Source organism: Aythya marila (genome assembly GCF_965140915.1).
Source record: "Aythya marila genome assembly, chromosome: Z".
Taxonomy (NCBI): domain Eukaryota; kingdom Metazoa; phylum Chordata; class Aves; order Anseriformes; family Anatidae; genus Aythya; species Aythya marila.
Window position 1 is genome coordinate 72,861,035 of NC_139080.1, and position 281,211 is coordinate 73,142,245.

Sequence of the window (281,211 nt, forward strand, 5' to 3'; positions counted from 1 at the left end):
ATATATGTTTCCTATTTGTAAATTTATTAAATTCTTAAGGTCTTGTTCCAAAAACTAAGTTTTTAATGACTATTACTGCAGGTAGGTTTTTAAGAGGTACCAGAGGAGAAAACCAGTCCAACAACATGCAGTGTTACTGTAGCCTTGCTAACAGCAGTATAGAATATAATGATGGATTCGCCAATGGCAAAATTTCATCAGAAGCATTATTGCTACTACTTTCCACTACTTCCTTCTCTAAGGAAGAGAAGAAAGAAAGACTTCCTTAGAGAAGGAAGTAATGGAAAGTAGTAGTAATAATGCTATTTTAGTATAGTTATAATAATAATATAATAATAATTAAGTATAATAAAAAATAATATATTTAAAACATTTTAAAATATATTTTAAAATATTTAATATAGTTATGAAATATAATATTTAATACAACAGTAATATATTTAATAATAATGTTCAATGTAATTTTCTGTAAAGTTAACTTTCCCCTGTCAGTGAACCTTTTTATACTAGAAGGGCACCAAAATGTTTATGCTACAAATTGCTCCAAAATCTCTGGACACCATAGATATGGATATAGCCATAATACCATATATATTTGTCACTGTATCTATCTGGCAGAAAACTGCAATGTATCAACCCCCAAACTGGTTTCTGACCTTTAAGATTTTTTTATTAAAGTTCATGGGTAAGTCCAACACTGAATCCTTACTAGACAAAATATTTTTCTCTCAGTTTGGATTCCCAGTCATTTACTACAACACATCATAATCAGAATTGAAGGCAACAAAAGTCAACAGCTACCTTTGTGTAACTAGCAGTATCAGTCCCTGAAGACACTCATCTAAATAGAGCACATGAATATATTATGAATCATACCACCAAAAGGCAAGATGTTTATACATTGGCGTCACAGCCTTGAAAAACTGCAAGCTATCTTAGGGGACTGTACACAACACCAGAAACAGTACGTGAAGATTCTAAAATATAGAGTGAAGAAATATAGCTTCCTCCTGTTTTCTCTCTGCAGCCCATGGTTCTTAAAGTTAAATAAATGTAATCACTCTTTCTTTCTGATATTTTCTTTATTATTTTTTATCTAGTAATAATATTTACCATATTCTGGATCTCATAATGCACAACTATAGTCTATGGACAGCACAGACACATTCTTACACATGTGCATACGTAAGCATGGCCACATATAGAACACATCAAAACTGAAATGTAAATGTGGTACTGGAGTTTCAGGTAGAAGCTACCATAAGTTCTGGTTGCCTCGACATACTTAAAAATAAGGTAGTTTAATGACCTACACAGGAGGGTCTTGTTGGCTTTGGAAGGTGAGAACTGTTCACAGTCACAAAATCACAGAATGGTTGAGGTTGGAAGGGACCTCCAGAGGTCATCTAATCCAACCCCCCTGCTCTAGCAGGGTCACCTAGAGCATGTTACACAGGATCACATCCAGATGGGTTTTGAATATCTCCAAAGACGGAGACTCCACGGTCTCTCTGGGCAGTCTATTCCAGTGCTCTGTCACCTGAACTGTAAAGTTCTTTCTCATATGGCAGTGATACCTCCTGTGGTTCAATTTATATCCATTATCCTATCACTGGCCACCACTAAGAAGAGTTTGGCGCCATCCACTTTACATGCTCCCCTCAGACATTTACAGAGGTTGATAAAATCCCCTCTGAATCTTCTCTTCTCTAGGGTAAACAGGCCCAGCTCACTTAGTCTTTCCTCATAGGACAGATGCTCCTATCTCTTAATAACCTTTGTGACTCTATGCTGGACCCTCTCTTGAAGATCTACATCCCTCTTGTAGCCCAGGACTGAGCCCAGAACTGCTCTCAACATTCCAGGTATGGCCTCACCAGTGCCAGTAGAGGGGGGAGGATCACATCTCTCAACCTGCTGTCCACATTCCTCTTGATGCAGGCTAGGATCCCATCTGCCTTCTTGGCCACAAGGGCACACTGTTGGCTTTTGGATAACTTGTTGTCCACCACGACCCTCAGGACCCTCTCTGCAGAGCTGCTCTCCAGAAGGTCAGCTCCCAACTTGTACTGGTGCCTGAGGGTTGATAACTGTTTATAGATTCTGTAGGTTTCCTAGGTCCTACAAAGATCATTGATTTTCTTATACTGGTATTAGTGTATTGGCACCTTCATAGCTGTGGAGGAATCTTGTTCAATTATATTATCCCTATGATTTCTCTAATTCACAGAATCGCAGCATGGGTAAGGTTGGAAAGGATCTGTAGAGGCCCTCTGATCCAATCCACCTGCTCAAGTAGGGACATCCAGAACAGAGTTCCCAGAACCATGTTCAGGCACATCTTTTAAATTGTCCAAGGAGGGCAGACTTCGTAACTTCACTGCTCAAACTGGGCCAGTGCTCCATCACCCACACAGTAATGGGTGGATCTGCAGGATCATTCCACAGCAGAAATTCTCTTAAACTTCCCACACCAAATGCAGGTGACTTAAAAATATAAAGATGTTTTTCAAATATGATTTCATCTAATATAAATAGTATAATGCTAGGGAAGAAATGAAGAAATATACACAAATGATACCAGCGAACAAATCTCACCAATTTGTTAGCTAGTAGCTTGCACCCAATACAGACATGCTGGATCATGAAAATCAACCCTCAAAGTAAACAACTCTCCTTCCCTGGAAATGTCTTTGAGAAGGAGTAAAACACTTCCTTTTCTCTAAAACTTTCACTACAAAAGTTATTGCAAAAGAGAACAAAAGAACAAAACCATTATCCTACTGGGCAAGCTGGGTCAAATGCAGTAGGTGGTTATATACTTTAAGGAACTAATAATATATTTTACATTCCTGCAAAATAGTTCTAGGTCGAACCAAGCTAATGTAGTGTACCGTCATGCAAAATTAGACAAAAACATCAGCAGAGAAACAATACTGGTTGTGGTTATAATTATCTTTGACTCTAAAAGTTTTGAGAAGTCAGAGCTGACAGAACTTACACGTTAATTTTTCTGTTACCAACTGAAAAAACAACTAGAGGAGGAAAATATAAAACCAAGAAAATAAAACAGGCAAGAAAACTGTAATCACTCTATTGCAATTCAAAGCAGAAAAGAATTGGAGATAAATAACTGAAATAAATATTTTGAAATGAAATTGAAATTAATATTTATTTCTGTTATATCAACAGATATTATTATGTCAATTATTTCTATTTCAATAGAAAATATGATATCAATCTAAATTAAGAAAGAATTATAATTGGGAGAAAAGTCCCCCCCAAAAAAAAAAAATTACAGAGAGAGACTGCACAGCTCAAGAGAGGGCTTGAGTCTAAGGTTTAAGATTCAGTTTTAACAGAGGAAGTGAATCTTCTCCAGCTGTTCCTTCTAAGGTGGGCAAAACCATTACAGATGATCTAAAGAATACACAACTTAAGAAATACCTGAATGACCTCTAAATTCCTGCCTGAACAAAGCATCTTGATAAGTGTACTACATTCCTCCTTTTATGTGCATTTTCAGTCCTTCCCAAAATGGTAACTAACTCAGGTTTATCTGGTGGTATATTTGCAGCAAACAAAAGGCAACATATCTGCAGCTGGCATGCAATTAACCCATGAATTCTCTCACTGCTATGTATGTGGAAGACTAAATCTTATATTGGTTGAAAATAACTGAGAAAATTCATAGACAGAAATCCCCAGCACGCACTTAGGCATAAAACTACATTTCTAGCTCAGTAAGACCCCAAGCTGGATATTCTTAGTACATGAAAAAAAATCTTGAGGATAGTATCTTTATGCTCTTACCATGCTCATATAGTTTTAAAAGTCTGCTACAATGAGTAACAACATATTCCTAATTTAATGCAAATAAGCTGTTCTCAAACACTGAATTAGAAATGTGCATAATGGCCAGATTTCTCTTAGGGGTGGGTTCAAAGTCTGTCTGCAGTTGTGTTGAAATGACTTAGTTTTGCTTTTAGTTTCAAATATCTAGTTGTCTACTATACTTACCCAAAATATTAAAATGACCTCCATATCACCCCCCTTTCTTAGAAGGGGAAAAAAAGCAACAGAAAATTACATGGAATTGGCCATTACAAAAATTACTTGCAAGGCATTTTCATTTGATAGATGTATTTTCCATCATGTTATCATTCTTTTTTGTTGACACTTTTCCTAGATTTTAATCTTGGGTTGCAATGTTACTCTATCAGAAAAGGCTTATATTGTCCCAGCAGGTTCAGTGGCAGAATGCAGAATCACATATGAGGGCAATTGTTGTGTTGAAAAATGTACCTTTGCTAGAAAAGGCATTTGGTTTGGTAGTCTGCCTGTCCATAAATCACCTTGTATGTGCTCAGGTCACTCAGAAAACAGATTGAAATCTCCTTTGCTTCTTTTATTTGAATAGTACATTTCCATTGCTGTTGTTGACTTGTACCGGTACTTCTAGCATAAGCCCTTACTTTCAGTTAAGGGACTTATAACTCTGGTATTAATATTCAAACTGGACTGAAGTCCACCATAAAAATATGATAATTACTTTCAACACCTCTGCATGTGAGAGTATATTGTTATACTAGCTATTCACAAAGAGCAGTAGCCTAGTCCATTCAAGCACACCTTGCTTTATCCATATGGTAGATATAGTTCCAGCCATGACTGCCATGACTGGCTTCTCAGAAGCATATTTCAAACCTTAAAGCCAATGAATACTACAGTAGAGATGGCCTATTCTGGTGACCTATTCTGATGGCCTAATTGTGCTGACTGGCACTGTTTTCGGTGTAAGCCACAGAGTCATTGAGGACTGGTAGACACTTTCTTTTATAATCATTATTGCATAAACATTTTGTTTCAACAGGACCAGAACAATCACAGGGCTTAAACCACTCATGAAGTTGGAAAGCACAAAAAGATATAGACATCCTACGTAGTTCTCATGAGTGAGTTATAGAAACTTGTAACAACTTCATAATCAACATCATTTTTTAACAAACTGTTTTCGTTTTGATTCAGCCCTAATTCAGATTTGCTCTTTAAGGGGCTTTATTTCTTTTTTATAAGCACAACAAAGAGAATAGCTTTGACAGACACAATTAACTTTTTATTAAAAAGGAGTAATGTAAAAAGAACATGTGTGTGAGACTCTGTATATGTGCACAAATATAGTCGCAAGCAGATATTAAACACATCTATATAAACAGTGAAGAGTCCCTTCTTTCTTGGGTGCAACCAATGGGCCCCCATCTGAAATATATCCCAAAGCTGATGACAGTTACAATTTAAAAAGCACTCTTTGGTTACGATCAAACATGATATTGAAAATTAAATATTAGAAGCCTGTTTTGATCCACTGTGTACTTTCCTATCTTAAGTCTAGAAAGATAAACTTCATTTGCATTATCAGACTCAAACATTAAAGCCCCAAGCTAATAACATCATTTCCTCACAAAAAAACACCATTTCCATTAACTAAACAAAACTATAACCTGATTTTACAATTTATTTTTATTATTTTTATTTACAAACATCTCAAACTATCACAGGCTTCAGCCAGACCTTTGAAAATTTTCTCTAGCGCCTCCACTGTTTTTTTTCTCTAAAACAAAATGTGCCTTGATCCCATGTAATCTCTATCCCTCATATTAGATATTAACATATTTGAGGTCTATATTCACTGAAATCAGTGACAAAATCCTGGATTTGACCCAAGATTATATAGCTTTCAAGGGAAAATATGAGTAGTCAATGAATGCATCTTTGTATTTTAAAATCTCTATAGATTTCAAAAAGATCCAAGTAACACAATATATAATGTCTCAGCAAAAGTGCAGGCTATGGTGTAATTTTAGAACAGAAATGAAAATTCACATCTTAACATGTATTTTCATTTATCTGAGTATATTTTGAATATGTTACAAAATTTTACATCTCAGAAAAAAAGTATAATGATTTTTTTTTCAGCCCAGACTAAAAAATAAATTTAAAAAATAATAAAATAATAATTATATTGTTTCTGGGTGATGAGGAGGGATGTGGAAACAGCTTTTGGCTGAGATTTATGAACTCATTTGGGAGAAACTCCTTTTTGTGGTGTAACTGGACTTTGGCAATGACACAAGTACTTGTGGACTTGCCTATAGAAAACCAACAAAATGAAGAACAATATCTTCCGGAATTTGCAATGCAACACTCAAAGAGACAACAAAAACTTTCTGCTGCTCTTCAGACTGAGGAATCCAGCACCAAACAATTAAAAGAAAATAAAAATAAAAATAAAAATGAAAATAAAAATAAAAATAAAAATAAAAATAAAAATAAAAATAAAAATAAAAATAAAAATAAAAAAAGAAAGAGAGAGAGACAGGGAGAGGTCACTGCATTGTTATGCAGACGTATGCACAGTAAATAATATCTGAAAAATAAGCTAGAATAATCTTGTAGCTACTTCCAACCCACCTGCCAGGGGCAACAGTACTTTGTACTAGACCAGGTTGCCAAGGGTCCCTTCCAAACTGGTCTTGAACACCTGCATCCACAGCTTCTCTACACAACTTGTTCCAGTGCCTCTCCACCCTTTGAACAAAGAATTTACACCTAACATCTAATCTAAATCTTCCCTCTTTTACTTTAGAACCATTTCCCCTTTCTCTATCACGATCTGCACAACCAAAAATTTGTTCTCCATCATTAGTCTTCTTTTAAGTACTGAAAGGCTGCAATGAGGTCTTCAGATTGTAGCAGGTGACAAATTATATCACACCATCACACATCTTTGCCTGAAGACCTTCACAACCAAGGTCTGCACTGCTGACCAGTATGCTCTTCAAGTTCTTCTCCAAATAAAGGACTTGAAGAAGAGAGAGAAGGGGAAAAAGAAAGCAAAATATTGCTTAGGAGGCTTTGTAAGAGGAAACTAAAGAGAGTTCAAAGACAAAATATTGACAGTTTATTTTATAATGTTTTGGTGGAGCAAATTTTACTGTTTTCTTCAATGAGCAAAACTTTGAGTGAAATCAAAGCATGACTCTGGAGGCTGCCAGACCTTCCACCTTCCAGCAGACATTTAATACACCTTGTGCAAGACCCAGAGGTACAGATCATTAAAAGCTACTTAAGCAGGTAACTCACCCTGAAAACTATATTGGGGCCAGCTCTTCAGTGAGATTAAGCGTTTGCATGACTTTGATGCTGTTCCTCACTACACCTCAGCACACCTCAATGTACCTGGTATAAACTGCTGTTAATGACTTTTATTTAATTTGTAAGGGGTGAGTGCGAGGTTTTGAAAAAGTTAAAATAATTTTAAAAAATTGGAAAAGGATCTGTATATGATTATTTAATCCTATAAATTGATACTTTGTTTAAAAGGGTACATGCTTTGAAATATTTTAAAGGATGTCACCTGTTTGAAATGAATTGAATTAAATCAGATGAATAAAGTTAGGCTGATGCTTACATAATTTCTGAATTAGAGTCTTGCAAGAATGACTCTTCTCTTGGAAAAATAAAAGGTTACTTAATTCCTGAAATTTAAAACCCTGCCAAATTATACTAGCAGGTAATTTGGAGGGAAAAACAATTTGTCACCTGTTCTTTCTGTTTATCTTTCTCAACATATTAAAGACAGATGTGTTTTTACATAATTTCAAAACAATGCAGGTACTAACAAGAAAAACTGAGGTTATTATCAGAATATCACAGCCACACAACAGCAGATCACAACAAGTATGAAATAAGATACAATCAACTGCAAAGTCTGCAGATCAGTGGGGAAAATGATAAGTGACAGGGCTTGGGCTAGTTTCCAGAGCCAACAGTACAGATCAGCTGTCTCTGACCAGCCAAGTTTGATAAGCCTAGACAATCCCAGAGCTTTGCCAGACCTACCACTTGCTAGCTTTTGAAGACTGCTCTTTCTGTGCTTCTTTTGAGTGAGGGAACACTGGGGAAATATGCAAAAATAAACTAAAATTCATTAAGCAGACATCTGGTTTGATAATTATAGCAACACTGTAGTCTACAGAGCTGTATTTTTAAAGGCATTTCAGCTCTGAGCTCTGCTGGAAGTCAGCTCTTTAAAAAGCCTTAAAAATCCTTGGGTACAATGTGCCCACTACCTCTGTGGAAGCTGTTCCTCTTTATTGACAAGTATTTCCAGACTACTTCTCATATTTCTTTCCAACTTATTTACACTCCTCTCTTATGATTGATTAAGGCCCTGTTTAAAATATTCTTGAGTCTTTGTGAATGAACTGTAAACACAGATTCTTAAATTATCAGTAATATGGCCTTTTCAATAAATATGCATTAATTATCTCAAAAACAATGGAGTCACATAGCAAATAGCTGCATATGCTTTCCTTAATGGTCTCCAGCATTAGGTTAGACTCAGGGAATACTTAGTGTTGTGTTGACATCTTAAGCCAGAGGGCAGCTGGTTATATGACGATGAGATGACAGCTATCAGAATAATCAGCTCTGGACAAAAAAAAAAAAAAAAAAAAAAAAAAAAAAAATCAAGAGATTAATAAATGATCTTTAAATCACAAAAGTGTTAAATAATAAAAAGCACAGAATAAAAGGAGCTTATCATAGCTACTGTGGTATTCTTGCTTGTCCGTGTTAACATTTTATTTAGTTTTTGTATAACACTTGTCTACCTATCTTCCCTGGTGCAGCTCATTACATTTTTAAAAGATGCTTTCTCCGGGAGCTAATTGAGCTTTATCTATGTGAGTGAGCTGGTATCTGTCACTGACAGCCCACAGAAGGCCATTTCTTCAATTGCTTGAAAAGACTAAAGAGTCAGACATGACAAACTGCAGCCTGGAATACCTGGCAGCAAGCCTATTAGTGCTGCAATACCAAAGATGCACAAATAAATTACTTACATAACATACACTCACTTCATTTCTGTCATGAGACTTGGTGTCCTGAAACAAAAGTAGAATCTTTATTTTTTTTCCCCCATCACAGCTTGCCAGAACCTTTGAAAGTTAAATATATTATTTATTCTATCTGAGACATAATTGCTAGCATTCTTACTTTGTTTTCTGAAGAGAGATTACTTTTCATTCCCTGTGTAATTTCCTCAGAACAAGACGTTAGTCTCTCAGAAGCCATACTTCATCTTGGCAGCTGTTTCATGTGGTATGCAGGACTGCAAAGAGGAGGAAGAATCAGCCCAAATTGGTTTATTTCCTTTTGTAAGCACCTGGTTCCATTTCTGCCCCCTCACATACAGCCCTTAAGTTGCAGGATGAGAGTGGACTATCATCAAAAAATGACACAAAAAAAGGCTTAGGCAAGTGGTAGTGAAATATAAAGTCTTCTGTGATGAGGCAACAAACAAATCCAGCCAGGCTGATACTGCTACTGGCCGAGAACTGATATGTTGAGATGTTCGTGGGGAAAAAAAAAAAAAAAAAAAAAAGTTATCCTCAGCAGCAACTGACAATTTACTGCTATATTCAAACTACACATATTCCACAGAACAGATAAACACAGTCTGCATTTTGTTACTGGTATGGTGATTTCACTAAAGAAAAAGTAAGGCTTTTCCAAGATGCTCCATCAGTCATGCTAGAAAGTGAGTCTCTACACACACCTGAAGCATCAGTCTGAAAACAAAAGTCCACAAGCATTAAGGATCAATTTTGGCCTTCTGAGGATAAGGAGACCTTAAAAGTAGTCAGTACTGACTGCTCTGAACTAGAAGACATCACTGTTTCATACAGCATTTAAATATATGATCGGTTTCTGCTGAATTAATTCATGTGTCTTATGACTTTGTTCAGGTAGGGCCAAAATGGCTTTTAGAGCCTTCAAAGTATTTTGTAAAACATTGGTTAAACTCATAACATAACAAGAAGGTTTGCTATTTATGAAGCATTTTTAGATTTATTTTGCATGCTTTAAGATTTTCATCTCTCAACTTGTCAATCCAGCATTTCACACAGCTATTCCCAGACCATTCAAAAAGCTAGAGCAAAACAGCCCACAGAGCAGTGACTTAATCCACCTGAAGTGTGCATACCTGGAGCTGGATTGGAAGGAGATCATTAGCTTGAAGCATGCATGCAACTTTATTCACCCATTTCTTTTTCTAATGAGGGAAAAAATTAGTAAAATTCAAAATGTATCCCTCTTCCACGCAGAATTTTGGAGGAGAAATACCCCAAAACCTTACAGACACATTCAAATGAGCTGTGCAATGTCACATTAGAGTATACATTTCTTGTGGATCCATTTTCAAATTTGCAGCTGACCCTAATCTTCATGATCTTAAATCAGTCACCTCTTGGCTTCTCAACTCAAATTTGATCATTAGCTTTACAGTAACCAAACGCTGCTCTATAATCAGATTAGCATGCCCTGAACTTTTTAATGTCAGATGTAGCAGCAATATTATTTTATTGATGTGTGTTGAAAGGTAGCAGAGAGAAGTGGGAAACTTGCTGTTAACACTTGTACAAAATCAAACCCCATGCCAGCTCTGGAACATAAATTAGAGCATATACTGCATCAAAATCCATCCAGAGTGAAATCCCTTTGGCATCAGTAAAGTTATGCCCATGTAAAATAGCAACAAGACCAGGCATAACTCTTCTTGACTTTCCAATTTAACTATTAAAAAAAGAAAACAAAATGCGATAGGTCTAGAGTGACAACCTGTGCATCAGACCATATAGGTCCAGTACAAAGAAGCGTTCAAGCTCATCTGTCACTAACAAACATGCAGGAACTCACACAGCATAATTAGCTGTCAGGTTACTCGCCCACCGTAGTGCCTGCAAGGAAGTTGGTCTGACGAGAAAAAGCAGCTGTCTCACTGACAGCCGATGCCGCTGATCTCCAGCAGCTATATTTCACACTCAAATTAGAGAGATGGAAGCCTCATCTCCCTGTCCACAGAACACAAGCAGCCCTGCTCTGCCCCTGCTGTTAACAGGCACATTAGCTCTTGCACTTTGACTTGTGCACAAGGCTTCCGGGACTAATGGTGCAATGGGAGCTAAGACATAAGAGTTTATCATTCAGGAGTTATGGACCACCTGAATGAGGAGAACCCTTTCTTCTGGTTCTTTTCTCCTATACTTAGGGCCTAACTCAAGTCAAATCTCCTGTGAGATTCTAAAAAATCAAAACAGCAGCACCTGAAAGAGGTCCAGGTCAGTTCTGCTATGTGAGGTAAGTTCTATATAATACTTAGGTGTTTATATCAAACACAGTTGGATCACATCTGGAGGTGTTCTAAATGCTTCAGTGCAAAGCACTAGAAAAAGGGAACTGCAGTTGCTGTTGAATTGCATTCTCTGCCACCTACCTAATCTGGGCACAGCAGTTGCTGTGTTAGCCTCAGTTTTTCCATCTATTAAAAAGGAAAACATGTCATTTGCTTATTTTAAATTGGCATGCTGGTCATGATTAAAATCCATGTATTTTGAGCTTATTTGGCTTAATTTAAGGCCAACTCAATGTCCTGAGTCAAAGCTGCTTGCTTGGAATAAGCAAGCTGCGTAGTATTTGGTAATGCATACTACTCACCCTTTGCTAGCACTGCAGTTGTGGGGTGAAATGGATTATGTGCAATGTCTTGTCTCTAAAAACACAAGAATACAAGCAGGGCAGCACCATGTGAAAGGCCCCGATTTTTTGTGCCTTGCATGACATTATGGTTCAAGAAAATGTAAGATTAAACTCTGCTTTCCTACCTCTAGAAATCACACACAACAAGGAAGTACAAAAATCTGACCATTACTGAAATTTAATTCATAGGTTTATCAAAAAAGGGCAGGTTTATAAGCTCAGTTGTGATTCGACACACATTATTTCTAGATAAACAGAAATGTTTATTCTCGTTATTACAGCAGATCATAGAATCATAGAATCAGAATCATAGAATGGCTCAGGCTGGAAGGGACATCAAAGATCATTTAGTTCCAACTCCCCTGCCATAGGCAGGGATGCCATCCGCTAAATTAGGTTGCTCAGGACCCCATCCAACCTGGCCTTGAACACCCCCAGGGATGGGGCATCCACAACTTCTCTGGGCAACCTATGCCAGTGCCTCACTACCCTCTGAGTGAAAAATTTCCTCCTAACCTCTAATCTAAATCCCCTCCTTTTAGTTTGAAACCATTCCCCCTTGCCCTGACATTACCTGATTGAGTAAAGTGTTGATCACCATCTTTTTTATAAGCCCCCTTCAAGTACTGAAAAGCTGCAACAAGGTGACCCCAGAGCCTTCTCTTCTGTAAACTGAACAGCCCCAGCTCTCTCAGCCTATCTTCACAGGAGAGGTGAAAATAAATAGAAAACAAGGACATTGACCTTTGGGAACCTCATGGTATGTTCTTACTTCCCTTCTTTGCTCAAGCTTCAAACAATGCACAGGCTTAACATCACCTGTATTTATGCTTCTAATATGTACAATCTGATTTCCTTCTTGTCATTGTTTGCTTCTCAAAAAAAAAAAAAAAAATCATATTTATTAGCTATACAGTCAGTTTTACATAGGGTCACATCTCTTCAGTTTAAACAGTATCATGCCCTTGGGGTGTGGTGAGCTATGAAGAAGTGTGACTAAACACTTAATAATAATAATTAAAAAAAAAAAAAAGGCATTACAAAAGGCACTACAATAAAGAATATTAAAAGCAGACAGTGCTGTGTGTGTCACTAGGCTTTTAGTCGTGATGATGTGACTTAACAAGGTCACAAACACTTTCAGCTGTGTCCCCCCAACCCTCAAACAAGCATCACATCTCTTTTATGCATGCTCTGTGTGCACTTAAATGAGAGAATACTGGAAAACAGAGGCACCTCTCAGGTGACCAAGAGGTGAATTATGGTTGAAATGAGTAAGGAAATTGAAGGTGCTTGATTTTGTGGCAAGTTATCTAGGCCAGTATAAATTCATGAAACTGCGTGAAAACAAGACGGTCTCAGAGAATAAAAGTACTTAAGGGGCGTGTGTCATGAACTGCCTTTTCCATAGGTACAACTATGACAAGTAAATCTGTATATTCTCTCAGAACAGATTTTTTCCACATGGTTCAAAGAACTCTTTATCCATTTGAAACATATATTCCTATTTAAAGCAACCCTTGATTAATATACTCAGCTCATAGAATAGTTATAATAAAACTTATCGTCCTCTTGGAAAAGATTACAGTTCATTTAAAAATTGAGAGTCAAGTGAGTCACATAAATGAATATTAGCTGAAGCAAAGGAGGAAACTGTTAATTTGTAACATAAAACTAGCCCTGATATTCTAGATAGGTACTTTATAATTTTCTAATTTACTTTTTAATTGAATTTTTAACTTGTTTGTAAGATATAGCACTCTCTTACAAAACATTACTACTTTAGGTCTATGCAACTGATTTCTACTTCTATTTATTATTTGCATGCTGAGTATGCATCAGTTGGTTTGTGGTCAACACAAAATATGGATTGCCATACATCAAGCCATTTATACAATGAAACAGTTTCATTGTATGTTTAGTCAGATACAGTCAACAATGATTGCTGCTAAAGGGCAGACAACTGCTTGCAGTTACCTAGATAGCAACATCTGAAATATTGCACTTTCTTCAAAATCTATTCATGGGGGAAAAAATGGTTGAGCATAAGAGTTCCAGGTAGGAATGTAGGTAACTCTTTCTGAAGCTCATTTCTGTTAGGGGCTATTTCATCCATTTGTTATCGCTGCCCCGTCTTTTTGCTACCAAACACATAATTTATGTAACCAGGGCAGTCTTGTTCAAAGTCACTTACCAAGCAGAATACAGAGGTTACTGATTCACAAAAATCATTTAATATTACGCATATACTTTATTGCTTTCCCAGACTAACTTGCAAATAGAAACTGGGACACGTTTTTCTCAAAAAAAAAAAAAAAAGAAAAAGAAAAAGAAAAAGAAAAAGAAAAAGAAAAGCATCATTTGCCTAGATGCATATGTCATTCTGCCCTTTGTAACTCTAAAGCAAGCATCCATCTGTCCCTAAAATCCTTATTGTTTTGACTTCAAACTTGCTTCAATTTTCTAAATGCATCTGTCTTTCTCACGTTGAAGTTAACTATAATGACAGCTGAAGTCACACCTTTCTGTTGTCTTCTGTCCAGAAAAAGCTTAATAATGTAAACATGATGATAAGAAGAGTTTCAAAGTAGAGTACAAATCCCATTAAATATCAAATGCTAACATATTTTGTCATGATTGCATGTAAAGATGTGATTTTCCCACCAATACCCATTCCCTCACTCTCCCCTCTCAAAATAGTACAAATAACTTCAAAAGAAAACCAAGCTGAGTAGAAGTTAATGTTACTGCGTTTTCATTAGTTGCATGAAAATTGGAGTAAATCTCTTCTCATTGCAAGAGACGTAAATGTGGATAGATCAGTTATGATCCCTTTAAAAAGAAATCTTACCATCCATCAGGAAACTGATTTTCTTCATGGTCTGATATACAGTGCAATAATAAAACAAAGAAAACATTATAGTAGATGAGGCCAATAATCTACCTGTGGTAACACAACATCTCAGACAATTTATTCCCAAAATCTCATAGCCATTTAATTTAATACATATATATATATATATACAAATATACGTATATATATACACACTTATGCCATCACTCAGACTAAATGAAAACATTCAGTTGTATTCTCTACACTTCTCCCTCTTCTATAATTGGACTTTAAATACCAAATGCACAAAGAAACCTTTTTATCAGTCAGGCAACATAATGGATTGGGCAAACTTGTCAGAAATTTACTAAATCTCTGAATATCTTGTCACGATAAAACATGTCAGTGAAATACAGCCAAATTCAGCAATAACATCAAAGACATGGTTCCACAAGGTATTTAACATGTGTGCCAATTATCAGAATTGTTTTCTGAAATTTAATGGTTCCATTACCACAAGCTCCTTTCCAGATATTTTTATAGTAACTAATTACACTTTTAAAAACAATAAATCATTTTATTTTTGTTGCAAAAGACCTAGTGCTTCTTTCCTAGTCAATGCTAAGGAAAAGCCAAAATGTGAATTCTAGGATGGAATATGTTTTCAAATAACATCCTAAATTCAAAACTGCATTGCAATTTGTTTGCAGTTTTTGGATGACAGTGTAAGTTCACAATCTGAATTAATAAAATAAATAAACTGCATTCACTATGTTTTTCTCCAAGATGTCTAGTCACAGTTTGCAAGGCAGGAAATGAACTGATACTACTGAAACTGTAATTAAAATGTGACTTGTGTTCACTATAACCTATTCTTCGTGAAAAATAGAAAGGAAGGGAAGGAGGGAGAGAAGGAGGGAGGGAGAAAGGAAGGAGGGAGAGAAGGAGGGAGGGAGAAAGGAAGGAGGGAAGGAGAGAAGGAGGGAAAAGGAGGGAAAGAGGAAGGGAGGGAGGGAGGGAAAGAGGAAGGGAGGAAGGGAGGAAGGGAGGAAGGGAGGGAGGAAGGAAGGAAGGAAGGAAGGAAGGAAGGAAGGAAGAAAGGAAGGAAGGAAGGAAGGAAGGAAGGAAGGAAGGAAGGAAGGAAGGAAGGAAGGAAGGAAGGAAGGAAGGAAGGAAGGAAGGAAGGAAGGAAGGAAGGAAGGAAGGAAGGAAGGAAGGAAGGAAGGAAGGAAGGAAGGAAGGAAGGAAGGAAGGAAAAACTATAACTGATTAATTTTTAGTATCTAGTGAGCAGGTCTTTACAGTATACGGTCACTCTAAAAGGTACAAAGTAGCACATGTGAGGATTCTAATTGTATTGGAGATGAGCCACACAGATGCTTTTGGAAATCTATGCCTAAATACTTTTAAAATCTGATTCTGCTTGACTATTATGAGAGGAACAATGTGCAAACACAAGCAGAAAGACATCTGTAACCTTGACAACTCAGCAGGAATTTTCCTTTGTAGGAAACTTTCCAATAATTATCACTATGGCATCACCAGGAGCATCTACTCTTCTGTGTTCTAATACCCTGAGGAAATTTCCATCAGTCCCCCAGTTATCTCCTGCTTCATTGCAATTTCACAAGTTGCTGCCCCTCCACAAACCTGGAAGGCACTAGCCCCCTCGAGAGGCGGCTTCCGGGAAGGTCAAAAGGACAAAGCAGCTACAGAGGGAACAAATTTTGGAAAAGCAAAAACCATTGATTTTGTGCCATTTCCCTGGAAAAGGGTAAAACTTTGGACTCAGCCTGCTGATCACCCATCACCATGCAGTTAGCACAGGGTACAATTGCTGAGAGACAACACTGACACCAGGATAAAGCCTTCAGTGGAGGGGGGGTGACCATAAGCATCTCCAGCGGCTCTGTTTAGGAGCTGTCAATAGGTAGACAAAGGGAGAGCAATTTGGAAGAATGAGAAACCTTTGAGAAAAGCTCTGGGGTAAAAAATAACAAAATAAAATTCCACTGACACTAAGGACCTTAGGCCAGAAGCAGCATACAGGGTTGAGACACAGCACAAGGATATTGGAGGCACTGGGTAAGAGACCAGAAGGTTCAGATCCAGCTTGTCTGCAACATGAGGAGCAGCAAATAATGGGAGAAGCAGGTCAAGGCCAGTGCCTTGTAACACTCCACTGGAAAAGAGCAAGAGAGAAAACAACATTAATTTTATTAATCATGGAAAACAAGTGGTGAGAGAAAGAAGGCAAAACCAGGAGAGCAGCAGTGGCGAGCACAGCTCCTTGCTGCAGGCACTCAGAAAGCATAGGGTGATTGATCATGTCAGAATGAGCACTGAGATCAAATGAAATGGATTGGAAGCTTCAACCAGGCAAACAGAGCACTAGAGATACCTGCCTTTTGCTCAGGGGTTACAAGAGGAACAGAGTGATGAATAGGGTCAATTCCAGCACTGACTCCTTGCAAGAACCACAGCAGAGGAGTGAGGTGATTGGCAGTGCTTAACACGGTCTCACTTACATTGTTTCCATTGTTACTTTTAATAATTTAAATTCCAACTAACAGGTCAGATCAAATATTAGTCTCAGAATTGAGCAAGTGTGTCCTCTCTGCATCTGTAAAGACAAAGACATTGCATAGTTAACAACACTGAAAATTGCTCTGCACAGTCAACAGAACAGGTGATACTGCAGGGCTCAGCAAATAATTTTTACAATCACTGTTTCCCTCAGATCCAGCATCATGAGGAAAGAGGAAGCAAAAAATTAACAATGGCAAAAAACAGTCATTGTAAATATAAATAGTAGTAAACAACAGATAATTGCTAAGGCCTTTTGTTCTGAATTGATGGGAAAACGTTTCCTGTGGGTTACTTTACTCCTCCTGCAAGTGGACCTTACCTTCCATAGCATAGTATAGACTAGTCTGCAGTATACATTATATGAATTATACATGTATTTTATAAATTAGATGACTATGGAACAAGGAAAAGTGCAAATACTACAGGAAGAATTGAAGTGGCTCAAGACAGGGACTACCCAACTGCCATGATTATAAACATAAATAAAACTTTTTTAAATAAATAAATAAACAAACAAATAAATACATAAATCAATCCACACTTTAAAAGGCAAAATATCCCTCACCTTAAGAGGGAAAAAAGGAAGGAAACAAAACAGCATGGGATACACTTCATCACAGGGGTACACAATTTTCTCTCCTTTTCATGATTATTCATTTCTGTTGTGTTCACAATAACAAATGGTAGCACAGGAAAATTTGATAATTCCACTCTTCAACTGTTAACTGGGAAGAGTTTACAAGAAAGATCATGATGCACCCCACTTGGAAAAAAAAACAAAAAAAAAAAAAAGAGAGAGAGAATCACACCATGGTAAATTATAACGAGCAAAAATAAAAAATAAAAAATAAATGAATTTGATATGTTAGAACCAGCTGTGATAATGATACTACCAAAACAGTTGTTTTACTCCATGCTACCCATATTATTTTATTTGTTCTTGCAATCCCACTGTATGTTGCCTTATTCTGGCTCATCAAAGTAAGCCAGCAAGATTCCAAAGGGTAAGAAGGATTCAATAGGAATGAGAATTAAATTCCTCATTTCATAACTACTTTTTAAGTAGATCTGATTGCTGATTTCACTTTGGACATTCAGTTTGGGATTTGTCATAACCTGGTAACAAAATAAGGACCTTTTTATTTAAATGTTTATTGTTCCCAATCTGCTCCTGATCATGAGATGAGATCAAAACTTACCATGAGATTCTGTCATGGAACAGAACCCTGTGGGCTAGGCTGTGCCTGGAGTACTGGCAATGGCAACACACAGCTGCACACACAGTGAGATGCTAAAGAATCCTGTATGAAACAAAACATAATAAATAATGTTAATAATAGTTTTATTTAAATGTTATTTTTTAATCTGCATCCATTCCCTTTTTAAACAGAGATAGTGGGCACACTTATAAACACAAAGTGTTTCTAACATAAACTATAAAAAGTCCAAGAAAAGAGCAGCTATTTTATCAAAACTGACTTCATATCTTTTAATTGAGACTAAAAAATCACCTAAAACCTACTGTTTTTTAGTTCAAATCTCACTGTATTTTTATTGCTTTTTGCAACATAGGTGGCGTTGATCGGGATAAATTACTGTTCCTGTTGAAATTGACTGAGATAACAGGCTTCTGGGTCACATATAAGAAACTTGAGCTCTTTTAATCATTTCACAGCCCCTTTATCTTTTCTCAATACTGGTATCCTGCCTAATTTCAGCCAGGTAACAAGGAGCTATTTTTCCCAATGTAATCCAGATCGTACCGCTAATAACTGATTTCCCATCGCAGCCTGTCATGCAGCACTGGTCTGAGATGCACAGCAGGATTCACACTCCACCTCACCCACTCGTGTCTGATTTTTTTTTATATTGACAGGCACATTCTATGCACACAAAACAGTGTCAGCCCCCCTTTTCCCTGCTTTGGGCCACCATACATGTGACCTGATGTCCTAGCCACCATGCAGGAAGGACCAGCTGCTCTGTTGCTGTGACAAAGGTGTCTCTCATACACATGACCTCCCTGATTTTAGAGATTTCTAGTGTGTATGATGGGCCTTAGTCCCATGAAAGACTAGGCATACAACTATATCACCTAAATCACCAGGTTCCAGTCCATCAGCATTCCTGTACATAAATCATCCTATGAGTAACTAGTCAGCAAAGACTGAGATTAAAAATGTGAACTTCACTGTCATAAGGGGAAAAAAAAAAAAAAAAAAAAAAAGAATAGTAATTGTCATAAATATATAAACAGTAATATACAATTATATTTGCATGTTATTTTAGTGTTGCTAATGTTACTGTGTGCCTAAGAACCATATAGTAAGCATTTAAGCTTAAAAAAATACATGTAAAATCTTACATAAATCTTTTGCCCACTAGAATTTCTTGTTCCATGAAGTTGTACTAGAAATTTCATGAAACACAAGTGAAGCACTGCTGCTTCTTGTATTAGGTGGCTCTTGGAAGGGCAGAAATTTGCAAATGAAGCTAACCAAATACTTTCATATTTTCCAATTTCTGTGCAGAAAAATATCACCACGTATAGCCAGACTGTCTACTGTGCATTTGAAATTCACCCCAGCAAGTACCTGAGTGTTGCAAAGTTCAAGGTGTTTGGCTGCCACTCAGCTCTGCCTATGTGTGTACTCAGACAGTCAGAAAGGATGTGGCTCACTTAACCTTTATAAAACCTGTGCTGACAGTGAGGAGAAAGACAAGCAAAATTTTGCTCTTTTAGGTTACTGTTTTCTCAGGAGCCAGCAAATACAAACAATACTCAAATGGACTTTTTTTCTTTTTTTTTTTTTTTTGGGGGGGGGGGGGGGGGGGAGAAGGGAGAACAAAGCAAACAAGCAACAACAAAAAACAGTGATGTGTGACTGTACAGGCCCAAGGATCACACATATTCAGTACTAACTACTATTTTCTTTGCTGGAGGGAGCATTTTTAATTGTTGGCAGACAATTTAAAAGCCTGTGGTAGTACACAGACACTGTTTACTCCAAAGAGAAGAAGGAATTGATGTGTTCATGTTCCCATGACATAAAAGAAAATGTTTATCCAGGCCCCCTTTTACCACACTTGTGGTACCAGAGAGTATTGTCCCTATTACTACCAGGAAAACCTGATCTAAACTCTGTATGCAGAGATTCAGCATGAACTTATCACACTTTTGTTGTTGTTGTTGTTATTTGGTCTTCCAGAGAGAAAGAATCTGTTTCCTTTGTTTTCAAATTACAATATTTGGAAGTGGACTACTGCTCTTGGTTCTATCAATCTTGGAATGGCATTTCCACCACAATGCTACATGCTGCCTCTCTTAGTGCATGGGAAAATGAGGAGTGACCTAATGATCTTGCAAAATTTTTGGTGTTGGATGGAACAGTTTCACTTTTGTAGGCCTCTAGATAGTTCTACAATGCCAATAACAATGTGATAAAATATACATACGCATAATTTGTGCATGTCACCCCTTAATGCACACAAAACAATGTAAAATTGGCCTGAGGCTTGGATTCCTGATTGGGAACCAAAGTTATTTCTCATTTATTTCCAAGGGCATTTCAGCTCATGTTTTATATTTTTTTTGTGCCATTTCTTTCTGTCTCTGACAAATGTTTCCTTCATTGTTGAAAATAATTCAAGTTACAAAGAAGCCAATGTACGGAGCTTTTGCAAATGCATGTATCTATGTAAAGTTGGGTTTAATCACTTATTGATTCATCCAGGTTCCTCTACACTGCCTTCCAAAGCAGTTTTAATACTGAAAAGGAAAGAAAAATACCAAAGCTATGTCCCTAATGGCAAAGTCATTTGCAGTGATCAACTACCATTCATACGCTTTTGATGAAAAATGACTTATAAATGGTGATTTCATCAAGAAGATAAAGTACTTGTAGTTACATTTTGACATGCAGAAAAAATTGCAATGTGATTGTGGTTTTCATAATGCTTGCCCAAGTTTCTGAAAAAGACTTTCCAATTCCTTTTCTGCACAGCTTTATCCACATTCTGGATACATTTTGCACATTTAGAAATGCACTATCAATATTTTCTTTGCTATCAAACAAAATATTTCTGTCAAGCCAAACACTGAAACTACCCTTAATGTTGCTCATTCTTGTTTACTAGCTATATATATATATATATGTATGTATATGTATGTATATATCTATATATATATATCACCAAGGTCATGGACAGCCACATGCATTTAAAAATTGAGGAAAGAGGTAAACTGGGCTGACTTGTGCATCAGAGGCAGTTCTTAGCAATTTAGCTGTCAAAATTACACTAATTTACCTGAGAAGTGACTCTGCTCTGTGATTTCCTGAAACACTAAGGATTTAGAGGAATAAAACTATCTGATGCTGTATATTCTGCAACCAGAGAGAGATGTATGACTGCAGCACACTGCAGGATCAAACCTTCAGCTCTGCAGCCAGCCCTTGAATTAAAATATCTCTCTAAAGCAAAAAGTGAGAATTTTGAACTAAATATCTTTCCAGCATGCAAATGACTGCCATTTCCAGGAGGATATCTGAAATCCAAAATAATACATGACTTTCTCACCATTCAGTAAAATCCCTGGAAATGAACTGGTTACTTGCCAGTTCTCATTTAATTCTATAGTAAGTATATGTGATCCTGTCAGCCATGGTGAAGGGAAATGAGGCAGCTTTGAGGAAAGCACAAGAGATGGAGGAAAGTGAGAGAGGCATCCAGGAGATGAATGATATGACAGCTCTGTCCAGCACACTAGAGCACAGTGGGATTTTTGAAAACCTTTATTACTGTAGGCAAAGTCAATTCAGACACTTTGAACATTTTGCACATAAGGAAAGGTCAGTCTGCACCCAAACAATCAAAAATGATGAAGAAATGACCTTCACTTAGCAACAACTCCAAAGAATGTAGGCATGGCATTAAAAACTTGAATCTTTGTCAATTTTCACTATGGTTTTAAGAGACTGACAAGGAAGAACAGCAGGATAAAACTGCAGTTCAGTGCTAGTACTCACTATATTTCTAACCATGGTGGTTGAGGTGAGGAGTGTGACTTCTCTCCAAGAATAGACCACAGGAATGAGGGAATTTAATATCAAGGCCCAGTTTTGTGACAGGCATTCAGAGTGAACTTTAAGTCATTAAAACTCTTTATAGTTTATTCTTTAATTAGCAAGATGGCTAGTATTCCCATTGCATATACTATTTAAATACTGTGATTGGTGCAGGGCTATCACTTTTGAGGCTTATTCTCACCTAAGATTTGTATGGTGCAACTACAGTACAAAAAAGCCCTGTCTGCAAGATGGCCTGCACATGGGGCAAGAAATTCCAAGAACAGGGTTTCAGACAAACACAAAAACACAGGCATTGTCTGCTCTTACACAGACACCTAACCATCTCTCTTTGACTTCAATGCACACAGAAAGTACTTTTTGGAAATTTTGATGACTGGCATTAAACGTATTTTAGTCTCTTAGCTAGGCTCTAAACAGTATGTTATTTTGGGGGAAGAGAGAGGGGGAAGGTGAGTGACATCAAGATATGCATCAGATTTGCATTAAAAAGAAATATAAAGAGGGAAAGCAAGTATACAGAGAGAAATAAGAAAATAAGAATTAAATATTTGCTGACTGTGTCCTTAAATTTAAATTTCAGGTGGTGAGCATTCATTCAATAAAAATAAATAAGTGAACCAAAGAAATCTTTGCCAATGTAATAGCTGGACCTCAGAACATCACAAAGCTTCTGTTGTCTTCCTTCAAAAGTAACAGATAATTCATAAATGTGCAAGCACTGACAGTAATTTAGCAGACCACATCTGGCATGGGTGTCACAGCCCAACCCTGCAGAAACTGGATTGTAAATCTTAAAGCTGTGACATGCCTTAGGGAGCCACTACGGTTGTGTCATGAAAGAAATAAAACAAAAACTGTGGCCAGAAAAAAATGCTTCAGATGACGTTTGGGATGTTTCCTCCTCTCCAACTTTGGAGAAGGGAAGGCTCTCTCTTTCTTTGATGATTTTATGAACAACATTGTAGTAAAGGCATGGAACCAGAATGGCATAAGTGCTCAGTAGCTAAGGAGATAATTCACTGCTGTCTTATTGGCCAGCATTTACCTTTCATGAAAACTATGTAACTTCCATTGCTTTAAAGTTAAGAAAAACTGCATTAACATGAAAGGTGAGAATAACTTTTTTTTTTTTACCCTGACATTAAACTCATTAGAGATAATTCCAGATAAAAAGAATGTTATACCTAAAAATACAAATCTGAATATTCTAAGTACTCTGAAATAAATACAAAATTTAAGAAAACTTGGTATCTAAGGATGAATTGCTCCCATAGCACTTAATTCATTCTCGAATGTCTGAGAGGGAGAACAATCCACTTTATCCAACATTTTGTCATAACACCAAAGTAACCTGCTTCAAGATTACGGCTTGAACAGCTGCATAAAAAAATCATGAAAACACAGCAGACAATATGTATTTTCATGAGTAAAGAGATGCTTAAAACAGAAGTGGAACCTGTGCTAGAAGAAAAGATCTTTTGCATAAGTCACAGTTTTCCAGCTTCCTAAAGACTTCCTTGACAAGTCATTATCCTGCTTTAAGCATCTTTTCTACATCAATGAAATGCATAAACCTTCCTTTCTGCCACTATTTGTCTTGTGTCTATAAACTTTTCCAGGCATAGCCTAGCTTTTTTTTGTGTAGTTCTGCCACAAGAAGTCTCCAGTCATTGCATCCTATTGCATAGCTGTTGGGAAAAAAAAAAAAAAAAAAAAAAAAAAAAAAAAAAAAAAAAAAAGTGTTGCTCTTTTCACAAGTAAACCATCATGTTTTTCTGCAGGTCTTCATGACAGCACAGAAAGGTACCTGATGGACACTTCAAGAACATTGCAAAGCAGTTCCTGAACAGTGATTGCTCTAGAAAAGGATACATGGTGAGATGGAAGAATGCCAATGTGATAGAAGAGGGGGTTGGAGATTACTGCAAGGTTGTGAAATCCCCAGCAGTATACTAGAGCCTAACGTCCATTATTGACTAAAAATCCAATCCAATTTATATGGATCAACAGCAGAATTTAAAGGAAAACAAATAGCTCACCTTCACCACAACAGGTGCCAGCAGCAATGTTCTGCTGAAAGCATCGTATCTCCATGCCTTACTGGTATTTGTGCTCATTAGGCTACCCACTTTTCTGTGTCTTGTTACCTAGATACTGTAGGAAAATAAGTGTTTCATAATCAGACATTTTCAGTGCTCGTACAGAAAGTGTGCTTGTGCAGAGTCACTGAACTACATTGTATAAATAAATAAAGTAACAATCTGTTGTCTACTTATGGATAAATAACCATTGTTTACAGCACAGTCTGACTTTAATTCAGGAAGACATTCAAACAGCATACTTAGGCAGTTCATATTTATTTCTTCTACTTTCCCCCAGCTCTGCATCACAAAATTGACATAATTTCTGTGACAGCCAAAAATCCTCCAAAGCTACCATTTCCATTCTAGGAGGTGGAGGCTGAAGAGCTATCTTGTTTTATCACAGTAAGAGTAGAGAAGATAGAAGGAATATATGAGATGAAGAAGGTCTGTGCTGACAAGTTTAACACTCACCATAATCCACAACAAATGTTACTAACCAGTCTCAACTTGTGAGCAACACACTACAGTACTTTCATGGTGCCTTAAGCACCCTAGATTTTTTCTCCTTTTTTTTTTTTTTTTTTTTTTTTTTTTTCCTGACTTCATGCTAACAGTCCAGCTCTGGAAATCTCTGGGTTTTTTTAATGGTCTTACTGTTGCAAGAATTACCAGGCTTCTCCTGGAGCTGTCATTTCAAGCTAATGAATTCTCCAGAGCTGCTGAGATTTTTCTCTCTCTACCAGCCATTCAACCCAACAGGGTTCTCTAAACTGCAGGGGGCTCCTGCCACTTACTTTGCTCTGTGTCAGCTGGTGTCATACTCAGATATGACTCATCCAAACCAGAGGACCACCCTGAGTCACAAGCAGAACCATACTTGCAGAACAGGGAAATTCATCCATCTGATGTCTTATGACCCTGTCCTTGGATGGTCCATAGTCAGTAATGAAAAAAGATTGCCAACGCTGCAGTTAGTAAAGATTACTACTGCCAATGCAACTATTGTGCAGAGATTCACAAGAAAATGATCTATATTAGAAATGAAAAATAGATTAGACCATAGTTAGGAAGCAACAATAAATCCTTCCTGATACACACCACCTGTTTGACACATGAGCATTTGTAGAAGCTTCCTAACCTGTTCACAACTATATTGATCATGGCAAATTTTACAGCTGCTTCTTGGGATTCAAGCAAGTCTTCACTTCTGTCTGCTTTGACAGGAGGGTAATGCCTGTACAGTGATGTGAATGAAAGCTGAAGAATGAAGTAGAAATCAGGGAAACCTCCTTCAGCACAAAGTTAGGGGATGTGGAGATAGTTCCTCAAAAGTATTCCTCATTGCAAAGACCTGGAAAATCTACCATGGAACTGGGGGGAGGGGGGAGTTGGGGAATATATTTCAGAAATGCAGCAAGTACAGAAATCATACAATGTGGGTAGGAGGTGAAAAAGAGAATAGCAAGTAAGTATAAACACATTTCAGCTATACAATGGGGCACATCTATTCATCACTTGATTCAACATCACACATAGGAAAGGAGTGCTGCTTTTAGGATACGGGACCTTGCTTGCTCCACCATTAAAGCTCTTTTTGCTCATTATTTCTACAACAGGTTGCTTTATTTCAAGTTTTGATATGCAGAAAAGATTGTCATTACACAAGGAAGGGGTCATGCACAATCATGGCCTTTACTACTTTAGTGCTAAATGTTAGGAGGAAAAGCATCCCTTCCACAGCACAGACAAGTTTCATCGTAAAGGAATCACAGGACCTAATGGCACAAGCCACAAGCAGTTTGCTAACAAAGCTACAGGTTGGGAGGAAACTAAGTGAGTAGCAAAGAACTAACAATGTGTGGTGGTTTTACTCTGCTGGGCAGCTGTGCTCCACCACAACTGCTCTCTCACCCCCACCCCTCACCCCTCTTCAAAGGGAAAGGGGGAAAAAAAAACAATGAAAAGGACTCAAGGGTTGAGATAAGGACACATAGATCACTCAACAAATATCATCATGGGAAAAAAATGATTAAGCATAGGGAGATTAATTTAATTTATTAACTAACAAGTTAGAGCAGTGAAAAATTAAGATCAACCTAAAAACACCTTCCCCCCATCCACCATCTTCTACATCCTCCCCACAGCAACACAGGGGAACAGGGAATGGGGGCTGTGGTCAGTCAGCCCCTTCACAGTCACTCTCTGCCCCAGCTCTATGCAGGGTCCCTCCCACGGGATGCCGGGATGCCGTCCTTCCCGAACTGATCTTGCAGTGACTCCCCACAGGCAGCAGCTCTTCAGGAACTGCTCCCACACGGCTCCATCCCACGGGGTCCATCCCCCAGGAGCAAACTGCTCAGCACGGGTCCCCCACGGGTGGGGGCAGCTCCCCCCAGACCCCCTGCTCCTGCGTGGGCTCCTCTCCACGGGCTGCAGCTCCGGCCCGGGGCCTGCTCCTGCGGGGGCTCTCCATGGGCCGCAGCCTCCTCCAGGCCACATCCACCTGCTCCACCGGGGGCTCCTCCACCCATGGGGGGGCTGCAGCGTGGAGATCTGCTCCATGTGGGACCCATGGGCTGCAGGGGGACAGCCTGCTCCACCAGGGGCCTCTCCCTGCACAGGCCACAGGGGAACTGCTGCTGCCTGCCTGCAGCACCTCCTGCCCTCCTGCTGCAACTCCTGCCCGTGGGGGCTACAGGGCTGGCTCTCACTCCTCGTTCTCTCAGCTGCTGTTTCCCAGCAGGCTTTTTTCCCTTTCTTAAATCTGCTCTCCCAAAGGCACAAACAAAATCACTTGTTGGTTTGGCTCTGGCCAGCAGCGGGTCCCTTTTGGAGCAGCTGGAGCTGGCTCTTAGCAAACATGGGGCAGCTTCTGGATTTTTCTCACAGAGGCCATCCCTGCAGTCCCTTGCTACCAAAACCTTGCCACATAAACCCAATACACAATGTTAACAAAAATAGCTGCAAATGGCGAAACTCTACAAAGGCAATGGCACCACCAGTAACTGGACTTTTTCATACTCCAAATCTATTATTGCAGTAGCAGGTGTCATACTACGAAATTCCATTAGTTAGGGAAAGGCTGCAAAAGAGTAATTAATGAAGCATTTGCACCATGGAAGGGTGAGGCAGCATTATCAGGAATAGAAAACCAATTCAATTTAAAATGCAAGCAGGCTTATGAACAGGATGACACTGCAAGTTAATCAATTGTTTATGCATGACCTTACAAACAAATTAACATTGGCCTTTCAAAAAATGAAGATCCTTAGAATAGAGTTGTTTCAGGAGCCTGTGGAGGTAATATATCAGGTGCAAATATACATTGTTTAATCTTTATTAAAAGATTCCTTTTATTGTTTAAATAATACTTTTACACTTAAAGACACAAGGCTCTACCATAACAATTTTATTATTTCACTCAACAGGAAAACAATATCCTTAGCTAAACACAAGACACAATTCAGGTGAGTTCCAGTTGGAAATTTTACTTCTTGTTCCCAAGATAAGACCATGAAATTAAGGATCATTTCATGCTCCCCATGAAAAATGCTATAAAGACACCACTGCGGTCTGTGAAGTACTAATGAGACTAATCTCTTTAAGTTGATAAAAACATGAAAATAAAATTAGAAAAAGCCACTTTCTCTCCGTTTACCAAGCCTCTCAACTGAGGCTATGAATCATAAAGAATTAATTCAAACAAGCCCAGCAAAAGTGATCAACCCTCTTACCACCAGCTCCTTACCAACTGTTAGGAGCAAGGCTTGAGAGGAGCCCTTGCATGGTTTTAGATGACCCAGGGAAAGCCTTTTTGGGAAAGGAAAAGACAGAGGCAGCTCTTTTGGATGTTTTAGAAAACAAACCATTTTGTAGATTGAACTTTGACAACGGAGTCACCGTTCTTTCTGTCTACCATATCTACAAGAATATGCATAGAATGACTCAGGGAACAAAGACACAAGATATATGGAGATATATGATCAAGATGCAGATATGAAGACTATGCTTGAAATGTAAGAAAACGAACAAATTATGCTAGGATAGACTCAGTTTTTAACCATTTTTCTAAGCCTGTCTGTGCTGGCAGAAATCCCTGTAAGATTTTAAATTACAAAATCTGTGATGGCCTGTCTGGGCTATCAGATGCTTTTAAGGTCTGAATGTGCAATTGAATATACAACTAATCAATAATTAACTTTGGAAAATTTGGTTTTAGTTTTAGTTAAGATCACACAACACAGTAGGGGCATGAACATCAGACAGGGAGCCCCACAAATTTACATCACATAATCACAGAATGGCTGTGGTTGGAAGGGACCTCTGAAGAACATCTAGTCCAACCCCCTTGCCAAGCAGGATCACCCAGAGCACAATGCACAGGATGGCATCCAGGCAGATTTTTAATATCTCCAGAGAAGGAGACTCCACAGCCTCTCTGGGCAAATCTCTTTGTCAGCCTTAGTAAATCATTTAATTTGCCTGCCTCTTTCTCTTCAGCTTTTCTTGTGATTACAGTTAGTTACCTCTCCTTCAATGTCATTCTTATTAATAACTTTAAATATTAAATTGTATGAATATATTGCATACTTTTATCATATGAGAAGACTAATAAACTCACATATTATTAAAAAAAAAATCTTCAGATAAGCATATAGAGTTGAAACCTCACATAACATGTAGCAATGTGTATGTGCTATAAAAACTGCCATGACTCCAGAAATATTTCTTTTGACATAAAAAGGTCAAAATAAGCAGATCCTTCCTTGCAGGGCCCAAGATAGATTCACATTTCAGAGCCTGTATGTTCTTAGCATTTAGTAGTAAATGATGTTGTAGCTACAACAGTGTTTTTAGTCATTTGTAGCAAATTAGATCAGCCCACAAGATGGGTGAAGAATATACCAGCCTCCCATCTAAAATTGGCGGCAACAGACACAAAAGACAATGCAGAAATAAAGTTATATTAGACTGATGAATCTGATAAATACTCTGGAACAAAAAAAAAAAAAAAAAAAAACCCTACTGACAATTACAAGTACAAGGTGTACCTGGAGTTTTAGAAAAATTGAGGGCTTACTAATATTTCTAAGAAATATTATGTAAACCTGAGATGGAGGATGTGCCACAATGAACAAGTATTGAAGGAAAGAATGAAGGTTGTATAATGAGCCCTCTTCATTTCTGTGTTTCTAAATGCAAAAACTAGGCAACTTAGCATTTCCTTAATAAATTTTTTCATCACAGATGCACAATATATGTACCTAAATAGGGTCATAACATAGGTTTCTGACACCAAACATTAACATACAGTATGCTTTCCAGTCATTTTTCTCCCTTAATAGAGAGTACTATCTTGCCATGATTGGTATCATTTCCACTGAACTCTTTTTTTTTTTTTTTTTTCAGTATGATTGCTTCACTGGGAAATTGCCATGTTATTTTGATGAAGAAAAGAAGTGCTTTATTACATAAGAAAGATGGGTCATTTGAAAAGATAATACAGACATTTTTTTCTTCAGACTGAAGACAAAGGTCCCTGTTTTATCCAAAATGCCCCTATGCTTTTTCCACAAAGCACGTACAGTATAGATTAGACATCACGACCTGCTTATGTGTTGCAAAACTGAAGCTGTGCTTTTTTTTCTTTGCTTGTTCTTTATGATTCGAAAGAGATACTGGATAGAATGGTTTTCCTTTTGTTTTGTTTTGTTTCTTTCCTTTTTGTTTTGTCCTGACTGTCCAAAAAAAAATTCAAGACTTGACAACATGAAACTTTCCTTCCAAAACCACATTTTTCTTGCTGAAATAAAAGGACAACGTCTATCAGACATTCCTGGCAAATATTAACAGAAAATTAGGCTAGGATTAATGATTTGGTTTTCCTTTAATTTTTATATTTTTTTTTTTTTTTTGGGGGGGGGGTTTGTATGGAGGGGGAGTGCAAACTAATATGTGAAGAAATCAGTTCTGATACCACATAGGTATCAAATTTGTTTTTGGTTTTGCTCAACTACAATGTGCTCCTCCACCTCCCACCCCTACAAGAGAAGAAATTATAGCATAAGGGAAAGTAATTCATTTCCACTTCAATCAGCAACTAAAGCATTTCAGAAGAGGAAGCTGAGATCTTGTTCCCTTGAATCCACAGTTGTTTTACAAGGATCATATTTTCACAAATCACAAGAAAAAATATAAACCAGATTATCTCGTTTCCAAATATCCCCTGAAATCACAATCATCCTCCTCTGCAGAACTGAACTATCAGCATTGGTGAGTATATATTGTGATTTTATAATGCTAGTATGCCTATGCTTACACACACTGAGAGAAAGACACAGTGGAAAGTATGCACAATGCACGCCATGGGTACGCTATAGATTTTACCGTAAATATGCCTCTACAGAGGATTTGATCTCATATGGGAATAATAACAGAAAAATCTGAAGAGGCAACAGGTACTGGTCATGATTCAGAAAACCAGAAAAGTCAGTTACTGACTTTCAGTCTCTAGAGGTAATTCTCAGCTCCCTGATAATTTTACAGCCTGAAACTTCCATTTATATGTGTTCTTCCAAAGAAATTAATACTGTTACTGAAATAGTGATTTAAAGATGCACTTGTAGAGCATTTAGCCACCTAAGGTTCCTTGAGTAGGTCATTATCAAAATTTCCACCAACCCATTTTGCATTAGGTTTTCCTGATGCTCTGCATTTCCAAGACCTTCACTCAAAAAAAAAATTACAGAGAACACTGGAAGAAGAAAGAACCCATACGAAATACAATTAAATTAGCATGTCCTGATTTTGGCTTGGATAATGTTATTTTTCTTCTTAGAGTCTTGTATGATGCTGTGTTTGGGGTTTTTGTTAATAATAGTGGTGCTAATGGCTTCAAGTTACACCAGGGGAGGTTTAGATTGGACATCAGGAAGAATTTCTTCGTGGAAAGTGTGGTTAGGTGCTGGAATTGGCTGACCAGGGAAGTGGTGGAGTCCTCATCCCTGGTGGTATTCAAGAGATGTGTGGATGTGGTACTTAGGGACATGGTTTGTTGGTGGACTTCACATTGTTACATTGATGATTGGACATGATGATCTTAAGGGGCTTTTCCAATCCAAGTGATTCTATGGCTCTATGAAACAGTTACATGGGATGGGCCCTGATCTCCTGGGAGTGGCTGACACCTGCCTGCTAGTGGGAAGCAGTGAATGGATTTCTTGGTTTGTTTTGCATGCGCGCACAGCTTCTGCTTTACCTGTTGAACTGTCTTTATCCCAACCCACAAGTTCTCACAATTTTACCTTTCTGATTCTTTCCTCCATCCCAGTATGGGGAGTGAGCAAGAGGCTGTGTGGTGCTGAGCTGCCTGCTGGGGCTAAACCGTGACAACTGGAAAATCAGACAATGAGGAAGGAATATGATTTATAGACAATAGAGAAAAGTGATTAACAAGTGATTAATAGAAAAAGTGATTAATAGAGTTTCATACCATTTTGTGGTTTTACTGTATAGAGGAAAGTATTAAACATCATGATAATAAAAAATGTTCTGGAATCTTTCAGGAGCACAGTATTCAGATAAGAACAGATAACACTACTCAGCTTCAAGCACATCTTGGTACAGGCTGAAAAGGAAAATACAGAATCTGCAAAGGTGCCACACACCCTTCATCAAAACAGGCTGATACCTCTACATAGTATCTGAGACTACCAGGGGACAGCAGACAGTCACAAAACTGCAGGAACCCCCTGAAACCACAGTGGTGCATTCTTGCAGGACTGTGCCATCAGCACTGCTAAAAAGCATTTACAGTTAACATCCCTATTCTTACCCTTACTTGAGCATCCTTCCCTGCCTCCCTGAGTGTTGTGCATCAACACTTTCACCAATCTTTACAAATCTTTAACCAATACTGTCATGCTTGCCACCCTTATTCTTATTTGGTGATGCTTGTACCAAACTGTTTATACAGACATAATACCTTAGAAATTCCTGTGCTACATCCCATCAGGATTGCTATGAATAGGCACAATTCTTAAAGCTAAAAAAAGGGGGGAAAAAAGTCATTGGATACTACAGTAGAACAGGTGAGATTCATCCTGCAGATGGCTTTAAAACTGTTTAAGCCTCAGGTGTCATCCATTGCTGGAGACTGGGCAGCAAGCTTGCAGATAAATGAAGAGATTCAGTTTGTCAGGAACAACGTTCCCTTTCAGTCCACCCTTGGGTATTGGTGACATTATCAAATTACGCGAGCTGTGTGCCTGTACCTCATGTCACTAAGACATCCCAACTGAATTACAGCGTTACAAGGTACAGGTGGATGAACACAATTTTGAATGCAGTACATGCAAACTTGTTGCTTAATTGTTAAGCCTTTCAGCAACTGTTGCTTAAACAACAACCAACTGCCTAACTTAATAAAAATTCATTTTTTATTTGAAGAGTTTTAAACCTTTTCCTTGATTCCTCCCTCTTTCTCCTTCAATTATTATGTTTTAACATGTTCTCATTTTGATTTTTATTCCACACTGTACCTGCACCCTCTTAAGTGACATACTGAGACTGTAACTATGGCAAATTTTGTTTCTTCAAACAATCCATGATTCAAACAATTCAGAGTTCCAGTTTCACACCTTGCCACAAGCTCCATGTACCACCACCAAAGCCAAACAGGAAACAAGGTGCAACCTTGACTGCATACCTGTGTGTTTGGAGACTCCTACCTTGTCTTTACTTATCTCAGCTATGGGCAGCAGACAACAGCAGCAACCCAGGCTGAGATGAGTGAGTTTTTCCTACCCCACAGCTAGGCTACTAATTTCTGTCTGAATTTGACATCATGGTATCTTACACTATGCCCATTTTGCGTGCAATTTAAAGATTGCAATCAACAGAGCTGCTTCTGGCACCATGTGGCTTGGGGCTCCTTGTAGAAGAACTGTCCATTTCAGTTGCATAGCTCTGCTCACAGCCTTTTGCTGCTGGTGTCTTTGCTGGGAAAAGCAAAGGAAAAAAACAAGGAAAAGCCCCTTAAAAGGTGTCAATCCTCTCTGCACAGTGAACTCTGCAACATTCATAGCCTATATCCTGACATAACATAAGTAACTTTGGTGCTCAGTTCCTTTGCAAGGACAGCATACAGATGATCTCAAGGGGACTGTAAGCTTTCCCTTTTGCCTTTTTTCAAGAAAGGAAAATTGTAATATATCCATACACAGGACTCAGAAGTAGCTCTAAAGGCCAAAAGGCTTTATTGCTTAAAAAAGCCTGGTCATATTCTGATGGAAACCATGAAAACCAACATGCACAACCAACAGGCTTCTACCTCCTGCCTGGAAATCCACCTGCCCAGCCTCTGGTGGCAACAGATCTCCTGAGCGTGCTTTGCAGGAACAGTTTACCTCCCTCAGAAAGAGCCTACCTGAGCCAAGACACATAGCAAGATGCAGAGGATAACCAAATAAAAGAGAAAGTTCATTGAAGAGGTGCCCGTATGATCCAACAGCAGCTCATCCCTGCAGCTCCCAGCAGAGCAAGCAGGGGGACATTAATTGTGCTCTGAATTAGGCTCTGAGTCAGCCTCTGGATGGGCCAATATTTTTAATGACTGTCAGAAATCTGAAGAAGCTTGTAGCTTCAGGTGTATGGCTGTAAAATGGAGGCAAATTTTCATTGCAATATAGAGCAGGAGTGCTATTTTTCTGTTCAGAGATACACAAGTTGCACAAAATCCATCAAAATTATCATTAAAATACAGAACAATTCAAATATACTAGGAGGTTAAACAAGTTTATGAATAGTTTCAGTAAATTAAAAGCACTTTAGCAGTAGCAGATAAATTCACTGATAAACTCACAGATAAATTTAAAATAAGTTAATAAATACATGATTTTGAAGAGCAAGCAAAGATAATTTTATGTTATCACTGATCCTGAAGATTTTTGCAGATAAAAGCTGGAAATCAGGAAAAATCTGCAGCTTAATCCACATGTCTTTTTGAGGAAAAACAAGAACAGTACCGCCTTTCATAGGCTATATCCAGCTATCCAGCTACCTGCTAGGCTGGCCAGAGTTTGTTTCAGCAGTGATGTTATTGATGCTTTTAAATAAAGCTTACTGGAGTTAAAGACAATATTTCCACTCATCTGGAAAGGTTTTGAGTATGAATTTTTGATATTCATAGCAAGATATAATGGACCTACAGAGGAATCTGGCTACAGATTTACATAGAGGAATTTCACAGTCTAGAGCAATGGGATGGTCACATACAGAGCTATCTAGAGTGAAAGGGGCAAAGGCAACAAAAAAAAACCTACAGTTGGAAGGAGCTTTTTTGTCTCTGTGTGGATTTTATTAATATTTTCAAATGTTATGCTCTGCCCTTTCAACTTTTCTGTCCTTTCTGTCCTGCATCCATTGAATGGTTCCCATTTAATTTTATAGCATTGATTTACAGTTCATAATTATTTTAGTTTAATGGTTGTGAGGTATTTCTTGTTTTAGTGTTTGTCATCAACAGGGTCCATCTGTACAATATACCTTTGGCTGAAAAGGAGTTTATTACCCCATAAAAATGTCCTCAGCTAAATAATAAATAAATTCAAATCCCCATTCTTTTTTGATTACGATTTTATATATTTGGGGTGAATACGTTGCAGAAAGAAGAGAGGCTGCTGCCATAAAACCCATAGGTCTCCCTGTAGATACAATACATGTATAAAATGCATTTGGCCACAGTGACCCACAAGTGACCTCGTACAACTGATAATTAAAGTTAAGATTGCCAAGTGCATTTTAGGGGAAAGTAAGGTCCCATTTGTGCATTCTTGTCAAACTTATCTTGAATAAGGAGGGGACGGGGAGATGTCAAAAAAAAAAAACTGAAGCTCATCCCCAAAGGAAAGAAGGATGTATAGATTGTATGCATATGTATGCATGTTTCCATCTATATGTATGTTTGTACACATGGAATGAAAATTGTTTGTACATTAAATAAAAAAAAAAAAATCCTTTTTTTTTTTCTCTTTCAAAATCACTATGAAAGCCAATCCAAATTTATGTCGTAAACTTACAGCTTGGCACCAGATGAATCTAAATACAAGAAATAATCTGAGCCGGATTAATTTGTTTACTCTAGAGTCAATCCTGCTTTCAATTCATGACTTTGTATGAACTTGGCTGAGCTGCAGGTGTGATAAAATTGGCTACCTCAGGGCTGACACAACTTCTGCAGGGATCTGCAGAACAAACAGTTCTCACAGTTTCTTGCAACAAAAGCAAGAATTGGGGTCTCCACAATTTCCATGTTTTTTTTTCTTTTTTAACCACAAAATGGTATCACACCAGTGCAACACATACAAACAGCCTGTAAGTTCTTACCAGTTGTAGTCACCCAAATTGCCAATAAGTACAACAATTGTAAATTAGCATATCACTACACTCAGTAGTATTGCTTATGTGCATTAATACATTAACGCATCTGCTGTATTATTTAAATCACCTAGTAGATCAGCTTTTTCCTCTCCTTATACAAGGCCCTGTTGTCCATACAAGTTCTAGACATCTGGGGAAATTTCTGTGTCAGCACTGACACACATCCACATCAAATCAAACCTTGTTCTAACTCCTCCACTGAAACGTCACTCACTTTTTTATTCCAGTATGTATAACAATTATGACTAATTCCTCAAGTTCAGCGTGAATGATACCATAATATTATAATGCCATTCTTCTAAAGTTCAGATTTTCCTTCCATTCACAGAAATATGCATAAGAGCAAAGATGAACTCCCACATTAATAGAAACATTGCCCAACCTTACACTTACAGAGCCACGACAAAAAAGATTTTTCTTATCCAAGGGGAAAATAAATAAATAAAAATGACAGCAATAAAAACAGTCATATTTTAAACAAAATTTCAAAACATTTTTCTGTTGCACCTTATCAACTTTCATAGCAGGAAAAATCTACTGTCTGGATTATTTGTTGAAATATTGTTAAAAAATAAAATCACTGAGGGAAAGTTAAAAATCCTTTGTAAACAGTTAAATTTCGTGAATAGTTGATTTTAACAGTGGTATTGGTCCCCTCTCAAAACAAAAAGGAAGCATCTGATCAGCTCCCTAAATCAGGGGTGCCCTGAGTGAATTGAATGTATTCAAGTTGAGAGCAAAGTCTTATGTAAGAGTAAGTAGGAAAACTAACTTGTAAGGCAGGCTTTGAGGTATACATGTACACCAGCAGTATGGATACAAAAATCAGCACAAATATGGAATATCAAGTATTTCCTCTGGTCTTATCAGGAAACAGCTGTAAAAGACAATGTATTCACAGGAATTATTTCAGCAACCATAAGTAAATAAAATAAAATCATGGCTACCTGTGAACAATACACATACAGAAGAATATGGTAGAATCAGTGAAAACTATTTTTCAGGGTTTGTTTGCTTACAGTTCACTGTAGGTAATATAGGGCACTGTACTGATTAAAAAAAAAAAAAAAAAAAAAAAGTTTCAATAGTCCCAGACAGTGAGACACATGAGAGATTTAAATTCATAAAGCTCTGACAAAATAACATACAGCTTTCATTGCTTGCTTACTGGTGAGTTTACAGAATTCCCTGGTAGGTTGTAACTGATACTACACAAACTTCCCCATTTTGTTTGCTGGACCAAAGTATTTGTCTGTACTGCCGCTTTCATTTTAAATTTATTCTATGTTCATATAATTTAAAAGCAAGAGAATTTTTATGAGTAAGGAGATCAAAAGCTATTAAAACTATTAGTTTCCAACTTAGGAAATACAAAATGCTTGAGTTCTGAGCCTTTATTTTTATTAAAGAAAAGTAAAAGCTTGGCTGTTTCCAAAATGTTACAACTGTCAACATTACATATAATCTGACAAATGCAGCAAAAACATTTCAGCAAGATATGTGCCCTGCTGGGCTTGTGCCTGGTTTTGGAAGAATTTCTATCAACACTTTGGTCATAGTTTCAGTAAAATAAATTGCTCCTATAAAACTACGTTTTCTTCAAAAGTGTATCTTTTAATATGAGATGAGAAAAGTGTTGAGACAATAAAGAAGCCCTTGTTATTGAAATTTTCCTGGCAGCCCAGACTTGCAAAATTAAGGATAGATATTAGGACTATTGATAGGCCGAGCAAATATAATTTAATACTGGTTCCTAATAAAAGGTGGAAATGTGTGCTTATTAATTTAACTGTTTCAAAAAGTCATTACGGAAGTAAATGAAACCATATAGAATTGTATATAACTCATATTTCAGTTGCCTATGCAGAGATGAGGGGACAGAGCATTTTGAGACATGCAGGACACCTTACACTGCAAAGAAAGCCTCTCAAATATCACTTTGCCCCATGGGACATGATGGAGGAACACAAAGGGGCACATCACTGAAAGCTAGGACATCATACATTTTTCAATTCAATAGTATGTCAAAGTAAACAAGAATTTCCTTACCATGAAGGAAATTCTTACCCAACACATTAGAAAAGACTATAGGATGTTCAGGTTTTAGGAAAGGGAACCATACTACACATGCAACCCATATCTGAAGAGTGTTCTTCTATAATGAGACCAGAGGCAACAGAGATTTTGCTGGGATATCTATTACAGCAATACAGTGATCACATACAACTCACTAATAGCTTTGATCTACTTGCACAGGCATTGATGTGAATGATGTGATCCCATATGCCCAGAAGCCAGTGGAATTGCCACTTTTCACATTTTCTCATGTTTCCCAGCAGTCCTGCCAGTCTTGAACTTTATACAAATGCACAGACAGGTAGGAAGTGATTCTAAAACTCAGTGGCTGTTATTCTGTAAAGTTGTTGAAATCTCTGCATATAAAAATGCACTTCATCAAAGCTGTTCAGGCTGTCATTATGGAACTCCAGGTGTTCTTTGGGACAGCTCTGATGAGATGCAATATCTATTTATACTGATATAGCTCGTATCTGGTGTTCTTGCTCATAAAATGCTCAGACATTTCCCATCTCAGACATGCCCATCTTCACATTGGCCACCCACTTGTTCCCAGACTCAATTACAAACTATGTTTAAATTCCATTTTTTATTAAAACACCTAATTTAAGCAATCTGCTCGCTTTCATTGTCATGCCCTTCCATTAGCAGTTTTGAGAAGTTTCCTTTTAATAACCAAACAGCAATTGTATTAGCTGAACACACTGTGAAAGGCTTTTCTTTTATAGGATATGCAAATCAGATATAGTAGCTAAATCTTCTTATGAGAATGTACTGACATTTCAGATTATATTACAGGATTGTAGAGACCTTGTAAGCCTTGTAAGAAGCTTTGCAATGCATACAAGATTTAGAATGAAGTAATTTTGTTTTATTTCACCTATATTAATACTCTGTACTCGTATGTACACTTTATGCACATGTGCACTCACACCACTTTCCAACATTACCTGTACTATGCTCCTTTTTCAGTAACTCATAGTTCCCATTACTAAATTATTCTCTCTCTGCATTCAGTTCATATGAGAATAAATATGGCTAAAGCATTGCACTGGAGCTCAAAATGTGGTTTCAATGCTAGATGTTTCAGCAGTTTCCTTGCTCCTTTGGATTAGTTACAGTCTTCGAATACCACTGATCTACATGTACAGAAAAGGCAGAATTCTATCTCTTTTCTTCTTTTTCTTTCTTTTGTGATTTTATGCTCCTTCATCTAGTTAAAACTCTTGTCATTATACAATTTTTAGAATCTCCCAAAACAATTATAATGTTAGAAAAAATCTGCAATAAAAAGAGTTTTTAAAGCTATAATCTCACAAACTGCATCTTTTTTGTTACCTTGCAAGCTAATTTATAAATGAGACTTCAGCCCAGCCTCTAGATGTTCATGTTCAGTTGTCTTCATCAGCCTCAAATTAGCATCTACAGACAGAAACTGCTCATTGGCAGAGAAAAGTGGTACTTAACTGCACAAGTAGGAATTTTGTGTGCTTAGCTATTGATGCCCTAAATTCCCAAAGGATGTCCAAGCACTTGATTAAGTGCCTGCTTAAGTAGTATGTTGGTCTGGGGACCAACGTACAGTTTGGTACGTGCAGTTTTTGTAAGATGTGTTTGTTTCCCACCAAAGTCTCTGGCCCATGGGTGGATGTGTCTGTCCTGTGATGAATCTTTGGAAAGATAAAGACAGAGAGCAGGGGAAAGAAACAGTCATTGACATCCATATGCTCACCAGACACAAGGGAGGAGGATGACAGCAGCAAAGTTTAGGGCCAGGAGTTAGGAGAGCAGGAGTAGGTTCTTGAGGAAACTCTCACTGTGGGAATGAAGCAAGATTTAACTTGTGCCTGAGCTCTCCAACATGTAAAATGGAGTTAGCAGTTATTTTGTCTCATGTATGAATGTTGTGAAGTTAAGTGATTGTGAAGCTCAAATTACTCTGGTAGAACACAGTCTGACTGCCATACATATGTGTACTCACCAGCTTTGATTCGAAGACTAACACATATATTTTAATGATGCTCAAATTACATCAGAAACAGTTGGGGAAAACAAACAAACAAACAAACAAACAAACAAACAAAATAAAACACCACTAAGAAAGCATGGTCCAGATGATATTTTGATTTTAAGAAAACTATTGAAAAAAAAATACATAAAATTCAGCCTTTTTTTATTTTATTTTATTTTGCAGCCCAACCTTTCAAGGTTCCTCCACCTTCACCTATCAACTTCTTTCAAAATTAAATGGCATTTAAACTTCCTGACCTGAGCTTGGTTGCTGCTTCCACCAAGCTGCATAGTATTTATGCTCATCTGAAACAGCTATGGTTAGCTGTTTCATATGAAATCTAGAGAAAAAAAGAAGAAAACCTTGAGAAAAATTGCTGAAGCAATGACAGAAAAACACTAATGGAGTTCAGGGCCAATGCAGAGCTGTCTAAATCTATTGTTTATACGGGGGTTAATTTTGTCTGAACTGCTTGCTCAGCTTAACATAAATAAAAAAAAATAAAAATAAATAAAAATAAAAAAGGCTACCTTCACCCAAAAGAAATTCATAGGCACAGCAAAACACAAAGTTGTGATCTCATCCATCTCTGTGAAGAAAATTAGTGTAACTTTCTCTTTGATTCACTGTGTCTAAAGAGAAAAAGAACCTACATGTTTTTCTGCTAAAATTCTTAATTCAAACACCCAGAGAATAGAATTAGCCACTCTTGAAGAAAATTCCCAGCCATATTTTTAAGCCCCCAAAGAGAAATTTGATTACTAGTCAAAGAAATATCCAAAATTGTAAAATGTTGAATGTCACAGTTGAATGACAGAAAACAGTAGAAAAAGTGTTTGTTTGTTTTTTTTTTCAATGTTGTTTCCTCAACACTCTTTTGCCCAGGGCATTATTCTGTGCAGCTCATTATCTGTGTGCCCTTCAGTACCTTTAAACCACGTTATTTAAACAGTAGCAGTTTGCAATGGTCATTTAAAAGAAAGAAAGGAAGAAAGAAAAGAAGGAAATGGGAAGGGGAAGGGAAAGAGGGAAAGGGAAAGGGGAAGGGGAAGGGAAAGGGAAAGGGAAAGGGAAAGGGAAAGGGAAAGGGAAAGGGAAAGGGAAAGGGAAAGGGAAAGGGAAAGGGAAAGGGAAAGGGAAAGGGAAAGGGAAAGGGAAAGGGAAAGGGAAAGGGAAAGGGAAAGGGAAAGGGAAAGGGAAAGGGAAAAGGAGGAAGTAACCACAGAATCATAGAATTGTAGGGGTTGGAAGGAACCTCAAAATATCATTGGGTCTAACCCCCCTGCCAAAGCAGGTTCCTTAGAGTACACTTCACAGGTAGGCGTCCAGATGGGCCTTGAATATCTCCAGAGAAGGAGACTCCACAGCTTCCCTGGGCAGCCTGTTCCAGTGCTCTGTCACCCTCACCGTGAAGAAGTTCTTTCGCATGTTGGTGCGGAACTTCCTGTGTTCTATCTTGTGGCCATTGGCACTTGTTCAGTCTCCAAAAACCACGGAAAAGAGGTTGGCCATATCACGTTGTCTCCCACACCTCATGTATTTATACACATTGATGAGATCCCCTCTCAATCTTCTTTTCTCCAGGCTGAACAGACCCAGGTCTCTCACCCTTTCCTCACAGGGAAGATGTTCCAGGCCCTGTATCATCTTTGTGGCCCTCCACTGGACTCTTTCCAGGAGATCCGTCTTCTTTGTACTGGGGAGCCCAGAACTGGACACAGTACTCCAGGTGAGGCCTGTCCAGTTGTTCCTTCCCAGATGCTCCCGAACCACTCCCTTGTCAACAAGGGGGGAGCCCTCCACTTCCCACTCTTTCTCCTCCCTCCAGGGTTGAGAAGTCCCGGGGGGGAGTCCTTGTAGCAAAGACTGAAGCAAAGAAAGCATTCAGTATCTCCACCTTCTCAGTGTCTCCCATTACCAGGACACCCCTTTCATTCAGCAAGGGACCAACATTATCCCTAGCCTTCCTTTTACTGTTTACATACTTAAAAAACCCTTCTTATTATCCTTTATGTCCTTTGCAAGCCTCATCTCTAGGTGGGCTTTATCCTTCCTTGTCTCATCCATGCAGGCCCTGACAACACTTCTATACTCCTACCAAGAGGACAGGCCCTTTTTCTACATTTCATAGACCTTCCTCTTTCTTTTGATCTTAGGGATGCACCAGTCCTGAGCTTGGAAGAAGTGGTGTTTAAATGTTGCCCAGCTCTCACAAGCACCCTTCCCTTCTAGCAACCTATCCCATGAGATACCCCCAAGCAGGTCCTGGAAGAGGTCAAAGTTGGCTCTCCGAAAGTCCAAGGTAGTAATCCTGCTTTTAGTCTTATTTCTACCACCAAGTTCCATCTTGAACTCCACCATCTCACGGTCGCTGCATCCCAAGCTGCAGGAGGAGAGGGAAGGGAGGGAGGGAGGGAGGCAGGGAGGGATGAAAGAAAAAAATCGTAATATACATCACAGTGAGTCCAGGGAGATCATGTTCGAAAGATACAGTTATTGGTTTGGTTTGGGAAGGAGGTATTTTGTGCCACTGCTGGACACAATCAAAGACAAAAAAAACAAATAGGTCTGCCAGTTTATTTTCGTTCATGAAAAAAAAAAAAAAAAAAAAAAAAAAAAAAAAAAAAAGGAGGTTTTGGCTAAAAAAGAAAAAAAAAATAACTAAAAAAAAGTTTTCACTTTGCTGACACATTCCTGCCAGATCACTGTGGTCTTAACAAGAGTAAGGCCATGAAGGAGATGAGAGCTGGAAAGAAGAAATATAAATTCTAACTCAAGGTCTGCTCTGCTGAGACTTCTAGTTAGGGTGCTGGACTGTCTCACAGGAGATTCTGACTTCACTTCAGGCTCTGTTACCAGTGCTAACTAACCCATTTGTTTTCACATTTACATTGGGAGAGAAAGTAATGTATTTATATAAAATCATTATAGAGATTATTTGAAGGTATTTTATACAATGACCACCTCGTGCGTCCTTTGGATACTATAGACAGGAATCAAAAATCATTCTTATTGTGTATTTATTGCAAAGAAATCTGTCATTCATATATTTATGGCAGAGAAATATGCCCTTCAAATATTTACTTGGCAATATTATCACTTTTACATTATCGGAAGTACAATCACAGATCCTGTCTCCACAAATTGAATTCCACTGTGAGCTCTGATGGCTTACACTACAAGGGTGCTGCTGAGCAAACATTTTGTCTTCATTTCTTAGGCTGTGCACTGTACTCATTGTGTATTCTAGGGCGACTTCAATGCCCTGAAGAGGTGTGTTTTTCAGCAAGACATCAGCATGTCAGTGAATACACCACAGAGCACCTGTGGGAACACTGACAGACTAAAATATAGCAGATGCTGCCATCATGCTATCTCATTCATTATGTTGTCTATCTATCTTACACTGCACTTCTCACGATGGTATCTGAGCACCTAATGTGATCAACAAAATATAAAAAACATACTAGTGATATTTTCCTAAAGGGCCCAGGAAGACTTTTAAAGAACATGAACAGTTCTGAAAGAGCCAGGAGAAAAACTCTTATAAACTTTTTGTCTGTACTATCCGCATCTGCATAAAAATCTTTTCCCCAGACTGAAGGAAACTGTGTGCTTCAGATAGTGAAGTACATTTCTGAAGAGACAAGGGAAGACCTATAACAGGATTCGGTTCAGTTGGAAAGTGTATGTATATTAAAAGTGAGACTGTACTAAAGTAATGGCTTCGTATCAAAAATTATAAATTTTATTGACTGGCATCATAGAGTCTAAATCCATATCTGTTGAGTGCTCATGTGATAACAAGAGATTAATGTTTTCTGCATAGATCATCCAGAATTTAGTGGGTTTTTTTTGTTTGTTTTGTTTTTTAATGTGATATCAAACTGTTTATCCCTTTTTCTTTTGAGTTTATCAGAGTCAAAAGACATAATCCATTCCCGAAGAAGTGAGATATAGTCATCATTCACAGAATATGCTTCCCATACTTCTTTTATTACAATTCATATTTTCAACAACATACTACAAATCAACGAGCTGAGTTGCAGATTATCTAAAATGGAACTTGCAAAGAACATTGGGGGGGCGGGGAAGGAGGGATGTTTATTTTTCAATAGTCTGGACAACTGAACATAAACTTATGCCCAAATTTCTGATTATTTGTTGATGGAATCTCTCAATTACAAACAATAAGTTGTACTTTCTCATAGTTTTCTTCCCACTTTCTCTTATCTGCTATGCTGTTGAAAGGATGGGCAATGCAAGACTAATAAAGCAAAGTAGATGACCTGTACTGATTATTTTGTTGTTGTTCAATAAACCAGACCTCTTTTTCCTTAGTGGAAATCTCTATGAATGGCTAATGATTCTTTTTCTATCTGCATTTGTCATCACAAGTGATGCAAAAAAGTCATCCAATGAATTCTTGCATTATGACCCATTGAAACTAAGGAATCAGTGACTGCACTGTGTTGAGCATTTCACATCTGACAAGGTGATGGAGAGATACATGTATGTCCCACCTCCCTCCATGGAATGCCTCTAGAGAGGAATTCCCCAGTACAACCTCTGTGATTGTGTTGTAGCCTTGTTGTAGGGACTTTTACATGAAATCCACTTTTCTAAGTCATTTCATTTCTACCAGGTCACTCTTTTCTACATATTCTTCTGTTGATCATTCTGCTTATTCAGCTCATTTTATAAAAAAGCAGCATTTGTCCATTTTACACAGCATTGCAGACAATGTTGCAATAGGATTTTAGAAATTAGTAACTACAAGTTTATCTACAGAAATTTGAGTAACAGGGAAAAATGTCTTAATGCAGGAGTTCAGCAATCTCTGGGGTAAAAAGAAAAAAAATGTCCTGGATGTTCTGGTTGTGTCAGATTAAGTATCAAAAGATTAAAAGAACTTTTAATTTACTTCTTACTTAGGAAAGCTGAAAGCAATTTATCCTGCCCTTCATCCATCTTGCTAAACTACAGAGTAGAATAACCCAGTTGTTGCCTAAAGAAGCCAATATAGTAAGAATTAAAAATGTTACCATGTTCAGAGGATAACTGCACTGATTGTCTTTTGCTTTAAGCAATTTTTCTTGCATAGCAGCCAATCAGTAGGATACAGATAAGTTTTCAGATGGCTTTCCAGAGCTTTAAAAGAAGGCCTTCTCCTTCAACACTACTGAATGGGGGATCAAAAATTAAGTCTAGCTATCTCATCTCTTTCTTCTGAAAAAAAAAAAGCTGACAAGTAAGACCCATGAGAAGCAACAGACTCAAAAGAGGAGCAATTTGAACAGGAGACAGTGACTTTATCTTTTGTTGTCAACTTTTTTAGTTTATACATTTTAAAACCTATTTCATCCTTTAGTATTTGGTTTTTACAGCTACTATCAGAAGAAGATTTCACTTTTAAACAAACACAAAACAAGGTTTCTATTAACATATCTTAGTAAAGGAAACACTAATGTAAATATGTTTTGTCAGATGGCTATTTCCTATCAAAATATTTGATAGGAAATTTGATTTGATCTGGACGAGGGCATCGAGTGCACCCTCAGTAAGTTCGCAGATGACACCAAGTTAGGTGCGTGTGTCGATCTGCTTGAGGGTAGGAAAGCTCTGCAGGAGGATCTGGATAGGCTGCACCGATGAGCTGAGGTCAACTGCATGAAGTTCAACAAGGCCAAGTGCCGGGTCCTGCACCTGGGGCGCAATAACCCCAAGCAGAGCTACAGGCTGGGAGAGGAATGGTTGGAGAGCTGCCAGGCAGAGAAGGACCTGGGAGTGATGGTGGATAGTCAGCTGAATATGAGCCAGCAGTGTGCTCAGGTGGCCAAGAAGGCCAACAGCATCCTGGCTTGTATCAGGAACAGTGTGACCAGCAGGGCTAGGGAGGTGATCGTCCCCCTGTACTCGGCTCTGGTGAGGCCGCACCTCGAGTACTGTGTTCAGTTTTGGGCCCCTCGCTACAAGAAGGACATGGAGGTGCTTGAGCGGGTGCAGAGAAGGGCGACGAAGCTCGTGAGGGGCCTGGAGAACAAGTCCTACGAGGAGCAGCTGAGGGAGCTGGGCTTGTTCAGCCTGGAGAAGAGGAGGCTCAGGGGCGACCTTATCGCTCTCTATAGGTACCTCAAGGGAGGCTGTAGCGAGGTGGGGGTTGGTCTGTTCTCCCACGTGCCTGGTGACAGGACGAGGGGGAATGGGCTTAAGTTGCGCCAGGGGAGTTTTAGGTTAGATGTTAGGAAGAACTTCTTCACTGAAAGGGTTGTGAGGCACTGGAACAGGCTGCCCAGGGAAGTGGTGGAGTCACCATCCCTGGAGGTCTTTAAAAGACGTTTAGATGTAGAGCTTAGGGAAATGGTTTAGTGGGGACTGTTAGCGTTAGGTCAGAGGTTGGACTCGATGACCTTGAGGTCTCTTCCAACCTAGAAAATTCTGTGATTCTGTGAAATAAGGCAAGACTGAGAGGGAAATGGGCTTCTTTCTACCCTATTTTTAATGGTTCTGTTGAAATTCTGCTTCTGGTAGAATTAATACATTAACATTTTCTCCCCAACTTCTATTGTTCTTTTCCTGGTTTTACCCACCTCTTTTCTTCTGTTCTACTCAGACTATGTGTTCTCTCCATATTGTTACCTATTCATCTCCCTATTTATTTCTTCATTTCCTCTGGTTATTCTCCAATGCTTGATAAAAAAACTTGTCTGGAACAATAAAATTTGCACTTAGGGACTGGGCAATGTATTTGTGATAACTTATCAACTGGTATAAATTTCCAAAACACGTGGAATAATCTGTGAAGGAGGAGAGTAGAAGAGGATCTAAGATGTTTTCCATGCCTTTTTAACCTGAAAGTCTTGCATACTCAAATCAGTGGGACCTGATGAGGTTCCCATGGGTCCTGAGGGAACTGGTGAGTGATTTAGTGATTTTGCCAATACGCTATGCATAATATTTGAAAAGTTGTGGCAGTTCAGGGAAGTTCCCACTGACTGGAAAAGAGGAAAAATATTCCCAATTTTAAAAAGGGAGAAAAAGAAGACCTGGGGGGGGAGGGGAGTGGACACATCTATAGGCCAGTCAGTCTCACCTCTGTGCCCAGCAAAATCATGGAGCAGATCTTCCTGGAAACTATGCTAAGGCACATGAAAAATTAGGAGATGATTGGTGACAGCCAGCATGGCTTCTCTGTGGGCAACTCATGCCTGACAGATCTGATGGCCTTGTACAACAGGGTCTTAGTGTTTGTGGCTAAAGGAAGAGCAACTCACATCATCTACCTGGACTTGTGTAAAGTGTTTGATACTGTCCCACATGGCATCCTTGTCCCTAAACTGGAGATACATGGATTTGACAGATGGACCACTTGGTAAGTGGTAAATTGGTTGGGTAAGGATTTGGTTGGATGGTCACACTCAAAGAGCAGTCAGTGGCTCAATGTCCAAGTTGAGACCAGTAACAAAGATGATCAAGACACTGGAGCACCTCTCCTATGAAGACAGACTGAGGGAGCTGGGGTTGTTCAGCCTGGAGAAGGCTCCAGGGAGACCTCATGAAGCCTTTCAGTACCTAAAGGGTGCCTACATAGTAGCTGGAGAGAGACTTTTTACAAGAATATGCATAGGGGCAATGGCTATAAAACAGGGTAGGTTTACATTAGATATAAGTAACAAATGCTTCCTGATAACGGTTGTTAAAACGCTGCAGTTTGTTGCCCAGAGAAGCTGTGGATGCCACATCCCTGGAAACGTTCAAGGCCAGGCTGGATGGGGCTTTGTGCAGCCTGGTCTGGTGGGAGGTGTTCCTGCCCATCGCAGGAGGGTTGGAACTAGATGATCCTTAATGGTCCCATCCAACCCAAACCATTCTAAGATTCTATGATTCCATGAATTTTCCTGTCAAATTTAATTAAAGAATCTGAAAGAAAGCAAAGAACCTTATTTACTTACAGAGAGATGACAGAAAAAAAAAAAAAATTTCTTACGCAGGAAAAAGGAAGCATAGAGGGATGACGTTCAAGGAAGTTACTAAACAGTGATTATCAGATTATCAGCAGAAGATCTTACTGAAGATTCAGGGAGACCAGAAGGGAAAGGAATCTTTAATTTTAATGTCTCCAAAGCTTGACTTTGCCTGTAACATTTATAAAATATTGAAAGAGAAAAAAAAAAAAAAAAAAAGTGATATGGATATGAATTCTGTGGCTGGTTTTAGTTGCCCTTGAAAGCAGCTGCCATAAATCTTGGATGAGGCCTAATAAGTTTGATGATTTTGATCTTCAGTGCATTCTTTCCTATCCTTCAAAAGGTAAATGATCCTGATGGAATTAAAGCTAATCAGAATATCTTTTTTCTGTAATCTGAATATCCCATGATCTACACATCTACATTAGCAAGCTCAGGCCATTTTTCCACTCTCAGTGCATGTGTCTGTGTGCACACACGCATATGCATGTTTCTGTCCTCATGTGTGAACAGCTACTCCAACATTTTAGGGAAAGCTGAAAACGAGGGTCTAATAGAAAAGGGAAAGCAAAAGGAAAAGGTTTCGGTATATTTTCTTCCTTATTCTCTTTGTCATTCACACTGAAAACTAATCAATTAAGTGAACCAGAGAGGGAAAGTTAAATGACATCAAAAGTATAGCTTTTAAGCAAAAATAAATAAATAAAGCTGGGAAAAAAAAAAAATCACACATTCATAATATTCTTCACTGATCTCACATGTAGTTTTCAAATTCCAGTTAGAACAAGTACCTGGGATGGGAAATAAAAATTACTGCTTCTGCTCTGTGAAGAAAAAAAAAAAAAAAAAAAAAAAAAAAGTCCTATTCAGTAAGGTTTCAGTGTAAGCATACAGTTTTTACCAGAAATACATTGCCTCTTTTCAGATGCTCAGCATTGTTATCACAAGACTCATACAAAGGATACCATACCCTGACATTCAGGGATCTAATTAAACATAATATTGAGAATGGGTAACTTTACCTCCAGTACACAAGGTAAATCCTGTTGCATGACAATATACGTTTCCATCTATCACGTATTCATTAAAACATCAGGTCTAATAGTTTTAAGTCCTTTTTATAATGTGGTGCCTGATAGCAAAGCCTGTGAAGAATGATAGCAAATGTTAAATCCCAAAGAAAAGCTGAGAAGTTCAGTCTGGACAACTTTATTTTCTGCCATTACACCCTTGCAAAGGTTTTTAATCCATTAAACAGTCAACTGGGAAAACTCTTTTTGGGTTGTTCTTGGTTACTTCAAGATGTTGGATGGATGCTGTCACAGAGCAGTGTATCTATCCCACAAATAATCAAACCACATACAAATGTCTGACAAATGACCTGAGAAAAGACTGACATGTGAACAACAGGTAACAGTTGATGAGCAACTGTGAATAACTAGACAAAACACTGTATCTGTTAGCTGGTTACCTATGTGGTCAGGAAAAAAATAAATAAAAGGTTAAATTCACAGGAGAATTTTCAAAATATGTTTTGCCAACAGAAAGAAGTATACTATGTAGCTGTTACTTTGTCATTGAAATATGTTGATGTCATCTAGATCAAAAGAAAATGTTAAATTAATTCAAAACATAGCATACTGCAGTTTTCTTCTCATGAAATTTGCATTTCCTGCTTTATTCCAGAGTTCTGATTTAATCTCTTATTAAACCGTATCACCAATGTTTCATATTAAAGTGACTTAACAAAGCAAAAAATGTATAAAACAAGATATGTCATTAAAAATGCCTATTCCACTCTTTTTGAAATTTCTTTCCTGTTCCCTAATTTGCATTTGCCTTTTAGACCAAATGGATAATGATAATAATTTCTGTAATGCTGGAATTTACCACCATGGTGAAGTTTGATTTCCACACCAGTTCTAATGAATCGTATCATTCACTACCTCTAGGATTTTTATTTATTTATTTATTTTTAATTAATGTTGTCCAGAAGGGCCTCTAGCTTCTCAGAATTCAAAAGTCAAGAATAGTAAGTTTTCATTGGCCAGAAATAATATGTAATGGACATTTTGCTCCCTGATTTTGAAGGATATATATATATTATAATTATGCCTACAGATTCAAAATTATAACCTCATAAATGCTTCCTAAAATTTCTTCATTATTTTTGTTTTAAATCCTGTCATTTATGTCTTAAATGAATATCCACAACAAAATTAATATCCATCTAATAAAAAGCATGAAGAATATTTTGAAAATATCACATTTTTTCTCACTCTTTCTTCATATCTGTTGTAAGTGCAGTGCTCATTACAATTGTATCTTATTGAAAATGATTAGTATAAAAGTTCCCTCTATATTCTCCAGTTCAGCTCCAAAACTAGTTGTAAATTGTCTTTGGTGGGGATACTCTTCACATGGCCAGTACACCCACTGGGAGCAGAAGCCACCTGTTCCAGCTCTCCTGGCCCACTGTTCAGCTGCAGTGATTTATCCCAATCCATTGCTGTGGTGGCTTTCTACTTCCAGTAGAACATCCATCAAAAGAGAAAAGAGGAGACATAATTTGCAAGCCCGTGTTTTACAGGATTTCCCTTTTTTTTTTTTTTTTCTTAAAGTTATCAGTTTCACAGGCCAAGCCTTTTCATCTATTCTGTGTCCTACAATAAAGGAAGAAAACTCACCCAGAGCAAAACACCACAGAACAAAGCAGAGTATGCTTCATCTCTCAATCTTTCCATAACTGGCAAGACAGGATTACTAGGTAGTTTCACTAAAGTAGACTACAAAGTCCCAAGTTTTAAAATTCATACAATTTACTTTACCTCAGAAGAGCCAGCTTGTTCTGCAGCAGCTCCTGGAAAGGAGAGAGCTTTGTCCTCCAAGTACACAGGTTCTAGTCATCACAGACTGCTCTATACATGTATTTCTGCCCATCATTTTAATGGTAACAAAGGACAGAACATCATTGTCCAAAAAATGTATATAACATACACACTTTGTTTTCTCATTGTATCCCTCCTCTGCTATATCAGAAGATATGTCTGCAACCATGAAAGTAAATACAGAAACGTATAGGCCTATGTCTAGACATAGCACTATGTCCAATAAATATAAGAACTTTCTGTCTTGTATCTCCTCCTCAAATTTGTTTTCCAGTGTGTTCAAGTCTTTGTAAGCTTCAGTGACAAGTGATTGATTTGATTCAGGGTGCTTAATTTGAGGCCAGAATGAGTCATCTGTCTCTCCCCATCCTACTCCTTTTGTTTTTTTATTTTTTAAGTCTTGCTGGGGAGAAAAAGAAAATGCTTTAATTCTTCTCTGATCTTTAAGTAAAATGTTCAGAGATCTCTGGCAAACAATAAGTCATAAAGCAGGCACAGTAATTCAAACAGTAATCTATGGGCATATATATCATCCTGCAATGGTACATTAATCATTACCCTTAAAGACAGCACAAGAGTGATGAAGTTTTTTCAATTGTGTCTATTGCAACTCAGCTATACTCGTGATTTTAATCTGTGCCATTACATCAAAAGGTAATAACTGTATTTTAATCTGGAAATCTTTCTTATCCCCTTCCCAAGTATGATTGGAAAGAATCATAAGCAAGGAGAGGTGACTTCTGAATTCAGCAAGTATGTGAAGGCACAAACACTGGCATGCACAGAGAAAAGTTATCTACGGAATGTAATATTAACATTGCCTCTAAAAGAGAAATTCATTCAGGTCACTGAAGATAAAACTTTCTATAAAGAGAGAGAGAGAGAACAGACAGTCAAGAGGTGTTTTAGGCCAGTTACAATCCTGAAATCAATTGCATCTTCTGTCACTGGACTGTACCTGGCTCAATATACTGCAGTAAGAAAAGGTTCAACTGTTAGGGAAGGATGTTAAAAAAGGAAAGAAAGAAAAAAAACAGTAGCTGGGCTGATGAAACACCCTTCACATTCAGAGACATCCAAAAAAAGGATTCAAAAATAATAATATTGTATTAATGCAAACAAATATAAAACATGCCAGCCTTTCCATATTTATGGCAACATATATTGCTTTGAAAGCAGGATTCATCTGAAGAAAAAGTGTCAGCCCTGACAAAAAAGTCTTCCCCAAATTTCTTTAAGAAGTTTATTTCAGAAAGTAGAACCTGTATTAAGGTTTTATTAGAAAGACACCATATCTAATTAGAGTTACTTCTGGATATTTGATGCATTTTTTGTAGCATCTTCTTAGTTGCGGTCATGCCTCAACCCAAGTCTGCAAGACACACAGATAGATACTTTTCTAGACCAAAGACAAAAATGTAATCCCTAAAGAATGTATGGAAGGAACAAGAGATTCTTTAGTGTTTGTTTGTTTGTTTTTCAAGTGTAAGCCTGGCTGAGCTTGAAGGAAAGAGAGAAAAATGGTACTTACTATGATCAATGAGATGCTTACTAATGCAAATAAGCCAGGAGAACCTGGTCCACATTAAGCAAAAGTATGGACAGACATCACACTATCCATCCCTAATACCCTCTGTGTAAACCAGGATCTACACAATGGCTCTAGATGCAGATAATCCATCTTGCCACATGTAAAATTCCCCATACAGATAAGTCCAACAAAGGCTCCTGTATATATTCCTCAAGAGATTTCCACCATGAAAGACTTGAGATGTTTGACAGTGCCACGTCCACAAGAGCAGCAACCAAAGTGCAAGACCAGGCTGAAAGGCTAGCACATCTTTAGCCCAGCCCAGCCATCTAAGGGGAAGATGAAAGTGCCCACCCAGCCACTCATTCTCTCTGGGGGACAAAACAGGATGAGAAATGTCATTAGTCAAAATTAGAGACAGTAGGATTGCTTACCAATTACCACCAAAGCAGGCATGACTTTTGGAAAAATAATTTAACTTACTGTCAGTTAAATTAGGTTTGTGTAGTAATAACCAAATATTGAAACACCTTTCCACCTTCCTCTCCCAGGTTCAATTTCTCTCCTTCAATTCTGACTCCTCTGCCCACCCTGAGCATGGGGTGGAGGCAGAGAGCTGTGGTCAGTACCTAGCAGCCTCTCTCTGCATCTCTTTTCCTCTTACATTTTTGATCTGCTTCAGCACTAGCTTTCCACAGGCTGCAGTGAATACCTGCTCTGGCACCTGGAGCATATCCTCATGTCTTCTTCTTCCTCGTCCTCCTCCATTTTCACCTCCTCCTTCACCCTCTCCTACTTTCTCTTCCCCTTCTCTTTCCCCTTCATCTTCTTCCCCTTCCCCCTACCTTCTCTGACCTAGGGGTTCCCTGTGCTGTTTCTCACTATTTTAGTTCCCTCCTGCTCTGCCTCTGTGGCATTTTTTGCCATTTCTTAAACTCGTTTTCATAGAGGCACCACCAGCCTTGCTGACAGGCTCACTTCTGGCCTGAGCTGGAAATGAAGATGGCATCAGACAGCCATGGGTCTCCGCCCACAGGGCAGCCCTGTAGTCACCCTATTGCCAAAACCCTGCCAGTAACATCCAATACAAACTTTCCCCTCAGACCTCATAAGACCTAATTTTTACCCTGAAGATTCCCTTTTAAAATAGGGTAAATATCTCTGAAGGGTTTGGAGGGTTTTGTTTGTTTGCCTGCTTGTTTTAAAAGGGAGGAAGGAAATAGACAAGGTAAATGCAGAGGAAATCTCTCTTTTGTGGGTTACACTAGGGGCAGATATGGCTTGCCAAGGAGTTCACCAATTACTGATGACAATCATCATCTTGTTATCACAACCTTCACAGTGGTTGGTGTCACCTCTTAGACTTCTTTGTTCCTCACAAGTACAGTTTTAGTTTTGCTCTCTCATCTCAACTGTATGGAGGTAAAGATTTACAGGCCTTAGTTGCAATAGGTGTGGACAAACTTAACTCCTTTGTTGCAAACCAGTATTTGGTACAATCAACCACAACAAAATGTTGTCCCTGAGGAATGCTGAGCTGGTTTTAACACCTTCCCAAGGCTTTTGTGGCAGGATAGAAATGAGGACCAAGTTGCAAGAACAGTCAGTATAGCAAATCACTTAGAGGTGTGCCATGCGTCTAACTTATCGTGAAAACCCTTATACCTTGGCAGGTTTCAGCTAAGCCCCCTGCTATAGGTGACAAGCCAAGCCATTGCTCCTCAGCCCTCTGTTTCTGAAAAAAACATCCACAATTGAAAGCATAACAGGGAAACAGGCCAAAAGCTGTGGTAAGGGTGTAACCAACACTTTTTTTTTTAGAGAGGGGGGTGCAAGACTAACTGGTCCTCACTCTGCAGGGCCTACAATCAAGCTAATCTTTTGGATTAGCACTACAAAGTTGGAACTCTTGATCCTTGTTTATTTTTCTAAAATAAAATTGGAACTAGGGTTTATCTTGTCCTTAACAGTACTTGCAGGTCTTTTCCAGTTCTAATGCTCATGAATTTAGAAGGGTAGTTAATCTTTAATTAAAAGAAATAATACTTGTTAAACTGTCAATTTGTGCTCTGCACTAGTGCAAGCTCAGCAGTCTCACAATAAATTAAAGTATACTAAAGCTCACAGCTGTTAACTGACATCCACACCCCGCAAAAAAAAAAAAAATGAAATAAAAAAAAATCATCAGTTTCAAGTTCTCTATCAGTAAAATATTACAAGTATATAACTAGTCACTTCCTCTCCAGAATAGTAGCTATGGGAACATAGCTACTTTTTCTATCACTCTTTTAGCTAGGATCTCTGGCATTTCAGGGGGGTGATACTTTGCTGATGAGAGCAATGCAGAGTACATCGAGGCCATCAGTTGTCAATGGCCTGCACAGTGCAGCATCAATTCCTGCAAAGTGCATTGTCAGGAATCTACTTCATTACATGATCTCTTTGCAGGAAGGATTATGCTTCCCTAAATGAGTCAAGGCAGACTCTGTGATAAAAGGCTGATAGCTAATTAATCATAGAAGTATTCCAGCTGGAGTCTGGAGTTTACTGGCATGCAGGACAATTTCATGGGGAGTTTATGTTGTGTATTTCTAACCAAAGTTTTTGTTTCTTGGTGGGGAGTTTCCCCTCTGGAAGGAAATGCTTTTCTCCACGGCAGCCAGAAGTGTGACTGCCATGTAGAAATAGATGTGGCAGCAAAAGGCAAGGTGAGGTACACAATACCAACGGCACAGACCTTGACACAAGGCAGTCTCTTGAGTACTCGTCCACATTCCCATCAGTTTTGTGATCATCCTGTGCTTCAAAGCTGTTCTGCAAGACTGATAAGTACAGGAAACAGATGAGCTGACAAGAAATTGCATCCCTCAGGCCATGTGATCGTGCATGCTCCTGTTTCCTCAACCCCATGAAAAGGCAGGGCCCACAGACATGGTAAGCATGGCCAAACACCATAGGAAAAAGGCACTCTCTGAAGTAGGGAGGACCCAGGCTCTTTGTAAAGCACAGCTTTATGGTGTCCATGGAAGAAATCCTGTTCGTTAATTAGCTAGCCAACAAATTCTGCACAAGCTGAAGCTTTTGAACAGATGCAGCTCCATAGAGTGTTCAGTGCTGTTGGCAGATCTCAAGGTGACACTGCCAGATCCTGACAGTGAAATACCTCCTGCAGTATCTGCATCAAATTTTCAGCTTCTTAATTATGCCACTTACTATGTTGAACCCTTCTTTAGTCAACTTTTTCCAGTCCCCAGAAATATTCACACGCTTGCTGAGGCTGCTGGAGAATGTTGCAATTTCAAGTCAGGCGAAAAAAAAAAAAAAAGTATATATTTTTATAAACTCTCTTCAGAGAAAAGTCTTTTACAACCTAGGTTGTGCACCTCGGAGCTTTCTTCACAGTCTCTTCAACCTAAAGCCATCTTCCCTCTGACAAGACATCCTAAGCTTCATATGGCACACTAGATTAGTTGTTCTGGTGGTACAGGGACAGAATACTAAAAAGCCTGAAATGTGTGCAATCCAGAGGCATTAAAAGGTATCTGCCACAAAAACAGCAATGATACAAAACTCATGGGGTTTTGGGTTTTGTCACAGGCACTGAGTTCCTACAGAAGCTTTGATCCTTCAAAAAGCTTGCTAAGGTGAAAATATCTTCTGGGCTACCTCTCACTTTATCTCAATAGAAAAATTCCCAGCTGTCTTTTGAAACTGGCAGAAATTCATTTACACAGGGGAAATAGTACGTTTCTCACTGCTTTGATGTTTGAAGTAAAAAAGCTGCCATTTTAGGGATAATTCAGGTAGCTTAAACTACAGAGAACACTAACACTGTCTACAATGCTTAACCTAGCATCATTCCAGTGGAAAGTTCCCAGAGTCATACAGCCACTGGAGCAGTACAAAATGCATTTGAGTCTTTTACTGGCACGGAAATCGATTCTATTGTGAACCAGAAGTCTGTTCTAGAAAAGTTCAATTTAAGAAAAGCCTTTTAGGGTTTACTTCCTTTTAAACTGCAATAACAAGAAAGTTCAAAATGTTCAAAAATGTTTCATGTTCAAAAAGAACTAGCACTCACTGGGTCATCAATAGCAGGTGATGGGAAAGTCAAATTAAAAAAAAAAAAAAAAGGAAAAAAATATCAAGAAAAAATTGGAAGAAAGAAGAAAAAAATATAAAAATATTTGATGAGCTCAGTTTCATAACATTTCTCAGAAATTAGAAAGCCTTAATGAGGCTTTATCAATTTCAGCTGGTAATTTCAGGGACAATGTCTACGTTCTAGTCATGTAAGCTTTATTCACTAATAAAATTATTGAGAGTGATCTATCTTCTCACTTGAATAATCACTCAGATAATCACTTCTGCTAGCGCAAAACAAATGTAAAAATGCACCCAAACCAAGATAGCAGCAGAGAAATGTGAAGTTGCACTAGTGAATATTGCTATAATTCGCAGTCTAAGAAAGGGAAAAATCAAGTTCTGCCTAGAGTCCTTACTGACACAAGTGGACCCTCAAAGCATCTTTATTTTCTCACATATAGAAGAGGTGTAATACATAGCTGGTTACAAATATATTATAACTCTCAGGAAATTCTTCTACTTTTGTTATTTATGCAAATGGCATTCAAATTTCTCTGTAAGCTCTTTTTTCTTTATTTCTTACAGTGGAATTTCAAAAAGTCTTTTCCCAGTCACCTATACATATCTGAACTAGACTACAGACATTTGCTAAAATTTTGTAAATCAGATCTGCTTCATGGAGCTAACCCATATTCCAGCAACATCCATCATACACAGAACTGCAACAAACTTCTTTGTTGTCACATACAAATTATTTTTATGTGTTCTCCCTGAATAGGAAAATAGTACAAAAGTGCAAAATAGCACAATATCACAAAGAAGAAAAGTGGAACACCACCACCCAAATTGGGTCAAGTCATTTATCCTCCCATTTTACTTCAGCAAATGTTTTCACATAAAGGAAAGAGGGTCAGATAAAATGTTATTCTGATTTCCCACCATCAGTACTGTCCACAAACTCCCCTTGCCCCTATTTATAGCCTTGCAGTAAAACCCCAGTTGGAATGATTTTATTGTAATCAATCATCTTCCACAATTACATCCTTAAACACTCTCCTTTAGTTGTTATTTTTGGTCTCCTCTGAATTATTGGCTAACAAGTCTGCAAGAATTATGCTTTGTGAAGTTTAGATAAGGAAATCATTTACACATGAATATAACAAATATGTTATCAATTCTGTTGTCCCTTGAATTCTCAGTCACGTAGCCAAATGGAAACTTCACAAAAGTCTATCTGCTACCCTTTTACTATAGGGAAGAGGTCCTCAGGATATTAGCATTTATTGGTTAGAACTTCCTTTCAAGCACCTTCTTTCATAGAGCAGTCTGCTGCTTCTTGCCATCCACCCAAACACAGGAAAATTTTAGGTATACAGGTATATATATATATATATATATATATATATATATATATATATATATATATATATATATATATATATATATAAGATTCCAGTTGTAGGGCTAGATTAAATTTCACCCTCACACCTCACAAGGCTAGCAGACAAGTGGACAGACTTGCTTTGGAGTACAGTGTCTTTCCACCTATTCCCTCCAAAGAGAATCCATTCTCTCATCTCAAGTACATGAAGGTAGAGACTCCTTCTGCCTAGCCCAGCATTTATCCAAATCTTGGCCAGCTGATGCCTTCACAGCCTGCTGAGCACAATGTGGTTTGCTGATGGAGAAGTACCCAATGCAAGTAACATCTCAAATTCTCCAGTTGCATGGGTGGGCATGGCTCATGGGCATGGGCTATGAAGTTTTGAGCTCAATGGACTCAAGAGCAGCTTGAAAGTGTTTTATTCCAGCAGATAGTATAGTTCAGTGCCTAGCAGGTACTTAACCTTGAACATGTGCATGGGAATTCAGAGGCCCCTGGTGCCAGCTTGCTAGGAAGTGCCCAGGCAGAGAAAAGGGCCCTGCAGATCCTGCATGTACTTTGTCCACCCAGAACCAAAAGAAGATGGATACTGGTTTTCCTCTTGTTCCTTTTGTGTGTAGTCATTCACTGAACAAATTTAATGTTGTCTTTCTCTCTCTCTCTGGTACTTCATTTAAATCTGTCTTTTAGCCTATCCAGCAGGAAAGAAGAGCAAAGATGGATTAGAGTTAGAACCACATTCACAGTACTAATAATGAAAACACAAATATCTTTTTTTCCCCAGAGTAAAATTCATATAATTCAGAAAGCGTCCCCACTCACCACACCATGTTCACCATGTTGCAAAGCCTGTTTTTAAAAATTTAACAAAAATAAGGAAGTAATTAAGCAAGCTAGCCAAAATTGTACTGATGTAAATTTATTACCTGATAATAAATCTAAGAATGTGCTTCTAGAAAACACCAAAACATGCGTCTAATTAAACCTGAACTAATTTATTTGAAACTTACTGCTGAACAAAGAATCTTGAAATATGACAATTTTACCCCTTTACCCCTTCAAACAAGAAAGGAATGCTGCATTCCCACAACAACGTGGCTCGTCCAGAAGATGGCCACATACATGCAAAAATAATCCAGTGAGTAATTCTGAAACTAAATCCTGCCCAGTTGAATCTGATGTCAGAACTAGTATTTGTTTCAGCTTTTGTTTCGTTTTGTTTTGTTGAATATAATAACTTCTGCTAATAAGGTCAGTTATCATTCAAGCAAGATAAAAAATTTCTGGCAAATTATTTCTCTAGTGGGAAAAAAAATCAACTACTAATCAATGTGGAAAATAGGTTTCTTGGAAAAAGTCTGGAATAAGGTTTTTGCTTATGTATGAGCTGTAAAATCTCAGTTCATTTTCTGAAGCTACTTTTTGTATTTATTTCAGAATACAAGATCTGATATAAAATTGAAGAATGTTTTTGTTCCATAGAAAAGGAAACTTTTGACTGACTGAAATAAATAACAACAATAACACCAAACAAATGTTCAACATCTTCAATGGTGTGAAATTTTGATGTGTGATTACTCTGTTCTGAACCAGCATACTGTTCTTAAAAGTTTGGGGTTTGCACAGAGGAAATACAGCATAACTTTATCCTATACCACATAATTTTAGATCAGTAATTTCCCCATGAGTTTGGCCAGCAGCTGAAGACAAAGTATGGAAGTTATATCAGGGCATACACAATACTGGTGCCTCACTGGTGTACTCTCCCAGCAGCATTTATATGTGACCAAAGAGAACTCTGTAGGATAAACATTTCATGAATACATTCATTTTCAACAACTTGATATAGGAAGAGATATTTTCATAACAAGGTTTAGATATACAGATACGCCTCACATGCTTTGATTCACAGAGATGCATTTCACATCCAGAGCAATGCAAAACAGTCGAAAGCTATTAGTCCTGCTTATTTGAGTTATGGTCCCTGATGGTTGTGTAATATTTTTCACAGATAACCTGCTGCAAAACCATCAAAATGTTTTGGGAAAACAACCATTTTCACCTATAGAAACAAACACTTTCTACTTTTTTTAAAACACTACCAAGTAGCAACCCAGAATTGAGATGGTAACCTGTCATATCTGTGCCAGTCCAACAGAGATTTTAGAGAAGCAACCTAAAGATCTAAAAATAATGTGAAGTTTCATTTACCACAGCAAATGAACAGAGCCTCTAAATGCAGCATAGGAAATGGAGATGGACTTCAGTCCTAACAGATTGTAGCGGTATGGAAACTATAGATCTGGGAGGCACCTTTTTTCCAGTGACCAAATTCCTGGCTCACACTGGAGTGATGCCTGATGCTTGTGATGGATTGATGGCTTAATTTAGCTGCACCTAGTTAGGAGCATGCCCCTTCTCACAAAGTAGGCTTTTCTTTTTTTTCTGCACCAAATTATGCCTGGGGGGTTTCCCTCATTGTTTGCAAATTTGAGGGATACACTGCTGGGCATAGTGACCACTCATATCACTAAATCACTCATATCCACTTCAGGATTTCTGGTCCAGGTTATCCAGACTCCATCTGATCCTTAGTTATAGTAAACCCTGGATTTTCACATAGTCTAATGTAATTGGACCAAATTTAAAACACAGTAATTACAGTAGAGGTCTGGCACAGACCTTGAGAAGATTGTTTAAAGATAGCTTTACATCTCCCTTGTCTCTTTTTAATCAAAGCTCCACTGGAGCAGAAAATCTGTATTCCTAGCTGTAAGACAGGCTGTGAAGGACCACACTCTTATCTTGCAAATGTCATTACTTGGGTGGCAAAGAAAGATGCCTGTTAAATCTCACAGGCTTCAAGGGAACCAGAGAAGAAGTGTTTGGAATGACAAGCACATCCACCATTTCCTAGAGGCACAGCACTGTCATCAGAGACTGATTAGCTCCTATTCATAATATATTCCATCAGGACTTGAGGGAAAGTGTGCTTTCCAAGAGAGTATAGCACAGGAATACCACTATTTTATTCTGCCACTATAGACAGCTCAACATGCACTGAGATACTCCACCACTTCAGAAAACAAGCTGAACAAAAGGCTGAAGAAGGAAACACACCAGTAATTCTCTCTGGATGAATACATTGCCATTTTGCCTAGAAGAGGTACATGTATTCACAACACAGACTCTTCCTCTGCTGGGGTCACCCAGACCAAAGGGCCCGCAGGCCATACCAAGTGCTCTGTAGCTGGAGCTACAGGTCATCTGGCACGGTCACAGGAGGTGAGAACAGGCCGAGACACCGTGCAGTTCTCTTTCCCCAAAGCATGATGCATATGATTTGTTAATCCAGAGGCTGGGTAGCAGTTTGTGACTTACAGGTTTACTATTCTTTAATATGAAGAAGGAAAGACCAAAGATTAAAAAACTTCTTGGTCTCCACACTTACATTCCTATGCTGAAGCTGCCAAACACGGTGATGACTTCTGCAATTTAGGAATTGGGTTTGCTGGGGGAGCAGAGTGGGATTATTTGCTTCAGTCCATGAATCATAGCAAACACAGCACTGTCCTCAGGAACTGCGACCAAGCAGGGACAGAAACGTACCTGTGAGCCAGAAGATTCAATCCCAGTCTCACTGAAGTCAGCAGAGTGTTGGCAGCGACTTCAGCATTGCCAGGATTTCACCCAGGAGGAGCAGGAGTTTGTATCACAACTGCCTCCTGCCAAACCAGCCACACTCCCTGTGCACGCCAACAGCCACCAGTTTCTTGTACTGATCCAAGACAAAGCTGTTGTTCTCCTGAGCACAATCAGCACCATGTGGTAAAACGGCCCTGTGCCACAAAGCCAATGCTGAACAGATACACGTCCCACTTGGTGGGGAGTGACACGACCTCATATTTCAATCGTAAGAGCAGAGCCTTGTCAGCACAACAACAGCAACGCACAAGGTACGGAGGAGAGGAGAATAAGGAAGAAAGCTCAGAGATTAATAGAATGGAGATGAGAACAGCCTCACAGTTAAACAGTTTACTTTTCAAAGGCAACACAAGGACAAAACGCTTTGTGCGAGGAGAAAATTAGTTTCCAAGGTGTGTGCTCTCCACAAAGAGTCAAGTTAATTATTCAAAGCAGAAGCCCATGAATTCTCACAATTTAGTCATTCTGTTCTGACACATTCAGGCCCAGTGAGCCGCTTCTTATCACTAAGACTTTGATAATTAGCTTAGACATATCAAATAAACTTTCTGGAGAATTCAGTAGTAAGCAGGTATGACATCCTAATAGGGGTTTTATTAGGCATTTCTCTGCATGGTAATGTATTAGCAATCACTGTGACATTTTCTGCTCTGAGGGGTTTTGGCCTTGCTCATTTTTTACACTTGCTGGGAAATAAATTTATTCACGGCAGAGATCTAATCCACTACACGACTCTGTTTACCCTGGTTTCTAAAGTAGCAGGTCTCTCAGAATTAATGAGAAGTGACATATACATCATAGAAGAAAACAGAGTGTCTTCAGCCTGGCATGACTGAATAGCAATGATCTCTGCTAGGTCTACAGACAGAGGAAAAGCATTCCTTACTGTCTTGGTCCTCACATCACAGCTGACATCAGCAAATGAGAACAGAAGAGATTTCTGCTTCCTCTTTCCCAAGACAAAACTCCAAAAAGACAGAAGAACTATCTACTAACCTTTACAGATATTGCTCCCTAAATTCAGAATAACACTCAATACACCTCCCACCAAAAATAAATAAATAAATAGATAGATAGATAAATAAATAAAAATTACCTATATGATGTGACTTTCAGGGCTTTACTTACTCTTCTGTCTGTGAATTACAACAAAGTTAATTTTGTACTGGTTACAGAGCAAATTATGATGAAGAACCCAGAGTCTTTTTTCAAATGACCCACAACCTGGAAGTGCACTGATGCAGAGTTTTGGCTTAGCATTTTGCAAAGTGTCTCTAACAACTGGACATAGTAGAGGGTGAATGTGCCCCACAGTTTTTGCAAAGACAGCTTTCTCTTTGGAATGGGAATTTCTCTTTGGAATTTGGAATGTCCAAAACAATACCTCTTTATTTTCTCATTTCATGAAGGAGAGATTTTCAGCAAAAGATATAGTTGACATGGCAGAATAACAATGCCCAAATATTATTGTCTACCACTTGTACATTGCCAGTGGACAATCAGGAAGGTCTCGAGCATTTTTGTCCCTTGTTATTCCTTCAGTGTAGTTATTATGAAATGAAGCATACTCATAGATCTAATACCATTTTGCCATGCAAATAATACTGCTCTCACGGAAGATTATCAGATGTACTTTTCTGAAGTTTTGACTGAAATTTCATTCATAAATTTTTATCTTGCAGAAAGGTAATCCTATGAAAGTCATTATAATGTTTTTGTCATTACAATGACAAATAGTAATCAAAGTCATTATAATGGTTTTGGTATTCATTGCAATGACACCTTTTCCTAAATTTACAACACTAATGGTATCTCTCAAGGCACTTCCATGTTAACTTTACAGAAGCTGTCCAAACTGGATGCCATATGTGTTTAACTGTGTTTTCATTAATGATTGAGTTAGTCATATTGTACTCACCTCACTCTTCGTGATAACCTTAATTGCTTTTGTGAACAGACCTATTACAGGAAACTTTACATCACATTATTGTCAGCCCCTACCATCTCATGTGTGCATTAATTTATTTCATATTCTGCTTTTTTTTTGTTTTTTTTTGTTTTTTTTTGTCTTTCCCAGCTTCTCTCCTGTTTGCTCCATTTGTTTAGAAACTGTCCCTTCCAGATGAAGGGCAAGAAATGCATGCTGTCCAGAGATTATAACAAAAAGTGAGACAGAATTAACAACTGCGAAGTATTTGGAAATCTCACTGTGGATAGAGACTGTCACAGAAAATATTCTTTCTCCTGTACCTTGCAAAATGGAGGATACAGGTACAGCTTCTAGTTTTGGAGTCTTTGCATTGGATAATGCCCTCAAAAATTTTGACTTTTTTCCTCCAGTATTCTGGTCCCATACCATATATAAAAAATATTTAGAATGCAATTAATTTTATTCATTAGCTACTTTTGTTAAGGTGTTGTTGCACCTCCACTCAAAAAAGAAAAAAAAAAAAAAAAGGCAGCTGTTAGTTCACATAAATACTTTGGAAGTTAAGCCATGGTTGTTCTTAGAACAACCCAGAACTCCTCAAAATTGCAAGACCCTTACTCATTTCTTTCTTATACAAGCCAGATCCATAAACAAATTACTAGCAATGAATCTGCAGAAAAATATACTCTGGAAGTTGTAGTATAACAGGAAATCATGTTGATGTCTTAAGTAAGAGAAGATAAGTAATAAAATGAGTAAGGTAAGTACAGACTTGGAAATCAAAAAAAAAAAAAAAAAAAGCTAAATTGCAATATATGAGAGAGAACACTGCATTTGCTTTACTAGTACTATACAAAGGCCATATTTTCCAACTTTTATGACAGGGAACAGTAGATTTCTCATGTTTTCTTCAAGGACTGGGGATGAAACCTCATTTTAATAACGGTCTTGATAGAACAATAGCTGACAACAATTAGCCTACAAAGGCCCTGAAAGTGGCAAATCTCTGCTATGCTAACTGATACAGCATTGTTTCCTTGGAAACTAGCAGTCAGGGAATACATCTGTCTTGGTCCTGCCTTTCTGTCTTGTCTGAAAGTTCCTGAGGAAAAGGGCCATCCTTTTAGTGTTAGTATATTTAGCAACTCAGGAATAATGGGCACATGATTACAATTGTGATAGCAAAATAAATAACAGCAGCGCTGTTAATCAGGTGCACAGTGCACTATTTGCATTTGTTAATGTCCGAAAATATTTAGTTCTAGAGGCATTCTTGCATCACCAAATACAAGGCGTCTCATCTTTTCTTTTTATGATTGCCTTTGTAAGATCACCTGCTCAGGACTCCTAGGTTACAAAGTGTCAATTATTCTAAAATTCCAGTACAAATAAATATGGATCACTTTGGGTCAGACTGTGTTAATCTGTTAACCAGAATCATGCTGTGATCAATCTGTTCTTCCTTTAAAACAGGACTACCTATGATTGACTACCTGAGGTCACCTTGATGCATAGAGTTATCTTAAGTGAGCAGTCCCATATTGTACAGGTTCAACAGGGCAAAGTTAAAGCAATAGTCCTGTATTTGAAAAGTGAGTGACAGAAAGTATAAAATGCTAATTAACTTGTCTATCCCTGCTGCTGACATGCCTTTGTTTAGCACTGAGTCTTAAGAAAAATATCAGACATCAGTGGGTACCCGTCCAGGTGCCCTGCACTTAAAGAAAAAAGATAATATTTTTGTAAATAATGATACTTTCAAGACAAAAAAAACAGCTTTCAAGTAGGCTGTACAGCATGGGAACAGTCATATTTATACATAAAACTAATTTTTCTAGTGGTTAGCACCAAATAATATTTATTAGATAACCTCATGCCCTATGTTAAAACTGGCAGTGGCAGTGCATTTTGGCACAGTGTGAGGCTAATGTCTGTAATTAGGGCTTAACAAGGCTACATAAAGTACTTAGTTTGTCAATTGTCATGAAAGTAGATGTACTGGCTTGATTATTTGTTCCTGTTTGTTTATGTACTTACTTATTGCCATATATTAAAGGTAATGGCGTGCCTTTCCCTCCCTTCTCCTTGTATGGTGATTAAGAATAGGATGCAAAGCCATTTTTAACACAAAGCACTGCTTCACTTTGTGGAAGGTTTGGCAGGTGTTTGCTATGAAGGTTCTGACATTGATACAATTTAGTACATTTATTTTTACATAAATACCATTAAAAGTTTATAAAGAGGCAAAAGGAGCAAGCTCTGTCTCATTAGGAGTGCAGCAAAGTACATTGGCGACATTGAACTATGGTATGTCCAGAAACTAAGTCCCCAGTCTTTCTCTGTCCTCCCTAAAATACAAAGTCTGGCTCCTCATTTCAGGTGCTTTGAGTCTCACCTCATTAAATACGTTATAGACTATGCTTTTGTATGGCATGCAGTACAGGACACCTTCTAGCAGTCTGATCCTGCAATGCACCTAGAAGTGCCCTTGGAAAGAAGGAAGTCCATAGCTAGGCCATTTACCCCAGTAGGGCAATAAAAATAACTGTCATTTCAACCTGCCTGGCCTCATACCTTTGCTAAACGAGATATTCAGTTCCTTTGCTCCTTGCTGCTATGTCCAACAAAAACATGTGTTAAGGCATGATGCCAGGGAATATCTGCCAGTCTAAAGAAAAAAGGGTTATCTGGGATAATGAACAATACTTGTAGACACACAACATATGGAGGTTGAGAAGAAAAGTGAAGGATCAGATCCATGGAGGTAATGAAATAATAAATATCTTCAGAAATCTCACTGTACGTGATTTTCCCAAGGTAACAAAGGAAGTTCGTAGCACAGCGAGAACTGAATTTTGATTTCCCAAGTCCTGAATTATCACCCAGCCACTGAATTTTAATGATTTTTAAATGATCCTTACATAGACTAGATCCGAACCACTGACCCAAAAGTGAAAATTTCTTCATCACATTATTCCAGGGTTACCTCATGAGTGGTCTCCTGAGTCATCCTGTATCTACAAAGCTATTTAGGAAAAGCAAATTACCTGTGGATATTGCTGTACAATAAAAGCCTTCTCATCTGCACCTACAAAATTACATAGTAAAATCTATGTACTGTAACCTGGCAGGGAGAGGTTTCACTTGACCAATATATTTTCTGCTGCAGATGATACAAGGAAGCTTTCTCAACAGAATAATTCTAACTCTGGCACTGCAGTACTTATCTATGGAAATGAGAGAATCTGTAAAAACACTCTGATCTTGGAGAGTCCAAAGAAAAGCAGATGCTTCTCTGAAACAAAAAACAAAATTAAAAAAAAAAAAAATAAAATAAAATAAATAAAAAAGGGGGGGGGGAGAGAGAGAGCAGAGAGAGCAGAAGAGTATGAAAGAACAAATAAAAAAAAATAAAAAATGTTTAAAAAAAGTTCTTATTTGAGCATTACTGTTCAAAGTAAATTACCCTGACTTATTCATAGCACAGCAAGACTGTAATATTATAAAACACTTGACTGTAATCAAAGGGCAACAGGATTAGCAGTTGTTTGTAATAATTTTATTTTACACTATAATAGTCATGACAAGTCTAGGATGTTTTTTATTCTGAGCATAAAATGAAATCTTATTACATTCTGCTACATGCTGCAAACACAGAAGAATATATTATGGATCTTGAAAAGTGCTAATAAAAATGTTCTTTATACTACAGAACTGATAAAAACAATATAGGGAATCTAATCCTGTGTAATGAGTACACACAAAATCTCTGTTAACATTGATTGGGGTTTTGCCTGAGTAAAGACAGAAGGTTAGAGTCACAATTTGCACTTTTCAAGCAGCTGAGAGATCTGTGGTTATAGAAAATATTCACTTTTCACCTAGAAAAGACTAAGACGTAGTTTCTTCTGATGTGGTGACCAAACATCTGCTTAAAGCTCTATGTGCATCCTTTCTGTCTGTCAGCAGGTGAACTGATGAAATAAGACCTGGAATTTTCAGATATCTTGATGAGTGCTTACTTGTCATTATGTTTTTAGGAAATAATTAATCTCTTCCTGGGTTCAGGTACTGCTTCAAACAGTTCAAGGAAGTTCAAAAGCACTATCACCTTGGGAAAATAGTAGAAAACAGATATTCTGCACTATCCTTGCACAGGTTCAGCAGAAGACCTCTGCCTCCATCCTGGGGACTCCTATCTTCAGCTAGGTCACTTCCTTCAACCTGCTGGCCACCCCTCTGTTGATGCAGCCCAGGACACAGTTGGCCTTCTGGGCTGCAGGCACCCATTGCTGGCTCATGTTAAGCCTTTTGTCCACCAGAACCCACAAGTCTTTCTCTGCAGGGCTGCTCTCAATGAGTTCTTCTTCCACTCTGTGCTCATGTCTAGGATTGCCCTGACCCAGGTGCAGCACCTTGCACTTGGACCTGTTGAACCTCATGCAGTTCACATGGGCCCATTTCTCCAGCCTGTCCAGGTCCTTTTGGATGGCGTCTTTGCCTTCTTTGGTATCAACTGCACCACTCAGCTTGGTGTTGTCTGCATACTTGCTGAGGGTGCACTCAATCCCATCGTCTATGTCACTGATGTATTGTAAAGCACCAGTCCCAAGACAGACCCCTGAGGGACACCGCTCGTCACCAGTCTCCTCCTGGACATTGACCACAACTCTCTGGGCGCAGCCATCAAGCTGGTTCCTTATCTACCAGAAGGTCCACCCTTCAAATCTAAATCTTTCCAATTTAGAGATTAGGATGTCATGTGGAACTGTGTCAAAGGCTTTACAGAAGTCAAAGTAGATGACATCAGTCAGTCTTCACTTCTCAACTAATGTAGTCACACCATCACAGGCCACCAGATTGGTCAAGCATGCTTTGCCCTTGGGGGAGCCACGCTGGCCGTCTCGGATCACCTGCTTGTCTTGCCTTAACATTAACTCCTGGAGGATCTGTTCCACGATCTTGCCAGGCTCAGAGGTGAGGCTCACCGGTCTGTAGTTCCCTGGGTCCTCCTTTCTACCCCTTTTAAAAATGGGAGTGATGTTTCCCTTTTTCTAGTCACTAGGGACTTCACCTGACTGCCATGATTTTTCAAAAATGATGGAGAGTGGCTTGGCGACTACATCAGCCAACTCCCTTAGGACCCTTTGATGCATGTCATCAGGGCCCTTGTAGTTGTTAGGTTGCATCAGGAGGTTCCAAATTTGCTCTTTGCTTACAGCAGGAGGGACTCTGCTCCCCATGCCCCCACCTAGGAGTTTGGGAACTTGAGAGATGTGAGAAGCCTGACCATTAGTGAAGACCAAGGCAACGAAGTTGTTCAGTACCTCTGCCTTCTCCACATCTGTCATAACCAGTTCTCCATCTTCAGTTGTCAGAGACACTACAGTTTCCCTAGATTTTCTTTTGCAGCCAATGTAGCTGTTGAACACCTTCTTGTTATTCTTTGCATCCCTCCTCAACTTTAGTTCAGTCAGTGTATTGGCTTTCCTGATTCCATCCCTGCATATCTAGAGAGCATTTCTGTACTATTCCCAGAGCACATGTCCCCGTTTCCACTGTCTGTGCATTTCCTTCTTTTGTCTAAGTTTGACCAGCAGGTCCTTGTTCAGCCATGGAGTTTTCCTACCTTTCCTGCTTGATTTATTACATATAGAGCTCTTTTTTATTTATTTATTACATAGAGAGCTCTTGCGCTCTAAGAAAAAATCTCCAACAAAAACAAATCTCCAACCAAATGACTTTGACTACTGTGTTCATGCATTCACACACAAAGACACTATCCAGACTTTGTAAAAGACAGGAAAAAAAGATAGAATGGATTGCATCCCAATTGAGAAGGCGTTCAATCCTCAGTCAAACTGCATGCATCATGGATGAGGCAGACAAGAACAACCAAATTCAGGTAAACATCTCAGAGAAAAAATGGAAAGTGATGAAGCAGAATAATTATGTAAAATAAGTGTTTATTTACTTGAAAATGGATAAAAGCACACTGGCCAGTGAGGTGCCAGAAATGGGTGGTATCAGCACTGAAAGGAAAGCTACAACCCATGGACAGTAAAATTGATGAAACTGAGGCTCCATGGTAGATCTATCATGTTTACTAAAGGACTTAATTTATCTATCTTCAGATCACATAATTATAGCATCGAGGTAGAAGGCACCAATCCTTCCTTCTACAATAAACATTAAAAAACTAGCAATAGGGACTTTTTGGCCTTAAGAGGAACAGAATCTTATTAGCATGTGACAAAAACAAATGATGATGCATTTGCCCAGAGTCTCAAAGGAGTACTGAAATGCACAAAAATAGACCTGGTCCGTTAAAATTAACAACACATAACACCATTCCCTTACTGTAAGGAAACTTTACATTAACTAACAAACATTTAATTAATTAATTTTATATTAATTGTATTTATAATATTAGTTAATTGATTAATTAATAAAAAGCAAATTTGGTTTGTTACACCTAGCAAGAAAAACAGGCAACTAACTCAGTGGGGGAGAAAAGTGAACTCTTTCCTCTGAACAGACACAACAGGAGCAAAATTAAGAGCACAATGAAGTTTTCCAGTATCTACAGCAAACAAGCCTGGGACAAGGTATCCAGTACAGGATGAGATACTCCAAGATCAGCACACAATAATGCAAGAATGAGTGTAGTTACAGATATCTGACAGCAAAAATGCTGGTGCCTCACAAGAGATCAGTGGTTTATATTTTAAGGATCTGGACTTCTGTTTTAGGTTCATTGCATCCCCTATAGAGGATTTAAAGAAAAACAGATGCCAATTCCTTACAACTAGAATGCTTCCCTATTTTAATATTAGGGCTAAAACTGTGAACTGGGTAAAATGAGCCCATTGTTCCACTAAGCAGAGCGTATCTGTGTTGTGAATCAGAGTCATAGGTTCACGTACTTGTACAGCATGCAAGAAAAATAAAATCTAGAGGCAATACTTTCTTGTAGTGTAGTGTCAATAATCTAAATACAGAGAACGCGTGCTGTGCTACTTATGTGCATAACCCATGCCTAACCATCACAATCTCTGGAGGAAACACTCCATGGAAGAAATAAGTTGTGCGGTCTGCATGAAGGTTTTCTTTCTTACAGGAATACATGCATAGTGGTATACTTGTTGCTCTGTCTATGACACTCTTCACATGTAACTTCTCACCCAGAAGAGTATACTATATTTATGGAAAAGTATAAGAAATGTGTAATACATTTGTGGATTATGTTATGATGTCCATAAATACTTTTTTTCGTCTAGCATTCTTTATACTAATTTCTTTAATTTTAGAAGATTTTTGAAATATGAAAAAGACTGACTACAGTGCAGGAAAATATCAAGAACAGGTGCATTACCAAAACTAATTCCAACAGCACACAAGTAGTATTTTTGCACTTTTTCTACCTGCTGTAGTTAAAGTAGTGACAGCAGTCACAAAGGTACAAATTAGCAGGTGAAGTCCATAAAAGAACACTTCAGTTTGTCTAAAGGTTGTCATAGTGCACAAAATCTCTAAGGATTAAAATCCAGTCTGATGGATGAAAATTTTGTCAATACCACAGGTTATCTGGGAAGGAGAACTGGTTAGGTAAGAAACTTTTTTTTTTTCACTAAAATAAACAGTTTTTTTTAGTTAGCAACAACCAAAATTACATTATGCAGCAAATATATATTGTTGATCACTACCACCAACACTTTTCAGTGTTCAGGTATGGGATAAAGGTTAAATTCCTTATATTTTGAGGTGTAGTTTTGTTGCCAAATGTAAATTATTTAACTATTAAACCTGTCATTATTCTTCCACTGTTCTGGTCTGATTAGTTCTTATAATATTAAACAGCAATTCATTTTATCCCTCCACATCACAAATCCAGCTGAAGGAGATAAGTGGCTGATAAAAGATCTCTGAGAACAGTTATAAATGATTCACTTTACAAGAATAATAAAGCAGCTATGCAGAGCTAAGTAAACCCTCCATACATTGCATATAACTAATTTAGTTAGAAACCTTCAGCAAATTACATTCAATAATCTTCACTGTCAACCTGCTGTCCCCCAAACTTTTAAGCAGAAACTTAACTCTGAAATGCAAATGTCTAATTAGTTTTTAATAGTGAGGTTTACTTTTACTAAACTTGGTCATCTGTCTCTATTATTTTCTCAAATTTGTATAGTTAACAAGTAATTGCCATTTCAGGAGATCTCTTTCTCTTTCTTTCTGCTTTGCATTTACGCAAACTTCAGTAGAATTGATGTTCCTCTATTGTAAGCTGAGCCCTATGCCATGCTGATGTCCTCCCAGAGCCAGCACTCTCCTTCTCTAGAGGGACCCACTACAGGGACACTTTTTAGGGACTCACTGTAGGGATCCACCAACAGTCTTTTTCTCTTGGGACAGATGTGGAAAGCTTGAGGGCTGAGGTGTGAGGAAAGAAGCAGGTACTAAGCCGAATCTACAGGACATCATTTACATACATATGTAAGTGAAAGTCAATGTATCATGCTTTGTTTTGATGTAAATAACTGATTGCAAGGAATAGGAACCATTGACGTAAGAATTTAGACATTTTACGGCTCTTAGATCTCAGTTGTGATGCACATTCTGTCCTGGAGGGGAAAAAAAAACAGCAACACACAACTTTGGTAATTGAACAGCAACAGTCTCTGTGTTAGGTTCTTATGCTGTGCTGAAAATAGGGCTCACATTTAATAATAATATTAGAAACACTTCTCCATACTATATGTATTATGCCTCCTTTGTGTATATAAGGAATGTGATACATCTGAAAAATTTAGAAAAAAAAAAAAAAAAAAAAGTTTCTTTTTCCCTAGGCCAGAAAATAAATGAAAACATTTTAAGTAATTTATTTCTTCCATTAAATTTGGTCTAAATAGTAAAAATATCACATCATTAATTACTGAATTGTTTTCTAACATATCAGGCAGGTGATATCTTGGCCTGTGTCCGAGTAATTACATTTAGAAGATTTGATTTTTAATGACGCAAACATTATGCATGGTACATGGCACTTCACCTCCTAAACCTAGAGTCTGAGATCAGAGAGCCACAAAGTTTTCTCTCATCTCTCCATTGCCTTCTTGTTCTGCGACTGTCAGAGTGGATTTGTCTAAAACCTGATGTCATGCTAAACAATATATAGGGGTGGCTAGCCTGGGGAGAGGGGCGGGGAACGACTGCTCAGGGTTAGGCTGGGCATCAGTCAGTGGGTGGTGAGCAATTGTACTGTGCATCACTTGTTTGTACACATTATTAATGGTTGGAAAGCTGCCAGGCAGAGAAGGACCTGGGAGTGATGGTGGATAGTCGGCTGAATATGAGCCAGCAGTGTGCTCAGGTGGCCAAGAAGGCCAACGGCATCCTGGCTCGTATCAGGAACAGTGTGACCAGCAGGGCTAGGGAGGTGATCGTCCCCCTGTACTCAGCTCTGGTGAGGCCGCACCTCGAGTACTGTGTTCAGTTCTGGGCCCCTCGCTACAAGAAGGACATCGAGGTGCTCGAGCGGGTGCAGAGAAGGGCGACGAAGCTGGTGAGGGGCCTGGAGAACAAGTCCTACGAGGAGCGGCTGAGGGAGCTGGGCTTGTTCAGCCTGGAGAAGAGGAGGCTCAGGGGTGACCTTATCGCTCTTTTTAGGTACCTCAAGGGAGGCTGTAGCGAGGTGGGGGTTGGTCTGTTCTCCCACGTGCCTGGTGACAGGACGAGGGGGAATGGGCTTAAGTTGAGCCAGGGGAGTTTTAGGTTAGATGTTAGGAAGAACTTCTTCACTGAAAGGGTTGTGAGGCACTGGAACAGGCTGCCCAGGGAAGTGGTGGAGTCACCATCCCTGGAAGTCTTCAAAAGACGTTTAGATGTAGAGCTTAGGGATATGGTTTAGTGGAGGGCTGTTAGCGTTAGGTTGGAGGTTGGACTCGATGACCTTGAGGTCTCTTCCAACCTAGAAAATTCTGTGATTCTGTGATTAGTAGTAGTACTATTATCATCATTATTGTTATTATTATTTTCCTGTCTTAATAAACTGTCTTTATCTCAACTCACAGGCTTCACTTTCCCATTTCTCTCCCCCATCCCAGAGAGGGAGTGGGGAGGGTGAGCGAACGGCTGTGTGGTGTTTAGCTGCCAGCCAGGTAAACCCACAACAGTCTTTTTGGTTTACTAAACCCAGGCTTTAGTAGCCTGGGCAGGCTACTAGAAGAGCTCTCCATGCCATGTGATTACTCAGATGCTCCTGGGGCAATTTGGAGGACCGTGATTCAGTTATTTTGGATGAATGCAAGCAAAATCCTCCAGCAGCCCTTTCCACCTGCTTCTGACAACTAGAAGAAAGGCCTTACAGTCTTTAAAACACTTAAATCCTCCTCATCAAATGCTCAGACACCACAGCAACCAGGATAGACAGGTAGACTCAGACAGTTGCATATTGTTACAGGGGAAATGTAGGAGATGGACAGGCTATGTCCCACCAAAGCTCTTGTTCTGCCCACAATAGTCTTGTTCTGCCATCAGATGTAGCTATTGCTGTGGTCACAGGAGCTGGCCCAATTAAGACAGCAAAGGATTTGCAGAGAATGCATGGAATACAAAGCACTGGACTCCGCTGTCTCTGTCCTTAAGGGAATGTTATTACAGTGTCACAAGCAGCACCTGTTTTGGCTTAGTCCCTCAATACACAATTGGAATCTGTTGAAAGGAAAAGAAAAGTAACTATTAATAGGGAAATGCATCATAATTAGTAATTGCTTGCCATGTGAGTAATTTAAATACCAAGTTGGAGCCATGAAAAATCTGTAGTAGAGTGATGATCTGACAGAGTTTAGCATAGGAATAGGTCACATGCTTGTTTTTTTCCATTAGGAAGGAAGAATTACTACCCCATTTGTTCTGAACATGCACCAAATATAAGATCACCTTCCTTTCAAACCAAGCTCGGTTAAGAGACGAACAAGATTTATCTTCCACTATGTAAAAGTGATCCTCAGCACAGTAGCCAGTTGCCACAGGGATGGCACAGAAAAGAAACTGTATGCAAAAATGAGTTGCAGGCCTGCGTCCAGTTGCATTAGCAAGATGTCCTTCTCAGAACCAGGTGTGTTTGGCACTTGCTGTCAATCTCACTGGACAAGTTGACAAGGCCAGCGAGGGTGAGTAACTGCACCACTCCCAGCAGCAATCCCTTCAGGTCTAAACAGAGCTTGTCCCACACTGACTGCTGACCTTGTGTTGTGGTTCAATCAGCAACTTCAGCTTCAAATCGTGTCAATTCAGCAGTGTCCCCAGTAACAGCACATGCTGGCCAGGGGAGATTTATCATGCTTGATTTCAAGAAGTCAAACCCCTCTCATGTCTTAAAGGCAGCCAAGTCCATAGGCAAGTCCCCAAACAGGGGCTAAGGAAGGGACAGACCCTTCCCATCTCCTTGGGTGACAGAGCAACCATGTCTGTTCCCCAGCATCTCTTCCATAGGACCTGCAGAGGCAGAACTGAAAGGTAGTTTTGAGATGCCTCATTCTTAAACAGAACAAATTAAATCACCTCTCAAGTGGTCATTTCTGGAGCCCTACACTGTGTTGAGTGACAGGCCCTCCTTGCCCTATAGTCATAATTATTAACCTTTAGGATCACGTACTCAAAAAGGAATTTTTGACTGATAATATTGTTTGTAAAGAATGGGTGGGTGATGAAGCTGGATTTGCTGCTCTGAATACTGGTTGCTCAGGAAGAAAATTGGAAGTTCACTCTTAGTACTGCTTATGAGAAACTGACTTAAAGGATATTTTTACAAAGAAGTTCTGTAATTTCTAGATTCCAGAACTGGTAGCACATTTAAGCAGCCCTACTACCAGAGGGTTGTTTCCCAGCTCCAACACTTTCAGCTTTCTCAAACTGCACTCCAAAAACAAAGATAGGAGGCAAATTCAATCCAAATTCAAGGCCACTATAATAGCAAAAGAAGCTGGCTTTTAAACACTTATCTTATACAAGGATGTCTGAGAAGACATTTGTTGTCCTTATAGTCATATAGTGGTGAATGGATTGAAGAATAAACTTTCGCTCTTTGCCCTTTCAATCACTTCTCTTTTAATGCAACAATCATCATAAACACAGAGAACATTTTATGGGGGTTCCTGATATATGACATTTAATATCCCACAAACATGTTATCACAAAGGAGTTTATGGAGCAATGCATTATGTTCCTGAACTGCACTGACTTGCAAGTACACATACCAGCCCTGTTGTGAAAAGAGCAAGGCTATCATGAATTTTTGTACTACTGGCATTTAATCTGCAGTGATTTACTGAGTGAAGGCATATTTGTCAGGACACTGAGCCCACGCTCTGTTCCTTTGTTGAGTTGTCTCATGGGACCTTTCAAATCCTTTGCTCGCACATATCAATAAGAAAGGAGCAAGAAGATTAAACATCTGTCTTTACGCTTTCTCCTCTTAGGTATTCAGTTGTTTCGAAAAAGGACAAGAAAAAAAGTCTCATACAGTAGATATCTTGCAAATGAAAGGTAAGATAATGGAATTCATATGTCAGAAGAGAACAACAACGACAAAAAAAAAAAAAAAGAAAACTGCTAAATATCCCTAGATGGCATTGAATTAATTTGGTAGCAAAGATCCTCAGTGCTTTGCAGAAATTGGATCTTCATTAGTGTCACACTAAAGCAGCACCACATAGAAACAAGATTATTTTTGCTTTATTGTTATTATTATTTTATTTTTTCCCACTGAAAAGGATGAACCAGACAAAGTATGACCCTTTATGGAACATTATGCCTCAATTTCTACCATGATCTTTGGTGATGTAATTCAACTTTAGGCTATGATTTTGCAGCTAGCCTTTATCTTTGCATACACACATAGACGCAAAAGAGAAAAAGATTCGTAACAACCTCCCAGAGATAAAGAACATTAAGGAACATTAACTATATGAATTTTGCACTACAGAACAGGCACTGTAAGAATAGCCCCACCCACCTGCCTACATTTCCTGCAAATACTCTTTACCAGACTAGTACTCATTCCCCGAAGTTAACTTGCATGATATTGACCGCTTGTAGAGGGATACTGAAAGAAGGGTGGATAGGAGTCATGTAAAGAAGTTCAGATACACTGACAAGACTTCCTACATTGATTTGAGGTCTCAAGGATTAGGCTTGGGTTGCTAGGCTAACTTTATAGATCTAACAGTAAAATTATTAGCTAAACTCACTGAAGTTCAACAGCAACTGGCAATGTAAGTTGATAGAGGAAAGTTAACTTTAATTTCATATTTAGACACAAATCTAACAACAGAGCTGCAACCAGATCCCTTGGTTGCAAGGAACAAATTCCAAGTACCAGATGGAAATAAAGCTCAGTGTCCCAGGGGGATTTCTATATCCCCAGTTAATGCCCATATTTTTTGACCTGGGCCTGCCTCTGTTGATGAATAGCCAATATGGTGAAGATGTGAAGTGGAGAAGTGCTAAATTTGACCTTTTATGATAATGACTTCTGGTGATAAGAACCCTGCTTCTCTTCTCTGATTATTTCCAAAGGAAATGAACAGGTTCAAAGCCTTACATTATTGAACTTTAATTAGGAGACTAGTTTGCATACATTTTAAATGTTAATCACTGTTCGGTGAGCTGGTGAACTTTGATGGGTCACAACAAGCTCACCACTGGAATAGTTTGTAGTTCTCACTGCCTATTGGCACTGATGCCAGAAGACAAATAGAATAGGACATGTGTGGACAGCATAGAATCCTCTTCAGAAATATGGGATCTTTACAGAGGTAGAGGTATGAAGCAGATTTGAATTGAACTGATTTGAAAATGACTTCTTTCTGAACTGTGCTCTGGTGTCTAGGTTTCTTCATAGGCATTATCTGCTGGCTATAATTTCAGACACTGGTTTTAAAATGGTAAGTTGCAGCAGATAAACAGCACAGAAAATATATTTGCTATGTTATGCATATAATGAGTAGCAATACAGGTTATGCAACTCAAATTATGGAGTAAAAACTGAAGAAAATATGTATGAGAACAATAATTTATAGACAGCTTCCATTGTTCTCACCTGTTTTTATTTTTAAAAAGCAAAATAGCATTTCAAGGGATATGTTTCTACATTCTAATTCAGCCAGGCTGATGAGGAAGGACAAACACTTGAAAAGTGCTGTTACACAAAGTGCTTGAAGATAGAAATTATTTCCTTAAAGTGTTTAATCATGCTTTCCAAAACCACTTCCTCTGGTGACCTAATCACATAAATCATAGTAAAAGGTTAAAGACGAAGTTCAATTGCACCAAATTATGTGTGATGGTTTCTCTGAAATGGATTACTTTCTATTAAAGAGTGAACTCACTCCAGATAACCATGTTCTTTCTATGGCCTCTGGACTGAAAGTTCATACTTTGTCACACACCTGTATGGGTTGACTTTTTACCTCCTCAAAACTATGCTATCTGGGAAAATAACAACCACTCACACACCAACTTTGTTCTAGAAAGGAATTGCTTTAGTCCATTGCATTGCCTTAGTCCATGCAATGAAAATGTTAAGTGAGACTGATTTCTCCAGAATTTTCTTTAAACTCCACAAGTTTGACAGCAAGGGAAAACAAAGCATAGAGAGAAAACAAGAGAACATGGAGATGAGAAATGTTCCACCCGTAGACCAGAGTATTATTTTCCTCCACTCATCCCCCAGAGACGTTTTCTTTGTAAACTTATTACTCTGATGTATTATTTGGGTGGCATCATAGTTTTTACTGGGTTCAAGTTTGAAAAGCCAAGGCCACCATGTTTCCAAGAACTGGTGAAAGCCACCAAATTGTGCTGGCTGTATGGGGTACTGAAGAAATGCCAGTCCAACTGCCCTCTCTGAAAACTAATGAATTGCTCTGTCTTGGGATTAAACATGGAAAAGAAAGATGTCAATCACTTTGATGTTGCCAACACAGTAAAAAACAAATGGCACAGTAAGGCAGAGCTGTCAAAGGAGTAACACTGCCCCTACGTTTAATGGCAACAGCAACACAAGCTTGAAGAGTCTTTCATTGAAAATATCTTAAAAGATACTGGGTATGAGCCAAAGGTTTTGGCCACTGCAGACGAGGTGGCAGGCACTCAAAACTGTGGCAGAACTTGTGTAACGCAGTGGCAGAAATATATCATATAGATGCACCTTCTATAAGAACATCCCTAAGAATGACTTTATAATCTTACTATTCAAAATATAATCTCTCGATTACAGGTCCATTCAGTCCAAGAACACTTGATAGGATTCATATCCCTGAAAAAATCTCTAAGTTCAGATTCTCCTCTCATCAGCTAATCAGCAGTTTATCAGTTCAGATAAAGGTGTACGCTTTAAAGAAGGGTAGCCTTTATATGTACTCATTAAAGAAGTCCATATACCTTAATGTACACTTTGAACAACCAAGGCCAGTTTAAAACATTAAGTAATACTTTTTGACAGCAAATTTCCCTGAATTTCTACACCATGCATTACTTCACCAAATGACCCTACTCCAATCTTTCTGAAAAATCAGAATCAGATAGTTGCAAAATACAGGAAAAGAAATACTCAAAGATTAACAAAATTGTCAGGCCCAATCTTAGCTGAAATTTTCACCATCCAAACAACACAGAGGAGCTCCAGTACATGTGAAAATCAAGCCAACACACTGGCAGGCAACCAGATCTCTGCTGGTAGCCTCCTAATTACAAAGTAGTTTCAGTAGAACACTGTAATTATTAACAGTTAATTAGGACTTTATAATGTAGCTTTGATAGCACTACTTGAACTTAATTATGAAAGAGGTAATAGGCTTGTTCCCACAATAAAGAAAGTAAATACATCATTACAGGGGAAATCATATTAAGAAATAAAATAAATCTAATTGTCATTCAGATGGTAAAATTAATACCAAAGGTAACAAAGGTCATACCAGATTAATAATACTTTTAAAAGTTATCACATCTAATACAGTACTTGAACTGAAAAGGTGGTCACAAAATATGACTCTCTTCCAGTTCTGCAGCTCTGACCATGGTTTTGCTAACTCCTCAGAGGAAGCTATGGAGGTTGAGTTGAATTGTTCAAGACAACCATGGCTACTCAACATTTCATAGAAGCCTAAGCACTTTATGGTGACATACTTATTTGGACCTGTTTTTTCCCATGCAGAGGAAGAAATGCTGGCAGTATGACAGGCAGGTGCATAATTCTACATTCCTGCATTACTTCTACTTTTGTTTGGAGATGTATGGGAAGAAAACAACAACAACAATAACTATTACTACTACTCAGCTCCAAAGCAGGCAGAGCAATGATTTGAATCAGGTCTTCAACACAGTTCTTAGCCTTGAGCTGGCAGGTTCAGGTGCTGGAAAACAGACATTTTGATAAAATTCTATGCATTCAAAAGCTTTTAAGTCCTCTGTTTTGATTAATGCAGAAAGAAAACAAATATAAAAATGCCTGGGATAAACTTTTGCTGATGACCACTGTCATCATTTTGAATATCTCTTATCTGCCCTAAGAGCTAATTAATTTAACAGCCTTTTTAATCTAGCAAAAAGTAAAAGTCAAGATTTAATTCATCTTTGATGCACATCAACCATGTCAAAGAAATGCTGGTGTAAGCATGCCTGTGAGTGGCATGGCAAATATGCCTTTGCCTTTTGTTGTCAATGGCTTCCAGTGTAACTTCAACAGGCAGAGTTAATGAATTACCAGTCCAATTTTCCTTTGATTATTAACAGTTAATTAACAGTTAATCTCTCTTTTCTTTGAGATCTCTTGGTATTTTTGGTGTCATTTTCATGTTGTGTTACTTAAACACATGCACGTCTTTCACAAGACGAAGAAGTCAACATTCATTGTAAGCAGATCTGCTGTTGTGGCTGGCAGGGCAGCTATTGTTGCATATTATGCTAGCTGTCTATAAACAGACCAACCTTCTAACATGCACTTTTATACCTTCAGTGATCCACACCATTTTCCAAGATGGTTCCTGACTATAACAAGCACTTCCGACATAAGTTCTACATGGATCTGTTTTATTTATTAAAGTATTACACTGAGTGTCAAGAGACATACTCAAGCATAAGAATGCACATGGAAACTGGTGGCAGCATTGCTACAAAGCTTATTTCTGGAGATGAGGTTCCTAGAGCACTAGAAAAACTGAACACCTAAGCCATGTTTCCTTGTTGGTTATGCCTTATGACATGAATTTGACCTACCTGGAAGAAGCCAACATGTCATTCAAACAAGTATCTGCAAAAGTGGGTAGCCAAGAGCTCATGACCAAGTAAAGTAGATGCTCCACAAGAAGTTACAAGTAAAATTTATGTCCATCAATACCCCAGCATTGGTCCCTAATTAAAAGATGTCCTCACAAATACTTCAGCTAGATTGCATACACTTAAAAAACAAAGAACTTTTTCTATGCCCATTTGAGGAAATGTATAACAAACTTCAGTGAGGAAGGGTAACTTGAATACAGGCTTCATATGTATTCATATTTCTTCCAACATGTGTGTACATAGTAACCAAATCAAACCACTGTACCCTCTTTTCAGTTTGGCTGAGAAGGTAGCAGAATACCAAATTCAATTTTGGCTTAACACATGGAAAAAAAGTGGGCAACATTTGTTCAGAGAGCACTCTTGTCTCATTGTTGGCATTAAAATTAAACATAGTGACAACATTAATCAAGGTATGACAGTGAATGTTTCTAGTCCTTCTTGCCAAGAGGACCTCAACTATTGAGTTTCAGGCCTCTGCAACGGAATAAGGAAGGTATGTCATTGACAGATGCACCAAATCCTAGACATACATGTACTAAAACAGTATGACACTGTGATCACCCAGTGAGCACTGGATTTCTCAACTAAACTTAGAAATTCTAAAGTTAAGTTCAAATCTGGAATTTCACATTTTCACAGCCATTCAGGTGCAGCTGAGCAGATTGGAGATCACTTTCTAGAGAGAGACCTTTTCCTTCCTGGATGATAACACAGCTTTATTTAGTGGCAGTATGACAGTGAAGAACCTTGAATAATAGGTCACTGATCCGATTGACAACTAATTCTGTAAAACAAGAAATAATACAGAAAGCTTTAAATATTGCATTTGATTCAACACTAGCTACTTTCACATAAGGGTTATGGTCCTGAATTTGCCCTGCATTTCAAGTAGAAAAAATGAAAATATCAGTGCATACTGAGCAGCTAGGCTTTCCTATTGATGTTGTACATCTGATATGTTCACACAGACTATGCAGAGAAATCTGCATTCACGTTTCTTTTTGCAAACAAATTATGTGCTCGTTATGTTCCAGTATTGTTAGGCCCTGAAAACACTCTTCTTAAGGTAATGCAGAAAGCCTTGCCAAGAACACCATGTCAGCCTAATGAAGTGACATTGCTTTCAAACAGGTGTTTGTTCCTGTTAGTTGGCTGTGAATGTAATCACAGAGACTGCAAGAGACTGCAACTTCTGGTCAGGGTGGTTGCCAACAGCTTGCAGTCAGCATGACAAACAGGCACACTCTCGGTTTTGAAACAGGTCTTGAACAAGCTGATGGGACCAGCACTGGCCTTCCACACAGTGTAAGCTCCCGTGATTACCACCAAGAATCAACTCATTGCATTCACAGCCTCCCTTCACAACCAAAAGCTTCTGAGTTTCCAGAACATTAAAGGAGACAACCTGAAAATGTGGCTAAACATTCTTTCCGAACAGCCTCAGGTCGCTCTGCAGTTAATCCAAAGTGAGGCAAGCAGACAACAACAAGCATAATATGCAGTCTGCACACTTCTCTTAAGGCAATTATAATGCCAAGAAGGCACAAAACAAATGAAAGAATCTCATGAAAGAGGACTCGGAGATTAATGGACAGTGAATAGCTACCTACACTCTGTGCTACGTTATACTGGCCTTTTTGTGTTTTCAGTATAGGTTTCCTGCAGGTGTGGCTCAGGCAATAGTTTAAAGACAACGGAAGTTAAACTTTCTGTTCCTGCTGCTGGAAACCTTTTCACTGCAATTTCTTTTACTCCAGTGACACATAAGCAAGCCTCTTTTAGTATTTGGAAACTACTTCACAGCCTCACAAGATCCACAGGAACAGCTCAAGGGTGCAGAATTCACAAGAGTTCAGGCTGAAGGACACACACATATCCTAGTCATGCAAAAGGAGAATGTGATTGCTCCATGTGTACACATCTATTCCTATATCATCAGGTCCTTCATTCGCACCTCCTAGTACAAATACAGCTTTAAGACATTCCAATGACTTCCTATCCATGAGGAGCAGGACAGTTGGCTCAAAGTGGTTCACGTTCCCTTCGAACTGAAAGGAAAAAGAGGTTTGTCCTTTGCTCATCTCTTTGTTAAGTTCCTGTTTATCACTTTGGTCTGGAGGGGTATTTCTTTACCAGCACTGGCAGCAGGACATCTTTTTGGGTTATTTGGTGATTGCTTTGTTGCCATTTTGGTGGAGGGATGGACAGTACAAGTGTTTTGCATGTCTGGTGGAGTGCCCAGAAATGGCCACAGCATGCATAAAGATTTTCTCTAAAAAAAAAATTTCTCTACATGCAATATTATGCCTTAGCCTACTGCTGCTCCCTGCACATAACTGTATTTCCACAGAAGGGACAAGGTGCTCTGGGTGATTTGACCAAAAAATGTGAATCTTAAAGGGACTGACATGCACTGAAACTGATCTATAAGTCATATATATGCATATTTAGGAAGTGCAGTGTTAGGAATATATTAAGCTTATTGATTTCAAATTGGCTATCTGGAACTAACCTTTACACTTTCTGTACAAAATTGTGATACACTAAAAATCTAAAAAAACAAAGTCTACAGAAGTAGTATACAAAATATGGTGCAACAGAGAAGGGATTTCTTGGGAGAACTGTTTGTGGTAAGAACTCCTTAAGGAGGCTTATAATATAACACTCCCAATGTTCTGTCAGTCCCACTTTTCTAACCCACTGAAGATTTTTGTACTCCATCCTTTCTGCTGTTGCCTTATCTTATGCTTATCTGGCAAACCCTTCACCACAGAATTTCTTTGTTTTTTAGTTCTGAGTCAGTACAACACCTAACACAATGAACACTGTAGTTGACTATGCTGGCAAGACAGTAGTAGTTGTAACACAAACAGTGATGATTTGTTATTAGTTCTAATACATGCTCAGCCTAAAAACAAAGTCCATACCTTAGTGATACTCTGGTTCTCTGCAAGTAGCAAAAATCTAGACTGAACTTAAAAACACTGGACCCTTTTGTATCACCTCAGGATCTAGCTCAGGAGATCATAGAATCATTTAGGTCAGACAATACCTCAAAGATCATCAAGTCCAACCAACAACCTGACCTACCCTGTCCCATCACTAAATCCTTAGTGTCGCGTCCATATGTCCCTTGAATACCTCCAGGAACAAGGACTACACCGCCCTGGGTAGTCTGTTGACTACTCTATCCATAAAGAAATTCTTCCTAATGTCCAACCTAAACCTCTTCTGGTGCTTCTAGAGGCCATTTCCTCATGTTGTATCATTTGCCACCTGAGAAAAGAGACTGACACCTTCCTCACTGCAACCTCCTTTCAGATAGCTGTGCAGAGCAATGATGTCTCTCCTCTACTCCAGACTAAACAACCCCAGTTCCCTCAGCCATTCTTCATACGTCTTGTTTTCTAGTCCCTTCACGACCTTCATTGCTCTTCTCTGCACATGCTTGAGCAACTCCACAACTTTCTTGTAGTGAGGGGCCCAAAAGTGAATACTGTACTTGAGGTGTGATCTCAGCAGTGCCACATACAAGGAAGTTATCACCTCTTCAGTCCTGCAGGCCACACCATTTCTGATACAGGCCAGGACGCCATTGGCCTTCTTGGCCACCTGGGCACACTGCTGGCTCATGAGGTACAAGACAGTGTTTCATACCTCTCCCAGTGATAGCTGGCTTGGCTGATCACCATATTTTGTGAGCTTTTTATTCCCATGCTTTTGCAGTGGTTACATCTGAAGTATTTTTTCTTCCTTACAGCTGTCTGTGAGCTATGCCTCTCATGCTACAATACAACTGAGAGGATGTTCACTTCCATGCAGGGGAGCAGAAAAATGGTTTTACATCTTTTAAACACTACAATAGGTCTTAATTATGTCAATATTACATTGAGCAAACACTCATCTTTAACTCTGATTGACTTTAATGGAGGCTAAGGCCACTTAGCAGTACTTTGAAGCACTCGATAGAAGGACTGGACCCTACAGACTTCATCCTGCTACACAGGAGTCAAGGAGAGTTTATGTCATTAAATAAAGGGGGAGCTGAAGCGAACTCCAAACAACCACCCTGGGCTGATCGGGAACTGGAAATTAATTCCTCATGTGTTCACCACCTCAAACTGTAACCAACCAACCAACCAACCAAAAAAAAAAAAAAAAAAAAAGTTTACATAACTGAATTCAAATCAAAGGTCTGTAACCACTGAAATCAATGGGGTCATTTCATAATTGTGGGTCAAAATATAACCCAGATAACACATCTTTCTTCCAGACTATCCAGAGTATTTTTACAAAATGCTTGTCTTTTAGAAATACATAATTGTTAATACCTGAGGGGGTGTAACATAAGTACCAACATCACTTTTAAAATCACTATGTGCTGCTTCAGAAACAAGTACTTTCTACTCAGTTGAGGGTAAAAAATTTATTACAAAAGAGGTGTGTGCTTTTCTGATTCCAAAATGTTACATTCTACTACATTTTTAAAAGAAGAAAAGTAAGAGATTACCCTATAGGTATACTCCAGTCTTGGAAGAAAAATGTCATGTCAACTCAATCTTCCTGGTGTTATTAGGTTAGTAGATAGCTTCCAGGTGAAAGACATCCACCTGTAATGATCACATTAAGGCAGAGCTCATTAATTAAAAATGGGCTATGTTTTTATTCATTTGTGGTGTCAGATGAATAACCCATGGCATTTCTTTAACATAGAAACACAAACGAATAAACAAAAAGATAATTCTGACCTATTCTAATGAAAGAAAAAATGTATGTGGTATATTCTTATGTAAGTGTAAGTCAGAATAGCTCCACTGATATTCTGTGGAGGGTAACTATTCCTACCTAAGAACAATCTGTTCCAAGACGTAGAATAGCCTTGTTTGATCAGAGAGTTTCTACTTTCTGCATGGAAAACTTACGTAGTTTTTTTCCAGATAAAACATAACTAATTTTCAACACATGACATTGGAAATGATTTTCCCTAAACTAATTGTTTTTAAATGGAGGGACTAAATTGCAGATTTTCACAGGAACTGAGACTTTCAATTCTAGCAGAGGGTTTTTCAGTGTTGATAGATAGATAATATTAACAGTCAAAATCAAAGCCAATTTTGTGTTTAATTTACTGCACTAAAGAGAAGAAGGACTTTTAATAAGAAATAATTTTAATAGACTTTTCAGGTGAGATTCCACTCCTATTGATGTAAATTCATCATAAAGCAATGAAAGCAATGGCATTTTTTGAATTTATAGCAGCATCCAAGGAATCTATATGTGACCCAAAGAGTTTTACTGCTGCTCTTTGAAAAAGACTAACTACGAATTTAAAACTAGATCAAAAATCCCATTGACTATGTCTTCTAACCCAATTAAGTAAGTCCACCTCCACAATCTAAATTCTGTACCTTGAATTCTAGAGAAGTTTTATAATTTTGGTTTGATATCTGTGGCTTAACCTCATCTCTCATTTTAAATACAGACTGCGTAACAATCTCTCGTTTTGCCACAGACAGTGGGCTCATTACTAAATCTGCTCACCATCTACTCACTTATTTACAACAGCACACTGCTCCCTAGCTGCCTTCTCCAGTAACAGTCAACTCAGGTACAGACAGATATAACCAATATTGCAGTGAGATGCATAAATTGAGAATTACCTTTTGCTGGCTTTGGTAAAATACGTTTCAGAATCAAATGGAAGGGACTTTTCTGACTGCCTTTCCTGTCCTGCAATGGGATTACCCCAGTGAGGGTTTTCATTTCCTAATACTTAGTCATTGTGTCACTAACACATCATCAGTGGAAATAAAATAAAATAAAATCCTTCAAATACTTGAAAAAAAAATTCCATATAAAATTCCAATGACTTCATTCCACCATTTGGTATACCAATAACAGCCATGTTAAGTGGATTTTTTCATATCTATAGGTGAGTAGGAAGGTAGGCATATGGATAGGTTGATAGACAGGTAAATATATATATATATTCATTCAGCATTTTTATTTTGTATCAAATCAGCTGGGCATTGTTTGCATTTAACAGTTTAATGCAGCTTGTCGTCATTCATGTAGGCAAATTAATGTAAATGAAAATAAATCACATATTACACCCAGTAGAAAGAGCACCCCAGATGTAATTCATTAGTCCAAGGAAAGCGCAATGTTAGTAGTGTTCAAATCTCATAAAAACTTTGGAGAGGAGAAATGAGTTTTCCCCTCTGTTGCCTCCCAACCAGTGTCCATTGAATATATTTGGAGTAGAACACCATTACCTTAGAGAGTTCCAGAAGAAAATATTTTAAGAAACTACATGCTACTTTGTAAGGCATCATTTTCCATTAGCTTTCAGTCAGGCCCTGCACATCTTTCCTTTCTCTGCTGCTTTAGTGTGCTGAAAAGCTGATGGTAGTACAGGGGAGGGTAACTGCCATTGTTCACTAGAGGAGAATATGAAGTTCTCTAACCTTGAAATTGGGATGCAACTAAAATGGACCTTACTTTTACTTTCTCTCTTTTTTTAAAACACATTGTGCTCTCCCATCTAAAAGGACAAGTTCAATTTCCGTTCAATTCAGCACTGCTAGTATGGCCCTGAGCAGAATTAATAAATCCACCTCTAATTTATTAACGTCTTTCACAGTTCTCCATTCAACCAGCTTGCATGGCACACGTTTAAAAAATGATTCTGTCATCTGGAATGAGAGGATACAAATAATGGACAAAACAGGATCAGAGTGACTGCATTTAATGACTGAACTCCCAAGAAGCTTTATGGCAGGCATCACAAATACCCTCATGTTTCACCATAGGTGAAATAAACCACTGACTCGCATGTGACAGCTGATCCTCACCTTAATTAGCAACACCTTTAAATCAGAAAAGCTTCATCAAATGAGGGGTCTGCACCTCATTGGATTAAAATGTATAGCTCTTGAGAGAAATCCACAGATCACTATGAACTCAAATCTTTTACAGGGGTCAGAAGAGGGTCAGAAGTGCAAACTATATCCTTTTACTATCTAATTTTGTATGGCAGTCTATTATTGAAACTTCCCAAGCCACACCTTTTTGTCACTTTGCACCAGCCGTGGTCTTCTCCTTGAAATTAGTCACTTGTGCATGTAAGAGTTTGGTCTCCAGTTTATTCAGCTATTACACTGCCAAGAAGAAAGAGAGCTCAGGATGGAGTGAATGAAAAGTTAAAATAAATATTAGTAAAATACCATGACATATGATATTCATCCAGGATCAGATGTTTTTCCCATACAGTTTCATTCCCATTAAGGACATGAAAGCCAGGACAAACAGAAGGAAGAAGATTTTTTGGAGAGCAATACAAGTCATAAATGAGCAGAATTACCTTGCATTCTAGCTTATTCACAGCAATGGTAAGGTTAATATATTGCTGGTTCAGCGGCTGTATTTTCTGTTCTTCATAACTGACCTGGATCCCTTTGTGCCCTAAAAACAAAAACACAGAGAGAAAGGTATTACACTAAGAGTTTGAAAAGGCATAATACCGCTGTGGATAGAGCGTGGAGTGGGCACTGTGTCTGCCAGAAGCATTTACTGAGAGATTCAGTAGTGAGAACGTAAAATCCAAAGTCACTTTTTACATACAGATTGTCCACTCAATCATTCTACTTAAAAAAAAAAATAAAAATAAATTAAATCAATACATAAGAAAATTGTAGCGGTGCCCACTGTGGCTCTGCAACCAAAGTGTATTGAAAACAGATCTCAGTGTTCAATTGGCTTTCAAAAGAATAATACAGATCCATCAGTCCTGCAATAAAAGCAGGGCATAAGTGTTAAATAGTGAACTTTTAAGTTTTCTTCTTAAATAACAAAATGAAATTACAAAATGAAATGACAGCTACATCATGCCATTTGCTTATGCTATCTAGAGTGAAAGTTAAAATCATCTTTAACTTTGGGCTGTCTCTGAAAATTCTAGTTAAAGTAAATAAAAGCCTCTTGCATTTTGTTAAAAACAGATGCTGTTTGAACCTGTTCATTAAAGTGATTTACGTGTATATATGCTTGATCTTTAATTATCCTGGAAATTTCAGGATTAAATATATATATCACTTTTTATCACCTTTTTTTTTTTTTTTCTGTTAAAAGATTACTCATCAGTTCTGAAAGAACTTCTCCTGTTAGGATTTTTATAGTTCTTTACACTATTATGATTCGGGAAGTTTTGCTGTAGATGATTTCTTTTAATTAAGAAAAAAAAAAAAAATCAAGATCCAATCATGCTTTTCTTTTCCTATGCAAGTAATGGATGGTACTATCCAAAATCACAGAATCACAGAATCACAGCAGGACTGAGGTTGGAGACAACTCTGGAGATCATTTAGTCCAAATCCTCCATCTCAGAGCAGTGTCAGCTAGAGCACATCACCCAAGACCATGTGCAGTTGGGGTTTGAATACTTCCAGGGGTGGAGAATCCACAGGAGAGGTTTCTCCTCTCTGAGAAAACCACTCCAGTATTTGAACATTCTCATAGTGAGAAAGTTTTGAGTTTAAATTGATTTTCCTGTATTTCAGTCTTGACATCACAATATACATCTTGCTTAAAGAGTATTCAGGAGAAAAAAAATATATATATTGAGGAACCTCTACATTTCAAACATCTCCTGAGGTTCAGATCAAGAAGAGAATTAAAGAAACTTAGGTCCTGCAACAGAGTGCTTGGATTTAGTTCAGCATTCTTTATAGAGAAAAACTAGGGAATTATTTTGGAAGTTGATGCCATTGTCCTCTAGGTTTTAGAAGACAGAGAGCAGAAAATTAAGATACAGTGCTTTGACTTCAACCCTTGTCTTCTCTCTTTCTGCATCATGCTCTCTCCTGCATCATCCCAAACAAGGTTTACAGGTTTATAAACCCAAGTACTAATTTATACTATTCTATGCTGCATGCTCAGCTGTGCATATCAGACTATTAAGAAATTAATAGGGTCTCTGTATCTGTCATTACTAATTTTAAACAGGAACAAGGACATGCCAAGCCATAATATTGATGCATTTGAAAATATGTTAATTGTCCTTCTCATCATTCAGCCTACTTAGCTGCTTTCCAATACTACTTTCCTAAATACAAATCATGAGATTTCAACGAACATTTTAAAAACCATATCTGAGTTCCTTTGAAATGCCAGTTTTCCCACTAATTGAAAAATAGGTCTTGTAAGGATATTTACAGAGAAATCAACAATCAGAGATAGAAGTTAAGGTACATTTGGTACACATTATCAGCTGCTTTTCAGCTTCAATTACTAATGAAAATTAGCTATCTGAGATCAGCAGAAGTGCTAACTAGCTTTCAGTACCAGTAGTTCTCATCCTGGGTCCAGAAGAGCTGCAAACAGCTCGGTCACACTTCTGCTGTGAAATGTCTGGGGTAGATGTGAAATGGGAGGTAAGCAAGGGACTGTTTTTCTCCCCAGTAAACCTGAGTAATTTCCGCTCATGCTAATATAGTCATGCCTGTGCAATAATGACTGTGTATTCCCCTCAGACTGCAAACAGACAGACAGTCTTACTGCATTTCAGTGTGTATAAGGAAACACAATGAATATTCACAGTGATTTAATGCATCATTTTCTCTATGGAAACCTGCAATACCAAATGGTCCAACTCCATTTCAGCTTTAGGAGGGGCACTGAGTGGAATTTTGTAGAGGTGTGTGGAATAGTGACTCTTTTGACATTTAGATGTCAAGTTCCCTGTGCTGATATTTGATTTGTAGGCTGAAATATCTTTTGGGCTGCCTGAGATCTTACCTACAGAAAATATTTTTCTTGAAGAGAGATGGCAGCCCTTTAAGTAATAAATCAGGAAATGTCCCCCAGTAGTGAATGAAAGCAAAGGAGGAGCACAGGTGGGGGCTGGGGCGGGGGAAATCTCTTTAAAATGAGTGATAATCATCACGGAGGCTATTACTCCTTTGTCTCTTCTCAAAACTTCTGTACCATTCCGTTTTCTGACACTGGAGGAGGTGATTCATCCAAGCTGCGTAGACAAACCTCATTTCCTGGCATACAAAACCACACTAATTTTTTGCATATTCATATACATAATACTCCAGAAAATCTAGAAATTATCCATGACCTAAGTTTTTGGGCTGTTATTTTCAAAGAAACTTAAGGGGATCTGACACTTAGGCCCCAGCAAATTTCATGGAAGTTCAACCTCAGGGCAAGATAGCCAGAGTTAATGAACTGATACCTGCAGAACAGCAGCATTTTCAGAGGCACTTCCAAACCCAGCTGGCCAGTGCTCGTTGCTTGTATCTGAAAAACTGCAGTATGATTATGTTGATTACTAGTTGCTGTGCTTTGGATTCCAAAAGATAATAGTCCAGAGATTCTCCCTTGATTCACCTTCCATCCTTTAGGCAAAATATCGAATCTAAGTCAGAACTCCTCAACTGTTAGAGAGCAAAATATTTCCCTCCTCTCCCGCATCTGAATGTAGGCATGAAGGTAACCCTTGGCAGGGTTGCTGAGACAGTCCCTGGACCACCTTTCTAAAGACATGGCATGCTGACAGATATGTTCTCCATAAAGCCTTGTCTCCAGTGAAAAAGTGAAAGATTTGCCATTTGTCAGGACTTCATGGACTTAATTTTGACAGCTTCTTGCAAACACATTTATTGTTCTGGCTGCTATGTTCTTTAGTCAATTTTTGTGCAGCAATAGCACATACTCATGGCAAAGAACAGCACTGGTGTTATACTGGCTCCACCAAAACTGATTCAGCTACCATCCAGGCCAGCTGCAATGCCATAATGAGGGCTGATGTGTGGAAGACAAAGTCATTGCAGCAGAACACTGCAGACTGAAGGAGCTGAATAGAGCCACAAAATGGGAATCACAAGCACTGAGAGGTGGAAGACAAAAGAACAGGTCGTATCTCATCTCTCTCTGTGCCACACATCTTGCTAATATGAAGAACTCATGACAAATCATCCCTCATTTATTTTCTTTGTACACAGTGAATGCCAAATGTGTTTGGTTGCTGACCTCCAGCAGTAATGAAGCCATAAAAGAACATGCACTAAGAAAGAAAACAATGGCAGGAGCACTTTCAGTCTCCTTTTTCTAGATTTAAGAACTTTCTTATTTTAAAAAGAGGAAAAAAATATATATAGATCCCTGTGTGTATGTTTCATAAAGTTTAAAAGTGTGACAAGAAGCAAGACTTGCATTTTAACATTTTTTACTTGTTCTGCTCCTGGTTTGCTGTAACAATTTAGTCATGCCTTCCATGCCTTTATTTGCTTTCTTCCTTGGATGCTGTATGCATTTAGCTATAGTAAAAAGCTTTCTGGTGCTACAGTAAGCTGAAGGTATTGTGATGTAAAAATAAATAAATAAGAAGACAAAAAGACTTGGGTAACAACTAGTTTAAGAGTAAGCAGGCAGCTCCAAATATACTGTGGAGACACACAGTGTTTCAATTTGCAACACACAAAGTCTAAATGCAAGCTCAGTAATTAAGAGCTAATGAGCTCCCCACACCCAAGATATTAGGTAAGGGGTATGTTTTCCAGGAACAACATCACTTGGGACACCATATCAAAAGGAAGTAATTATAGCAGCTCCTCGACACCGATGCTTGCATTCACCAAGTTGTGCAAGGAAGAGCTTGCAACAATATGCCTCACAATCAGCAGCCCTATCAGGAACAGAAGAGTTTGTCCAAATGAGAGGAGAATATGCCATAAAGAGGTCAGGGAAATGGCTAGAGAGAGAGAAGGAGAGAGGAACACTCTCCTAACATAATTTCTGAGTAATAATCCAGCACCTGCATTAACAACCAAGCCTTGCTATTGATATGGATTTAGAAGTAACTAGAGAATGGGTGATGTCCCACCTACACAGAGCAGCAGTTCTACAGGGCCAGTTCACCCCAGAGGAGGTAAGACCCCTGTTGCATTCAGAAGGTAAGACCCCTGTTGCGTTCGGAAGCATGCATGCATGAAGTCTTCCATGTCCCAGTGACCCAGGGGCTGCCAGACACATACACAAAGAATTTCACATTTCCCCAATTTTCAAGTAACCAGGAGAGACACTGAAGCCCCAGCAGCAACTGCAGAGCAGAGGATGCAGGCTGCTGCACAACTGCACACCCTGCAGAAGAGCTGCTCGATGCAGTTCACTGCAACGTCTGCGGGGAGTGGGGCTCGCTCCTCTGTGACGCAGCTTGTCATTGCTTGCTCACTGCGGGAGGAAGGGGGATAAAAGCTAGTGCTTTTTCACTTAAACAGGCACAGTAACATAAGAGTTAAAGTAAGAAAGCCTGAATGTTTAATCTGCCAGAAACATATGAGAAGAGCAATCAAATCTGGGATAAGTAGCTCCGAATGAGGTATGCTTGATTGCTTTAGGCCATGCTGTTTGTCAGTCTTTTAAAATTCAAGTCATTACCAGATGCTGATCTGCTATAATATTGTGATATTTTATCTGATTACACTTATCTGATTGTGCTGTATCTGCTATTTGCCTTCCTATTTTTCCATGTATATTAAATGCAGGTGGTTTTATTATTCAGAGAGCTAGAAAGTGTTGACTGCTCTGAATATAAATGGGGATATTATATCATTACCTTGCTCTGAAAGCAGAGCCATTCAGTGTGTAAATCATATGCAAGGTACCTAGTGGAGACACAATAAACCATAATGTCTTGAGAGAGAAAGCAATGAGGAAGGGATAAGGAGATAAAAATTTAAGGCATTGTTAAAGAAGGATAATCTTCATAATCCTATTTAGTTCTTGCAAACCACCATTTGTTGACAGTATAACCTTTATATTCAAAACTTTTTTTTAAGTTCATTAAGTATCTCTTGGTGAAGTTATTGCCACATGGAACATTATCAATAATGAAACTGAATAAAATACAAGATCACCAGCCAACCAAGCGTTTTAGCAGCTTTCTAAAGGATGCAGAAGGGGCATGCACATTTCCCAAAAGCTCTGCATACCCCTCCTCTCCCCACCACAGTGCTTTCTCTGGGTACAGGGCTTCAGGACTACCTGGAGAAAAATGCAGAATTCACTTACAGCAGGTCAGGGTGGCAGGGTAAAGGGACTGCACAGGCAATCTGGCTCCACCAGAGGCAGAAGTAGCAAAGTACTCTTCTCTTTTTAAAATTCACCTTCAGAAAGCAGGAACAAAGAAGGCTGTGAGATGGAGAAAGAAGCTAGACATAGCTCTCAGTGCCAGGATAAGGGCCAGAGGGATAAACTACCACCTTAAATGACACTATCCCAAATACTGATTTATCTGCCCATATTATTTTCAGCATAGTGATATTAATAAACAAGTCTGAGCATCAAAGGAATGAACAGTCTATTTGCTGGAATAAATGTGATTTCCTTATGAACAGCACCAAATATGTTGTTCTTGCAATTTCTGTGCCTGGAGCCACCTGACACAAGGAAATTCTTGTTTTGTGTTCATAATCCAAAAGCAAGCCTTCCTATCTATGGAGAAAAGTTTGAAGACGTTAGCCCAAAGTTAAAAGAACAGAAAGCAGATGAAAAGAACCCCATGTGTAAAACATTATTTCATTATTTTTTAAAAAACTTAGAGTGTCTTTTTTTTTTTTTTTTTTTTTTTAAATACCTGTAATGGTTTTACATAGCAAGGGTTTTGTAGCTGGGTGCTGCAGGGGTAGTCTCTGTGAGCAGAGCCCAGCAGCTGCCCCATGTCAGAGCAGAGCCAGCTCCAGCTGCTCCGAAAGGGACCTGCAGCTGGCCAGAGCTGAACCATGAGCAATGCTAGTTTGGCCTCTTATTAAAAAAAAAAAAAAAAAATCTCTCAAGATATCCAGGGCAGTGGGCAAGTCCATGGGGATGGGGAAGGACAGGGCCAGGATGGGCAGTCAGCCTGTGGGTGGGGGTCAGGAGCAGGTGATGGGACCCAGAGTCAGACACAGACCCAGTACCAGAGTTTGAAATTACTGGATTTGAAGAAACATCATTAGAAGCAAAACTGCTTGTGCTGCTTTTGTCTTTCTCTTGTATTTGTTTATATGCTAATTACTATAATATGTCTGCTAAAGATACAGCTTTGTTTTGACTGTTGGTGTTTCCAGAACATCACTCTGAAGAGCGCCTGCAAAGCCACTCCATGTGCAAAAACAGCCACAGAACGCGAAGCCCTTACCAAGCAGGCAGGCTCCCAGACAAGCTGCTCATGAGTTTGTCAGCTACAAGCTGAGAACTGCCTAAGCCTGGTGTCCTGTTGCCGGTGCCAGGTCCATGCCACTCCAAGCATCCGTATCTCACCAGAACTGCTCTGTACTGGGGGTGCCATGGCCTCCAGGCCCCTGAGCCCTGGTGATGGCAAATGCCTGCTCATCTCTGTGTTTTCCTCTTCTCTTGGCCTGTAAATGCTATGGCCAGGACTATCATTTTCCAAAAACCTGAGAGGTTTCACCAAAAGTGACTTTGTGGCTTTATTGCTCAGGTCACCTTAGTAAGGAATAATTTCAAGAGCATTAGCCATAATTTAGCAACTTGGTCTGCTAAAGAAAGTATACAACAATAAATAAATAAATAAATAAATGGAAATCTGGCTAACAGTTCCTCTGTTAAAAGCTTTCATCTGGTAACTGGGATTATATGGTAAATATTTGTTAGCATGGGGGCTGCAGGGATGATCTCTGTGAACAGAGCCCAGCAGCTGCCCCATATCAGAGCAGAGCCAGCTCCAGCTGCTCGAAAAGGGACCCACCGCTGGCCAGCGCCGAGCCATGAGCCTGGGTGGGCCTCTGGGAGAGCAGAGTTAAGGGAGGGAAAGAAGTGCTGGGCAACAGCAGCTGGGAGAGAGGGATGAGAGCCAGCCCTGCAGCCCCCACGGGCAGTGCAGCAGGAGGGCAGGAGGTGCTCCAGGCAGGCAGCAGCAGTTCCCCTGAGGCCTGTGCAGGGAGAGGCCCCTGGTGGAGCAGGCTGTCCCCCTGCAGCCCATGGGTCCCACATGGAGCAGATCTCCACACTGCAGCCCCCCCATGGGTGGAGGAGCCCCCGGTGGAGCAGGTGGATGTGGCCTGGAGGAGGCTGCGGCCCATGGAGAGCCCCCGCAGGAGCAGGCCCCAGACTGGAGCTGCAGCCTGTTAAAATAATTGTTGAGTGATCTCCCCATCCTTATCTCAACCCTTGAGCCCTTTCCCATTGTATTTGCCTTCCCCCCCACACTCCCACCCCATTCAGCTGAGGAGGGGGAGTAAGAACACAGTGTGTGGCGTTCAGCTTTCCATCAGCGTGAAAACACCAGACAAGCTTCAAGTGCATGTTCCACGTTAATAGTGCTTACGGACATCAGGACACAGTGTTACAGGCTTTTTCTGAGGAAAAAGCTGAAGGAGTTCCTGACTGAAATGTCTGTTCTTATTCTTCGCCCTGTGCTGCCCCTCAGATATGCTGACACAACTGTTCGGTCAGACTGTACAGCAAGCAGCACTAGATTAACGGAAACCCTGCCAAAGGGAAAATCTGGTATACTCTCAAAGCCGCCTTACCTCACCAACCAGTTTAACACATGGGGACACTTTAGGACAACAGCAGAATCTCAGCCACTGCAGCACCAAGGCTTTGTGGAGCTACCCAGGCTACGTGGAGCACTACTGCAGGAACATAGTGACCTAGGGCCTATTCCCAAGGAGAAATTCATCTTCTCAGAAGGGCTTTGGCACTGTTCTAATCTTTCATCAACTCTTAAAGAGTTAGGCGTGAATTTGTGTGGTATAAAACTATCGCTAAAGAAATACATCATGCTTTGACCATCTCCTCCTATCAAACATACACGAGCAAACTTTGTTCCTATCCTTACACTGAATTTTTCCACTCACAACGTGAGAAACTCACGTGTCCACCAAGGTGTTTGTAATACCCTTTTCTTCTCTCTCACCTCGCTATTACAGTTATATAGAGACTCACTTTTAAGCAGACAAGGGAAAATTATCATCATGAAGTTCCAGCAGTAGTTTTGTCCCCAACCCCATTATGCAACATCCACCCACGCTTTGATCAAAAGACAATGATTCAGAAATACTTCAGAGAACCCTTTTTTCTGAAGAGCCTTTAGCTCAGGCACTTCATTCTTTTGTCTTTTCTCAGTCTGTTTAGTCTTTGCATACACAGTATTTTATCATGGAATAATTTTGTTGAAGAAAATGTTGACAATCACTGGCTTTATCAATACTTGCCACAATTTATCTGTCACTCCTCTTTCAAAAATTCCCATCCTGAGACCTCATCAATCCAGACTCCTCTATTGTTTTCTAGTTATTCCTTTCCCAAGGAGGCCTTTGTTATCTCCATCTGCTGGCAAAAGTAAGAAACAGAGGCTTATTATTTATGCACATGAGAACATGCTTGTACATATAAGCACACACAGGAAACAGTCATAGGGTGCTTTCAATTCTCTGTATTCACCTGTAAACACCCTATTACACTTGGCAAAACTTTCACAGCAAGTGAACAGTTTGCCACATTTTTTAGTTACAGAAACTTACAACCCTGCAATAACAGCAGGCCTAAAATTTGACAGAAGAAACCACCCCTCAGTCAAATTCTGCAGAGTGACTAGCATACAAATGTAGATAGTCTAGTAAATTATTTAGAGAGCTGCTCCTCATTCTTTGCAGATGGATCCTGCAAATTGTATCCAGACATGACAGCAGTGCATTCATTAGCAGTGTTAGCAAAATAAATATTTTCAATAACAAAAATACATCAAATGAAAAAGAAATATTGAGGCAGAACGTCATATGGTATAAACAGGCACAACATTGTTCAGGCAAATTTTCTAGTTTTATTTTATAATATATAAATACAAGGTAACTTGCAAATCTACTTCTTAAACATACTGAATGGAGAGTGATATGCTAGTCGTTTAGAAATATTTCATCGCCTGTGGAATAACAGAGTATGCTACAGGGGGGGTGACAAAACACAAGAACTCTGCTGTGGAGCATTGCAGTTCTTCAAAAAGAAGGGTGCTGAGCTGCTGTAAACACACTCCTTCACTTTTCTAATCTTTAGTAATAGTAACAAAGAATAGTGAAAAGATTTTTAATGTCATTCATTGCTTACACACTTCATGATCAGCTTTTCTCTTAGCTTGGAACAGTGCACCCTTTGGTTACTGAGGCACTTGTTTTCAACCTTGTCAAGTCAAATATCTATCGCAGGCTACCTTTCTGAACTGGAGTTTAAGAAAAGCTCTATTGCCCTAAAAAGTTATGAAGGTATATTTTTCCAAATGTAGTTGCATATTGGATTTTCTTAGTTTTGTTTTAAGGACAATATTATGTCAAAACTCCAAGAAAATGCATTATGATCCCCATTGGATTTAATAACCCAGGTCAACAAATTCTCTGTATAAAATAATATAAAATAATATAACCTTCCTCTTTCTTTTTGTAATATATATAAAGCACCTGTTCAATACTTTTTTCCCCACAGACCAAAAAGCATGTTAACAACCTCTAGTTGCTGCCAGTAAAATACACGTTGGCTGTGAACAACACAAATCCTTTCTGTTCTCATTAACTGAGGAAAAAATTGGACTCATTAAAACTAGGCTGTGCTTCACAACCCAAGAAAGAAGAGAGAAAGGGTCTGAAAGGGACAGGGTCAGGAAAAGTGGCAGGTAAGGAGGTTATTTGTAGTTGTTTTCCTCCACATGAGCCTCAGAATTACCCCAAGAACTGTCAGTACTGCCAAAGACAAAAGAGAAACTTCTAGTTATTTGGAAAGGTACATTGGGCAGACCAAAAGAAGAAAACACTGCTAGCAGAAGCCTACATAGAGAGATGAAGACGTAACCTAAAACCAAAGAGATGGGTGCAAGGAGATAAAGAAGTGCAGGAAAAGTAAAAAAGAAAAACTAATTTGAACTTGAGGGTGGAGACATCCACCCTGTGAAGATACATGAACTCTGTCCTTAAGAAAACCCCATTAGTATTTCCTGTAGCTGATGCAGCCCTGGAGGCAAGTCTGTAGGACCAAAATCAATGCGCTGGCCTGAGAAGCTTTATAGATTGTCAGTTTGCCCAAAAAAGAGAACCATTTTTCTCCCATAGATGCAAAAGAGATACGTCTATCACTACCAAACACTAGTCTGAGAGATCACAGAAAGGATATCTGATGCCCATTTTGTTGGGAAAATAAAAAATAAGATTGGGACTGTAGGCATAACCCAGAGTAGCAGCTGAAAAAATTAGTCTCACTGATACTCAGCATCACATGTCCAACCAGCCTGGTGGATCAGTCTCCAAATCTGTGTGCCTCAGTTAACCTGCTCCAAAAGGCAGTTCTTTAAGATCCTTGTTCATTCTAAATGAAGAGGCTGAAATGAGAAAGAAGGAAGCTTTTCATCATAAATCGAGTTGATACACGGGCAAAGCGGAAGTAAAAACCTTTGTATCTCAGTGCGCCCAGAAGTAAATTCAAAGCACTAATTAAAAGTGCTGGGAATCCCACATCCAAAATAACTGTAATTCAGAATGTGGGATACAGCTGCAGCACATGCCTGAGTAGTAAAACCTACAAATTATAAAGGAATGGAGAAAGATGTCCTGTTGTCCCACACAGAAGGACCATGTCTGACAGGAGGAAGTGGTCAAAGAGACCCCCATGCAGTTCAGGCAGGGGGCAATGCGCAGCCCTGCCCAAGACGGGCAGGGCCCAGCAGCGATGCCAGTGGGGAGAAGGCCTGGGGAGAAGGCCGCGGGTCTTGTGCAGTGAGTGAGCAGGGCCAGAGAGGCTGGAGAGAAGGGAAAGCTTTTTCTCCATGTGGGGAGTAGGGCACCGGGAGGTGGTGTCATCTCCCTGCTTGGAGGGTTTCCAGCCCCCAAGGGATAAAGGCCTGACCCCATGGATGAGACTGCTCTGGGCAGGGATCAAACTGGAGATCTCCTGAGGTCCTTCCTGGCCTGAGGTACAACGATCCAGTGTTCGTAAGTCAAGGAGGCAAGTGGATGCATTGGTCACAGTCCTTAAGTACAGAATCACAGAATCGCAGAATCATCTAGGTTGGAAGAGACCTCCAAGATCACCTAGTCCAACCTCTGACCTAACACTAACCAGGCCTCCACTAAACTATAGTACCACTGCGGAAGCACAAACCTGGTAACAGAGGACTCTTAGTCTAGTGAGAGAAGTTATGAGAGGATCCAGTGGCAGAGAAAAAGAAAGTCTCAGACAGAAAGGAAAAAAAAAAAAAAGAAAAAAAAAAAAAGAAAAAAAATTTTAAAAAAAAGTCATTTTGCAGATTGAACAGATTGAACATAAGTGTTTAATTTGTTGAAATCCTGTAAGCAGGTTCGATCTAGCTGGCATTTGTTTTTTTTTTATCTGGGAACATCAAGCACTAAATAACTTTTTTTGTTTGTTTTTTTTGTTTGTTTTTTTTTTTTTTTTTCAAAAGGAATGAAAATAGAATAACATTTCTTCTGACCAAAAAAACGAAAGATGGATATTAGTCTTTGAATAAGATGTAAAAATAGAGAGTAGGAAGAAAGCCTATGGAGCAAAAGAAACCTAAGTCAAAAGGAAACAAAAGTATGGAGGTTGCAAATAAAAGTTGACATGATACTAAAGATGTAAAGACAGCGAGATTGCATTAATGCAGTTCTTTCTGGTTTCCTTCCAATAGCTCTGCAGAGTTAACGAAAACACAGATCATCAGCAAATCAGGCCTTGGGTCTATAGATTTGCAGCACAAAACAATAAATAAATTGATGCTGTTCAGAAACCATCTTCTGTGTTGGGAAGGCATGCTGCCATTTCAACTGCAACTGGCCAGTGCCATTACAGGAGTGCAATTTGTGTTTGTTGCCAATGCATTGCTGCTTCATATCTGACTGGGTAAACACACAGCGCAGCCCCTTATCGTGTCCCTGGCTTAAACCAATACTTTGCAGGGCAGAACTGCACTTCACAGCTCTGTGACAATTTGATAGAAACGTGAATCGGAAGGTTAGATAAATTACAGATAAATTACAGAGTTATTCACAGAATATTATTCACAGAATTCACAGAATTTTCTAGGTTGGAAGAGACCTCAAGGTCATCGAGTCCAACCTCCAACCTAACGCTAACAGCCCTCCACTAAACCATTTCCCTAAGCTCTGCATCTAAACGTCTTTTGAAGACTTCCAGGGATGGTGACTCCACCACTTCCCTGGGCAGCCTGTTCCAGTGCCTCACAACCCTTTCAGTGAAGAAGTTCTTCCTAACATCTAACCTAAAACTCCCCTGGCTCAACTTAAACCCATTCCCCCTCGTCCTGTCACCAGTCACGTGGGAGAACAGGCCAACCCCCACCTCGCTACAGCCTCCCTTGAGGTACCTAAAAAGAGCGATAAGGTTGCCCCTGAGCCTCCTCTTCTCCAGGCTGAACAAGCCCAGCTCCCTCAGCCGCTCCTCGTAGGACTTGTTCTCCAGGCCCCTCACCAGCTTCGTCGCCCTTCTCTGGACCCGCTCAAGCACCTCGATGTCCTTCTTGTAGCGAGGGGCCCAAAACTGAACACAGTACTCGAGGTGCGGCCTCACCAGAGCTGAGTACAGGGGGACGATCACCTCCCTAGCCCTGCTGGTCACGCTGTTCCTGATACAAGCCAGGATGCCGTTGGCTTTCTTGGCCACCTGAGCACACTGCTGGCTCATATTCAGCCGACTGTCCACCATCACTCCCAGGTCCTTCTCTGCCTGGCAGCTTTCCAACCATTCCTCTCCCAGTCTGTAGCTCTGCTTGGGGTTATTGCGCCCCAGGTGCAGGACCCGGCACTTGGCCTTGTTGAACTTCATGCAGTTGACCTCAGCCCATCGGTGCAGCCTATCCAGATCCTCCTGCAGAGCTTTCCTACCCTCGAGCAGATCGACACACGCACCTAACTTGGTGTCATCTGCAAACTTACTGAGGGTGCACTCGATGCCCTCGTCCAGATCATCGATGAAGATATTAAAGAGGACCGGCCCCAGCACCGAGTTAGATAACAGCGTTTGCATATTTAATGTTTAAGCATTTCTAAGTACTACAAACACAACAGAAGAGAGCAATAATTAGCTGAAAATATGGTAACAATACCTTGAGGTATGAAGTACAGTCATTTCAGAAAAACAACATGATATACGAGGAATTTCAATTCATGCTGTTCTGGTGCTGCACTAGAATCACAGAATCATAGAATATCTGGAAGGGACCCAGAAGGATCATCAAATCCAACTCCTGGCACCACACAGGTCTACCAAAAATTCAGACCATTTGACTAAGTGCACAGTCCAAATGCTTCTTGAACTTCTGACAGGCTTGGTACCATGACTATGTCCCTGGGGAGCCTGTTACAGTGTGTGACCACCTTCTCAGTGAAGAACCTCTTCCTGATACCCAGCTTGAACTTCCCCTGTCACAGCTTGACACCATTCCCTTGGGTCCTATCACTGGCCACTAAAGAGGATAGATTGGCACCTGCCCCACCACTCCCCCTCGTGAGGAAGCTGTAGGCCATGATGAGGTCTCCCCTCAGCGTCCTCTTCTCCAGGCTGAACAGGCCCAGTGCCCTCAGCCGCTTCTCATACGCCTTCCCCTCTAGGCTCTTTACTGTCTTCGTAGCCCTTCTGCGGAGAATCTCCAGCAGTTTCATGTCCTTTTTGTACTTTGGTGCCCAGAACTGCACACAGTACTCGAGGCATCACCAGCACAGAGAAAAGCAGGAAAATCACTTTTCTCAGCCAACTAGCAATGCCATGCTTGATGCACCCCAGGATGCAGTTGGCCCTCCTGGCTGCCAGGGCACACTGCTGGCTCATATTCAGCTTGCTGTCAACCACAGTCCCCAGATCCCTCTCTGCGTGGCAGCTCTCCAGCATCTCATCGCCCAGTCTGTACATGCAGCCAGGGTTGCCCCGTCCCAGGTGCAGGACCCAGCACTTGCTCTTGTTAAACTTCACGTGGTTGGTGATCGCCCAGCTCTGCAATCTGTCCAGATCTCTCTGCTAGGCCTTTCCACCCTCAGAGTCAACAGCTCCTCCCAGTTTAGTATCATCAGCAAATTTGCTCAAAACACCTTCTAGTCCTATATCCCACTTGTTTATAAAAACATTGAAGAGAACTGGGCCTAAAACGGAGCCTTGGGGGACTCCACTGGTGACCACACCAGCCAGATGTGGCCCCATTTACCACAACCCTTTGAGCCCTACCCATCAGCCAATTGCTCACCCATCGTGTGATGTTTTTGTTTAGCTGTATGCTAGACATTTTGTCCAGTCAGATCCTATGGGAAATTGTGTCAAAAGCTTTACTGAAATCCAAAAAGATCATCACATCATCTGGTTTCCCTTGATCGACTAGGTGGGCAATCTTATCATAAAAGGAAATCAAGTTAGCCAAACAGGACCTACCCCTCATGAACCCATGTTGGCTGGGACCAATGACTGCATTGTTCCCCAGATGCCCTTCAGTGACTTCAGGGATTATCTTCTCCCTATTTTTACCAGGCACTGATGTGAGACTGACAGGCCTATAGTTGCCAGGGTCTTCTTTCTTGCCCTTTTTGAACGTCAGTGCAACATTTGCCAGCTTCCAGTCAACTACGACCTCTCCAGATGTCCAAGACCATTGAAAAATAATTGAGAGAGGTCCTGCAATGACATCGGCCAGCAATCTAAGCACCCTGGGATGAGTCCCATCCAGATCCATGGACTTGTATGGATCCAGGTGGAGCAGCAAATGAGGGTAGCGTTCCTCACACGTTCCAGGTCAGTTGAGAGTTTATCATTACCACCGTCATAGTCCTCTGGCTCAGGGCACCTGGAGTCCTGAAGCCCATCATTAGTGTTGAAGATGAAAGCAAAGAAGGCATTAAACATTTCTGCTTTGCCGAAGTCCTTGTCTGTGAGGTGACCTTCCCCATCAAGTAGTGGACCTATGTTTTCTCTGGTCCTCCTTTTTCTTTTCACATATTTAAAAAATCTCTTTTTATTATCTCCTACAGACGTGGCCAGCTTCAACTCTAATTGGACTTTGGCCACACGAATTTTCTCCCCTCTCCTTTTTTTTTTTTTTTTTTTTTTTTTTTCAGCAGATTTAATGTTCACTTTAGTAAACTGAACACTTCATTCATCCTGAACACTTCGGGAAGTCAGAGGTGGGAAAGGTTAATTGCTGTGTTTTCAGGAGAAAAGTAATCATGACTGCCTTTTGCAAGGAGTTTGACCTCTCCCTGCAGGAGATGCAGAAACCATTCTGCCACTGTTGTAGATCCAGAGCACCCAGCAGAGCGTGCTGGTCATTTTTCTGGGGTTTAGGCACCTCGTGCATCCTCTTTCTGGAGCTGGCCTGGTACACACTATGCTGACTCAGAACCATACTGTTCAAATAATGAAGCTGACGTTCTGCTTCCCCCACCCATTGTCTCAGGCAGTCAGAAGCTTTTCTCATAGAAAAGGATATTTTCCTGTCACCACAGCTACATTCATTAGCAAGAGCATGAGCAACCAGTGTCTTTTCAGTTCCTGGCGGACCATAGAATAAGCAGCCTCTTGGGGGCTGAATATTGAATCTCTCAAAGACTTCTGAGTAAAGCAGTGGAAAAATGACCATCTCTTTTAAAGCTGCAATGTGTTCACAGAGACTACTCACTGACAACTGCAGACACTCCACTCCCTCTCTGAGCCCCACAACTGCCTCCATTATGCGCCTTATCCAAGTAACTGCCAATCTCCAGTGCTGCATATCATCTCCGCCACCACAGTGCCGCCACTTTGTGTCTACCCAAGTCATGTGCTCCCAGCAGGGCAGGTGGTGAGCCACCAACTCCCAGTGCTGCCAGGGCCCTCGCCTCACTACCCACAGTGCCCACTCGCATCCTCCTGGCACCTTGCAGCCCCCTGGGACAGTTGAGTGGGGAGGGCTGGGCAGCAGCGGCCACGGTGCCTTAGCTTCCCCTCGCAGAAGTTGATGCTACAGGCAGCATCTGTCCTAACACCAAAGTGGCATTAAGATTCAATCTTTTAAAATTCATGGAAAATAAGTAGCAAACATCTTTCTTCATAGCATAGCCTATGCTGGATGTTGCTGTATTTATATTGGAGGTGTTAGCATGGTGGAGAGAAGATCTCTGGCAGAGGAAACTGTAGAGTTATTCTGATGGCAAAGAACCACAGAATATCCCAAGTTGGAAGGGACCCACAAGGATCATTAAGTTCAACTCCTGGCTTCACAAAGGACCACCCAAAAATAAAGCTATATGTCTGAGAGCACTGTCCAAATGCTTCTTGAGCTCTGGGCAGGCCTGGTGCCATGACCACTGCCCTGGGGAGCCTGTCCCAGTGCCCGACCACCCTCTGGGTGCAGAATCTTTCCCTAACCCCCAGCCTGACCCACCCCTGTCCCAGCTCCATGCCGTTCCCTCGGGTCCTGTCGCTGTCCCCAGAGAGCAGAGCTCAGCGCCTGCCCCTCCACTCCCTTTGTGAGGGAGCTACAGGCTGCCATGAGGTCTCCCCTTGGCCTGCTCTGCTCTGAGCAAACAAAGGGACCTCAACTGCTCCTAATAGATCTTTCTTTCTAGATTCTTCACCATCTTTGTAGCCCTAAAAAATGAATTTCTCATAAGCATGGTGTCAGGTGCAAAAAACTCCGAGGATGCCTTCTGGGCATTTAAAATGTCTTTCATAACATTTATTCATCCAACTGGCAAGATTGGTTGTATCTTAAAAGGCTAGTACATTTAAGTTCCCTCCTTTTCGTTAATGGTTCTTGTTTCCTAAGAGCCACTTGGATTTCTAATGGGTATGAGGCTGAGCCACAGGGGCAGCCATGGGAGAGGTCAGTTCCTAGCTTTGGAAATGGTCGGGGTAAGCAAAACCTTATGCAACAAGGCTCTGGACAAGGGCAACTTGTGAGACACCGCCATTTCCTCTGCAAATGTACTACCACAGCTGCTCCAATTATCTTTGATGAAAAAGTCTTTTGACCAGATAGGCTCTTCAGACCCAAAATCCTGAAATGAATCCACTTAAAGAAATGGGCAGAATATCAGCACAGTGACTGCAATAAATTCTTCAGTCTGAATAACGTGCAAGTTACAGAAGCCCTATATGAGTTTCACTCTGGCTCTATCCATTAAAAGCTGGTCTATTATTCTGCTATTGGACTGTGTGATGGAAAGTTCAGAAAAGCTGAGTTTTAGTTTTCCTGTTCAGTTTCTTGCTTGCCAGTCTCTGTGGCAATGACCCCCATTTAAAGTTAGTAAAGGACAAGATATATTAAGCTATTACGAAAACATTCTAAATGGTGCACTCAAAGAACTGACCAATTTATTTCATAAGTGGTTATAAGCTTGACAGAAAAGAATTTTAGTGAGAACTTGGTCTGTATTCATCCTGTTCTTGAATGATGAGTGCTAAGTAGAAGCCTACTAAAATCATGATTCAGTGTTAACAATCTTTTTTTCTGAAAAAGTAAAAGAACCTTGCCTATCAGCAGTGTTTCCTTCCTATAAAGCACACTGAATCATGGTGAGATGCATTTTTGATAACTGATTCTGCAGGGATTTTTTTTTTTTTTTTTTTGGTAAGCTCAAGAGGAAGCTCAAGTTTTAATTGCTACATTTTTATTTATATTAATTCCATGCGTTTAAAAGGTTGCTCTGGCTGGAGTAGAAAGAAGGTTATTACACTATCAAGCATTTCTCCTGTAGGCTGACAAAAAGAAGCTGTCTCTTAACCTGATGGCAATGAAAGACAGCGAATGAATCATTGCTTGAGGAAACCAATTTATTTAGTCACTCTGTGTCACTGTTATTTATTACTTGTCAGCACATGCTGTTAGTTCAATTAAATATAAAAACCTGAAGTTCTCTTCCAGTCCTTCCCCCACCCCAATTTTTAAAAACACACAACAAACAAGAAAAATGACATGAATCTTTAGTGCTAAAGCAGAACCCTTTGGGTTTATTGTGCTTCTCTTGTTTTAATTAAGCTTTGTTTATTAAACTTCTGCAGCTAAAGTATGGGGATTATTAATCTTCTTCAGTAGCTAAAGATAAAAGTTAGCAGAGAGAGGACATTGTAAAAATACAGTTTAGAGTTCCCTACTGAGATATACATAAAAAAATGAAATGAAGTAGTGAGACAAAGTGTTGATTACAACATTTTGTCAATAAAAATAAAGGTAGCTGCAAACAGTAATCATTTTCTATCTTTTGCATATAAAGGAATAAGGAATGAAAACTCCTAATTTGTATATGTGGGCATAAACATGTATAATATATAGTAGTTAGTAAGTTGAATATATATACATATATATGTATGTATGTATATATATTCAGCCCAGAATGCCAACTGTTTCAGACTTACCTAAAAGCCAACAGTATCCTGGGCTGCATCAGAAGCAGTATGGCCAGCAGGTCGAGGGAGGTGATTCCCCCTGACTGCTCTGCTCTCATGAGACCCCACCTGGAGTGCTGCATTCAGCTCTGGGACCCCCAGCACAAGAAAGACATGTATGTTTTAGAACGAGTCCAGGGAAGGGCCACAAGAATGGATCAAGGGGCTGAGCACCTCTCCTGCGAAGACAGGCTGAGGGAGTTGGGGTTGTTTAGACTAAAGAAGAGAAGAGCAGATTCTGAGGAGACCTCAGTGTGGCCTTCCAGTCCCTAAAAGGGGTCCTGCAAGAAAGATGGGAAGGGACTCTTTGTCAGGGAATGTAGTGATAGGACAAGGAGTAATGGTTTTAAACTACAAAAGGGCAGTTTTGGATTAGACATTAGGAATAAATTCTTTACTCTGAGGGCCATGAAGCCCTGAAACAGGTTGCTCAGAGAAGCTGTGGATGCCCCATCCCTGGAATTTTTTAATGGACAGGTCTTTGAGCAACCTGGTCTATTGGGAGGTGTCCCTGCCCATGGCAGAGGGTTAGAATTAGATGATCTTCAAAAGTCCCCTCCAACCCAAACCATTCTATGATTCTATAACTAGTGGCCCAACAGCTGTTCTCCTCCTCTGTTTTTTATAGCTTGCCTTCCTGATAAGACTTTCAATATTAGTTTAGGCATATGGCAATGAAGTCACATATTTTCACATAGGTCCACTAAAAAGCATTTCAACCATTATCATTTTTGACATGCTATACTGTCATGAAATAACAAAAATCTTAGCAAATTTCATTTCTTAGTATATGTGCAGCCAGTGTTTTTATTAAGCATCCCAACACGGCAAGGATTAAAAGAACAGGTTTCACCACACTAGAATGATCTGAGCCTGTGGACAGAAATGGATGCATGCACAGCTTCACTATTTTTGCTACAGGACCAAGGTTCACCAACTGGAGATTAAGTCCATTATCTACCAACTTCTGTAACAGTTTATTTTGCAAAATGAACATCATGCCAATACATATATAAAGGCATACCCTTAAACATTGAAAACACAGAATTGCTGCAATGCTTACTAAACTTTTCCTGCAAAGCAGATAAAACCACCGCATTCCTGAAAGGCATGTGCAGATTAGATTAGTTAATGAAACAACTGATTAAGCTCTTGTATTGTGTTACCAGACACCAATATTTAGCAAGACTAATTTGAATGGCCTAAATACCTTTTTCTAAATGGCCTAAATATCTCATTTTAAATGGGCTATAGGTGAGAAAGATATTACCTGCCTTTACAATGCCAAGTGGCCCATTCTGTTCATTTTCCAATACTGCATCCTCTCTAGTTTCAGTATCTGTGTACACCAACATCCTGATGAGGTCTGGCAAATAAATTGGAGAAGATATTTAATCAAACAACCAGTCTTAATTGTGGTTGGGCAATTAAGCAGGCAGCTTCCTAAAAATATAGTTTAAGGAGTGCCTGTATTTGTAAGAGAGTAATCTCACTACACTGCAGTGATGTGAGATTCTCACATCACTGGTGCAGGCCAACCAAAGAAGTAGGACACTACACCAGAAACAGTGGGACATGCAGTATGTAGAAATTCCCCTTTACGGAAGAGAAAATGCTAATGTCACTAAATGTTGACAAAGAGCAACCTACCTGTTCCCACTTCCACCGAACTGAGTTGTTTGTCCTTACTCTCAAGTGCCACTTTAGGTCTGAAGTAACCAGGATTCACTCGTCTCAAGTCAGGACAAGTACACCTCTTCATCCTTAAATTTCAACATCTCATCTAAATATACACGTTACAAAATGTCCTTGCTCCTACCTTATATTTGTCTAAATTGCAAGTCATTCCCCTTTACTATTCTGTTCCCATCCCTTTTTATGCAGGGAAAAAATGTGCTTAGAAGTTGTTTATACAGCTCTGGTTGTGCTCTTGGTATATCGCTCTCTGAAACTGACATTGTTAAAGCAATACAGCCCCCTAGCGTGGACACGATTGAAAAGTTTTACTTCCATACCATTATGAGATGCTAGCTTTGTGCAGACTACATATGGTACCAATTATAATGCCTCTACTTAAAAAACATATCAATTATCAGTAGCACATAGATGGGAAATTTAATAACTAAAGTAGTTTTATTTTGGAGCAGTTTAATTACCATTTTTTTGGGTGAAGATCTGTATCACCTCCACAAGACAGAATTTAATTGCAGATTTTAATTCTGATGCCTCAGATTTCAAGTGGAAGATGCTGGGCTGGCTATCACATTTCTGTCATTCAATCAGCACTGTTTTCAGCAGTTGTATTTTCACCCAAGTACAGCACTGTTAACCCCCAAATCCCAAATCCGTATTTAATAAAAGTTTTCCAGCAGCAGGGTCCATTATGCAGCCCCTACTCTCCTTCCACTTTCAAGCCACTCGTTCCCAAGTGTCAACATAGCAAATTGTATTAGCATGCTGATCCAGGCGGGGAGGAGCAAAAACCACAGGATATCCTGGTTCGAGCAGCTTTCCGTGTACCCATGCCAACACTAGTGCCATGTAGTGGTGTGGCAGTGAGTAGACACAAGGAGACAGCCACAGAGAAGCAACTAAAATGCCTTCCTAGCCACCTCATAAGCATTCATTCTTCACCAATATTCAGTGTCTTTCCCAATATTCGATTTCGGCCTGTCTTATAGGAAGAAAATATATTCTCTCAAAGCTTTAACATTTTTTGACTAACCTAACTTTTCTGTTAATGTCTCTCATCCTCTGTTCCTTTGATGACCTTTGAAGCCTGCAGTTGTTCCACTTCCAGTAGGTGTTTCCAAAGCAGACATGCAGAACTGCACACAGTATTCCAGGGAAATAAATGTGGAATTTTGTAAATAAAATTAGGTTGAGTGGAGTGAGAAAATGGAAGGTAGGAAGATCACAGATTCAACACTTCACTGTTACAATTCAAGAGCAACTTTCAGAACCATGAGAGACAAAAGACAAAAATTCATCTTTGAACCTGACAATGAAGACAGATCTCATGAAAAATGACATTTTTTCCACATGATTAAGAAAGCAATGGTGTACTGTATGAGCACGAATTTTTTAACAGAGATGATTACTTGTGCTCCACAATTTAACAATAGCGCAGTATTTACAGCTATGGTTTTGAGTCTTTCCCTCTCTAACTAGAGTCAGAGTGATTAACTGGTATATGGCTAAAACATTTTACAAGCTTCAGATTTTTCTTAATCTTTTATCTATCCTGTTTGCATATTTTAATATTAATGACAAGAAAGGACCATAAAACATGAGACAACAACAACAAAAAAAAAAACTGCAGCATTTTAACTTTTAAATTTTGTTGTACAGAAGGTATGCTTTTTTTCTCTCCACAGATTGCAGATTGACTTAGCAATAAACATAAAGCTTTGTATTACTGAGAATAAATTGCAGGACTTCATAATCAGCTTTTAATCTGGTGCTTTTGTTCCCAAAGTTGCGTTGTTCTTTGTGTCACTGCATGAATTAACCACCTCATCTCCCTTTCTTATTAAAGAATCTATTTCACAATTCCTCTTTAACTACCTTCTGTGAAAAGGGCATGTCTACCTACTTCAATGATCCCATAAAGCTAAATCACTGCTTATAAATTTAAGATGGGCACGTAAAATGCCATATAACTTATTACTTATTCACATGCACAAAGCTTTTCTTCATATAGTGTTTTACAGAAAACCCTTGATTTGCTGTATCCATAGATGAAAAAAAAGTAATTTAGTTAAGACTACCAGTTTTGTTGACTAACATTAAAAACTAATAGCAATAACCAAGCAAAGACATATGGATCTTTGTAGATCGGAATGTGCAAAGATTCAGCTGGCAGAGATGTGTTGTCATGTTAGAGGGTTCTTAAGTGGTGACTGCTTTTTCTAAAACATCCTCCCACAAACACAGACAGTGATGCAGAGGGGTGTTTTCCAGCTACCCAGCTCGGTGAGATTCATAGTGCAGTTATGTACTATTCATGTTTAATATGACATTTCAACAGCACCAAGTTAGAACAGAAATATCTTAAATCATCCACATGGATGATTTGATATCTGATGTGCTACCCTTTTATCTGCTTAGAAGCAACTTGAACTCAGCGATCAAAGCTTTCATTCACCATCATTAATAATTATAACCATTTTAAACAGCAAAGAAAATATTTTATGGCATATAATTTTAAAAATATATGTAATGCATGGCTCCAAGTAACAGGCAAAATATTTTTCTGAGGGAGCAACTACTGTAATAAAAAGAGTTAAAAACAGTGCTATTTTTTTTTTTCCCTCAGGAAATGCCTATGATTTGTCTCTCAAAAGTGGCATCTTCAAGTCTAATTATTATTCTCAGTGACATAACCACAAAAGTAACATCAAAGCCTGTTAACAGGAATAATAGATACTTTCGGTTTTCTCGAGAGTCATGTGTTTTTATTTACCTCATACAATCAGCCCTCCTCCTCCAAAACACACAGTGCTTCATCTATTAGGACAGCCAAAAATAATTAGAATATATTTATATTTGAGGCCAGAATATTATATAATATAAAGGATTTTTCTGCTTATGCTGACCAATATCCAGTATATATTTGGCCAATTGATTGATCAAAATCCAGTAAAATTAATATTTCATTAATAATTAATGACTACATTTTACATACAAATTGTCTCTTCCTCCAAGTGAAGTAGATTTACTTTTAAAGGAAAAAGAATCAGGTATTTAGAAGCAAACAAAACAGCTGTGTAAGATGTAGTTTAAATATACCGTTGTTTGTTTTTTTAACTGTGCACTGATGTTTGCTGTGTACATAATTAGTGCAGAAACCCATATAATTTAGTTGATCTGTTTTTAATCTAAGCAACAATAGTACAATATCCTAAAAATTAATTAGCACTTGTGCAATCAATCACATGAAGTCTGTCTGAATATACACACACACACACACATAATTTGTAAACAGCTTAATTTAATTTTCTTGGAATCCTTCTCTTTTAATTTCAAATTTAACTGAGCTGTAATTACACACCTCCATCATGTGCATGGCAAACCTGTTTCATCTTTGTCACACTACATATTAAAAAATTTAGCATATGCAATTTCTTGATACAGATCACATGTTGAAATAACAACCTTTGACAGTTCAACACACTACAAAGGGATCTTTTAAAGATACCCTGGAAAAAAAAGGCATGAAAATGAAGCTCAATTCAGAAACAGTCACCTCCAACAACTAGCCAGGAAACCTGTGTTCTAATTTATCATTACTTTAAAATTACAGCAGTACTTCCTCACTTCCAAACAACCGCAAATGGATCATTCTGCAGCATCACTGTATGAAAGCCATACATTTGACTGCCTCAGCCCTTCTGGTGATGTGTGAAACCGAGTTCGGCTTAAAGTTGATCTACATTTCGCCTTCAAAAGAATTCTGCATGAAGTAAGCTTTAGCTGTTCAGTGATTGCCAGAAGTACATTGGAGCCACAGGAGTTTGCAGTCAGCAAGGAATCAACTCTGCAGGTGAAAGGGTAAATTAGTGATGAAACCATAGGTGTTAAAGAGATCCAGTAGAAAAGGAAGGAAAGATACAAGTCTAGAAGCATTTGTTCTGTCAATCAACTGTATTGTCCATTTTTCTTCAATATTAAAAACTGATTTTTGTTTATTCATATAGCTTGGAATTTTATAAGCCTCATCAATACAATGGCAGGTTGCAGAACTGGCAAATGAACCTTGAAATGAAAGAAGAGAGGCTAAAAATAAGTATCAAGTTTTGCTACTGATTGACATGTATAGGGTTGTATAGGGCAACTAGGATGTGAATGTCCTTGCAGGTGAGATTTCTCAGTTTCCACAGGAGGCAAAGGGAGGAATTCAGTGCCTTAAGGACAGGGGTTATCTATACACAGCAGCAGTAAAACTTCTTGCCACAGTCCATGTGGCAGTTCCATAAGTCTGTGTCTTTACAGTCAAAGAAGACAGAACACAGTCTTCCCAACTATCTTTCTCCCATTATCTGCTTTTGTTTCTCTCCTCGAATAAATCACAGGTTTCCCAAACAGCTAGATGACATCTACTGAAGACAACACATATTCCAAGGCAGTTATCTGTTGAACTGGATGCATACATATTTATTTATTTACTTTTTCTAATTTGTGTCTTCTGATTTCTAAAAAATAATAGAAAAATGTTGCTGTGGGTAAGTGATTACAGTCAGGTATAATTTACTCAGGTTACTGCCATCGTTTACTGAATGCAACCATACTTCTCTCAGCTGTATTTAATGAGAGGTGTAGTTCATAACCAAATTTATGCTGCATTATGTTACTACCATTTTACTCTCTATACTGTTGATGCTAGAGAAAATCAATTGTACTTTAAGAGATCTGTAAGAAACTTGCTACTAAAGACAGTGTACTTGACCATCAACAAAACTGAGAAAAAAGTGGAAAAGGGGGAAAGGAAAGGGGAAAAGGCAGAAGTGAAAGGGGGGAGGGAGAAAAGGAAAAGAATTATAAACCCTGCAGGATAGTTAAGAATGTACTCATTATGACAACCTCTGCTGTAATAATAATCTCCACAAATTACTCTTAAATATCTATGGCACTATTACAAATTATCTAATTTGCTTTCCAAGTTACAATCAAAGGAAAATCACGTGTTACAACATCATTTTACTTACCAAGAACCACAATCACAAACCTCATACTGTAATAAAAATTGATTTATGTTTATATGTAAACACACACATTTAAAAAAGAATTTTATGAGCAGCCAAGTAGGAAAATAGCACTACTCAACAGAACCAGAATTTTTGTAATTATTTCAGGGAATGATAGGAGGAAAAGTTTTCATTCTATAATACAAATTACTTAAAAATAAATACCTTCAAAATGAAAAAATGTAGAATTATGATTTTGAAACTGTATTTAAAATTATACATAAGTGCCTTTTCTAACAAGCATTTACTCTGAAATTATGTAGATAATACTATTTACAGAGGACATGAAATGACAAACAGTTAAATACTAAACATTTAGGGACTTCTAAGTAATCCAATCTACCACGTTGTACTAAATATTATACCAAATATTCAACAACAACAAAAAAAAGCTTCATAACCAAGAAAAAACTCCATTTTCTTTATTTCAGTTGTGACACAGAAGACAAACAGTGGAGGAGAGTAACAATTAGACGACCAGCAGTATAAAAACACTGGTATTTGTCACTTTCAGGCACTTTCTCAGAAAATAAATTTAACTGTTTATTTAAAAAAAAAAAAAAACTAACAAATTAGCTTTTTCAAAATTAACCATGCTTTTAACTTTCTCAAAATGAATCATCGTTCAACTTAACTAGAACATTTACATTACTGTGAGCTGGGCCTCAAGGAGAAATAAGCATCTGAGAGCACCTTGCAGAATGCTGAAGGCTGTCACACCACAAAAGACTTTTCAAAATGGCATTTTAAAAGAAGCGTATATAAATCAAGTTTCTCAAGTAGTTCAGAAGTTGCTAATAAATAAAATAACTGGTTAATTTCTAACCATGGGGTTATAACGAGCTTGATTTTTCTAACCTGTCCTGAAGGCACCAGGTTCACAGCATAGCTCTGTACATTGTACCTCCTCGAGGAGGTAACACAGCAAAGACACTGCTCAGTGCAGCATCAAACCAGCCCATCTGTGCCAGCGATGGAAGCAGCACACCAAAGGCAATGAAAACTACGATCAATGGCTTAAGCCACAGGTCGGGATACACAGTAAGAGTCTGAATGAGGAATGTCATACCCAACCCAAATATACTTTAGCGCTGAAGAGAAAAGATACAATGTTCTTCAAAACATACTGAAGCTTTAATCTGAACAACCTCAGGGTTGTTTTTTTACATCTCCAGCTTTCATCAGAGCCTTAATAGCTCTGGCCCTCATCTCGAGCTCCAGGAGCTCCAGCTGCTGTGCTGATGGCTGAACATCTTCCGAGGGGGGAACAGCTACGCCTTCCGTTTTGGACTCCTTTGGGCTAGATTCTGCCAGCCCCAGTATCTCATTCACGCTTTTCTCAATGTCCTTCTGAAGGTCATCTATCTGACCGGCTCCACTTCTGCTGGTGTTTTCTTGCACATCTGAGCTGTCGTCTTCATTGCACGGACCTTCTATATCACTATCATATGCATCTGCATTTATGCTGAGGACATCGCTATCTTCTCCTTTGCCTGTAACACAAATGTAACAATCATATAATGACCTAACTGAACAATTTTTCTCTCAACTTACAAAATCACTTCTGCTTAAAGCACTTCTCTGTAGATTAAGGGTGGCAAAGAGATCTGTGAATTTGAGACAACTAATTCCTCCTCTTTTTCTTCTCCATCTTTTAAGGCTGATCTAATTTAGACAAGTGTTAATGCATTTTTATGCCAATTTAGAAGAACATACAGTATTGCAAAGCTGTAGTACCGGGAAAATTTATTCCATCATATGGAGTTACATGATCTATTTTCCCCAATTAAAAAGCCATAAGGTTTTATATCACAAGGAAGTTTCTGCAGTGCAGAATTGGTTATTGTTATCTTTAAAGTAAGCTTAGTTTTCAAAATGCAATTATAAGAACACTTTAAAACTATTTTACTTATTTTAAAAGAAATGGGACACTATGTCAAGCAGAATACTGAAGACTAATAGAAAATCCTATTACAGTGTAACTATTCAGAATCTATCATACAACTATTTCAGACATATTTAACTCACGTCAGTAAAAATGGAAAGTTACAGTATTGGCTTTTAACACTGGCAAAAAGTTGGGAGTTTACTAAGAAGAGCAATTAGATGAGGCAGTGCTGTAAGATAAAAGCCAAACTCCGTCAGAGCTCAAGTAACTGATCTTACAATTTGGCTATAGAGAGACTACTGCTTGTGACACCTTGGCCTCAAAAATTATTAGTGCATGGCCAACCTCTGTATCTTTTGAAACTTACCATTCATTGCTTCAAATAAAGAATTTATAACCAAATGATGATAAAGTTACTGCCTTTAAAGGCTTTATAATTGCACCACTGTCCAGAAGTACAGCTGTGTTCCTTGTTAATTAATATTGAAGGCTTACAGTTAAAGACCTGTATTTTTGAAATAAGTATAATTTCGTATCATAAATATTTGAAGAAAGTTTGCATTCCTGTGTAAGCTACTGTAAGCCATAATGATCCTTTATATAGAAAAAATATTTAATAAACATCAAGACAGTACTGCAAACATGTTTTTTTGTTTTTTTTTTCTTTTAAACACACCGTGAAGGTTGTCAAACACTGGCACAGATTGTCCAGAAAGGCAGTGGAGTCTCCATCCTTGGAGACACTCAAGATGCAGCTGCGTAGGATCCTTAGCAGCCTGCTCTTGCTGACCTTGCTTAAGTATGGGGATTAACTTTGACTTAGGATAACATTTAAGTCCCTATTCTGGAATATTGCACATTACCCTGTCAGAGAATTCACTCCTGATTCAGGGTGTTGCACCATCATCAGCGATGACCCTCCAGCACTTCATAACACTGTTTACAGTACACAACTGCAAAAACTGCCCACCGTGCTTCAGAATACATCAGATGTGGGAAATACACAGCTAATGTGTGCAGCATCTCCAACATCCTAATCAAAACTGTTAAGAAAGTATCCAGCTCTGGGAAATGCAGTATTAGCCACATAAATAAAGTTTACATAGAATTTTTGGTCTTCAATTTCTGTAAAATAAATTACAATTCACAAGCCTAAAGCACAAATGATTCTGAAGCTATATAAAATCCTCACAGCGGTGTGTAAAAAATACTCATATGAGATGTGCATACCAGAGCCTTCTTCAATCTTAAGTGTTTTTGCCATGTTTCTACTGTAACAGTAGCTTCAAGGTTAGTATTTCAATTTCAGATGCAGTCTGACCCATTTCTTATACTAAAAAATCAACTTTGTACACTATCTTCTCAACTCTGCCCTGCAAGATACAAAATACGTGAAAGATCAGAAGTAATGAGAATCAACAGGATAAGGAAATGGAAATACATGTACTTCTGTCTTGCATCAGTCAGTATTTACCTAACATGCTGCTCAACAGGACAGCATTTCCATGGATCAAAAACCAGGCACGTCAATGGCTCTCAACTCAATACATGAAAGTTACCTCCTGAATATGTTCATATTACCTAATTCAATGCCAAAGGTAAACTGACTTTGTACCAGGCCTGGCTGGACAGGTGTCCATTTTCTTCACAGATGCCCCTACGGTGCTATGTTTTGAATTTGATATCAAAAGTGTGTTGATAACACACCGTTGTCTTGACTACTGCTGAAAGTGCTTGCCAAGCCTTGAGGCTTTCTCTGCTTCTCACTCTGACCCCATAGCAAGTAGGTTAAAGATAGGCAAGAGGTTGGGAGATAAATAGAGCCAAGGCAGCTGACCCGAACTGACCAAAGGGATATCCCATATTATATGACATCATGCTCAGCAATAAATGTTAGAGAAAAGAAAGAGGAAGGGGTGATCTGCACGGTTATAGCATTTGTGTTCCGTAGCTGTTATGCATGCTGAAGCTCTGCTTTCTAGGACATGGCTAAAAATTTGTCTGTCAATGGGAAGTAGTGAATAAATTCCTCATTTTGCATTCCTTGTGCATGCAGCTTTCCTTTACATATTACAATGTCTTTATCTTGACCCAAGAGTTCTTCTTGCTTTTGTTCTTCCAATTCTCTCCCCTGTGCCACTGGGGGAGGAGTAATTGAGCTGCTCTGCGGTGTTTAGCTGATAGCTGGGGTCAACCCATCGTAAAACTCTGTGTGGTACTGGTAAGATATTAAACAAACAAGTCATTTAAAGCAGCCTTGGGTTCCATTCAGAATTTAGGCCTGCCAAAACTGCATAATATACAGTATTCATACATGTCTATTTGCCTACAAATGTTGTTTAATTAGCTGGTGGGCTTCATTTCCCTTCTTTTTCACTTTTAATTTTACCCAGTAATAAAGCTCTTGCTTGGCATTTCTCATTACCTTTTTCATTTTGATAACTTACTTTTTCTTTCAGCTACATTTGTGAAATTCATTCTAACATGCTTTATTCTTTTTTTTTTTTTAACCCCTTTTGTTTAACCCCTCAATCTGTTTTTTCCCACAGCATCATGAGCTGCAGAAGAAGGATTAGACTTACATTTTATCATTTATATTGATATTCTCATAAACTCTTTAAAGGTAGCACCTTCAGTGAAGTCACTATTATAGCCCTAAGCCATCATGATACTCTAGTTGATAAAGTCATAAAAAACAACAGTGAAAGAATCACCGGGAACAGTCATTAATTCCCTTTGATAATACAAAAGTGGAAGAGATCTGCAGAAATCTGTCAGGTCTAAGGCTACTCTATATACACCAGGCAACACTTACATCTGCTCCTGAAAGTTATTATGTTGTTACAATTCCCTTCTCCGTTTAATTCCCCTCACTAAATACCTCTTAAAAAAACACCCTTCATATAGTTCTTACAGGGGAGATATCTTTAAAGAGAGCATTCTGAATTGTAAAATAGGAGTTGCAGGAACCACATAATGCTATGTGGTTTCTTGCTTCACAGAAGAAAAATATAGCTTATAAGAATTTGCAACATTCTCTGATAGGAAAAGCTATTTCTGATGTTACTAAATAGATATAGTCCAAATGAAAATAGACTGAGACAGAAACGCCTACAATTTGGTGCTTCGTCTACGAAATAATACTGGCAGTCGTTATATGGTGTTGTTTTAATGATTGGAATAAAACAAATACTGCTGCTGGTTAAAGAAACAGTTTCCTTACACAACAGTTACTCAAATGAGTACCACTAACTTGCCTACTTTTGTATTTTCTATTCTTCCAATATTGTAGTACCTGAGTGTCTCACCCACTGCACTTTGCATTTAAAAAGAAAAAACACACAAGACAAAACTTTCCCTCTTATAGATCCGAAGAGTTGAGTACTTCTACTCTGCTTTTACACTACTAAATACACCAGTCATCAGGAGTAGTGGGTGTTAAGCACCATTCCCAGAGACCTCAGCTCGGCACAATCAAAACAACCTATCACATATCAAGACTGAATACAATGATTAAATTACAAGCAGTTCTTTGGCAAACAGTTATTACAGCGGATTTCCATGAATGTCAAAACAGAGTACTCTTAAGATCATTTCAACACAAAGTAAAACTGAATCTCAAAGAATCCAGCAAACAGCAATGGCAGTACTAGCAATCACCTACAGATCAAGATACTGAAAGAACTGAAGTTCTTCAGCTGATAAACTAGAAGAGAAAAGCCAAATGAACCTTGCAAGATCATTCAGTCATGTTCTGGAAGCTAAATTACCAAACTCTGAAGAGCTATTGTTTGCTTCTATCCACAAAAACCTCCAGACTTAAAGTGCTGAGAAGCCAAATTTTCTACAATGTCTTCTTCAGTGTTCCTTTCTACTTTCATGGAATTGGGCCCAAGGGAGAGGTTGAAACCATTCATCAAGTGATTTCTCTGAGGATGCATCTCTGTGATTGCAGGTACGGCTCATGAGTTAGTAGTTATCTTGAACTAGTCACTGTCCAACATCATTCTAGTGGGAAGTGTCCTTGCTCGTGGCAAGGGGGTCAAAATTGGATGATCTTTAAGGTCCTTTCCAACCCAAACCATTCCATGTTTCTATGATTAAGAGAGCAAAGTTTCATCTTTCTCCACTACATACCTTGTTTTGATTCCTGACCTTCCAGTTTGTTGTCATCTCTTAAGGAAGAAGTAGAGTCTATACTGTTGTCCTGCCTGGAAACAAATGACACCACATCTTAATCTACATCTTTTACAACTTAAGAGGATTTTTCAAAGAAACATTAACTAAAAAGAAAATATGTGGTGGCAGGGCAATAGGAACGTGCTGTCTCTAAGCATTTGAGAATGAGCTTTTCTTTGCTTTCCCTAGTAACCTGCAAGAATGAAGTAATTATTTCAATACACCCCTTAGAATACCAATCTTCACTGATAGGCTCTCCCTAGAAGCTTGTCTCTAAAGCTCAGAATAAATGGTCACGGAGTTAAATATTTTGAAAAACTACTGTTTCAGTTGCACTCAAATACTCTTTCCTTTTGAAATTAAGAAGCTATTTTCATGAAGTTATTGTCACCCTACCACCACCCACCTTTTCTACATCACAATCTCATGTTTTCACTAAGGGCTGCTTTTTAAAAGGAAATGCAACTTAACCTTTAAGTTGTATTCAACATCCATGTTTATTTCTTCAATTTAAGGATTTCTACCCTTGACCTGTAAGGTTTCACCTGCTTTACACCTGGGATAAGGAAAAGGTACTTCTGTGAAATGTTCATGTCCTTCATACATTTTGTACACACTACTTGGACAAATTGTGAAAATACTGTGAAATATACAGGACAAATAAAGGACAGCCCTCAGAGAAGGACCTAGACTCAGAGAAAAACTTCAATTACCATGTTTAGCAAGCATTTTGACAGTAGTATTGCCAATTTCCTACCCAGAACGTCATTGTGGCATTGATTTCTTACAAGTTAACATGCAACCACCCTGCCCGTTGGAGCTAAACAGCACTATAAAAACGATAGCAAGATTCTGGTATCACAGATTTAAATGTAATGATTTTAACAACTTGTCAGTAATGGCCTGAAGGCCTCTTCTGTAATTGAATACAGATCTGTTTTCTCCAGGCTCTCAAGGATGTTTGGTGTGTGCTTTTTTTTTTTTTCCAGGTGTCCAACGACCATGTCGGGAGGGAGAACACCATTATACTTCTTGACGACTTGGTCTGAGAGACGGAGTTATTTTGATGGCTATTTCCTTTCCTATGGTAGTAGAGGTTACAAATCAATTGACCTTGTTTCTCCCACGTTTGCACCCAGTGCAATATAAATGTGTATAGAATAGTGCAATAATTAAGGAGAACGTGCCCACAGAAAAGAGGTACACAACACATGAAGAAATATTTTAAGTGTTCCTCACTTTAAATAAGGAACCCCCAAAACAAATTTACTGCTCAATATTATTTTAATAAAATTTGAATAGATTATTTACTGCAATGCATTTTTCTCAAAACATCTCAGTAGTACGTATCCTTAAAATTTGCTTTCCTGCTTAGTCAACTCAGGAAGTATTTTCCCAATTCTTTCATTTCTGATAGACTTTCCATTCCCAGGCTGGACTGAATGCAAACTACATGTTCAAATAGGTATGCTGAACATGAAGTTCTATATACTCGCTAACCCCTTCACAAAATCATTTAAACTTTGCCTCTTCACAAATAGTTGCTCATTTATTTTCTATTTGAGTCATCAATCTTGTACCACAAAGGCCACAGGTGTTGCAAGATTGATTACAGCCCTCACATGCTAGATGTAAAATAAGCCGAGGAATTCTACAAATAAATTAGTTTTGCTCTATGTGACAGTTTAGACATGTTAACCAGAGTCTCAAACTTCTCAGTGTAACAACATGACATTGCCATTTATTAAGTGGAGCAGCAAAGGATAGGCAGCAAGGAAAAGTTTTGCACACATAAAGTTAGAGATAACTGAGACCCATCACAATTACCAGTCCCGTGAGCCTGTGGAGTTTAGAGTGGGGGAAATCACAGAATGGTTTGGGTTGTAAGGGACCTGGAAGATCATCTAGCCCCAACCATTCCTGTCAGCACCCAGTGTCAGCTCCAGGCTGCAGCTGGGAACCAAAGCTTGAATGGTGCAACACTTCGAAGCAGTGTCACAGCTCCTGGGGAGTAACATTTCCCCTCCTACCTTCACTCCATTATTGGGAGGGATTAGGCCAGATGTCAGCACAGACTACCAGTTAAACCTGCCCATGATGCTGTCACAGAACACCTTCCCAGAAATTTCAGGTTTTGTTCTCCTGTCACCTACTGAGCCAAAGCTGAGGCTCATCGTACTCCGTTGTGTTCTCCTGTCTGTGCTTTTAAAGATCTGGGGAGGAGAAGGATGTTATTAACCTGACCAGCACAGGGGGATCACCCTGCCCAAGTTGCTCTGAGGGCTGTCAAAGGAAAGCAGCAGCCTGTTTGCCAGGAGAGAAAACAACTAAGGGCAGTCAGCTAGAGAAGTCACCTTAGAGACTAAAGGGAGTTACTGCCCACAGCAGCATGGGGCTCGTTACAGTATGCTGGGGAAGAACATTTCAGGATTGTGTAAAACTTACTTGGGGATATGTTTAAGGGTGTGGTAATATGCAGGGCATTATCAGATGTTTAGAGGAAGGACCAAGGATGGTAAAAGGGACAGACTTAGGTAGACTGTTGAAGAACAAGCATAGGGAAAACAGAGAAAAAATAAGACAAAATCAGTCAGATGAATATAAACAGGTTGCTGGTCAGCACACTTGTCTTGCAATGCCCTGCACCTGGTCACCAGTCTGCCCTGCCTTCTTGTGGAACTCCACAGCTAACCATTCCTCCAAACGAGAGGTCTGTGTGTGCCTAAGAGCCAGCAGCTGCAGAGAGGACCACAGGTGACAGGGGCCTGCAATACTGTGCTGCCAGAGAATAGACAGCATGGAAAATGTGCACGCCTCCTCAGGGAAGTTCGGTGTCGTGCATCAGTGTGCAGCAAACCTCAGGCAAGTTTAGCTATTAAGTAGGATGAGATATCTGAGAGTCAGGTGCCAAAGAAACTGCAAGATTAGAGGCCAAATTCCAGAGAGACCAGGGTCTGCAAGTACTTGAATCAAAGGACCGTAGATCTGCCAGTTCCCCAGCAGATAAAGAGTCAAGGAGTCACCTACTTGGGACAACACAGGTCTGGACCAGCTACTGGAAAGGTCTGTGTGTACACAAGGAGGTCAGAGCAAGCAGCTGGAGTGGGGCTGCAAACCTTGCAGACTTGAACACCTTAGTGTCAGCAACTACAGAGACATGTTGGCCACAGACCAGCTACTGGCCAACACAATCAGGTTGTGATGCCCCCGTAACACCTGCTTATCACCAACAGCAAAAGCTGCTTAGGCTCCTCACGCCCCATCCTCTCCCCCAACAAATACACATTCTTCATCCTTTTGAACTGAGCAGTCACCTCTGCACTGGACAGCAACACGTCTTTTAGCAATGCGTTACTGTCTGACCTTGCACAAGAATTTTCAGGAGGAAAGAATACAAGTTTCACATCCTTGATACCACAAGGAGCTCTGAAGCCAAATTTCATCAGGTATTAAAATCACTCATTTGACAGAAAACTCATTGACTTCTTTGGTTCAAAGAAATGGCTGTGAAGTTACATATACCCACTTCAAAAGCTACATAAAAAACTAATTCTGAATTGGAATTCACACATCAAAAATTGTTGTAAAGTTTCTTCATGCTATCTTGACAGTATCACTGATTATAGTAGAGATATTCTTATAAAGATTACCTACTGTCAGAAAGAAATTATTGGATCCCCAAAGTACTTTTACAGCACATTTTATATTTTGCTGTTGCTTTTCCAGAATTGGCTGGATTGGACCGTATTACTTGTGACCTGTCACCGTTTCATAAGTAGGCTTTCTGCACCATCTTGTGGCCAAGTAGATGCAGTTCAACTCATAGTTCAATTTCATTCTCAGTTTGTTAATCTTACTTTGTTTATTTACAGGAAATATTTTTACAAATTATCTATACTGAGGCACAGATTTAAGAAAGGGCAGCACAAAATCATGTCACCAAATGATGGGAGCAGAAGATATGTTAATCTAAAAGTAAGGCATAGTATATAAATTTAAAATCCATTTCATGCATATTAATTTTTCAAAGCAAAAAGTCATTTGTTCACATTATACATGTGAACATACCACTGTAAATTGTAATAGTATGTCTCTTCTTTTAATACATGTTTTTCTTACTACTGCCAATAATTTACTTTCAGTCCTTCAGGTTATTTAAATAGCCACCTAAGGGAACTTGAAAGACACAGTTTAAGCACCTACTTATAGCTTATGAATAAGATGCCTACCTGTTTTTTTCAGGACATTAATTAGCTAAATCCTTTCAATTAAATGTCTACCATTCAGCTGGAAAACTTGACATAAATCAATTCTCTTGTTTTAATGGTACTCCACTGCAGACTAACACAGATATATGAAAATTACTGTTAAACAATCTATACGGAGCTCACAAATGACCTAGCTCATCTATTATAGCAGCCTTTTCCAGTTTTGGCAAACATAGACCCTGATACTGCTGTTTTTCTGCCTGCTTATTTCAGAATTCATAGCATTTAACTCTGAAGAAGCTGGTGACAAAATAACAGAGCATTTTACGTGATGATGCAAATAGCTGAAGCTTTTTCAGAGATGAACTTTTAGAAAAAAAACTCAAGACTTTTGTTTTTAGTTAAAGAACATGTCTAAACTGTAGCTCTGAAACACTCTGAACTCACAAAATTGCCTTACAGAAATCTAGCAGCATTGAACCTCCCATACCTCTTTAAGATGTGAAATATTATACGCATTTTGCAAGAGTAAACATCTTTTGAATTAGATCTTTAAAAAAAAAAACATAAAATTCCTCCAAAGTCCTGGGATGTTTTTGATGGTTTCCTTAGTAAACAAGGCTTTCTTCTAATTTAATTCACAAGTTCACTTGCAAAGCACCAATCATCATCAAAGGGACTCATTTATATAAAGAGTATTTTATATTGTTATTTTATACTTTAAATAGCCAGCAGAGGGTAAAAATCAAAAGGCAAAATTAGTTTACACAAAAGTGCGTACTGACATCATTCACAGACCGCGCAAGAATGCAAAGGAGGGAATACGGTCACAAATGAGTTCCAAATGGAACCCAAGAAGAAAAAGCGTCACAGGGTATTAAACCTGTATCACATGAGAAAAACTGAAGCATCACTCATCTTAGTATCTATCACTCCACTTTCTACAATATTTGTGTTTTCACAAACCTGGTATATGATGAGATGTGATCAAAGAAAATGACTTCATTCGATAATTTCATAATTTGTTCTGAGCCAAAGAAATGAGGTCTCTGTTGAATCAAATATACTGACCAGCACACAAAATCTGGATTACTATCATTGTCTTTCCCACCTCTTCCTTTCTGTTTCATAAATCTAGATGAACTCACCGAATTAGCAGCTAACTGATACCTTAATCAGCCCTACACTCCTGTAAGGCCACTGTGTTTCAAAAGGCTTGTTAAGTTTATGCACGGAATCTGTGGGCCAGCTGCAGACAGGTCAGCAACCAAACCAGAAAAAGCTTTTGGCTTTCCTACATGCTTTTTGTTTGCTACAGTCACATTTAGACCCAAAATTTGACACATTTTGGGTGATAACTATTAGCATTCTTTTCCCCCTCAACTACTTCTGTAAAGACCGTCTTTATTAAAGGAGTGACTTAATAATACACTACACAAAAGTTGTCTTTTTTAAAAAAACAAACAAACAAACAAGAAAGTATTTTAAGAAAAGGTTAAAAATGTTGGCCTTTGCAAAACTGACAGATGTCAGCTTAAGAATGAGCAGCTAGAAACCTCTGTACTTCAAACTCTAAACATTAATATAACATTCCCAGCAGGAAAGATGGGAACAGGCAAGCGTCAGCACTGCTTCAGCTGGGACAGGAATGGTGGACCAGAAACAAGGATGCAAGGAACACGATACATCTCAGCTGAACTCAAAACACTCTTTACAAAGTTCATGGATTTCACTGGGAGGGGTTTTGTTCAACCTGCTCTAGTGAATCCTCTAGTGAAGAGGATTAACCTAAATCACATTACCTCACTTTCGGCTGCGGGCAAGGATTGTGCATATGTTCAATTATCACAAATTAACTGATGGGCAATAATGCCAGTGTAAATTTCAGTGATGTGCTTATGAAACATCTGATGTTATCAAATAACTAGGCCATGTAACTGCAATGCTTCCTAGCAGTAACAGCTCATTGTCATTCTACCAAAAAAAAAAACATATGATTAAGGATATAGCAGAGGTCTTTCAGTGCTACAGTTGATCAGTTCTCATGAAAAATTCCAGTATCATTCAATATTTTAAAATTAAGCTTTGAACTGTTTTCTTTTACTCACTGACTGACAGATTCACCTCCAGTCTTGTCTCCTCCATCTCCATCCTCGTCAGTATCAGAATCAGCTCCACTCTTGCCTAGATGTACACAATTTCAAACATGCAAATTTAGGCATCTAGTACAATTAGTGCTACATAGTTAGCCTTATTTTTTAATGATTAACTCTACTGAGATCAGAAAAGGGTTTTCTCCCCAGTTCAAACAGATGTTCTAAGAATCAGACTTACACAGAATCAAAAAGATTATTCTTGAGATGCCTGCTAGCCACACAGTTGCCATTTTTCAGTTACATTATATTATGGAAAAACAGAGGATAAATACTGCTACTGCAATATTATCGGCACTAAAAATAAAGCACAGGAGACAAGTAATAGAAGGTACTCTCTACCACTCAAGATTCAAATGGCTCCACTTAATTGAGGAGACAGCAATTTGTTTACAAATGAATTCTATGGCCCTTAAATACCAAGTGGAAATTCAGTAAGATACTGATATGCTGAAATATCATATCCTTAATCAAAATATATGCATTGTGTGTCTCAGCAGAGCAAAGGCATGCACTAAGAATCCTTTAGCTACACTGATTGTTCCAGTGCAATTGTTAATACAGTTGAACTGGTATTGCAGTACATCTGATTTCCCCTCCGGAGAACCAGGGGACAACTTAATGCCAATTTAACTAAAGCAGTGGATTTCAAACAATGCTTCTAAATTCCTGCCTTTGTTTTTACCATACATCAAGTCAAAAGCTTTGTTCTTAGTCTAAGTACTAGGGAAAGGAAGCTAATACTACTATGATCTGAATGTATCCCTAATACCTTCAGAATTACTGGATGATTTCACCCACGATTAAAAGATCAAGACCAGCATATACATACATATACGTGTCAGTACCTGGAAACACAGGCGCAGTTTAATGCAGACTACTTTTGTTTTCCTTATTCCCTCTGTGTACAGTGGTGCCTAAAAGTTGCATTCATACCTTCAAGTATCTTCAAAAGTTTTTTTTCAGATAACAGCTCCAACTGCTCCAAGCAAAGCCTTTTGATTTCATCCATGGAACAGTTCTAAGAAGACAGATAAGACAGACCACAAGCCACTAAGATTTCTGAGGACAGAAAAATTATGAAAGCTGAGTAGTTCTTCAGCCCTACTGAGAAACTCAGATTGCAAGTCCTTTCTCTATTCTGACATGCACTGATGCAACTACCAAAGAACATTAGGTAGGTGGGCCAACCACCAAAAATATTTGTTTGTTTGTTTTGGTATTGTTTTCAAAATTAAGCAATATACAGTATCAGTCACTTGAGCTTTGCCTGAGAGTTTTCACTGCTGTTGTGACACTGAGCTGTAGAAATAACAGACTGCAGGTGTAAAGCATGAAACAGTAACCCAGATCACTCCTAATTCTCCATCACTCAGGAGCAGGTGAATTACATAATTAAATCTGCAAAGATCAAAGCCAATTGTTGAACCCAAGTTCATGAAACAAAGTAAACAAAAGTGTCAACAAAGCACAAACAGGAATCATACATCATATTGCACGTCATAAGAAAGAAACTGTAAGAAAGTTGTAATCTGTGATCCACTCCTCATTTTTGATACATACCACACACCGAGTCCAGCTAGTTTCACATCTCTTGTACTTCTGAGTATGCCCTTGGTGAAACAGTGATAATTTCACACTCATAAATAAGCTGTGCACACATACATGTACCAACATTATTAAGTGTTGAGCATACTGTAATATACACCATCCTACTGCAGGCTTGGTTCTACACCACTAGACAACTGCCTTTCCAATTCAGTTATGCCTTTGCCTCTGGCCATTCTAGACCTCTTTTCTTCTTCCAGATATGAGAAACAGGAGAGACTGTAAGCAATTCAATAAGAGTTTAAAATGAGTAAGTCTCACCTTAGTTGTAACCGGTCTCACAGATTTAGATAAAATTTAAGACAGAAATCGAAAAACTACTAGTTAACAAACACTGCACAAATGGCATTTAACCAGCAGCTTCTTCCCCCATATAGACCGTTCACCTATTTTCACCAATTCCCACTGTTCTCAATACTCAAAAAGCATATGTTCTAAGTCAGTAAAACTCTAGAGGCACTACTATTAAATTCCAGAGAAATAACAGCTTCCAGAAGCTGTTTATCACGAAGGGGCATTATGGCCTCATCTCAGACATTAATAACTTATAAAGAAATTTAGATAACACATAAATAGAAGTCAGACTTTTATTAACAAATCAGCAAACTTGTTACTGCACAATACTACTGAATTCACTCCATGCAATTAGAAACTCCTTTTACATTAAGAATAACCAGTATAGATAGACAGTACAAAAATAATCAGCCTGCATTCAGCTGCAGCTGAGCTGTGGAAAATGGAGTAGGATGAAATAAGTGTATCAAATCTTAAGTGTCTCACTTTCAGAGACTTCACATAATCTTCGTTTAAGAAAAACACAGGCAGTTTTTAAGATGGGAAGTCCACTAGACTTGAGAGATGTGATTTGTTATGCAAGCATTCAAGCTTGTGAAAAGCATACAAGTAGCTGTATTTCGTTACCTTTAAAATATCAGGCAGCATCTTCTGTAGTTTCTTCTCCCCTACGACACAGAAACACTGTTGAAGCATTTCTTTTTTGTCCGCGATGTAGAAACTAACTGGTTTGAGTGACACACTGAGATCTAATCCTCCTTCCTCTACATCACTGGGTTGTTCAGCTTCTTCCACATTTTCTCCAGATGGCACATTGCATTTTTCTTCCTAAACATCAAGAAGGCAAGTAGAATTTTCATCTTCTAGTGAACTGCAAAAGAAGGAAACTTAACACCTCATCTGTGATAGCAGTAGTTTTTCCTTCATAATTGCAAGGGACATCTTAAAGTAGATTTCTGAACTTCCAAATACTGTTTTAGCTTACAGGGTAAGGGTAACTGCATCACAATAGTTATGTTTTTGGTTACTGAAATCACTTTTACGCTAGGAAAAATTTTTAAACTTTCAAGAGACAAAAAGTATTCTTCAATACTAACTGGAAATTATTATCTTAAGATATCTTGCTGCTGCTTCTAAATCAAAGCATGCTTTAAGGCAGAATAAATCCGTTTATCTGATCTCCTCTGCAATTGAACGACGAAGTCGATAATCTGCAACTACCTTGCTAAGAAAGAAATTTGCACATGTTTCCATGTGGCACAGTTTTCTGAGGAGAAAAAAAAAAAAAAAAAAAAAAAAGAGTTTTGCATGAGAAAATATATCTTCCATATCAGAAAAAAAAGATTGAACCATTAAAAATCAGATATAGTTTGAAGACACAGACAGTCACTCACGATCGTGTGTCACGCAGTCATCTTTGTATTTGAGCACAACTGGCTAGGACACAGTGATTGTGATTTGGGTCACCTCTGAGCGTGTGCCTCACATCGCTTTGCACTGGGTCTGGCCAGGATGGAGTACATTTTCCTCACGGCAGCTCACATGGTGCCACGCTTCAGATCTGTGACTAACACCCCAGCTGCGGACGAGGAGCATTTGTGCAGCACCACGGCCGCCTGCCTGCCCCGCTGCAACGAGCTGGGGGGCACAGCACCGGGAAGAGCCGCAAGGTAGCCGTGCAGCATTACCTCCAACACCACGCTCAGCAGCACAGAGGGCAGACAGGTGCCATGAGGGGCGAGCCACCCTTTTCGCTCAGGAGCTGGCTGGGGACCTGACGCCCCTCGGAGGGGAGCGCCCCGCTGTCACCGCACTGCCTGCTTCGCTTCCCTTCTCTCCTCCTCCGCTCCCTCCTCACCCCTTAAGCCGTTTTTACCTCAGCCCAGGCCTCCTCCCCCGCTTTTTTTTTTTTTTTTTCCTCTTCCTTCCCTCTCCCCTGTCCCACCGGGGCAGGGTGCCGCAGCGATCCTTCCCAACCCCTCCCAGCACAACGCCACCGCCGCCACCACCGCACCTCAGGGGCGCCGCGGGCGGACTCGGCGCTCCGGCGCTTCCTCTCGCCGCCCCCCGGCCCCGCGGCCCCCTCGGGGCAGCACGAACGGGAGCGGCGCCGCTTCTTCTCCTTCGACGACTTTCGGCCCGCCATCGCCACCGCCACCGCCGCCGGGCCGGGCCGGGCCGGGGAGGGCCGTGAGGGGCCGCGGCCCCGCCTGCTTCCCGCCGGGGGCGGCCGCCTCTTCCGGGCCGCACAGAGCCCGCCCCGGCACCGGCAAAATGGCGGCGCCGGCCCCGTTCTGCCCCTCCCCCCTTCACCCCCTCACAGAGGCGCTCTGCCCCACTACCCCCCACTACCCTCACAGGGGGGTAGTGGGAAGCCCTCAACAAAAGAGGGCAAAATCTCTCTGCAAGAGCTCTCAAAAAATCCCAACCGTGTTTGTTTGTTTGTTTGTTTGTTTTGTTGTTTTTTTTTGTCCCCTGGTGAATTTAGAGAAAACAAGCTCAAATCAGGAGCACTGCTTCGAGTGCATTAAGTTATCTGAGGGTTGCTGATGTAGACAGAAGGCCAGCTCTGAGTGCTGTGCCAGCATCCTCTGGTCTCAAGAGGTCGCACGGTGTGGTCCTGTCTTGCTCTTTTCCTGGGCACGGATTTAACATCCTTTCACTGAAGTGAAACCTTAAAGCAAGCAGCGCTAGGGAGTGTGGTCACTTTTCACTTTTACCTCCACTGCCAGCTACTATTGCACGTCTCTGTGGAGACACCCTCCAAAGAAGGTTCCTGTGGAGATGGAATCAAATGTTCCCAATTTCTCTGTTCTCTCACACAGTGCAAAATTACCAAACTGCCAGATATCACAAAACTCCGTAGCAGAATCTGGCCTTCTATCCAAACGTTTTCATGCAGCTTGATTTATCTTGATACATACTGCTGCAGCCCCCAGTGAAGGATTTTCTGCTATGCCAAATCATTTCCCTGCAAATTAAATCTAAGTGCATTTTGTATCATCTCTTAATATACCAGTTGTTGGAGTTGCCAGAGTATGTTTATTAACATAAACATTATTTTTGGTCTGGGAAATTCATGACAATTTTCACGTAGAGGTAATCAGTAACAGAGTAATCCCACAATAACAGAAGCAAAAAGGTAAATGAGTATAGGTTTCTTAGAATAGCACAAGTACAAACACAGTTAAAGAGCACACAATATGTCAGAACTAATTTCAAGAACAATTGTATACCAGGCAACCGAAACTCAACAGACAGGCACATCATTTCACAGAAATATTTCCTGAAGATAGTTTCTTAGGATAGCTTCAGAGTTTCCTAGGAAGGTATCTTTTTTTTTTTTTTCGTTTTTTTTTTTTTTTTTCCCCCTATTGGTAAGCACTGTAAATCCTGAATGATGTCATGGAGTGTCGAGTGTCTCACGCTTGAGCCCACAATGGATCAAACATGAAAAATGGTGGCTAAGGCCATGATCAAGGCTGTTGACAAGGATATGTATCTGAAAATCCGTCAGAACTGTAATGACACAAGAGTGCAACTACAGAGCTGAGTATGTGTATATATAGATCCGGCAAACAAGGTTTGCTGGAAGTAACATAGTAATTCATATACTTTAGTGGAGATTGAGGGGAAAAAAAGCTCTTGGTCACAACACCTTTCATAGCTGGCACAGCTGATGCAGACAAGTATTGTGATGAAGAGCTCATATGCCAGATACAATTATCCATTTCTCCATGTTTCCCATCCATGAGTCTATATAAAATGCAACTTATTTTAAATCTTTTATTTTTCTTAAGAGACATGCGGAACATTGACCATCCTAGCTTTATCTTAACCCTAAACAAAAGTGTAATATATGCAGTTTTTCAATCCTTCAGGCACAAAAATATGCATAGGAAAACAGAAATTGTCACTAGTAATCTTACTAAATTTTAAGCAGATAGAGTTGGAATGACTAGTAAAAAATAATATCCCCTTTTCGAAGTGAACATCTTAGATCTGCTGGAAGACCCGTAAAATATCTCCCCTTTTCAAACTCACCACAGGTATCGTTAAAGCTACTTCATAAAACTGCACATTTCTAGTTTCCACAGTTGTCTGTACTATACACCTAAGTTTCCCTCCCACTCTCAACATAACCCATTTTTTATTGTCTAAATATATTCTGCCATACTTTAAAATAAGACTGTTGCTATACTAGTAAGATGTTCTTGTGCATTAAAAGCTGAAGTCATGTAAAAGACTTGTAGAGGTTTAGGAAATTTTGCAAACAAGATATTCACTTATCACTGAAGCACTATGTCTATACATCAGTTCAATGTTCTACCCCTCAAAAAGCCACCTATTTCTAGGTTTAGAAAAAAAAAAAAAAAAAAGATACAGGAAGAGCCCTATTAGGTTTTATAAGGAAGTAGAAAAAAGATGATGGAAAATTACACGAATGCCACTTCCTTACTAGCATATTTGACCAGAGTTAATACAGCCAGTGTTAACTAATAAAGTGATGAAGAGCACCATTGAACTTAACAGCTCTCAGGGCTCCTTCTCTGGTGCCAAACACCGTGGTCAAGAAACAGTCCTTACACTGAATTGGGGAAACTTGGCTTGGGTGCAGATGAGATGGTATCACTGGATCACATCTAGATGACCTTTAAGCACTTGCAGATCTATTTCAATCTGAGCTACAACAGAAGGGCTTCCTGCAAAGATCCTGTGCACTGCAGACTTCAGAAAAGCAGTCAAATGAAAAACAGTGTAAAAAGTTTTATTTGCTCTGTAACTCACAACAAATCAAGTCATCCACAGTATTTTCTCAGTTATATTCTGCATACACTGTATTTCCCAAGTGCTAATTAACACGATTACAGCAGATTAAGAACAAACCTACAGCATTCCTTTACTTTAGCCGGTTCTGATACAGAGGCATATTTTTTTATTTGGGAGTCAACTCCAAGAGACTTAGCTAATTGCACAGCATTTGTATCATCACTGATTAGCGTCCCCAGAGCCACAAGCAGTCTAAAAACAGCTTCAAGATCTTGAACAACTTCCATAACTGTGTTGATTACTGATAAACATTGAACTTTGCCCTCAGTGTTGTTGACTTTATGTAAACATACAGCATAGTTCAACGTCAGTGTGGCAAATGCAATGTGGATATTCTTATTATTGCCTGATGCAACTTCTATTGCTTGTGTCATTATTTCATCCCTCTGTTCCATCAAAAGCTTCTGGCCTGCCTGGTTGACAAAGCAATTGCAAAGAGCTCTAAGTGTCAACAGCTGGTTTGCTTGCTTTCCTCCAGGGTTCAGAAATTTGAGGAGAAGGCGGATAAATTGCACATGATCCTTTTCACCACAGAAGTTCGCATTCACAGTGGGATGCCTGACAGACAATCTAAGAATGTCTAGAGCTGGAAAGACAATATCTAAGAAACAAAAAAAATGTTTTAGTATTAGAATTGCATTATGTGCAAACATGCTGGTGAGTTTATTTCTGTTGGAGATACTCTTAAATCCCTAGCTTTCAGAACAGACAGTAACAGTTTCATGCAGAAAGTCAGATAAACCACAAATTATCAAAAAGTCATAAAAAGGTCGCACTGACAAACCATACTACTAATACTTCCAATAATGACAGAAAAAAAATATGCTCCTTCAGATTGACACAGATCTTTTCAAGCAAGTCTTAGAAATCTTTCCTAAAAGCTGATCACTAACGCTGAAGGCAAATGCTGAACACAAAATACGCATAGTGACTAATCCAAAAACGTTTCTCAAAACTTAACTCAGTTACTGATTATTCCTGTACAGGCAGCGTATCAATTTGTCCTCACTCCATATCTTACAGTTTAGTGTAACTACCGAACTGTCTGCAGGAGAATGATGCTTTTAGGCTATCTTCAGCTGTTGGATATAACTTAAAAGAAAAATAAAAGATATTCTCAACTGATCAGCTGGGTATCATTAAGGAACCTAAATTTATAGTTTGTTCAGCAGTTCCTCTCAACTTCTCTGAATTTCAAATATATTTGGCTCTTCATGGCTACCACCACTATCCCACGCTTACAAACATAGCTAGGAAGCTGAACCTGCTGAGCTACCCACTGAGCAGTTTTTCCTGCAGATATGCAGCACGTTGAGAATTAAGACTTTGTACAATATAAAGTCTGATATGAAGACATTAGCCACCACCAGTTCCCAGCGCTACAGAATATAGCTTAAGTAATGTTATCCAATGAACAGCAATTTTTAATAAAAACAGTATTCTTCCTGTTAATAAACTTTTAACCTCAATTTTAAGAAAGCAGTTCATTTTAAACTGCATATTTAGCTATCCGTACATGCAACGCATCCTGTTTTTCCAGAATATTTACAAACAAAATAGTCTTTCCAACTGGTCCATCAGTACTGAAAATGTTATGTTATTAAATCAAATCACCTCCACTTGCATTTGTGTTATTTCAGTAATCCAGACCACATAAACTAACTTCAGTAACTTCCAACTTCCACCATACTAAACAAGATATACATTTGAGATATTTCTTTTTCCTATAACTTACCTCTGTAATTTAATCTCTCATTTGATAGCAAGTTAGGACTCCAACTTTACACTTCTTTGCTCTATTTCCTAATAAGTTTCACAGCTCTGTCTTGAGGAAGCTCCTACTAACGAAATAACTGCAATCGATGTTTATATCAGGTGTCTCTTTTATCTTTACTGTTGTGCCAACAAAAGCAAACTGACTGCTAACTACCAATTCTCTGTTCTGTAAATAACTGTATGTCCTCTTCTGGGTTCTGTTTGGGTTATAGACTTTAGGAGACAGACTGTAACAGCCAGCAATAGTGTTCTGGTTCATGGTGGAAGTACCGATGAAACAACAATATAAACAAATAATTTCAAGTGTCTACCTTCTGGCCAGTTAACTGCTCTCCATAACGTTTGAAGCTGTTGAGGTGTAGGCGTTTCTGCAGAGCTGTTACATGTTGCAGACAATAACTTTTCTAGCATTATCAAGTCATCTTCTGTAAGCTTTTGTTCTTCAGTTGCAGTACCATTAAGTTCCTTTAGTTTGCCTGTAAGACCAATAAAAAGGTACAGTTTTCTGACATTACAGCTTAACAAATCCAGATCTTCAATAAAATACTACGCTACAAAACACTTCAAAAAGAAGTTACAACTATTAAGATTGTTTAAAAATCTTTAATGAAACATTACTTCTCATCATTTCATCATATTTCTAAGTTTAATCATCACAGCAGGTGATGCTATAAAGCTTCTTCAATATTGAATCATTATGCTTCAATATTCGCATCTAAGCCTATGTGTAGGCACAGATGCAGAAAAGCATCCTAAGACCAATAGCTGTCAAAACTGAAATGTGATTCCTCTTTACTATTAGGGAGTAGAAACGAACTATTGAAACAAATGTATCAGGATAGTATGATCAGTATTTGTAGTTTCATTTGCTTAAGTGCCACACGCAAAATATGATTGCACCTTGTTATGTATTCAAGCTTCAATCTAAATTAAAATCCAAGTCTTGGAAGTGGTATTATAATGTACAGCATTGAGCACCTGGCAATTGTGGTTCTTCCAGAATTGATGAGGGCCATATCAATAAACATGCCAGCAGGCAATATTACATTAGTACATCTTTATGTAATGAGTCTTAGAGCATGCACAAAAGTGAACTGTTTGCCCATTATGAAAAAAACATACAGCTATTAAATCTAGCCCTGTCCAGCTATATTTACAAATGTATTTAACCATGCACTGTTATAGGACTGCAGGAAACTCAGTAAATGTAGTTATCAGATTTCAAGCCTAAAAAAACCAAACCACCACATTAGGTCTATACTTAATTATCTCTGAAGAACACCGAACAGAAAGAAACAATTGCAGTATGTTTTGGGGATTAAATAAAAGTCGCTGCTTTGCTGCAACAGAATATGAAAGTCAACCATTCTTGAAGTTCTCCTTCTTAGTAAGTTCTGGACAAAGTTTTACTGCAAAATGTAAGCAAAACTAGGAGGAGGCTAGATCTTTTTATTAGTGACAACCTCATTTAAAAAAAAAAAAAAAAAAAGTTTGTGAATCTCTTATCACCCTGAACAAGCATAACCCTGCCCACCATAAAGAATACAGAGAAAGAGGGTATGACCAACTGAAGACTGACAAATACTTTTAAATAGAAAACGAATCCTGAACAATATGTAGGACAATAGAAAAAACAGTCAGCAGTCTGTCCTCTGCAAGAAGTTGGATAAAGGTGAAGGTATATGTTTTTTAAAAAGCAGTTCTTAAGTTTACTCATCAGACTACCTATAACATTTTCAAGTCCTGCATATAAAGCAGAGAGAAGGAAGGAAGAAATGGAAAAAAAGATTAGTAAAAGAATTTTAATGTGGAGATTCAGGGCAGGTACTGTATTTTCCTGCACTGTGGATGCAAACTAGTATACATAATCATACTAAAGCACTCCACAGAAACACAGTGAAACAAACTGAAGACAAATGGTACAGATTCTGTAGAATAGCTATGGGAAGTACAGAAGAGACTGTAGAATAGCAATAAAGATGGGGAAAGATGGAGAAATAGAAGGCAACAGCAACATTTATCAGAAGTGTGTAGTATTACTATACACTATTTTCTTTTTCTGTAATGCTGAATGTTCTGCTTAAATACAGAAGAGACCCTCTGAACCTGTGAAACTGCAGAATGCCTCACTTTAACACAGCTTAGATCACACTGTATGGCAACCTAGTGAACTGAAACTTTCATGTGCAAAACCAGAAAGAGACTGCATATGATGCACATATCCAGAAGCTGAAAAAAAATGCTCAGTGTTCCAGCTTGGTAAACAAGACATGGAACAGCAGACATAAGCTAACGGGGGAAAAGAAATTATATTCTGCATTAGATAGGAGTTCTTCTGAAAATTAATTGTATTCCTAAGCCTTCAAATCCTTAAAGTAATTAATGTAATTTTAAAAGGTCAAAACTGAGAATGAGTAGTAAAGCTATAGGAAATAATTGAGCTTTTTGAAAAGATCAAAAATTAAGTCACTTCAAACAAAACAAAAAAGCCATCCTTGAAATTAAAATACTGACCCAATATCTGTGTAGGATTGGCCTGGTCAAAGGTGACAGCATCTTTCTTCGGGAAATAAATATTTTCAGCTTTTGCTGCAGCAGATTGGTAAGCGCCCGTTCCTACATAAAGGAAATAAAAGAAGTTCAACAGCATATCAAAGTGTTTGACATAGAACAATACCCTACCAGTATGTCTAGATGGTGTCCAAAGGAGAGTAACAATGATGGTGAAGGGTACTGGAGGGGAAGATGCATGAGGACCTCTGGCGTCACTTGCTTTCAGCTTAGAGACAAGGAGACTGAGTCTGCAGCTTCCACAGAAGGGGAGCGGAGGGGCAGGTGCTGAGCTCTGTTCCCTGGGGACAGCGACAGGACCTGAGGGAACAGCACGGAGCTGGGACAGGGGAGGGACAGGCTGGGGGTTAGGGAAAGGGTCTGCACCCAGAGGTGGTCGGGCACTGGGATGGGCTCCCCAGGGCAGCAGTCACAGTACCAAGCTTCTGGAGCTCAAGAAGCATTTGGACAGTGTGCTCAGATTTTATTTTTGGATGAGATGGGAGGTGGATACAATGGGTCCTTCTGACTCAGGGTATTCTGATTCTCTGATTCCTACATGTAAAAGGCTTTGTTTCCCTTATTTTCTCAGTAATTTCTAAAATAATTGGTTTCAATCTGCTCATTATGCTTAATTAAACATAAATTTGCAACAGCATAGAATTCATGTCAAAAGAAAAAAAAAAAAGATCAGTGATGCTTTTTATAAACAGGCCTCATTTCTTACCTGTATATGGATCAACCCCACCCATTGGGGCTACTGCATTTGACGCGGAACCAGGAACATAGCGACCAGCACCTGAATGGGGAGGTTAGACTTTTTAAACACCACCAGTGGTAAAGAGGTAACATACCCACTTTCAGCCACTAGTTTTAAAATATCACTACTAAGGGTGTTATTTTGCTCTATGATAATTAAAAAGAAGTCCTTCAACTCTTCCTGAAATTTAAGGATTTTATCTGAATGCATGTGTAAGCATGGTGCTGGCAGTGGCAGCACGCACAAGCTAAGTGACCCACTGCTGAGAGACGTTCTGTCGTGCTCCCTGGCACCACTGCTGCCAAAACCCTTGGTGCAGGCAGAGGGTGCTGATGCCCAGGCCTGGCCTCTCCCTCTGCCTGGGGTACTGTTAGCGTCTCCTCAAGGAGCTGGGTTTTGGATGTGGTGCTGAGTCCTCAGGTGAAGGAGCTGCAGGGACAGGTGACAAGGCTGTGAACTATCAGTTCAGAAGAGACTGGCAAGGTGTTTGTATCTGCAGACAGAGCCCGAGTCACAAAATGCAAGGGAGAAGACAGCTGGAGATCATAGTGGGAGAGGTATGGAGAAAGACTGCCAAGATGGGGAATACTGTGGCTTTTGGCAACAGCAGGAAGGCTTCTGCTCCATATGTAGATCTGCACCTGCAGAGCAGACACTGTGCCCTGGCAGTGTTGAGGACAAACACCCAAAAGGGTGTTTGAGAACAGAGCCAGCTGAGACTGCACCTAATATCCGCAGAAATGGGAAAGGCAAGCAGTGGTGGGCAGCCTCCTTCTGCAGGGTATGGAGGCACCCATCTACTGATGTGACCTGTTACCTTGAGAGGTTGGTTGTTTGCTAGGAACCAGGATCCAGAAAGTCACAGAGACTGCCACAGCTTGCCAGGCCTTCAAATTTTTACCCCTGCTACTCTTCCACCCAGGCATCAATTATAATGCCATGAAAGACCTGGAGAGTATCAAGCAGCAAAAGAGCCCCAAGGACAAGTCTATGATTACAGGACCCTCTCCAAGGAGCAAAAACTATTAAGAAAGATAGTGTGTCTTTGTAAACAGGCTCATCACTATGAGAAGGGCTTTTAACTAGCAAAGACAGGAAGGGTTGGAATCTGAAATTTAGCACGGAAGGTACCAGTAACAGCCACATAAGATAAAAAGAGTAATAGGATAAAAACAAAAAACAAAACAAAACAAAACAAAACAAAAAAAAAAAAAAAGAAAAAAAACTAACTCTACGAAAATAGCCAATCCCAAGCTGGTCATGCATATAAGAGATGACAAAACGTAAGGTTTGAGAACTTAGTCCTCTACTGTAAAGGACAGAGTGGCACGAGGCAGACCAGACAAGCAGAGAGCTTTCTCCTCTACTAAACAGGTCTGGACAGGCTTTGACGTTTTTCACACCAGTGGAGACCACCTAACCAGTCTATCCCACACAGCTGCCCCAAAGGGAGCACTGCAACAAAGAGGGCTCTGGAGCCGAACACACGGCAACTGAATGTGGTAACATACCTTAAATGCTGGCAAGACAAATTTCAGTAAGAGGTATGAATTTTACGTTACCTGTAAATGGATCTGCCCCAGGTACCGTACTTGATCCAGATGAAGAGCCTGGAACATAACGTCCAGCACCTGGTGAAACATACACCGCTTGATGTTACTAAAGTACTAATATTTTCAAACAGATGCAACTCAGAAATGAAGCCAAAAACATCAAGTATGTCTCATGTCTTACTGTGGTGTTATGACAAATTTAATCCCCTCCACATACAGTTCTGTCAACATTGAACAAATTCTTCCTAATAATTTCAGGGCCCAAACTTTGTTTTCTAGGATATAAACACTGTGCATTTGGACACAGACAAATCAAAGGTATATGCATAAGTTTATACAACTGCAGTTCCATGAGATACATTTGAACCTGACTAACGGCCTGTATTCTTATTTGTAGTTCAATGCAGGAGTAAGATCTAGAATTATTTTCACTTTTTGTTCCTGCCTTCAACTTGGTAAAACTGGTTGAAATCTGGTTTATTTTGTAATACAATAGACAGGATGTAATCAATTAGCACATTTCAACTGGTAATTAACTTTTTATAGTTCTCATTCACTGTCTGAAAAAGGGTCATTTATGTATTTCACTCAGTTTCATCCTTTGTCTAGTTGATTTTTTGTATTTCTTTCATTGCCTTAACAGCATCTGGCTACCTGTTACCCTAATATAAAAGGCTGGATTTTCTTACATTGGGAAACTGAGCCTAGGCTGAAAAATACAACCAGCCTGATTAGCATTTTGTTGAAAGATTTGATCTGACAAATATCTCACAGAGTTGACAAGTTTTTGCATTTTTGTTACATCTGTCTGTGCCATGCCCTCCATGATTTGAGGACATGAAAGTCCTATACAGGAAGTTGAAGTTGAGGAACTGGGACACTGAAATCTGGATGATCAGACTGAGTTGGACTAAAAACTGGCTGAATAGATGTGCCCAGAAGCTGGTATTCAGTGGCAGGACATCTAGCTGGTAACCAGTAACTAGCACTGTACCCCAAATGCCAGTAGTGGATTCGATCTTGTTTCACATCTTCATTAATGATCTGGATGATGTGGTGGAGTGTATCCTCAGCAAGTTTGCACAAAAATGAGCGGATTGGCTGATTCTCCAGAGGGCTATTTTACCATCCAGAGAGATCTGGACAGTCTGGATATAAGGGCTGACAGAAACCTCTTTTAAGTTTGACAAGAAGTCCTATACCCGGGGAGGAACAACCACCAAGAACCAGTATGTGCTAGGGACTACTGAAAGCAGGTTGGCAGAAAATGGACACCAAGTTGAACATGAGCCCGTGATCTGGCCACACTGCAAAGGAGGCTAATGGTATCCCAGGCTGCGTTAGGCGAAGTACTACCAGCAGGAGGAGGCAGATAATTCTTCCCCCTTCTACTCAGCACTGAGAAGGCCATGTTTGAAGTGTTGTGTCCAGTTCTAGGCTCCCTGGTGTAAGAGAAACATGGACATAACAGAGAGTATAACAAAGGGCCACAAATATGATGAAGAGAATCATGGCTGAACCATCTCTCTTATGAGGGAAGATTTGAAAGACGGAACTATTCAGCCTGGAGGAGGCTCAGGTGGAGTCTTAGCAATGTATATAAATAGCTAGAGAAAGTGTGCAGAGAAGACAAAGTCAGTCTCTTTTCAGTGGTGCCCAGTGACAGAACAAGGGGCAATGGAAGTGAAATGAAACACAGGAGGTTCTGTCAGAACATCAGGAAATCCCTCCTCATTGTTCAGGTAACTTAGCACTGAAAGAGGTTCCTCAGAGAAGCTGTGGAGTCTCCCAGGCTGGAGGTACTGAGTAGGCACCAGGAAAACTGACTCCAGGTGGTCCTGCCTGAGCTTGGGGGTTAGACCAGGCAGCCTCCAGAAGGCAGCTTTCCAACCTCAGCCATTCTGTGACTTGGAAGTCTGCTTGTGAAATGACCCAAGCTGCTAGTCAAATATTCAATAATAGGTTTCAAGTTGCACTACAGCATACAAAATACTCTGACACATTCTGCCACATTCATGCCCTACCCTTGTGAAGAAATATACTTACAGGGAAACTCAGTGCATAATATAACATGTTACAGTACACATCTTTACCCCTTTGTTACTTAACTTTTTAGTTGTGCACCATGAAGTTTAAATTTTTACCTGTAAAGGGATCTGAAAATTGTGTATTTGTATTTAACAGTGTTTGTCCCTTAGTGTTGTCCATAATAAACTTGGCCACCTGATCCAGAAACATTGGATTTAGATCATTCTTTTGCAGGAAGTTGTATGCAGTCAGCCAAGGATCATCAGTTATGTTGTATGGCAGTTTGTAGGAAGGTCCATTTTCATTTACATCGATAGTGAAAACATAATCATACTCCTTTAAGTAGAATAAAAACAAGAACATATGAGAACTTTGTCAACACATTTGGCATAGAGATGTACCACACGCAGACTAATAATGACCCAGGGCTAAGCCTGTAAACATTAATAACGCTACTTGCAGATTGTATCAACAGCAGTCTCCAACAGAGGCTGGAAATAAAAGCCATTGAAGCTGCACCTTACACTTCCCAGAATTCTGTATCTCAGGAAAAGCAGGCTAGAACAATAGATCATGACAATGTATGTATAGATATATTACGAAGTAACAAAATGCATCACGTAACACTCATGGTCAGCTGTGGCTGCCTAAAGAGGTACAGGGTCATCACATGCCTCAAAAAAACTTCAGGCCAGAACAAACACTTCTACTACTAAAAAAGAACCAAATCCTAAGACTTCTTTAAAGCATACAAGAGAAAATTAGTCTCTGAAACGCATTTTTTAAGTGGTGGCACAAGACAGATCTGTGTACACGTCACTACAGGAAATGTTCACTTTTTATCTGTCTTTACTCTCAAAAGACAAAGAAAAGGGTCACATGAAGCCTGGTACCTAATATTTCAGGTGACCCTTGCACCTCTCATTCTACATTGTAGGGTTCTCTCCTTTTGGAAGGGCAGTTAAAACTAACTTTACAATGTATTAACAATAAATACTAGAGATCTTGACCCTTTCTTTAATAGCTGGCAGTTGACCTTTCTGCAACATAATTTGTTTCTGCTAGCTTGCTGGTTTTACAAAATGCATTTCAAAGGTAAAACAGAAAATATTCATAATTCTACCTCTCAGTTTTAATAGATCAAAGACGTACAAAGAAGTATCAACAAATTCCTGTTTCCTAATTTACATTTTAGCTAAGTAAAGACCAGGATTATTTTTTTTTTTTTCAAACGTGAAATTACACATCTAACGTTGAAAGGAGTAAAGCTTATTAAAGGTTGTATATACCTTTCCTTCAAATAAAACCTTTCCAGACGTTTGTTGCGTGGCTCCAGAAGAACCAACGACATCACCAATCTTTATCCATCTTCCTTCACTAACACTCCACTGATATGCTTCAACTTTCCCATTGTCTTTAATGAGCCGTGTCTGTCCATCTCTTGTTCCTGCAGACAGGAATATTTAACAGTTTTAAGAAATCTAAGAGTATGATTTACTTTAGAGGAGAAAAATAATGTCTTAAATAGCACTCCAGTTTAAGAATGAAAAGATGGTTCACCAGGATTTGAGGTCACAGCGTATCAAACTAGATACATGTAGTATCAAACTAGATACTACATGTTACAACAAGAAGAGTGGAAATTCTGTGAATAGCATTTTATGGTTACAGTAATGGTATATGCCACCAGACTAAGTCATGAAAGCAGTCCTTAAGTATTTCAAAAGTTCACCATTTTCCCAGGGAGGTGACAAGCAAGAAAGATGATACTCTCTCCCATGGTCTAACAAGATGGGAAGCTTCAATTTTAAGATTTATACCACTTGCCGATCAGAGCCAAGGGATGAGGTTATTTCACCTGGGGAAAAATATTTGTCTATTTAAGAGTAATCTTAACTACCAATGCTTCCAACTGTATCCCCTGTAACTTCCTGAGTACCTAGAAACTCTAAAGTGAGTTGATCAAGACAAACTGTTCTTCAAGATGAAAGCTAAAGCATAGTATTTGTCTACTTTTCCTTAGGAAAAAAATTCTAGTCCTTTTGCAAAGTACATGACTGTCTTTTATTATTGACACAGGTGGCATAATAGATCTAAAACATCTTGAATACACTGCAGTGTCCTGTAACTGAGTTTTTTCTAAGTTATTTTGTAAGAGAAGTATTTTAGCCACTTTAGTCTAGAAAACACACATGTATATGTTAAGATGTACACATACAGACACGTACACCTAAATATTTAAACTAGTCTTGACTCCAAAAGAGGAGATGAAAGGAAAGCAGAGCAAAATTGAGCTGTTTTCTTTTGTAACTCTACTGAACATGGTCAAAGCTTCCCCCCCACCACAGAATTTATGGAAAGTTTCAGTACCTCAGAACTAAGATCCAGAGGCAACTCTGACATAACAGAGGTAACATAACTTACCAGGTTCCTTAAGATGTTCTTTTCCAGGAAGGTCTTCAGCATTAATATCCCCTAAATCGCCAGTTTTAGGGTCAATGGATGCTTGGGAAAGCTCATTTTCAAAAGCTTGAATCTCCTCAGCACTCGCTGTTCTTTCCGAAGACTCTGTAAACACCCGTACAAATCCATCACTGAAGAGAGACAAAAACATTCAAAAAGAAATATTATTTTAAATGGCAAAATGATTACATACATTCTAATAGTGACTTCCATGTCATGAGAAACCATCATTACTTCTAATAACCCTCTGCATTTTTTTTTTATAAAAAGAATTTGCCCTCATGCTAAAAAAAGCCCATAGGAAGACTTACATGGGTAACGTGAAACCCAATCTGTAGTACAGCTTTAAAGTCAAATTAGGATACGCCTATCAAATGTGTTCTTTATACAGTATCTGCAAGTCTATTCTCAGTCTACTCATAGTTTACCACATTACCAAGGAACTTACTCTTTAACTGTGTAATTCAATACCATAAGAATGACTTTTTGGCTGAATTATAGCACATACTTAAATTTAATCCCCACACACACTTTCATAACTGTATTTTCAAATATAATCAGAAATGAAAATCAAAGTGATGCACAAAATTTCACCCAGAGTTTTGCAAATTTAGATTTGAAAATGTACTGGGAATAAAACCTGGATACCTTGCACCAACTACAATGTCACCATTATCCAACACACAGCAGCACCACACAGACTGAGCTGGGAGTCTGATTGTTTGAGCACATTCCCCTTGTTTCCATATTCTAAGAGATCTGTCCTCTCCAGTAGTTACAAAATCTGCAAAGGAAAAAATAAAAAAGCTTTTAAAATGTATTTTCGTGTATTATGATAGTAGATGCCTTTTTACAACTTAGTATCTAAAAATTAAAATAGCAAAAGAACTTTTCTACAATTCAATACTTCTCTCAATCACAAGAAGAGAGCTAAAAGAAAGCCACTGCAGAGCTATCTTCTCAAAAAAAAAAAAAAGAAGTGCATAAATTGCAGACTGAGCAGCCAGACAGGGAACAAAATTGTCTGTGACAAAAGATCACCTCCTCCTTCAAATTGTTTAAACAAAAAACTTGGGAACTATCATTATTTTGTCTTACACTGCACTTCCAGAGTACCACAGTTCAGGAAACATGCATAAGGCATTCTCAAAAGCAGAGATCGAACTTCAGGCATCTCCTCTACGAGGGGTTTCAAGACGGAAGAGATTTATGATGTACACATGTCATACCTACACATTCACTTTACCCTCCGAACAAATGTGCAAGTCCATTTGTACGCATACACTACACAAAGGTCACTGACTTAGAATTTCTTCTGCAACCATCTGCGACAGCCAGTTCTGAACCTCCAAACCTCTAGCTCTAAAAACAAACGCATAAGGCATATAGAGAAAATCCCTGAACTAAACTATTTATAAACTACTTTGAAAACTTCCTGTGCAAGTATTGAAATTTGTATTACGTCAAACTGCTAAGCCACACAAACCATTTTAACACCCTGAAACAGTGCTGAAATACAAGTGGCAACCCAGATGGTATTTTGTCCATTTGTTTGCCAAAGTTTCACTTGAGCTTTATAATTAGGTTTAATCTAGGACCTTTCATCTCACCTCAAAGAGCAAGTCTGCCAGAGACATGATTTTCTGTCAATCACAGAAATTTCTTATTACTTACACAAAAAGAAAAAAAATAAAAAAGTGAATGAAACACTACCCGAGTTCTTTGGTTATGGCAGCTCCATTGAACTACTGAATGCCTCATCTGCCATTTTATTTTGGAACGATATGGGCTAAATCTCAAAAAATAAACTTACCTTTACAATGAGGGAAAACAGATATGCTGTATATATAATTTGTATGTCCATAATACACCTGCAGACACTTGCCAGAGATCTGCCACCTTCGAACACTAGCATCATTAGCACAGGAAAGGAATTCCATTTCACTGAGAATGGCTAACCCTCTCACACAATCTTCATGTCCTTTGTAAAAGAAAGGAAAACTTTTAATGGTGCTTTTCTTTCCATTACCAGCAGCATACCATTTCACACACCTATATATACTGATAACCAATTTTCATTATGGAAGCACTCAAAAAAAAAAAAAAAAAAAAAAAAAAAAAAAAAAAAGCAATTCATTGCTTAATATCTTGTGGAAATAAGAAGTACAATGCTTATAGAAGGGATGTGATTTCCAGGCAACCTGAGATACTTTAGAAATTCTGCCTAAAAATGGTTCAATTTACATAAGGCTTCGAGTTTTTTGTTTGTTTTTGTTTTTTTTTTGTTTGTTTTGTTTTGTTCTGCTTTGTTTTTTTTGTTAATCTTGATGAAACTACTAACTGCAACAATATTTACCAGTGAATGTTCTTTCACATCTGCCTGCCTTCCACAGCTTTATGGTTTTGTCAGCTGAACCGGTCAACATTAATCCCTGTTCAGGCAGTATTTTCACTGCCCATATTGCAGCTGTGTGACCCTGAAAAATAAAATAAAATAAGGACAACAATATTGTTAGACTTGTAAAAGTCAGTATGTATTTTATATTCATGCAGAAGAACTTCATACCTGTAATGTCATCATACATCTGTCATGCAACCAGACTTTGGCTGTTGTATCCCATGATCCACTTAATAATGTGCCAAATTTTCCAGATGAAAGGCTGCAAACTGGAATAAACATTCAGATCAACAATGACACGTCTCTTGCACTGTAGCAAATCTTATGCTAGCAATTTTAAATTAATTATTTAAGGACTTCTGCTTGGTATTAAAAGCATACCTAACATCGAGGAGTTCAGGGAAAGATTAAGTGTAGAGATACAGCAACCTAGAAAGGAACCACTTAAAAATCTCCTCACTTCAGATGAGGAAACTGCAAATCTTTTTACCATTCATATTCCATAATTTCTTTCTGTACCTGATCTCTTCTCAAGAGAAAATACGTTGACAAGCAGCACAGATAATCAAGAAAAATTATTAATACAAGGATTTAGATTTAAGATTACCAACAAAGTCAAGATTTCATCAACATTATCGGGTTATGTCCTCACAGAACAAGACTTCATGCCAAAAATACTTCACTCTTCTTCTTGGATGGCAAAATCATACCACCGAGAAACTGTACTAACATTTGAAGATTTATTTAACATGGATATGATTTGCAAATGCTCCACTAATGCAGAGCTATAAAACTGAAAAAGAATAGTGCTAATAAAGCACAATAAAAACTATACAAAGTAACAACAATAAAAACTATACAAAGTATACAAAACTATATAAGCCATAAACAGAATTCACTGTCCATCTGAAAATTCAAAAAAGAAAGCACGGCCTTTTGTTTCTTGACTCTGTAATCTGATTTTCCTTTTTTGAATGTTTTGCATTACTGCAAGAATTGCCTCAAATACTTTCTTGTAATGGAATCAATAACATACCTCATATAATGCCTCATCCCCTTTTGCACCTCTGGAGGGAACATGCCAACTATTCTTTTATCTACTCAATCATCCTAGGTTTCCTTTTATAGAGTGTAAATTATTCCATACCTTCTGACACACTGACATTATTCTGGTATCATTTTACCTGTTTCTCAGAGCAGCCCAAGAGGCTTATAATGCAGAGACAGAAATTTTTGGTGCTGTGTTACTTTCAAGCTGGTCTCAAGAGCCCTTACTTAATATAGTAAAAGAGATCCAAAACCTTCCAGTCTTGAAGTGATTACTTCTGACACCCCATAATTACAAGATGATGCTGTTCAAAAGTCTTTAAAATACTAGATCAGCTCATGAAAAAATAAACTTAGCATGCTACTGTAAAAATTGCCCAACCTTTTATTTGATGGCTCAAGAAAAGTTATCGGTTTAATATGTCACACGCTGCACTGACCTGACTAAAGAGATGAACTTTCTGCAGTGACCTTTTAGGCTTCACCACATATTTAAAGCACCAATTAATATGAGATCCCCATTTAGATAATGAAATGGGCAGTGAACATTTGTTTATTTAGGAAGCTCGCTTCTTCTATTTCTGTGTATTTTTATATATGTGTATATATCTTACTTCAGAGAAGATGAAATTAACTGCTTCAACCCTTGACAACAGGGCCACCATTCTGTGAATTGCCATGTGATCACTTATGCATCAAATGCTCAAACACCGATCAGTGTTAACTCAGAAGTCATTGTGACAAGCTGTCACTGTGTGAAATGAAATTATAAAAAAAGCTATTTTACACACGCCATAATCAGAAAGTTAGGTACATTAAGTATCAAAGAAATTACAATTCAGTTTTATAACTTCGTTTCCTGTCTAATGAACCTCATTAACGTTTATATAATAAACTCAAAAAAAATATTACTACATACCTGCATTCTTATGACCCTTAAGGACGTAAAGGGGAGCTGTGCTGTCAACTGTGAAAATGCAAATATTATGATCATTGCCACCAGTTGCAATCAGCCCACGAGGATAGAGGTCACTTGGAGGTATGATGCACACACAAGATACAAAATTTGAGTGGCCACGCATACAGTGCATTTCAGTAAAACCCCTGTTAAGACTAAACATATGCAATAATCAGTTGAGAGTCATGACAGAAACAGTACTTTTTTTGAGGCACTGAACTACACCGGGCATTTTATATTCCAGCTCTTGAATTAGTAACTATCCTTGCAGCGTGCCTACTCTGGATGACCTAGAAAGAATGAAAACTTGGAGAAAAACTGCACTCCAGCATTCCAGACCAAAAAGCAGTATTTAAAGCTCTCCACGTACTTTTTTTTTTTTTTTTTTTTTTCCCCAGTCACAGAATCCTGGTATAACTTCATTTTGTTGTTTACTGCTCAGTTGCAAACACTGTGCCCCCAGTTTCACAGGATCACAGCGCAGTTTGGGTTGGAAGGGACCTCAAAGGCCACCCAGTTTCAACCCCTTGCCATGGGGGGGGGGGGACACCTCCCACCAGACCAGGCAGCCGACAGCCCAGCCCAACCTGGTGTTGGGCACCTCCAGGGACGGGGCACCCTCAGCTTCCCTGCACGTTCTGGCGCCTCACCCCCCCCCACGGCGGGGAATTGCTTCATCACACCCACCCTAAACACCAAACTTTCGGCTTAAAGCTGCTCCCCCTTGCCTCGTCGCTCCCTGATAAACAGCCCTTTCGCATCTCCAGGTACAGCTCGGCATTTAACCAAAATTTCACCACACGCAGCTGCATTTGTGAGACCTCCCCCCCCCCCTCCACCTCCACCACCACCACCACACGAGTAACGGCCGGCGTCCGCCGGGGGGGGGGGGGGGGGCAGCGCTCACCCGTCGGGAGCCCAGAGCCGCGCCGTGCGGTCGCGGGAGACGGAGACGAAGCCGCCGTCGGGGAAGATGCCTCGGGCGAGGCCGCGCACGTCCTGCTGGTGGCCGGGCAGCGAGCAGCGCAGCCGGTAGGCGCCGCCGGCGTCGCCCGCCATGGCCGTGAGAGCGGCGGAGGCCCTGACGCAGCAGCTCCCCGCCCGCCGCCACTGCCGGAACGCGCCGCGCTCCGCGCCGGAAGAGGAGCCGCCCGCCGTGCCGGCGGCGGGGAGGAGGCGGAACTATAAGTTCCAGCAGGCAAAGCGGCGCGCGGAGGGTGGAAGAGGCCGCGCCGCCGCCGCGAGGCAGCATGGGAGTTGTAGTCTGGTTGGGGAGTGTGGGGGGGGTGTTGGCGGCGTTGCTGGGAGACCCGTGGCGGTGCGCGGCATGGCGGCGGCCCGCTGAGGGGACGGGGACAGCGGGGCCAGGGGCCCGGCCGTGCCGTGCCGTGCCGTGCCGTGCCCCAGGCGTCCCGCAGGGTGTTTGTTCAGCTATTGAGAGGGGGGAGAATTAAATCTTTAACGAGTCGGCCTCTGGTCGCCCCAAGCCAGCTTTCCACGTGCAAGGGCTGTTCCCCGTCCCTCCTGGTTTCCTGCTCTCCAGGGAGGGGTCCCAAGCGCCACAAAATATGGCCAGTGGGCACAGGCCGCCCGCAGCTCGGCCCTCTTCGAGAGCAGGAGTGGGGCTGGCAGCACGGCCGGCCTCTTCGTCACGGACTCCATCAGCAACCAGGATAGGAACAGGGGTATGTTTAAAAAAAAAAAAAAAAAAAAAAAGAAAAAAAAAGAGAAATAAAAAATTGAACGTCAACTTTGGTATCTTTACACTATCTCTTTTGGTATCTTTTTGGTATCTTTGGTATCTAATCTCCATGACTGGAGAGAGATTTTCTCAGGAAGAGTTGAAAGATTTCCAGTCAGAGAGAGTTTTGTGATTTGGGCTGAGAGAGGTAAGGGCACTCTTCCATCGAGACTTCCATCTGGGAGATCTTGGTGTTGATGTCACATAGGGTGAACAAGGAACACAGCAATCGCAGTCATCTCTTACTTCAAGAGGTGATCTTGTACCTTTCTACAGCAGACGTTTGTCTGAAGCTTTGTTTACGTGAACAGCTGTAAATCTAAAAGTTTCCTGCTTGGAGTGTTTAAGAGAGTGACTCAAGCTTTGGCAATTACAGAAGAGTAATAAAATCACAATTCAGCATTGGGTTTTGTTTGTTTGTCTGTTTGTTTTCTTCTAGATGCCTCCTAGTACCTCAAGACCTGGTTCTCGTGGTGGTCCTTCAACTGCTAGCGGAATTTTATCATCTCAGATTAAAGTTGCAGACCGCCCAGTGACACAACAAGGATTAAGTGGAATGAAAACTGGAATGAAAGGTATTTTCTGTTGAAAATAGCTATCAAAGTGTCTAAAAAAGTTCTGGAGAAATATTTATGGTTTAAAGGAAAACTTTTCATAGTTGTATAAATTGCAGGGTGAATAGCTGTGACTACAAAATGTAACAGAAAGGAAAGGAAGATGAATGCATCCTCCCTCCTTTCTTTTTGGCCATTAGAGATGACAAAGGCTTTTCTGTGCCCACGCTTCCTATATGATTTTTATATCTATTTAAAAATCATTAGAATAGATTAGAATACAACAGGATACATTTTATCTTCTTCCAGCACTACAGAATAATTAAAATACTTTGTTGCATTGTAAATATTCAAATAGCTAAAAAAATACTGTTTGTTTTCATAAAAGTCCAAAGTGAATTTCTGCCTTCATTTGTTTTAACAAAGTAAAATCTACTGTCTCTGCCTGTAAAATCTGCATGTTGTTTTCCTAATTTGCAGTTAATCAGAATGTGTTGCTTTCTAATGAACTGTCATCGTACTCTCCTTTGTCAGGTCCTCAGAGACAGATAATGGATAAAACGTATTATCTTGGACTGCTGAGGTATGTCTTAAAAATACATTCAAATTGTGGAAGGCTTCATGCTCTGTTCCCTTTCTGGCATAAAGGTAGAGCTATTCTTAATAATAGCATGGGATGAGTGGTGTTCACTGTTAATGAAATCTGTTCTGTTATAACACATAAGAAGGTCATTTTGCAGGTAGTTTGTAGAAGAGGAATTTTATGCTTATGTCCAAGTACAAGATTTCTTTGACATTTTGTTATTAGTCTTGTTAAGTTAAATGCACTCCTGCAGCGTTAGTTCCAGAAGCATCAGTGATTTTGAACTTGCACCTGTCGCATAGCTCCAACTGTAAGACATAGTATCTTGAACTAAGTACTTTTTCAGTGCATGCTTCAGGTGGTTTGCTTGAATTATGCATTCAGTTGGCAATGACAAAAACATGTGCTCCATTGAAACATGTGCTCCATTGTCAGTTGGCCACATTGCAGTACTGAATAATCAATCCTAAAAGATGTTGTTCTATACAGGGATGATACAGCATCCTTCCACAGATTGTGGATGATTTTTTTTTTCTGGTCCATCTGAGAAGGATTCATGTCTCTTTCACCAGAAGCAACAAAAAGCTAATTAAAACATTTTATTTCATGTCGAGGTTTTCTAATGATTTCACAAAATCACAGAATCGTCTAGGTTGGAAGAGACCTCCAAGATCACCTAGTCCAACCTCTGACCTAACACTAACAAGTCCTCCACTAAGCCATATCCCTAAGTTCAACATCTAAATGTCTTTTAAAGACCTCCAGGAATGGTGACTCAACCATTTCCCTGGGCAGCCCATTCCGATGCTCTCAGTAAAGAAGTTCTTCCTAACATCTAACCTAAAACTCCCCTGGCTCAACTTAAGCCCATTCCCCCTCGTCCTGTCACCAGGCACGTGGGAGAACAGACCAACCCCCACCTCGCTACAGCCTCCTTTAAGGTACCTGTAGAGAGCGATAAGGTCACCCCTGAACCTCCTCTTCTCCAGGCTGAACAAGCCCAGCTCCCTCAGCCGCTCCTCGTAGGACTTGTTCTCCAGGCCCCTCACCAGCTTCATCGCCCTTCTCTGGACTCGCTCGAGCACCTCGATGTCCTTCTTGTAGCGAGGGGCCCAAAACTGAACACAGTACTCGAGGTGCGGCCTCACCAGAGCTGAATACAGGGGACAATCACTTCCCTAGCCCTGCTGGCCACACTGCTTCTTATACAAGCCAGGATGCCGTTGGCCTTCTTGGCCACCAGAGCACACTGCTGGCTCATATTCAGCCAACTATTAGCCAATACTCCCAGGTCCTTCTCTGCCAGGCAGCTATTCTTACAATTTTATGTGATAGAACCACTTTATTTTTTCCCCTCATTTCTCTAGCTTTTCTCAGAAATAGTTGTCAGAAATTTGGTACTCTGTGATAAAGAGATACTTACTGCACATCACTTAGAGTAAAATGCTGTTTCTTTTTTAGCTGTGTTTTAGCTGTATATTTAAGTTTCAGTAAATCTTTTGTTTATTTTTTGCAGGAGCAAAACAAATGAACTCACAACAGAAATTAGCAAGCTGCAGGAAGAAGTAGAAATGTACAAGCAAGAGAAATCAGTCTATTTGTCATATGAAAAAAGGTGAGCTGTGTCGCAGCTAATACAAAGTTACCTTTCTCAGCCACAAGACTTTGTTCTAGGCTGTTTTCACCTTTCACAGACTTCAGGGAATCATTACATATTTTTTTGTTGTTGTTATTTCATTTTTATTATATGATGCTTCCTGTCTGAATTTTGGCTTCTTGTTTTGTGTTTAGGGCAGAGGCTCTAGCTGGTGAAATCAAAGAATTTCAAGGTCAGCTAGCAGACTACAACATGGTACGCTGCTATCAGCTTCTGATACTGAACACTCCCTTGTCTCCTTCACTTCATCCTGTTTTTGCTTAAATTCAACATCTTTTTTTATCGATGTTCCTGTTTAAAAGTTTACTGGTTAGTACTGTGTTTATTCAGATACTGGGAAAGAAAAAATGGGAACTAAAGAAAACAAGAAAGATAGGAGAAGCAGTTGCATTTAAGAAATGACTGCTGCATATTGTTTGTGCGTTTGTACAGCTACATATAATGAGAATTACTTCTGAAAACTATGTGTAATCTATGCAGATTCACAAATCATTTTTTTTCCTTTTGCAATAATAGATATCTGTTGTGTTTTCATGAGTGTTTTGCAAGTTGCTCCTTTTCTCTGTGTGTATAATTAAAAAAAAAAAAAAAAAGAAGAGTGCCAACAGGTTGGAATTCTATCTCATTTCAGGTTGTGGATATACTTAACACCAATACAGATGTGGCGGAAGTGATTCATGATTACAATATGGTAAGAATTAGTGTGCTTGCTACATTTTAACAATGCAATGGCATATATTACATTTTTTGTACTTTGAACATGAAATGTATAAAAAAGCAAATCACTCATTTAAAACTTACACAATTTTTTCCAGTTAAATTGCCCATAGTACTTGACAGTGTTCTTTGTAGTGAGACAGCTGTCTAAAGCATTGTCTTCAAAACCACATGACAATGCTTCTGTGTATTAGGTTTAAGAAGGCTGTGTTCCCACCTCAAATTTCAAGTGTTCAAATACATTATTTATGTGACTAAGCATAGAATGCTAGTCTTATGAAAGGCAAGTTCACTGGACTGCACTGCCTTTAAAGCTGCCTGATCCTCTGGAAATTTATTTACTTCTCTTTTCCTTCTGCCTTCTAAATGCCTCCAGCATAATAAACATGAACTAGGTCTGCAACATGGACAACCACAAAATCAATCAGCTTTGTTCTTCTTTAATTTTCTTTATTTTCTAAGATAGTGAGAGATTTCATGCAAGTATTAAGGCTATAGACATATTAAGCACTTTCCATTTCTTGTGATCACTTTGTCCTTTAGCAAAAGCAGCTAGTCTTAGAACAGGTTAGTTTGGTAGCTTGAAAAACCACCTGAGTATTTCTTGGCCATTTATTTTTCTCCACATTTTATTGAAAAATAAAGTCTCATAATCCGCATCATAAAGAATGCTCTTTAAAGTATTATATTTGCATTCTGTCTGTAGGCTTAAGCAGTTAATTGCTAATAGGTAGTAATACTGACTGAACTGATTTGTTACAAACTTGATAGCATTTATTTTTCAAACAGAGAGAGAGATGTCTTCTTACTTCCTTAGGTTTCCAGTGGAAGACTGCAATTTTAGAAGCTGTTTCTTCAGTACAGCCTGGGAACATCTCTGGAGCAGGAGACATCTGCTGCTCCTTTCTGTATTGCATCCTTAGCAGCTTCTTGATACTTTAAAGGAAACTTTGCCCTTGTGTATAACTATTTTTTTATTACGTATTATATCAAAATACTTTTTTTTTTTTTAAAGTTAAAGGTTCAGAATGACCGAGACGCTCAGAGTGTGGATAAAATTTTCACCGAAAGACAAGCGTAAGTACATAAAGTATATGCTTCTCAAAAGCTGTTAAAATCATACAGGAACTTGGTAAAATTGAGAGGTTATCTAATTAAGAAATTGTTAACAGTACAATCCATACAACAAGAGACATCCCCAAACAATGTCAAGATCCTGTACCAGTATCAGGATGAAGCTGTAAACTATTCTGAGTAACTTTAAACTATTCTGAGTAAACTATTCTGAGTATCTGTGGAGATACTTACTATTTCATCCAGGAGGAGCTAGGTGGCAGTGAAGTCTTCTGGCTTGTGAGGACTTACTTTTAAGGTCCCGGATTTTGGAGCTTATGTTTCAGTAGCAGAGTGGAGAAAATAAGCAGAAGTGGGGGCTAGAACTAAGATTCCTGTCTGGTAAAGTCAGGATGTGTGGAAAGGAAGATGAAATCAGCGAGATGCTTGTAGTGAGAGTTTGAAAGCCATGAAAACGGATTGTGTACTGATAAGCTGAGAGGGTGAGTTTGAGATGTTTAATTTAGGGACAGCAGATGTAAGAAGTAGGTCTGGTCCTACCGGGCGCCAGAAAGAACAATAACATTTTATGCGTAAATAAATACTTCTGAAATACCAATTTTCCATTTAATATGCACTTTTCACTAATCCTGTGGTTTTCAATAGGTTGTAAATATGTCTGTTCTACCCCTAAATGCATTTTTAATTGTTAACAAAATGTGCAGAGAAGAGACTTGGTTCAGTATCAAACTAAGGCATAAAGGCATGGTTTGGTGGATAATACTGGTGCTAGCAGCATGGTTGGACCAGATGATCTTTTCCAACCTTAGTGATTCTATGATTCTATATGCAGTAATGATATTTATCATTTTACTGTGTGTAGACACATTTAAGGGAGTGGAGAAATCAGTCTTTGTTACTCTGCTAATTCAGGTTTAAAAAAAAGAAAAAAAAAAAACAAAACTCTATTCTCTGATAGATACTCATTTTGACTAATAAACTACTGAGCTTTGACATTGTTGATTCAGATTCAGTCCCCAGTCTGACTGTGGTCTGCTTCTTCAGTGCTTTAAATAAATATTTTTTCATCTCTGGCTTCTTTGCCTCTTGAACATCAGTAATTACGGCAGCTTCACAAGCTGCTTTTTAAAGATTTGGTCATGTTAAGCAGTGTACAGTATGCTTTTTATCCCCAGTAAATAGTAACATGATCAGTGATCTTTCATGTTTTGAAATACTTATTTCATGATTCATGAAGCAATAGCTTGTTTCAGACTTGATGAGATGAAAGGAGATGGACTGCTTAGGTTCCATTTGTGTTGTACCTAAGTAGCATAACATGGAAGGCTAAGTAAATGGAGCAAGTATACTACAGTTTTGAAAAGTCAGTCATCATCCACCATGTAGGATATCAGCTCTCCTCAGTTATATATGAATCTATGTATTTATCCTCAATAAATCCATCTTCGCCGTGCTCAAATTCAGTAGTTTTCTCAAATATTACTATGGGATCTTCATTGCTTGTATCTGATACTGCAGGAAAAGAATTCATGTCAGCTGAGAACTCCTGTTCAGTTATCTCTGGGTCGTTTTCTTCCAGACGACGGTGACTGTAGCTGATCAAATAGTGATACCATGTTGGGCATTTTATGGCCATAAAAATCAGGAATGTAGTGCTTAGGACAAACCCTAGGACTCCCACGAGGAAGGTCCAACTTTTGCCAAGGAGTGGAAGCTCTTGAAAACAGATAGGAGAAAAAAAAATCAAAAAGGCACATACATCTCACATTTGATAGCAATGTAAACCCACCATGCATATTTACTAAAATTAAACAATTGTTTAAAAGTCATCTGATGTTCTGGAGGTGTAGATAAAATAAAATTCTTTTTTTTTTTTTTTCTTTTTCAAAAATAATTCCAGGGCTGGCTTTGAGAATGGAAAAAATAAAAATCAGTAATTGACATTAAATTCTATTTCCCAGGCTTAAATTTCTACATGGTGGTGATGTCTGCATCCTGAAATACCACATTGTTTGTTTGTAATCCTTTCAGTTACATTTCCTTTATGTATTATGTATTTATTATGTATTTATTTATGTATTATTTATTTCTTGTAAATTTCAATAGACTGTAGGTACCAGTAGTCTTTATATACAAGTTGGCTTTGTGTGCTGTCACACAATACACTGTAGGTGCTGGCTACAGTAAATGAAGTCAGTGGCAGTGGTGGCTTACGATTTGTGTGTGAACCAGAAGATGGATATTCCTGCTTTAGCCAACAGCAGGAATTGGAGTATTTCGTTATGGGAAAGTGGAGAACATTAATTCGGATGGAAGAAAAAGAGAAATTTGATTTTTACCAGAAGGAAACGTAGAATCTTACCAAATAATGTTGGAATTGGCATCAAAAAATAATGTAAGGAGGCTATTACTGAATTTTTAAAAGAATATGGGATATGCACAGCTGTGTCCCTTACACTGAACACAGTTGAGAGCTGGACAAAAATTAATACACTCAATCTTTTACTTTTTAAGAAGACTACATCTTGTGAGCAGTTAGTTTGGAATAATTAATTATTTATTTATTTTTATGCAGACATCTGGAGAATTATCTGAATTTCAAGCCCTAGAAATTTTCACACCTTTGTTTTTAGTGTCGTTTAAGGTGTGGTTTATCTGTTTTGCAGCGTTACTTAGTAGAGCATAACATTCACTGCAGCATGTTACATGGTCTAACAAAATCTAAAAGTACACTTGTTCCATAGCTGTGACTTTTACGGAAGAATTACAGTACATATGCAAAAGCATATGAAATCATGGATCAGCAAATAAAACATTGCAAGCAGTAAAGGGAAGCGTCATGGTATTACCTGCATGTGTTCCGTTGTTTTCAGTGGTGATGTTTGGAGTTGGAGCTGCTAGGAAGGCTGTGCTTCTGCGCTTAATGGCAGAATTGGAAGTTATACTGGTTTCTAAAGAAGCTTTTTCAGTTTCACAGTCAGCTAGTTGTATAGTTGCAGCCCTGATGGACAATTTTTCCTTTGTTTTGGGGAATGTGCATGTAGTGTTGTTTTCATTTTCTGTGAATGAGCAATGGAGAGTCTATTAGATACCGTTAATTGACAGTTTTATCTAAAAAAAAATCACTGATAACTAATTTATTACTGAAAAATACATAATATGTGGTGGATATTATTCACATCAGGAAAAGCTAAGATAAGATGCAAACAGATATGAAATGCTGCTCTTAGCAGAACTTACCCATTGTCACATTGGAAGCAGTTAGACATATCTGTAAATCAAGGAGGTCACAGGAGCAGTTCCATGGGTTTCCAGCTAAGGTAATTGTAGCCAATTTAAAAGATGATTTTATATGAAAAGATTTCAAAAAGTTATTTTGTAGATTCAAAACTTTGAGACTTTTTAGAGAAGAAAATACATCTGAATCTAATTGAGTAATCCTGTTATAGGACAGATTCAAAACTGACAGTCGATTTAGTCCTGCAAATGCTGCTGGATGAACTATGCTAATAAGATTGTTGCTGATATCCAGAATTATAAGTTTTGTCAAACTGTAGAAGCTGTTATTACACAGTACGGTAATCATGTTTTCATTCAGATAAAGTTCAGTGAGGTTAGTAAGCCTCTGAAGAATATCTTTGCCATTGTCTTTTAAAGTGATTTTATTATTTTTGAGGCTTAATGTAGTAACATTTGGCAAAAGATCAGTGGGGATATGAGAGAGGTTCTTTCCAGACTCCTCACAAATGACCTGTTGAAAAAAAGAGAATGTCAACAATTAAAATAGTGTAAGGACATCTTGTGATGGAGTCCCAGTGATGATTTTTAAGGGAATAAAAAAATCTATTTAACGTCAGCCCTTTACAAGAAAAATTCTGCTGGCCTTCCTGCCTTTTTGTTTATGATGTTCTTAATATGTTTGTCGATTAGTGACACAGGGTAATGAATCATCCTAGTGTGTAGAGACCTGAAGTGCCAAGAAACTTAGTGTTTAAACTCTGTTATAGTTGCAATGCTTATGTGAATAATATCCAGAATATTATGTATGTCCGACATGCTGTTTTGGAGATAATAGCGTTGTCTGTTTTGGTATTCTAAGGTGAAGTCTAACAGGGTAGGAAAAGGATTCCTTTGCCACAAAATAGAGAAGCCACCAAGTGAAGTTGTCATAGAGAAAATGGACTCAAGCCTGACTATTAATTTATGTGTGTTTTTTCAAACGGATTGATTTGCTTTAAAGTAGCTGTGTTTGCTATTGAAAACATCTTTGGAGCAGACCTTCAACCAGATTGACTACATATTTAATTATAAATGTGGCATTTAAATTCATTTCGGTTTTCTGAGTTGAAGTTTAGCATAGCTGTAGACTTTTCAGGTTTGAGAGTGTTTATATTCTTAATAACTGGAAACATTTTTCTTTTCTGAAAAGATTAGATTTCCATATAGGTTTATGTATGCATCACTGCAGCTTACAGTTTGTTGTCAAGGTAATTAAACTTGCTTTAAAGGAGATTCTAAGCACTGAAAACAGGTTGGTTTATTGTTCCGCTTGCTAGAGGAGTAGCCTATGCTCAAGTCGTTACTGCTGTTATCAGGCTGAGTCTAGGTAGCTTATTTTAAAACAAATTAGGTGTAGTGTCTGCATATACTTTTTTTCTTCATGTTTGTCCCAGCGATGAACAAACAGTAAATACAGTACTGGACCAGTAGACAGTAAGAGCAAACAGTTCAATAACATTTTTTTGCCAGACTCTTAATCCCCCTATATATAAATACAAAATCCATTAAACTATTCTCTAAAAGAATATTTCAAAATATCTTGTACACGTTTGGACCTGACTTGGGCAAGTGCTAACTCAAAAAAATCTCTCAAAACAATCTCTCAGCAAGTGGTTGGCCTTGTCCAAATAGCTGTTGTGATTTAGGCCTATTGCAAAATGGTGCAGATATAAAGGAGGCACTCCTGTTATCTGCGGGGATTTGACTGAAATACAATACCATCTCAAATATGTTTCAGTGTTACTCCCCTGCTTAGAATGATTGGTAGCAGCAAATTCCCTTTTCACAGGAAAATGTGTCATTTTATCTCTGTCTGCTTCTATACTCAGGAATGTCATGTTTGCAGGCTTTTAAAAGTCTTTAATTTCTACTGTATCTCAAAAATAAGGGTAATTTACATGCACATGGAACTTACAGTTTGAGATGTAATATTGCAGTCAGCAGTGACTGGATTCAAAAACAGTGTTCCAGCCCAGATCATGAGACAAGAGAACTTCATGTTCATAGCCTAGCAATAAGCAAATAACACTTTAAAATATTGAGTACCAGTGTCTTCTGTATCAGCAGTTTAGCAAATTAATAAATAAAATTATTTCCATGATAAGGTTTAAAAAAAAATTGTTCTACATAGATATCATGAAATGTAAAGTTAAGAGAAAAATCATGTTATCAGCCGTAATGCATTGAGCTTTCACTGAATCAAGACAAACCTAAAATCCCGTGGACAGTATCAGAAGATAGCAAATGGATTGAGTAGACAAGTTAGTAGATGAATTTCACAAATATCCATATGGCAAATAGCCATAGGCAGAGGTATACACATTAATACCCTGTTAAAGCAGTTATGTGTACTGGAAGTCTATGATATGAATCATCTGAGAAAAGTGTCTGGGCTTGGTTACTGTCCCTATTTTCTTGCCACTGTTAGAGGCAGAATGCTGTACTAGATTGTTGGTTTATTTGGCCAGGTATCTCATATATTCTTAAGTGAAGTCACAGGTTTTGTGAACATTTAATGAGTAGGATGGTCTTCTAATCTCTTTGTTATCCATACTATAATATATTAAATAAGCAATGTACCTCTGTGCTACGAAGGTGTAGTGTTTGCTCTGATCTTTGGAACTAAGTAAGCACAGTTCAGTCTCTTGTGCTGGTGTTTTTGTATGGGTTTGTACCTTGTTTTCTGAGAGTCAGGAAAGATTTTTTGACAAATGGTATTGACTACAATATTAACTTCTCTGAAAGAAATCAGGCATTATTTGCAAGATCTACATCTTGTCTTTCAGATGTTAAACTGATCCATGTTTATGCCAGATATGAATTAAATGTTATGCAAAAGGTAGATTATTCCTTTTGTAACATTTTTCCACTTTGCTTAAGCCTCTGAAGTCTCACAGAGAAAAGGCAGTATACTAAACGAACCTCAATATCTCATTCCTAGATTGCGATCTTCCAGATTAAAAAAGGCAAAAAAGATAAAGTGTTCAAAGTGATTATTGTAGTTTGAGCAGCATTCAGTGAATTTAACAGAAAAGGGATTGGGTACAGAATTACATAACGAAGCTCAATTGTACCAACAAGGAACAATGCTAAATATAGATAGCCAGTTAGATAAAAGAAAAAAAATCTGTTTGCTTCTATGCATTTGTATCTCTACAGACTGACCTTATTCACCTCAGTGAATCAGAAACTTTATAACTTCCTGGAAAGAGGTTGTTTGTATCCTGATCTACTACTCTGATCCATTGTGTAGGTTTAGTGCTATTGGAAATTTACATTAAACAAAAAAGGACATTATCAGGGGCAAGGGGTGCTAGCCTCAGTGGTATTAAGTTCCTGTATTAGGTACTGTTCTTGTCGGTAATAGTATTGGTGGCTGCGTGATTTTTTGAGACAATTTGCATATTGCTAGTGGCAGTTTGTGAACTCCCAATATCAAATATGGTAAGAGTTGGAACTTGTGACACACTTGGACTTCTGAGATACCTCTTCCAAGATGTTCAGAAACAGAGCAGACCTTAACCATGCTATCTAGAAATACAGATTAATAGCAGTATTTTAGTTTGCAGGTTTCAGAAAAAACATGCTGTCATTAGGAGAGTGGGAAAATACACTAAGATTTTTTTTAAAGTTGCTCAGTCTGTAAGTTAATAACAGTCAAATTAAAAATGAAAGATATATTTTTTTTTTCCAGAAGTTCAAAGGAAGAATTAGCACAGTCGAGTAACAGGGATGCCGTTAACTGGAAAAATCTGTTTTCTGTCTAAAAAAGTACTGCACAAATGTCTAAGTCAAAAACAGAGTTTCTTCTTTTTTACTTTACTACTGTTGAAAAATTAGGGTTGTTCTTACAATGTTGATTTATTGCATTGTATGTGGGGGAACCCAAGTAGTCAATAGAAAAACAGGAAAGCATCTGTAATTTTAATTGCACTATATCTTTTTAGTAAAACCAGATTTTAAGAATTGCTGCTTAAATTTTTGGAAAGAAACTGAACCTGGCAATGCATTGATAATACTTTGACATTTGTCATTTCAACTCAGAAGTGTTTCTTTAAAAGGTTTTTCTCAGAGATTTTTTGAAACTTTTACCATTTAATAATAATGTAACTTCTGTTGCTTTTATTGCATTTGTAAAAAAAAAAATAAATAAAAATGGCGTATCTGGAGAGGTAATGGGGTTTGTATAATCAAGTACTCTGGTTTCCAGAAAACAATCGGACTGTTCCCTGGCTTTTAACTGAAGCACAATTTACTTGCTTTGCATGTTGAAGGTTCACAGTAATTCCTGAACTTTTAACATATCTCGAGATATATTTGTTTCCAGTCTAGCAGAAAAGTTATACTAATAAATCTTTGCCTACATTTTGAAAAAGGTGTGCCAAGTGTCTTACCTTTCTGTTGCTTCTTAGAGGCAGCATGAACACGTTTCAGTGCACTGACAAGAAATAATATCATGTAACAGCACTTCGTTTTTGTCCAACCTTTGTACCTAATGAATAAGCAGGCAGTGTAAAAAAAATAAGGAAGCTAGAACATCTTTAGCAAACGATTGACTAGGTTGAGCAATTCCATATAATCATCTCAGATTTAATTGGTTCCGCAGCCAATGGGGAAGAGTAATGGAAGTATGCCCAAGTGTCAAGTTCCAGATCACATAGGAAGCACTGAGTTAAAATGCCACAGAGTATTTAGAAGCAAGCTGTGTTACATTGTCAGTTAAAGAAATGTTGGAGACAGATAAAGACTTGATTTTTTATTTTTTTTTATAAGACCTATCTTCAAATGAAGAAAATTTCGTGAGATTTGCATGCTGAAGTAAAGATCTCTAGTAGAGATCTCTCGTAGATCTTTAGTAGATCTCTAGTAAAGATCTGTAGTAGAGATCTTAGAAAAGAAAGTAGAGACCTTAGCATAAGAAAAGCTATGGGGTACATTAAAAATAAAGCTCATTATTTACAAAGGATTGCAAGCATTTAAAGACATCTGTTGTATGTGCTATATTTCAGGAACAAATCCTAAAAAAGGAAAAAAAAAAAAAAAAAGTATTTGCTTTTGAGTAAAAAAAAAGTATTTTGCTTTTGAGACATGCATCTGAGTGCATGTCTTTATGCAGTTTGACAAAGGGATTATATTGATACACTAACACTATGTCCACTATTTTTTTTCTTCTGATGATGCTCATTCTCTCAACTTCACTCTACCCAATGCACAGCATGAATCTACAGAAGGATTCACCTTCCTCTTATTCTCCGTTCCTCTCAGATATGGGTCTGAGTAGAAACCTTTCTACTTCAGTATCTGTCTTTAATGTTACTGCCACTTTGATTTTTGCTTAATATCTCAGAAAGTTCTGTGACTTCCAAGGCTCAACCTTGGTTCAGCTTCCCCAGTAATCTTCAAGTGTTGCACTGGCTATGGTAATGAACTATCCTCCTGTTACAGCCATTGCTGATAGCTTTAGTCCTCCTAGAAAAGCACCGAGCTTTAATTTTTTGTCAAAACACTGCTTATCAGAGATGGTGCATCACAGCTAAATCTGTCATTTCTAGTCTCATGAAGATACTGATCTAGCTATCTAGCCAGAAGTCCACATCACATTAAAAATAGAGACTTGCTGCAGGTAAAGACACTACTCTGTTATGTGTCTGCACCTACTTTTACATCAATGAGGCTAGAAAAGTAGACTCTTTCCATATTCTATCAGGCATACTTGCAGTCTCAGACATAGATGAGAAAAACTCAGTAGAGCATGGAGATGCCACTGCCCTCAACAGTGACAGCTGCTTCCAGATGCTGTTTTGGAACACTGGGGGAATATATCAAGCTGTATTCTTCTCTTTCTCTATGAATGCCCCAGTGATCTCCAGGAAAATCCACCTTGTTTGTACGTAGAGACAAGTTCCCTATGATCAGTACTAACTATGATCAGTCTCTCCAGAGGAGTTGCATCTGGTGTGGGCATTTGTTCTGGAAATTAGCAACCTTCAGTTTTTCTTGAATTCTTCCTTGGAATTTTTCTTTTTTCATTCAGCCATGCCTTCAGTTGGGCTTGATTTGTGAGAAATTGTCACTGCAGGGACCTTGCAACAGTTTTCACAGGCCCAGGGTAAGGCATGAGGAGCCTCCAATAACAAAGACACATGAAAGCTCCCTGCCAATTCTAGTTCCATGCCTTCCAGAGAATCTTGGATCAAACTACTTGCATAGTTTAAAAGCATGCTTCACTTAGCAAATTACACCTTTCCCAAGCATAGCATAATAATCCATTCATATACTGGTGTACTTGCAGAAAGGGCCTCATTCTTTGGACGAGGTTTGAACAAACTATAGTTACTTTCAGGAAGCTGTTCCATTTACCTTCATGTTAAAACCATCCAATACATCAAGTCCCACTGCACTGCAAATTTTCCATGGGTTGTGGGAGATCATCACTTCCACTTGCTTCGTCATCGTCAGGTTCCAAAACTCCTTGCAACACAGGTGGTTATCCTGACAATTTGTACTTAACCTCATCAGATTTCTGGAGATTATAGGTCTTTCCTGAAGTCAGTTACAAGATTGGTTACACTTCTAAATCTTTCCTCAGCAATCCTCAGAAATGGTGGAAACTCTGAGAAATGGCTGAGAGAGGTGGAATTGTTTGATGGAAGGGTTAGGGGGTATCTTATCAGATACGCCACAATAAAGAAGATGGAGCCGGTCTCTTCTCAGTGATGCCCAAGGGCAGGATAAGAGTCAGTAAGCATAAATTGAAGTACAGGATATTTCATTTAAGCAGAAAAAAACTCTTCTATGGTAAAGGTGGCCATACTTTGAAACGTTTCCCAGACAAGTTGTGGAGTCTACGTTATTCAATGTAACCAAAAGCTGCCTGAACAAGACACTGACAATCTGTTCTATGTGATTGTGCTTTGCGTAATGGCGCTGCACAAGCCGACCATCAGAGGTCCACTCCAACATCAACTGTACATGCTTCAATGAAATGTTCATTATTCTTTTATCCCAAGGTTGTCCTTGAGCAGTTCCATTATTTCGCATTGTCTTTGAAGCCTGAGGGCATTCTTGCCTGCTGTCATGGATCTAGTAGCATCAGTCACACAATTTTAAATTTTTGGTGTCTTGCAACTCAGGAAGCGTTAATGAAAACTGGAGAAAAATGGAGCTAATTTTGCAGGAGGCATTCTGAAAGCTAGCAGTGTAAACGGTATTTTAAGAACCGTAAAGGAAAGCCTTTTGAGGAAAAGGACTTATTGTTCAGTGTCTCAGGACTTTTAGTTCATTTCCTTTATCTTCAGCTATGCTCTCAAATTACTTGACTTGCTAGCTTTCAGGAGTTTCACAGAAACCAGTAGACTCTATGTTAAGCAGTGAGAACAACACTTTATGCCTTCATTGACTGCTAAAACACCTAGCTGCAGCTTATTGCAGTTGTGGTGGTAGAGATTTTTTTCTGCTTGCAGTCACTTGATTTTCTAACAGGTTTACAGTCATTGATCAAGAACATCAGGAATGGCTAATTGCTTAGCCATAGCATGAATAAAAAGCTCCACGCTCCTTAAGGCTACAAAGCCACATCCTGTTCTTAAGGAATCCAGCAATTCATTGGTAAAGCAAAGCTTTCTCATCATCATTATCCAGCACCATCAAGTCCTGGTAACTGTATAGTATGTTCTCTTCACATGCATTCACAAATTATACTCCAGGTTCTTTATTTCAGACTGCCTGTTCTCATTCTAAGAATTCACTGATACAGAGCAAAAAGGGAAAAAAATATACTTCTGCCAGTTTTGAGGACTATCCAGGTAGACAGTGTTGTCACGTTGGGAAGTACTATATGGGTACAGTAAGGGCAAAGAATTCTTTATCTTCTGCATTCCACAATATGAATGTTTATATAGCTAATGCAACTCCAAGGAGATACAAGTAGGTAACTTGTTTTCTTGAAGTCTGTGAAGTTTTTGTGTTAGAGGATCATTTTAGGGAGGCTGAAGGAATAGCAGAGTTTTAAATGTGTCCTTAAAGTAATCATGGACTAGTAAAAATAGTACAATTTTGTACCTTTTACAGCACAGAAAAGTTAATTCAAGCTGTGGAAGAAGATATTGAACGTGAAAAAGTCGTAGCAGATGACATCATAAAAGACATGTCTCCGGAAAATCAAGCTAAGTATATGGAGATGAAGACTGCAAATGAAAAACTCTCCCAGGTTGGTTTGTTTCATAGTACTTAACATAAAATGTTTCTAAACCTGGTCGTATTAGTTCCAGATACAATTTAAATATTAAAGTGAAAACTGAGCAATATAATAAAAAAACTTGCTGGTATCTTAAGCAATTTTAAGTGTCTGAAAAATAAACACAACAATGGACTGAAAACAAATACTTTGTGATTTTGTATTCCTTAAAAGCAAATTATTTTCATCATTTTCTTTTCTTGTTTGGGGATTGACATGCATATTTTAAAACCCTCTGTAGTGCTTAGGTGTTTGATCACATGTAAAAAGCAAGCAAAAGGGAAAAGAGAATCACAGTGTTTTTTCATTCACTTTAGTAGAAATTTTTCTTACCATGCCTAAAAATGAATCTGGCTGGGATTTTTTGTGCTTCTTGTATGTTTGCATATATGAGAAAATTAAGCTGGGCCTTTTAAAATGTTTGTGGCTTTGCTACTTATAATATTAACAAAAGCAATAAAATCTTTAGGGTTAGAATAACCTCATCTAGGTTCAGGCATGTGGTCTTGGAATACTTCCCTGTAAAGTCTACACAGAGAGAAAGGTATCTTTTAAATCTAGTGCTTCCTAGCTGTCAAAGGATGAACTGAATCACTAGTCAGGGCCTATTTGTGCCTTTATTGACTGAAACTGTGCTGACTAGTTCAGATTTTAAAATCTGACTTTAAATTTCTAAAGCAGAAATGATAAATTCCACCTTCAGTACTGATGTTAAGAAAAAGAAGAAAAAAGTGTAAAAAGCAATTCTTGGTTATTGCCCAACAGCAAGTAAGAGGAATAAGAGTTTATTGGAAAATTTGTTTTCTGAAAATAAGTGGATATTATGTCTGAGCTATTTGGAGAAGTCTTGATTTTTAAATTTTTAAGAAGACCAAGAAGAGATTTTCTATTTTTAGGAGATATCTCTTTTTAAGAAGATACCTTCTTTTTAAGAAGAGATATTTTACAGCATCTTCTGGATGCTAGAATGAAGAATTTAAAAAGCAATCTAATCATGCAGTAATTTTTTATCTAAATTTTGCATTTTTTTCCTCTTTAGGAATTGATTGTTCAACAGCAGGAATTGGACACACTGAACATGAAGGAGGAGTCTCTAAGAGCTGTATGTATGATAAAAGCTGTTTCTGTACCAATTTTTGCTGAACTCTACTGTAATAAATAATACTTTTCTCATTAAATTTTCATATGCTGTAGGTTTGTGCTCTAGAATGAGAAAGCAAAGCCACCTCTCTGTTTTCCACCAATAATTTATAATTAGCTGTGGTTTAAAATGTTTTTGTTAGATGCCAAGTACAAAACTTACTAGCTTTAGTTAGCCATATGGTTATCAAATGTTTTGTGTGATGTGTGACTGATTTAGAATTACTCTCCGAAGATAAATGTGAAATTACCACTCAAATTTTTCTAAAGAATTTGTGATACCTAATTTTTCAACATAATGTGGGAGCATGATTTTCTTGTTTCAAATGCCAATGTCATTTGAAGCACAAAGTGGTACCAGCTGAGATATTTTTTCTCCCACAAACATGTAAACACACACTTCTAATATGCTGTTTTACATTACTAGAATTAGAAGCTTCTCACATTGGGTCTCTCATGGATCTTCAAGGATTCATAAGCTGAAACGTACAGTCATATATGTCTTCAGAAAATACCACTTTTGAATACTTGTAGACATTTTTCTATTCCTTTGGAATACTGTATATTGTTTGTGTTTCCCTAGAAATGATAAAATAGCAGTAAATCTACTCAGAAGGTTGGCCTGAGCATGAACTCATTGAGCAAGAAATGCTGACTGGGATATTCTGTTCCAGAAAATGCATTTTTGAGATTACAGATTATATTCATTCTTTATACTGCCTCCGTACCATTTGTAACAAGTGAGCTTCACTTTCAATGTATGGTTAAGTGTCATTCAATTAAAACAATTTCTGCAATGTTCTCTTGCAGTCTGGAAGTCGGTAGTAGGTGTTTTGTTTCTCCCAACAGGAAATAGCACACTCCCTGGTGAAACAGGAGGCTGTGCAGCTGTATGAAAAGCTCCATGAGCTTGAGGAACGTCGAAATCAAATGATTGCTGAGGACAAGAACATGGAATCTCCACAGGAGGAAAGAGAGAGATTACTAAAGCAGGCAAGAACATAAAATGGTATCATTTAAAGGATCCTCTAAGTCAGTCAGTATATTAAGGGATGATGGAGAAAGAAAAATACTTAGTTTTGAACCTTGCCATTATTTAGTCTTTAACCAGCACAAACCATCTGGAATTAAGTACAGGTAATGGATGGGCTGGAAGGGATGCTTCAGGTTCAGCCATAACAAAATTGGCACAGTCAGTTTCTCAGCTGGTTGACTTGTTCAAATTCATCAGTCCTGTTGGGATGGGAAAAATGATCCTATTGAACAATATTATAGCATAACTCTAAACTGCATCATTTTGGGATAGTGTGCAGATGTACTAATCAAGAAACAATCTTATTACTTTGTAAGGGAGCGTGCCGTGTTATATAGCCATTCTTGCATACATACTATGTGGATTATTGTACTGAACAGCACTCATGAGTATATCCAATTTTTAAATATGTATGGAGAAAGCAGGGGAGCATTTGGAAGAGATCAAATTTAAATAATAACACTTCTCTCAGTGAAGAGATGTTGTTGGACAACATGACGACAAGTTTGTGAAATCATATGCTGAGTTTCTATTCCTCGTGTACTGAATTAAGAATTATTTTTTAGATTTCTCCTTCTTCATTTGTAGATTTTATTTCATATGTTACAGTTGGTATTCCTTTCTATAGGTTAAAGAAGATAGTCAAGAAATAGCAAGCATGGAAAGACAGTGAGTAATCCCATTTTATTGTTGTTCATATTACATTTAGCCCCTGCAGAGAGAGATTAATCCTGTCACATTTTCACCATATGTTGCATCCTCTACTGGTTTTAACCTTCCACAATAACAGGACATATCCTTCTGCTGCAGCTAAATAATTTTTGTATTACTAGACCATTTAGGTCGGCATAAGATATTTCCTATCTTCATGAATATGCCTTAATAATAGCACTGACATAAATTTATTTAGGGCTGCAGAACACATTCCAAGAGCTGTTCATTGCAAGCCCATTTTTAAGATTTTGTTGTTGTTGTTTCAGTTTCTTAAGCCTGTAGAGTTACAAAGTTGCTTACAGAAATTTCAATTCTGAAGAGTAACAGGGCACTGCTTCTTACTTCTCAGTTACTACACCTTTCTGTAGATTTTCCAGAAGCTCTTTTAATATTACAATACATAGTAATATGTTATGGGGGACAGATAGAGTAGTATCTTTCTGTAATCTTGAGTTTTTTGATTTTTCTTTCTTTAAAGAAGATTTTAAATAATTCTTGAATTCTCCTAGAAACAATTTTAAATTCTTCTTACAAGTACTTTCAGTTTTAATCATTGGTTAATCTTTAATGCATTATCACCTTTTGATTGGCTAATAAGTTACTTAACAGAATTCTTGGTAAGAAGCAGTAACAGAGAAATTTATTTGAGAATTTACAGGAAAATGTTTCTAAGGTAGTTTTCTTCCTCATTTCAATTGATTATCTATAGATACAGTGTTTTATCTGGCAATTTCTTAACAGATTTTAGTGAGCACATAGGTAATTTTTACATGATACAGTCACTTGATGGAGTTTGCCAATTACGTTGTACGTTGCAGAGCTGTATAGCAACCAGAAGAGGGGCCAGTTGAGTAAGGTAAAAGCTACTGATGATGCAAAATTGCTTTTAATGGAAAAGAGCAGCAGTACTTATACTTACTAAGATGGACTATGTATATTAAATATAGATTGTGACTAAAGTGAAAGGTACATTGCATGTATGTTTTATAATAACGGTAATCCTAATGTTATCTTGTTTTTGAAAAACTTAGGTTTGTTATTTTGATTCTGATTCTTCTCTCCATTTTTCTTTAAAAAAAGTAAGTCTTTTACAAAGCAGTTTTAACCATGGATTTCATAATCTTTTTATTAGGCTGGCAGAAGTAAAAGAAAAAACAAACCACTTTAAAAAGGTTATTCAACGACTTGATATGGATTTGGAGAATCATCAAGGTAGTATCACTTCAGTTGTGGTATACCATGCAGGGATTTACTTGGAAAAGATGCCATGCCCGTGTTACAATGTGGACGTTAAGTGCTTGAAAACGTTTGAATTTATACAAATACCCAGTTGTTCACTATCAGGAGAAAGTTTTATGTCGTTTGAGTTTATGCAAATACCCATTCATCACTATCAGAAGAAAGTTTTGTGAAAGTTTTGTGCAGACTTCTCAGAGAAGCTGAAAAATGACCAGTACACACTTAATACTGGAGCATTCATCAACGTTGTTGTGCTTGGTAAACTACTGTATAAAAAGATAGTACAGCTCTCTGGCTTTCTGTCCTAATACCTGTCTGAAAGTGTGAGAATGTTTAAACTAATATCCATGTGTAAAGCAGCTGGAACTCAGTTTGATTTTTTATCTGTCTTGGACACTCCTTATGTTGATCTCTGCAACAGTTTGAGAATTGCCTAAAAATGGTGTTAGTTCTGCAAACACCCAATGTCGTTATATTAGGCTAATCCCAACGTAGGTTGGGATTTGTTTTAGCACTGAAAGTTACAGTTCAGGAGAAGTAGCTTAGTTTGAGTATAGGCCTTCAACAGCTCTGGAAGATTCTCCTTAAAATGGAAATTCATACCATGGGAAACCTATTGTTTAATTATAGTGGATTCTGGTTAGGTAGGAGTTAGATAAATATGCGTATATATTTTGGAAAACCTTAGAACAAGCTATTTAACTTCTGTGGAACTGATAAATTGATGTTTTTGATTACTTTAATTTATACATTTTCATGGGTAAACAGTATTAAAGTTAGCTGTGAATTTCTTCAAAGTGAACAGATACTCCTAAAAATGACCCTAAATGATCCCTCTCATCTTTTGCATTATGAAGTATTTAATATTTTTCCATATGTTTCATTATTTTAATGCAAATAATTTATTAAAATTGTTCTATTGGCTATTTCCAGACAAAATAATTTTCAGTTTTACTATCCTGCTTTTATTTTGTTGTTGTTGTTGTTGTATCTTTGGAGAAATGCAGAAGGTAAGAAGTGAGTTGCTTTTCACCTTTTATAGTTGGATTTGCACTTACAGTAATTCATTGCTGGTCTGTACTTCTTTTGGCATTCTAGATGTTGTATTGACAAAGAGGATTTAACACACAGGCAGCAGAAGGCACATGCTCTCCTTCAACATACAAGTAACAGTCAGGATATGCAGAATAAAGCTACCTGGTGATCTTATCTAAAAGTGTATTGAGCCAGAGTTTGATTTGCAACAGTGTTGTAGAAGAAAATAGGTTTAAGGCTTATCTATTGCAACCTGCAAATAGCTACAGTTTAAAAGTGGGTTCTGCCTGGTCTTTTTCGATATAGGAGTTGTGGCATGGTCAAACGCTTTATATTAAGTCTACAAAGGGTGCAGTATGCAGAGTGGGAAAGCGTCTGCTTTAAAAGTTTGGTTTTCCTAGCGTTTGAGGCTGCAGTTGATACAGTTATATCTGACAGTGCCAGCACTGTACTACCCTGCATTAGTTGTATTCATCTGCATTGTTTTACCCCATTTATGCAAAAAGAATGTGTGCCTATAACATATTTGTGGAAATGGTTAACACGCATAACTTGATTATGACATGAACGCTGTGTGTAGCAACAAAAAGAATAACTAACTCATAAAGACCTTTCTTAAATTGTTAGTAGAATCAATAATTCTTTTATGTACTAAAGCACTTGATTCTCTCTTGTCTACTTCTTTGTCCTTGAGATTCCTGTTCTCCCTCCTTCCCCAGTCAACTTACTTCAGGCTCAGTATTTAAATTGCATATTTCAAAGCATTCACAAAACTTCAGGTCTTACAAGTTTTTTGAATAAAATTTAAGGAAAATTAACCAGTCAAAAAAAAAAAAAGTTACAACTAGGAAGTGTTTGAATATTTCAGGATGCATATTTCAGTGCTTGGAACATTTTGAAAGAATGAGAAAAACAAAATAAGTAAACTATAAGTAGGGTTTTTGTTCAGTTTTCACTTAACTGGGTAAGTTTTTTACTTGTTTATCTTGTTTTATTGTATTTTTAATTATATGCTGCATATATTAGCATCTAGTTTTATTGATTACTCGAAGTCAGCATGAACTGATAATGGAATAGACATAGCATTTCATAAATTGAATGAAAGGCTAAACTATTGATGGAATAATGCCAGCTTTTAAAGAAAAATTATCTGTAAAGGTATTTTAAAGATAAAGGTCTTTAATTCAAATATCTTTTTATTTAAAAGTTTGGATGATTGCATAGCTCTATTTCATGGCTCATTGTAACTAGACTTTTTGAAGACTAGAACAGACTTTAAGTTATCAAGTATTGGATACTTGCCTTGCAAAATGAGAGAGTCTAGCAAGGAACAAAGCGACAGCTACAAGGAAGCTGAAGAAAAATTACTGTCCCTTAGGGGTTTGCGGGTGTTTGTATATACTAGATAAAAAGGAAAGCAGGGGAGTATATAAGTAAAAAGACCTTGGTAAATTTGCTTGCTCTGTTATATCTGTATCTATTGTTATTCTTTTTCTTTATATTTTTTTAAAGTCACAACCTCAAGCTGAAAATTAATCTATGAACAAAACTCAAACAATTAAAAATTTAGATGTTTGCAACTTAAGGTTGTTGTTAGCAGCTGAATTTTCTTGGCTTCATGAAACCTGTGGCAAATACAGCAACTCTACCATTTTACTAGTACATTTTAATTAAGAGCTGTTTATAGTCAATTGTTAGATACAAAGATGGACTGATTATTTCATAGTCATTATTCCTAATAGCAAAGTAAAGAACATGTTGGAAAGGGTCTTTTAAAACTTTTTGTGCATTCCATTTTCCTCTACCAGTTTTCTTGTTTATTTCCTGAGATTGTCATGCTGGCTTACAAGCTGCTTATCTTTATGAACGTCCATTTTAATACCTGAAAGTGCCATTGAATTGTCTCGTGTTAAATGAAGACACACAAAGCTTAACTAACCATGCTGCCCAAAAACATTAAAGCATTCTTTCTCTATTGTTGAAATTCAACTGACTTAAGAAAAATCGTGCCAACTTCCTTTGTTCAAACCAAATACTTATCCTACTCTTATTTATGAAAAATCCTGACCTCTAAAAGGTTCTAAAAATTGCACCGAGACTGGTTTATTAAGATAATTATCTTATTTTTTAATATAAAGCTGTGTATGACATATTGAATTGAATGGTGATAGCAAATGATATGGAATGAGTCCTCTACTTTTAACACATGCTTAATTTTTATTTTTTTAAATTGGACATTTTGCCTGCCTAAAGGAATCCACGACTGAGGTAATAGAGAGTTGAATCAATGTTACATTTCTTGCAGGAGAGGAAAATTGGAAATACAAGGAGCTGAAGAAGAGAGAAGAAAGCATGGACAGTAAGATGTCTAATATACTTTAATTCCACTAAAATACAGGTTTTCTTGTACTGTTTTCACTTAGTTAATTTAGCACTGAAAAGAACTGATCTCCTGATCTTTGCATAAAAGTTTCTGTGTTCTGTCTCAGGACAAAATAATTGATAACTTAAGATTTACAGGACACTCACAAATATTTGAAGTGTCTTTCAAGGCTTTTCATCAAACGTCTTAGGAACAGCTTTATTTTGTGAAATAGTGCTGAAATGAATTTTAAAGTGAACTTAAATGAGAGACTCAAAACCAGCTGGTCAGGTCTGATTAATAGAAGCAAAACTTTAGAATTGGGATGCATAAATATCACATAAACCTTTAAAATTAAGGCTTTTCATATCTGTTTATTCAAGATGAATGCTTCTAAAGTTCTGCTCCATATTAAAAAGTTCTCATGTTAGGAAGATCTCAGCAGCGTCTAGCAAAAGAATGAAGAGAGAACTATTTTTAAAGTATATTCCACAGCTACTATATTATAGTAGGAAATTTACAAAAACTGTTGGTCTGCTACTCAGCAAACGGGGAAAATGATCAGCAAATATGCCACGAAGTGTCTAATAGTAAGTGCTCTCTAATACTGTTCAGTGTAACTTAAGGCTAGCGTGATTGAAAACAAGGTCTCAGATGACAACGAGGAAATATGGGTGGGAGCATACGTGCAGAGTCACTGGATTTTCAAATTACCTGAACTTCATCAGAGGATACTGATGCAGCTCTAGAGCTGTTTGAGATTAATTGAGAGATTTGGGGTTAACATATACAAATCTGGGAATAGGGCAAGTATTTTAACAGTCTTGAAGAAGAGTAGCCAGAGAAATATAGATCAGGCACCTTAGCATCAATTTCCAGAAAGACTGTGGAAAAAATAATCAAGCAAACAACATTAATGTTACAAAGCATGATTATGAGTAACAATTACATTGATTGGTCAAGAACAAACAACTAATTTCCTTTTTTGACTAAAAAATACAGCAGACTAAGGGGGGAGAAGCAGGTGTTCTGTCTCATGTAATTTTCTTAGAAGCAAGGAATGGAAATATGGTCCAATTTTTAGCCTGTATTGTGCATTTCATTAACAAATTATTGATTATTAAGGATTCATTGTCAAGAAGAATGGAAGGATGTGTTGAGTGGAATTTTGCTGTGTGTTGGATGTTTAGGTTGGTCAATATTTTTTTAGTCAGTTGGATGACAAGATATAGAGTAAATAAATATTTTCACAAAAAAAGCTACATTGGAAAAACTGAAGTCATGATGGAGAACAAGGTTAGAATTTAAAATATGACAGACTTTAAAAGATGTAGAAAAAAATTGACAAGGGTAAGTGTAAGATCATACCTGGGCAGGGGTAATCAGCCGCAAAGAGCAAGGAGCAGTTCCTCAGGCACAACTCACATGATCTTGTTGAATGAAGTGATCTTGTTCTTTGTGCATTAAGGAAGGCTTCAGACGGAGCATTGTTTTTAGTACTGCTCAATGCACGTGAAGATAGAGGTTGTCCATCTGAGGTGTGACTGATCAAGGATACAGAAAACATGACCCATGAGGAAATTTTAAAGAATAGAGAATTTAGGAAAGTCATCAAATACATGAAAAGGCTGTTTCAGAGAATAAGTGAATAATATATCTGTACATATAGATGAGGGATAGAAAAGGAGAAAAGGAGTAATAAACATATAGTCACAGAAGGACTTCAGATTGAATGTTAGGAAACCCTTTATAAAGTTAAAACTCACCAAGCATTGCAATAGGTTGATGAGGAGGATTAGAGAATGTCTTTCATGAACCCTCTCTTAAGACAAGTGCATACAAACATCTGAGACATGCTTTTGTGAATCTGTAAAACATTAGATTAGACTTAGATGAAGCAAGATCAATCAGACAGGTATGATAAAAAGGAAAGAGGCTTTCTTGCAGGAAGACAATGAAATTAGAGATAAATATGGACCCTATAGAAAGTCTTTGAATAAATGCAAAGAAGGTTTAAAAACAACCTAAAAAGGTCCAGAATGGCAAAGGAAAAAAATGCTGATGAAATCGTATAGGTGCGGTGCCTAGGTCCTAATTCCACAGTTTCAGACTCTGTTTTATAAAATGGTTTATTTGTGGATATAAAGTGCATTAGTTCAGTCTCTAGAGAATTACTAGCTAATAAAGTCTGCTGTGTCTATCTTTATTTCACGTTTTTGAATGTCTGAGAAAACTTTTTTTTTATGGAGGTGCTTTAATTTCAGGTTATTGGCCTGAAATTAAATTAGGTTTGGCTTTAACTATGTCTCCAGTTACAAGTTCACAGCAGTACTGGCAAAAGGTAAACCTTCTTATATTCTTGTCAAGTACTGTTTGTTACAGGTGTTTTTCAGTCTCTCAGCAGGACCAAAGCTTTATCTCAACTTTTTGAGCTAACTAAATTTGCATCAGAACTAGTAATTATTTTTAGCAATTAGCTGTGCACATTACAGTTGTGCTGTCTAATTGGCCTCTAAGAATTCCAAGTATCTTTCATCCTGAAATCACTGCCTCGGGGATAGCCTTTGTAGTATGTAAGTATTGTCCCCTTGCTCCAATAATATAAATTATTGAAGCACACTCTCTGAAAGTTTTACAAGCTGTAATCTGTGAAGCTTTTGTATTAATTCTTTGATGGAAAGCAATGCAGATCATGTTCAGATATTGCAACAGCTCTCTTACTTATAAATCTTAAATTAGTTGATAATTTAAGAGATATTATTGAAAAATACTGGTTGCTCCGTGATCCACATTGCTCTAGTCAGTCCTCATCCCATCAGGATTTGTTACTATTTCCATTTAGTAGTCCCTCCTGTTATATATCTCTCTTCCCAAATGATCCATCTTGCATTTACTATCATCTAATCCCCCTTGTTCAATTAAGCACTTCTCCCATTTTTTGTCTAACTAGAAATTTAGCAAGCTCTTACATTTCCTGTATGCTCCTGTATATTTAAATATATTTCAGGTGGAGAGCCACCAGGTGACAGGTGGTCATTAAGGTACAGACCTGGGTGTCATCTTGCTGTCCATGTGATGTGTCCAGCACCTTTTATCATTATGTCTGTCACCAGGAATACGATTTCATATGCCTGGGACACAAATACAGACTGCACAGCAACATTACAGCTGTCTTGTCAGATTCAGCTGGACACTTACAGGAATGATGATAAAAGGTAGATGTTAGCAAAGGGACATAGCATGGCAAGTAGGAGATAATACCAGGTGGATAATAGTCTCAGGTGCTTAGCCGTGCTTGTTATTTAGTCCAAGCCTTTAGAGATAGTGAAGTTACCTGTTTCCATTAGTTGGTAGCCCATTTCACTAGCAGTCACAAAAATGAAGACTGACAGCTGCTGGGACAAGCATTCAGAAAGATGTCAGAAATGATGGTGATGAAACTCCTTTCCCATTGACTGGCAACCCTCACCTAAACAATATCAAAGAAGATATCAAATATCAAAGAATATCAAATATTAAGCGTGTCAAGATTGGGGGAAGTACTGAGCATAGGGATTGGGGCTGGGTGGAGTACTGCATCACAACCAGTGCCACAAAAAAAGAAGGGAGAATCTTAGGGATCGGAGACTCCTTGCTGAGGGGCACGGAGGCCCTCATTTGTCGCTGAGATAACCTATCCAGAGAGGTGTGCTGTCTTCCTGGAGCACGTGTCAGAGACATTAGGAAGGCTCATTAAACTGGAGGATTACTATCCTCTTGTTGTCATTCAGGTTGGATCCCAGGAAGCTGCAACTAGAAAAACGAGAAATATTAAAAAGGACTTTGCATCTGTGGGAAGGTTGTTGAAGGGATCAGAGGTGCAGGTAGTGTTCTCCTTTGTCCTCCCTCTGGGTGACGGGGATCCAGAAAGAAGGTGGAGAATGGGACAGGTGAATGACTGGCTGAGGGGGTGATGTCTGGACCAAGGATTTGGCTGCCCAAGATCAAAATACCCATTTGAGAAGCCTCTCTTTAATATCTTGATCAATGATCTGGGTGAGGGGATCAAGTGCACCCTCAGTAAGTTCACAGATGACAGCAAGTTAGGTGCGTGTGTCGATCTGCTCGAGGGTAGGAAGGCTCTGCAGGAGGATCTGGATAGGCTGCACCGATGGGCTGAGGTCAACTGCATGAAGTTCAACAAGGCAAAGTTCCGGGTCCTGCACCTGGGGCACAATAACCCCAAGCAGAGCTACAGGCTGGGAGATGAGTGGTTGGAAAGCTGCCAGGCGGAGAAGAACCTGGGAGTGTTGGTGGATAGTCGGCTGAATATGAGCCAGCAGTGTGCTCAGGTGGCCAAGAAGGCCAACGGCATCCTGGCTTGTATAGGAAGCAGTGTGGCCAGCAGGGCTATGGAAGTGATTGTTCCCCTGTACTCGGCTCTGGTGAGGCCGCACCTCGAGTACTGTGTTCAGTTTTGGGCCCCTCGCTACAAGAAGGACATCGAGGTGCTCGAGCGAGTCCAGAGAAGGGCGACCAAGCTGGTGAGGGGCCTGGAGAACAAGTCCTACGAGGAGCGGCTGAGGGAGCTGGGCTTGTTCAGCCTGGAAAAAAGGAGGCTCAGGGGCGACCTTATCGCTCTCTACAGGTACCTTAAAGGAGGTGTAGCGAGGTGGGGGTTGGCCTGTTCTCCCACGTGCCTGGTGACAAGACGAGGGGGAATGGGCTAAAGTTGCGCCAGGGGAGTTTTAGGTTGGATATTAGGAAGAACTTCTTTACTGAGAGGGTTGTGAGGCATTGGAATGGGCTCCCCAGGGAAGTGGTGGAGTCACCATCCCTGGAGGTCTTTAAAAGACATTTAGATGTTGAACTTAGGGATATGGTTTAGTGGAGGACTTGTTAGTGTTAGGTCAGAGGTTGGACTGGGTGATCTTGAGGTCTCTTCCAACCTAGACAATTCTGTGATTCTGTGAAGTGTAGAGTCCTGCACCTGGGAGGGAACAGCCACATGTATCAGTACAGGCTGGGGGACAACCTGCTGGAGAGGAGCTCTGAGGAGAAGGACCTGGGGGTCCTGGTGGACGACAGGTTGACTGTGAGCCATCAGTGTGCCCTGGTGGCCAAGAGGGCCAATGGGATCCTGGCGTGCATTAAAAGGAGTGTGTCCAGCAGGTCAAGGGAGGTGATCCTCCCCCTCTACTCTGCCCTGGTCAAGCCTCACCTGGAGTGCTGTGTCCAGTTCTGGGCTCCCCAGTACAAAGAAGACGGATCTCCTGGAAAGAGTCCAGCAGAGGGCCACACAGATGATACAGGGCCTGGAACATCTTCCCTATGAGGAAAGGCTGAGAGACCTGGGTCTGTTCAGCCTGGAGAAAAGAAGGCTGAGAGGGGATCTCATCAATGTGTATAACTACCTAAGGTGTGGGAGACAGAGGGATTTGGCCAATCTCTTTTCAGTGGTTTTTGGGGACAGGACAAGGGGCAATGGCCACAAAATGGAGCCCAGGCAGTTCCGCACCAACATGTGAAAGAACTTCACTGTGAGGGTGATGGAGCACTGGGACAGGCTGCCCAGGGAAGCTGTGGAGTCTCCTTCTCTGGAGATATTCAAGGCCTATCTGGACGCCTACCTGGGCAGCGTGCTCTAAGGAACCTGCTTTGGCAGGGGGGTTGGACCCGATGATCTTTCTAGGTCCCTTCCAACCCCTTCAATTCTGTGATTCTGTGAAGATGGTGACCTCATATCATTAATGAGTCAAATATGTGTATATGTGAAAAAAAAAACAAAACTGGTTTTCATTCCAGCCTCTTAAGTTGACAAGTTTCAAGGACTGTATCACTTGCCTTTTAAGTAAATTATTAATCTCAAAGTCTAAATATGTACAGCTTATCAATTTAATACAAAGATTTAACTGAAAATTACAAGGGTTTGTGCTATACCTCTGTTAGCAGCAGTCTTCTTTATCATGTTTGTTGATCTCTAGATTTTCTTGAGACTTTTGAAGATGTGAAGAATCAAGAGCTAGAACGAAAGGCCCAAATAGAAGCCAATATTATTGCACTCCTGGAGCATTCAAGCAGGGTAAGCGCATTTCCATCCTCCCATGGCAACCTAGGCATTTAGAACCACAGAACAGGAGAATGAATGGTTAAAACAAGGTTATTGTTTTTTGTTTTGTTTTGTTTTGTTTTGTTTTTTTTCCAGAAAATATATGCATAATAATCTCTAAGGATCAAACAAGTACCATATATTGTTGTAGTAAAAAGATGTAATTAATTTCTCTTTATCCCTGGGGAAAGTCTTTTGAATGTTAGATTATGCATGTGACTGGAGTAAAAGAAATGCATATATCATTCCTGTAACTTATCATTGATATAATCAATATCATTCTATTTATGATAAACATTTCAGAATGTTGCAAATAAAACTACTGCAACATTTTTTTTATCTAAAGTCTGCAAATCTCAGTTCATGGGTATTTTATCATCACTAAGAGGTAAAACTAACAATATTTCAACTGTCTCCTCAATATTTGAATTATGCCTAAAATACCCTGCCATGTATATTTAATGTAAACACTTCAGAAATTGTTCCCACTTGCAGTCTGACATTTTTTGAACTTTCAGAACATTTTTCCTATTAACATTTTTGTTCCTGCAGATTTTTTTGTTATTGTGGTTGTTGTTAGAGAAATCTTTTAGCTGAGTAATATTTTGATTATATCATCGCTTCAATTGTGTCTTATTCAATGTAGTATACTGTTAAGGTATGTGTAAAGCAATTAATACTTAGTTTAGAAGAGATTTATGTGGCACAACAGTTTATCCTTACTGCATTTCTCTTTCATATTCATTGGTCTATCAGTACATTTTTTTATCAAAAGCTGACAGAATGAAAAGTCATTAAATTTAAATTATTTCAGACTGTTTCCAGTATTTTCAATCCTTGTGATAGAAAAGCCAAATAACAGACTAGGAACTTGGAGAGAAGAGGGTTTGGTAATTGTCCAGTTACCATTTGTGGATTCAAAGATACAGTATGTTCTTGTTATTTATACTACACAGAATGTGAATTGTATGAAACAAATTTCATCTGTTACCAATCAAGAGTTGAAGATTATGCAGGAAGACCTCACTTTCAAATCAAATGAAATGCAGAAGTCACAGAGCACTGCTAAGAATCTGATTACAGGTGAGACCAACACTGAATTTTCAAATTCATTCCTTTAAAAAGCTAAAATGACCTAAGCACAAGAAAAATTACACTAAGTACAAGATCAGAGTTCTGTACTGAACTTGAAATGCTGTTGTAAGTTGACAAACTTGAATTTGTATGAGTAACAAGTGGTTTATATTCCTCAAAAGTATTTTACTTACTATTAGCAATAAAAGATGAGCTTGCTTGCAGAAATACATTTTCAACAGATGTATTTTAGTATATATGCAAAATGTCTCTTGAGACAGAAACTTGATTTTATTAATATTCACCTTGAAGTAAACATTCTTTGCAATGTTAAAACAGTTTTTAAGAAATACAACTAGGGACTTGCACCTAACCACGTATTATTTGTAAATGTTATTCTTAGTATCACTTACTCACAGTTTGTGCTTTTCTAAAGGGAAACTTCCCATGGGAGAATTAACTGGCAACAATGGTGAATAGCTCTCAAATTCATATTCTTAGGTTTTGATTCTTTGACTCTGAATTTTCATTTTGACTTAATTTTGGAAATACTCAAGCAATTAATTTTCAGTGTAGGAATTTGTAGGACCTGTAGTTTCAGAAAGCAGACAATACTTTTCTTTCATTTCCGCAACAGGTATCTATTTAGTTCTTTATTTGTACTGTTTATAGTGGAATTGTTCTCCTAATTGTAAACCTTTGCCAATATCATTATTGGTTCAGCAAGCCTTTCCTTGTTTGTTTGGCTGAAAGGAAGGGGCAGGAATGAAGAACCATAAATCTTTTTGTTAGAAGGCTATTACGTGCTGTACTTGGTAGTGATTTTCAAAATAGGGGCTTGTATTGTAACTTCAAGCAGATACATGCAAATGAAAAGTTGTTATTCACAAAATACTGTAGAAATTGATTTTGTTGTGCATTTGAACATTTAGTGTTCATTTGTCTGCAAATAAGCATTTTGCAGTTATAGTTTAAAGAACTGGACCAGACCTTACAGGTTCAAATATGACTTTTTGTTCTTTCATGTTAACAGCAATTCTTGGATTTTACAATATAGGGATGTTCCAGAAACACATAGCACTGTAGATGACATTATTGAAATACGTAGTTCTCTCTTTGCAAGGGGATAGAAGTTGCTGTATATAATTTTCAGCAGATAATTTAAATTATTTAGAAGTACATTTCTGAAAGCAAGGAGTCACAGATACTGTAATAAACATTAGATTCTTTCGAAAACAGAGTGAATGTTCCATTTGCGCAGTTGAAGTTCTTTGTAGCCCCTGAATTATAGCATGGTCATCTTCAGGATTTTTTTGTTGTTACTAAAATCTGAATTTCCATATATTTGTGCCATAACAAAGATATAAAAAGTCCATCGGCAAGCCCTTTTTTTTAAAAAAAAATAAAAAATAAAAAGGAAGAAAGGAAACCATGAAGAGTAAACAAAAGTGCTGATGGCATAGTTTCCCAAAAACATTTCCCTGGGTCACAGTGGTTTGGTCTCAGAGTTTGCTACTGTGTACACACTGCCTGCGAGACGCTGCAACTTCATGGCGTATCAGAAGGAACTGGGCTGCATCCTCTTCCTGTCTCTTCCCCTAGAGGAGTTTGGAGTTTTTTTTGTTTTGTTTTGTTTTTTTTTCATTTAGGTTGTCGCTAGATAAGGATAACATTCATCCCTTCCAGTTTATTCCCTTTTCTCCAAAAAGTCCGAATGGGAAGGAATAGCCCACTGCTGTCTCACCACAGAATATCAGTTTATAGACAGAGCAGTCTTTTAGTCCTTTCGGGTATTTTGGCTTGTATGTTGTTATTATTCATTACATGTAAAATAAATCCTATTTAGTCAACTACATGTTGCTTTGAAGTAATAGAATATTAATATTAGACTAATTATATTAAAAGCAAAAATGTTTTCATTAGGTCTAAGTAAGTCTTTAAAATGTAAAGTTGTTTTTCAGCTGTTTCCCTCTGATTTGAATTCTTTATGTATTTTTTTTATTGTTTCGAATGTTAAAGCTCTGATTTCTTGAGGTTGCTAAGCATTTGTTTGTCTTTAAACCACAGTGCCATAGGAACAGAATTAGTTCGGTGGTCTGTTCAGTTTTGTTTTAGGATCTGACATTGCCCAATAACAGCCACTGCAAAGCGAAGCTATGGTCAGTTATTCTAGATGCAAGCAACTTCTTTTCTTAAACCCTTTACAGTGGAAGAAGGCATAAACATTGATTCACAGACAAGCATTTTAGTTCCAATACTTTTTCTTTTAAATCCTTCTTTTTGCCAGTATGGAAATGTTTAGAGTCTATATATATGCTCTTTTCACATATAGGAACCTTTCAGTCTTACCTTATTGAACCATGCTACTCAGGATGTGCAACACAAAAATCTTGGCTTCCCTTTTTGTTTGCTTATTTTGAGGTTTCTGAAGACATCACAAACATACTTTATTATAAGAAAAAAAAAAAAAAGGAAAAAAAAAAGTTGACTAAAGCTAATATTTCACACTAAGAAATGTATATATGGCATAAATACAGAGGAAGAGAAATGAGTACCAAAATCTTGCTATATTAGGATTTTGATCAGGTGAGATTTTTCCAAATAGTTCCAACAATGAAGTTGTTCACAGTTTCTAAAAAACACAGTTTTTAGAAAGGTGAGCCCCTGTCACATATGCACATCCATTTCCTTCTGCTGTAAAGATCTCTATTGCTTTGGTGAAGATGGGAGAAACAAATTTCTACTGTTTTTCCAGGGGAACTGCACATACCTGAGTGTGTAAGCATAACGTTCAGTGTATGCCAAGTGCTGTTTCTTTGTGTTGTCTCATCCCTTCCAATAACTCACTTCACCTGGTACTTTAGAATTTAGAAAAAAAAAAAAATATTTGTATCATTATTCAGAGTTAAACACAGCTCTGAATCATAGGATTATGTAGCTATGTCTTTAAAAATTCAGGAAAATATAAGAATGGGAAGGCACACACCCATCCAAAACAGTTCTACCCCTATCTAGTCCTTCCACGCTTCTAATTCCTTTCATTACCTATCTCTCTTATTTCTTTTTAGAGGATTGTCAGAAGTAAATGCTGAATATTGACACACATGCTCAGTTTGTAAAAATAAGACAATTCTTATTACTGTGGAGATATGGAAGAATTTTCCTCAAGGAAAAGCTGGCAATTTAATCTCATAAAACTAGGGCAACAGAACAACAGAAATAAAGAACAACAGAAATAAAGGCAATATGATACTAAAAAGCTAACAAAAATAAATTTCAAAATCTGTCTGCATTGTAAGTCAACTTTTGGTAAGGTATTACCACTGCCTTAAAACTTGAAATTGACTGAAGTTATGTGCAACTTTAACAATATAAATACAACAGTGTGATGTAGAAAATCACCACATTTCCATTATTGTTCACTTATGTAGTATATATTACCATAACTGTAATTTAACAATTTGAAATACAGGATGATTGTGAAGATTGGATTTTGTGCTTTCATTCATGTTAACATTCCTATGTATATCAAGATAGCAAGAGCTGTTTGTATTGCTCAAGTATAGCATAAATCTTTATATCTGGATAATGTATTATCATAGAATCATAGAATCATAGAATATTATATAGAATCATAGAATATTATGGGGAAAAAAAAAAAAAAAAAAAGTCCTATTATTTAGTGATTGTGCATTTGTTGGCCTAGAGAGTCAAAAATTGCAGATGGACCTGCAGAAGATGGAACTCCTGGAGGGCAAGATGACTGATGAACTGGCTTCTCTTAAAGAGAAAATTGAACAAACAACAGCAGAGTTGGAAGTCTATAATAATTTGCCAGCTCTGAAAGCATCAGGAGAAGAGAAGAAAAAGGTAATAATAGGAGTGAAGCATAGAAATACATGAAACACATGGGGATTTGTGTGTTTTTGAGCACCTGCAAGAGGGGCAGCCAGGCCTATGGTTGGGGATCCTGAATGAAACAGGGTTTGCACAGCAGTACAAATGAATCCAAATGCTTCTTAGCTTATATATGTGACTTATTAACTGGATACATGTGGCAGGCTATCAGCTGGATACCTTTTGATAACTTCCTTCCCACAAAATTTCCCATTTATTTTACCGATTTATCTGATCTTTCTGCTGTAACTTATGACTACCCATAAGATTGAGAATGTAGCGATCTAACCACAGAACCCCCCGCAAAAAAAAAAAAATCCTGTCCTTTCTTTGCTGTAATATAAACTCCATCTAGAACAGTTCCCATTTCACTTGTGATAAATTTTCTATAAATTCTTAACACCATCATTCACACTTGTGCTGTTATAGTACAGTCTAAGCTTACAACTTGTTCATCATAACTGCTGAATGTTATCATTATGATAGGGCATGCATTGTTAGAGAAAAGCTGTGACTTATTTATGCATATGAGGTTGGAACCAGATGATCTTTCAGGTCAAACCAAGCCATTCTGATATGATCTTGTTCTGAAAGGAATTAAAACTAGCATCTTGAAAGTTGAACAAAAATAATCTGTCTTTAGCCCACAGCAAATAAACTCATCAATTAATCTGTTTGTGTTTCTTTTTCAAATAGAGACTACAGGATGACAAAGAAAAATTAACAAAACGTAGTAATGCTTTCAAGAAAATAATGGAACACTTGAATGCAGAGTATGAGACCCTGAAGAGAGAGCTTCAAGAGAATGAGACACATTCTCAGGTATAGCTCAGGAAATGTATCATCACTTCAGTTGTTTCTGTCCTATCCTTGTTTCCTCATATGCGCTGTGTGGGATGAATCAGCTTACTCCTTCTAAGGGAGATTTGGAAGCATGTGTTGTTCTGTTTTTAAACAGAAATTAGTATCATGCCAATAAATTTATTACAAGCTTTGGTTTCAAAGTTACTAAGAGCAGATCTTTCTGAGCTTAAGAATTGTGTGAATCTTTTAAGTGTTTACATTGATTTTGCTCAGAATTCTCTCTCTTCCATTACTTAAGAAGTTTTGAGAACTAACTTAGAAAGCAACTAAAGAAGAAAAAAAAAAAAAGTCCCTAATAATTAGATCAGATCACCTTCCTTTTTAAAGGTATGCTGCTAACTTTTTTCTTTGCAACCTGTGCTATTATTTTTCCTTCTTTTTCCCAATCCTTCTGCTCCTGGTCCTGGTAGACCACTAAAACTTCAGGGTTTGTTTGGGTTTCTTTAAACCCAAATAACTTTTGTATATATTTACATTTAAATTTCAAATGTGAATCAGAAAGGAATATGTTTACAAACTTGCGATCAGTTTTGAATCTTCTATTATAAACACTAATTAATTCTTATCATTTTGGCAACAGAACTTCACTAGGTGCGGATGCACAGAAGGAAAATGCATAACCTCAAAATAAGTGGAGAATGGGAATTATTTTCTGTGTTTCACTCATTTTTATTGCTTTCAGTTATTGAGAGCTTTGCCATTGACAGAAGGGCAAATAAAGTATATTCTTAAAACAGTTGATTGCTCTATATAAATCAAACATTTTGAAGTACAAATAGAGTTTACATATCTTGAGGGTTTGGGTGATTTTGCAAGCAGTCAACTGTATAAGTTTTGACCTTCAAAGGATTACTATAAAAGTGCACTGATTATTTCCTTTGATGTGTATCACATGTTTTAAACCTAGGCCCCATTACTGGATGTATTGCAAGTAGCTACACCTACAAATGTTACAAGAAAAATTTTTAGTCAGAAACGTCTCACAAATGTCTCATGCTGTGAACCAGTGCACTTAGATAACTGATTCTTTTCTGTAAAATTTATTTGAAGTGAGATAGCAATTATTTCATGTTTTCTAGTTTAAGAATAAGCTTTTAAATAAAGTGTAGAAATAGCTTCCTAAATTGCTGCAGTAGTTCTCACAGAAAGTTTAGTCTCAGAATGATTTTCAGATTTTCTATTTAAAAATAACATCTACATATCTTGAAATGCAGAATCCTGAACAGTAGCATCAGAAAAACAAATATTATAAAATTGTATTGTAAGGAAGCAGCCATCGATATAATGTCCACATTAGTTTCCTGTTGATGCTGAAATTATTGAAGAAGTGCCAGCAGTTAACCCACACTCTTACAATCTTCTCACTGCAGCACCGTTCTTATCACAGCTTCTGGCATCAGACAGGAAACTTAACTATGGAAGAAAGGAAATTTCTTCTGTATAGCTCAAAGTCCAAGACATTGTCAGGAAATACTGTATCTTCAGTGATTTTAGATCTTACTGATTTTAAGAAGAGATCACTTTAATGATATGAAGTCTAATGAGAATTAATATCTCTCTACCATGTCCATCTTTTTCCCTCAGAGTTGCATACACATTTCTCTGTATGTACCATTGTAGTTATATGCAGTGCTTTTATATAAATAGAGAAAAAGTAAATGTATGAAGTGTAAATTATATACAGACCAGTGTGTCATTGGCACCTTAAAAATCATTTAGCCATTGGTTATCTTTGTTTGTGAAGTAACCTTGATCTTATCAGGTGACAGAATGTAGGGTATTGAAGCATTTGGGGGGAGATTATTTGTAGAAAGAACATGTGTAGTTATTTTCTTTTTTGGCTCTTTTTTGTTTTCAGCTTACAAATTTGGAGAGGAAGTGGCAGCATCATGAGCAAAATAACTTTATGATGAAGGAATGTATCCTTTTATTTAAGAAATACAGTAAAATTCACACACTGTAGTAATTGAGGAAGAAGGCTGTTTCCTCCATCAGAATAACGCAGGACAGAATGGGGAGCAGAAGACAGAGGAGGGCGGGAAAGGCTGTGCTTTGCAAGTATCTGTTTAAACACTAGACATTATATATAGCAAAACCTGCATCTGTTGTCTGAAACAATTTTAAGCTGTCCCAAAGCAGAAGAATTGTCTTGCTGTCTGCATTTTTCCTGTTGTGTCAGTTTTGTAATTAGGTTTCATATAAAGATCAACTTTGTATCTGTACAGTCTTATCTGAATTTATCCAGCGTTTTGAATTATTTGAAAATTTATATGGAATGGTGAATGATGAAAAAGTAAACAATTTGTTTTATGCATTTAGGTATTTCTTACAACATAAAAGAGGAAGTTCATATCAGAGGGGAAAAAAAAACAGCTAAACACACTAAGATCTGACAAGGAGATGCTTTAGCTAGGAAAAAAAGTGGGCTGGGATGGTAAACTGTGTTGTTGCTCTCTCATTACATGCTGCTAATTAGAGGTACATTACACTGTCTCCCTGACTAATCCTTCACTGTGAAAGACCTTCCAAAACACCAGCAAAAACTTGCTGCAAGTGATTTTCATAAGATAGGTTTTTAACTATCAAAAGAAGTGAAGTTTTTTAGATTTGATAGTTCTTATCTTGTACTATTTTCCATAGCTGTTTTATAGATCTGCGTGTGGCATGGTTGCACATCTGTTTTATTTATTTAAATTCAAAGTTAGGGGCTTTGAATTCAGTGTAGTAAATTCCTTTTTTTAAAATTATTTAGAAAACAAAAATTTTGAAATCTCAATGATGAATAGAATCATTATATGTTTATAGTACAAATACTGTAGTAAAAGTGAAAGCAGAACTAGACTGTATCATCCAGCTCTGTGTGTTTGACAATGGATATTGCTATGCACCTGAAAAAACATCAAAAAAAATATTTCAGGCAATTCTATAATAGTCTAGCCATTAGGATGAGAAAAAAATGCAATGTAGGATCTGCATATAACTTTATTTTTTCATATAACAAATATCCCATTTCTTATATCTGATAAGTGCTCTAATTCTTAGAAAAAGAAAAAAAAAGCAACATAATACATCTTGGACAAAGATGTATTTTATTATCAATCTCTTTGCTAGTAGTGAATTTCTTTTGATATATGTTTATATATTTTGTTTTTTAATTATTTCAGAATATTATGTGGAAAATATATACTTTTAATAATTGCTACTGCATTTAAAGGCTAGTAGAATGATTTATTTCAAGTGAAGTAATTTTTTTACTTTTTTCACATGAAAAACAGTAATAGGCAGTTTATTGCAGGTTGGATTGTTCTTTGCACAAAGCAATAAGGAACAAATGTTAATGAGTTTTTGCTTTTTTAGGTTCATAGGAGAAAATACAGCTATCTTAGGATATTATGTACCTTTGACCTGTGGGCATCCTTCTGTTCTTTGAGATAGGATTAGGTGAGTGTATGCAGACAGACCTTTTCTACGCTCATAGAAGAATGGTCTTCCTTTGTCAGTGATGTGAAGCCTTCTGGTGAGCTGTGGCTCACCACCTCATGGCCCCAGTCATTCCTTGACAGATAACAGGGCTCACCAGCAAGTACCAGAAGAGACTGCTGACATTAACAGAAAAGAACTGCAGCTGTCTTCCTCTGTGGAGTAGGCTATGCAGGAATATTTTATTAAGGCGAGAATTTTGAACCCTATGATAGTCTAAAAAGAAGAAAGTCTTAAGAAGAACCCAAGAGAAAAAATGTTCAGAATATTAAAAGTTCTGCCTAACATGGTACAATATATCACCTACCTATGCAAGTGCAGATGCTTACTTAAACAGGTTTTTACATCTGCTTTGGCTACTGGAAAGAAGGATCCTGTTTTTTTGGACTCAGATTTTTCTGGCTAGAGACCTGAAGTGTCAAAACATATAGTTTTAAATAGCCGAGTGCCTTGGAATGGTTTTGTTTGCAGTGTAACAATGGGCAGTCTTCCACAAGGGACCTATTGCCTATACATATGAAAACAGAATTGACTCAAGTATGTAAGCTCTTTTTTATCATGTTTGGCATGGGATGGTAGCTAGTAAATTGCTGTAAATTTTTTACAGCCATTCAGAGTTTTTTCCATTATTTGCAACTCTTGATAGTTTTTGCAGAAGGAAACTTACTGTATTATGTTTCTCTTATGATCTCTAATTATGCTAATATTTATACTGGCAGTTTGTTTCCTTAATTCTTTTAATCAGTCATAGCAACAAAGAGTCAGGAGAGTGACTACCAGCCAGTAATGAAGAACGTGAGAAAGCTGGTCACTGAATACAACAAAGCTCTCATAGAAGCTTTACAGAACACGAAGAGCTGAACCCAGGCACTTCCTTCCTGCCCCCATGGACCAACAATGAGGGATGTGCAGAGGCAGCATGGAAAGCTGAGCCACTGAGCTCATGTGCTCACCACAGCTGTGACAGATGTTCTTAAAACTATTTTTCCAAGTTTATAAAAATCACAGATTTTAGTAGTACTCCTATTTTTTTGCAATGTTTGAAAATATTTAGAAAAAAAAAAAACTTACAAATTGTAGAAACATGTAGAACTAGAAATACTGCATCGTAAGTGTAAAATCATCAGAATGTTTTACTGAAACTCATTGCTGGATTGTGAAGATGAAGCTTGCTGTAGACAATGCTTGACACAATGCTTTACACATGCTTTACACAATGAATGTCTAATTGTCTTTTAGTCCTACCCCTGATGATCAGTGGGATTTTTCCCTGAATAAGGACTGCCCAATGGACTCTCAGATGCATTATCTTAAATGAAAGCATGTAAATTAAGTAGTAATATGCCTTCGCTATTTAAATAGCAATTCATAACAAGTAAAGGAAGCATGTAAGGACAATAAGCAGCCTCTTATGACAGAATTATTTCATACTGTAAAGTCTTAAAGTAAATGACCAGAAAACTGACTAACTTGTAGAGCATGTCCTTATTTCATCTTTTGAATATAAGAGCAGAACTATAATAAAATGTAGTGAAATATAGCTAATACTGACCTTGTGCAGAGCATTTTAGTTTTGTGGTATTCACCAATAAAGGAAGTAAAAGGGAAAATTACTTGCATTTTCTGCAATGTTTTTTTTTCCAAGTTTTTTCTTTTTTCTCAAGCTGCAGTGTCATATGTAAACCCAACTTCAAGATAAGAGCATTGAATAGAGATTCAACATAGAAGAAAAATAGGACTGATCCATAAATAATGTGCATTACGATATATACATGCTCAGAAAGCATTAAACAAAATTACCAAGTGTGTATTTCCCTCACATTGTACGCGTAATGTAATTATAAACTACCTATTGGTAACTTCCTCTACCTTCCACATTGTAAACTAGTCCTGACCAAGGGGAAAAAAAAAAAAAAAAAAAAAAAAAACTAGGTAAAATCTAGGTAAAAATCCTAGACAGACAGTAATCTTAAAAAGTAGTTAAAAAAAAAAGGGGGGGTTGGATATAGTCTTACTACTACCTTAGAAGAGTTCTCATGTAAAAGAAGAATACTGTGTGCTTTATTTCATAAAACGGGTTCACAAAGAATTAGAAAATTATCTGTCTGTTAAAATATAAGTTGTGTGGTTTTGTCCTTCAGTTTCTCCAAATCTGTGACCATCATTTTGAGTATATAGCAGAAATATGTAAAACAAACATACTGAAGGATCTTGCAGAGAACACCGTGTTTCCAATTTCAGCTCAGTAAATGCTGTTGTCCTCTATATTTATGTCTGTATAATATTTAGAGATAATGGAACAGGATTTCTATAAACCAAGGGATGTTATCTAGGGGAAATTCCCACTAATGTCTCTTCCTTCCTGACTAAGTTTCAGCTATTCCAGAGAGAGCCCATTATTTGCTGAGATAAAGTTGAAGTCTGATATTCTCACCAATCAAACCATCACCTAGTGAGATCGCCTCCTGAATTCCACTTCTGTTACAATAACATATTTTAATGAACAATGGAAAGAAGCTGCAGACTGAATAAACAGGCCGCTTTAAATTCGCTTTCTCTCAAGGCAGGGAATGGTTTTATTCTTTAGCAGTGATTCTGTTGGATAGCAGAATAAAATTTACAGGATTTGGTTGTGTTTTGTAATGTTCCCTTGTGATAAAAATGCTTTCTTTAGCACCCTGATTTTTCTTTTGTTCTGTTGAAGGCCTCCAGGTTGCCTGTTTCTGTCTGAGAACCTTATTGATCATTCCTTCTTTTAACAACTCATCCTTTTGGTCCTCAGTCATGCTCATAACATCTTTGGCTCACGAAGGGGCTCATCTTTGAGCCATGAAGGGGGTACTAACCTCCCGTCAGGAGATCCCGTCCTCATTAATAAATCGTTCCCAGCTATGATCTGAGCTACTGTGTGTATATCAAGACTCTTAGGACAATATCACAGGTCTCACTACCTGGCAATAGTTTACCCATTTTATGCTATGCCCCCAACCTGAGAGGACGTGGATTAAGTGGTGGTATGTATGGATTGAAGCAATTTAGAAACAGTTCTGCTCACTTGTCTCACGAGGGCTGAGTAGAGGGAAGGATCACCTCCCTCAGCCTGCTGAAGACAAATCTTCCTAATACTATCTAGGATATTACTGGCCTTTTTCACTGTGAAGGTGCACTGCTTGCTCATGGTCAGCTCCTTGTCCACCTGGACCCTTAGGTCCTTCTCAGCAAAGCTGCTTTCCAGCCAGTCACCCCCCAACCTGTGCTGGTGCCTGAGCTGTTGCTCATCGGGTCAGGACCTTTTCCAGAAAGGCATTTACCTTTCTGGAACTTCTTGAGGTTCCTCTCTGACCATTTCTCCAGCCTGTCAAGGTCCCTTTGCCCAGTGACACAACCAGTTGGTGTACATGTATCAGCCACCCCTCCCTGCTGTGCATCATCCACAAACTTGTTGAGGGTACACTGTCCCACCATCCAGGTCATTAGTGAAAAGGTTAAACAGTGCTGGCAGCAGTACCCACCCCTGGGGGCACCACTACTGACTGGCCTTCGCTGGACTTTGGGCCACAGATCACACAGTGAGCCCTGAGCTAGTTTTCAGTCCATCTTACAGTTACCTAACCCATGCTGTATCTGTAAGGAAGTTATGGAAAAACAGCATCAAAAAAGCCTTGTTCAGGTAAACATCTATACCACTCTCCTTGACCATTGGCTAATTACTTCATTGGAGAAGTCTGTCAGGTTGGTGAAGTACATTTTCCCCTTCATAAATTCATACCGACTCTTCCCAGTCAGCTTTGCATCCTCCATGTGTCTGGAAATGATTCCAGCATTAATTGCTCCATCACCACCTCAGAGATCAAGGTGAGACTGATGAGCCTGTAGTTCCCTGGCTCTTCCTTCTTGCTCTTCCTGAAGATAGGAGTGATGTTCTTTCAGTCTTCAGGAGCAACTCCCAGTCACTACAGATAAAAGAGAATCAAAGCTGTTTCTTTCAAATTGTGTTGTTTTCTTTCCTTGTGTTAGTGAGCTTAGAAAACAATATGCAGTGTTCCTGTGAGCAATTTCAGACACGCGGAACACTGATACATTTTTAATTATTTTTGTCTGATAATATTGGTTAATGCTTCTTACTGCTGGAGTGTACTGCTTCACAACTGGAGGAATACATTCCCAAGGTGAAGTGGTTGTAAAGTCTTTCAGTATATTTCCATTTTTCTGCTGCAAGCATGAAACAAAAATACAAGGAACAAACCAGACCACAATGAGGCAATAGCAATAAGAAAATCTTATTTTGAGGAGACAGGTAGATATTAAAATGCTTGCTTTCATAGAATCACAGAATATCCTGAGTTGGAAGGGTCCCACAAGGCTTATGGAGTCCAACTCCTGGCACCAGATAGGACCACCCACAAAACAGCCCCTACACCTGGCAGCGTTGTCGAAGCACTTATTGAACTCTGGCAGATCGGTGCCGTGACCACTGCCCTGGGGAGCCTGTCTGACTGCCCGACCACCTCTGGGTGCAGACCCTTTCCCTAATCCCCAGCCTGACCCTCCCCTGTCCCAGCTCCATGCCGTCCCCTCGGGTCCTGTCGCTGTCCCCAGAGAGCAGAGCTCAGCGCCTGCCCCTCCGCTCCCCTCCTGAGGGAGCTGCAGGCCGCCATGAGGCCTCCCCTCGGCCTGCTCTGCTCTGGGCTGAACAAACTGAGGGACCTCAGCTGCTCCTCATACATCTCTCCCTCCAGACCCTTGAGAAAGCATCTGGATGCTTGCTAATAGTTTTATGTCTTTCTTATACCATTCTTCTTAGTATCTGCTTTGAAGTGACTGCCTTAGAAATATTTTTGCCTCACACTGATACGGCATCTGGGTGGAGTGGACCTCAAAATTGTCTAGAGTGAAAAAAAAAATAATAAAAGCTTGGAAAGATTTTTTCTCCTGAAAAGAGATCATAAAACTAGAGTTTATATGCATACATTCACAACAGTGAATACTAGCTGAATGGTGTAGACAGCAGTAGGTGGCAACTCCAGCCAGAGAAATGCTGCAAAGTGCAGGTTAATCAATGGGAAGGAGAACTGAATTATTTCCAAAACAAATAGTTGTCATCTTTTTCAGTTAGGAGGAAGGAAGCCATTCAGCATTTCATAACCACATAGATGATTGGAATTCAAATTCCAGCTTTGATCAATCATTTGTTGGGATTGGCAGACATTTAGAGCAGAGGAAGAAGCATTTCTTGCCCTTACTTGCAGTCTGAACTGATTCTCATTTCAGGAAGAAGGACTAACCAGACAATATGCCAGAAAAGTGAAATGGAGGAAGCCTCCCACATTTAAAAAAAAAAATGAGCCAGAAATGTAAAATGACCTGCTCTGTTTCCTCTTGTAAAACTAATTCCTTGAAAGCTACATTCATTAAAAGTGACTAAGCTTGATTCACTGAACATGGGTATCTTTGGATCAGGACCAAGATTTCTGCTCTGCAGCAAAGAACAAGTAGGGTGCAAGAGGTCTGTCTTGGACACACAACAAGAGTTTGCCCACCTGCAGTAGGAGTAAGGGGGACTCAATACATCTGAAAATTAGAAAGCAAAAAAAAAAAAAAAAGCTTATAGTAGAAAGTATCAAACAGTACTATCATTCATACTATGCATGAGAGACAAAACACCAGATTAATGCCTTCAGATTTTCACTATCCTTCCTTTTCCTTGTTTTTCCTCTAAATTCAATGAGGAAATGGTGTTTAATGGGTGGACTTGTGTTCGGGTTTGCTGTATTTAAAATTATTCAGAATTATTGACCTTAGTGTACAATACTGAAGTCTTTTATTTATATGTAAATCTACATTTTAAGTTCTCAACTTAAGAAAAGAATTGTATTTCTTTCATACTTCCCTATTTCAAGAATGCCTAAAACTGTATTGTTCAAATACTCAAAAACATTACCATTTAGAAATCTTCATCTCAGAGAGGAGAAGCTGAATTTAAAGCCAGAGCTGTCCAGTGAAGGAACTGTGAAGGAACAGATCATCAACAGTGACTCTACTGTTAACCAGTACAATATTTTAGCCAGTCCGAGGGGGATGTAAATTTGAAGGCAAAGGAAGGAGACAGCAAATTTCTCACTAAGTTGCACTTGCCAAAGGCTGGTGACCTGCGCTGTATTTTTGAATGAAAAAGGGATTGTTTATATTTTGGGGGAATTGTTTGACAGTATAACAAATGAGTTAAAAGTTGATTCAAATCTTGGGCGGAATCACTATAAAGTTTAGTAATGCAGCCATTCAAATCAAAGTTATCATTAGAATCAAATCAAGAGAGAGATGATTTCAGTGAAAAATAATGGATCCTGCAAACAGGATTTTAAGAATAAATATTTGTACTGTTGAAGGATAAAAACACCACCCCTGAGATCTCTTTAGTGTGACCTATTTCCTGGGACTTGGAAGCCATAGTCAGATCTGCAAACATCTTGTACATTAAGTGGCTTACACAATTAATCTTTATTTCTCCAAACTGCACAGATAAGAAATTTGCCTCATTAAGTTACAGCTACTCTCTGAAGACTTATTTTAACTGCCTGACATAATTTGTGATGATTCAGTGTTAACATCTTAACGGACATTTGGCTCTACATTTGTTACCATTAAACATAATACAGACTCATTCATCCTTCAAAATGCACTGTAGAAAAATTAAGTAGAAAAACGGTAATAAAGGACAGAGAGGAGAAAAATTACAAGCTCTGTGGTTTCTGCTCACCTCATGTGGGATGACTTCTCTTCTAGGCTGCAGAATCCCATTTGTCTCCAGACTTCTTTTAACTTCAGGGCAGCAGGAGTATTAAACTCCCTTACGCTTGTACTCCTAGAACCTGATCCAATCTTGGCAGAGAAACACGAGCACTTAAGTTAACTTAGCACATGTTCAGGATCACCCCTTTTGGCATGCATTTTAAAAAAGAGAGCAGACATGCTCTAAAATAGGGAAAGAATGGGGTCAAAACGTACTGACATCAAGTATGCAGGTTTGTCCTTTTCACCCACACAGTGGGATAAAACTAACTTTCTTCTTATTTATGTGACTTTGTACACATTTGGAACCACCAGTGGCCAGCACCACTGCTGGTTCCTCACTTCTTACAGTTTCACTCTCCAAGAAGTTCTTAAACAGAGTTGATCCCATCCATCAGCAAAGAATTGGGAAACAGGAATTATTTTGTTTGTCTCCTGCTAACAGCTGGTAACCCTAAAATCTACACAAAGCCACTTTCAGCAAAATACAAGTGACTCACAAAGCTTCCAGAATGCAGGCATCATGCCTTATTCAATACGCTTGATATCCTTCTCAATGCCTTTACTGATACAGAGTACTTCAAGGACTCCTGTATTGTTTCATCAGCTGAACCTTCCCCTTGAGAGAAACCTGAGGTTCCCAAAGGGTCCTGTGTATGATTCCCCTGTAGAAAATGCCATTTTGTTTCATTTACATGGAAAACAAAAGAGCAAAATCTCCCTTTGGCTAAGGCTATCCTGCAGATGGCTCAGACTCAGCCACTTCCCACACTGTGGTCTCCTGAAGACCCAAGAGAAGGACCTTTTTGACAAGAAAACAAAACAAAACAAAACAAAACAAAACAAAACAAAAAAGCTGAGCAAAAAAAAATATATATATATATATAGCTCTACCTACACACCACAACAAAACCTGTTCCCCCTCCATCTTCTGTACCACCAGTGCCTGGCATGGGTCTGGAGGCCGTCCACAGCAGACAGCACAGGGACAGCTCATGTCCCCGGCTGCTGCCCCCACTGCCAGGGACCAAACCAGGGGGCTGTCAGGCTGTGGTCAGCCCCAGTGGCATGGGGGACACCCAGGCTGTGGGGGACAGCCAGGTCTGTGTAAGAAAGGCAGCTTAAAAGCCCATAATTTATGAGCCTCTGCTCCACTTTAGCTGATTGCAGCGAGCAGTACTCCTAAAGGTGCTTTACGGCCTCCTGCTAGCACATATTAACATCATGTCAAGGACAAAGTAATGGCTTGCTTCCAAAAAGCATAATACATCCAGACACTGCAGGAGGATATGTGTTTTCTGCTAACACATCTACCTGATTAAAGAAGTGCAGAGTGGCATTGTTTCTTTTTCCTCCTCACATATTTCCATGTGCTGCAGTGTGCATGAATGGATTGTCCTTGAGACAAGCGTGCTGCTTATCTAGAAAGGAAAGCCTGGTGTCAGGAGTTCACAGCACTTGACATGTCATAAAATTAGCTTTCGGCAAACAGAGTAATGAAAACCCAAGTTTAACGTTAGGATTATATCTACGTGTCAAAAGACAACTTGTTTCCCTGCTTTAATTAATTTAAAGATGCGTGCACGCTGCCTTGATGGGTGTGTGGCTAGATGTGAATGCTGATACGTGTTCACGAACAAGACTGATGTTCCTGAGGGAACGCTTCAGAAAGCACATGGGGCTGGGCAGCCTTTCCAACTCCCCCAATGCCTTTGGAATAGCCAACAGATGTTGCTTATGGGGTGCAAACACTGCTGTGAACCCACTTGAGGATGTCCCACAGGCATGTCCATTGGTCAGCCCAGAAGCCAACAGCCTCTATTAGCCCCACGTGCAAGGAAAGTGAGAGTAACTCAACACCTTGTTTTACTCTTCCTGACATCCTCGCTTTCAGCCCTGTTTCTTTTACTGACAATATGGTTTTGGGAGTGGGGGAAGACACTTAAATATGTCAGACACCTACATATGGGTAAATCAAGCCAGAACAGTGAAATAGTTTAAATTCCAAAAGCTTGTCACATTATTAATTGTAACTTCAATGGGAGCAAAAATCAAACTGTGATGTTTAAATGCGTTCCAAATAGAAACAGATGTGAGCTTAAGCACTTATTACGCATTAAGTAATTGCTAAATCTTAAAATATACATATATAAATAGATGCTATTTGAAATTTCAACAATGAAATGATAGAATGAAACAAAACCAAATGCATGTACCTGATGAGGCTGGTATCCCAATCAAATTCTACCCCTTCCAGTTTCAACACGAATTTGCATTCTTCTTGTATCTGTGAAATATTATGTATCTAGGCTAGCTGTTCTTATCCCAGAGATAGCTACATTGTCAGGGCACATGAAATGACCAGTAGGCATAAGCTTTTTTTGAATAAGGTTGAATACTCATTCAAAAAATAGTGAATTTCTCCCACAGCTGACCCAGTCATTTATACATACTATAAAATCAGTTTCATCTGCAGTCCGTATATACTGCTGTCCGTCTAGGTGCATTATAAAGGGAAACATGCACATTCCTTCTCAGTGACCTCTTTATGCACTGGGCAATGAGATTTAAGGAAGAAGGGAAGGGAAGGGAAGGGAAGGGAAGGGAAGGGAAGGGAAGGGAAGGGAAGGGAAGGGAAGGGAAGGGAAGGGAAGGGAAGGGAAGGGAAGGGAAGGGAAGGGAAGGGAAGGGAAGGGAAGGGAAGGGAAGGGAAGGGAAGGGAAGGGAAGGGAAGGGAAGGGAAGGGAAGGGAAGGGAAAAAGGAAAAGAAAAGAAAAGAAAAGAAAAGAAAAGAAAAGAAAAGAAAAGAAAAGAAAAGAAAAGAAAAGAAAAGAAAAGAAAAGAAAAGAAAAGAAAAGAAAAGAAAAGAAAAGAAAAGAAAAGAAAAGAAAAGAAAAGAACTCTAAGTTCAGAATAACAGTGGAGAAGCATAGTCTTTACTAATGTTGGTTAACCCCCCACCTCTTAGCAAATCAGAAGCCAATGAAGAAAAACTGAGGAAAGGCGAAGTTATAAGTAGATGGGAACTATGGTAATACTACTCAGTGTCTGGCAATATACTAAGTGTTCTGATAATGGAGGGACCTATACCACTAGATTTATATAGGATAACATGCAACTGAAGTGTGAATAATCACTTCCTCTTCATGTCTCAGAGAGGAAGAAAATGTTCTCAAAAATCAAATATGGACAAAACACATGTATGTGTGTCAGAGGAACCAGACCAGGGAAATACTTTATATTTTGCCTCCTTAAAGCCTTAAATTGAATTTTAGTAGTGCATTGACCTCACTCTATGTTTTTCCAAATAGATTTTCAATATAAGTTCCTACCTGGTTTGGTTTCTGTTTTATTTTGGGGGCACGTTGTAAGGAGCAGTTCTGGGTTAATGTACTGAATCATTGTAGGTGATACCCTTCTGACCACAAGGCACTAGATCTTGGGTGTGAAGGACTTCCTCTGTGAAATCTGCACCAGCTGAAGTGGAAAAGGTCTTCCAAAGGAAATTAAACTGAAGTAGGATGAATCCGCACCCCCTTTCTAAAACGATGCTGAACATTTGCTTTTCCATACTTGTGTAAAAGTCATTCTGGGTGTTAGCATCTTGGCAGAACTACAGGACTTTCAAATGGTGCATTGTCATGGGTTATATTTAGTCAACTGGTAAATATGATTGCCCTTTATTTGCAATTACACTAATTTATATGAGTGCTGCCTCTGCATTTATTTCATTAATTTTACTATTTTTTTTTTTTGTGGTTTTCTTTGTATTTTTTCCTTCTTGTTTTGAGACCCCCGAGTGATGTGGCATTTTGATTCCACTGAAGTCATAAAAACTCTAGTTAGGATTTATTATCGTAACAAGTTTTCAATCTGCTTCCAATTGTCAGAAGTAAAGAAAAATTGTTTCCAGTAAAGCACACCAAGTAATGGGGTAGTTGGCTGGATGGTGACTGGAGTTGGTCTGTGCTGGATTCAACTGGTTGCTTCGTCAGGGTTTATTTCATAATTTTATTGCTGGGTGCTGAGACGCTTTGCAGACAGCAGCTTCCACACAGGTCGAAAAGTAACTGGAAAGATGAGAGGGGCCTGAGAATCCAGCAAATCTGCGCTGAGGGAAGGGGGTGACACTTTCCACCTACAGTACCTCAGAGGAGGAGGCTCTGCTCATAGTCTCCTGCCGGCTGGAGGATGCCACCGCTGTTCCTGTTTTGCTGACGGTGGCCAGCAGCCATCCTCTGCTCCCCCAGCAGCTCTCGATAACCGTTTTGATGTATTGCTGGATGGACGGGGCTCGCGCTGCCCTGCAGCCCTGCTGATATAAAAATGCCTTTAAGATCCTGCCTTTCCCATCCTAATCTACAAAGGAAACAGGAAAAAGGAACTTAAACTCCCTGTACTCAGACAGCAATGAGACTGTTCCAGCCTGCTCCGCTGCGCCGGTTTCTTGCCCGTGACTTGTAAACACGCTGCGGCGTAGCATGCTGGAGGAGAGTCGCTGGTAAACTCCTGCCCCAGGAAAAGGATACTCCATGAGTGGCTGCAAGAACTGCATGGATATATCCTGGAAAGCATGGACCCTTTAGCACATCTGGTTCTCTATGGATTCAGCCTGATGATTTCAGGTAAGCTTTTGCTTTACTGTCTGTAGTCGACCTGTCATGCTGTTCTCACTTCCAACGCACAGGCAAAACACAAGTCCCTGCTCCTCATTCTAGGAGTTATCTTAATTGATTTAACTACTTGTGTTTGCTTCAGTGAGACCACTTACCCTGGTGAAGCTCTCTCACAGCAAGTGAGGGGAGGACAGAGTGCAAGCTACCAGGGAGCATGCTGCTATGGCCAGAAGCTGCTGCTACTTCTTTCTATGTGCTGAGCATGCACACAGCAACAGGTTTTCTCTGCTGTCTGAAGGTATTAACTTTTTCCTAAAGCTCATTACATTGAAATTATCAGTGCCATTCCCCCACATTATCTGCTCTAGACACAGACTAAATGTTGACTCCTTCTGTGCCTCACTTTGTGAACTGGCAATGCCACAGGAAGTGTTGACGTTTCCAGGTATTCCCGTACCAGATTTTAGACAAGTATTATTCCAGTACAAGCTTCTAGACTGGATTCTGCAGCTGGAATCCGCATGAAAGTCAGTGGACAAAAAGGGCGGAAGAATGCACATTGTATAGGGCCAATTAATAACACTTCAAGCACAGCTGAAGAATGGTTCAGTATTATCAGCAAATGAGATTACTTTAGCAAGTCAGCAGTTAGTCATTAGAGACATCTGCAGAAGGGTGCAGAGCAGAAATATACTAATGCAAATCTGGTTTATAGCATTCAGAACAGGCAAGTGGGAGATCATTGCTGAAGCTATCACAAGCATAGTCCTGAGGAAGACTTGCTCTTTTCCCATGGGACTCTCGGTTGCTCAGCATTTAAGTATTGCTATCACCTCTCATTTTTTGATTTTCTGTACAGTTTCTTCAGCTTCTTTTCACACACCATGCATAATCTGCTAAACAGAAATACATCTCAGACAGTAACCTCAGACTCACTCCAAAACATGTCACCGAGACACACATAGGTTCTTCCAGTCCATCTCTCAGCAGAAATACAAGATGCTGTAAAACAGCAGATTGTGTTGCAGTGAAAACCAGAAAGAAGCATGAGGAGGCAGAAGTCCTCCTTGCAGGGTAACTCACTTTACAGTTTCTAGACCTTCATGATTAGCAGCGCATTAATAGCTAAGTGAACTAATGAGCTTGAGATGTTTCTGATTTTTTATTTATTTTGGCACCTAGAAAAAGCAAGAGATTAACATGGGAAAGAAAAAAAAAAAAAAAAGTGTGTTTACAATCTGTTGAATGTGTGTTTGTAAGTATTCTTATCTAGCCAGAGCTGTAATAGGCTGTACATTGTTTACCAGTTCCTCTTCTGTGGCTTAAGTTTCATGACTGCTTAGCTGCACGCTATGTGGCCCTCAGCTCACCTCCAGCTCATCACTTTAAGGCAATTTCTGGTGCTCTAAGCATTATGGACGGAGAAGGAGAGACAGACCGATTGCCCCAGCTCTTTCTCCTCACCCCTCCTATTGCTCTACATGGTGGCACACACCACGAAGCCACGGAGGGCAGGCAGTGCCCATGAAGCTGCAGGCATGGCAGAAACAAGCAGCCGGCTGCGTGGATGCGCAGCGCGGGTGGACAGTGCCGGCAGCGGGGTGCTGATGGGCTGCCCGTCACAACCCTTTCCACAGGAGCTGGCCGGTTAGGTGTGTATCGCAGTCACACCCATCTCAATAGATCTGTCAGCTTTCCCGCTTTTGTTTGGGAATGATATCATGTTTCCTGGGGCGAGCGGTAGAAGACAATGCGAGCCCGCTTTCCTCCAGATACCGCAGGCGGAGCTCAGGAAAGTGGCGCTGACATTGCCCCACAGCAGGGGCTCTGCTCCCACTGCCACTTCACCTTCTCCTTGCTGCCCGTGGGTTGCTGCGGGGCAGGCTCCAAGCCCACCCCACCCTCTTCCACCGTCAGCATGCCCCCAGCTACAAGAAATGACCTTTGATTTAACTCTTTTTTTTTGATAACAGTACTCCATTCGCAGCCAGAGCTCAAGGTTTGGTGTTTGGTACCCCAATACACCCCCTGTCATGGTGCCCAGAGAGCCACTGCTTGCCACAGCTAGCCTCCAGCTAAACTGACAAGGGGCTGAATTTAATTCCAGAGGGATTCTTGAAACTAAACTGTGCATCACCACCTGTGTGTCTTTCGGTTGGTTCTGCTCCAGGCAACGCTTTGTAGAATCAAAGTGATCCTGGAGCATGCCCTGCAGTGGGGATTTGAGCCCCAGGGCCACACTGTGGTACAGCCCCTGCTGAGCACGGACCAGAAGAGTGCTCCAGACTCACCTACTCCAAAACAAGTAGCCCAGTGTCACAACTTGCCCCTTGCAAGAGAAAAGCTTCCTCAAATGGTCTGGAATTCTGCTTGCAGCTTCTCACAGGGGGATAATTCTCAGAAATTATGGTGTGTGAGCCTTGTGTAGGCAAATCAGCCACCCTGAGAAAGAGATTTGTGGAAATTGGTGACAATTAAACCCAGTTTCAAGCACTTCTTGTTGAGTGCTTCTGGCAGGAAACAAACACATTGTCAGACGTCTCCATTCTCAAAGATGGAAACTTTGGTGCTATAGCTCTGCACTACCAGTAACGTCAGATCCAGTGGGTTTCTAAAATCACTAGATTTCTTATTTTGCTGGGTAATTTTGCTTCTGGATCCATATATTGTAAAAGACTCAAAAGGTTACATTAGCCTTTAAAGAAAGGGTAACAGTGGAACTAACAGTGTAGTGCAATTCAGTGCTATATCCCATGATGGGGTCAGTAGGTGTTATCATGAAAAACATACTTACAACTATAAATATTATTATTACATGACTCCTTTACATATTCAGAAAGTGAAGCAGCTTTTAATATACATTAAAAAATGCACACAAGCACAATTATGATGCTGTATGCTCTTCAAAATGACAAAGAAGTTGCATTTTCTAGTTACAGACTGGAAAGTTCTAACAATTCTGTCTCAAGATGTGTTTTTTCTTTATGAACCTTAACTTAACCTATAGAAAACCAACACTTTCTCTGGTGCACTTTCTGATACACTTTCTCACACACATGCCCGTGGCAGTGTGCATGACTATCATTCTTCCCATAAATAGAGACTAGGACTGCATGAGCATCTTCAGATCAGCTGTCATCTGACTGCAGTGGCACCTGAACTTTGACCACAGTCTCTCTTGTGGCTGCGATGCTGTTTTTTTGAGCCTCTTGAAAACTCTAGCAGCAGACACAAACCATGCCTGAGGTTTCAATCTCAAGTATTTTGAAACTATTTAGACTGACACAGAACATTTCGGACACCTACAAGTCAGACATCTTCAAGGCCAGGTCGTAGGAGGCTTTGGGCAACCTGGTCTAGTGGGAGGTGTCCCTGCCCATGGCAGGAGGTTGTAACTGGATGGCCTTTGAGGTCCCTTCCAACCCAAACCATTATGTGACCCCATGACTCTACAATCAAACAACTACTAATGCAAATTGCAGGAAAAAAAAAAAAAAAATCTAAAAAGGGCTCTTGCTCCTGAAGCATATTTGATTTGTGAGATCCAGCAGTTGCATCTGCTGGCCACATTTATATAATTGTCCTGTTGTCTTTTTCATGAGCCTCAAATTTAGATAGAATTTAGATTGTTGCTGAGATATAGCCTTCACTGAACCCAGAATTGAAGGCCTGCCTCAGGAATCACTGGTTGAACCTTGGTGACCTGCTGACTCCTGGTACCTCCACACAGGTGACTACAAATGGATATATCTACATTTTGGGATGAAGGAGAGTTGTTCTTTCTGAGCTACACTGCTGACTATATGCTTGCAAAGAAAAAGATTACAGCTGTGACCTAACTCACTGCCCCGACTCTGCAGCTAGGAGCCAAAACCAACAGCTTCAGCCTGTGCAGGCAGCAGCTCTGTGCACCTACCCTACATGGAATTACAAAAGTGGCCCAGATGTCTTCAGTTTTCTTTATAGCTTTATAGATTGCTTTTGGTGTGTGCCTGGTTCATCCCCAGCGAGAGGCAGGGTAGCTCTCAGCAAGCATCTGTGCCCAAAGGCCATTCCAGCAGCTGGGAACAGTCAGGGGTGTAGAGGCATTGCATCAGACCCAAAGGAATCAAATCTAAAAGGGAGAAATGAAATCATGCTACATTCACAAGTGTTAACATATGCTGTTGGTTTAGATACAGATTATGCACATACATATTTGATTGTCTGGATATTTAGTCATGATTAAGTTGGTTGGATGGATTACTTTTTTGCTGAAATTTCACTTTAAGGGGGAAAAATATGAAGCTGAAACATTTTACAGAGATTGTCTGATCCGCACATATATTTAATCTGGAAGGCTTTAGGTGCAAAAGAGGGAGCATACAAGGCAGAGAGACTGACTGGAGCTAAGCAGCAGGCTTTAGGACGGGAGATGTGGTGCTGATCCTTCGTGTGGGAGGATCCACCTGTGTGGGAGACCTACTCTGTATCAGTCAGGTAGACTTCAGCCTGCTTGGCCCAGTCCTGTCACTTAAACAGAGATTTCCACAGCAGTCATTCTGGCGTGGAGGGTGTTGTGTGGGCACAGAACAAATACATCAAAAATGGATGCTTCTACCAGCTCTCTGGGATAGACATACAGGTCCAGTGTCAGCTCCCACCGTGACCAGTTCTGGGTTGTCTATTCCAGAAGACCTGCTTCTGGAAGTCCTTCATGTCTTATTTGTGTAAGATGTATGTGGGACCTGAGGGATGAAAACAAAATGTGATTAAAGAAGCTGCAGTGGAGGACTGTTCTCTGAAGACATTATCTACCCTAAGCTACTAGGAAGATCATATATAGGATGCTGTTCCACTGCAAGTTCAGTGGAGACTCACTGAATGAGCCAATGAACCAAACCGTGTCTGAAATATAGGCTTTCCTGTGGAGAGTTTAAGACTGTTTTTTTTAGGGTGCAGATTTGGTAACTCCTGCAGCTCCCTCATGAGGGGAGCGGAGGGGCAGGCGCTGAGCTCTGCTCTCTGGGGACAGTGACAGGATCCGAGGGAACAGCATGGAGCCGGGACAGGGGAGGGTCAGGCTGGGGGTTAGGGAAAGGGTCTGCACTCAGAGGGTGGTTGGGCACTGGGACAGGCTCCCCAGCAAAGTGGTCATGCCATCAAACCTGATGGAGTTCAAGAAGTATTTGGACAATGCTCTCAGACATAGGGTCTGGTTTTGGGGTTGTCCAATGTGGAGCCAGGAGTGGTACTCAATGATCCTTGTGGGTCCCTTCCAGTTCAGGGTATTCTACAATGCTCTACAATGTTCTATGTTTCTGACACCCAATCTAAGAACAAGTACTAAGAACATCGGTAAAGGGTCATATCAAAATGAAGTAACAAATCCAATGAAAATCCGTTTTCTAATTCATCACTAGAAAATGCAGGCACTTTCATAACTCAGGGATACTGGGTCATTGTTAAGTTCTGAAGGGATTTTTGAAAGACAGGTTCACAAATCTGACATTTCACTGTTCAGGGGTGATGTACTTAAACTTTCTGTTTCAAGGTCAGTTTTTTGCTTGTCTGATATTCATCTATTTTTTGCACTGTGTCACCTTGTCTAATGTGGTGGCTTGGTTAATCTCCCTTTTGCAGTCTAACAAGTTTCTCAAGACAATGCAGTTCCATCTGCACTTCTGACAGGGAGGATAATTTTATCTCGTATTATTTGCTGGTTGTTCATCCTACACCTGCCACTGCTCAGGGACAGTCAAAAAGTGTACTCAGAAACAGCAAAAACCTTACTCAGAAAAGTCAGTAAGCAGCAACATGAGGACACACTACTAGGCAGGCAAGAACATAACAGCTTATGGCCAACCAGCAGCCAAAGCCCACAGTACCTTACACATGCTATCTGTTCTGATACATCCTATGAAGGCAATATTATTGCGTATGTTATTTTGTACACTTCATCTTAGCACATGCACCCAAAAAACATGCCTACATGGTATACAGACCAACTTCATAAAGCAACTGACAAGGACCATCCTTGATATGGACATACTTACTCTTGCCTGCAAGTACTTCCCTGATGATAGTACCCATATTTGGCTGGCTGCAAACCCCACTGGATTTAGCCTGTTCTGCCCAAGCTGTCCCACATTCTTCATCCTTTTTCAGTATTACCTAGCATGTTGTCAGCTGCTTGCTCAAGCAATTTCTGCTGACATTTTGTTTTCTGCTTTACTTGCAGAAGACAAAACCATGCACAAGGAGAAGTCATGAGAAAGCTTTTTTCTTCTTTCTTTATTTTGGATTACTCCACACAGAAGTCTTTAGGCACCCTCAATTGGGAAACAGGAAACAAATAGCACCAGTATTTCTTTTCTAGCCTTTTCATCTTAAAAAAATTGCTTTGGTAAGTTGTGAAACTACTGGAATGTAGAGAAAACAGTTTTGCTTTCTTCTGAAAGTAGACACATTTCCTTCAGCTGCTCCAGATGTATCCAAGGGCCCTTAAGAAAGTATTAGCCCTAGGAGATTTGGCAGACTATGACTTTTGTCACATTTGTGCTCAGGTTTTCCCACTTCTACTAAGTAGCAAAAGGATGTTCTGTCACTAATTTTTGCCTCTTTTTAGTTTCACAATGCCTTTCCTCCCAAAACAATGCCCTGTTTCTAAGGGTAAGACACATTGGTTGAGCTACAAGCTGTCCCACAGCTGCCTAGTAGCATCCATGAGATACACAAAGTATGAGCCTCTTCTTGGACACCTGGTACAAAAGAAATTATTTCATTGGCAAACCTATTTGCTCTTTTATGAGCTGTTTTTCAGGAACATTTCTGCATTTTATTTTATGTTTTTATCCTGCTGCTGCTGCTATGTGCTGGAGTGCCTTAATCTGTTTGGAGTAACAATAATCTCTGCAGTGTCTTCCTGTTGAGGTCTGAGTTCTCAGAGGAGAATTTGACTCATTGTTAGAAGTCACCCAAACTGCTGTTGTCTTTGCATGCCAGGCGAAGCTTCCAGGACACCAAGAGAAAAATGAGTTACATAAAATCACATAAAATGAATATGTGATTTCAAAGGCTCCCCAAATCACTTACTTTTTTGGAGAATGAACAAAAAAATAATCAAGATTTATATAAGAAATATTGAGCGCACACCAAATAATAATAATAATAATAATAGCCAATTTCTGGTGCAATGTATATTCTATTCTCCACATGAAAAATATTCCTAAACAGCTAATTTTTGGGGCCAGTTTCTGACTAATTTTAATATTAAGTAAGGAATACTCATTTATTCTTTCTTAGGAGTAACGGAGCAGGTCTCTATTTTGTTAACTTCTTCATATTTCAGCTGCATTATTTCAATCTTCTAAATTGATGAATTTGTTAATAAATAGATTTCAATGTAATTTATTCAGTAGTTCACTAAGAGTTAATCAAATACTATATTTTTTTTCAGCAATATTGCTTGTATTTTTGATATTTGTTTTCCTAAATAGCTTACTTATATTATTCTAGTTTGTTGGGTGGTTTTATGCAGTAAAATAGAATCAAGGAGTGCACAGCTGAACAGATAAGTAAAAAACAAGATACAAGGAGAAATCTGAGGTACGGGCGATTTAGCAAGTTAGGTTTGCTCTAAATCAAAACCACATACTTTCAACTGCTTGGTGTTGTGGTTTGTTTGTTGTTGGTTTTTTTTTTTAGGAAACATGAAAGAGAGCGGGGTTGGTGGCTTGACAGTCTGTGATACACATTTTCACCAGTTTCAAAGTAATTATTCAGCCCTGCGGTTAGTATTAGAACAGAAATATGAAACTGATTGCTTTGCTCTCAACATAACACCAAACATACACTAAGCACAGATTCTAGTATAGTACCTCTATGATTTATACTCACATTTTCAAGTAGTAGCTGATAGAAATAATTTGCGTTCCAAGCAATAACAGTAATAAAAACAAGTAAGCAGTTCAAACTTTTCAAACTTCTTTCCTCTCACTATACCTGATGAAAAAAGAGCTGGAATTTACTGGGTAAAAACCTTTCTGCTTTCTCCTCACCTCCTCTCTTAATTAATTAATTGATGTTTCCAACCACCTCCTACAACAGCTCTTCTTTTTTCTTTATTATGCTCCAGATGCAAAGGGAAGGACTTCCATCTTATAGTCAAGTAATTAATAACAAAGCTCTACAAATGGAAATATCATTAAAATGAATATCATGAAAATGAAAACATCATTAGATCTTCAGTAGCTGTAGAGCTGTGAATTATTTTTTTCCTCCCACTACTACTCTACTAACATTTACTCAGAACTTTGCATTCACAATTAGCTCTGCAAATTTGGACCGATGGTTAAATATGTGTTTGGGGGGCAGTGCATTATGGTCATTGTTCACCTTGATGAAGCTGATTGCTGTGGCTGACTGCTGTGGTGGAGGTGCATTAGCCACTGCACAGTACTGACAGTTTTTCAGTTAAGAGGGAACTTTTCAAAGGCCTCGTGTTAGGCAGAAATTGTAATGAGTATTTCCATGATTTCCCAGGAACCAGACAAATGTTAAGTATAAATCAAGAAATATTTGAGCAGTTTTCTGCACTTTTCTATTCTCACAGCACTTGCTCTATGTGTTCATCTATGGCATTAAATTATCTCTTCTTGAGATTGCGTCATTGTTTTGTTCCCAAACTAGTGTCTAGCACCAGTTCTGGTCTAGGGAAGTGATGTTTCAAATTTTATTAGAGAATGTCTTACTCTTTGAGCAGACCTGCGTCTGGGATATGTTCCAGGGAATTTCCCAGAGGTGTTTGATCAACCTTCTGTCAAGTTTTGCTGGTGCAACAAAGCACTGAAAACACGTTGATTGTGTGCCTGTTCAAATGGCATTTTGATGAAAATTTTGATGAGGGAATGAGAATGCATAGAGGTTGCAGAAAAAGCATGATACACACTTATTCTGTTCCCCTCTGTTCCCCAGAGGACTATGTACCGGAGAAGCTGTGAAAGACCATGGAAAAAGTCTTGCTGGTGCTGCCCCAGTCAGTACAGCCCAGTCTTAATTTATAAGAGAGAGCACAGTCTTGTAGTTAAGGCAGGGGCAAAGGTCTCCCTGCATATGTTTTGCCACTTGGGTTTCAGTGGGTGCACTATTATTAAAACTTACTGCTCTGGAGGATGCCATTTTCTCTGTGCCAGGAAAGCACAAAACCCTGTGCAACAGTGAACATGTGTCATAAGTATCAGGCAATTAATCCTCTCTGCATGGCATCTCCCATTTTCAACACCAGCTTCTGTGAGTGTTCTCTCTTCTCTAGATGTATTTGCACACACAGCAAATTGCCTTCCTGATAGGTCAGTCCTTTAAGGACCAGGGCAGGAGTCAAAGGACTTTTTCAAGGAAACATGGAGTATTGTCACTGATACAGGGACAGGCTGTTTCCTGTCTGTATTTGTTGTACTTTTCTCAGAGAGCCAAATCCTGTTGTCCTTATTTGGTCCTTGCATGCTCAAAGTATTCACTAATACCAAGAGCAGGATTTGTCTACTTTTTGCAGCCCTAGGTAATGAAAATTACTTCTCAGCAAGGATGGTTGGGTCCTTGCTGAGATGCATTACCAGGAAGACATGCTCTAGGAAACCCTATGCACAAAGCATATGTAGATTTTACACTTTTCTGTTGTTCTTTTTGTTGTTGTTTTTTGTTTGTTTGGTTTTGTTTCTGTTTTTCCGTAACCTGAGCACAGGAACTCCTGGGGGAGTCAAAGATAGCCTTCCTGTCACCTCAGAGGCCTTAGGCTGACTTCAAAAAGCCAGTCCTGCTAGACTCTTGAGTTGAACCAGTGAAATGCTTTCAAGTAAATACGCTGCGAAATCTTTCCAACTGTGAAATCTTAGCTGCCAAATCATGTCTGGGGAATGATTCAGTACTTAAGCATAAATATTACTCCATATTAGACACAGAAAGGTCTTTAAATGCTGCTCCGTAAAGACATGAGACTCCATCTGTGTTACATCAGCATCACACAGGTGTTTGAGTTGCTCCGCAGGGTTTAATATGCCAAAGAACACCTATATGTAGACAATCCACTAACACTGCTCATCTAACTGTGACTAGATTTGGATTCCTCCAGAATAATCACAAGTAAAAATGAGTGATAGGCCTGAGCTAAGGTTGTTCTACACCTTGACTTACACAATTTGTATCGCTCCAAAGAAACAGAAAACTGTGCAGCAAATGCACCGAATCTGATAATGCCTTGCTCTATCTTGCATAGGGACCCAAGGCAACACAAAAGCTAGTCCTCAAATTTCACTTACAACTCAGATTTCTCTTACTACTTCTCAGCATGTTAAAAGGCTGAGATACAGGGCAAGAAAAAGTGTTATTGTCACCTTTCACTTTGTGTTGGAAGTGAAGGAACAGAGAAATGCCGGGAGCAGAGAAATGGAACCAGAGCCCTGCATGCACAGCAGCTCCTGAGGGACTCCAGAAATGTGGGTCCATCAACCTGTATATTGTGCCCTGTGGATGCTAGGCAGAAACATCAATTTAATTAAATTTCCAATTTAACCTGCAGCACCCTTCCTGATCTCAACTCAGATCACTGTAGCAAGTCACACAGTCTGGATCCAGATTTGATTCTGAGATCCATGGAAGTCTGCCAAAATTGGGACCTTGCAATTTATGATTTTAAGCATATCTCCACCTGGCATGTGAGACCATGGGACAGATCCCTGCTAACATAAAGCTCTCTGCCTTCAGTATTGGTGAGTTTTGAACCACATCTGCCTACAGCTGGTGTGTCAGACCCACAGTTAAGAGCACAAATGCTCCTCAGATAAGAAACATACTTAGACAAATAACCTAGAAATGAATGCACAAGTCTGGCTTCACTTGCATCACACAGCTCTTTAGCTTCACTCCAAGGATTTACTTTTGTGATGTGCAGCAGGATGAACTGACTCTGCTGACCCCTACCTTTATGCAGTGTTTACTGTAACGGCATGCTGCATCCTTTCCAGGAGGTTTCATTTCTCCATTGTGTAACCGCGAGTTATCTGGGCTGGCACAGCGTGGGGTGGTGGCTGTCGCAGGGCTGGGTGTGGTGAGTGTCAGCGCGCTGTCGAGATACTTTGGTCCCCAGAGTGGCTGCTGGCACGACAAGCAGAGAAGGACCTCCTCCCTTGGCCCCGAGCTGGAGGGACACACGCAAAGGCTGCAGTAAGCACTGAGACCTTTTGGCCTCCCTTATCTAAGACTATACCCGTTCCTTCCAACGAAAGAAACCTTTGGAAGCCGAATGGCACTAAAATGTTGAGTCTCTCTGTATAAATACAAAGCATGCTTGTATCCAAAGCAGGAAAATAGATGTGATAAATAAAAGAAATCAATTATTCTTCCTGTTTCAGCTGGAAAAAATGTTACCGTTTCCCTTCTCCTTACCCTGGATTTCAAAGGTGAAGGGACACACCTATTATTTGCAAAGCGTTGATTATAGGAGACTTTTACTCCCCTGCTGCCATCCACATTCGAACAACTAAGTCTGGCAGCAAAAAATTTTTTTTTCAAAATATTTGAAAAAGTATTCCAAGTGTTCAAAATACTACTAATTCCTAAGGCTGAAAGACACATCCTCCTAATACGAATTCATACGTATTAAACCCATGTAGAGGACATAGCAGAAACTCTGTTAAGCTGACGACCTGATGATAACCAGTCCTCTCACTGGTAAAGCACCACACTTGAGGCAGTTGAGTACATGTCCAGCTAATCAAGAAGCCATCTGCTTCTGCAGCCCAAGATTTTCCCTAGGCTTCTGAAACAGCTTTAGGAAGTACTTACACAAGCCTGGCAGGTTTATTTCTTCTTCTGAGAAGAACAAAGCTTATCTGTTCTTGACATGTTAAGTAAATCCTAAACTCTTACTAGCTGTAACAGAACAATTAATCGGCAGTCTTTTTATTTTGCCATAAATCTGTGTAGGACTCAACCAGAGGAAGCCTGCATGCTGGATGAAACAGTTTCTCTGATGATTTGATTAGCTGTGAACTCAAAATCTGCAGTAAATTTTCTTCACTTGCTGTTTGCTTTTTTTTTCTTAGGTAAAGTGGAAGCAGCACTGGACCTCATACTGATCAACTCATTCCCTCTGGTGGGCAACTCAGAGACATCACTCATCTGTATTACTTCCAAGTGGCGCTCCCGTGAGTCCATCACAATTGACCGAGACCATGAGGATGTGACAAACCAGCACCGAGAGCCGCTGGAAGTGAGTGAAGACTCAAAGAGAGCCACAGCCAAAACGGTGGTGTGGAAAAGGGAACAGGCCAGCGAGACTATTGGAGCATACTACTGTGAAGGCAAGCTCAAGGATGAGGTGACGAGGATACACACCATGAAGATGCCGCTGGGAGGTACTGCACGGGGATCAGAGCTGAGTTTTGCATGTCACTGCGTGCACACCAGCAGTTGTCCATGGTTAACACAAGTGGGCATGAAAGTGGCTCCAGAGCTGGCAAGACTGCCTGGAGTCAACAAAAATAGACTGGGCTCAAGTCCATGTTTTTCTTCTGAAGTGCAGAGACAACTGGTTGATACTAGCTGCTAGTCATTTCCTCGTGGAAGTTAGTCAGACATCTATAGGTGCTCTGCCTGCATCTGGCTACTGCCAGGAACACGCAGTCAGGTGATAAAGGCTCACTGATGCCACAAAATAATGCACATGAAAACCCCTTCCCTGAAATTTTCACACTCTAGACCCTTGATTTCTAAACACAGTTACACTTCAAATCTTGACAGGTCTGGGATGTAGACAGACATACATTGCTGTCCTTTTCCTTGGTAGGAAACCTAAGCCTGGAAAATAACTGCCCACAGTTCGGCACAGCAACACATCAAACACTTCCGATTTGCACAGTCTGTCAGCACAAAAAATCCAGCACAACAATGGAAAGGGACTCCAGGGAAGTTTCTCTGATTCTAAGAAGGTTATTCACAAAAATACACTGCACGCTACACTTTGGATTTGGTTTGGGTTATAAGGCTATGAAGAATAGAAAAAATAATTTTGGCAGTGAGAGAGATGGTGGGGTGCAAAGGTGGGTTTCCCAAAGACCAGCACTCTGTCCTGTATATGGCCTTGTAATATTTATAGGACAAATTATAAAGCACAGAGATTACCATAAACTACAGAAAAAATCAAGGAATTCTGGCTAGTATCCCAAAGCAAATCAAGTTTTTAGAACTTCCACTGATTGTAGCACGATTTACTGTATTGCTAACACTTTACACCACAGCAGCTGGGCTGTGAGGACAATTGACATTTTTTGTCTTAATTTCTAAAGTAAGAAGAGGAACTATCATCTCCCAAAATTACACAGTCCTAGAAAAAAAAAAAAAAAAAACTTAGAAAAAGAGATTTTTCTTTTGTCTGAGTTATGCCTGGTGTCTATTTGTTTCTCTTGGTATGGGAATGTTCCAAGAAAGGCGGGCAGGACAAGCACATTTTTATTTGTCTTGTGTCTCTTCTGGCCCAGTGTTGTCTTGAAGGGTTTTCTTTCACCAAGAAAGCTCTGAGTGTCCACCTCATTTGCATGGCAGTTAATTCTTTTGTTTCAGAGGAGGCTGCAGTGGGAAGGGGGACATAAGATAACAGCCCACAGAAAGCTCTGGAGGAGGGAATGACATCTTCATGTTGACCCTCCCTCTGGCAGAATGCCGATGAGCTGAGCACAGCTCTGGCTGCCGTGTACAGCAACCCTCATGTGTGGATGCGTGTCCTCTGAATCGATCAATTCTTTGCAGTCGCTATCTGTGCAGCTAGCAACAGAGAAATTAATCAAACTTTGAGAGCTTCTTATTTTGTTCTAACAAAAGAACAAAAAGTTGTTCTAACCAGAAATAATGCAGCATTCATGTCAGCTGTAGGTAGGCTTCTATGAATCATTTCTGAGTTTGAGTCTATTCCTCAGATTTTCCTTGCAAAAGCTTGACTAACAAAATTTGAGCTAGAAACTCAGTGTTGAACGGTCTAATCAGGCTAGATGGGTGAGAAAGAGGCATGACAGACATTCTCAAAGCTATTAAGTCCACAGAAAGAGGAAGAAAAGGTCAGTGAAGGACTATGCAGTTTGGCAGAGCATCTGTAATTGGAAAACATGCCTTTTTGCCCTTTACTGTTGTTGTCTGAATAATTTTTAAAGACGCAGCATGCCTGTTGTCCAACACTGAAAGTTAAGGAAGAGTTGAAACGTGCCGTTTCCAACTGAGGACACAAAAGACACAGGAAGGAGAAGCACTTTTGAAAATCCAGCCACTGTTTTACAGCCTCTGGCCAAAAAGCCACTGAAACACTCACTGAGCATCAATCACTTGGGTAGCCCCTCTGACTTCATGGCAGGGGAAACAGCCACCTGCTTTATTATGTACCTGTTGTCAGATGTGAAGATACAGTGAAGACGTTCACTATATAATAGGAAGAATAACAGATTCATTTTCCTATTTTACTCTATGCATGTGCCATTCTGAAAGTAAGGAGTCCATTTTCCTGCATATTTTAGTATTTCAGCATTATGGTTACACATGTAATATTCATGCATGCAATAATAAGGATCAGACTATGCTTTTCATGTAGATGGGGAGTAACTATTATACTGTATATAGCATACACACCTAGAATAGAACACGACATAGTTTGCCCTGCATCTAGTCATACACAATTTGTTCAATTTCTCTACACCATAAATATGTTTTTTCACATATATGATTTTGAGTTTCTCCCACAGAAACTCTCCAGAGCAGGCAAAGGGACAATAATGGAAACACTAGTGAGAGAACGTTACAACACTTATCCTGCAACTCAGTTCATTATGTCTCTATAAGGAATTGGCACACTCAAGATGTGAAATCATGAAATACAACTCACAGTCTAAAAATACTTTGGAACTGAGCCTACCAGGGACCATGGGTTCCTTTCTATTGCAACAATACTGTGAAGAAAAAAAGGCTTGTGGTTAAGCTAAACAACATACAAAGAAAAGAAAATGGAAACACAAAAGTTTAATATCTTGTTAAAACAATTAGTAATTCTTCACAAAATTTAGTCCAGAAACCACTGCAACTAAAACACTTATGATCATTTGTAACTAACTGTTCATTTTTAGGAAAGCTCTTGAATTTTTGTTTCCTAAATATTTCACGGTTTTCAACAGGTATTTGTTATTCACAAATAACATCTAATTCAGCAGCTGACAGAAGTTGGGACTGCTCTTAGTTTTTGTTTACCTGTTTTTAATGAGAACTTATTTCATTATTCTATATGAGAATTCTCTGTTTCTCTAAGACATAAGCAGAGATACCAGTGCCTTGGTAACTTGGCAGAAGCTTGATGGATTCCTGCTGTACCATGCATGTGCCAGGTAACATGCAGGAAGAGTCTTGCTGAAAACATGTGACAGAGGCTCATTTCAGTTAGAAATAAAACTTTTAAACATCAACATTCACAAGGAAAGAAAATTCTGGCAGAAAGGCTGGCTTGGATTGACAGAAATGTTTTAATCTTTTCTCAAATTTTACTTATTATTATTTCACATAATGATACACAATCATTTTGATTTAAAATTAAAATGCCATTCTGAAATGGAAGTATTAATATATTCTTTCCATAAATATTGCAAAAATACTACTTTTTTTTTTTTTTCCCTCAGATTTTACAAAATACTATTCTGGAGGTATTAACACCATTATAGCTTCATATTAGCTTTGGAGCAGCATCTACCTGACGCTTATCTACAACTCTATTACATGTAAAATATAACAGGAAGTTAGTTGATTTTTTCCCCTGTTTTCTGATCCTATCCCTCTATATTTATTAGCAACCAAATTTCAGTCATGGACTCCAGATTTGTTTTCTGCAACCACTGGCAAGAACCAAAGTAGTTCCTTGATAGCTTTCTAAAAATGGAAAAAAAAAAAAAAAAAAAAAAAAAAAAAAAGAGAGAGAGAGAAATTAAAGATAAATGGTTTTTTTATGATTAAATTGCCTAGCAGTTTATACTAACTTGTGTAGGTGTTCCTTAAACAAAATATCCCATGAAATAAATATGACTTTAATAAAAATGGATCCTACACAAGTACAGAGCCAACCAGGCCAGGACCATGAACAGCTCTGAAGCAGTCGCTTCCAGCTGAGGCTCAGGTGAGTCTTTCTGTTGGAGAGGTCCCATGCACCTTCCTGGCAAGGAAGGAAGGGCAGTAGCACTGAGCTTCTGCAAGCTGGCAGAAACAAGATGCAGGAGAGGCTGACCTAAGAGCAGCATGCATGGGAGGCACTTAAGGCTAAACAGCCTCGGTAGTAGAAAGAGAAAATGGGCTAGTAAAAATCAATGCTTCACATCCCTGGGCACTGTACAAAGAAGAGTACAAGGATGTAAAAGGCTCAGAAAAGGAGCTGATTAGGCAACTTCCAGAAAAACTCAGAATTTTCTTGACACATGACATATCTATTAATAACAGTAGCGCATAAAATCTCAGGACTAAAACTATAAGAAAATGTGAATTTATTCTAAAAAAAAAACCACTCAGTTTTCCCTAGGAACTTTCCATCTAAAAGAAAGGAAGCATCTTTAATTTCACCTACCTTGTTTTAAAGTAATATATTGAAATTAAAACGAACATTTCACTGGTTACAAAAAATAGAGTTTCTTGAGATTCTTCTGCCTCTACCCGATTTTGACCTTTCTTCTACTGATAATGATATCTAAAAGACAAAAATTCTGTGAAAATCCCTCTATCTACTACAACCTTTTTTTCTTAAATCAAGAGTTATAAACAAACACATAAAAGTACTTTTCTTTTCCTTTTTGAGCAGGCAAATGAATTTCTATTTCCCTGGAAACTAAAAATAAAAAATAAAAATTTGGAAGTTTAATTCAATTATTAATGTTGAATGCAATTCCAGTTGAAAAATCCACTAGAAAATTGTAAAATACCACTGACCTAGAAAGCTCCTCCCACAAAATCTCTATTTTAATTAAGTCACATTTTCAGATGAAAGTATTTTGGTAAAAACAACACTGGCTCTGAAAACAGTTTCTTCGTTTATTCTCAGTGCAGGCTAACACCCTCAGCATTTACAGACAGCAGTTGAACAAACACGAAGATAGGCCACTCTATCTTATTGCCTCTCCCCCAACCCCTGCAGTATGCTGATCTGTCTCAACTGTTCTGCACCAGAAAGCTGAACCAGTAAAGAACTGAGTCACTCAGCCTATTTATTTGTCTGCCAACGACTGCTTGTTCCCTACAATACATTTTCCAGTACTTTATCCAGTCTGTTTGAAAAATGTCTCAAGGGATGAAGAAACTTAGGAAAGCATTTTACAGCCAGGTGGAGCTCCTAGTTAGGAAGTGTTTCCAATTACTCAGCCAAACTCCCTTTTTCTTTTCTTTCTTTCCTTTTTTTTTTTTTTTTTTTTTTTTTTTTTTTTTTTCTATTTTAATGCTCCAGGTTCTAGTGGCACTCTGATGTTTCAGGTTATTGTTAGATTATTATTAGTGTTTGCAAAAGCACAGAGTAGAGATGGCTGATGCTAAATAGTCAGTGTGTGCAATAAGGCAATTTAAACATCAGAATCTGAGTGGGGGTCATGCTGTAAAACCATTCCCAGCTTCCAGCCCAGAGATCAGGTAGAGATAACAACTCCTGCTATTTATCCTAAACTTATGTCCTGTTCTGTTTTTTAGCTTCATTCCACCCAGTGGCCTTAACTGTTACAGCAAACAAGGGAGAGCACGTGAATATTTCCTTCATCAGAATGGCAGCAAAAGAGGAAGATGCAGTGATCTACAAAAATGGTAATTAACCTCTCCTCTTCCTACTATCATTGTCTTAGCCACCTGCCACATTCCTTGAGGCATAACTCCTTATGCATCTAATGTTCCCTAAAGGAATTATTTCCAATATCTAAATAGTGAAATTGTTTGATTTATTTCTCTTCCACCAGAACGTCCAATGCCTTTGCTTGGTTCCTTTTTCATTCCTTTTTTGTTTCTTTCTCTATCCCCTCATATCTTTTTTTTTTTTTTTTTTTTTTTTTTCCCTCAGAAGGTTTATTTACTGAATCTGTCTTTGCATTTCTACTGCTTCTCAACTGCATACCATTCCCTCTTCAAATGGCTTTCATAGGCCATTGAGCTTCTGTGACGCTTTTTAGATTAAGAAATTAAGCACTAGTAAACTGCTGATAGAAAGGCAGAACTGTGAACAGAACCTTATCTTCCCTTCATCCAACTACAAAAATAGTCAGGTTGTAGAATTTATGACACCAGCTTTTCTGTCTAACATAGCACCTAAATCACATGTAACTAACTCAGTGCTCAGCTGCACATTGCTGCTGCCCAGCACTTGGAAATATGTGCAGTTTGCTGTGTACCTCCTGTAGAAATGGAGGTAGCTAAAATTCAGTGCAATCATATTTAACCAGAATGTTAAATGTCAGCAAATTCTAGCTGTGGAAAGCACATGTAACAACATTCTGCTCCATCTTTGTCTACTGACAGTCTAGTTCACAGTGAACTACCAGGAGATAGGGAGTAAGTAGAGCAGGATGATGTCAGTATGTGCCAGCACACCGCAGAAGACTGCATGCAGTCAGTCAGCTTCAGTCCCACTTACTGAACACTCACAGATCCTTTCTGCAGGCTGGGAGAAAAAAATCACTTGTCCTTTCAGGGTCCCCAAGGAAATTTTGTGACCCCCCTGTCAGCATTTTCCCATGCAAGTTCCAGCTGGTATGTTGGTGCAGGAGTGTTTACATCCTGGTGCTGCCTTAGCTGGGGCTCCAACTGGAAATTTGGCAAAAAGCCTCAAATTAACTCTGGACAGTAGGTCAAGTCCTCCACCTGAGACTGCAGCTGAAATATCATCCCAGAGGATTCCTGATACAGCACCTGGCAGAGAACAGAAAAAGCATGTCCTGATACATTTAACTGTTGCTGTCTTTTGCCTCAGTCATTTAAAGTAATGCTTCCCCCTTGCAAGCCCTCACAAAGGTTTTCCAGTGAACAAAACTGGTCTGTTAAACAAAATTGTGTTAAGACATTGACATAACATGGGCCATCATAGAAAATGAGCCACAGAAAGTGACCCTTGCTAATGCAATGCTAGCATAAGGCTTTCTTAATACTTTGCTGTCAGCATTGTTTGCAGATTATGACTCAAAAGACATGCAAGCAAACAAAAACAGTTCCAGAACTAATCCCTTGCATTCATCTTCTTTGGCCTTGTTTCCTTGATGAAGGAAACATCAGACTTGTTGTCATGGTCTTATCTTCTTGCTGTTTTGACTGTGACTCTCAACAAATTTTAATCTTTCGAGGCTGCCTGAAGTTTGACTGCTAGGTAGTATGATCCCAGACAGTGAGCACCTGCTTATCTTCAGCCTGTGCATTATTTCAGCATAGTGAAAAAAGGTCTGTGGCTCCTTACCAGGTTCCATTACCACAATAAATGTAAGGAGATGCAGAACATACAAGCGTTTGGTTTGTGGTAGTATTATCTGGTCCACAGCCACTCAACATAAAAGACTAGGATGGGAAATAAGAGAAGTAATAAATAACCAAATGCACAAACCCTAAGAAGCAGCAGATAACAGAGACAACACCGAAGGCCAGAGTTCTCCAGCTGCTGAGAGGAAGAACACCACACGCTGAGGAGTTTCAACTAGAGCTGATAAGACGGGGGATTATCATGGTTCTCAAGGAAAAAAGGGCAAATTTATGATGAGATGATCAAGGGGGACTGGGAATGAGTGAAATAACTGTATGTTTGGGGACAGAGCCAATGGGGGGAAAGCAAAGTGGAAAGTAACAAGCATTGGAGAAAGGTGCAGAGAGCAGGTAAAAGGTGTCACTTGCACCAGTGTATGCTGCAAGCCAGGACACTTGCCTGGCACAGCCTTGCTCTACAGTTAGTCCGATCTTATTAAACTGTAGTCTTAATTATTCTTCAACATGAGTGCGCACATCTAACATGTCTGTGCATGTCTATATTCTGCTGGTGACCTTCAGGCCAGATCAGAAGGCAGGCAGCACAACAGGACTAACTCCTCACAACTGGAAATGCATGCCTGGAAACAAAGGGTCTTTGTAGGGCCAGCGGATGGTGACACTGGGTGTCTATGTCCAATTACGGCAGGGACCTTTGTGAGCCAGTGTTTGTGAGCATGTACACATATGTTTTGGTGATTGCCGGCTGGAACAGGCATCAGTAGGCTGCAGCAGCCTTGCTGCAACAGATTGGGGTGGGAGGACTCCCTGGCATCCTAAGTGCACTGGATGGAGCTTCTGTTTGACAGCAACCCATGTTCAAATGTTGTTACTTGGTGATCCAGAGGGATGGGAGAAGACTAAATGTTTTCACCTTACTTAGCAAGCATGCATGACCAGCTACAGCAAACCTAGAATAATACAGACAAGCTCCCACGGTGGGGGAAAAAAAAAAAAAAAAAAAAAAAAAAAAGAGAGAGAGAGAGTTAAGTTTTATATTAATATTTCATATTAAGTTTGTGAAGAAATGATAAAGCTGTACTATTGTCTTCCTGTAAATCTCTGAGCTACTGAGATTAAATAGGACCTGCCCAGCATTTGCTGTTTGACTCCCAGCCACACTAGGGCTTCTTACAGGGAGTCACCCTGACTTCAAGGAAGCCCAAGGAATAAAAAGCTTTTAACCACAAGACTACTAGCAACATTCTTGTAAAGCACTGCTTAACTCCAAACTGTTTGCACCATTCATCTGCTACATCTCAAGATTCAGCTTCCTTTTCACTTGTACCTCTCCAACTACCAAGAACTAGCACAGTTAAAGAGCTGCCAGCAAATTCATAACTCATGAATATATTCTGCTGCTTAATTCATCCCAGCTGTCCTTCCTCAGTGACCAACTCAACCTTGCTCTGGCTGTAAATGCTGAATGACTTCTGTCCTCTGTATCTGTGTGCTCCTTCCCCAGGTTCCTTCATTCACTCCGTGCCCAGGCATGAAGTGCCAGGCGAGCTGGAAGTCTCCTATCCTCATGTTCAACCACAGGATGCAGGGGTTTACTCTGCCAGATATATAGGAGGAAACCTTTTTACTTCTGCTTACACAAGGCTTATTGTAAGACGTAAGTTCCATTACTGTGTGCTAATGATTAATTGTTTAATGTTGTAATGAATCTGACTTGAAATCTACACTGTGCCCAAATAAGGCCCAGAATCTTCCTTGGCATGAGCTGCCATCAGCTTATGTCATAAGAATTTTTTTCCCAACAATCTTCAGTATAAACTGATCATGATTTAAGCAGCTGAGAGAAAAAACAAACAAACAAACAAAAAAACCCCACAACCTTCAAATTTAGGTTCAATTCATCTAACTATTGCCAAGAGAGACAGTTCTTTTCTCAGCAACTCAGCTTTTCAAATATCAAGCAATTAGGAACAAAGAAGGCAGCACAGGGTCTCTCATGAATATATGATGTGGATATGAGCAAAAATTACAAATTTTCAAATGTCTCTGTTCTTTATGGTAAGTTATATCCAAACTCCATCTATTCTAAAATAATCTTAGCGTACAGCATTGCAATTTCACAAACTACCCCAGTTTGTTTAAAATTGCCATAGTTAGCCATTAAAGCTCAACTCCCAGTGGAAAACTGGACCACTTCACAATGCAAGTGGATATTTTTTCTTAAGCATTAGAGATGGCTGGTAGCCTATGCTGCCATGCCCTATTTCATCAGATATAAAGAAAATTATATTCTATTAACTTGAACAGAAATGTAAAATTGATGTGTGAAAATAAATAGCTATTAAAGCATTTTATATGATGGACAAAATGTTTCTGAAAGTAAAACATACTTTACTTGCTAGCATCCACAGGATATCCAGGAGTTGCAAATGAATCAATGTAAAGCCCCAGATTTGGATTCTGAAGCTATGACCAGCTTACAAAATAAAATATAAAAAGGTCTGTTCTCTGCTCCAGTGCCAAGTTGCACAGCAGATGACTTGCCCATATACTGCCCACAAATTCTCTCCCATCCCTTGGAACTGCTCAAAAGCCTTGTGCATCCTGCCTATTAGGAAAACTCCTTGGGTGTAGTCTGGGACAGTTGTAGGGAACACACTAACAGTAAAGAGAAGGAATGATTTAGCCACTGCTTAGACACATGTTCAGGCTTTCTCTGAGTTACTGTTATAGGCATAGATTGATGATTTTAACAAAGGTTGTTTTTTTTTTGTTTGTTTGTTTGTTTGCTTGTTTGTTTTTCCCTAAGTATGCACATTTAGTAATTTCATTTTTGGAGAAGGGGGAGACAAAACTCCCCCTGGGAGACAAAAATACCATGTTGACTCATTAAATGTATGCTGAAATCTAAAAGAGCTGTTCCAAGATTTAATTAGCTAAATTACTCCAGTTTTAGTGAGCCTATTTCAGTTTCCACTTTACCATCTTCTCTGTTCTAGTTTTACAGTAGAGAAAGTCATGAAGATCACTTTCTGTGATGTACAAAACATTGTTACAAATCAAATACTGAAAACTGTGGAGTCCTCTCAACACTGATTTCAAAAGCAACTCAGTGAATTTTGTATCTTTCAGGGATTTGTTAAGCATTTGCATGATGAGGCAACACACTCCTGTAGTGAAGTTAAGAGGTTAAGTTTTGCTTCTTTTAAATCAGTAGCAAAACTCTCACTGGCAGGATTCATAGTAGCAGTATCTTTTTAAATTAGGAAGTGGGAAAGAAAATCCTGGCATCCTGCATCAAAACTGATATATATACTGACTGCTCTTAGTCCATTTTTTCTAGAAACATGTCATCAGTTGATTGATCCTTATACAGGCCCAGTGAAGACAGTAAAGATATAGCAGAGGTGAACCTGCTCTATTGAGCTTTCAAGAAAAATACTGCTACAGAAAAAAATCATCACTTGCCAAATGCTGGTACAATGCCAGTGATGCCAAGGTTGAACCTGCTGGCTTAATATTGGTACATCCAGCTGCAGGTGAAACCTGGAGCTTTTGTAGGTCTCAAATCCCTGCTATAAGAACAGGGAAACATGTTTTTTACATGAAACATGATTACATGAAACATCTTTGCCAACTTCCAAACTTACTTTCCTAAACTAAAAATAAATAAAGAAATAAATCTACCTCTGATTTCAGAAAAGGAAGACTTTCACAGTTCCTTCTCTGAAAATGGTAGGTGGTGTATCTGTGTACTACACAGTTGATCTGCTCCAGAAAAAGGAAAACTTCCACAATGAAAAAAGTGTCTCTTCATACTAAGCCAGTTGGCCAGCATTTTGGGGTGGGAGCATATGGATCATACTATCACTTATTTTACTGCTTGACTGGTTATTGAATGAGGAGACAACAAACTTGTCATTATATTTCTGCATAAAAGGATGTGAAGCTCAGAAATGGGGCCCTTCCTGTAGCTCCCACTGCCCTTCCTGCATGAACAATGGCATTTGTCATGAAGATACTGGGGAATGCATCTGTCCTCCAGGTTTTATGGGAAAAACATGTGAGAAAGGTAAGCGAATATTCTCTTCACAGATTGCTTATTAATTTGTGCACTGTAATAGAAGTTGGCAGAATGCAGTAGCCTTGTTTCACTCTTTATAGCTATCACATTTACAGCTGGTGCTGGAGACAAGACAGTGTTGGGTGAGATGAACCTGGAATTAGCATAGCAGCTCTTGTAGTTAAGACAAATGTTTCCAATTCCTCCAAAATAAGCATGCTTGAAGCTGCTGACTGACTGTTAAATGCATGATAGACTGCGGGATCTTAAGCATACACTGGCACTGGGAAATGAAGTCCTGTGACAGATTCCGAGGCTACTCCTGAACAAGCTGCCACCTGGTCAGAGGGTGAATTGTCTCTGGAGGAGCGTATCAATAATATATGTCTGCTTGGGCATATCTGTGTCTGTGTCAATTAGTTTGGATTCTGGAGTAATTGGAGCAGGAGCACACTGCACACTGATCTGTCCAAGCAACTTATGAGTACAATGCTAAATATGTACCGAAATATTCTGACCAAATTGCAGTGCTGTAAATACTACAACTCAACTATTGGAATAGATGACACCTGAACCACTCTAATTACTCACTGGTCATAGCAGAGAAGCAAAACCTTGAGCAGTTTTATATGCACTGGCTTCTAAGAAGGAGATTTGGTTTTCAAAGCATTGTTTGCCAATTAAATATTATAAAGGCTTACGAAGAGGGTTTGTTGCTGAAGCTCTATGCCCAAATATCCAAAGCAATAGAGGCTTTGATGACGGGTTCTTATATGGCAGAAAGCAATGTTTGTTTCAGCTGCCAGAACTTACCATTAGTGCAGCAATGCCTTACGATGTTTTGGAAGTTAATAGATCTAGTATCTGGATGGTAAAAATATAACTTTTATTTTAATTCATGTTTTCTATTGTCTAAAGCTGTATCATTGGAAGCATTAGCTCTCTTGCAGACTTACTGCTCTTGGATCTTTCACTCTCTTCCCTTCAATAGCTTGTGGAGACAATACATTTGGCAAAACATGTGAAGAGAGCTGCAAAGAAAACTATGGCTGCAAAAACTATATGTTCTGTCTGCCAGATCCATATGGTTGTTCTTGTGCCACAGGATGGATGGGACTGGAATGTGATAAAGGTATAGTCAAAAATATGGGGAATGGTGTGAAGAGTCCTTAATGTGCTACACATATGAAACACAGAAGGAAACTAACAGAGGAGAGTAAGAGAGGGAAATGTTTCCATTCTGTAAAAAAAGGGATAATAACATTTAATTACCTCAGAGGAGTATTTCAGATCCTCAAAAGAAAGATTAAGCAAAGTTGCAAACTATTCAAATTTTTCAGCAAAATGAATTGATGTTGTAACATCAGCTCTGATAACAGCTATAGCCCTGCCATATTTCTACATGTCACACTGAGCTATTCACTGTCAATCACATATCCAACTACTGGGCAATAATTAGCCTTGTTCATTTCTATTAGACTGAAATCTCTTTGGGACATGATGCACATCTTCATGCACATGTAAGTTCTATGATTCATTGGTGCTGTTAACACTGATGAAGTTTTGACACTACCACAGTGCAAGTGTGAAACCACAGTGGATGTCAAAGAAGCTTCCATATTTCCATCTAGCTTACAAATGACAGGCAGGGATATAAATATGCTCTATATTTCATGTTATTTGCTCTCTAGATGCTCTGTGGATGACTTAGTGCTGCTACATAGAGTTTCAAACTCAACCCAACTGAGGGAAGTAAACTCTACTGGAGAGAATTTATGCATGAAATTGAAAACTTATGGAAGACATTATCTAGTACCTTTACACTAACTGGCAACATATGTACTTGCAGAGTGCAAACCTGGTTTTTATGGATCAGATTGCAAACTCAGATGTAATTGTCACAATCGAGGGACGTGCGACAGATTTAAGGGCTGCATCTGCTCCCTTGGATGGCATGGTCTGCAATGTGAAAAAGAAGGTAAAGCAAGGTAACACGGTAGTAAATGACTTTTCCCCAGTGTAACTGAAACAGATCTTCATGATGGTGTAGCATTTCCACTTCAGGCTGGTATCCTTATGCTGTCAATTACATTCCAAGGGCCCACATGTATCTGTATACCTTTATTGTAGTGTGGTGTTTCTGAGCACTATATGATGCATTTTATAGGCCAGCATGCTACAGTTACATCTGACTTAGAGCAGACTTATATCTGCTGCTTACACCAGGTAAAGGATTGCCAATAGGCTGAGGGAGGTGATCCTTCAGCTCTGCTCAGCATTCGTGATGCCATACTTGGAGTGCTGGGTCTGGTTCTGGGACCCCCAGTACAACAGCAACCATATCAGGAAGAGCCCAAAAATGGCCACAAAGTTGATGAAGGGACTGGAGCACCTCTCCCATGAGGAAAGATTGAGGGAGTTGGGACTATTCACCCTGGAGAAAAGAAGGCTTGGGGCTATCTTACCAATGTGTGTTAATACCTGACAGGAAGGTGCAAAGAAAATGGAGCCAGGCACTTTTCAGTGGTGTCCAATGACAAGACAGGAGGCAGTGGACACAAAATGAAACACAGGAGGTTCCCCCTGAACATCAGGAAACGTTTCACTGTGTGGGTGACCAAGCACTGACACAGGTTGCCCAGAGAAGCTGTGGAGTCTCCCTCCCTGGAGGTCTTCAAAAGCTGCCTGGACATGGGCCTGAGCAACCTGCTCTAGGTGTCACTTGAGCAGGGGGTTGGACCAGGTGACCTCCAGAGGTCCCTTCCAACCTCAATCATTCAGGGATTTTGTGACTTGCTTTCATTAAATGTAGTGTTACAGTCCTTACTCTGTAGGCTTTGACATCAGCCTTAATATCAATTACTGAAAGGAGCTGGACGTCCTACTATCAGCTTTTGGATAGGTTTGTGCTGTTTTACCTTTAAGGTTTATTGCATACCTGTTACTCAGCTGCACACACTCCTACACCACCAGGTTCATGATCTGAAATTGATGACAGAGACACTAGGACTACCCCAGAGTTTAAAGCAGCTCTGCCTCTTTGACAGAGTTAGGCTTGCAAAGCTGGATGTACTTCATTCAGAATACATTTGGATTCAGGCAAGGCTGGCACACAGCATTTTATGAAATGCACTCAGCAACTATCATTTCTGCTTGTTAAATAAAGTGACGAATTCATTGTTAACTTTTAAAAGTTTTCAAACACACGCACGCAAAAAGTAATAAATAAATAAATAAATAAATAAATAAATAAATAAATAAATAAATAAAACAGCCAAAGAAACAAAGCCATGACACAACCAGCTGAACTACACCATTGTGATCCAACTGCTCTTGTGAAAAGACATAATGGAGAGCTAATAGTTACTACACATTCATTGCAAATTGTGTGCATGATTTTGCCATAAGTAGTGTGTGTGTGCTTAGAATATAAAAAGGTACACGAAAGAGAGGGAACGAAAGAGGAAACGAAGAATGCATAGAGGGGTTGTTTCTTCTCACATGCTGTTTACTCTGTTATAACAGTGTTGACTTTGGTAAGCTTTGGATATCTGTGGGTATGCTCACATACATGAGGGAGGATCAGATACGTATGCTGCCTAAGCTTTCCAGTGTACATGTGCATTATATGCCTAAGCGTGTTTGATGCTGCCTTTTGAAAGTTCTGTTTGAAGGATGACATTAAAATATTATATATATTCTGCAGGTTCAGCAGATCTTTCACCTCAGATAGAAAACTTACTAGACCCTGTGGAACTCAATTCTGGTGTCGAGTTCAAGCCTTTTTGTATAGCTACTGGAATGCCACTTCCTAAATCTGAAGAATTTAAACTTTTGAAGCAAGATGGAACTGTCCTAAGGGTGGGCTGCTGATTAATTGCTTCCTGTTATTTCTGATATTTATACTGACTTTATCTGTATTTAATGCACACTGTGCTTTATAAGCATAACATGAAATTCCAGTATTCTGAGATTATCATATTGCTTATCACACTGCTCATTGTTTGCTGTTCTTTATTTACTGAGTTCCTGTTCCAAAAAGTTTAAAACTTTGCTAGAATCCACATGACTTACAGGGCTAGCAAAAACAAACAAACAAAAAAGGTGATTTAGATGAATGGCTCTCACATAGACTAGGACCTGTTGAACAACCAAATCAGATCATGTTGACATTCCTGAAAATGAGAAAAAAATCTTGACTTGTTGATAAATTTATAAATTATACTTTGAAATATATATAAGTAACTTACTTTTAATTCTGCTCTTCCTCTATGACTAACTGGTAAAAATATAAAATATGTTACTAAATAGGGTAGAAATTAATCATAGTCTCTGAAATACTAGTGATTATTTATTTTTCAATTTTCAATTATTATTTTTAAATAATTTTAAATATTTTTTCAATTATTGAATCTATGTTGTGTATTGAAGTTATGTTTACTATGTAAACACTAAAAGAAGGAATATATATACAGCCTTTGATTTAAACAGATTGAAATCAGATACATGGATTAGGATTTAAATAGAATGAAATCAGATACATGATCAAACACAGCAGTCACCATGTGAGCTTCCTCAACTGTAGAAATAGAATTCACGGACTGAAGCATATGTGAATCTATGGAACTGACTTCTATAGAGCCTCTCTAGTGACACCACTAAACACTAAATGAATTCCGAGACTGTGAGAAAAGTGGAATGGAAAAAATCTGTAATGCCCACAGTTTTCAGGTCCATGTCTTTTTTCTTTTCAGCCTTCCTTAATTGTCACCAGTAATCGCTCTGAAGCTATGTTTACAATTAATCGAGTCCAGCCCCGTGACACAGGAACCTGGGTCTGCAGCGTGCAGACGGTAGCAGGAATGGCAGAGAAACCGTTTCAAGTTACAGTTAAAGGTAAGAGCATAAATCTTTTCTAATATCTTTGCCTCTCTATTTTTAAAAGAAGATTTATAGTCTAACATGGCAGGGCTTGCCATTCCTGAGCTGTAGAAAGATGTCTGAATAAATATGTACAGTCAGAATATAAACATAAGCCTCTTATAAGTGGCACCCTAATTAACTGTATTGGGGTATAAAAGTGTGATGGTAAGGATTAAAAGAATAGGCAATTTTTTATAAAAATTTTTTGAAGAATACAAACAGTGAGTTTTAGGGTCTAAACCCCTGTCTACTTTTTAAGAGTTTGGAAGAGCATCTCCCATTTTCCTGTAGATGTAGGAAGATACCAGAGTTTTACTGATGTAGGGAATTAAAAGGCTGGTTTAATACTTGCATTCTTGCTCAGTTCCTCCTGTGCCACAGTATGCCCCACGGCTGACAGACAGTGGACATAATTTTCTCATTATTGATATCAATGCTGAGTTACATCTTGGAGATGGACCTGTTGTGTCAACAAAACTCCTGTACAAGCCAGCAAAGCGGTATCAGTCCTGGATGTCTGTAGAAGGTAAGATTCTCTAATTCTCTCAAACACAAATTTCACCTACTTACTGAAACATAATTTGGTGTCTGCCCTTGACCCAGATTCAAAAGTCTCTGTAACCTAAAGCTAAATCTTTTATGACTGGCCACGTGGCTCTGCATAACAGTACTGTATAATGTTAATGTGAATGTGGTACACTGACAGTGGTTGGAAGTGTTTATTCAATTTTCAGTAATCAAAAGGTTCCCCCCTTCCTCCCTAAGATAAACAGTACTCAATGCTGGGCCCAGCTGTTGAAGTCCTGTGCAAATTCCAGTTTTTCAAAAGCAGTGAGCAGTATGAAGAGGTACTGAAGCATCTGCTGTATTCCTGTATGCTTATTGTGCCCTTCACTGCAACAAATATTTTACGTAAATAATGATTAGGAATGGTATGGGTAAAGTGAAGCCTGCTTGTGAGTGAGATGACCACTTTGTCTAAAATAGTACAGGAAACATTACAGGAAATTAAACAAGTGAACAATCATTACTCTAATCCATGGTACCCCAAAATCTGCACACAAAATACATACTGCTGAAGTAACCAGTCCTGCTCGGACCCAAAGGAAGGATTGATGGAAACATCCCTTGGGCTGGGTCAGAACCCAGCGGTTACTATGGGCTTATGTTGCTTATGTTAAAAATCCACATATTATATGCTTCAAATAGCTTATCTTAGGGAATTAGGAACAAAAGAAGAGCCTGAGTATCTTACCTTCCATGTCTAGTCATTCAGGAATACATGTATTTTCCTGCCCTTTTCTTTCTTATAATTTTTCAGTATGGGGTATACAGCTTTACTGTTTCTTTCTCCATCTCAGTAAAAGGCACAAGCAAAAGACTGGACAATCTGGAACCAAAAACAGAGTATCAGTTCTGTGTTCAGCTGAGTCGGCAAGGGGAAGGTGGGGAAGGCCATCCCGGACCACAGGCTAGCTTCACAACAGCTGCACTTGGTAAGTCATCCATCACCTTGGCTTTTCAGAAAAGGGCCATTTCGGAGGGTTATGTCTGTGGTCTGCTCCCTGATCGGCCAGAGCAGTTTCATTTGAGCAATGTCAGCAGCTAGATGTGAAAAATATGGAGAGCCTTTTGAAATAATCTCAGGCAAAGGGGAAAAACAAAGCAAAACAAAACAAAACAAAAAACAGGGGTGAAGAAAACAACCCTGTATGTAAGACAGTTCTATTATGCTCCCTGATTTAGAAGTGAAGGATCTGGGAAAGGAAAATATGCATAATTTGCCTGACTAAGCAGCAGAATTGGAGATAGAAAACACTTTTGCATGCTAGTCCTTCCTTCTAACACCAGATTGGTCCTTTCACTTACTATTAGATCAATTTACTTTAAAAATTAAAATGTCTGAACAAGCAGATAAGTTTTCAGTTCACTTGAGGAGACAGCCCAAACTGAATACTGACGTACAAAATAAATGAGGATTCCACTAGGAATTACCAAACAAGACAGCAAATTTCTGTTAACTGGGTGGGGTGTGGGAGGGGAGAAATGCCCTTTGTCACTCTAAGTTAGAGCAAGTGGCTGGGAATAACTGGTACCCCTGCTTTGGTTTACATACCAGATGTGAAGTGTTGTTCCCTGTCTCACTGTGGCTTCTCCAAGGTCTTCCTCCACCAGAAGGTCTCACACTCCTTCCAAAAAGCACAACATCACTGAATTTGTCATGGCATCCTTTAACGCTGAGGACAGAGGACGACATTCGTGTTGAAGTGGAAAGGAAGAGCGTGAATGACAATGGTGACGAGAGCAGTGTTATTACTCAAGTGCCAGGAAATATGTCCACACTGATCATTAAAGATCTTGAGCCCAGACAGCAATACATGTGCAGGGTACGGGTGAACACCAGGTCCCAAGGAGAATGGAGCAACTACCTGTATGCGTGGACTTTCAGTGACAGTAAGTAGCTGATTCACTTCCGTTTAATTCTTCCTCTTTCCCCCAGCGGTCAGAATGATTGTTTCTTAATCACTACATTAAAATAAATCCTTTGTTTTGGTAACACTCAGTTCCTGATGACAACCTGTCATGGTTGCTATTACTATTATTATAAAGAAAATCTCTGTATTCAAAGGAATTCTTACCTTGGGAATTGTCAGGAACTGATGATGAGTTTTATGAAGAAAAAAAAAAAAAGGAAAAATAAGTGAAAAGCTTGGGAATTCACGTCTTAATATCAGTGTGATTTGTGCTTCTAACACACATAGCATTTTTTTCTCCTTGTAGTGATGAACACACAGATTTTCATAATCTAAGCTCTTTTTTAACTCCAAAAAAAAACAACACTCAGACCCTGCAGTTCTGCCATGTCAATACAGGAAGAGTCAGCTTATAAGGAACAAAAAGAAGATGCAATGAAAGGTACACATCCCTGTGAGCAAAGTGTAGTTTCAGTGTAGCTATGCTCAAGATCAGTGCCCGTGCTTGAATTCCTGAGTGCGAACAGTGCCCTTATGGTCACAACCATGGTTAAATAATTAACCATATTACCATTTTAACTAGGTAATATGGTTAATTGCCTATTAATAACAAGCTAGAGAAGTGAGAAACAAAGAAAAGAAACCAAAAGCACCTTCCCCCCATCAGCCCTCTTCCACCTCCTCCCCCCGAGCGGCACGGGGGAATGGGGGTTATGGTCATTAACTTTAAAGCAATTATGCTGTCCTTGCAGAACAGCTTAGAGCATTCATATCCTTTTTGCAAGGACAGGGCTACACTGAATACTACTCCAACCTCTACTGGAAGTATGGAGTACTGCAATATGGGTGACTGCACATGGTTCATAAAACAGTTGTGCTCAGTTACCAAAGCTTGTCAACAAAATTCTTCTGTTTAGCACAACAAAAACACTGCATAAAGTGTTTGGCCTCTGAGGGAAGGCAGAAGAGGTGATGTGCTCTCCAACACTTAATGTGTGTTTATATCTGTTCTCAGGAATCCCTCCTGCACCGTACAACATCAAGTTTTCTAACACCACTGACACATCTTCGGTCATCTCTTGGACAACTGCCGAGGGTCACTCCATCTCCTCCATCATCATCAGCTACAAAATTTATGGCAAGGCTGAGTACAACCACATCGACATTATCATTAAGAATACCACCATTACTCAATACCATCTCAAGGGCCTCGAGCCAAACACTGTGTACCAGGTTCAGATTAACGCTCAGAACAACATCGGCTTGAGCAATCCAAACACATCCTTTGAACTGAAGACTCTTCCAGAAACTAAAGGTTAGTTATTCCAGCATGCCGGACTTGCACAAACAAGGGCTGATGGTATAAACCAGTTAGATAGAGCAAAGTCACAATATCCTTTTTTTTGACTCTCAGTTCCCTACATGGCATCAGTGAAGTGGCAACATACAGCATTTGTGTGTATTCACTAGCAAGCGCCCAACAGCTCATAAATTAATGGAGTTAATTAGATCACTGAATGTGACCTCAGCTTTGCTCTCCCTGAAATAAGCAGGTGCTCACAAATCTGAAAATCAGAGCATACAATGTCTGTGACATTTTTGTAAAACAAGGGGATATACCTACATGTCTTTACACTGTTTATAAGATGGGAGTGTCTAGCTATGCATTGTTCATGGCTTTTTCAGAATTACCTGGAAATGACAAACTCTTTATGTGCTTCCTCAACAGCTCCATATGAATCCAAAGGAGGCAAAATGCTGCTTATTGCTATCCTTGGCTCTGCAGGAATGACCTGTGTAACTATTCTCCTGGCCTTTCTCATCATGCTGCAGTTAAAGCGAGCCAACTTCCAGCGCAGAATGGCTCAGGCTTTCCAAAATGTGGTGGTGGGTTTCTAGCTTTCCTCTAGCAGTGTGGCTAAACATTTTTGCCCCATCTTTTGCAGTGTTGGTTTTTGGTTTTGTTTTTTTCACTTCCTTTTCTTTGGCCTTTCCAAATACAATCTCCTCTTCATGTATGACATTAGTGCTGTTGCTAGTGACCCAGAGCTAAAGCAATCATAGCTATAGGCTATGAGACAGATGACCTGACTTGAAAAAAGATACACACAATTCATCCTTCTCTTTTCTGTCTTGTTGTCCCTGTGTATGACAAGTATCAAGCCATGCAGAATAGAAGAGCTCGTTTTCCTTTTGTGAAGTTATGTCATTTTGAAAACTGCAGTACTTTTAACCATTGCTTTTGAGCATCAGTGACTGATCTGCCACATCTTTTTAACCTGGGGAGAGGACAGCAGGGATCAGTCAATGGCAACATCATAGCTTTGGCAGTGATGAAATTGCTGAAGTTTGTACTATCACGTAGAGCTCTCTCTCTGCATATACTTGTATCCTGCTGTAGCTTCTGCCTCACTCAGCTTTCCAGTGTTATCTCTTACTTCAAAGGGGAACCCACAAAGGAGAATGAAGCTGGGCCAAGGAACTCCTCCAATTGGATCTCCACAGGTTATTTCTTAAAAAGGGGACTCATTCAAAAAGATGAATGGTCTCCAGGCCACAAAAAGAGTCCCCAGGCCACACAGAATAGGTCCTGCTCCTTCTCTTGAAACTTTTCCCCAAAAAAGTGTTTATTGGGCATGTGTGGCTGAAGTGAAGATGTCTCAAGTATGGCAGAGAATCATTTCCTGTCTCTTTTCTTTCCTTGCATTGTCTTTCTTCAGTCTTCCTACTGAGCCTGATTAGCACAGAATTTACTCAAGACAAACAAAGAGATAAATCTTGCCCTGAGACTTAAAACTGGTTCTAAGATCAATTTTTTCAAATGATTTTTGCCCATCTCTTTCACGTTCACTAATTGGAAAACTGTTCGGGATGCCTAGTACAAAGGTACTTATGGATAAATTAGGAGTCTGATTAATTTTGTAGATCTAGGCACAAGTGCTTGATGCAGCCAGTGTCTAAAGCAGGTGTAGATTGCTAATGTACTCACTCGTGTGTAAGCAGGAGATGGTTCAGGTTGTGTGTATGCGTACACCAGTGAGCACATATGTATTCAGGGAGGGTAAGCATGGTATTGCTCAGTAAAGAAGAAATCATACTTAATGTCATTTGCTTAACTCTGTTACAGAGGGAAGAGCCAGCTGTACAGTTTAACTCAGGTACTCTCACTCTGAGCAGGAAAGCCAAAAACAGCCCAGATCCCACCATTTATCCAGTTCTTGAGTGGAATGACATCAAATTTCAAGATGTGATCGGGGAAGGTAACTTTGGACAAGTCTTGAAAGCACGAATTAAGAAGGATGGCTTACGCATGGATGCTGCAATTAAAAGGATGAAAGGTAGTAAAGATCAGACTCCAAGACTGTAGACTTCTCTTGGCTGTTTTTGTTTGTGTTTTTTTTTGTTTGTTTGTTTGTTTTGTTTTGTTTTGTTTGTTTGTTTGTTTTTTTCCAAGTGTTCCTCTGTCTTAAGAAGTGCTTAGTAGCCCCCTCCTAATGTTTAAATAAATATTCAAAATTACTAGTGACATTATAATGGCTGATACTAGGCCAAGATTTGTGTTCTGGCAAAGACTACATTTCTGCTCTGTCATGTTGGTCTATATTTCTCTTTAAATGCTAACATCATTAAGGATTATGAATTTTGTACTTCACAGACTAGTACAAACTTCACATGTGAATTTATTTGCAGAGGAGGAGCCATTAAAACATGCATTTGATAGAAACAGGTGCACTGAGCTAGCCTTGGGGCACAGCATTTAGGTATCTCGCTTACCTCATCCAGTCACAGATAACTACATCTCTGCATCTGTACACACATACACTAAATCAAGGGTCACTTGCTTTCTTTGTACTCATTGGGCCTGACTGTCATGTTCCAGAGAGAACTACAACGTATGGAATACTGCAAGAACGCATGTATTTTTTGCGATTCACTAGATTGTTATGTAGGCAAATTGGGAGACACTCAAATAAAATCAACATTAAAAAATGAGCCAAGGTCTGCATGCAGGCAGAAATAATCACAAGCACACAAAAGGAAAGATTTTTAGGCAGCTAGCTGCAGTATGATCTGCTATGACTTTTTAACTTTTGAAATAAGTGACAGTTGTGTAATATTAAAATGTTTTCTTTCTCTGGAGATGGCTGCTGCAAACGTTAGATTCTCTCCTTTTTTTTTTTTTCTCCTCTTTGAATGAAAAATCATATTTTTCAAGTAAATATAATTTTTCAAGTAATGTATCTTAGAGATTTCCTCTTTCTATTGGGAATGAAGCTGTAGTGCCCCAGGCAGCCCAGAGTCCTCACAATTAACAATATAATCCTAAATTCAGTTCAAAGGAAAACATAAATGAACACTGATTTGATTTTCAGAGTATGCCTCAAAAGATGACCACAGAGACTTTGCTGGAGAACTTGAAGTCCTTTGTAAACTTGGTCATCATCCCAACATCATAAATCTTCTGGGAGCATGTGAACATCGGGGTAAGACACTATTGAATACATGCACTTCAAAAAATCATTAAAAACAACGACAACAAAAACAGTATAGATTCATATTGTCCATAGAAACACCAGCTCATGAACAGGTTTTTCTGTGCAACACTTAGGTTAAAAAGCCAAATACACTTGGCATTAAAGCTACAAGTCCATGTTAATCCATCAGAAATGATGTTCACCAGTAGTTCTAAATTCTCTATCACACGTAGGAATTACACCATTTGATATTTCCCCATGAATCTGATTTGTTTATTTTATTGTTATTTTACATCACTGTAGGTTTCCAAATACTATTGCTGAATGTCTTTTACTTTGTGATACACTTACTATCTGATTTTTCATTAGGATATCTTTACCTTGCCATTGAATATGCCCCCCATGGAAATTTACTGGACTTCCTTCGGAAAAGCAGAGTGCTAGAGACAGATCCAGCATTTGCCATTGCCAACAGTACTGCATCTACACTTTCCTCTCAGCAACTTCTCCATTTTGCAGCAGATGTTGCCAGAGGGATGGACTACCTGAGCCAGAAACAGGTCAGTCCTAAATTTTCTACCCACCAAGGGCAGAGTATTCATTTTTCAGGGACTATGCTTTTAAATGAGATCAATATAAGGTTTTAATTTTAGCTTCGATAGCACACACAGAGTGACCATTATTTTGGTGTGTTCACTCAGAGCTATCAAATACTATGTCACAGGGAATCAAGGAGGAGGCATTCAAACTTACAAATGATGTAACTAACTGCTCTCATCTTTAGCTACAGTTTAAAATGTTCTAGGTAATGGCATACTAAGCCATTTGTTTTGGTTTTCATTTTTATTCTAAATGCTTCCAATTTTCAGTGGAGCATTGAAATAACACATTTCAAGTTCACAGATACCATAGTGATTTCTGTTTTTTTTTTTTGTTTTTTTTTTTTTTTAACTTTAGTTTATTCATCGAGATTTGGCAGCAAGAAACATCTTGGTTGGAGAAAACTATGTTGCAAAAATAGCTGACTTTGGTTTATCCAGAGGTCAAGAAGTTTATGTTAAGAAGACCATGGTAAGACTCAAAAGCCATATAGTCTGTTCTCATTTTTGTTTTCTTGTTTCTTATTTTGTATTGTAATATAAACAAAAATGTAAACTCATAGGTACTACAGAACCAATTATATACATGTATAAATACTTATAATATACTAACATGTATAAATATTTATATTAACTATTAATACACATGCATTACCTGTAAATCAGCTCAATAACAAGTTTATAATATATATAATTGACAATTACTTCTGTGAAGATGGATGGCAGTAAAATAACCAATTTTGTAATCAGTAATGAGATTTAGTTCAATTCTATATAGAAATGCATAGAATATACATTTGATGTATGATGGATGTGTACTGGAGCTGTGAGAATTATATTTTTGTGCCAGAGTTTATCTGGCTGGGGCAATCTAGTTTAATTTTATTGAACAAGCACAAAGTTAACAAAACGGTAATAACAGATACACTAGGATCTATGAGTTGACAAAACAGCTCTCCAGAGCTAATGCTTTGGAAGACATAGAAGAGAAAGTTGTCTAATAAACATCAGACAACCACAGTCTAGGAATAACACTGGGTGATCAAGGGAATGGGACTGCTTAGAGACTCATGACATTACTCAAGGATTATTTCCAATTTGTCTTGAGATGCTGGTTGGATAAATTTTGTTAGCTTTAGCTTGAACTGTCCCTTCAGTATGTAAACATACAAATCAAGTCACGACACAACTAAAGTAATAAGTCTAATTACTTAATAAAGTTTGCTTGCTTACAGTCAATTTTCATAAATATAACATGTAGAACAATTGCTGGGGATTAAATTGTGGTATCTGTTGGAGTGGGTCCAGAAGACGATCATGAAGATGATCAAGGGGCTGGAGAACCTCTCCTGTGAAGCCAGGTAGAGAGAGCTGGGGCTGCTCAGCCTGGAGAAGAGAAGGCCCCAGGAAGACCTCATTGCGGCCTTCCGAAGGATGGCCTACAGGAAAGATGAAGAGAGACTCAGGGAGTGCAGTGGCAGGACAAGGGGTAGTGATTTTAAACTAAAGGAGGGAGGTTTATATTAGATATAAGGAAGAAATTCTTCACCGTAACTTTGGTGAGGCACTGGAACAGGTTGCCCAGATAAGTTATAGATGCCCCATCCCTGCAAGTGTGCAAGGCCAAGTTGGGTGGGGCTTTGGGCAATCTGGTCTAATGGGAGATGTTCCAGCCTATGGCAGGGTTGTGGGGTGAACTATATGTTCTTTAAAGAATCCAATCCGAACCGTGCTATGATTCTATATTGTTATTCCAACCACCAACAAACCAACTTTCATGAAATAATTTCCAGGGACGGCTTCCAGTGAGATGGATGGCAATTGAATCTTTGAATTACAGCGTTTACACCACTAATAGTGATGTGTAAGTATGTTTTAAGGTGGTCTTTTTAAAATAATCTTTTTTTTTTTAATATCAAGGAAAGTTTGATAGCAAGTATAAAGACATGCACTGAACACAAAAAAACTCACAAACTATGTCAGTATGAGTAAGTAAATGGCAAGAAAAAATGGAAGTCAACAACAAAAATAGTTACTTCTATTTCATCAGAAATGTCTGAACTAGTGTCCACAAGCTAATTAGATTTGGGTTACTAATAGAGGTACATTTCTCACTTGAAATAAAAAATTCTTCTGAATTCTCAGGTGAGTCAAAGAAAATCAGTATTTTAGTCAGGAACCTGGAACTGATATTTAGCAAAGCAATTCAGTAAGAACGCTGTTTTTGCTGAGAATGCTTAAGTCTAGTCAAGAACTCTGATGGACTTACAGGGAATTAATTTTGCTAAAGATCTCGTTCCAAGCGTTCCAGTTCTATGAACCCTAAAATTACACAAAAATTGGTAAGAAAAAAAAAAATAGGGAGATTGACTCACATTTCTTTATGTTCTCTGATTATTAGCAAAATTACCTACCATTTTAAAATATGGTATCTTGTTGCATTCTGGTGGCATTCAATAATACTCCTCTCTTGTAGATGGTCATATGGTGTCCTATTATGGGAAATTGTTAGCTTAGGTAAGTATGTGGATTTTGTTCTGCACAAATAAACTCATCTGGGTCAAGCAACCTCTACTCATTCAGTCTGCCTACAGTTCCTTGCTTTGCATCACTCTGCTTTTTTTTTTTTTTTTTTCCTGTTTGATTTTACAGAGCCTTATTTAGCTTCAGTATTCTTGGAAATACAATCATCACATTTTCAGTTCAGATACCATTCTAAATGAGAAAAACATCATGACCATATTTTCATGGCACTGTAAAACCCAGGGCATATCTAAATGTAAGATTCAGCATATCACATTATTTGTAGCCTTAATCCAAAATGCTGTAATGTTGATGGGTAGTTTTTGATCATCCCCCTCAGTTTTAAGTCAACATTTACATTGTAAATACTTCTTTTTGATAAACTTCACCAAGTACTGTCAAAGAAAATTTTTGAACATTAATGAAATTTGAGGGATTTGTTGTTTTTTTGTTTGGTTGATTGGTTTGGTTTTGTTCTTGAGTAGTTGAAAAGCTGTTTTGTTGTTACTGCTTCCATAATGCATAATGCACAGTTTGAAGAGAAAAATGAAAGCCAGTATAAATTTTTATCACCTACAGGGCTGGTACAAAAACATACTGTCTAATGTTGGACTAATCCACTTGTTACTGAGTCAGTCATTGTTTTTCCTATCTGCTATGAAATTACATTTTTTAATTAAAAAAATAGTGTTCATCACAATGATTAAACCCTGCTTTAGGTGGAACACCATATTGTGGAATGACATGTGCAGAACTCTATGAAAAATTGCCTCAAGGGTACAGACTGGAAAAGCCTCTCAACTGTGATGATGAAGTGTAAGTAACTGCCTCGGCAAACACAAAACGAAACACAGCATAATCTATAGGAAATAAACAAATGTCTACAATAAACTATTTTTTTTTTTTATAAAAACAAACATTACATTAAAAATTGAAGGGTGCACAAGTGGAAATAATTATTTCAGGCCCTTTCTGCCCAGCATGCACTGTTATTTGCAATGAGTCCTTTCCGAGGCTTCCCGCTCCTGCCAAATATACTGTTCTCAATGCAATATGGCTGGGCTTTCACTTGAGGTTCTTGATTATTCCATAGAAAAATATTTTTTTTCCAGACAGAAACCAAATGTTGAAAATATAGATCCAGATATGTATACAAGTCCTTTTAAAAATAATAAATATAAAATTTATTATATATAAAATGTATAAAATTATTTTATTAATAATAAATTTACAAGAACTAATGGCTCTAACCTATGTGTCTAAAACATCCTGTGTTGGTGTTTGTTTTTAAAGGTATGACCTAATGAGACAGTGCTGGAGAGAGAAACCATATGAAAGACCATCATTTGCTCAGATATTGGTGTCACTGAACAGGATGTTAGAAGAAAGAAAGGTAAGAATGAATCCACATGAATGAATTAGGCCATGAATATTTTCAATACAGTTTAGGATTCTTGAGGTAATGCAACTTGTATCACACTCTTTGCTTGCTTCCTTCCCAGACCTATGTGAACACTACCCTATATGAGAAGTTTACCTATGCAGGCATTGACTGCTCCGCTGAAGAAGCTGCTTAAGACAGAAGAAATCTACATCCACCAACGATGTATTAAACAAAACCAAAACTCAATCTGCTGGAGCCCAAAATGTGATGTGCTGTGTAGAATCGTGTATAGTTCTAACTGTATATAATACAGTTATACTATTTTACTACAAATATCTATGTGTTTATCACACAGTAACCCCTGCCTCCACAGACTGTAGAAGTGTACATACTGCTCTGAGTAGGAATAGACTGAAGTCATAAAATCTGCTGTTTCATATGCAGGGTATTCTTCTTTTCTAGTCATGTAGGTGAAGTGTATACATTACAATTATTGTAGTGAATTACATGTTGCCATCTTAGACATGTTTGATACTTTTCAAGAGCTACTGATAGCAAAGTCAGTAACTTACAGCAGTATTTCATATACATTTTAATTGTGATTCAAACAAGAATGTTATGTTCTATGTGACAGTGGTATTTGCAAGCAGATGCCAATCCAGTATTGTCACCAAGAATACTAAGGTTCCTATTTGAAAGTAAAAGTAAGGTTGTAGAAATAATCTGTTCAAGAATTCTGCTGAATACACTTGTAAGATATAAGGAATAATATTGCTTTTCCAGCGTCCAGTTTGACAGTATTTGCCTAATTTCTAAAAACAGGCATATATTTTGAAGTGTTTGATGCTATCTAAAGCAGCCATATAGCAATTATCATGAAGTGCAGGACTGAAGAATGTAATACATCAGCCTGGATACAAATGAGGCTTTTTCAATTTGATTTTCATTTGATAATTACCCTGCATAATTATAAATTACTACTCATTATGTACAAGCAGGATTTACTTACTTTTTCTTATTTTATCTGTTACACAGGTTGTTGTATGGTATAGCCTCTTAAAAATGCTTTACAAAAATACTTCAAAACAGTGGTATATGGCCTGCCTGAAAGATCCTCCAGCCCTTAAGTGAGACAAACAGAGACAGGATTGGCATTACCTCCTGGCATGAAGTCAGTCACTTGGGATCCTGCAGACTTATCTCATCCAGACTTCACACATCTGCTAATTTCATGCTTTGCACAAATGTTCCTCTTATCCCCCAGGGACTCACTGGCTCGTAACTGCCCGTTGGATCACGGTGACTTTCTAGCTCTTTCTAGAGTGGATCTGGTCACTCCCTTGTACCTGGAAGAGGCTAGAGAGAACAAAATAGAAAGGTTTCCTTCTGATGCTTACTTTGTAGGTGGCTTGGTTACAAGGCAGGGATACCACAGCAGAATACAGGGTTACGTAACTGGCATGTATCAGTCCTGACTCAAATATACAAAGCACTAAAAGCCTCATTAAAATGGAGTCCAGCAGCAAACAATGACACTGAGATCAGGTGCATTGCCTTGAGATTGGCAGAGCTTGCACTGTAATTACAAGTGCTACAAGCTGAGTTTACAGAGATTGTACAGACTCACTGGACTAAGGGAACCTCAGCAGAACTCTTCAAAAATGGAAGAGAAGAACAATTCCATAAATTCCAGGTATTTTTCATAAAAGATTACTTGGCAAGGCACCTTTGAAGTATGGGGATTGCATTTGGCTGTCTGGCCAGGTTTCTATAGGTCTGCAAAATGAACACGAAGGGACCTCCATAGATGCCCTGGCTGACAGGCAATGCTAGCTAATAACTTCTGGTAGAAGTTCTCCACTTTCTGTAAAGAATTTTTCATGTGTCCAAAACAGCTTGTTGTCCCACACGTCTGAGAAGCAGACACTACCGACTGTTCTACTACTTGATGTAAGCCCATTTTTCTGTGGCAAGCTTTTATTTTAAACAATGTCATGTAAGGAAAGATCAGTCATTCACCAGCCCAGCAGGTCTTAAAGCTGTCTGCATTTTAAGTGTTGAAGTCCTCTGTAGTTTTATCTGAAGGTCATTTAAATGTCTTTGTAAATGTTCTTCAGAACCTCAGTTAACATTGTGGTAACATTGTGGTATACATAAACTTTCTGATTTGCTCTAATGAAATTTAAAGATTATTTTTAAATTGTCATTTGAAAAATATACAGAAGTAGTAAACTCAATACACAGCTTGAAATGTCTCTGTTAGATCTACACATAACAGAACTACAGCTATTAATAGATTGCTTGCTTCTCCACTTGCAACACACACTGTGCGTTCCACATTCAGTATATTACTCTGTTAACCAGGACTGGAAAATCTGATTTATGGTGGTTGGTGGCATAAAAAGGTTTCCAGCCTACCCATTAGTGGTTGTATGCTCTGCCTTCCACAACACATTATATCAGATCCCATGTCCCCCCTGTATCCTAAGAAGTCTTTATTTGTTTCTCTGCTGTTAAGAGCATAACACTATCTGCTCCCAACAGTTACTAGTCCAAATACCTCACATCCTAACATCCTTTATACACTTCTACATATTTACACCTGCCTACTTCTTTGCACAAGCTTACTCTGTTACCAACTCTTCTACACATTGCTTTTTGCTAGTATTTCCTTAGTTTTCCCATATTTTCTCACATACTGTTAATAAGCTCATACTCAAGACAAATATATACTTGGGAAAGAATAGAATTTCAGACGAGTGAAGCTGGACGTGTTTTGAGGAGTATGTGACATACAATGGAAAGGTAACTGTTTACAGTCAAGCATTATCCATAGTTTGAAATTATCAGACAACTATTCAGAGACAGAGGAGCCTTAAAGAAAAAAAAAGCATAGAAGAAACACTTGCATACAACTTCTCCTGCAGAAATTCTCCCCATCTCTCACTTTGGTTTAGTGCAACAGTTCTGATTGTTCAACACTGAGTGCAGTTAGACAAAAAACAAGTCCTTAACACTTCCAAGGAAATCTCAAGAGCTACAGAAGCACACAGCATATTTGGCAGGAAAGCTAAGAAGAGATCTGAGAGCAGACATCACATACTAGAATAACAAAGTTTCACCAGACACCATTGTGTGTGTGTGTGTGGGGGGGGGGGGAATAAGTGTCCAAACAAGAACCTTTACCCTCATTAGATCGGCCAAAAAGTAAAGCATAATTGCCCTGAGGCTGAATCCAACTACTGTGCTCAAAGGCTGCACTTCTCCTACTCCTTACTCCTCAGTAACAAAAAAGAAAAAATGCATCTTGTCTCAAATGATAGGTATATTCAATTCCTACTTCTCTGTGAACAGATTGACTTTAAACTTATGTTTGAAGTCACACATGGCCTCTTCTCCACTGCCCAAAACATAATGGTTGGGCATCTGCTTAAAAAAAAAATAAATAGTGTTGACCATGATATCAGAATGTGCATAAGTACCTGGTAGAAAGAAGTTAGGAAGATGGAAATGTGCTCTTCTCAGTGATATCCAGTGACAGGATAAGAAGTATTGGGCACAAATGGAAATACAGGAAATTCCATTAAGGGTGGTCAATCCATAGAAGAGGTTGCCCAAACAGGTTGTGGTCTCCATCCCTGCAGATATTCAAAACCTAACTGGACACAGCCTTGCTTTGACCAGAAGGCTAGACTAGATAATCTCCCAAGATGCCTTCCAGTCTCAGCTATTCTGTGATCTCTGAAAGACTGGAGAAGGAGGAAATGCAGAAAATAAACAGAAGCCCAGATAAAGCAACTAAATTACATAGGCCTAGTTCAACAATACAAGTTTTGCCTCTTACTGTTAATTCCCTCCCTGTGCTGGTACATGACATTCCTGCTTCCAACACACTGTTTTGTCTTTCCCTGAACCATTCTGTGATACTAACCCACATACTGATCAGCCATTACCATCTGCAATGCCACTGCTTGGTCACAGGGGAATTCAGATTAAACAACAGTTGGAACAAACAGCCTGGAGCAGTTTGGATTGCTAAATCAAAATCCTCAAATACAGCAAATTTACTATTATGTTTCCTTATAACATTTCAGAGCTATTTCACATATTCCCTTACCAGCACAACATACAATATAGGTGATATCCTCACAGTAGGAGGCAGAAGCTTCAGCAAGTCCCTCCAAACTGCAGGTTACAATCAGACCACGCCAAGTCTCCCACTTCTAACAAACATGAGCTAAAATTCTGGCTCTTGAAGATTCTGTGTCATGTTTTGCAGTAAAGTCTTCATCATAAACATACACAGGAAAAAGTGTGCTTAGAGCAGCAGAAAGATGACTCAATCCCTGGAGCAATGACTTAAGCCTAACTGCTCTTCTATTCACAACACCTTTCAGTTTTGGTGAAACTTTATTACTTCCAGGATCAGAGGATTGCTCACCTTTGCCACTTTTTCAAAAAAAAAATATAATCTAAAATTCTTTGACATGTTGTGCATAGTATTTTTATCAATAGTAAACTACACAAAAAAGGTATGAAGAGGACAAATCAGACAACGGATGTTCTTTAGGTTGCCTATAAAATCTGACTTATCAGCTTGGTCAGTGCTAACAGTTAGTAGAGAAACCTGTGTTAGTCATCCAACAACGAGTAACAAATTCTGTAGAGTAGGCTTTCATCTAATTCCTCAGATTCACTCCAAGCCAAATAATAACAGCAATCTTCACAAAAAAGACCTACTTTCAAAGTTAGATGTTCCAGGATCCAGAAGCAAGTATATCCTTCTTAAAAACAAAACAAAACAAAACAAAACAAAACAAAACAAAACAAAACAAAAAACTTCAAAGCCATTCTGTAAGCTGTAGTAAGGTGTTTTATTTAAACCACAATCTGAGTATTGGAGAAAGGACAATTAACAAGCAACACCACTTCTAACCAGAGCTACTACCTCACAGTATATTACCGAACATGAGGCATGCCCTAGAGAAAAAGCATAAAAACAAGCACATTGATTTTTTTTTCTTCAATATAAATCTAGTCATGCAGTTTACTTGTTGTTATTATGCACAGCATGTCCATGAAAACTGCAAGATCTTCTCTATGCTACTCATTTTACAGACACCTCAGTCAAGACCATTTTCCCCACACACACAATATTTTTTCAGGAATCAATGCAAAGCATATCTTCATCTTTATGATCCTGTAAAAACAGTTTTGTACATTTTCTTTTTATTGTCTTTGATTTCCTTCACACAGAAGTGGCAACAAGACTTTAAAATCTTGAACTTACATCCCTTTGTGAAGGTAGCAGATGCTGCATTTTGCTTTAAGAGGGAGGCAAGGAATTACAGCTTATAGTGTAGTCCAATTCTAGTTGAAGCAATAAGCATGCTTATTTCTTGAGATAACTGTGCTTTTAGGAACCCCAATAAAGCCAGTAAAGCACACTGCATTTTCACAGTTGAAAAGCTTCCTCCAAGGTCTTTTTTATTTATTATTTATTTTGTTAAAGAGACCAGTTTATTATGCTCCATAAATGATCCAATTTCTAGTATTGTGCCTTTTTGTGTCAATTGACATAGTAGTTCATTGAAGTAGCTAGGTTTATTTTCCCTCTCTCAGGAAGCACACAGAGATGGAGAGAAGCAGATAGGGAAAGAGGGAAAAAAAAACAAATCTTAAATCAACCTTTCATCACACAATAGTAATTAGAGCACTTAAGCGTTATTTGCCGGAGGCTGAACAAGAAAGAATCAAATTATCTCCAGAACTTTAATCAAGTGCTTTCAGTCACTGTGATTGGTATATACAGCTATGTATAATAGTAATGATTAATGATTAATTAATGATTAATGATAGATGATTACAGAAAGTATTATTTTAACAGAACAGATATGCTATTTAACACAAAAGCATTCACTCAGTGTATCCTACTTCTATTTTGTGCATTTATGTTCATCTTAAGCATCAAAAGCAGATGAAGTATGATTTTTACATTAATTTTTCCCACTGCATTCTTTTACACATGAAAAATAATTGCTACCGAAGCTGAGTCAAATTACAGTCATTAGTGAGTCAAACCAAAGTAGAATTTTAGTCCCACCATCCAGTTCCTTCAAAGTCAAAATCATCACCATTTTCTCCTTTTTCTGTCCTCCTTTATCTTCCAGAAAATCAGTTCCATACATGCAATTGCATCTTCAGTTGAATTATGGCCATTAACTAAAGGAGAATAAAAAATATTAGAAGTGTCAGATTACACATTTCTTTATAAAATAATGGTAGGAATAATGGTAGGTTTGTTTATTAAGAAGCTGAACAACTGTGAATAATGTTGAAAGAGTACCTAGCATCCAGACTGTTTTTGGTGCAAGTTCTTGCTATACTCAAGATAACTGTGTCTAGATAACTGTGTCTAGAAGCTCAATATTGTCTGGTAGTATTCCATTTCCTGCCACATCCTCTAGTCCTCTAGCTTCAATACGCAATTGAGCCTGGGTTAGTAAACTAGAGCATCCAACATAACTGTCTTTGGACAGTCAGCCTCTCCAAATCTTGTGCAAAATCAGAAGTTGAAAAAGCAACTGAAGACAAACTGATTTACAACTAGGTGGTAATTTTCTCCTCAGAGATAAAGATCTGCTGAAAGAGTCCACAATATCTGAACTAAATGGTGTTAAAGGAATTATATTATATATTGATATACGTTTTAAGAACATGTTTATTCAAAGTCAACAATTTAAAGTAACAAGTCTACATATATTTTATACCATTCCTGTAACTACATTAGTACAGCAGCAAGGTTTCAATGCATTCTGGCTGCAAAGTGGTGATAGCCACACAAACAAACTATCCACACAATGTTCATTAATTGTCACTTTATGTAGGCACCAGAATACCCTTCCTAACATTAAGTCAATATAAAAGAAAACATTGGCCATCAGGATAGCAGTATGTAATTATGTATGTTATTAAGTATGCAAGTTCTGAGCACTCCCCACTGAAAGTCAAAGCTGCGTGTTGAAGAAACTAGACTCTAGCAAGTCTAGGATAGGTATAGACTATAGTATAGTATTCAGCCATCTCCATACAGAGAAATTGGTTTCAAATTGAGAGATTTGAATTTGTGTACCTCATTTACCTCATTAAATCCTAAACAGGCTAAACAAAGGCAAATTAAATCCTGGAGAAGAGAAGGCTCTGGGGAGACTGTATAGCATCCTGGCTTGTATCAGAAACAGTGTGACCAGCAGGGCTAGGGAAGTGATCGTCCCCCTGTACTCAGCTCTGGTGAGGCCGCACCTCGAGTACTGTGTTCAGTTTTGGGCCCCTCGCTACAAGAAGGACATCGAGGTGCTCGAGCGAGTCCAGAGAAGGGCGACAAAGCTGGTGAGGGGCCTGGAGAACAAGTCCTACGAGGAGCGGCTGAGGGAGCTGGGCTTGTTCAGCCTGGAGAAGAGGAGGCTCAGGGGCGACCTTAGTGCTCTCTATAGGTACCTCAAGGGAGGCTGTAGCGAGGTGGGGGTTGGTCTGTTCTCCCACGTGCCTGGTGACAGGACGAGGGGGAATGGGCTTAAGTTGAGCCAGGGGAGTTTTAGGTTAGATGTTAGGAAGAACTTCTTTACTGAAAGGGTTGTGAGGCATTGGAACAGGCTGCCCAGGGAAGTGGTGGAGTCACCATCCCTGGAAGTCTTCAAAAGACGTTTAGATGTAGAGCTTAGGGATATGGTTTAGTGGGGACTGCTAGCGTTAGGTCAGAGGTTGGACTTGATGATCTTGAGGTCTCTTCCAACCTAGAAATTCTGTGATTCTGTGATTCTTCTGGTACCTAAAGGGGGCCTACAAAAAAGTTGGGGAAGAACTCTATCAGGGTGCCAGGCCAAGGGGTAACAGCTTTAAACTAAAAAAGGGTACATTTATACTAGATATAAGGAAGAAATTCTTCACCATAGGGGTGCTGAGGCACTGGAACAGGTTGTCTAGGGAAGCTGTGGGTGCCCCATTCCTGGAAGTGTTCAAGGCCAGGCTGGATGGGGCTTTGAGCAACCTGGTCTAGTGGGAAGTATTCTTGCCTATGGCAGGGGGGTTGGTCTAGGTGACCTTTAAGGTCCCTTCCAACCCAAACCATTTTATGATTCTGTGATTCCAAGAGTAGAATTTTTAATAAAGGTACAGAAGATGTCATTTAAACAGGTTTGGGATGTGTGCTGGTGATTCAGAAACCCAAAGAGTGGAGGAAAAAAAACCCTGACATCATAAAGTTCAGCTTTTTAATTTGAAGGTGGTAAAAAATCCTATCCCCTTTCTATTTTGAGCTAATGGCTCAATAAGCAAACAGTATGGCTTCTTTGCATTATAACACTGCATTAATGCACTGATTCCACATGCTTCAGGCAGGGGAGAACAACAAACAATACAATACATTGACAGTAAGGACAAAATAATTCTTAGATTTAATTACAGTGTTCCACTTTCCAAAGAAGCAGAGGATTTAAGTGCTATCATAACAAAAGATGACTTAATAGAGGTACCATTTTCTAGCTTTCTCTTGTAAAACTTAAATGCCAGAGATTTTAGATCATTTTCCATATATAGCAGCCTAGACTCAAAAGGAAAGATCTTCAGACTGGTAGTTGCAATTCAGATATATATTGGCATACAGCAGTGAAGTATTTCCTTGGATGTGTATGTGGCTATGCTTCCTTCCCAACGAAAACATAATTTAAACAGTTGTGACAGACAAGCTGGTGAAAGCACTCATGTAACACACCAATGTCACTGCAAATACAAGAAATATCTCTGCAAAAGATTCTATACTTGTACAGCTTCTATAAAGACTGGACATATTAAAAAAGCCATAGAAGCAAACTGAGGAGTCATAATCCTGTGACCTTTCCAGACCCTCTATTATCTTTTGTCAGAGAAAGTTGCATCTGCTTCACACCCCAGACTTACTATTCCACTTTTCAGATGCTATTTTAACTACTTAAGGAAGTGTAGCATGTACAAGACAGTTTTTTGTTTTGTTTTGTTTCAAGCAGTCTAGCAAAACTCAGTTATTAAAGCCATAGTTTCCCAGCCAAATCAAGTATTTGGTATTTTGTAATACAAGCTACCTCAGCAATGGCAGCTCTTCTAACAATCCTTGGGATAACAACAACAAAAAAAATAATTCAAATTTCAATTTAGTTATTTTCCTCTTGTAAGAGACAGATCAGCAGAAAAACAAAACAAAACAAAACAAAAAAAAAACCACAGCATAAACACAAGGAGGGGAAGTTATGTGTCAGGATTATTTTTTCTAGAAATGGCAGCTATTCAGCTCTATAGGTTAAATTTCAAATTTAGCCCACTGGTGATCAAAGAATGATTAAATCCAGACTCCAACAGAGCAGTCTGGAAAATGGCAGTTTTCACTATTTGAGATAGCCATCTAAAATTCTGTACAAATAACTTTGACATTCCTTTCATTCTCACCACAGTGTTGTGCATAAGACTGTTAGTGCAAAGGAAGTCAGAAGATGTTACAAGCTTTCAGTTGCAAAACCCAGCTCCTCCACTGTCTATCAGAAATTCTTAGTTTTGCTCACTGCTACTATTTATCTATTCCCTGGGCAAAGAAGACACATTAGCAGAATAGAACTTCATCAGTGAAGCCTCCTGGAGAACAAGTAAGAGCAAACAGGCAACTGCCCATTCATTAGAAGAAACTGAATTTGAGTATATAAGATCAGACTCAAAACAATTGTACATAGTCAATGCAATATACATCTGTCAAATGTACCATTTCCTAAGTATTATACACACGGCATAGAATAGGCTTATTCATTTGTCTTTTACAGCCTAGAAGTTTACTCTAATATTAGTACTGAAAAACACAGTATTTGAATTGAAGAGTTCTTCTATCAGCTTGATTAAGCAACTGAATCTGTAATAGAGGTTAGCCTCTTCACACTACCTTCAGGATTTTTTTCCAATGTCCCTTCGACAAGACAGAGCAACTGTAACACTTCTATGTGCTGATCACTTTGACAAGTCAATCACCTTATATATCCTCTGCATTTACTGTACTGGAACAAATATACCCAAGACAAAGCTTTAAATTACAGCAAGTGTATTACTTTATCTTACATTTTCCTGGGTTATTCCTGTCTACCAGTTCATGACACAACATACTGATTGCTTAGTAAAAACCCATGCTCTTACCATCACCCTGATGAATTCTCATGAGGTAGTCAGCCATCAGACTCCGAAGTGCTCTTTTGTTAGGTGGACCTAACCGATGAGGAAATAATATTGATATGTCCACTACTGTGTCATGTATCAGCTGGAAAAAAGCAAAGGCCACATCAATGATGACATATCCAGTTACAGTCTGGCACCTCCTTTTACTTATTAAAGAAATAATATGAAGGATCAAAATCATTTACTTTCTGAATAATACATCCAAGCTAATCCTTGAGCTCTTAATACTATCTCATCTGTCTTATGTTGCTCTAATCACTGCAGAACAGCAAGCTGTGGTGCAAGAACTGTGGAAAAATAGTGTTGTACAGTGATTGCTGTACGTTTGTGCATTGACATTTGTTAGTTGTGTATATATGAGGATGGCATCCTTGCCCATGGCAGAAGTGCTGGAACTAGATGATCTTTAATGTCCATTCCAACACAAGGCATTCCATGATTCTGTGGTTTCACTTGCATGAAATTCTATTAACACTAAATTTTAATTCCTTCACTAGTAATAATGATAGAATCACAGAAAAATTGAGGTTGTTAAGGTCCTCTGGGGATCATCTCATCCAGTCTGTTTAAGCAGGGTCACCTAGAACAGCTTACCCAGAACTATGTCCAGGCAGGTCCTGGAGAACAAGTCCTACGAGGAGCGGCTGAGGGAGCTGGGCTTGTTCAGCCTGGAGAAAAGGAGGCTCAGGGGCGACCTTAGTGCTCTTTACAGATACCTTAAAGGAGGCTGTAGCGAGGTGGGGGTTGGTCTATTCTCCTACGTGCCTGGTGACAGGACGAGGGGGAATGGGCTTAAGTTGCGCCAGGGGAGTTTTAGGTTGGATGTTAGGAAGAACTTTTTTACCGAAAGGGTTGTTAGGCATTGGAACAGGCTGCCCAGGGAAGTGGTGGAGTCACCATCCCTGGAAGTCTTCAAAAGACGTTTAGATGTAGAGCTTAGGGATATGGTTTAGTGGGGACTGTTAGTGTTAGGTCAGAGGTTGGACTCGATGATCTTGAGGTCTCTTCCAACCTAGAAATTCTGTGATTCTGTGATTCTGTGACTTCACAGCCTATATGGGCATGCCAGTGTTTGGTCACCCACATAGTAAAGAAGTTTTTCTTGATGTTCAGAACCCCTAGGGCATCCCTTGTGTTCCCATCCCAGTTTGTGCCCATTGCTTCTTATGCTGTCACTGGGCACTACTAGAAAAAGCCTGTCTGTCTTCTTGAAACCTTCCCTTCTATTAGTTAGAGACATTGGTAAGATTCCCCATAAGCCTTTTCTTCTCTAGGATGAGAAAAGTTTGCAAATGGTTGTGTTCTTCATGGAATATTGTTGTCTTTGATATATAATAGCATAATCCATGTATTTCTGGCAGCTACTGGTGATTACTTGACAGGCAGCATTGTTGTTTACAGAGATTCTAAGAGCAATACACTGGTATTACTTGAGTGTGCCCCCTACAGTTTTGCAGTCACAAGTTCAGCAATATCAGAAAGCAATAAATTTCAGGTTTCTATCAACCCAATAATAAGGATTTCATTCTTCTACAGTGATGCATGGTTACCTAGTTAGAAGCACAAAACAGCAGAGTAGAAAGCCCAAGTCTCAGAAAGTTTACCATGCCACATCTTAATGTTTCTTCCTTCTATGAAAGTAATTTTATCTTCAGTACAATTGTCATATACAATCAAGTATATTTCATTTTCATGTATTAGTCTGCTGAAACACAACATTCTTTTTGAAAGTAATTATAACAACATGACAAGTAGTCAACTCCTAAAATCTGCTTCAAACAGCTTATTTTACCTTGAGAACGAAGAAATCATTTTCTAAGCTATGTCCAATCAAAATTGTATCTGCACTGAACAAGTTCAGCAGTACTGCCTGTACGTCCTGAAGAGTTGTTTTCGTATTCTTCAAGTTATCTTCTGTTACTCCTGAGAAACTAAGGACAGGTTTAGAACAACATCATTAACAGAGACATGTAAGAAATGTTTCCCAAGCACCTAAAGTTAACCCTAGTTGACAAGGCATTTTTTCCATTCTACTCCTTTTCACTTAGACTGTATGAGGCAATTTAATATCATGTAGCTTTGTTCAACTTCACTGTATGAGCATCACGATGTATGAACTTCACATGTATGAACTTCACAAGCTGAGTCTATGTTTTAGGCACAGACTGAAAACAAGTCTCTGAGCAAACTGTTATTGCTGCCAAGGAAGCAGGCACACATTACTCTGGTTCTCCTTTATTTTTTATATATATTTTTTTTTACAGGCAGACTCAAAACTTGTTTGTTCTCAGAGCAGTTGCAGGACTTCAAGGAACTAACAGGAGTCTAAAACTTATTTTTTTCCAGATCTCAAAAATAAGACCCAGTAGGAGGACAAAATACAAGTGGGCTAAATACAGCCAAATCTTATTAAACTGTACAGTTGTGGTTTAACCCAGCTGGCAGCTAAGCACCACACAGACATTCACTCACCCTCCCCACTCCCTCTCTGGGATGGGGGAAAGAAACAGGAAAGTGAAGCCTGTGGGTTGTGATAAAGACAGTTTATTAGGACAGGAAAATAATAATAATAATAATGATAATAGTACTACTACTAGTACTGTGTACAAAGAAGTAATGCACAATGCAATTACTCACCACCTGCTGACCAACACCCAGACTATCCCCGAGCAGCCAGCCCCACCACCCCAGCTAGCTACCCCTATATATGACCCCATATGGTATGGAGTACTCCTTTGGTCAGTTTGGGTCAGCTGTTCTGGGTCTGTCCCCTCCCAGGTCCTGATGCACCCCCTGCCTGCCCGCTGGACAGAGAGAGGAGCTGAAGTCATTGGCTTAGTGTAAGCACTGCTCTGCAACAATTAAAACATCAGTATGTCATCAACACTCTTCTCAACTTAATCCAAAGTATAGCACCCTACCAGCTACTAGGAGGAAAATTAACTCTATCCTAGCTAAAACCAGGACAACATTCTTACAGGTTTATTAGATGATTTATGACTATACTGCTTTTCAGTGAGACATTTACAGATGAAATTTGAAAATTTGAAATTGCTTTAATTCTTAGGGAATGCAGTAAGTCCTGCGAGGTTAAACCTATTGTGTTGTTGTGTTGTGTTTTGTTGTTGTTGTTGTTGTTTGTTTTTTTGAAGGAAGGTAGGGAGTCTTCAGTCTAAAAACAAACAAATTGTTCAAAGAGAAATGTCTTTCTTAATTAAGTCTGCAAGAATGAAAGCCTCATTCCTGACTGAAAGTCTTCAAGTTGTGTAACTAGTAATAGGCATTTAATAGATGCAGGTTTCTGCTTACATCTGAAGTTTACATCTGCCAATTTAGGGAGCCTAATCCTCAAGTAGTATAGACAGAATAGCATACCTTGTATTGTAGTCTATAACTTCATTATGGGGTTTAACAAACGTATCATAGACAACCTGTAGCTTATCATCAACCACTGTGACTCTAGTAAGTTCCAGGCCTTGGCTTGTATAACACTGAAGAAAAAAAATAAAAATTAATGAGCATTTATTGAGCACCAGTGTTTCCTTATAGTATATGGCTATACAAAACGTAGAACCAGCTACAGCATCAAGAAATCCAAACAGCTTTGCTCGCTGCGTATTTAACACAGAAGGTCCATTCACTTACAGTAACCAGTCAGAGTTGTGCAGGCCTCTCAGGGCTATGAGGGCCAAACTACTATATCCAGGAAATTGCCTCGTAAGTAGCAGTACACTTTTAACTGAACCAGATTTTTAGGTTGTTCATACCATGTCGCAGTCCAAGGCATATACACCATGTTTTTTATCAGAAGGCGGTGATTTAATTAATGTCTTCACAAAGCCATCCAATGTCTCCTTTCTCCCATCATGAACGTGAAGCTGCAAAATTTCCATTAGTGTTTACATGCAGGCTTGCTAAACTTATCTTAAGCAAATTGCCAATCTGTTTCTCTAATAGATTAAGGAGCACATATATTTCCTGTCAGTAGGTGTCAACAAATTTATTAAGCCTTAGGCAAGGAAACCCAAAAATCTTATACCAGGTAGCTTGCAAAAAGACACAACCCAGCTTCAAGTCAAAAGGATGTTAAGGAAATCTGAGATACTGCATTAAAGAACATCAATCTTACCTTTGCAATCTGGCACCCAGGAGACCCAACTATTCCTTCACAACAGCTATAGTGTTTTTCCAAGCCACCAGGAACTGCCAAAAAGAAGTTGAAAGTGAAGCAGTTTTGCAGCAAATGGCACTGGCAAGGAAAAACAAAAATCAGCACCTTTACTCCTTTTCCACTTTCTCTTGAGACTGCACTATGGAAAGAGGTAAGCCTGAGTACTGCTCAGTACCATCAAGACGGTGCTATGTCACTTGTACCTCAATAAAAGGTTGTAAATCAAAGAAAATGCTAACAAATGGAAGAAAGTTGTAATATTCCCCGTGAGGTTCTCACTGTGGGTATAGCTTTGAGTACTTAAGGAGTCTTAGCAGAGATGACAAGGTTCATTTAGAAGTCAATACTGGGCCACACAAGGAGTATTTTTCTCCTTTCTTCACATGGGGTTTTATCAACATCAACTTTCCTGAAGTTATGGCATATACAGAGAAAACAAGCTCCAGTAACTAGACACGTTACTTAGAGAACAGCAGAATGTACCTCATCTGAACCGTGTGCAAGAGAGTTTACTCTGATTTTATTCAGTTTTGAGATGAGACGTCATGACTTGTAACAGCTTCCACAAAGACTGAATACCAAAGAGTACTTACCTCTTTGTTCCAATAGCCTACCAGAATGGTAATTGCATTCTTTAAGTCTATGTTTTCCTGAACTAACAGTAAATACTTCACCACACCTACAGCATGTTCTTTGGAACTCTGGAAAAAAAAAAAAAAAAAAAAAAGTATTTCCTCACCAGCTTGTCAGCAAGTTGAAAAAAGATGAAAAATACTGCATTGAAGTATGAAAGTTACATGAACAGTAACTGCAAGACCAGCAAATCAATACATAAGCAGAGTCTCCCAAGACTTGCCATGAGTTTAAGACAAATAAAGCTCCTCTCTAGCACTTTCAGTGTCAGGTTTACGTGCAAGATCAGCTGCTATGCTGATGAAGAATCACGGTTTAGTTATAAAAGCTTGTGAAGTTATTTGAGGTCCAGGAACTAAGTATGAAACTACTTTGTATTTTGTACTCATGCATATTTTAGTTTCCTGTGTAACAATGACTCAAAGTCAATTTTTTTTTTATACTTACTATCTGAAACAACTTTTTTTCTAACTCCATGAAATATAGCACTACCATTTTTTTCAGGATTTGGTCGAGGGAAGTTATTTTCAATCATCTGTTGCTCAGTTAAAAGGTAATCTTTTAAAAGTTCATACAGAACATCACCTGTGAGTTCTGGAAAAAAAAAAAAAAAAGCAAAAAAAAAAAACAAACACAAACACACCAACACCCTAAAATAAATAAACCAACCCAGAGTTTAAACAATATTAGGCCAAATATAAGCAGCACTTGAATATCCCAGTACTTCCAAAATAAATTAAAACTGAAATTGGAAGATGTGCACCTTGCTTTACATGCAAAAATTATATGCTTATCCATCAAAGCAATTGGAAGCTATCAGAGGTGAAGAATTGCTTAAAACAAAGGCACAAAACAATAGAGATGGTAAATTACTAGATATCCCAGAAAGGCTACGCAAACAACACCAAAGAACGTGCTCTTTTCAAACAGAAGTTCAGTATTTTTCCCCAAAGAATGAACCTTAAAAAAAAAGAGCAAATTGCATCGGAACCCTTGTAGTAGTTAACAGATAAAACTCAACCAAAAAAAGAACAACATTTTCACACTTCCAACATTCTCATTTTGAAATAAGCCAATTTACATGCTAAAGTGCACAACCAACATCTCCATTCTCCTTTCTTTACCTTTCTCTTTGTCTGCCTTTACAGATCCAGCACCACTGTGACTCTTGATGTCACTAGATTGCCCTGAATTCAGGAAAGGATATTTTTAGCATTAATTCTGAATTTCAGATTTCCTGTTAAGGTGCTATGCAGGTATTTATAAATGAAAATATCAATTTTTATTTTGGTGATATACTTCTACAAAGGAAGAAGAAAATAATCAGAAATCTCTACAGTAAAGAGAAACTAAATTATCCTTATAATCCCTCTCCCATCCTAAATTCTATACATGGAACCCATTTAATAATCTTAATTGAAAGCAAAACTACCATGATCTCTCAGTTTTTTCACTGTCTTTACAGCAAAATTCAAGTACATGTTTTTACTGCCACAACGATCATAAATAGATTGCTCTTCTATCCGGGCCTGTATAAAAAAGAAAGACTGAGTGTTAGTGGGGTACTTTATGTGGTCGGTGTTTATTTTTTGTTTGGCTGTGGTTCCCCCACCACCACCCCAAACACAGGAAGAACTGCCATTTAGAATCTGAGATTCTGAACCTGCATGTAGAGACACACATTCAAATAGCGTCCTAAATCTGAAGTACAAAAAAAAAAAAACAAAAAACACAGAAATGCATATGTAAAAAAAAAAAAAAAATCCCTTCTAGTACTAACATACATCATTTTAAAAGATAATCAGCAGTGCTAAGAAAACTGGTTTTGCTGGTGGAAAACTGCAACTGATTGATAACATGAGGAAAGTGTAAGATCCAGTACATTTTAACTTTTGCTTCCTGAAAAGGCTGAAATATTGGTCCTAAACACAAACAAACAAAACATGTTGTGCAATTTAAAACCTACTGACTTAAGAGGAAGAATTGTAAAGACCTGTAAAACATTACAAACCTTGCCACCAGCTTCATCCACCGTGCTACAAATTTTGAGGTAATGTTCAAAAAAAAGTTTGAAATATCGCTGCCTTATCTCCCGTCGTACTTTAGATGCTGATTCAGGAATGAAAGGTTTTTTCTTAACGTAACCCTAAAGAAATAAAACAAAACAAAACAAACAAACAAACAAACAAACAAAAAAAAAAACAGTAATCTGATCAATATTAACAGTCCTAAGAACTAAAACCAGGCATGCTTTTGCCCATCCTTAGATAAAGTCATACATTACTGAAAAGCCATTACAAAAACTTACACAACAGTTACACAAGGAACCAGAAACAGCCATCAGAAATACTAGCTAGAGATTTTTCCTGCTTGAACTAAGCAAAGTAGTTTTTGACTCAAAGTAAGTTGTGTGAGACATTAAAAATACTTTTCAACTTCTAACTTCTTTTTTGTTAGAAAAAGTTCAGTCTTTCAGAGAGCACTGGCAGTTCAGCAACAATTTAACAGTCAGGGTTTCCATCTGGTGTTCATTGCAGGTAGTATTTCATTCATAGCATAAACTAAGGACAAAATGAACTAGACTGAAAAAGTTTGTTTTGATGGAATTTATAAACTTTCATAGCCAATGTAACGCTAAGGTCTTGCTAACCCTGAAATGCTTATTTTACAATAAAACACAGAAGTTAAAATCATCACATTTAAAAATTCAACAGTAAGTTAGATTAACTCTGGCACTGTTGCAGCCGAAAAGGTCCAGACACTTAAAAAAGATACATGGTGCGTATCAAGCAAGAAGTAGTATTTCTGTACTTCCCTTTTGTAATCTAGGAAAGCTCACTTTAGAGTGGTATTTATATTTGCATACTGCTACCAAGAAAAGTAGTAGTTTTGGTATATGAGTAGCAAAGGCAACGCGTATTATTGTAACAAGCTAGTTTTACCTTTCCTGAGCCATGGAGTAAGCTATTCAGGAAACAAGAATTTACATATTAGAGATATAAAGCATGAAGTAATCCATACTTAATATACTAGAAAAACATCAATAACCAAACTGACTAAAGCCATAACATTTGTTTGTTATAGAGCTGAGTGGTGCAGTTGATACCAAAGAAGGAAGAGATGCCATTCAAAGTGACCTGGACAGGCTGGAGAAGTGGGCTGATGCGAACCACGTATGATTCAACATGTCCAAGTGCAAGGTGCTGCACCTGGGTTAAGGCAATCCCCCAATGGCAGGGGTTGGAACTAGATGATCTTTAAGATCTCCTCCAACCCAAGCCATTATATGATTTGACTTTTTTGATAAGAAAATGAAGCACCGACCTTGTAATTAATTTTACCTCAGAAAATCTTCAGTGACATCTGCTTTAAAGAAATTTCAAGATTAGAGTCTGAAGTTCTGAGTAGAGCAGGAACATCTCTAGATCAGGCTGCCCAAAGCCCCATCCAGACTAGCCTTGAACACGTCCAGGGATGGGGCATCCACAGCTCCTCTGGACAACCTGTTTCACCACCCTCTGAGTGAAGAATTTCTTCCTAATTCTAATCTAAACCCACCCTCTTTCAGTTTAAAACTATTTCCCTTTGTCCTAAAACTACCTGTCCTTGTAAACAGTTTCTCTCCATTCTTCTCATAAGCCCCCATAAAGAATTGAAAGGCCACAAGGCAGTCTCCCCAGAGCCTTCTCCAGGTGACTTAGCAATTTATACAACGAATTGCTTACATCTGTACAGTGCAAGCTAGTACAAACATGAAAACAAAAACACAGTTTGCATAGCAACTTGATTTAGCCATGGAGAAAAGCAGCACTTTTATTAGCTGCCATTACTATGATCACTATTTCTTTAGTAATTCTAAGTAAGCACTAAAAGACTACAGGAGTTGCACATTGTCTCCAATCTCAAGAGAATTTAGAGAATTTTCACCTTTGGAAAACCACAGGATTCAGTACACCCTCACTGCAAGGAATTCACCTTGCTGACCATGTCATTTCCCTGTTTTCTTGTGGATGTGCTGATTGGTCTGAAGCAGTTTGAATCTGGGTACAATTTCTTTTGGAGAAGTTGCTGCAAGCAAAAATTCTTGCTTTTTTCAGAGATTCCTGGGAGAAGGGGTACTGACAGCATGTGAAAGCACTATATTTAACAACTGAGACATGCTGCATAATGCAATATTAGGAGAGTCTTGTGTGATTTCTCACACATTATCATATTAAATATATATATATATATATATATATATATATATATCAAATTGTTTTTCGTTAAGAAAAATACATCATAGGAAATAAGCAGCAGCTATGAAGACAAACAGGTACAAATTTAACTCAAGTTCTACCAGCATGCATCACATCGAACATTACTGCAGAACATTCCACAAGCGTATACATGTAATCTTGATTTGAAATATGATTTAATGCATACAATGATCAGTTGTGTGTTTTTTTTTAAAAGCTTAATTGATATATCATGTTATTGGGTTTACATTCTAACATAGTGTCTGAAATTGCAGTTTTTCTACCTCTGTTCCCTTTTATATACCAAAGCTCTGTAACTCTACAGTACCTCAAATAGCATGAGAGCAGTCTTTTCAATTGAACGAACAGACAGTTTGCATGGCATTGCTATTTCAGCATTTCCTTTACTTGGTTTATGCAGTTGACCACTGATGGTTTCAACAGGCTGAACTTCAAGCAAATTTGAAGAAGCTGAAACACAGAGAAAATACTGATTGAATCTGAACTGTGATGGAATTTAAATAACAGTTACCATTAATCTGTCATACTGTTATTTCACTGCTTCTTTAACATAAAGCAGGGTAAAAATAACCTAAACAACAGAAGAGAACTTGGAGCTTCAGGAAACACATTAAGACCTCACTTCTGCCAACAAGTTTTATCCAAAGCATCCTCCAGTATTTTTGAAGACCTTAGATAGAAACAACCACGCAAGTCAAGTTAAAAAGCTATTTAGATGTTGTAGTGATAGTGATTTTTAAACACATAATTACCTGCCTTCCCTGTCCCCTCTCCCTCCTCAACCCACAAAAAAAATGGTAACAAGTTAAAAAAATAAAAATCAGGGAAGCCATCATTCTAACCTAATTTTCCAATGCAATTATTAAGGGTTTCAGAAACAAATTATTTCAGAACCCTAACAGTTGAAATCAGTACCAAAATCAAACTCGGTACATTTTCATTCTTTTAACTCATGTATTGATACAACGAAACAAATGTATTTTCAGGATTTTGGTCAAAACTGTAAATGTTGAAAGACTTTTCTGTTACCACTTCAGCTCAGTTGAAGTACTTTAAAGGACTTCAAATAACTTTGTAGTTGGACAGGGCATCTATTTCCCAAGCTAAGTGTCCACCATCAGTCAGTTGACAATCACCACAAAGCGAACGTACTCCAAGACAGCTAGCAAGCAAATGAAATTTAGTTTGTCAAAACTAAAGATCAAGTTTTCATACCAGTTGATCTCTTACTTTGGATTTGAATAGCCGACTGTTTAGACATAGGCTTCTCCTGTCCAGAATCAGTAGCAATAGAAGCTATTAATTCCCTTGCTTTCAACTGTGCTGTCTGGATTCTTGGATTCTTCAGACCCTGCTGCACAGGAGATCTTTTGGAAGGATCCATTTCATTTTTGTTATGTATCTGTTATGTATACACACAGAAAGAGATGGGTTAGCAGTCAAGCAGTTCCAAACCACAGCAAGACGGTGTTAACTTTTAACACTGAATTTTGCTATCAGATTCAGAGCTCTCTCTACTTGTTGTCCCAGAATGAAAAGGCCAATCTGGAAGAGAACTGAGGGGCAAGAGCTTAAAGAATTATACCTGCTGCTATTAACATTGCCACTTAAAGCATTTTAAGAGCAGAGAAAGTATAAATCACTTCTGGTTTCCCACTGCTGTATCTATAATCTCAGAACAAGCCTCCTTTACAAACTGATTTTTCAAGGCTCTTTTCATTAGCCTCAGCGGCCCTCGGCAGCAACTTACTTCACCTGCATCAGGAACTAACTCCAGGTTCTAGGTGATCACATATTTGCTTCCATTTTTAGAAAAAGAGATGATGAAGCATTTGTTCTATTTTGGTTTAAAATACTTTTAAAATTACAAGACTCAGCCAACCCGAAGTCAAAATGAGTCTACTCAGATTAAGTGGAGCTATGTTAAACTTCACTTTATTACAAGATTAAAACTCGCATCAAATTTCGGGATGTCTGTAATTCTTCTCTTTTGTCCAGCAATGTTATCTTCAGTTTCTAATAAACTGGCATCCACATTTTTTTCATGAGTCTATTAAAAATAAGAACAGGCTACTTAGACCAACTTCCAGACTTCATTAATACCCTCATGACCCACTCACTCCAATGTTTCAGGATATTCAGCCGAAAAAAGTCACCAGGAAAGTACAATTCCACCAGTACTAAATAGGTACTCTACATTCAGCACAGCTCAGCCACAGTGCTTCAAAGCAGGGTAGTGGTACTCAAAGTTCCCACATTCATTTATAAGATGAGCAGGAGACTACTGAACATACAATTGCCTCTAAAACTTTGCTTAGAACAGTAAAACGAAGTCTACTACAAGGAAGTGAGCCACTGGGGTGATTTTCTTCTTTTGGAAACATATAGATCACCCAGTGTCAAACAAGACTAGAGTTGTAAGTGTTCCTCATTAGTTCATCTACTAGCGCGGAAGGCTCAACTATTTAACCTTTATTAATACATAAAAGAGCATTTGAACTTGACTATACAGATAACATTCCTCCTCCATATGCTCAGGAAAAAAGAAAAAAAAAAAAAAAAAAAAAAGCAAGAACTTAAAGAGAAGCATAATACCTGCTTATCACTGTCTTTCTTTTGTGCCTCTTTTTCAAACTCCTCAAAAATCCTCCGACACTCCTCTATAGGATCATCTGATTCTGAGAGCTCTGTGTCCTCCCCACTGGATTCCATGTCTTCAGCAGATGAACTCAGAATTTTTTCACCTTCTTTCTTGTTTCTGCACACAGGTTTAACAGAACTGCTTTTATCAATGTTTTTGGTCTGTAAAACTGTACCAGAGCAAGCCTCCTTGCCGACATTTAAGAAATCAGTTGGATACGAGTACGTATCCTTTGGGCTTTTCCCCAATTTTTTATCAGTGCTGCAACTTTTCTTTGTATCTAGTATTATTTGCTTTCCAGGTCTTTTTATTGTACTTTCATTTCCAGAGGAGTGACTAGTACACAAGACAGACTTTGTTACTCCTCCACTGCCCACACCCTTTTCACTACCAGTATATTTCTGAACAAATTCTTTGACCAATATATTGTTTTCTGCTTTCTCTTGCTTCGGAATCTTCTTCCGCACATCTGCCTCAGCAGAAGCAGATTTATGTTTCTGTGAGTTACAAGCATGCCTCTCTCTCTGTTCAGAAATCTTCAGTGTTTCAGCGTTTACATCAGGCAAATAAATTGTATTTGCTTTCAGAGAAACACTCCCTGCTTTTTCAGATTCATTTAAACATTTGCCACTCTTCTCCAAATCAGCTCTTTTCTCTGATTTTCCTGGTGTATACCCAGGACCATCTGCTATGACACTACCATGCAATTCTTCTGCATGTATTACAGCATCCAGTTCTTCTTCTCTATTCAAGTTTTTATAGTTCCTATTTTTTCTTGGTCTTTTATTAACAAGTGGTGGCTCATCAATGACAAGATCACATTCATCATCAGATTCTTCAGGTTCCACTGGGGAATAGCTTCTTGACCTCTTTCTGAATTTCCTCCTAAATGGAGATGCTTCTGAATTCCCCTCTTGATATTCACATGGAAATAGTTCTGTTGGCTTAGCCGACTGCTGCTTAGCATTTTCATCTTCTGTTGTTATGGAAGAGATAGACAGCCCTGAAAATAATTTCATAAATATTACTTTCTATTTTTCCCAATTAAAGGAAGAGATGTTATTTTTGTACCAAAAAAACAAAATCATATGATAAAAGTGCTAGAAAAAAGCACTACAATGGCTTCCTTACAAGAAAGTATCTTAAGATTATTTTCAAGGGTTATAGAATTCTTAATCATTTAACCTGGAAGACTGTATTGAGAAAGTTCTTTCAGTTCTTCAGTTTCAATCTTGAATTTATCTCCTGCTATTTCAGCCCTTTTAAGTTTTTTCAAATCACCAGTCCATGTCAAGGAAAGAAATGATATCACCTTAAGTCGCAAACCATCTACTTCTTTTTTCTCAGCTAAAATACGTAATCTGCTTTATTAATTATGAACAAATCTCATTGTCCCAAATGTCCCCAGTAACATTTCAAGCCAGACATATTTACAGTCACGCACAAACTTTAAGTGGCCTTGAAAGCTGAATTTTCCAACTGCACATGTGAGAAACTAACCTCCATCTTTCCAGCTTTTACAGACTAGAGACTGAGTTATGGTAAGCTAATATTTTCTCAAGGCACTGTCTCTATCCTCTCCTGCATCTTCTCACTGATTACAGTGTAGTGGTTATTTCCCAAAGTTTCACTGGCTGACAGGGTCTCAGAGAATTGCTAGTATCAATCTAGTGTTTTTAACAATAGTATTTAATAGAACTGTACTTTTAAAACCATATGTAACCACTTTTCTTCAAAAACAATTCTACCCGTAATTACAGAACATTTCAGGGACCTACTAGAAAGTTGCATTTTGCTGGTGAACAGCATTCTTTCCAGGCTACTCAGAAATCCATAGCTTTGGCATTAACATAACAACATGCAAGCACAGAGAGGTACCACAAAACCTCAGCACCCAGTTGCTGTGGTTTAACCCATCTCACTCCCCCAGTAGGACAGGGAACAGAATTGGAAGAGCAAAACCAAGAAAACCCATGGACTGGAATAACAACAATTTCCTAGGAAAAGCAAAAACTACACATACAAGCAAAGCAAAATAAAGAATGTGTACTCTGCTTTCCATTGGCCAGCAGGTGCTTAACCATTTCCAGGGATGCAGGGCTTCATCACACCTGATGAACCACACAACTAGTACCTGGGAAGACAAACACTGTAACTCCAAACACAGCCCCCTTCCTTCTTTTCCCCCCCAGATTTCATTGCTGAGCAAAACATCACAGGCCAAATTACTCTGCATCCCCAGCCTGCTCACAGGTGGGGCAGAGCGAGAAACAGAAAAGGCCTTGATGCTATGCAAACATAGCTCAGCAACGACTAAAACACTGACGTGTTATCTAGGTTGTTTTGGCCCAAAATCCAAAACATAGCCCCACGCAAACTGCTATGAAGACAATTAACTCCCTTCCTGCCCAAACCAGTACTACTACGTACCTCAAAGAAATCGTCTGGGCCACTCTGAGGTGGCAATTGTTCTTAACAGAAATACAAATAGCCTAACATTAGTAACATTTCTATGACATTTTATAGAAGACACCCTTTAAACTTTACAGTAATCCATGCTATAGGGTTATTCTTTGAGTAAAATGAGAATCAGCAAGCCTTCAGGGTTCAAGCTGACTAGAGACTGCAGAAGCCATTTAATGAAGCACTCTGGCCACTAAAAAGGAGATGCCAACAGATTCAGCCTTCAGCAAGTCACATCCCACTGCACAGGTGGAAGTCAGGAAGGGAAGGACTCCATGCCACAGGTTGTTTTAACCCCGACTCCGACTGCCCATTGCAACCATCATATTATCCAAGTCCTTCTACTAGGCTGCAGGTCTTTACGCTCAAGTGCAGCAAACTTGGAGAAAGAAATAAAACATCTAGTACATGCTACCCTTTATTGGTAAGTGTGAAAACCCAGGCACTTACTGTGAAAAGGAAGCTCCTGATGCACAGAAAGACACTACATGCCCAGTGAAAACCTGTACTGTAACAGGGGTGTGGGCACTCTTAGCATGAAGCCAGAAACTCAGTCACACCTACTTAAAATCCACAGATATAACAGATGATAAATACTTTGATAATTACTGATTTGTCAAGCAGCTGTAACAGGTACACTATCAGTGCAGTCCACAGCAAATGATGTGGAAGAGATCCAGCGACGTTCAAAATAACCTGAGAACCACTTGTTTTTAGTAATACACTTTTTAAGTCCAATTCAGAAGCATATTTTTTCCCACTAATAAGGGCTGTTATCGTCGCTAAGCTTTGTAATTTGTAACAGGAGATCATTTTAGCACCCTCCCCCTTGCACCTCACCCATTCAGCTTTATTACTCTACTACATCTCCAAATGACATCTACCCCACAGAAACACCTGATGGAAGAACCACAGAAGAAAACTTACACGTCTTATTGCCTGTTAAACCTCAAAAGAAACCCGAGGATCATGACAGTGCCATAATAAACCGGATTCTGGGCAGCACACCCTGCTTATTCCCTCCTGCGTAAGCAAGCCCTCCACGGGTTGCTCACCCTGGACCACGTCTAGCAGAGTTGCTGCTACATCCTCTGAAGGAGAAGGGGACATTCCCAAGCCGGGGAGCTCACCACCTGCCCCGCAGAGACCCGCAGACCCCCCCCCCCACCTCCGCTGCTCCTGCCCCTGTTCCCCGCGGCATCCTCACCCTCCGAGGGTCCCGCGACGGCACACGGATGCCTCTCGGCCGCTGGTTGCCGCGACGACTCGTGCAGGTACTGGCAGTGCGGGCGCCGGCAGCTGCCGTCCTCCGCGTGGTCGAACGGGCAGGGTAAGCCGGAGAAGTAGCCGGCAGGGCGAAACATGACAGCCGTCGGGGGGCGCGGGGCGACCCGGCACCGCGCCGCCACAGCCCGTCTCTACCGCCTACAGAATGGGGAGGAGGGGATGGGAGAAGCGGGCGGGGCTGCCGCGGAGGGGAGGTGGCAGAGGGCTTGCCCTGAGAGGTGAGCAGGGTGAGGAGACCTTCGCCACAGAGCCCTCAGGGTCTTTGAGAGCTTTATGCTGAGGGATTTCAGTGAAAGTCTCTCGCTGCCAGCATGTGGTGGCTCATCCAGCCTGCCCGTGGCCTTCTACAACAGCCTCTGTAGGGTATCTCCAGCCTGGCTCCCAGCTATGCCATTTGGAGCACACTGGTCCTCTTGCTGGCACAGGTGGTTGTTTGCTACCTGTTTTACTCATGAGTTTCTTAAAGCCAGTCTCCTTCCAACGCTTGCTCTTTTCTAGCTGGCTTTATGGTTGCGTTGTTGAAGCATTTCCATTATGTATGGTGGTCTCTGCTGCCGTGCCATGAACCTTTTTCCTGTTTTTGTCATATACTATCGTACAATCCTTAACATTGGAAAAGACCTCCAAGATCATCTGGTCCAACCATCACCCTACCACCAATGTGACACACTAAACCATGTCCCTAAGCACCACATCCAACCTTTTCTAAAACAAGAATAAGGGACCAGGATTACTCTCAGTATTCACGGTGTGGATTAACTGGGAATTTGTAGAATATATGTATATAATATAGAATATATTTGTAGAAATTTATTTGTTTCCTTTATAGCATCTTCATATGTTGTTCTGCATTCTTTTCCTATTATTTCTTGTAGGTTGTGTCATCCATATTGTCAACACACACATAGTGGGGTGAGCTTCAATACCATCCTTAAGACAACACTTTAATTTCAGGTGATCAAATACAGTTTCAAAACACTGAAAACATGAAAGTAATAACCATAAAAAAGAGTGAAAAAAAATAACTGAAAATGGGCTGCTAATGTTAACTGTCTCCTGCTGACCAGTAACATGGCAGGAAAATGGAAATCTGCTATATTGGATGCCAAAGACAAAAGCAACTAGATATATTTCAAAATTCCACTTGCTACTTTTCACTCAGAAAATATTTGTTTAGAAAATAATTACTGTTCAGAGGTCTCACCACAAGATTTCTACTCAGTGTGAGCCACCTATGTTGGATTGGTTGGATTCCTTTCTGAAAGTCATTGTGACAGTGTTTCAGCTCTTCCTTTTCAACTTGAATGTGGAGCTTGCCATAGTTGTACCCCCTGGTGCTTTATTCTGAAGTAGTTAATGCTTGCCTGCAAACATTTGTGTTCAGAACTGAAATTTATATCCCGCTCCTGTCAATGCATAAAGCTTATTCTATTCTGTCATGAGATTTCAAGCTACCTATTTAGTGAATCACAAGCACTATTTCATAAAATCATAGAATCAAGGTTTGAAAAGACCTCCAAGATCATCTGGTCCAACCATCCCCCTACCATCAATATCACCCACTAAACTATGTCCCTAAGCACCATGTCCAGCCTTTCCTTAAACACCCCCAGGGATGGTGATGCCACCACCTCCCTGGGCAACCCGTTCCAGTGCCTGACTGGATTTCTCTCTGGAAAGAAATGTCTCCTAATTTCCAACCTGAACTTCCCCTTGATTTCTCAAAACATAGTTGCACATAAGCCAGCAGATGAGTTTGAGAGCTTATTGGTCACGGTAACTTTATAATTTATTAGATATATTTGTTTTCATTTTTCACTAAGATTATATCATTTCACTAAGATTATTACTTTTCATTTTAGTCCTCTGATGAAGGACTATCATTGTGATTTGGTTCATCAGAAACAGATGGCATATCAACTACTGAACTCATGAGGGGTACAGTTTCTGAGATTGTCTTGTGTGAGTCACTCTGCATATCTAATGCTTTTATCCCACCCTGTGCCTCCGAAGCTGGTTTCTGTTCATGTGAGCATCTGAACATACGACAAAAATTCCTACAACACAGAACAAAAAAAATGTTATTCTGATTAGAGGAATTCAGCAGAAACTTAACAGATACCACTGAAGATGGGCAACAAATTACTGAACTTCAATTTTTTCAAGATTTGAACTGACAAAGAGGAGCATTTCATCTTATAATGAAATACTTAGTACACAGACTCCTGGAAATAACATAATTTATATATATATTTTTAATAATTTCTACTTTTACTTTTCATTTGTCTGTGCAGCCTTTCCCAGCTTTCTTCACATTTTTGCATATTTTGTAATGCGATGTTTGCAGTAGAACTTAATTTTGTTATCCAAAAACATACAGTCCTGTCAATGGCTGTTATTTGTAAGGGGAAGTGTTCTCCAACCAACACACAATCTAGTAATTGACAGAATATTGTAGGACCATATTGCAGTTTCTGCCTCTGGTTCGCTGAGAGTTCAGAGGTGCTCTAAAGGGATCTAAATATCAGACACGGTACATGATTGGAAAACTTACCCTTTTGGAATTCTGTGCTTGATAAAAATCGCACAAAAGAATATCATAAATATTATGTAGATGACAAGAGCTGTAGATGATGCAATAAGCATTGCTTGCACTTTAAAGTCTTCCTGGCTGGTTTGTTCGGTTGCGTTCCTTTGGAGCAAATCAGCGTTCTCTGACACTACAACAGTAAAGCACATCACACCACTAGCATTTGAAATGGTAGTGCACTGTGCAATTGGACATATGTAGAAACAGATTATACATATGCATTTTGCAAATAAATGTGTGCGCATCCTAGTAAAATGACTACCTCTACAAAAACACAGATCCATGTTTAGTTGTCAATGACTTTGCCCAAAGTACACCTCTTCCAAATTTTCTAGACATGACTTTTATCCACCATCATGGGAAATTCTGACAGAAGTTTAGCAGCTCCATCAACTGTAGTATTTTGAGTTACTAGCTGTGGTTTGTATTTTGACTTTCATTAAAACTCATTTTTTCATCTATGAGGAGAGAGGGGTGTCTGAAGTTATCTGCAGAACCATAGATTCTGTGTATTCCTAGTTTTCTGTGTCCAAAAGGTATCAAGACTGCTGCTCCATATTGTTAGTTGGCATTTCTTGGAGAACCACATCACTTCAGTGGTATCTGAGTTAATCCATTTCACCAGAAACAGGTTTTGATTGGTACATACCATCAGAAGGTAAAGTAAATTGTCTGGTCATCCTTGCTGCGGTTAGGAGTGGTACAAAGATGAGCAACGTGCCCCTCATAGCAGAAACAGTGCTGCTTTCCCAGGGGTTCTTATGGGTCCTGTGGCTGCTGTCCCCGGCCACCTCCCGGAATGTGATGTCACCATTGTCCCCAGAGCCTGGCCTGACAGGGGATCCACAGGGGACATGGCGGGGAAGATGGCATGTCCTGGAGACATCACACTTGTTCCTCCCTCTGACATACTCACGTGCAGAGGGTCCTGTGGGCATGCGAGGATGGAAATCTCTGCTCTAACTCCTCGCTGAGGTTGGACGTCGTGCTTAGGGTCATGGTTTCATGGGTGATATTGGTGGTAGGGGAGCAGTTGGACCAGATGATCTTGGAGGTCTTTTCCAACCTTAATAATTATAGGATGTTATAACTGATACAAATGCATGTTTACAATTATAACATCTTTGTCCATACCCATTGAAGACTCTGTTGCTTCAAAACGCAATGTTCTTTGTTTAGATAGAACAGAGCGCAGTCTTCGAGTAGTATTTGTTGTGACTAATTATAAACAGATTAAAAACCTAGGAAAGGTCTTGATCTACCAATATCTGTCAAACTTCTTATGTGACTGTCACTGTGCCAGAATCTTTTAAAGAAATGGTAGGGCATGAGAATCTAACTCCTGTGAACTAAAAGAATCTAACTTATGTGAACTAAACAACGTAAAAATGACGAAAAAGTCCATTCAAAACACCAAACCCTATGTTCTTTGCCTGGCTTCGGTGCTCTATCACGTGAGCGAAGTCCCCGCCGTCTAGCAGAAGTCTAGCAGAACTGTAGTTCTTCACAAAAGCACAGAGCCGGCCTCAAAAGCAGAAGTGACAAAGCTCCCTCTGCTGACTACAGAAAGAAAAGTCACTCTGTTTTTACAATGGTAAATGGAAGAATAAGTGCTGCGGGGAAAGGGTCTTGCAGAAGAATGTGGAGGAAAAAGCAAAGGCAGGAAACATCATTACGCTATCAGTGTAAGAAAGAGTTTTAAAGTTGATGGAATAATTCAAAGACTGGAAGGAACAGCATTTGTGGTGTGGCACATACAGGTCGCAGTCCGTAGCTTTGGCAGTTCACAGCTGGATAAAGTGAACTGTGATCTTAGAGCGCCATCGCCCTGCCTAGAAACACTCCTTTCCGAGGGAAACAGTCACTGATTTTTAAAATTTGCAATTTGACGTAGGCATGTGAGCCTTTTTTTTGGTGAAAAACCTTAGGGAGAAGAGCTTTGATTTCTGCAGACACAGAGAAGTCCAAGTGTTCTCCCAGCTAGACTGTATTCAGGTGATAAATCACCCAATACAGATGAGAGGAGTAACACGGAGGAGACTATTTAATTCCCTGCACAGTCATAACCAACAGCCCACAAACCTGTTTGCAAGAATTTTGAGTTAAACAGAATGACAGACATTGAACTGAGCATAGCACAGTTACAGGAAAAAATTAGAATTCATATCCAAAGAAGCCTACATGTGATTGACTGACAAGTCAACGTCAAGAGCTACCAGGAAATTTGTGCTGCAAGACAAAAGCAAATGTTATTTAGAGCTCAGAGCTGAACTAACAAAATGAGGCAAAACACAGGCATCCAGCTCTGATGCCTTGCTGGTTGGGGCAGTGTTGCCTTTACTCACAGGAGGTGTGTGCTGGTGGAGGACCTCTGTTCTGAGTAAGGAGCTCAAGGAGAAGGTCAGCAGGCTCTGCAGTTCCAGATTCAATGAGAAAGAGCTTGACAGGACCATCTCCAAACAAAAGTTTGAGCTGCCAGCTGTCCCAGAGGAGTTAGTGCTCATCAGGCTGGGAAATTGTGGCTCCTTCAATGCTGAAGGCTGGGAGCTGGTGACTTCTTGCACCAGGAGGCTCATTCCTGCGCCACCTGTAGAGCTGCAGCTACAGATCACGTTCAGTGTCCTGGCAGCAGTGGAGGGTCTAGGAGCTGTGTCCAACAAAGTCATCAAGCCCACAGTGCCGGAGCCTTGCAGCAGCACCAGGAAGATGAGGAAGGTGATTCTAGTAGGGAGCTCCTGCTGCAGGGACAAGTATCCCACCTGGTGACGTGACCTGCTGTGGAGGTAGGCTGCTCCTTGCTAGGACTTGGACATTGCGGAGGGATTGCTGCTGCTTGTCTAGCACTGGGACCAGCAGCCTCCCTCTTGTCCCAAGGGATGCTGCCAGAGTGACCTGGAGCATACTGTCTTCTGCAAATTCATAGTAAAATATCTGGACAAGCATCCCTGTGAGGGATAATCTGCAGCCAAAAGCAAAGGCTCAGGTGAGGATCTCAGTGAATTACCATTTTTATTCATGATTGCAATAGTGGGCATCCTGCAAGCAGCAAATGCACAGAAGTGCAGCATAGCCCTATATTCCCTACAGTCTGACGCTTGATTCCTCCTGTTTCCTCACTGGCTGAGTACTACAGGTTCACAACCTGCCTGACACTTGTTACTATGCCCTGTATGTAAAGTTTTTTTAAATTGGAGGGGCCCATGATTTCATAGCTTCTTGTTCTTGCTGACTCCATCACTGCTTGTTTTGTTTTTCTTAGCCATCCTCCTTATTTCAGGACAGTGGGACCTTCCCCTGACTCCTTACCTGCTTAACACCCCTGCTCTATGCCTCTGCAATCACCTTTGAAAATGCAGGGTTAGTGGAATTTTCCACTCCAAAAAAACACAACTTTAATTCTTATATCTTCACTACATGTTTAAATTTCTGTTGTGCTGGAGTACAAGCATAGGCAATGTTCTGGATCATCTGACATACCATTGTACTTCTGCACACAGCATGTACTGCTTACTGCAGTAGTACAGCTGGAGTACTAAGACCAGCCAAGTCAACATGCTGAGTGATCGATGAATGGCAGCCTGGGCCACACGCCGTGCATTCTGAGGTACCTTTCATTTTCTGGCAGAAGGTCCAGGTGTCAAAAGTAGAAGTCGCATGGTGTAGGTCTCTGCTAGAGGTAGCAGAGAAGATTTAGATCATCCCTTACATAGCAATGTCCAAAAATATTTTCAAAACCGACATTAGCTCATATATATAGCCTAAGCCATCTTCTAGCATCAACCACAGGATATTGAAGTTAAATCCAAGTGTATGTTATGTATGCATCTTGCTTCCTTATGGAGAAGGAGACACATGTATAACTGTATTACACATATAATGTAAAACATGTTTAATTTCAGCGTGTTCGTTCTTGGCTCTCCTGCAATTGGTTAGCAACAACCTAATTGTCTTATTCCGTACTTTTCTCACTTAACCGTAGATCACAGATTCTCTTCTATTTTCACCTTTCAGGAAATAATTATACTGCCTGTCATTTTAATGAATAAGCACTGCTACAAGATCAAAGTTAATGAGCTCCAGCTTCTTGAATTTATGTCATGGCCTTTGAAAATGCATTACTTCCTACACATAAAAACACGTTCTATTTAGGACCAGCTCTTCGTCTCTTTACCCTCCTTGAGTGCTCCAGAAGGGGCCAGATGAGTGTTCACTACAGCTGGTGGACACCTCCTGCTCCTGGAGGGTGTTCTTGGCCCAAATTAGATCATTTTCTATGAATTCCTCATCTGTTGTTTCCCAAAACAAGTGTCAGAGGAGGTTCTAACAAAAACAAATGAATCAAAACCCCAGAATGAAACATAATGTGAGCAGTTTCATACTAACTGCTTAGAAAACTCTATTTGATTTTGCTCATCAATCAGATAATTAGATTTCTAGTTAAAATCTGCCAACAGAATTCTGTTGTATTTGACTTTGAAAGACATACAATTTTTCATCTCAAAACTGAAAAGCAAACTAGTGATTGCATAGCAGCCTCAAGCACTGGCAGCTCCAGTGCCATTCCAGCATGCTGATACATTGCCAAAGGTTTACTCTGAGCAGGGTTTTAGGAATTTGCTCTTATGAACAGGGGTTTGACAACTAAGAAATAGGCTTGATAACTTTAACCTGCTGAAAAAAACACACATGATTTCAATATTTCCTCATCTTTTTCCACATCACCCTAGGCTCAGAGCAGGAGGTAACACTTTCCAGTTGCTTCACAAGGAGAAGATAAATCTCCTACTTCATGATCCTTCTTTCTTTCATTGGATGAAGCATAAATCTTTCTCCCTCACTCACTCTCGGTGCTGGTTGTGCTGCTCTATGCCTCTCTCATTTCTTTTAACAAAAACAGAAGCTTTTTCAGCCTTCTGAAGGTGGTGCACAACAAACCCTGTCTGGATCTGATGCAAGCCTCGGGGAACAGCCAACCTGCTGGAAAACTTGAGGGTTTTGAGTGAATGCACCAGGCCCACTGTGAATCCTGCAGAGCCACCTGAAAGCTAAGAAGAGGAAATGTCAGTAAAAATTAGCCCCACTTGTTATTCCAATCTGTTTAATGAGTAAACTGCTGCAATAAGGCTTGCTATATCACTTGCTTTACAGAGGCCAAATTTTCAGACATTTGGTTAAATTCAAATGCAGTTTTGGATATGTTTTTGTTCCAGTGGTTTAATGTCATTTCAGAGACCAGTTTGACCTGTTACAACTCACAGAAGTGCATCAGAAGTGACAAGCTGAAGCCACGGAGTTTCCCAGCACCTGAAGTGAGGGTGCCAAAAACGGGAAGAACAAGCTGACCTTTGATACCATTCTCCAGACTTGTTGAGTACACCTATTATGTCTTGTTTTCTTTGCTAAGTTGTGTTTCTTTTCTGCTGCTGCACTCTGTATTTAGGAATTCATCTTTTTCTCTCAGAGTGGTGATTCGTGGAAGAACTCCTTAACTCAAAGCAGCTAAGTTATAAAGTAGGTATGTAGTTTATTTCAGCACCGGGCATATGCAGGATAGCTCCCAAAGGCATGCGCACCTTAATGTGGCAACTTGCTTTGGTTATATGCAGTAAAAAGTTACATATGCATGAAGTTTCCCAATATGCCTATACATATTCATAACCTATCCCCACTTTGTATTAAATTAGCTGCAAGAAGTAATTTCTGTAAACTCCTATCTGCGCCTGTTCAGTGCCTTCTGGTGGTGGTTGTCAGGGGGTCATGGGGATGAAGGCTGGTAACTCATCTTCATCACCACTAGTTTACCCCCTGCCTTTGTACAGACTCAGCTGCTCCTTGGCTCTTGTCCAAACCACAAGGTCAGTCTCAGCTGTTTTTTGAGACAGATTCCTATGGGTGACTCCTTCAGTGATAAGCTAGAGCTGATTGATGCAGCGGTGCACTAAAGGTAACCAGGCTATAGCAGGAGGAAGTGGGAACCAATCAGAAGAAGCTGCTAGGCTTGAATGGGCCTATAGAGAGCTACATGTGATCAAAAGCAATGCACCAATCAGAAGTCTGTAACTATGCCCGCTAGCCACGTGCAGCACAGGTAGCTGGCTCAGAAGCTATATAATGTCTTGCATTGGAAAAATAAAGGCTCTCCAGTTCTTGACAATCCTGGAGCCTGTGTCGTCATTCCCTTCAAATGGTGACCCCGATGTGATAAGGGGTAGAGCAACGCTGCACGAATGTCTGGAGGAAACCCAGCCAAACCAATCAAGCTCGCAACTGGACTGCAACTTCAACCCTGGGACATCGCATGAAGGACAAGTGAGTGGCTGGGCATTAACAATGGGAGCAAATCTTTCAGCAGAAGAAGAGGCTATAGTAAAATTATTAATGCAACTATTAATAAAAGGGTGTAAAATATGATCTGTTTAAGATAAAGCTACTATTGAAGTTTTTGCAAAAACAAGGGGTCCCCTCAACGGCCTCATCTGTATTCGATGTAAAGACTTGGGAACAAGCTGGGGAGAAAGTGTGGGAGGCAGCATCAAGTGGGGATACAACCGCCGCTGAAGTTATGACTACCTGGCACCTGGTAACGGAGACTTTAAGGGCTTGGCAGGTGGAAAAGAAGGTACAGAGTGCCACCGCCTGGGCGATCCTGACAGAAGCTCTGGGATGGGAGTCTGATAAGCCACCAGAGCAGGACAATTTAATAGATTTGGGGGACGATCAAGAGGAGGGTTGTGGACTCACACTACTAAGCCCTATTCCGCGATCCCCCTCGGCTCCCACATCACCTCCCCTTAACAACGCCTCCTTGGGAGCTCAAGTTTTTGATCCACGGGAATGATGCGAGCAGGTGTGCTGGGAAGCATTAAGAGACAGGAACACAATAGGTATGGTTTTCCCGGTACCAGTGCGTGCCAGTGATCCAAATCAATATAGCACCTTTCAATGGGATCTCATTAAAGAATTAAGAAAGATGGTGACTACGTATGGGTTGCATGCACCGTTGTTAGAGAATGTCATGACTGGTTTATTGTTGGTGCCTTAAGACTGTTACCAGATTGCCGCAATGATTCTAACCCCAACACAGAAGTTGCTATGGGACCAAAAATGGAGAGAGGGCTGCGAAACAGCCGCCTTACAAAGTGTGGAGAGACCTCCTGGTGACCCTCTTATGGGATCTCGGATCTCACAACTAATGGGGACCTGAGATTGCAGGCTAGGCTCAATGATGCCATCCTATGGCAGTCTGCGTCTCTGGCTCTCCAGGCAATGTTGAAATTACCTGAAGTAGGAAAAGTTGAACCCTCATTTACGAGTATTAGACAACAAGTAAGTGAACAGTACATGCAATTTATCAACAGATTGCGGGATGCTGTAGATAAACAGGTTGACAATCTTGAGGCAACAGAGGCATTGATGTTAAAATTAACTATAGAAAACGCAAACATGGGCTGTAAAAGGATACTCCAAGCATTACCAGTTAATACTACGTTAGTGCAGATGATAGAGGCATGTAAATGAGTTGGATCAGTGGAGCACCACACTGCTGCATTAGCCAGAGCCTTTGCAGTGGTGCTCCAAATTGGATGAAAACGTTTTTGCTGCCAAGCTACAGGACATTTTGCTGTTGAATGGCCCCAGCAGGGCATGAAGGAAGGCTGTGGTAGCCCTGCTCCCCTATCTGCTTGCCGCTGGTGTGGAAAAGGGTGGCACTGGGCTAGCCAGTGCCGTTCAAAGTATAACCCAGAAGGTTGACCCCTGCATCCACAGCAGGGAAACAGAAGGCAGAGTGCAGGGCGGGGCTGTGCGATGACACAAGTGCCCCGGTCCTCAGCAGTGGGCAGGCTGTCCTCATGGGACCCGCCTTGTGTAATGATGACAGCCGGACCACAACCGCAACAGAGCACTGCTCTAATGGCCCTCCCGAATATGTCACCATGGACTCCCTCACTGCCAAAACCCAAGGAAGCACAGGTTTAGATGTCTCCGCAGTAGAGGACTGGACCCTGTGGGACACTTGGGTGTGCAAAATAATGTTGAACTTTAAGGGACCAATAGGTAAAGGATGTGCACTCCTGTTGGGACAGTCAAGTGCCACCTTAACAGGACTTTTTGTACTGCCTGGAGTTATTGATGCTCATTATGAAGGGATCATACAAGCCATGGCATGGACTCCCTCACCCCTGATGCTCACGCCAAAGGGTACCAGAATTGCCCAGTTTAAATTGCCCTTTTTTTTTTGTTTGTTTGTTTCTACAAGCCAAGTCATACGCATCGAACGATTAATCATTTTTTGCAAACTGTGCAACAGGCATGGTACAACTGTTATAATTGCAACAAATGCAATAAGCAAAATAAACTCCCCTTTTATGAACTCCATCAACCACACAGTTATTCCTAATCCTTTTAGCCATGACTCCAGTCCCAGTGAGCTTGTTGTTAGCTTATCAGACAACTCATACAGTTTTGTAAGCTGTTGAAATACCGTCTGGGAATTGTTGCTCAGATTCATACAGCACATACCTTCAAATTCTTCACACCCATGACCTTGGGCTAATAGCAAAAAATCAATAGCTGCTCTATTTTTCAGAGTGTCATGCCTAATGGAATCAGTATCTGCCAGCAAAACACTTTAGGCAGCAGATGTGGTGTTGTTTTGTTTGGCAAGCCAACACCCTAACTTATTAAGCATTGCCAAGGCACAGGAGACAGAGGCACCAGGTGCAAGGATGGAAGCTGCAAAAATCTTGCCCGCCTCCCAAAAATCCAAATTATCCCTACAGTCTTCCTGGAAATGATTAACTGATCGTTTTGGTCATCTATGGATCTTGGTGATATTCAAGATCATAGACGTGTTGGGTCTCAACAAGTTTAAGTGTCCCAAGGTGCAAGGTCCTTCTGCAACTTGAGAGGGAATTCTTTGCCAGGCCCAGTCTTGACAAATAAGGAATACTCTGGTTGGCAAGGCCAAGGGTGCATTTGAGGACCTCAATATAATAGGGGTGGTGTAATTGCACCATTCAGATTCACTCTGGTATATAGATAGACTGGCCGTTATATTGACCGCAGTGATATTTTTCTCAATATAATTGAATTTTAGGCAGGCAAGTGCATTAACACTTCCTAAGATGTCTAGTTCCTGAGGCTCTAACAGGGCTATTGGTAAGTTGGCAGCCCAACCATCCCAGTTGTTCATTGCCTCCCTAGAGGCATTTCCCATATCAGAGGCATTCCACCTCACCGTAAGGACTGCCCCATTCCTGTACTGTTGACAAAAGCTGTAAGCTCATTATTCGATAGTGGAATCCCGACCAAGCAGGTCGTGAACGGATTGTTCGCGCTGGCCATCGAGAGACACATGTAGTCCTGTCCAGTCATGTTGGTGAGGGTGACCCAAATGTTTTGTCTGGGCTGGACTGAGACCCATGCGGTGTCGAAACTGCAGAGGTGGAGGAGGGCAGTAGTCCTAACCAACACTGCACACCATGGGCTGGTACCCATTGTGATCCTTGTCCTGTGGAAATACAAGCATACCCTTGCCCCCATGTTATCAGCTGGTATGGACCTTCCCACCCCCCAGTATCCAAGTTTTGCATCATCACCATCACTTTTCCTGTTTTAACTGACGTTAGTCCTGATTCCATTATCTTAAAATGCTTAATAATGGGTGGTATATCTTTGTGTTGAAAAGGTAGTGTTAAATGATTCATAACATAGATTACTTTAGCTAATCTATTCTGTGGCGTCTCTTGAGTCTCCCCGTTTCAGTTTTGCTAGCAGGTTCTTTATTGTACAGTGGACTCATTCTACTATGGCTTGTCCTGTGGGTGAGAGTGGGATGTCTGTCTCGTGCGTGAAACCCTAAGTGTGAAAAAACGCCGTTGTAGAGTGGCTGACATATGCAGGGCCATTATCTATTTTTATTTCTTTTGGGATACCAAGGGCGGCAAAGGCTGTATGAAAATGTGCTTCGACGTGGTGGCTAGTCTCACCTGCCATTGCCGTGGCCTAGATTGCATGTGAAAAGGTAGCTATGGATATGTGAACATATTTTAATCTTCCAAATTTGGGAATGTGAGTAATGTCAGTTTGGCAAATCTGGAGGGAGGAGAGGCCCCTGGGATTGATGGTAGTCAGTGGGCCTGACTGCTGCTGACAATCCGGGCAGGTTTGAATGATAAGTTTTGCCTCTGCTATAGGGATGGCAAATACTTTGGATACTGGATGATACTGGATACTGGAAATACTCTGGATAATACTTTCACTGCCTGGTGAAAGAATTGGTGTGACAAATGAGCCTGAGATAGTGTATTTGGTACTGGGACTTGCAATGCCACGTTAGCTAGCTGGTTGGCTCGGGCATTCCCTTTTATAAAAAAACACGATAAGGTGGTATGACTCCTAATATGAATTATGCAGTATGGATGGGTACGTTGCTCAACAAGGAATAGTAATTCCTTGAATTTTGCAAATAGTGTCTCATTCTGAATGTGCCTGATTTGAGATCATTCCGTTTCTTGTACCACTCCCACTGCATATTGTGAATCTGACACAATATTCACTGGGACCTGATGCCATTGTTTAAATGCCATTATTATTGCATGCAATTCCACTATTTCGGGGGAGCCTTGAATGCTCTCTATTATATGGCGCCACTGGCCTTCTTGTTCCCATGTAACTACAGCTTTTCCCATTTGCCCCGACCCATCAGTGAATACAGTTTGTCCTTGGACAGGGTGCCATCTGTATAAGGGTTTAACCTTGAGTTGGACATTATTATAAAAGGTGAACATTTTATAAGGTGGGAGGTGTATATCTAGTTGACCATCAAAGCCTGACAGGGCTGCTTGTAGCTCAAGGCTATTCTGGAGGCACCAGTTAAGGTAGTCCTTAACTCTCAGAATAACAATGCTTTTTGGTTCCTCTCAGGCTATCTCTATGATACGTTCTCTGCCTTTCTTAATTACGGCCACAAACATTTAAATGCAGGTCGCAAATGTCTTAGTAGGTTAATAAGGTAAAAACATCCATTCTAGTAACAACAGTGGATTTGCTGTGGCGGGATCCCACTGTGCAATGATCTCGATGATCTCTAAAGGTTGCGGGTCCTGGTTGCATATATAGAGTTAAATGGGTAAATCATAGTTGGCATTGCGCATTGTTGGCATTGTTGGGCTGAATTTTTTTCCTCAACATTGCTTAAAGCCATTCTGGCCACATTAGTCATCTTTCGGGGCGCATTAATGTCTGTGTCCCCTTTCAAAAGTTCAAACAATGGTGCTAAGGTTTGATTATCAATGCTGCAGAGCATTTGTATTCAATTTATATTTCCTATAAGCTTCTGGACATCATTCAGTGTGCGGATTTCCATTGTGATGGCTACATATTGGGGCTGAATATTCAATACTTATCTTCCAGCCTAAATATTTCCAAGTCTCCTCCATCTGGATTTTTTTTTCTGGTGTGATTTGTAATCCTCTTTATTGAAACTCCTGGTGTAGAACAGGCAGCACTTCTTGTGCTAAGCTCTCGGATGGGCTGGAGAGCAATATGTTGTCCATATAGTGATCAATGTATACATGAGGGAATTGCCTTCGCACAGGGCGCAAAGCTTCTGCAATGTATGTCTGGCATATAGTTGGGGAATTTTTCATCCATTAGGGTAGTACAGTCCAATGATAACTGTCCATGGGTTCACTCCTGTTGATTTTAGAGACCAAAAAGGCAAATCTGGGAGCATCTTCACCATGAAGTGGTATAGTAAAAAAAACAATCCTTCAAGTCAATAATTAGTATATTCCAGTTTTGAGGGAGCATAGCAGGGGAAGGCAATCTGGGCTGTAGAGTTCCCATGTCTTCTATGATGTTGTTTATCTGATGTAGGTCATGGAGCAGTCGCCATTTCCCACTTTTCTTTTTGATCACAAAAACTGGTGAGTTCCAGGTACTAGTAGTGAGGGTAATATGTCTTAATTTCAATTGTTCTTTAATAAGTTATTGGATTGCAGTGACCTTTTCTGATTGAATTGGCACCCAAGGCCAACTCGGTGCTGTAGTCAGGAAGCCAAAGCAGACAAAAAACAAACGGAAAGAAATGAAAAGTCATCAGGATGGGAAAGAAGTACATATAGTGAATGAGGAAAGTCTCAGGACCCCAAAAAACATTTTACCATAGGTGGGGAATCTAACACTAGAAAATGACCTCAGGAAGAAAAAAAAAAAAAGGAAACAGAAGTGGGTGAGGGAAGAAACACAATTGCTACAATTGCTATAAATGAAGGTACAACTCAATCTGAATTTAGTAATATTTATAAAAGGCAAGTAAACAGCGCTGGGTACATGGGGAGCCTATGCTCTTATCAACATGCACACACAACCATCGAACTTTCTAAATATATAGAACATTG

The 281,211-nt window shown here is 39.0% G+C and overlaps 5 protein-coding genes across 6 annotated transcripts; 2 read left to right on the forward strand and 3 right to left on the reverse strand.

Annotated features, from left to right (window-relative positions):
- Positions 1-114,273: 114,273 nt before the first annotated feature.
- Positions 114,274-130,253, reverse strand: CAAP1 (caspase activity and apoptosis inhibitor 1). The gene is made up of 6 exons (XM_082783649.1): positions 130,072-130,253; positions 128,685-128,885; positions 127,092-127,176; positions 126,111-126,186; positions 119,753-119,826; positions 114,274-115,220 (listed from the first exon to the last, which is right to left on the reverse strand). Exons 1-6 carry the CDS (start codon positions 130,201-130,203, stop codon positions 114,877-114,879), a joined length of 912 nt encoding a protein of 303 aa, XP_082639775.1. The 5' UTR covers positions 130,204-130,253; the 3' UTR covers positions 114,274-114,876.
- Positions 130,254-131,088: 835 nt separating this feature from the next.
- Positions 131,089-149,567, reverse strand: PLAA (phospholipase A2 activating protein). The gene is made up of 14 exons (XM_082783024.1): positions 149,328-149,567; positions 148,382-148,575; positions 146,584-146,684; positions 146,374-146,494; positions 145,831-145,998; positions 144,666-144,801; positions 143,979-144,148; positions 142,844-143,001; positions 141,671-141,890; positions 139,536-139,604; positions 137,941-138,012; positions 137,178-137,279; positions 134,975-135,139; positions 131,089-133,488 (listed from the first exon to the last, which is right to left on the reverse strand). Exons 1-14 carry the CDS (start codon positions 149,477-149,479, stop codon positions 132,923-132,925), a joined length of 2,394 nt encoding a protein of 797 aa, XP_082639150.1. The 5' UTR covers positions 149,480-149,567; the 3' UTR covers positions 131,089-132,922.
- Positions 149,568-149,757: 190 nt separating this feature from the next.
- Positions 149,758-192,015, forward strand: IFT74 (intraflagellar transport 74). Of its 2 annotated transcripts, XM_082782915.1 has the most exons (19): positions 149,758-150,105; positions 150,601-150,736; positions 151,250-151,298; positions 152,815-152,913; positions 153,090-153,150; positions 153,587-153,646; positions 154,688-154,749; positions 166,096-166,234; positions 167,301-167,363; positions 168,251-168,394; positions 169,063-169,103; positions 170,281-170,360; positions 173,728-173,781; positions 179,748-179,845; positions 180,829-180,955; positions 184,653-184,816; positions 185,540-185,665; positions 187,566-187,626; positions 189,933-192,014. In XM_082782915.1, the coding sequence occupies exons 1-19, from the start codon at positions 149,989-149,991 to the stop codon at positions 190,046-190,048; spliced, it is 1,797 nt and encodes a 598-aa protein (XP_082639041.1). In that variant the 5' UTR covers positions 149,758-149,988; the 3' UTR covers positions 190,049-192,014. The 2 variants fall into 2 exon arrangements, with proteins under 2 accessions (XP_082639041.1, XP_082639042.1); XM_082782916.1 differs by lacking the exon at positions 173,728-173,781 and having other exon boundaries at positions 189,933-192,015.
- Positions 154,136-162,453, reverse strand: LRRC19 (leucine rich repeat containing 19). The gene is made up of 5 exons (XM_082782917.1): positions 162,420-162,453; positions 159,941-160,033; positions 157,987-158,497; positions 157,596-157,805; positions 154,136-156,462 (listed from the first exon to the last, which is right to left on the reverse strand). The coding sequence occupies exons 1-5, from the start codon at positions 162,444-162,446 to the stop codon at positions 156,137-156,139; spliced, it is 1,167 nt and encodes a 388-aa protein (XP_082639043.1). The 5' UTR covers positions 162,447-162,453; the 3' UTR covers positions 154,136-156,136.
- Positions 192,016-200,283: 8,268 nt separating the features above from the next.
- On the forward strand, positions 200,284-243,572 carry TEK (TEK receptor tyrosine kinase). Its single transcript, XM_082783028.1, has 23 exons — positions 200,284-200,601; positions 212,673-212,984; positions 218,314-218,424; positions 221,582-221,734; positions 224,018-224,149; positions 225,132-225,272; positions 225,990-226,118; positions 227,847-228,001; positions 228,895-229,036; positions 229,428-229,589; positions 230,425-230,559; positions 231,224-231,517; positions 232,553-232,852; positions 233,267-233,424; positions 234,665-234,875; positions 235,911-236,021; positions 236,382-236,572; positions 236,970-237,083; positions 238,405-238,475; positions 239,088-239,128; positions 239,854-239,950; positions 240,428-240,527; positions 240,637-243,572. The coding sequence occupies exons 1-23, from the start codon at positions 200,550-200,552 to the stop codon at positions 240,709-240,711; spliced, it is 3,387 nt and encodes a 1,128-aa protein (XP_082639154.1). The 5' UTR covers positions 200,284-200,549; the 3' UTR covers positions 240,712-243,572.
- The last annotated feature ends 37,639 nt before the right edge of the window (positions 243,573-281,211 follow it).

Coding starts and splice junctions, on each gene's coding strand:
- CAAP1 (XM_082783649.1), bottom strand. CDS start 130,203: ATGGCGGGCCGAAAGTCGTCGAAGGAGAAGAAGCGGCGCCGCTCCCGT. Junction 127,177..128,684: donor TGCTGCCTGATATTTTAAAG/GTAACGAAATAC, acceptor CTGTCTTCTTAG/AACTGTTCCATGGATGAAAT. Junction 126,187..127,091: donor ACTTTTGAAGATACTTGAAG/GTATGAATGCAA, acceptor GTGTACATCTAG/GCAAGAGTGGAGCTGATTCT.
- PLAA (XM_082783024.1), bottom strand. CDS start 149,479: ATGGCGGGCGACGCCGGCGGCGCCTACCGGCTGCGCTGCTCGCTGCCC. Junction 146,685..148,381: donor TAAGGGTCATAAGAATGCAG/GTATGTAGTAAT, acceptor TGTTTATTCCAG/TTTGCAGCCTTTCATCTGGA. Junction 133,489..134,974: donor AGCAGTTAACTGGCCAGAAG/GTAGACACTTGA, acceptor TTTGTTTCTTAG/ATATTGTCTTTCCAGCTCTA.
- IFT74 (XM_082782915.1), top strand. CDS start 149,989: ATGGCCAGTGGGCACAGGCCGCCCGCAGCTCGGCCCTCTTCGAGAGCA. Junction 166,235..167,300: donor CAAATGAAAAACTCTCCCAG/GTTGGTTTGTTT, acceptor TTTCCTCTTTAG/GAATTGATTGTTCAACAGCA. Junction 168,395..169,062: donor GAGAGAGATTACTAAAGCAG/GCAAGAACATAA, acceptor TCCTTTCTATAG/GTTAAAGAAGATAGTCAAGA.
- LRRC19 (XM_082782917.1), bottom strand. CDS start 162,446: ATGCTGCCTCTAAGAAGCAACAGAAAG. Junction 157,806..157,986: donor TGCTTCCAATGTGACAATGG/GTAAGTTCTGCT, acceptor GCTCATTCACAG/AAAATGAAAACAACACTACA. Junction 156,463..157,595: donor AAACAACGGAACACATGCAG/GTAATACCATGA, acceptor TCTGTTTTCAAG/AGCTTCCACTCCTTGGCAAA.
- TEK (XM_082783028.1), top strand. CDS start 200,550: ATGGACCCTTTAGCACATCTGGTTCTCTATGGATTCAGCCTGATGATT. Junction 224,150..225,131: donor GGGAAAAACATGTGAGAAAG/GTAAGCGAATAT, acceptor TCCCTTCAATAG/CTTGTGGAGACAATACATTT. Junction 236,022..236,381: donor GGGAGCATGTGAACATCGGG/GTAAGACACTAT, acceptor ATTTTTCATTAG/GATATCTTTACCTTGCCATT.